This window comes from Tachypleus tridentatus, chromosome 4 (assembly GCF_004210375.1).
Source record: "Tachypleus tridentatus isolate NWPU-2018 chromosome 4, ASM421037v1, whole genome shotgun sequence".
Lineage (NCBI taxonomy): Eukaryota > Metazoa > Arthropoda > Merostomata > Xiphosura > Limulidae > Tachypleus > Tachypleus tridentatus.
The window spans coordinates 73,098,798-73,349,730 of record NC_134828.1 but is presented as its reverse complement, the minus strand read 5'-3'; the positions used below and the strand labels follow the sequence as shown (position 1 = coordinate 73,349,730).

At 34.4% G+C, this 250,933-nt stretch overlaps 3 protein-coding genes across 3 annotated transcripts; all 3 read right to left on the bottom strand.

The window, feature by feature from the left end:
• Positions 1 to 17,147: 17,147 nt before the first annotated feature.
• LOC143248151 (zinc finger BED domain-containing protein 5-like) lies at positions 17,148 to 17,948 on the bottom strand. Its single transcript, XM_076496583.1, has one exon. It carries the CDS (start codon positions 17,946 to 17,948, stop codon positions 17,148 to 17,150), a length of 801 nt encoding a protein of 266 aa, XP_076352698.1.
• A 7,066-nt stretch (positions 17,949 to 25,014) lies between these two features.
• LOC143249429 (uncharacterized) lies at positions 25,015 to 92,638 on the bottom strand. Its single transcript, XM_076499263.1, has 5 exons — positions 92,516 to 92,638; positions 75,043 to 75,215; positions 38,224 to 38,374; positions 34,514 to 34,668; positions 25,015 to 25,628 (listed from the first exon to the last, which is right to left on the bottom strand). The coding sequence occupies exons 2-5, from the start codon at positions 75,107 to 75,109 to the stop codon at positions 25,180 to 25,182; spliced, it is 822 nt and encodes a 273-aa protein (XP_076355378.1). The 5' UTR covers positions 75,110 to 75,215; positions 92,516 to 92,638; the 3' UTR covers positions 25,015 to 25,179.
• Positions 92,639 to 101,410: 8,772 nt separating this feature from the next.
• On the bottom strand, positions 101,411 to 244,227 carry LOC143248150 (chordin-like). The gene is made up of 25 exons (XM_076496582.1): positions 243,816 to 244,227; positions 183,514 to 183,617; positions 161,589 to 161,715; positions 154,623 to 154,694; positions 152,614 to 152,642; positions 152,021 to 152,232; positions 145,901 to 146,017; positions 133,185 to 133,284; positions 132,612 to 132,759; positions 130,309 to 130,446; positions 129,344 to 129,447; positions 127,269 to 127,413; positions 124,914 to 125,017; positions 124,380 to 124,499; positions 121,864 to 122,011; positions 118,726 to 118,955; positions 116,637 to 116,768; positions 113,911 to 114,084; positions 113,220 to 113,313; positions 111,792 to 111,931; positions 111,537 to 111,645; positions 109,206 to 109,277; positions 106,631 to 106,728; positions 104,193 to 104,292; positions 101,411 to 103,839 (listed from the first exon to the last, which is right to left on the bottom strand). Exons 1-25 carry the CDS (start codon positions 243,952 to 243,954, stop codon positions 103,772 to 103,774), a joined length of 3,024 nt encoding a protein of 1,007 aa, XP_076352697.1. The 5' UTR covers positions 243,955 to 244,227; the 3' UTR covers positions 101,411 to 103,771.
• Between the last annotated feature and the right edge of the window lie 6,706 nt (positions 244,228 to 250,933).

Sequence of the window (250,933 nt, the reverse complement as noted above, 5' to 3'; positions counted from 1 at the left end):
AGCTACTGTATCCTATATAAAATTATAAAACTTGGTGTATGAATTCCCAGATTATGTTTATATTAGATTTACCTAGCTGATCTGATGAGGACTGGCCTGGCATGGCCAGGTGGTTAGGGTACATGATTTGTAATATGTGGGGGCATTACAATGTGATGGTTGATACTGTTATTCATTGGTACAAGAGCAGTCTAAGTGTTGACACTGATGACTAGCTACTTCCCCTCTAGTATTTCACTGCTAAATTAGGGATGGCTAGCACAAATAGCCCTCATGTAGCTTTGTATGCAATTCAAAACAAACCAGATAAACTGATGAAGACTGCTACAGTTCAAGTATCTAGTATGGCTTTTGCTATCACTTCTGTGGTATATCTCTAAATTGTAACTTATAGAACAAAAGTTCTTAAAAAACAAATATTGATAACTTCAAACACTGCAGCTGTGAAAATGAGTAGCCCAAGAGTTGGCGGTGGGTGGTGATGATTGGCTGCCTTTCCTCTAGTCTTACACTGCTAAATTAGGGATGGCTAGCACAGATAGCCCTCGAGTAGCTTTGTGCGAAATTCCAAAAACCAAACCAAACCTTGTTTGACTTGACGAAAGTTGACATTACTCAGCACTACAATTTTTAACTGAGTATCCTGTAAACCAAATACGTTTCTTATTGAGTCGTATAAAATTGTAAAAGATAAAAGTGGGAGATATAAATATAGGAAATCAATATAATTTCCTTCAAAAAACAATGATCATGTTGATGTTTCGAGTTAAGCACTAAGCTATACAATGGGATATCTGTGTTCTGCCCACCACAGGTACTGAAACCTGGCTTCTACTGGTGGGTCTGTAAATATACTGATAATTATTGTTTTCATCCTATATGTCATTTAATTATTTTGTTACTTTTGTAATATTTATTACATTTTGTTCATTTATTTTTCTGTTACATTAACTCTTTTAGGAAATATATGATCTTAAATTCTCTCATCCTTATTCTGCTGCTTTGCTAGGTCTGGTTAGTTTATGAAGTTAGGCATGGGTGTGTGGCATTATATAAGTCAAAGTTCTACTTCATGAAATCGATATTCCATCTGTGAGACTTACATAGATTATTTTTATCTAATATACTTTTTGTTTTTAAAGCTATGTTTTACAAGCAATGGCAGAAGGTTCTAAACCAGTATCCATGTGGTATATGAATGTACCACGAATGTATATTCAGGGCTGGTGCAAACACTAGGCACAGTTCGTGGTCGTGTATGAACTATGAAACAACACAAGTTTTATGAACAATAGTAATGATGTCTGAACAGGTACTTGCCTGACGTCATATTTTTCATTTCAAATTTTACAAACACTATGTTATTCAAGCTGTTTTTATGAATGCATTTGACTCTCATTGTGTCATTGACTATTCTTCTCAAAACACAAAAAGTAAAGACTTGATTCCCAGTTTTGGCTTAGAAGTGTTACTCTATGATGCTTATTACATAGTATAGTCAAAGTATTTTTATTAAACTACTTAACTAAAGCCAGTAAAATTTGTAGGTACTTACTATTTTTATTGTTTTGATTCAAGTCAAATAAAATCAACACATTTGGATTTTGAAATTTTTGATGATTGAATATTCTTCTATACAATGGGAAGAGGGGGGCACACAGCTTTAAAATTTACCTATGGCCCCAAATACCCTTGCACTGACCCTGTTTATCTTCTTGTAGTGTTGTAATTTATTCTTTGTTGTGCAGGCGTTATATAACGCTTCGTCGAGGAAGCCATTAAACTGATTTTGTGTGAGGTTATTTTTCTTTGTTGTTATCAATGGAGAGCATTGCCTAATGCAGTTTTGTGCAAGAATCTGGAGAAAAATATGGCCTTCAGCTGTTAGTCTGAGATATACAGACCCAAATATTTTTTATATACACCACCTTTTTATCTATATTTTATTACTTTTTTAAATACATCGTAAAAGTTTGTTTCAAAGTAAGAATATAATTAGGTCGGTAATTTGATAATTATAGCTCATATTTTTCAAACTGAGAAATTATATTTTTACAAATAATTCGGTACTTTGTTGCATTAAATTGGCTTCTTTCAGAATGAAATGGTTCTATTTCAATAAAACATTTGTCAAACACATTTTTCAGTCGAATATAAAAAAACAAATTTTTCAAAAAATGATTAGAAAGTATAAGGTATACGAAAAAAAAAAAATTTTGTTTGAACACAAAACAAAACTATGATGATTCATGTAAAGAAAACTCGGATGAAGTACCCACAATTGAAACATCGTTCAAAAATTGTTTGAATATTTATGAAAACTGGAGACATTTTGGTGGTCAACTTCATTTGATTACCGTATTCAAGTCTTATAATTTTTCACAAAGTATGCATCTTATGTTTTCTCAACGTAACGCCATATTTTGCAAGAATCTGTATTTACGAAAAGGAATGCAACATGAAAAGTTAGTTTGTTTTCAAGCGACAGTCAGTAATCATGGAGGTAAGGCGTTGTCCTGGATCCGTTATTCTGATGATACTGGTGGTCTGAATCATAAAATAAGTACGTGAAGAGTATTGATATCATAACGTTTTAAAATGTCCTTCCCTACGAATAAAGTTAAAAATAACATTACCACAAGATAGTAAACTATGTGACGTTGACTTGAAGAAGTGTTAAAATATTTCCAATTTAGGGACAGCAAATATAAAAATTAAAAGTCGCTACGCAGTGCCCTCTATAATACGGAGGGTAAAAGGGAACAGTGTACGGTATATAATCTACATAGTGGAATTAAAAGGAGAAATTTTATAAATAATATATTTACGTGTTTGAATAAAACTGGCTAACCACTTATGAACTCTCTATATATATTATAACCATAAACAAAATACGCTGCATATTTAAAAAAAAAAACTGACTACAAGCTACAATGCGAGATTACAAAATGTACCCTAGGTTTCAGAGGTGACTGCGGAAGTAGGACCCACATTGCAGTGTTTGTGGCCTAAAAATTATGGTCAGAAGAACTTGGCATTACTTTATGCGGATGTATACCTTGAGCCGCATATATAAAAGCACGACAGTCATAATAAACTATCACCAAGATAAATGCACCATTTTCGCCGAATTACTCAAGAAATCCTTCACTACACCTAACCTTCCCACTTTTAACAGCACTCACCTCCTCAAAATAAATAATTTGATATCCCAACATCACGAATTATTAAATCCCAATTTCAGTTTAGATCTTCCTATCCATAACTTCTGTATCACCAAACCACTCACGTTGGCCGAACTCAAAATTTTCAGTAAACGTCTCAAAATCAATAGCGCCCCCAGAGAAGATGGCATAAATAACCGCGCCATTAAACATCTACCCTTAAACTTTCTAACTCATGTACTTTCTATTTACAATTACTTCTTTTTACATGGCTACTATCCTTATTGTTGGAAAAGAGCCACTATAACTGTCATCCCCAAGTCTTCAACTAACTTGTCTGATCCTTCTAATTACAGATATGTTAGCCTTATTAACACCCTAGGCAAATTACTAGAGAAAATCGTTACTAATAGACTTATTTTCTTCGCTGAGACTAATGATCTCCTATCAAATATTCAGAAAGCCTCCCGGCAAAAACGTCAAATTGCTGACCACCTCGTTAGACTTACCGAGTCTCTATTTCAAGCTTTTAACCGGAACCAGGTAGCCGTGGGCGTATTCCTTGACGCAGGCGAACTTTTGATTCGGTGTGGCATAACGCTCTCCTCTATAAACTATTCTCCATGAACATTCCGCATTCCTTTATCCGTTAGATAGCTAGCTTTTTAAACAACCGTTTCGTCAGAGTTACAGTTAACAATGAACTCTCTCACTCGTTCTCCTCGTTACTAGCGGGAGACCCCAAGTCTCCTTGCTCAGCCCTTTGTTATGCATTCTCTTTGTAAATGATGTTTTTCCCTGCCATTACTCACACTCGTGCCTCACAATACGCCAATGACATAGCTGTTTGGAGTACGTCTACTAACTCGGTTACAGCCGTTTATCGTGTTCAGACTATCATCAACGCCATCACGCAATGGTGTGACAAATGGCGGGTAGCACTTAATCCTCACAAGTCTCAAGCCGTTTTATTTTATAGATCCTTTAAAAAGAAAAGAATGTCCAGCTCAGGCACTAACTAGATATATTTTTCGGCATCTGGTTAGTGAAAGTGGGATTTTCTCGGGGCACTCCCGTTTTCCTCCCACAGCTAAATTACCGACTATTAGGATTTACAGATTCCTACCCTCGTGTTGTATTTTTTTTTTATATATATAGAGTCAATATTTAACCTCTCGCGAAACACCAACGGACTTTTACCACCAGTTGACTGCATAATCTCGTTAACTTTAAATTTTGTAGGTATAGCTATTAATCACCAGTCCATCTAAATCTAACTTCGCGTATAAGGCGAAGAAAAGGTCTCTTCTGAGCGCCCTCGATTACTTTGCACCTCTTCTTGAGATGCAAAGTGTTAAATTGAAATACCTGCCACGAATTTTATTTATTTAAACTATCACTTTACTGATGTCGCGTTAATTAGTGCATCTACCATATTGGGGGCAAGAATGCTAACTTCAAGAGATAAGTTTTATCTTACTCCCAAATGGTAGTACCTTATTTTCCTTATATGTTCATTTCTTATTTGATTTGATTGATTTATTTTTCATCATTTTATTTTTATCTTTTTCTTATTTTAACTTGGGAGAGCAGTCACCTTCCCAGAACTGTCTGCAGGCAGTGAAGGGTGATATAGATGTGGGACGTTGTGGGCTTGAGCACACACATCTTGCTCTCTTAATTTCTAAATTTCTAATTTTATTATGTGAGGCTAGCGAATTGGAGGTTAAGACTGATAGACGGTATATCCCCTCCCGCAATGTTGGTCCTATTTCCGCAATCACCTCGAAAACCTAGGATACATTTTATGATCCTACGTTGTAGCTTGTACCCTAGGATCTTTTTAAAAATATATAGTGTGTTTTGTTTGTGGATTAAAAATTATGGTTATAATGTAATTAATCAGAGGTTGGGATTTGCTGTTTTTAATGCAGTCCTTCCCCATGATTTTGTTTACTTATTTGATATTCATTTGGATATAATTATATATATAAACGTTTGTGAAATATGCTGTTATTAATATTTTTATCCTGTTTCTAACGTTGAAGTTATCACCACAGAAGTATTTTGGATAATAAAGGTGCAGTTGGCATTATGTTCAAAATGCTTTTTTATTTATCTGTATAAATACGAAATACTAGTGTATAACATAATGTCAACAAACATCTTAACAACCGTTTCTAAGGGCACAGAGCGTCAATATTTTTCAAGTTCTGCTTGATTGAAACTTTTATGGAGTCAAGCAAAATGGATAAGTAATACCCGTTTAAACTGCAAAAATTAGTAGTTCTGTGTTGTGTAGTTTTTAGTATAATGTCAGTTCGTCATGCTTTTTAATGTTTACGAGTTCTACTTCTGTACTTAATGTATTCAAACCGATCAATGTGGGGTATAGAATAGACTACATTATATAAATTACGTGTTGTTGTTTTTTTACTTGAAAAATAAAAGTTGCACTTCAGTAGATTCACTCTTCAATTTTTGTGTTTATCGACTGGGAATAGAAGCTACAGGTGATGATACATATAAAATATTCTGTTTACTAATAATATAAATTGAAACAAATGTTTTTTTTTCTGTTCATTTGTGTGTTTCGTCCTTGTTTTTGTTACCAAGTAGGTAGAAATAATATTTTTGATTGTTTGATTGAATTTTCCCGCATAGCTGTTCGAGGGTTATGTGTGCTAGCCGTCCATAATTTCGAAGTGACGAACTAGAGGGAAGGCAACCAGTCAACGCCATCAAGTTTGCTGCACAATATAAGTGTGGAAATTAAATTAATAGTTTATTATTGAAAGTAATCGCAAATTAGACTGCAGTGATTCTGTTTTGTTTGTTTCTGAATTTCGCGCAAAGCTACACGATGGCTATCTGCGCTAGCCGTCCCTAATTTAGGAGTGTAAGACTAGAGGGAAGGCAGCTAGTCATCACCACCCACCGCCAACTCTTGGGCTACTCTTTTACCAACGAATAGTTGGATTGACCGTCACATTATAACGCCCCTACGGCTGAAAAGGCGAGCATGTTTGGTGTGACTGGGATGCGAACCAGCGACCCTCAGATTACGAGTCGCACGCCTTAACCCACCTGGCCATGCCGGGCCTCTGCAGTGCTTCTTGTCAATTGTAATTTTGGTAGTTTCACCAAGGTGTTTTAAAGTACTACTCAGTGAGATTCGTTGTTGTTAAAAATGATGTGAAAGAACTGGAAAGGGTAAAAATAGAATATCGCGTTCACCACTGTAACTGCGTTGTTGTTAAAACTAATCGGTCAATATTCAGTTAATAACATGTGCTTGATAATTTGTAGAAAATAAAGTATTTTTTTATGTTGTATAAAGTGTTATTTATGGAGATTTATTATCAACTGCCTGTTTTACCATTTATAGCTTCGATGACGAATATACTTATAACTTTCATGCCTAAGAAACTGGTTATTTCCCTAGACATTACAGTCTTTTATAAGGGACTAGAATGACGCCATCAAACCACTGGGAGAGAAATTTAATCAAGTAGCATTGGATCTTTAAATGTCACGCACTGTCTGCTTTATTCTTACGTAATGGGCAAATTAAGGTTTTCCTTAGGACTGCACAGTTAATAACTATAAGAACACAGGTATCTAATAAAGTATGTCACACAAATTTCTTGTCTATATTATTGTGGAAATTCACTGTGCAACATACGAATCTTAGTTGATAGCTAGTCTAATTTCCGCCTGCTTTTGTGTTTCACAGTTAAACACACACACACATATATATACAGTGCTTTAGAAAAGTATTCACAAGCTATCAATAATGTCAGATTTCGATGAAATACAAATAATGTAAATAGTTTTTTGATGAACTTGTTTTTATTCCAAACTCTAATGATCAGAGTTAACACTTATGTGTAGGAGATTGAATGTCAACAAAACCTACAGAAAATATATAAATTTAAATTTGTTGATTGTATAAGTATTCAGCCATTTTAAGCCAGTACTTGATGGAATCATCTGCGAGTCTTTTTTGCATAGGTCTCTTCCATCGTTACACAATTGGATGGTGTAATTTTTTTGCCCATTCTTCCTAGTAAAATTGTTCCGGTTCTGACAAGTTCATTGGGGATCGTTGATGGACTTTTTCAAGTCTCGCCATACATTTTCCTTTGGATTAAAGTCATGACTTAGCCACTCCAGGATATTCGCTTTCTTCTTTTAAAACCATTGCAGTGTGGCTTTGGTCTTGCTTCAGGTCATTGTATTGCTGAAATGTGAATTTTCGACCTAGTTTTGGATTGTTGGCTGACTCAAGTAGGTTTTACTCTAGAATTCGCCTGTACTTTGCATCATCCATCTGTCCTCAATACTGTCTGAGATTGTTTTGTCTGACTACGAAACCTTCTGCCAATTGACTGCAGTTTACTTACATGCTTTATCGCAAACTACATACAAGATTTAAGATGATTTGCTTTCAGAAATGGCTTCATTCTTGTCACCCGCCCATAAGGCCAGTTTTGTGGAAGGGATCAAGATATTGCCGATGTATGAACACTAACTCCCACCTCTGACAAGGAACTTTGCAAATCTTTCAAAGTCACAGTTGGCTCCACAGTGGCATTCTTAACCAGTTTCTTACTTGTCTGGCTGCTTATTATGGAGGAGCTGCCTGATCTGGATAGTGATTGGAGTGACTTACAGCACTCAAAAGGATAATCAGTGACTCTAAAATGTTCTTTTAACCTTTTCCTGATCTGTGTTTCTTTATTAGTTTATCTCTGACTTCTTGGGAAAGCTCCTTGGTCTTCATAGTTAGTCTATCGTATCACTATATGAGTTGTGGCTTCAACATATGCATTTAGTCTGAAGTCAAATCAAACCACTTAACATTACATACAGAAAGAGACCATTACACTAATCTTGTGACCTTTCAAACTAATCTTTAGCATCTGAACTGATTTAGGGTTGCCGTAGAAAAGGGGTTGTACCCTTGTGCAATTGGGAATTTTCTAATTTTCTTTGAAAACCTAACTTACATCATGTCAGTCTTTCTTTAACTTTCTCAGTTTAGAGTAGATTTTGTAGATTTTAAATATAATGCCCTGTATGAAAGTTTCGTGTGTGCAAGCTCATACGGCAACAGAATGTGGAAATTATGCAGCGGGATAAACACTTTTGCAAGACACTGTATATTACACATTAAATAACTTTAATGTTATACCTTACCGTTACAACGTTATCGAAGTAGAGCCCCCGGTGGCAGGTGTGTAGGTTTACAACACTTAACATTTAATCTCGATACCTGTTATAGGCATAGCACAAATAGCCTACGGCGTAGCCTGGTGCTTAATAACAACAACCGAATTAGCGAGGTATACGCACGCCTTTTTTATACCTTTATAAAGTATTTGGTGTAGTTGTAGCAATTTGACGTAAAATCAAATCCACTGTTACTTATTTAATACATAACGCATTGATACAGTTATGTTATACTGTGTAAATAGTGTTTATAGGCACAAATAAATTAATAAAGCAAATGTTATAGATATTGTTATGGTATACTGAGAGCACTTCATTTGTACAGATAAAATACATTGAGTTAAAATATAATGTAACAGACCTGATGAATTACTCAGTAAACAGACACAATCACGTCGACTCTAGAGTGATATGTTAACTAAGTCCATGTAATTGATATATATCATAAAGTTACTAAGTTATTATCATCAAGATATAAAAGTAGTGACTACGATACTAAAACAGTTGCTGTAAACAATGGAACAACCAATATCGTTTTCTACTTGCGTAGACTGGGGAAAAAGACGTTTTCGCTCTGATACCAGTGGTTATATTTGGTCTAGCTGTTATGTTCACCAAGTACACATCAGTTATTCAGTTCAAATATCTAGTTTGAACCTCATAATCATCTCGGACTCTCATCATATGAAAAAATAATGAATTTACTTCTTTTAACTTTCTAGTTCAAAAATTGCTTTCTTTATTATTTTTTCACACTGGGTGTTTGTGTTTTTCTTATGCTATCTGCTGTGTCCATCGAGGGGAAACGAACCCCTGATTTTAGCGTTATAAATCTGGGGAACTTTTCACATTGACGCAAGGGGGAAGATACTAATAAATGATTTCACGTGCGCAAACAATTTTTTTCTTTTTCTTTTGGTAAGAAGCATTTTAAATAAAATCATACTTGTATTGAATTCTAGGGTTAGTAAAAAAAACAGACCCAACTCGCAAGAACAGACAGATTATATTCTTTAATTGTTTCATCAAAAATTAGTCTGAAATTAACTACAACTTAGCGATTAATCACGACTAAAATGCCAGCTTATGACGGATAATAACCTTAGAAATAATTTAGGTTGTATTAAAACTACAAAAACAAAGTAAAATAATAAACTATAGTTTATTTTTCATTAATTGTTTATTTCACAGCAATTCTAGAAGCTTCTTATACCTTTTGAAATATGCAAATTGTGGTGATTTATACATATTGGTGGAACAGACAATTTAAAGTAAATGTTGAATTTACATAAATTTCATGTTATATCTCCCTACCACATACTAAAATATGTGCTATTAAAAAGTTTAATATATGAATATTATCCAAATTAAAAATCCTGAAACAACCACGTTTTCGAATGTTCCTTTTTGGGACTTTTAATATAAAATAAAATATTCATTTTCGAAGAATATATCATAATTTTTGGCGCCACTTTAAATATAGGTAAGATGGTTGAAGTAGCAATGGTTGTTTGTTTTGAGTTTCATGCATAGCTACACAAGTTGTCCCTAATTTAATAATGGGAGATTAGAGAGAAGGCAACTAATCTTCACCTCCCACCGTCAACTTTTGAGCTGCACTTTTACCAATGAATAATGGTACTGACCGTAACATTATAATGCCTCGACCGTTGAAAGAGGGAGCATCGTGAGACAGAGATTCGAACTTACGACCCTCAGATTGCGAGTCAAGTGTCTTAACCACCTGACCATAACAGTAGTTGTGTTAAGGTTAGTTTGGCAACAGTAAAATTTGTTACTAGGAATCACAAAAAGAACAGTAAAGTAAACGGTATCGTTTGTTTTAAACCGTTAAAGATTATGCAAATAAATTACTTTTCTATAGTGACAGGAGCAAGTATAATCAAAATAAAGTTTTAATCAAAACAAAATGATAACAGAATGGGAAAGAAGGAAACCATTTTCTTAAACTGATTTATTTTTGCTATATTTTAATGTATTTTGTTTTATATAAGGATTGTATTTTATGTTTGTTCATTTTGAAAAAAAAAAAATCCAGGTTACTTGTAGTTAGTTGAGAAGTGGCATTTGAACGCTTTTAGTTAGATTCTCTATCTTTCTCTATGTATATGCATGTAACCGAAACACCAACATATACACGCAGACAGAGAAACAAACATGACAATTACTAAATAGAAAGTTGTCAATAATGTTTAGCTGTGCAGTGCACATACAGGATGAAGGCTACAAATGAAGTCGGCGGTAGTGGTGATAGTTTATGTTTGACTGTAGGGAGATCAATAGATTCTGTATCAAAATATTAGATATGGACGAAAGTTTCTAGGGAAAACCTATTTATATAAGAGACGGAGGTTAAAACATCTACCTGCTCAGTATTCAAGATGGATCCGGAAATTAGAGTTAAAAGAAAAGTGTTGCAAAGATGATAAAAACCTAACCATTAAATACAGAAAAATAAGGTCAACATTATACTCAGTAAGAGGGTGTTAGCACACCGAGTGATTAGATGTTATCCGTTACGTATTAAGTTAAAATGGGAGGCATGTTCTTTCCATAAGTAAGGGTTGGTTAGAATGGTAGAAAAATGTGCTGAGAGAAGGTTTCTGTTTTTGTGTTTTCATGTATAATTTAAAAGCTCATTTTAAGTGCTTGTAATTAGTAGAAAGTATTATCAGACTTGTTGCGAGTTATCATACACTCATAATTTATAAGAGGCCCAAAGAAAAACCTGGAAATTTTATGTACATTATCGCGAGGTGGTTAATTCCAGTGGGATACTATGATTTTTGCCCCCACCCTTTTCACGTGAAAGTACAAACATATTGGGTGTATTGTCTAGCTGTCGTTGCTCTCAACCACCCACCCGAATTGTGGTCTCTACTGTAATGTAGTTACCCCACTGTTTAATTCTTAAATGCATTTTTTGTAGAATTTCGTCAAATGCGGAATTCTAGGTGAACTGGTTATTGAATGCATTACCAATATACTTAATTCTATAAGTGAAGGTGAAGGGTATAGCTTGAGTTTGAACTTATTTAATCTAACAACTTTCTTGTTTAAACTTTCGTGGAAAAAATTTAAGTTTTCAAGAATTGAAAACAGTCACATGTTTACCATGTAGTGTAAAATTCACACGGATTGATATTTACATGAATAGCTAACTACAATAAATTTTATAATTTAAATGCGTTGTTGGATTTTGAATGCCGATTTAAATACTAAAACTTTCTTTACTGTATAAAAAAAACTTGTGTATATGATAATGATCGCACCAGTGATCGAGACGTTGTACCTGTCCTGAAAGTAACCTTACTGACAGTAAAAGCTGCAAATTGTAATAAAACATGCTTTATCAGCAAGGAAACTCAAAACGAAATTGTTGTCCCTATTTCTTTCTAACAAAATATCGTGTTTAACATATAACTCAAGAATAAACAAAGTATAGAAAATCGTCTTTTAAAACCGAATTCACATTACATTTTTTAATTACATACGCATCCATAGCAAATTGTCAGTTTGTGGGGGTGTAATTAGTAAATTTTTACTAGTTACATTTATTTGTGTTATTTAATTAATTAAGTAATAAAATATGCATTGTTTATATTTCTGGAAGTCGTGCCTCCGTTATTTTCTACATAAATAATTATGCAAGTGTAATTGTTCATTATGAAATTAAATTTGTTCATCATATATATATATATATTAACTCAAATTCACTAACAGTTAGTTAAAAATAGACGTTTGCGATGCTGAGGCGTGTTTACAATTTTCCGAAGGTATAAATTAATGCATTGATAAACAGTATATTGTATGTTCAATTGAACCTTGTACGTCGTATACATTGTTAAAAAACGTAAGTGTATGTTCAATTCAACCTAGTATGTCGTACACATTGATAAAAAACACATAGTATACTGTATGTTCAATTCAACCTTGTATGTCGTACATAGTAAATGTATACTTTTATTTTTTAGTTTCTGGGATCCATAAGTCTTCTTATCAGTCAGAATTATTTTTCAAAGCAGCAAGTTAATACATTCAATTAATTTTCTCGATTAAAGTATGATACTTCCTGGGTCTTGTTGTTATTGTAAAGTTATTTAAGTGATCCCCAGTGACACAGATGTATGTCTGTGGACCCATACCGCTGAAAACCGGGCTTCGATACCCGTGGTTGGTAGAGCAGAGATAACACATTGTGTAGCTTTGCGCTCAATTCGCAACAAACACACTTAAGTTGTAAGTTGTGTGAAATATGTTGTGATAACCCAACTCTTTGCCACATTTTTATATCACTAACTTCAGAGGTGATTCTTGTACACTGATCCTTAAAGCATGTAGTGTGAATATCATCGTGTTCACACGATGTTGATGTTTCCATAGAAACGGGCTAAGATGTACAATGGGTAACTAAAGAAAAACTTAGTTTACCATGTCAGAATATACTGATGCATCGATGGCCTTAAGTCCATAGAATGATTGTGTACAGAACACACTAATGGAATTAATGGGATTTTGTTGTCAGCCTGAAAGTTTGTGTGCGGTGAGTGTAGAACAATAAAAGTTGAAACAATTTTAGCTGTATGGTGGACTATCATACATTGCATTAGAATGTTACAAGATACCCTAAACAAACAAAAGTTCAAGGAAAATGAAGAGGTAAAAAAATAAACATTTTCCTCCATACGAACATCCAGTTATAATTTGAGGACCATTTTGATATACACATAATATTAATAATACTCCATTCATTGTTTTTCCTTGTATTTCAATTTTGATTGTATCGGTAGATGAAGATGTACCGACCCAGAAATAAATATGCATCCTATTACGGAGCGCGATAACTTGTATGCTCAGGAATGCTCTTTACGTAAAGTAATATTAGACACAGACGTTTGGAAATAACCTAGCATTTATGCAACACTCAGTTTCTTTTTGTTATTTAATTATTATCAAAATGATAGGGCTATACAGGATATTTCTAAAGACTATAGGAACTTAGCATTTTGAGAACACGTTTGTTATTTCTGGAAATATATCTTTAATTTTATTTTAATTAATGACAGACAACTATTAATTGAAAATTAATTTTGAATTATAAAGAGAGAAAACATAATAATAAAATAACAATATATCTGTCTCTTCGCTTATAAGTTTTCACGTGAAATGCGTGATACAGCCTTCTTTTTCTTTTATTCTAGAGCTAACCAACATATTCTAGGAGAGGCTAAAACACATAGTAGAGTGAAATATTAAACTAAGCTAGGCCTAAAGATTTATGAACAATACATATCCCTTATTAATTTTTACATCATAAAGAAATGGAGAAACAAGATGATAACGTCTGAAAATACATAACAATGGATAAAATCGCTGTAAGAAGTAGCGGATTAAGGAGCCCCGAGTCAAATGGGTACCAAAAATTTTAGGCTAGGATACTGTTTGATACTTTTGACTATGAAATAGGTTTAGCTTATCCCTTTTTAGTTAACTTGCGTTCAGGGTTACTAATCAGGAATGTAATTCTCCAGAAGTAGTCTATAACACACGTTGATCAAAGCGAATACAATGCGCGTGCACATCAACAGTATGTTAGGATAGTGAATGTAATAAGTTTTGTTAAAAAAGAACTGTTAGAAATGTAATGAGTTCTTTAAAAATGTTTCGTTTAAGTCGGGATTGCTATTTGAAATTTTATTTTAGTTATGAATAACTAACTACTTTTTTCGAACGAGATTTGTGTTGTTAAAATAGGATTAATAATTTAAAATGTACATCACATACAAAATAAATTTTATTTTAAGTATACCCATATCTGTAAACCAATGCATATTTAATAGTGCATTAACGCTTGTTTTGTAAAATAATATACATGAGGGGGTCCATATTATTCACTATCCCAGGGCCCGGTGGTATCTTAATCCGTTACTGGCTGTAAGTGGAAAATACTTGAGAAGTTACGTTTCAAGGAGACAACCTTTTATGAGTACTATTGATAATTTACATTGTCAGATGTTGTAAAGCCTATAAATGAAAGTATAATAACTAAAAGAGTAACATATTATAATTACGAATCTCACTTGTCACTTCAGTGTGTTTCATATTTATAGTTAAACAGGTCTAACGTGACTCTATAGAAAGATTCCTTGTGCAGTAGTCCGAAACATAATAAACAATTTTGATCAAACAATACTAAAGCGATTTTGACAATGCTAATAATAGATGCTTCCAGCTGTTAAACCTTGAAAGTAATAAAAATACAACAGGCGAAATCTAATGCCACAGCAAAAAACTTAAGTTTACACTATCTTTCAATTGTTAACTGACTGTAAATTATAATAAGTGAAAAAATGGTGTACAAAGCTATTTATCGTGTACAATCAATCTGATGTAAGAGCAATAGGTACAACATTAAATGTGCCACCTTATGTTTCTTTTAATTTGTACATTGAGGTTCGAAATCAGAGGTGTCTAAACTTGTTAGCTTGGTTTTATAAGCATTTTGTTAATGAAAATTGGAGATTTCTTTGTGCTTAAGTGGTTTATATTGTAAATATTGTTTCGTGAAATATTTTGGTTCATTCGATAAATTTGAAGGAAAACTATTGAAATGTACAAGATCTAAAGTAGGCCTAGTCGGATGGCAGCATGTTCGCCTTCTACTTATGTATTTACTTACTTTTTTATCTCATCTAATATTACTCAACTATTAAATCATGTCAGTAAACTTTTAACACGGCTTAGGTATGAGAAGATGAAATACAAGTAAAATATAAATTGTAACGTTTTGACAGTTAACACCGTTTTACTTCTCAAAAGTTATAGCACACAACGTTAGAAATCTCGTATTTCTAAGATCGTTCCTTTCGTAGTTTCAGCGTGTAATACTCCTACCGAACATATTTCAAATCTCCTACATCCCCTTCTTTGTTACGTCTCCACGAATAAAATATATTAACCATTGTTTTCAAAAAACGTGCATGATACTTTTTACGATGGTTGTCATAAATTTATCCAGATATTTATCTTAATAAAGGAATCCTCGATATAACTGAAGATCTTAGAGATTACTTATTAGACATGAACACTTTTGGCTTTGACATGTAATTTATTACATAACTACTGGTAACATTTTTGAATATTTACTTTGCTTCTGACCAAAAGTTTTATAGATAGAACTACAGTGTTCTTATAAGCAACAATGTTGCTCCTCCATTCGCAACCTTATATATGCATTGGTTTCAAACGAAACCTCTCAATACAATATTAAAGAAAACAAGCGTAACTATTCAATATATTGTTAACAGTTTTAAAATATTGACTCGTAGCTTAAATGTGCATGAGGATTATTACGGTCACCTTAATTTTACACATGACATAGAATGAAAACAGTTTACCTTAAAACTTTTGATAATGGACGCATAGACTTTCTGGACCAGCAGTTCTCAAACTTTTTGGTCTCAGTACCCCTTTTCACTTCTAAAAATGATTGAGGACCCCAAAGAGCTTTTGTATATGTGGGTTATATCTATCGATATATTAGAAATTAAAACTTAGAACTTATTTAAATATTTATTTATTTATTAATTTAAAAATAACAATAATAAACCCATTACATGTTAAACATATGTTTTTGAAAAATAACCATATTTTTCAAAACAAAAAACATTTTTAGTGAGAAGAGTGGCATTGTTTTATATTTTTGCAAATCTTTATAATGTCTGGCTTAATAGAAGATAGCTGGATTCCCATATCTGCTTTTACATTTCAACTGTTGCGATATGTTGTTTTGGTTGAAGCATATGAAGAAAATTTGGCCTCATATAGATATACAGTTGGAAAAATAGAGGAGTATTTTAACAGCTTTTTCAGATAATTGTGGATATTCTTTGATACTACACCAAAACTCGACAAGTAGTGGTTTCTCAAAGGTTAGTTGCAATGTGGAATCTGAAACCATATCAATAAACTTTTCGTACTCTGTTACATTAAAATTTATTGGTCTATCATGCGCTTTGAATGAATCTTTTACTCGTGTATGATTTTGTAGCATCATTCACTGGTCATTTGGAAAATATTGGTTCAATGAGTTATGCAGACCTTCCAAATGTTGATAAATTTCATTTTATAGTATCAAAATAATCACATTCGTTAATGTCACCACCGATCTCGTCAAAAATGTCTTTAAGCATTGGGAAGCTGTCAAGCTCACGATGGCGGATACAAGTTGTCCAAAATTCTAACTTTCGCTTAAAGGCTTGAATTTTACCATTAGCAATAAACACTGTCGGTTGTTTTCCTTGAAGTGACAAGCTTAGGCTCACTTTGTTCATTTTCGAAAAAATATCTGCTATATACCCAAGTGGGAATAACCACAGTTTGTCTGTCAGTCGTTCTTTCAAGTAAAAATGGTGTTCTACGAAAAAAGCGACTAGTTAAGCTCGCAACTCAAACAATCGCACGAGTGCTTTCCTTGAGACAGTCATCGTACTTCGATATGCACCAGTAATGCTTTATGCAAACTTCCCATTTCGTCACACAGAATATTAAAAAGACGTGTACTCAAGGGTCGAGATTTAATAAAATTAATAAGTTTTACTGCTTCATCAAGGACATTCTTAAGTGAAACTGGCATTTTTTTACCGCAGGTGCGTGGCGGTGAAGAATACAATTACTACTAGTATAGTTTGGTGCCACTGCCTTGTTTGTGCTAAAGCGCCAACAGTTTTACCCACCATCAATGCAAATGTCAACATAGTTGTTCCAAGATAAACCATGAGATTCAAAAACATTATTCAACACATTGAATATTTCAGCACCAGTTGTGTTTGTTGGCAAGAATTTACATAAAAGAATATCTTCTATGGTTAGTTGGTGTTGATACTGGACGAAAAAAAAAAAAAGTCTAGCTACGTCTGTAGATTCGTCCGTTTGTAAGCCAAAAGTACAATTCTGCAGACGAGATATTAACTCAGTCTTCTTGTTTGCAGCTAATTCTTTAATTCGACGAGTTACTGTATTGTTGGAAAGTGGCACTAATGTGATTTCTGTTACTGACTTTTCATCCAGCATGCATTCAGCATTGCCAACTGTACAGGGCTTTACTAGTTTCTCCAGCCAATACAATACGATAACTTTTTCATTTCTAGTTTGAAAACCTGTAACAAATAATTTTTGGATTTTAAAGAGCTGATCACGTCTGCATTTAAAATATTCAGTTCCTTTTTCTTTAAACTCTGTATGATTGGTCTTAAAATGACACAGCAACTTAACTGGCACAATAACACTGTTTGAAAATGTTCTGTTGCATAAGACAGAATAAGGTAAATTATTAATATCTATAAAGGCAAGGGAAAGATAGCTTTTGTCATATTTTCGTTTCTCATTTCCAGCTTTGCCCAGTTTCTTTGGAGAAGATTCCTCCCTTCCATGAGTCAGAGAATTCTCTGATATGTCAGACGCAAATGATACAGCTATGGGTTGAGAAGACGAGTATTCTAATCTCCCTTTTATAAGCCAACTATCCATCCTTAAATATAAAAAAAATATTTTATGAATAAATTTTATTTTATTTTAGAATAAAATATAATTAAGTTATAAAATAATAAAAGTTTTAGATAAAGTTTAAAAATTTAGAAAAGTTTCAAAAAACTTTTTTAAATATTATTGTAAAATAAGACAACAAAGTGTACTTACTTCTCAAACGATTGAACAATTGTTTGTTGTCTGATTCCTCTCTGCACTTATATCTCTCCTTCAAAATTTTTATTAGAATGTTAGATTTCAATTTATTCAAGCTTAAGTATAACTTTTATATGTATTTACTTCTAGAATGGAGAAAAGTCCAAATTTATCGGCCATACAGATTAAAATTCGCTTAAATCCCAAATAAATTCAATGAACATTTGATCCAAAATAATATCGCTTATATATGCAAAAACATGAGTACTAATTTTACAACTTGAAGACAACCTTCTTTCTCAAAGACTCAAAACGTACTAATACATCATTTGCCTTTTCACTCTCATTCTCTCGCTCTGTTCAAAACGTACAAAAACGTTTAATTGAAGAAATTATGTCATGAAAATAGTTTTGACCTCGCGGACTCTCATGGGTCCTTGGACCACACTTTGAGAAACGCTGTTCAAGACTATTGATCTCCAAACTCTACTACCATGTAAGACTTTTACTTCATTACTTCCTGTCATGGATCCCCAACCCTTAACTCATCATCGAAGCCTAACCTAGATGAAAATGAATGAGTATCTATTAACTTACGATTTCTAAAAATACATTTGGTCCCTGACGGGTTAAGACTAAATAACTGAAACAAAAACACGACATTATTTGTTGTCTTTGTAGGAAACTCTGCTGACCCTTCATGGAACTCATAGGTTCCGAAAAATGTGGTGTGAAAACCACAGTTCTAGATTATAAGATCGGTATTTTTAATGAACAGATAACATCAAAACTGTTTATTACGCCTTCAGGCGGCGGAATAACTTTGAACTATTTCTCAGCCCATCGTGCCAAAATCAAACTAGGCATTGCCATTGGCCAACAGTTTAGTGCTTGAGAGAAACAAAGCTGAACAAGGATGATTGCATGTTACAAAGTGGCTAAGAAACAATAACTATTCAACTAAATAAATAAATAACAATATTAAAAAAGCGGCTTCGGCTTCAAAACATTTAAATATCAGTTGATAGAGTTTTGAAATTTCAGTTATATCGAATGCTGTGCCTAATTCAACAAGAAAAATAAACCTGTAACTCTAGACTCGACATCCTTCTTATTAATTTCTGCAGATTTACGTTAAAGGATAGGCTAGTACGTTCTAACTTGACACACTTAATTTGCTTAAAACTGAACTATTGTTTTGGATGTAAATGTGGACTAAATAACATTATGTCAAATACTAAGCAAATTATATCCCACCAAATTCCTTTACACAGAGAGAGCAAGACAACCAGTTAAGGAGTGGTTAAATAGTTGTCAAAGGGGATATTAAAAATAAATATTATAGTACATCAATGAAGCTCCATTTTCAGAGTTTTCACGGAACCACTGACATAGACTTCGATGTCCGTCAATTCACCTGTAAGATTATGCGTAAAGCGACGGATGATGTCAACAGGAAAATTTAGATAGCCTTTACAATTAAATAGAAGAATCCGTCTATAAACAATAGATCCGGCTGAAAGTTCCTTTTCTCTGTAATTGAAACTAACGTGTGTCAGTTAGTCTGTGCGTGTATGCATGTTCGCTCACCTGGAAATCTAATATGTCTATAGGATAATTGCGCAGTAGTATTTCACGTTTATACAGTGTAAAAGTGAACGACGCTTAACGTGCATTGTTCAGTACGATGTTTATAACAACACCTTAAAGATAATCACTTCAGTAATATAAAAACACGCAGAGAAACATTAAGTAAATTCTTTACATTCAAAAACAAATTACAACAAATACCTGAAAATTCACTATTAGGCCTAAAGTTTAGATGCGCTTGGTACGCGAAGCACGAGTTTATCCGTGAATATAAGCTACAGCAATTCATCATCGTAGTCATTGTCATAACTTCATTCATTTTCGATTTTCTACAGTTAACACATCATGTGAAAGAAAATAATTACAGGTTTCAGATAATATATAAGTGCGATTTAGACACACACATATATACAATAAATGTACAAAAACAAAACAAAACATAACATTAGAATATTTAGATGATTTCTACGCTTATTGATACCATAATTTAAAATATATATATATATATCATACCTTTCCAATTACACAGACATCATTCGGCGACTATATTGATCTAGTTTATTCTGACTAGTAAACAAACAAACAAATGGCTTTTGAAAAAGTGTGGCGGTGCTTAAAATGTTAAATATTCATTTTTGTGCTTTCAAATAACTTTGTTATGTAAAATTATTCGAAAAATTGTGCAACTTTAAGATAAATTTATGGAATCATTATGATAACAGAACCAATAATTACCATTAACACTATATCATTACCCACTAATTATAAGCCTGTTAGTCTTACATCAGTTGTAGGAAAAATTTCGGGAAGCCTGATAAGGGGTGACTTGCAAAATATTTTAATAAAATTTAGAATTTTATTGGATAGTCAGTATGGTTTCACTTAGGGAAAATCTTGCCTTACAGATATTTTGACATTCTTTGAATCCCATTTGCCCTTCCAGTAGCAACAACACGTTGCTTGGATATCTTAAGAGACTGATTAATCATTAAATCACGATGCCTTTCATGGTACTGTTAAAGTTATTTCCATCCACATTATATTTATTATTATAACTGAAACCCATCTGCCATTTGTTCACCGAACTCACTAAATGATCTAAATCCTTTTGTACAGCAGCAGCATTTTCACAGCTAACGACATCAAATATCTTGGTATCATCAACAAATTTAAGTAATTTATTGACTTTTACTTCATTTATGTCATTGATGTAAATCAAAAAGAGCAAAGGTTCTGAGACTGAGCCCTGAGGTGTCCCACTTGTGACATTAATCTAGTATGACTGAACTCCACTTATAATAACCCTCTGCTGTTTTTCTAGCTAGCCACTTTTCTATGCAATTAGCTAACTTATCTTCCATGCCTACAAAGATAAATATTTATGTGGTACCTTGTCAAATGCTTTATTGAAAATCCAGATACATCAAATCTACAACTTTATCTTCACCTACATAAGCAGTAAGCTTTTCCCATGTTTGTATTTTATTCTATTTTAAGTCCTAAGTGTTGTAAATGTATTCTGAAACATAAACATCAGAATGAAAAGAGGCAGCTCAAAGTTAGATGGAATAGGTTTGTTAATATACAACCTGATGTAAAGTATAGAGCTAGTTCTTAATTACAATACAGTGTGGGTCAAAATCATATATAAACACTTTGAAATGTTGTATCTCAGAAAGTTTAAGTAAACATGAACCAAAAAAATGTTTAAAATAACTTAGATATGTAAATATGTGATACATTATAGAAGTTACATCACATACTGAAAATGTCCATCACCAACACTCGTACACGAATTGTATCTTTTTCATCATCCCGACATTCGGTGCTGTGCGCATGTCAGCTGTTATTTTGCCTGCTTCCTGTTGTATCATTACCCACGAATCCTGCAGATGTCCCCAAGCAAAAAAAAGTCTAGGAGAGTGAGGTCTGGAGGCCGTAGAGGCATTCATAAACATTACTCCTGCGACCTATCAATCATTCGGGAAATTCTGTATCCAGATAGAAGCGGATACTGGAGTGGAAATGTGAAGGTGTACCATCATACTGAAAGTAAACCAATGTATATGGAAACATGTTTCATGTTACGAGAACTGCATCATTCACTTACAATTCAGGATAACTCTATCTAGTAAAAGTGTCATTGAGTATGTAAGGTCCGATTATCCCACGAGAGGAGAGTGCCATCTGCACACTAATCGCTGGCAGGTGAACATTGTTCTGTATATATTAGCTGTAAAATGTATAACATTTTATTCTGTACGTATACATAATTCCCCCCAGTAACAAATTGAGTGCCAGAGACGCATCCATTTGTAGTAATTTAGTTGAAAACTCGATATTTTACTTTTATTTTTTTACTTATTTGATCCATAAACAAGTGTGACTATAATGACGTTGAAGATATTCTAATTGACATTATGATGAAGAATTGTAATATCCTTGAATTATCAGCTAAACTACTACAAATAGATGCGTCTCTAACACTTGATATGTTACTGGGGAACTTCTGTACAAGTAACTTTCATTCTAATTGGTCATGGCTATGAATTATGGCTATTTAAAGAGCTATTTATTTTTGACTTACCCTGTATAGGCTTAAAAAGCTTCTATTACTACTTATAGGGCTGTAGTTATCCCACTTATTTTTTTCTTAAAAGAGAGTAATGCACTGTTAAACTTTACCTTTGAAAGGAGTGAAGTTTGATAAGTTATATTTGTTTGTATATCTATATTTAACCACATGGTGACTTCTGTGATGGGTGTAGTTTGGGGTGAAATGAATGAAGAGAATTTACTTAGTTTGCTCGTTAAAGTTCTCAGCGATGATCTTGATACACCGTATAAGAAAAAACGTGTCTCTGTATACAAGCGCCAAAAGGTCAAAATTTAGGCCTAATATGTAAATACGCCTCGTACGCAAAAACCGAGTTTACTCGCTAGGGGAATAAATTATCACACCATTTTCACAATTAGTGATAATGAAGCAGTGCTAATAAAATGAAACAAACAATCATGGAAGAAAAAAAAAGTGAAACAACAACAAGCGAACAGTTGATTTTTCATTTCTTGTTATTATAACTCAGAAAATTCACTATTTTATGCCATCGCTTGATCAAGAGTTTTGTCAAGAAATAAATCTCAAGATCTTAGTCAAAAATGCTGATTATCCACTAATTATTTATACAAAATAATGTTGTATACAGAGGTATATTCCATTTATAGTAATTCCACGTTTTTACACTTCTTTACTTTAAATTTAAATATAAGTCCTTATTATGCTTATTAGGTTTTTGTTTCGTTCGTTTCGAACTACAGAATACAACAACAGCATTATTTACAAGATTTAGCTATTTAAAACATATATGATATACTCTTATATATTAGGTTGAGGAATAATTCATGAGCGTTTTTAAATAATTTCATTCAAGCATTACATGCAAGACTATACAATACTTCAATGCATGAACACATTACACTCAAAACATTTATTATGATACTTTATTTCATGTAATACCTAGGTATATAGTATGCATTGTTTTAAACGAAATTGCAAGAAATTAAATGCGAAAAGCAGATGGTGTCGAAAATGCTCGATTTTGTCCACTTGACATTCCATTTAATGAGCTGAAAATGAAAGCAAAAATTAAAGACATATGAAAATCAAACACACCATCTATTAGAGCAAAAAATTATCTACCAAATGACATGAAATATTTTGCGAAAGCGTTTCATTTATGAATATATTTTTTTAACTTGAGAAAACGCTCACGAATTATTCCTCAGCCCAATATATGTTATTTCTGTTAATAATACTGAATATTGGTGAAAAAGAAATATTTGAGCTCTGGCTATTATAGCACAGCACACGCTTTGTTGAAGGGAGATCGAATATATATTTCCATTTGTATCCATTTAAAAAAAATCTTTTGTTTAAACAGTGTTTCAGTACTTACATACTTGTAGCACGTACATAACGCATGAAGCACACGTACATCTCTTAGTGGCTGTTAATAAATATATGTGCAATTTACTTTATAATACGGTTTTAATTTCAATGTAATTCATTTGATGTCAGGTGAATGGATGTAATTTTAATTTAGTTCTATTCCGTTTGATTAAACGGTTCCGAATTATTTATATTTTATTTTAAAATAAGTGAGTTTGGTTTTGTTGAATAAATTGTTGGGGGAATTTCGTATGCATAACTCACGTAAAAACAGATAAAATCGAACAAAACCATACTCACTTGTTTTATTTGATGTAATCTTACGTGAGTTATGCATACGAAATTCCCGCAACAATGTATTCAACTATAGTTCAGCATGTATCTAATATTTATACCTCCGATTTGATGATTTCTCGGGAATAATCTGTTCTATTTGTGCTTGTTTAAAATGTATGTGCCAACGATTATCCTGTTGTAGATAGTTTAGAAGGCTCAAGGTAGAAAATGTGTGCTACCAATATATCATAGTTTTATTATTATCTTATTGAAAGTGTCGATCACTGAATATTTATTTTGAAATTACTTCTCATACTTTCTTTGTTGTGTTTTAGCGTAAGAATGTAATCTCGAGCTACGCGCTTATTTTCTTATTTATTATTTTCATTGAATTTATTTCTTCTAAAAGCCATCTTGTACTTATGGCAAACCTGGTAAAAGGTGGCTGTTGCCCGAAACATTGATTTTAAATTCGTAACAAACTTATTTTTTTGCAAGAGTTTCGTTAGTCAAACAATAGCATGAACCAAATGATTATTTTATACTTAGATGACATTAGAATAGTTGGTAGAGAATTCTCCTGCTATATTTCTTTCATTATCTAGAATTCAGCTGTAAGCACCTCTATTATTACAAACAAAGCTGGTATATTTTTTATTGCCTAAGCTACCTGTTCGTTCAATAACAATAATCCACTTTTTTTTTTTTTCAAATGTATTTCATGGAAAACAGTAACCTGTATTTGGACATAAAATAAAAACAGCGTTGGAAATATCCTTTGTGTTCCTGTTATTATCAACGTTAGATTAATTTTGAATTTTCTCAAAGGTAATATTTTTATTATCCAGAATAATATTTTCTATATTTGGGGAAGTTACACTGTTGTGTATATTTTGCCATCTGCTGTTAAACGAATATTTGCTTTGGATCCTGCAGTGTTTCACAGCTCTGTTAAAAGATAAATGTACATTTGGTTTCGAAACGTTACTTATGGCGATTCATTATTGTTTTTATCACTGGCAGATTCATACTCGTCATTGTACGTTTGAATGTTTTCTCCACTACAAAAACATATATTTTAGACTTACGATTCTGATATTTCGCAGATTTTGCTATTTATCCTCTTTTAGGTAGACAATATCATGAAAATTGGTAGTATTTACTTGTAAAACAAAATCAGTATTTTGTTACAGAAATTTTTTGTTTTTGGGTTTGTATTACAGAGATAAAAACAGCCGCTGATTTTATATTATTGTTCAACTACTAAAGGTCGGTATTCTTACGCTGATATCCGATCTGAACCACTAAAGATTTTATGTCTTCGGCACTTCTCACTTTTCGCGGTACTCCAGGCTCCATAAACATCGTTGTCTGATCAACAAAAACTGAGTTTTGCCTAAGACAGCCAGAGGTCGAATCCATAAGGATTGAATTCTGTCGAGACTGTCCACCAAGAGCTAGGCGACTTCCTCTTGTCAAATCTCTCTCGAGAATAGGGTCCGCTAAGCTAACTCGAGTTGACTTGTACAAAGGGCTTCGATAATCTGGTTGGTATGGCTCCAACATTCGAATTTTTCCCCATTTGTTGAAGAAAACTAGAATAACTGCTACCCATACGACCAGAACAAGGACAACAATAACAATCTCCTCTTCACGAACCTCTGGCGTCCCTTTCCTTCTCTGAGGCCTTGTCTTTTCTTTCGAAGTGTTCCCTATAAATAATAACGTGTAAGAAGCTATGTAAAATTAAATTGTACTCCTTTACACCTAAAAACATGATCATTTAGTGTAATCAACTAAAGTAAATATTTTAAATCGTCGTTTATTCAACTTTACTTTTATTTAAGGTTTATGTATATTATTAAGTATGCTTAAATAGCTTATCGCTAGCCTGTTTCCAAATTACCTATCTAGGACAATTTGTAATTTTGTTCTTTACTCAGAAACTAACATATATTGTTTTTTTATTCGTTGCTGATTTTATTTTAACAACTAAGAAATTAAGAATATTTTGTTTCATTTGTTAATTTTTATATCGTCTGAACTGAGTTAATTTCGAGTGTGACACCATAAAGTTTTACAACACAAAATTAGAAGCACAGAGATAAATCAGAAATTCATTTGTGGCGGTATCGCCACGCAAGTTATCTTCTAAATTCTTGAATTACAAGAGCCTATGTGCTAGTTATTGAAATATTATAAACATCAATTTTTTAACAAACTACTCCGTTCAATACAAAATTGTTTTTCGTTTGGAACCAGCTTACGATGGTAGTATGCCGTAAGGTATTCGAACATTATAATAGATGTATACATGTTCAAGAGTAGATTACAATTCTGTTTATGAACTATTGAAAGGCATCCATATTTCACACTTAGGTGTCTTGTGAAGTAGGAAACTGGAACCAGCGATCAAAGACACATGAAACAACATATATTGTGAGGTTGGTTTTCATATGGGCTCGCCATGGGCAGGGTGCTAAAGGCACGCGACTTGCTATCTGAGGGTCGCGGGTTCGAATCCTCGTCACACCAAACATGTTCGTCCTTTTTTAACCATGAGGGCGTTATAACGTGACGGTCAATCCCACTATTCGTTGGTAAAAGAGTAACCCAAGAGTTGGCGGTGGGTGACGATGACTAGCTGTCTTCCCTCTAGGAATGGGGAAGTCGTCATATGTTGAGAGATTAAATTCTTAAAAATGTTTTATCTTGATAAAGACGAGTTAGATGGGATCTGATTGAAGTGTTTAAGATTGTAAAAGGAATTTATAACGCTGGTGCATAAACATTTTTCATACTTAATAGTAAGAATTATAGGACTAGGAGACACAAAAATAGACTTAGGCAAGGTAGAAGCCATCTTCAGTTGAGATAATTTTATTTTTCAATTAGGGTGGTTGGCCTATAGAATGAGCTGCCTTCGGATATTGTAGAGGCAGTAAATTGCAGTGAGTTTAAAAGAAAGCTTGATATACATATCAATGATAAGGGCTGGCTTTAATTTTTTTTAAAACGTTATTTATTTAATACTTTAATTTGGCATAGAGGATGGGATAGCCGAGGTGAACCAAAAGATCCCTTAGTGTTCCTAAACATTATGTTATGTTCTTTAAGTTATAAAGTCCTTAGAACAAAGACATATCATATGGCGATACGACACCATTGTAAAAATGACAACCAAGACAATATATAATTTCAAAATCATGAAAATATCAAGATATCAGTTGGGAAAGAAAGGAGAGGTAATTTATTTAAATGCTTTTGTTCTTTGTTGTTTAAGCACAGAGCTACAGAATGGGTTATCTGTGTTCTGTCCACCGTTGATATTGAAACCCGCTTTTTAGCGTTATGAGTTCCAGTACTTATTGTTGATCCACTAGAGTAAAACGTTTTTCTATTAGCATGTAGTTGAAACAAAAGATATATAAATGTAAAGATGAAATAATTAGCATTTAATTTTAGATGCTATATCTATATCTAATTAATACAAGTTGAAGAATTATTGTCATTGTCAGGTTTTACGGTTATTTGATGCCACTAACTATTTGTATTTAATGTGTAAAATGTTTAGTTTAAAACTACGTATTGTTTAGCCCTTTTTGATATCGATTTGTTTGGTTGGCTGGTTGGGTTTTGAATTTTGCACAAAGCTATACCAGGGCTATATGCGCTAACCTTCCTAATTTAGCAGCGTAAGACTAAAGAGAAGGCAGCTAGTCATCACCATCCACTGTCAACTCTTGGGTTACTCTTTTACCAACGAATAATGAGATTGATCGTCACATTATAACGCCCTCACGACTGAAAATGTCAGAGCGATCTCAATTTGAATGTTAATAATGTACATCCATATTCTGAGCATTTAGTATTCATTATTTGTATCACGTATATCATTATATAGCTTTGGGCACTTAATAATTGAGCTTTCCAAATTTCCTGTTTAAAAAATCACTCTTCAAATGCTAACAAACTCCAAATTGATATCGCCCGGCAAGGCACTTGACTCGTAATCTGAGGGTCGCGGATTCGAAACCACGTCACACCAAACATGCTGTCCAAGAGTTGACGGTGAGTGGTGATGACTAGCTGCCTTCCCTCTAGTCTTACACTGCTAAATCAGGGACGGTTAGCGCAGATAGCCCTTGTGTAGTTTTGCGTGAAATTCACAAACAAACAAACAAATTGAGATCACTTACTTTAATATAACTTATTTTTACTGTAAAATTTTAAATTGTGAAGACGTTTGTTTTGAATGTTAATTACATTATATGAGTAGCTTATATTGAGATAATATTTAGGCTACATAATGTTGATTAAAATTTTGTATTAATGTGTCTTTAACTGCATATTTTATTACATTAACAAGAGCGTTACGTTTGTTTAAAGCTGGTACTTTTTTAGGGTTCTATGAATTACACACAATTATTTTACTTCTCTGTATTTTATCTCTTCATTGGCACAGAAGAAAAGCTGTGGACTTATAACGGAAGAAATCAGATTTGAATATCTCTAGTGGGCATAGAACGGGTCTCTTTCTGGTTCGTCTTGGTTTCTTAATTTGATTCATATTCCTTTGTCTCCAGTGTCATTAACTATAACGGATGTTCCTGTCTTTGAAATTGTAAATCCCCGATCTGAATGCATCTTTATGATCTTAGTATATGAATATTTTGTGTTGGAAAATACTGTTGCATATATTTCCTAAAAAGCAACCAACTTTCGAGTTGCTCCAGTGGCTGAATGGAAAATCGAAGGGACTATAAATGCTTGCTTGTTTGTTTTTAAATTTCGCGCAAAGTTACTCGAGGGCTATGTGCGCTAGCCTTCCTTAATTTAGCAGTGTAATATTAGAGGGAAGACAGCTAGTTATCACCACCCACCGTCAACTGTTGGGCTACTCTTTTACCAACGAATAGTGTGATTAACCGTCACATTATGAAGCCCACACGGCTGAAAGAATGAGCATGTTTGGTGTGACGGGGATTCGAACCCGCGACCCTCAGATCACCAGTCGAGTGCCTTAGTCACCTGGCCATGTCGAGCTAACTATAATGCTAAAAATCGGATTTTAGTACCCGTGATGGGTACAGCCCAGACAGCCCTTTGTGTAACTGTGTGCTTAACTAACTAAAATCAAAAAATATAGTTGGCCATGCCTGACTCAAACTCCTCTGACTGGCTACTTTATCAGGTTTCCTATAAACATGTGTAGGAAACACTATTTATTTGTTTACAAAAATAATCTAATCATGCGATATGTCAGATATTTGCCACAAATGTAGTGATATAACCTTATCATAACTAGCCAGGCCTGGCATGGCAGGTTGTTAAGGCACTCGAATCGTAATCCAATGGTAGCGAGATCGAATCCCCCGTTACACCAAACATGTTCGCCTTTTCAGCCGTGGGGGCGTTACAATGTGACGGTCAATCTCACTATTCGTTGGTAAAAGAGTAACACAAGAGTTGGCGGTGAGGAGTGATGATTAGTTGCCTTACCTCTAGTTTTACACTAATAAATTAGGGACGGCTAATGCAGGTAGCCCTTGGGTAGTTTTGCGCGAAAATAAAGAAAAACAAACGTAACTAACCTGCTAAACAATTAACAAAAGTAAGATTTTTCTAAATTTCAGATAGTTTGATCTTAAATATCCGTTTAACATGAAAGCCGTTAAGAGTGATTGTTTCTTTAACCAGGTATTGAAACACAACATTCCTTGGATTCTTTAATCAAAGTCACTTGTAATACCAGAGAGAGAACGTAAAGTGCAACAGATATCGGTGTGTTACTTTAAGTGTCAGATTCCTTCAATAATGGTCAGGATTACATTACCTACAATCTTTTCTTTCAAACTATACTTCGAAAACTGTCACATGATAGCCAAATAAAAGTCCGGAAACTTCTTATCTCGGGCACAAACAGGAAGCCACGCTTTCAAGTGTTTCTAAAGCGCAAATTGTGAACAATATATTTATCTTTTTTTGCACACGACCCGAAAGTGACTTAAAGAGAATGGTACTGACATCACTTATCTTCTTCAACTAACACTATCGACTGATCTCAATTCAGTTGAGTGTTTTTGAGATAAACTTGAAAGTAACACCCGCCTTTGTAGTCTTCTGTGAACTAGTTCTAGACGAGTTTGTTTGTTTTGTTGAATATCCGGCAAAGCTTCTCGAGGACTATCTATGCTAGCTTTAGACGAGGAAAAATCCTCCCAGAGTTTGTATTCTACTCCAAGTCCAGGCTATTATTGTGGCGAAAGGTGAACCACCTAATGGTGAACGGTCTTAGTAAAGCAGCTAGTCGATGTATAATGTTTTGTTAACAAGTTAATCACTGATTAATGTTAATTAATTAATGAATACTAAAATACGTACTATGTGTCACGTTTGAAAACACTATAGGCCCGGCATGGCCAGGTAGTTAAAGCGCTCGACTCGTAATTTGAGGGTCGCGGGTTCGAATCCCCGTCACACCAAACATGTCTGCCCTTTCAGCCGTGGGTCTGTTATAATGTGACGGTCAATCCCACCATTCGTTGGTAAAAGAGTAGCCCAAGAGTTGGCGGTAGGTGGTGATGACTAGCTGCCTTCCTTCTAGTCCTACACTGCTAAATTAGGGACGGCTAGCGCAGATAGATCTAGTGTAGCTTTGCGCGAAAATTCAAAACAAACAAACAAGAACACTATATCAACAGCTTGTGTACTTTTCGACATGCATATCGTATATTATAAAACAATGCGATTGTTCCTTAGGGTAAAATAAGGTTTTAGACTGTTGTTAGCGATATTATTTTTATAATGGTATAGTATGACAGTGATATTTTTATTATGGCATTATTGTGCTAGAATCGTACGGCATATTTTAAAGTATTGTTTTTAGCCACGGATCATGGAATGTCTCTGCGTGTTTCAAGTATAAACTTTTAGCTCATGTTTTTATCATCTCTTGACCTATTTGAAATCTAATTACAGTTTTAGGCTCAGCTGGTGAATGATAGTTTGTGGTGGTGGTGGTGGGGGTGATGATGGTTAGTAGGCTAACTATCATAAACCTAGCTTAAATAGCTCAGGATATGACTGGAGGCCTGTTGTTGCGGTTGTTTTGTCTTCCATGGAGAATATCGTAGGTTATTGTGCTCCATGGCTCTACGTTGTTTAATAGGATATATATGCAAATATCCTTATACAGGAAATATTTTTACATTTCTCTCAGTCAGGCGAGCAGGAGTAGGAATCTGTTGTATACCAAGTATACAGGTGCTATACGTGTCAGCTGTGAGACCAAAGTTTACATCACTGACCACAAGGTACTGTATTGATTTGTTTAAATAAATAATTATTATAAAGTGTGATTTATCTTATTAAATACATAGGCATTTCTCATGAGAGAAAAACAAAACATACAGCTTGTAAGAAACTTTAAACACACATACACTTATGGAACTCACTTTTTCTATGACCGATTGCAATGTCTCATTTCGTAACATCATTCAAAACTAGGCATTTCGTAAAACAACCAATGTAATATCTCCTATCATAGACAGGTAAAAAATAAAAGTAAAATAACGACTATGAACAATAAAATAATTTATGGTTAATATAACACAATCAAATCACGAAGGTTAAATCATTTGCTTCAAATCACAAGTTAAATTTTAAATAACTGGAGAAAATAGGTCTGAAACCCATTTTTATAAAAAGGATTTTATGTTTATTACCATACATCGAAGCTCTGTGTGAATATTCGAATTAAATAATTTATCAGTTTATGATACGTAGCCATTTTTTTCAAACTGGCGAAATACTCGAGGGTTTACCTTTTAAAATATCTGATGCACTAGGGTTTCCTTGTATATTTCTGGGTCGGCTTTGGTACAACGTTTAATGCTTTAGTACGATGAATTTTGTCATCTAGAGAAAATTCGACATGGCGACGTTTAGCAGGCACTATTGGCATAATAGGAGAAGACATAATGGTTCGAACAAAGTTCACAAAGAAAACAGACTGTAAATATTAGTTTACTTTTTGCATAATTTTTATAATTCTCGCTAATGAAACCACGTGTTGCAATTCATCGGATCTTCCAGCATTGGTCAGTCGAAAAAAAAAGTTATATCTTGGACATGAAACGTTTATCCTTTTTGCAAATGCCGTGCATTTGATTTTTTGAACTTAAATGTATAGTACAGTAAGCAACATGCATTAAATGAGAAATGAAAAACTATATTTATCAATAATGATCTTATTGGTCACCAAATGACACAATCGGATAACGACGCAATATATGTTTGTTTGTTTTTGGAATTTCGCACAAAGCTACTCGAGGGATATCTGTGCTAGCCGTCCCTAATTTAGCAGTGTAAGACTAGAGGGAAGGCAGCTAGTCATCACCACCCACCACCCAACTCTTGAGCTACTCTTTTACCAACGAATAGTGGGATTGACCGTAACATTATAACATCCCCACGGCTGGGAGGGCGAGCATGTTTGGCGCGACGCGGGCACGAACCCGCGACCCTCAGATTACGAGTCGCACGCCTTACGCGCTTGGCCATGCCGAGCACCGCAATATATGTATAATTAACGTACTAAATATCCATGTTATAGCGTATAATTGGATTACAAAGATGATCAGTTGCTGGTATGTTAGGTTACAAGTAATAATTAAACCAAACACACTCCCAAAGAAGTCTTAAATACTTTTATAAAATACATTATTAAAATACCTTACGTATGTAAAAATAACTAAATATACGCACGATGGATACTTTATTAGCTTCTTTACCTAATGTCATGTTGAACCACTTTTCATCATGGTTAAAGCCTGGAATCAGTGTGCTACAGACTTCAAAATATACAGGAACGTGTTTTATCTGGCGAGGAATATAAACTGAAATTGGCTTAAGATCTTCATAGAGGATAATGATGGAGAATGCGACGTTAATGATAATCTGAAAGATGCTCAGTGCAATTCAGTGAGTGCGCTTGCTGTAGATGGTGGCTTAATTTTCTGTCATGTTCTCTTCACCAGTATCGGTAATACATTGTGGGTGGATTACTGAATCACTTTATTGTGAAGCCTCTGTCTAGAGAATGTACAACTATGTGAGGTGACCATGGTCGGCTTTACTAAGGTAAACTGTGAATGTTAACTGCTTTTCTAAAGAAACCAACGAACCCAATCTATGCTGCTACAAGAATAAAGAAACCAACAAACCCAGTCCGTGGTACAAGACTAAAAAAAAATAATCAACGAACCAAATCAATACTACAAGAATAAAGAAATCAACTAACCCAATCTCAATGCTACAAGAATAAAGAAATCAACAGGCACAATCCATAATACAAGAATTTTGCTTAAGCCATTACATAATTTCCAGCAATTTGCACAAGTAGGAGCAAATGCCACATATCGTTTATCCATATTTTTATTGTACTGTCAGCCACTTACTGTAAACAAATAGAACACTAAGAACAAATCAAGTCGTGCTTTTCTATCTGCGTTTGAGATAATTTTTTCAGTCTTTTTTTGTTAGCTTTAAGTTGACAGACGGATCCGTAATGTCAATCGCATGTGATCAATATAGATAGACTATTCCTGATCTCTATAGAAGGAATCAAACATTATAGCCACACTCTGCCATCTGAAGACTTTACAAACTTGTTCTCTGTGTTGTATTTTCCACGAACATTTTTCCTAGTGGTCTGACACATTCCTTTATTAATAGACTCTTGAAGCAGATGTGTTTGAAACTCAATAAAAATACAGTTAAATATGGTCTTTAATAAACACGTTACTGTTAAAGGAATATTATATGATTCTGCTCTGAAAATTAGAAAGGTTTTTGGTCATATTCATTTTCTTTCATACTAAATATAATTACAACATCGCAGTCCTTGGAAATACCTGACACATTACACGATCAACTACGCTTATAAATGAAACGTCCCACTATAATTAATTAATGATTATAATATAAAGGTCAGTTAGCCACCTAGTTACTGTGCCAGTGAAATCTAAGATCAAACGTCACAGTATTTAAAAGATTATATAAATTTGAATTTAAACCAACGTGGTTTCAGCTGTAGAAGCGTTATAACGTTATGGTCAATCCCACTATTTGTTGGTAAAAGAGTAGCCCAAGAGTTGGTGATGGGTGGTGATGACTTCTCTCTTGTCTTACACTGCTAAATTAGGGACGGCTAGTGCAGATATCCCTCGTGTAGCTTTGCGCGAAATTCAAAACACACAAACAAAAATATAAAACATATTTAAATCAGCAAAACCAAAGACGCAGAAAGGTGAAAACAACATAATGCATACAATGTTATTTGAAAGCAGATTTATAACAAAGTTGAGCATGATTAACATTCTCCACATGTTATGAATACAGCTTAATGTAAACGATATTTTAGAGAGCTGAAATCCATTTTGGTTTAAATATAAAGTATTATAACCTAATCTTATTCTCAGTATTAGGTATCTCTGTAAATCCTGTGAATTTGAACTTTGAGAGAAGCTTTACTTAAACACTTGTTATTATTTACTATAAAAATTTGTTTCGCATATATAGAAAGTTAACTTACGAATGTTTGGAGAGATAAACTGTATTACTTCGCTGTTATTTCCAGGTCCAGCTTCGGAAATGGGTGTTAGATGGAGATTATATAAAGTACCTGGTAGGAGATGATTTAAAACGACAGAACAGTCTTTCGGAGAAACTTCTTGAACTATCCGATACCTATACAATATGTAATGAATTTAAGCAAAACAACATTATAAGTAAACTTAACATACATGTTCACATTTTGAATTATCTATCAATATTTTGAACTGTGTATAACTAGTACTATGCGAAGAAATAACTTATACCATATAAATGTTTTATTTCACGCTAAAGTCTTTAGTGGCTGCTACTTTTAACGAAAGTTGCTTCTAGAAATAATAGGCTATAGTTCGTTATTTTTTTCTGCATTTTTAAGCGCTAAGTCTTTTTCATGTTGGCCTGGCATGCCCAGGTGGTTAAGGCACTCTTCTCGTAATCTTATGGTCGCGGGTTCGAATCCCCATTACACCAAACATGCTTGTCCTTTTAGCAGTGGGGCGTTATAATGTTACGGTCAATCCCACTATTCCTTGGTAAAAGAGTAGTCCAAGAGTTGACGGTTGGTGGTGATGACTAGTTGGTTTACCTCTAGTCTCACACTACTGAATTAGGGAAAGCTAACGCAAATAGCCCTCTTGTAGCTTTGCGCGAAATTCAGACCTTTTTCATGTTTTATTTACTTTTTTATGTAACCCAAGTTGTTGTTGGTGTACACGTAATCAATGGTCCTTTTGTGTGTGTTTTTCTCAATCCATGTACGGAATGAAGTTTTTCATGCGCGCCAATATCAAGGCAATGTGCGGACTTGTGCTATCAGATTTTTAATGCTTTTTTTTTGGGGGGGGATTTTTAAACCATGGACCCTCTTGGATCGTTAGGACTCTTTGCAATGCTACAAAACAGTTGGTTATTTGGGTTTTAGTCCTATCGATTGTCAGGGTCATTAAGGCCGTCAATGTGTTCAGACTCCTTACTATTATTAAAAATGTGCGTGGCTGGAATAATAAAGTTCACGGCATTTGATTGGTTGTTGTGTTGCTGCTCAGCGTAGAAAAAACACTGCACAAAATCCACGTGTTTGTTTAAAAATGTGAGAGTTTATTCCATTGTTCTTCATTTCTAATCCATTCAGACTTGTTTCACGTAGGCTTTTTAAGGCTGAAACGCAGCCTGAAGAGCTTTGGATTGAGTGAAACGCATTGTTGACAAGGAATATGGGAGATATAATGTGGTTGAAATGCTATTATTAAAAACTCTTCTAATCATTGAAAATCCCCGAGGGACTAGATAAAGAATGAAAGGTTTAAAACCATGATAGGCCTAATACTAATGTCTGTGACAAGTAGTTATTATCATCTGTGTCAGGTTATAAAAGGTATTCATACAATAACAATGTAAATTATCATTTGCGATCTGCATTTAGAAAGTTAAACACATCAGTAATGATGATACTTGTATGAAGTTGAGAACAAGTTCGTTGTTAAATTATTGTACAAATCTCTATATAATTAATTATGTAATTATTTACTTTCAGCATATGTAAAAGTTTACCCAGTAAAATAGCTTGAACAATGAAAACTGAAACTATCTTGCATTCTCTGGCCGATAGGTGAAGTCAAAATGGAGGAAACCACTCTTGTTCTAATAATCAAGAACCCGGCATGGCCAGGTGGTTAAGGCACTCGACTCGTAATCTGAGGGTCGCGGGTTCGATTCCCCGTCGCTTAAAACATGATCGCCCTTTCAGCCGTAAGGGCGTTATAATTATCGGTCAATCCCACTATTCGTTGCTAAAAGAGTAGCCCAAGAGTTGGCGGTGGGTGGTGATGACTAGCTGCCTTCCCTCTAATCTTACACTGTTAAATTAGGGAAGGCTAACACGGATAGTTCTCGTGTAGGTTTGCGCGAGATTTAAAAACAAGTAAACAAACACTCATATATTATCTTCAGTTTAGAAAAAGCAATCATGTGACGTGTCACATAATGCTCCTTACTTTCTGTGTTTGGTAAGTGATTTAGTCCATTTATTGCGTCAAGTAATTAGTATTACTGTCCATAATAAGATTTTTAATCTCTTAACAACTTGTTTCGTTGTTTCGCCTATATTGTGTTTGGTATTCATATAATACTTAAAATTAAATACTTTCGCTGATAGACAATACTTTAATTTTGTTGTCTCGCACGACTTATTGTTCTCTTTAGCAACTTTCTCCAGTTACGTGAACACTATTTCTATATATATTTATAAAAAAGTTTCAAGCTCTTTATATCAACCAAATTACAAAAGCATTATTTTGATGTTTCTAGTTTTTATTGTCGTTTACTTGCTTCCATTCTCTTTGGCTGATAATATTAACATATAAAATAAACATAAATTATAACCCATTATCATGCGTGTAGCGACAATATGGCGACAGATAAAAGCAGGATGGCATATAAAGTCAGCATACTAACTCTTACTGATACATTCACTGATGAAAGTAATAATACAGTGCGTAATAGTTACTAAATTAGATTATAACATTGAATTTCATAAATATATAGCGAAGGAATTTTACGTCTTTAATGAATTCTCTATTTTAAAAGTAATCACTGTAGAATAATTGAAATTTCTACTTTAGGTTTCATCTCGTCCAGCAAAAAAAATACAACGGAAAAATAGAGAAACTACGAACTGTCCAATTAGATTACATGAACATGTTTCAAAAGGAAAAGGAAATAATTTAATTTCATTTATTTATGATAAAAAATTTTAAGCTCAAGAACAAGTCACTAGCTGTTTCTTACATTATAACGTAAAAACTAGTTCAGCTGTTCTTCCTCTAGGTCCTACACGCGCTCCAAGTGTTAGGGCTAAATTATTCACTCCTTGTTCTGGAATGTGATTTCAAATTACATTATATATAAATATTTGACATAAGATTTAGAGTTAGTTGTCTTTAGTTCGTAAAGGCAAACTTTATCTTTATGACCAAAACTCTAAAATTTTAAAATCCAAATGAACGTTTGTTTGTTTTGCAGTTAAGCGCAAAGCTACACAGTGGAATATCTGTACTCCGTTCATCACGGGTATCGAAACGCGGTCTCTAGCAATGTGAGTCTGCAAACGTACAGTTGTGCCACTGGAGGAGGGGTTACAAATGAATCCGTATACTAACAAGCATGCAGCATATCTGAGTAAAAACAATTATACATTTTGTTTTTTGATACCTACCTAATTCAAGTTTTCCAAAGGTTCGTGCCAGACATAAGTTAGAGCTGTGTGAGTGCAGTCGCTTTGTGTGAAATTCATTACACGTCAAGTATATAGAAGATTTTGACAACACAAATCCCATAACGGTTGTTAATTTTCACGCTTCAGTAACTTATAGCCATGAAGGACTAAGTATATAGAAAGGTTCATAGCCAATCCTTCACACTGTTATCACACAATTTCAGTCATTCTCTTGAGATTTGGCTTAATTAAGTGACGGCTTTTCTTTAATGAATTATAAAGTTTTAAATTATAATAAACATACATATTAAAACTCAAGTAATACTCCCATTAATGATGATACCTGTATGAAGCTAGGTATGATCTATGCTAAATTATTGTACAAATTTCTATGTAATCGGTTTTATAAGTATTTAGTGTCATTATACGTAAAAATTTACTAAAAGAGTAATTGGAAGAATGAAATTCGAAATTACCTTGCATTTTGTGGCCGATAGGTGACGTCAAAACGAAGAAGACCACTCTCGTTCCAAGAATCAAATTTCCAGAACACTTGAACCACAGGCGGGAACCATCTGGTAAGGACTAGGCTAATGTTGTACGGTACCGGAAGTGACGTTGTTTGGCCTGGATTTGCGCAAAAAAAGCAAAGTACAACATATAAAAAATTTTTAGTAAAATCAAAACAAAATTTTACTAAAAATTTGTCGGAAGTTATTGTGTGAAGAACTAATAATAAACTCTATACAAATACATCATTATATGAAATTGATATGAAAGTTAATAAGTGAAAATAAGAAGATAGCTGTATATTTCATTTTTCCTAAAAACAAAACCTAATCTAACTCAGAATTTCGAAGAAGTAACTTTTATGCAGCCAAATCCAGTTTTATTGTGCTTCTCCTTAAGAAGTAGACGTCGTAAGCATTAATGAAATAATTTCATACCATACTATTTACTCCAAAGTACTTTATGATATGAACAATTGAGCATAATACAGACTCAGAAACAGTAAAATTCTGGTTATCCTGTCGAAGAACGCAGCATAGACTCTATCACAAAAATATCCTTCATACAACAATTTTTTCTATAATGTAGAATGACAGTTTTTATTAAATAATATTTAATAAACAATAATTTTCTCACTTCACAATATGACAGCTTCTTTAGTAACCAATATAGAACAATAACAAATTATTTGAAAACTTCTGACAAAAATCACATTAACTTAGATGTTTTTCACACATTCTTATAATCGTCCAGTTCTGGTATTGAACGAAAGATTTCTTGGACAGTGGCCTGTGGGAATCAAACGAAACACCTGAAATGATAGTTCTGCACACCCTTGATTCTGAATCATCAATGGACCATTTAAGAGGAAAGTTGGGAGAGTGACATAATTTTTATCATAAGCTTTCCCATTGGTTCCTAACGCTTTACCAGTTTTCGCTATTTAAACCGTATCCTCAAAAATCACCATTCTATAAAAAAATAGTATTAACGAAATTAGAATCGGTGAAAAATTAAATAATAAGAGTCGAAGGCTATAGTTAGACAAAGAAGAAACAGTTTACATGGTAAAGTTTCGAGCAACCATCCTTATCAGACCTAAACATTGGACCCTGCACGGCCAGATGTTTAGGGAGTTCGACTCGCAATCTCAAGGTTGCAAATTCGAATTCACCCAATAATGTGACTATCAATCCCACTATTTATTGGTAAAAAAGAAGCCTAAAAGTTGGCGTTGGATGATCATGACTAGTTGCTTTCCATCTAGTTTTACACTGCTAAATTACGGATGGCTAGCGCAGATAGCCCTGATGTAGTTTTGCGCGAAACGCAAATTCAAAACAAACAAACAAAACACTATCTTAGCCATGTGTAATAGGAGTGATATATCGTCTCGAAACATGAGAAATCGCCATTTTTCACTAAATAAAGCGACCGAATTTTCGAAAATGTAATGTATATTTTTTCTAAGATCTTAAAAATATACTTGAGAACTCCACCTGAAAATTACTCTATTAATGATAGATTAATGAAGAATGTTAAGCCTACTAAAAACAAATACTACTTATAACACTGCTGTTCTAGCACTTATATTAAATACATAGTTTTGCTCAGCGGCTAGTCTGAAGGATTATAACACTAGAAATCGTTTTTTGATATTCGCGATGGGCACAGCACAGATAGCCCATTATGTAAGTTTGTACTTGAAAATAAACAAGATCTCGTTTGTTCACGTTTACTCAAAATTTTATCTTTATTTTATTTATATTCTAAAGTAAAAATGTCGTTTGGTCTTTTGATATACACTCTACATACTTTATTTTTTAGTATTTGTTTTTACTTCCTAAATCTTAAGCATGTGATATAGCCATAAAATTATCAGACAAGCTATTGTTAAAATGTAGCACAGATTCAACAGTTGTTTATGTCTTAAGCTTGGGGTGATTTCACCGAATTAATCTCTAATTTCTTCGATAGTTCTCCAGGCAGTAGTCAGTATCATTCCCCATACTTTTAAAGGAAGCACCCACGTATATTTCAACAGTTTAACTCTGCTGTAACTTAGCCTCACAGTTTTTATAACCATTCTTCACACACCTTTGCACCTGAATAACTGCACTCTAACGCTTGCTCGTCGGAAAAAAGCCTTTAATATCCCCACAATGACACGTTACGGTGGCTGGCTGAATAAGCTCTGACGCTGAACAATTTTCAATTCAATGCAAACATGTAAATAGTTGCAAAGAGTTGCCATGGAAACCAAAATGGGTCCATGTTACGCAAACCTTTTTGTACGTTACATAGAAGAACAAATATACTCTACCTCTAGCTATAAATTCCCTATTTTCTACGTCGATACATCGCTGATAATTTAGGTTCTTTGTACTGAGGAACTCGAACATTTTATCCACAAAATGGAAACTTATCATCCATCACCCTAATTTCAATTCGAACTGCTAGTTTTTAGAGAGCAATGTTAAACTTTCACAACTAATATATAAGCCTAATGACAGTCATTCCTGTTTAAACTACAAATCTTTCCAACACTCTGCAACTAGAAACTCCATTCCAAAAGGTCACATCTTATACTTGAAATGTCAATGTTCTAACAACGACCTTGTACACCTAGATCCTTGGCTTGTTTTGTATTTTTAATTAATTACACGTTTCATTATTTAAATAGTTTTCATTATAAGTTTATTTTGATACGTGCGCCTTCCTCATAGCATTTTCATTTTTTAATATAATATTTTTGTCTATCTATTATTGTTACGTTTTTCATACTTAACTGCTGTACCACACTTTATTAACACACGATGCTTTGTTTCACATAGCTAATTTTTCGCATACAGACTTTGCATTTTCATCTCATATGCTTATTTCTTTCTTTTTTTTTTGTTTTTAAGTCTGACGAAGGTCGTAGGCCTAAAAAGTAGCGAATAAACGAATATTTACTTATAAGTGTATTTAACCTTTCTGTTTACTTGCAATAGTTGACTCATAAACAAAGCAATATAAAATATTTTTCTCTACGTTATAACAACGAATCAGTTCAGGATGCTGTCTAGAATAACTTATTACACTCAAACTGGCTTTCTTCTTTAAGGATTTTGAACAGCAGTGGCTCAGTGATAAGCTCTAAGGCTAATAAAGCTAAAACCGTAGGCACAACATACATACCCCATTGTGTAACTTTATGCTTGTTAACAAATAATACAAATAAAACAACTTACCGTTGAGTCACTGAGGGGCAGAGTTCTGATATTGTCGACTATAAGGAAATGTCACATCAATCCTAAACATTTTGAACTATTTTAACACACCTGGACATTATTTAACTACGTAACACCAGCTCTAGACATTAATTACCTCTGTTATACCAACCCTAGACATACTTTAACTCTGTTGCACCAGCCCTAGATATGCTTTAACTCTGTTAAAACATTATTTAAATCCTTTACGTTTTTTTATTAGACAAAAACATTATTTTGGATTTGTACTTAACTGATTTACACATTAGAAAAGTTAATCATAGGCCAATTACAGAATTTCATCTCTGTACACGAGGGCTATCTGCGCCAGCCGTCCCTAATTTAGCAGTGTGAGGCAAGAAGGAAGGCAACTAGTCATCACTACCCACCGCCAACTCTTGGGCTACTCTTTTACCAACGAATAATGGGATTGACCGTCAAATTATAACGCCCCCACAGATGAAAGGGCGATCATGTTTGGTGTGAGGGAGATTCGAACCCGCCATCCGATTACGAGTCAAGTGCCTTAACTACTTGGTCATGCCGTTCCTCAATAATAGGTGTAAATGCAAGACTATTTAAGAGCGAATTATACGGTACATATTAATTTCTGTGATTCTGTGATCTTAAAATTTTATAAAACAAATTTTTTACTGTAGAGGAATAGCTAATCAGTTTTATGTATTATGGTAGAATCAAAATAATTTTGCAAAATCTAGTTTTCAGAGTATAGTTTATGTCATCTTAGCTTGATAAAAATCATGTCAATTTCTCGTATTTTAAAGAAAATGTAAGTGCACGTTTTATTTGAATTTCAAATATGTTTATATATATATATGAAAATACAAAAAAAAATTAAATGAAAAAAAACAACAAAAATGTAATTTTACAGAATTTTGTTTCCACATTCAATATTTTGTTAAGTTCTGACAATTCTGTTAGCAAGTACGTAATTACGAATAAGTAACTAAAACCTATAAAAGTTCAGGATTGTCTGATGTCAGTTTTAAAAGAACTTTTGGAAAGAGCGTATTTTAGTAGCTAAATAATCGATTTGTGTGTGGTTTGATAAAAATGCGAATTCAGTGAAATATCATAACTCTATATATTATGTCGAATTCCGACACGTTCTACTGATCAATGTTAAATAAACACGAAGTAGGTATCCTAATGAAAGGTCAAATCAAGGTTTGCATAGCCTTATGTAGTTGTTTGAAGAGCAAAGAAAAACATGTAGGAATAGCGTTCGATATAAAAGTAATACTGACAGTTATGTTACAATGAACGCCAATTACGCTGTCGTAGTACAGCCTACTGTGAGTTATGTTACAACAAACGCCAGTTTAACTGCCACATGGCAGCTTACTGACATGTTACAACGAACGTCAATTACCCTGTCGTAGCACAGCCTGCTGTCAGTTATGTTACAATGAACGTCAGTTTAACTGTCACATGGCAGCTTGCGGACAATTATGTTAAAGTGCACAGCGGTTACACCGTCTCAGAACAGTTTGCTGTCACTTATGTTACATGAACATTAGTGAAACTGCTGCAGCACAGCTTACTATCTATCAGCTGTATTACAGTGCATCTCAGTTGCAGATGGCCCATTATGCAACCATGCATAAAGAAATGTTCTCACGTTGTTCTCAGATTTTTACAGAATGTCTCTGGCTCGTCCACCTAATTTACTTTCGTACTTCATGGGTACTTCTACATAGATTCAGTATTTATAAGTAAGTAAACCTTTTTCTAGTTTTGTTTATAACGTCTTGAGATAGTATCCATACCAGCCGCAAACGTAAGAATCGTGATGGTCATTTAAATGACGTCATATGAATATACTACCTTGCAATATAAACAGGTACATTCTAAGAATAACAACTACAAAAACTGAAGTATTATTCCTACAAACAAAGCATACTGTTGGCAGGGTGAGAAGTTACACCCTTAAAGGTGTATCTTTAAAATAAGGAAGTGGTAACACTCCTACTGTAAAAATTTGCGTCATTGATTGGTACGTAAAAACTACAACAAGTAACAAAATGTTTCCCATTAATATTACATGACATTATGATTTATGTAAACAAATGCTGCAATATTTAGGTAATGATTTAAGTTATGCTTGTACCACACAGGTGATGAGAACACGAGATCTGACATTATGAATTTACGTTAATTTCAACTAATTTGTTCGATTCATTAAAGTTTTATGGTGATATTTCGAAAGACATATTTAGCAATCACCGCACTGCACTGAGTGTTGGGTGTTGGAACAATATCAGTATTTCATATTCACGAAACTGTCAGTTTACCCTCTTTAGAGTGCACAAATAAAGGGGATATTTGATTGGAAATATGGTTGTTTTTTCATAGTAGTTTATATAAATTTCGTCTTGTAAGTTAGAATACATTACTAGTATGAACTAAATATTGAGTGGGATATCGCGCAGTTTCTTATTTTTCAAGTATATACATTTTAATTTCTCTGTAAATCCCGAATAAACGAAATTAAGATGTTAAACGTTATATACGTAGAAAACACAAACAAGGTTTTTCTAACGTTATTTTACAATACTGTTAGTTTTTCAACATTAAAAGTTTACGCTTATGTGATTTGGTGAATAGATGTTTGCGTAACTGAACGACATCTTTAGCACCCAGTTGACTAATCGGTTAAATTAGAGACCCTTATACCTCAGACATAGAAATCATTCATTTTAAAGTAGGGATCAAGAGGAAGAAAACCAATCAGCCCTCGCCGCCAAAAGTGATAGCGGTTACTCTTAAACTAGTGTTTATTTATCATTTAAACACAAAGCTACAGAATGGGCTGTCTGTGCTGTGCCAACCACAGGTATCGAAACATGATGTTTAACGTTATAAGGCTTCAGACTCATCACTGAGCCAATAGGGGTCTTAACCAAGTAAATTGACTGTCAGTTTTATAATAAATCCATAAATGAAAACCCAAAGCTTGTTTGGTAGTCTCTTGTCTCGTTTACGAGATTCTCGGCGGTGGGCCCGGCATGGACAGATTGTTAGGGCACACGACTTGTAATCCGAGGGTCGCGGGTTTCGAATCCCCATCAAACCAAACATTCTCGCTCTTTCAGTAGTGGGAGCGTTATAATGTCACGGTCAATCTCACTATTTGTTTTTAAAATAATAAGCCAAGAATTGGCGGTGGCTGGTGATGACTAGCTGCCTTCCCTCTAGTCTTACACTGTCAACTTAGGCACGGTTAGCGCATGTAGCTCTCGTGTAGCTTTGCGCGAAGTTAAACAAACAAACAAACTGTTTGTGGTAAGCTAGTCATCAGGCCGTGTCCTACTCTGTGAAGAGACAAGTGGCAAGTTCGGTATGTTTTTGCTACATGTCTTCCCTAAAGTTTCACTGAATCTGTATTACTCTCATGCTTAGTGGTGTTTAAATACATGTTTTCTTTAAAGGAGTAGAAAAGTAGATATGCTAAAAATATTGTCAAGCCATTACAGTATTAGTACTACTTTTGTAAAACTGTAGCTGTTGAAAACCAAGTGATGCCTAATGCTTCATTTAAATAACACTTCTAATAACATATAATAAATCTTTGTGTTGAAAATTACACTGAATGTACAACTCAAGGAAATATAGAAAAAAAACACAAATCAAAGATCTTAGTTTATCCAATTGAATAAATTACAATATGTATTGTAAATCTTTAGTATAGAACTAAGGTAATAAAATTCCTAGTCCAGATCTGGTACGGATTTTTATTATAATTGTTCTTGATTAGTCAATACAGACCTAAATTAATATCTTGAAGATCATCAATTGAATAATGGATGAAATACGTCTAACTTTTTTAATCACCTACACAGTTTTCAAGGTCATTTGATTATCCATTGAAAAATATATTAACCATGAAATATACCTTGAATACTGAAAGTAGTGAAGGGAAACTATACTTGTGAAACTGAATATAGGGATTAGAAACTCTACACGGAAAATTGAAGATAGTGGCCTGAAACCTGTTTGGAAAAGTAAATATAGTAACATACACATATATATATATATCAGGTTCAGATTTGGAACTGCGTTTGGGTCAATGGTTTCAAGGTTTGAAACGTGATCCACTGAATACTTTCCTTACATTCAGCTGTAAAAAATAGCGTCTTTGTGGACGTGGTTTTTGTTGGCTGACCATAAACTAAAATTAATGACAGCAGTTGTTGAACATTAGGGGCCTTCAGATCTGATCTTTAGTCCATATTCACACAAAGTATCGTACAGTTTATCCTGATCTGATCTTTAGTCCATATTCACACAAAGTATCGTACAGTTTATCCTGATCTGATCTTTAGTCCATATTCACACAAGTATCGTACAGTTTAGGCATTCTCATTCTCAGTCATATTTTCTAGTTTTACATTAATTAACATACATTAAATAACATACCACATTTCTGAAGTTTTGAAAATTATTGGTAATTCATCTGTGTGGCCATATTTTCTTCTAATTGCTGTCTCTTTTGATAATTATACAATCTGACACACCAATATCGGTAAAAGAGGTAATTAACGTTTACTTACCTTCTTGCAGTCCTTAAGCCTCTAAGTTCTATGAATTATTAAATGCAATGTAAATTAAGAAAGGTTTCTCGAGATCGTCCATCATTTCTACAAAAGCTCGTGTTATCTAATGATTAGTTTAAGATTTTAGTAGTCAGTGGCAATATCCTATGAGTACTCGTTGTATTCTTCAAATCCATACGATTATTCTTATGATAATATGCTTTAGTTGAATACATGAATATGAAGAAAGAAATATATATATATATATACATACATAAGTATGTGTTATGATAGTAATAAAAGAATGATAAGAATAAATGTATTTGTTATAATGGGAGTAAATTAGAATTGATGGGTATTTTGTAACTGAAATAGGTGAATGTTATGGTTGAGTTGGTAGGTATACCATGAAATACTTGGATATAATATAATTAGAATAGACGTATGTCCTAGGAAAAACTAAATGGATATGATATTATAAGAATGGATGGATGTTTTGTAAGTAGAATGGACGAATATAGTGCAATAGGAATAGATGAAAATGCTGCAGTAGAAATAGACAGGTATAACTGGAATAAATGTATATGTTATATTCTGAGTAATGAATAAGCTAGTATGAGAACAGATTAATATGCCACACTGAGAACATATAAATATACTATGTATGATTAGAAGGTACGAATATTTTATATCTATATTTCTATAGCGTTATTTAGCTACAAGTGGACCTTCCTAAGGTGCTAGTTTGGCCTCTCCAAGGGAATGGAAAGTGGGCATTTTGCGAAATTTTATTTAATTAGTGGAAACTAGTAAATCATCGTCTCTATGTTCTATCTTTACCTCTATGTATAGACCTTGCTGTTCTTCCACTTTTACATCAGGTTTAGTTAGAACAATTCACTCTTGTCTCGTTCCAGAAGGTCAATTATGTTTGAGCTCTAGAATTTTTTAAGTGTTTTTAATTGTAACTGAATGAATATTACTTTTACAGAAACATGCGTATTTAGATGACAGAAAATTACAGAAATATTGGCATAAGAGATGTATCAGAAGGTTAATCAAAATTTATTCAGTTGTTAGAGAGAGAAAACCTTAATATCACAGGCTCGTAGTAGTGAATGTAGGAACTCGAATAATCAGTAAACCAAGTTTCTGTGGGTTGACAAAGGTGCGTTTGAATAAGACTTCTAAAGTGGTGTAGACAGAATCTTGAACGGTTTGAGCTAGTGCTGTACAACCCTATGATTACTGGTTAATATTGATGATGCAGAATCGAGCATTTGAGAGTAGCGGGAATACTGGAATGTAAAGGAGTCATAACTGGAACTGTGTAGTTGTTACTAGAAACACGACTAACCATTTACCAGCTAAATATCACAGTGTCGTAACTTGAAAATAGATAAATAGCTAGCTATAGCCAACTGCAGAAAAAGTGGTCATGGCAAGAACGTCTTACCTGTGAATTGAAACACAACTAGACGTGACTAGTTAAAGGTGGGAGTGGTCTTGAAACACAACTAGACGTGACTAGTTAAAGGTGGGAGTGATCTTGAAATACAACTAGACGTGACTAGTTAAAGGTGGAAGTGGTCTTGAAACACAACTAGACGTGACTAGTTAAAGGTGGGAGTGATCTTGAAATACAACTAGACGTGACTAGTTAAAGGTGGAAGTGGTCTTGAAACACAACTAGACGTGACTAGTTAAAGGTGGGAGTGATCTTGAAATACAACTAGACGTGACTAGTTAAAGGTGGAAGTGGTCTTGAAACACAACTAGACGTGACTAGTTAAAGGTGGGAGTGATCTTGAAATACAACTAGACGTGACTAGTTAAAGGTGGAAGTGGTCTTGAAACACAACTAGACGTGACTAGTTAAAGGTGGGAGTGATCTTGAAATACAACTAGACGTGACTAGTTAAAGGTGGAAGTGGTCTTGAAACACAACTAGACGTGACTAGTTAAAGGTGGGAGTGATCTTGAAATACAACTAGACGTGACTAGTTAAAGGTGGAAGTGGTCTTGAAACACAACTAGACGTGACTAGTTAAAGGTGGGAGTGATCTTGAAATACAACTAGACGTGACTAGTTAAAGGTGGAAGTGGTCTTGAAACACAACTAGACGTGACTAGTTAAAGGTGGGAGTGATCTTGAAATACAACTAGACGTGACTAGTTAAAGGTGGAAGTGGTCTAGAAACATAACTAGACGTGACTAGTTGAAGGTGGGAGTGGTCTTCACAGGAATAATCTAGACTTAACTATAAACACAATAAATCAAAACTAACTAGACATAGAAGTGCTGGTAACGAGAATTATTTAGCTGTAACTAGAAACATAATCAGTCATGACTAATTATAGATCAAAGTTCTCGTAACAGGAATGGCCTAGCTGTAACTAAAACAATGTCAGCCATGACTGGTTGGAGATAAAAATGTTCATTACTGGTTAGTAGCTAATAAAGCTAGTCTTATTAGAGGCATGAATTAGATTCATCTCGATGTTTACAATTATTATACAGTAAACTTACTGCTGTAACATTAAGGGAATTATTAGTTGTTTAGAAAATAACTAATTATTTATACAGTGGTTTAAAAATATTTATAAATGCATAGATTTTCTTTTTGTATAGTGCAAACCAGGTAGCTCCGTTACCTAGAGCTAAACAACTAAATCTTTGAAATTATTTCCAAAGTTAAATGAGGCTAAATCACCTATATATGTCACTTCATAAAGCTGCAATCAAGAGAAACAACGACGGAAAGTTAATAACTCACAGTTAATGTATTTTCCATTAAAATAAAACATTATATGAAAACAAACTAAATATTGTATATCACATAATTTAGACTCTGCCTACGGTGATTTAACTCAGTGGTAAGACGTAAAACAGAAAACATTTAAGCTTATCAGTGTTTTAGGTCAAATCTACTAAATCCAATGATCGTATGAATTATTTGGAAGGAAACTCATGCAAAATTGGATATATCAGTTGGTTTCTCAGAAAACAATATGCAAATTAGCATAGTGAAGGGGAACACATTCAGTTTATCATCATTAAACAGGCCATTAGAGAACTGGAAATTGCTAATGACAAGAGATTATTATCTTTCGAAAGGAAAACGGTCGGGATAAAGCATGGAGCTCAGATTAACATTTCCACTGAGCTTTCAGTCATATCAATTGATTATTTCGTCCTATAATTACCAGAGTTCTTTTCCCTAGCCCGAAAGGGATCCATTAATAACGAAAATACTATACTTGTTCCGAGACAAATGGATACATTAGTTGACTAATGTATAAATGACCGCAGTGAGTTAAGCCTGCAATAGAAATGTGATCTCGGAATTAGGAGATAGTAACTTAACTTAAGCTCTTGAAATGTTTCTACAAGGAAAACGAAGACTAACGTAGCCACTAATGCTATAACGGTTAAAATAATAAAAAGAAAGGAATTATATTTTACAATAATTCGAATCGAAAATGAGCATATAAACAATTTGTCTTGGTTTCTTTTTATGTCTCATTCCACAATCGCAAGATGAAAGAAAACCATGTTTTGTTTATTTGCAGTTAGTACAAAACTACACGAAAGGGTATCTGTGGTCTATCTACTATGGGTATCGAGACCCGGTTTCTAGTGTTTTAAGTTTACAGACATACCACTGTTCTACTGGGGGGGGGAACCCGAAGTTAACAAGTGAATAAACGAAGAAGAAACGTCGAAAGCTGGTGTTATAGAGGGGAAACTAAAAATAAATAACTTTTTAAGAACAAAGAAAAGTGCCAGTTACGAAATAAAGGTTGTAACCACATGGGAATACGAGAAAACAAATGTTATAGTCGCAGGAGAAAGAAAGAAAACAACCACGTGGCCATAAAGCAAGAAATAAATATGACAGAATCCACGCGCAAGAAAATAAAGAAAACCATTGTCACGAGAGAAAAATAAAGAAGAAAAATTGGTTAAAGCGCTATTAAAAATGGTTAAAAATCATCTAACTATATGCTTAAAGCCTTGAATGTTAACAGTTTTTCTGGATGTAAAATTAATATAGTTGTAAGTACATCTGTACAATAATCATTTTATATAATAGCCTGTGGAAAATTATATTCAGTCAATGAAATAACTCAAAATAGAAATTTTATATAACTAGGGCCAATTAGAGAGGAGACCAGCAGAGCCAATTGGTCCAAGCTTCAAGTTCAAAGAAGGCATCAAATTTGAACGCTTGTTATATATATTTTTCTGCATTTGTTAAATTTTGTGATTTGTTTCTATGTGCCTCCTAATCAGACCAAAATGTGGTAAATACTCTCAACTTAGAGCTGTAATTTATATTTAAGGCTCGGCATGGCGAAGTGGTTAATGCACTCGACTCATGAACGGTCTTAGTAAAGCGGCTGGGCAATGTATAATGTTTTGTTAACAAGTTAATCATTGATTAATGTTAATTAATTAATGAATTCTAAAATACGTGCTATGTGTCACGTTTTAAGAACATTATAGGCCCGGCATGGCCAGGTAGTTAAGGCGCTCGACTCGTAATCTGAGGGTCGCTGGTTCGAATCCTCGTACATCAAACATGATCGTTCTTTCAACTGTGGAGGCGTTATAATGTGACGGTAAATCCCACTATTCGTTGGAAAAAGAGTAGCCCAAGAGTTGGTGGTGTGTGTGGTGATGACTAGACTTATTCTGCTAAATTAGAGACGGCTAGAGCAGATAGCCTTCGTGTAGCTTTGCGCGGAATTCAAAACAAACCAAGTTATATATACAAGCTAAATATTCAAATTATGTTTCACTTTTTCTTTGACAGTCTTACCCTGTTTTCATTGTCATCATTGTTACTATAGTTCTGGGCCTCTCTGAACCTTTGAGAGGGCATGGATAAGACTAAATTTTGAACAGTATGTTGTGACTGTCTTACACCCAACAACAACAACAACAAAATCTTAGAATACATGAGAACGCAAAGGATTTAACCGTTTCTGACACGACATATCCTGTGAACTGAATAGCGTGAAGAAACTTTGTGTCATAAACATAAAATTTATGCACGCTCAGTCGAGTCATTAGGATGGAACCCTCAACACAGCTTTTATAGCAGATGTTAAAATATCATAAGCCAATTAATATCATATGTCATGAGTTTATTAGATCGTGTGACAACAGTAATAACATATATGATGATGCGATGACGTACACTTAGGGTGGCAAAGAAGAAGGCAGAATTAACGTTGAGTACGGTTACAACAAACATTTCGATAATAGTAATCGCTACTAATCAATTAAGTCAACAGTAGACATACTTTGTAAGTTGCAAAACTAATGGCATATATAAATTTTAGATAACTTTGCATGATTCTTGTACTTAGTCCTGGAAATAAAATATGCTTATGAAACAATCTACATACATGACACAGAAATTGTATGTTTATCTGTCCGCTAACTCCTTGCACGCATTTGACCAATCACCACCAAAATTGGTATGGTGATTCCTACGGTCCCCAAAGGTAACGTGAATGGTGCAAAATTCCCCCCCCCCGATTAAAAAAAAATAACAACTAGTTTTTGGTTTTCAGTTTCTGTCTTTTGACAATACTCAACGATATACATCGTCGCTAAGCAACAAAACTATCATGATATTTTAGTTAGGTCAACAATGTTGTTTATACTGAACGCATTGGGTACTTGTTAATTTGTAGTTTATTTTTATTTCCTCTGTTTTTAATAACTTCGGTGAGATGAAAACAAACGGTTTAATTCAGAATCTTATTATTAGGTTAGTATTGGAAAGTTTCCAATCAAACAACTATATTATTATTCCAAACAAATGTGGTAACTTAGTTACGGAAGCAGATGAGCTTAAGATAAGGTGTTTATCAAAATCAGGATTGGTAACTCTGTAACTCTTGGATTGGTTATGTAACTCTTGCACCTTGAAAGGATAATGTTCACGAAATAAATAATCAATTATTGTAAAAAGTTCCTGACAGAAATTTACCAACAGCTCAGTTGTCAATGTTCCAGTTCCAGTTGATGCTGTAAACTACCCAAGTGAATTTCTAAAATTATATTGCTTCCATGACACAAGGTTAGTTGTTAAGACTTTACTGCTGCAAGTTATTGAAGCAACCATTACAATTTTTCATGTCAAAGATGAAGACGTCTTAATTACATGATTTCCTTTGCTACCTCTTTGAATTTTTCATTTCTCAATTTACAGTTTGTTTTCTGAGGTCAATTAATAAGGCACAAGGGCAAAGTTTAAAGATTGCTGGATTGTTCCTAAAGCAGCCTTGCTTTTTAAATGTCGGTTCTTTGTAGGATATTTAAGGATTGGATCTTATCAAAACCTGTTTATATTATCAGAAGATGAAACAACAGCCAATGTGGTATATCATCAAGCTGCAATTTAGATTGTGTGATTTTTGTTTTGAAAATAAAATATTTATATAAAAATTAAAATGTTACGAATATTGAATTTTTGAAATAAATGTTCTTAAAAGTAATTTCTTTGTGTTTTTAAGTACATATTTCAGGTAATTTTGAAAAACTGCGTAGGGAACAGCTAATTCACCTAGTTGCGATGCGAATCGTAAAAAATGTGTTTGAGTCTCGTATTTAATTTTGGAAATAAATTACGCTTGTGAAGAGTCATTCTAAATGTATCCACAAGACGGTCATCTTATTAACCCTAATTCATTAAGGTCGGTCTACATTTTTTTTTGTGAGTGTTTAAAAACCATTTTTCAACCACAGTTGTAATATACGTAAGAAATGAATAGTCTTTAATATATATAAATATATAAACACTTCATTGACACTAAACTGTCAAGTAGTTCCTAGAGTTGACCTTTCAGTTTCTAATATAATCCTGTTGAACTATAACAAACATTACTTCGCGAGTTATACCAGTGTTAGAGAATAAATATTGGAGATTTACTTATACGATGCATTATGTTGTGCCATGAAACGAGCTTCTATTGATTAAATGAAAGTAGCTGCGCTCTATTAAGAGTTGCCTTAGAATGTTTTATATTTCTTTTACTCTATAACTAGAAACATAGATACATATAACTCAACTAGTCATAAATAGCTAAAGGTTGAAATGGTCGTGACAAGATTGACGTATAGCTTTATCTAGACATATAACTAGCCATAACTGTCAAGAGTCCCAATAATTAATGACAATGTAGATAACCAGGAAATAATTGTAATGTATTTCAAGGGTAATAGCTATTATATAAATAGCATATTACACTAATACGAAAAGGTTGTACGTTGGTTAAATTTCATAAATAAACGGAAAATATTGTTAGATCCAATTTACCACATATTTCAAATGTTGAATTATATCATTAAAAGAGGTACGAGAAAGAATTGTTATTTCTTGGTCACAATGCAAAATGTTGAGTTCTAAAGGGTTGGTATGATTAATTAATCAAACTTGTCTTCTAGCCTCCACATATAAGTTCGTCAATATTTGCGCTTATAGCTGTATATACTAAGAACGATATATATATATATAATGTTTTTATTTTTTTACCTATAATCTTAATGTAATTCGAGTAGAGTTTTTATGAAGAGACGCTCGATCTTCTAAAGAGAAGGCGACAGTGTAAAGTTTTATGACGAAACTTGAAATAATTACTTTCATTTCATTCGGTTAATCAATGGGGGCTTGTTTCATTACACACGACAGGAGGCGTGGTATAATTAACTTTCCAATATTTCTGCTGTAACATTGACATGATCTGTGAAATTACGTTTCGTTATAGTTCAACAAGACCTTTAGTCAGAAACTGACGCGTGCATGAAATAATCTCGATACCCATATTTACCATGCGTATGAAAACAACTCAAAAGCCCAGCGTAGCCAGGTGGTTAAGGCACTCGACTCGTAATTTCAGGATCGCGGGTTCGATCCCCGTCACACCAAATATGCTCGCCTTTTCAGCCGTGGGAGCGTTATAATGTGCTATCAATCCCACTATTAGTTGGTAAAATAGCAACCCAAGAATTGGCAGTGGGGGGTGATGATTAACTACCTTCCTCTAATATTACACTAATAAGTTAGGAACGGCCAGCGCAGATAGCCCTCGTGTAGCTTTACGTGAAATTCAAAGAACTAAAATTCAATAAATGAAATAAGACTTTTCGCAGTATCTAGAAACGTATATCTGGACTAAGAGTCGGTATCATGTATTCTTAGACACAACACTTTATTCGATAATTGAGTAAAACTATACCGATATGTTTACACATTCATATAATAGATGTAAAAGAAAAGATCTGTTAGAGCGATATTTCATTTGTTTGTTATTCAAGTCATTACCTTGGAAATTAGGAAAAAAAATATTTCTTTTTGCTCCAATTCTGTTGTAACATCAAGATCTCGTAACCATGCAGTTTAAACATTGTAATAATTTTAATTGTAACTATCAACTCTTACTTTTGTTAAAATTTGTTTCGCACAAAGCTAGCTAACATAAAGTTAACCACCCTTAGTTTTGAGCTAACAGACTAGAGGGAAGGAAGCTAGTCAACAATAGCCACCAACAACTCTTGGAATTTCAACGTTGCTCTTACACTACCCTTGTGGCTCAAAGTGCGGTGTGTGGTTTTTACAGGTCATGGACCACAAACCCTCGGATTCAGAGTCCGAGCACATTAACTACTAAATTGTTTTGTAGAAAACGAAGACTTTTGTCTTATCACACATATTTAAAAGCAACATTGATAAATAGATATAGAATGTCCAAACGACGGTCACCCTTAGTAGAGAATACCCTTTAATGATAGTGGCTAGCAGCTCGTTGTAAATATGCTTAGTACAAAATAGATATTAAATTTAGTTTGAAGTTCCAACAAGTAGGGATAAAATGAATTAGTTACGACATTTCTTGTTGGTTTATATGCATATATTATTTGTTTTCGTATAAGTAAACTCTACAGAAACAAGAATAATTCTCTTCATTTCGTAAGGAATTAGTTGACATCTAACTCTAGAAAAAAAGCGATCGATTTGATTGTCTGAGAAGAAGTTTATTATTTGGCAGGATACAAGTTGCTCAGGAAATGTAATGTTCAGTATCGCTTCCACAGCTCGGGAGAATAATTCTTCAACCAAGATTGTCTGATGTTCCTCAAGGGCATTCAGTTCATCTGGTATTCGCGACATGACTTGCATTACACTGGAATCACAGAGAGTATTATTAGTTTTGCGCTGCTGTAGCGGTATTGTTGTGACCAGTGTTGTGACCAATTAACACCTTTTTCCTTTTACTTTTTTTCATTGTCACACGTCAAAACTTGTAATTTTTTCCTGTTAAGATAACGTGGTAGTTCGTTTTTGATTTTCTATGAAGTCTGGAAGAGCGTAGACAGAAAACCAGAGCATCTTGAGAATATTTTATTCACGATGCTAACGGAATGTGAGAAAAAGGTAGCTGTATCGAAAGAACAAAAATTGATGTCTTTGTCACATGAAAACTCAATAGGATTGAACTATTCATTAGCTCAATAAAGTCAGCTTTAAGAACGTAAACACAGGCTGGATTATCTTTGTACATCTAACGAGAGGTTTTTAGATACACTACTATAAAATCATAGTAAACAGTCATTTACAAGACTTGAAATGTGGAAGTTGCAGCCTTTAAGTGTATCACTCTTAGTATGTGTTTTGATGAATTCCAACTGAATTAATCCTACAAAGTTGAAAAAATGTAGAACAAATAAAATGAATGAACAGTCAGGAGATGTTAAGTGAAGTTACTCGAGTCTTTCCTCGTAACTCAAGTGCTGTTGTTAATGTGCTCGGACTATGAATAATAGGGTGTATGGCTCGTGGTTGAGGACAAGCTATGAGAATGACAGTCAAATTTCACTATTCACTCGTACAAGAGTACTCCGACCATTCTTGCTGTCTTCCCTATCAGTTAAAAATAAAGGATTGAATTTTTTTCTTCTTCAACGTGGCAGGAATTTAGTTGTTACAGAAAACGAGCTTTCCCAACTGGGTTGTTTAGGGTTGTGAGTATCTTCCCTAGCCTTTATGTACTTATAGTCTGTTATCTAGTTTTGTGCAAATTTTATAAAACAACCATTCTTTTAATGAACTAAAAGATAAGTTCCTACCTTTGGTAAGTTGTGAGGAAAGTGTATGAACTAAACCATAAGTTCTTGCCTTTGGATAAGATATTCGACTCACAATCTGAAGATTGCAGCGCCGAGTACCCGTCTCACTAAACATGCTCGTCCTTTTAATCGTGGGGGCGTGATAATGTTTCAGTCAATCACACTATTCGTTGGTAAAAAATAACCCAAGAGTTGGCGGTGAGTGGTGATAACTAGTTGCCTTCCCTCTAATATTTCACTACTAAATTAGAGACGGCTGGCGTAGATAGCACTTTTTGCGAACTTCAAAGCAAACTAAATATACCTACCTTTGGTAAGTAGTGAGGAATGTGTTTTAAACCAGAAATTTAACAAATAAAATAAGAAATTGTGAAACATGTATTATTTTCAACCTGTTTCAATATTTCACTAAGATTCACTTCTACGAATACAGTTACATATCCGGGTATCATTCATTATGTTTACAACGTATTAATCTTTCTAGATGGAAAGTAATTTAACGTCTATGAGTAAAACAAAAGAGAAACATTTGAAGATATTATTGTAAAACAACATATCTAATATATCCGTGTATACTAATATTTTTGTAACACTGAGATTTTTATCTTTTCTTTATTTTATTCGGCTTTTCTCCAGGAGGACAGTAACGACCTTATATCTAAATCCGTTATAACAACAAAAGTGGTGAGAAAAACGCTATGAGGAAGAAGTTAGTACAAGATAAGTAACAACCATGTAAAATAACAATTTTTTTATGAAAAATATGTGAGCACTACGTTAATTGAATTTCGCACAAAGCTATTTAAATGATAGTTGCTCCATTAATTCAAAGTTTTTAGTTGTAGACAAGAGGAAAGGCACCTAGCCAACATTACCCATCGCCACCTGTTGGGATTCGTTGTACATTATAACGCTCCAACGACTCGCCATAATCATTCTTGCTGCAGTCAGGATAAGTAAAATACTGTAATAACAATAAGTAGTTTGAACTACTTGTAATCAACAAAGTAAAAAAGAAGAGTTGAAAGCGCTTATTATGAGGGCACTCGGATACTTTAAAAACAAAATATACTTTGAAGCACTCTTAATTAATGAAGACACTCAAGTACAATAACACTTCGACAGTAAAATGGATACAATTCATTTATTACCACTCATGTACTATAATAACAATACATTAGTCTGTATTACTTGTAATCAGAACATTCGAGTATGTGTGTGTGTTTGTTTGTTTCCCTATAGCAAAGCCACATCGCCGTCCCTAATTTAGCAGTGTGAGACTAGAGGGAAGGCAGTTAGTCATTACCACCCACCGCCAACTCTTGAGCTACTCTTTTACCAACGAATAGTGGGATTGACCGTCACATTATAACGCCCCCATGGCTGAAAGGGCGAGCATGTCTGGTGCGACCGGGATTCGACCCCGCGACCCTCGTATTAAGTCGAACGCCTTAACCCACCTGGCCATGCCGGGCCGAGAACTTAGGTAGACAAGAGAACTTCTGGCTGTAGTAAAAATAGTAAACAAATTATAGTAATCTATAAATTGTAAGTAACTTCAGTTGTCAGTGAATAAAACTAAAAAAAATATTAAAAACTATACCAGTTTCTAATGCTATTACAATAAATTTTACATATAACAATTTTTTAACATTATGGACTAAGCTAGTTGAAGAATATGGTAATTAGTTAACGAAAGAGGCGTTACTACAGACTTGGAAATACATTTACAACCGAAATTAAACAGCTAAACAAGCGAAATTGTACATGATGCTCCAACAATACTCAATTAAACTTATCAACTTGTTTGTAGTTAAGCACAAAACTATACAATGGGCTATCTGTGCTCTGCCTACTACGAATATCGAAACTCAGTTTCTAACATTGTAAATCCGCAAAAATACCGCTGTGACCCTGGGGGTTTTGGTTTGGTTTATGGAATTTCGCACAAAGCTAGACACTGGGGGAGGAAGGCACAACACTAAAAAGCTCGTTAGGATAATTGGTGAATCTATGTGGTTTTTAAATCATATTACTTCACCATATAATTAGTAGAAGAGAATCAAAGCCCCCCACTAGTACAGCGGTAAGTCTACGGATTTACAACGCTGACATCAGGGGTTCAATTCCCTTCGGTGGGCTTAGCATATAGCCCTATGTGGCTTTGCTATAAGAAAACAAAACACAGAATCGAAACCACGTAGATATTGTATATACTTCAGCATTATAAGAGACATAATGGTATTTATTTCATTTGATGACCTAAACTGTGCTAAAGATATTTAAATAAATGAAACTCCGGCTCAGGATAGAGGAAATCAAAGAATTTATTTTGGCTTATACGTCATTGAATCTATTTGAAATTTCATTTCTGGTGAAAATAAAATAAATGTTTAATATATATATAATTGGTGAATCAATCAAATTAAAAATAATTATACACACATAATGTAATGAGATGTTTCGTTCTATTACTGATTTTCGCTTAAGTGTTATTAGCGCAGTTCATAATATGTGCTGTCTAGTGGCAGAAAATGGAAAACGTGAGAATAACTTGCTCTCTGGTTCTTCATCAAGTGAAAAAATCGTGTGAACAGGTATAACGAAGAAAGTGCTAAATAAACCCAGTCTTATAAATGTAGCCTCATTTTACAACATAGACAAACCATTCGGGTTAAAAGATGTTTCAGGACAACTTTACTTTTAAATGGATAGTTATACGTGAACAGAAATATCAGTCAAAGTTACAACACATATCTTTAACGTAAACTAATTTGATTGTCTATGTTTCGGACTGGTACCGTTCATCAGGCTTGGCTATCAAACCAACTAACACATTTTTTTTTAAAGTTAATACATTACTTTAATTTGGATTGAGCCACTAATTATCCTCCCTAGTAGTTGTAGTAGTTAAGCTTGGTGGAAAGCATACTCCAGACATATAGCTAAAAATAAATTTTCACTATAGATCTGTGTTGTAACTTTTCCCATCATTTCTCTCAATGCTTTTCTACGACTTCAGAATGTTTGTTTTTTTCTACAGTATGTGAACAGACTACTGGAGTAAAATATCAAATTTCCATCGAGTAACTTTAAATGGAATTATATTTTTAGCTGCGGCATAGCTGCTTAAAGAATAGCTTCGAATTTTTATTTTTCAAGTACGCACTTTTAGCCCAAAGCTCTGTCATATTTTCAACGATTTGAAATCAAATTACAGCTTTGGTCTCAGGGGCTCAAACCCTATATTTGACCGAGCCCAAGGTATCGTAGCTTAATTTACCGTAATTTTGCCTGAAAGAATTTCAGTTTAAGGGTAGGCTGGTAGAGATCCTGATGAGTAATAAAATCGAATTTGGTGTACACGAGCCCCGTGCTTTGTACTGATGGCGGCACGTGAAATTCTATTAGGCAGGATTAGAGTAAATTAATCTATGTGACCCTTCCGACCCCTTTATATTAGTTAAACTGAAAAAAACCAAAAAACTTTTATCTGTGATATTATAATTTATGACTGCTTTATTAGCACAGAATTCGTCATTACGCATTAAAATCTCATTCAAAATTATGCTGTTATATAAATGTCAAGAATATAATAAAAAAGCAGAATTGCTAAATATTATATGAAACTCAAGTAAAATTCTATACTGAAGTAACTTTAAGAGTGTTTAGTTACAAACTGAACATGCTAACCAATGCGTTAGACTTCTTTAAACATTTAAGAGTCTTTTGTAGTATTTAACCAGATAAATGAAAAATACTTGTATCAAAATATGTATACAATGTATGCTTTTGCATTCTAAATGCTTTAAAATACCTGTTTACCTTAGAATAAACAAGTTTTAAGGGGTTTACTTCAAAACATACCAAATCATATTATGCAATTATGATTATATATTTTCAAAAACAAACTGCAATAATTTTTATTACATTATATTATATATGTAACATACCATTAAAAGGTTTATAAGGGACTTTGTTTTTTTTCCCGTAGTCGCTTATTTTACTAGTCGCGAGATGACTTTTTCTTGTCGATGAAAATTATTTTCTGAAATACTAGCATGGAATGTTTGAGTCATACATTCACTTATATAAAGGTTCTTATTAAAGGAGAGAAATGTTTCCGAAAATCTTCATTCTGTTGTATCACACCACATGTTAACTCAGCGGTAAACCCTTGGAAAGCTGAAATTTGGGGATCGATCCTTCTTTAGAAAACTCATTTTGTACCTTTAAGCTTTAATAAAAACAATATGTTACAGCGAGCGAGCAAGTAGTACCTTCTTTTCGTTTTCTGGAAAAGTCTAGTGCACAGATGTGACGTGTCGTATTACTGTACTGTAACACTGTACTAGCTGACCATCCTACGTAATGAAGTAAGGATTTTGTGTGTTTGTAATTAAGCGCAAAGCTACGCAATGAGCTATCTGTGCTCTAACCACCAGGGGCATAGAAACCAGATTTCTAGCATTATAAGTCCGCAGATATACTGCTATGTCACTGGAGGGCTATTCGCTGTTGTTGTTTTGAAGTTAAGCACAAACCTACACAATTGGTTATCTGTGCTCTATCCACAACGGGTATCAAAACCTGGATTCTAGTGTTATAAGATTCCAAACATACAGCTGTGTTACTGGAGGCTACTTGCCTAAAAAAACTAACATTTTGAAGAAATTGATTGAATGATAGTACCTTTCCTTCCACCTGTAGTACGTATGATTTCTCTAATCTTTAGAAGAGATAAAATACATTTACATAATGGTTAGCCCCCCAGTGGCAGAATGGTATGTCTGCTGACTTATACACTTAAAAACTGGGTTTCGATGGTGGGCAGAACTCAGATAACTCTTTATGTAGTTTTGTGCTTAATAATAAATAAGTAAACAACTGTACACAGTGATTAACCCGCTGAGCTATCTCATAAACGAATATTAATAAGCACCTTCTACTAACATGTAAGAAATAACACCCGAAATGTAGTATGTTTAAAAATGTTAACATTCAAATTTTATTCCACCTCACGTGGAAGAGAGAGTATTAAAGTAGTATAAGTCCGTTATAGTATGAATGAAATAAAGCATTCGTTTTGTATTACTTTGTGTATATAGTCTAATAATATAAGGTACATTCTGTGTTATCTAGGAAAATGTAAGCCTTTGTCTCATAAGTCTTATTAAAAACACTTTAGAAACAACATTAATTGACTGTAATATTGTTTATTTTAATTAGTATTATTTTTAATTATTTTGCATGCGATACTATGAGATAATTTTAATATAAAATATTAAAGAGTATTTTGAAAGTTTAGGAAACTTTGTGCGCTACTACTAACAATCGTAACAACAATGCTAAAGTTTTCATTAAACATAAGCTAATTTACTATTTGGATCAAATCTAAAAGAAAATAAACGATAATTTAATGATTAAACCTGACAAAGAGGCGTAACGTTCTTAAGTAATGAATATAAACAACTACAACTTACAGTTGTAACAACACATTGGTTGAGTATCTTTCTCTAATAGAGAGGTTTTTCGGTCGTAATTCTAACAATGTGCCTAACAATATTTCGGTTATTCTTATATCGATGTATTAAGCTGAAGATACTAAAGTAATGTTTAAAGTTATCGTAACTAAATATTCAATATTATTTTACGGATTATAACCAGTAGTATTTTTAAACAAATAAAACAAAAATAATTTGTTATATTGCGAATTTACGGGATTATTTTATTTGGCAAAATGGGGAAAGTAATATACATCAAAATCATAGGTAAAAATAATACTATAGTAATAACTTGATGCAAATAAAGTTTAATCTTCTAGCGTTCCTGTGTTTTGCATGGGCTGGTGGTTAGGGCGATCGACTCACAAACTGCGATTCGCGGTTTCGAATCTCCGTCACCGAATATGCTCGCCATTTAAGCCATTGGGCGTTATAATATGACAATACATCCAACTATTTATTGGTAAAAGAGCAGCCTAAGAGTAAATGGTGTTTGATCAGCTGCCTTCTCTTTAGTCTATCATACTAAATTTAGGACGACTGACGCACATAACCCTCGAATAATTTGCGCAAACGCAAAAACAATACAACAACAAATAAACCAAAAACAAATCAATCATTTATTTGGGGTTTTGCTGCTGAGTTTATAATGTTATTTTTCAGGATTACTGCTTAGGGTATGGATTATCCTTACTTTGAATGAGCCATAAGATGGTATAGAAAACATAAATTACTGTATTCTTTATGCTCGAATTGATTAAGTCAGACACTAGTGCGCACTCAAACCTTTCTCTACAAAAGCTAAACAGTTTGATTAGTGAACTAAAATAATTCATTTCTTCTCTCAATGATGCTATCAGATTTTGTCCCGAAAACATTGATTATAACGAAATAAAAGCAAAACCCATTCTCAAAATGTACATTTTTATACTCTTAAAAAACTCGTTACAGGCGGAAAGTGTTTTCATTTTCTTTTTCTTATGTTATTAGCCTTAGCCGCGGTTCGTAGAACAGATCTGAGTTTGTTTGTTTTTTGTTGTCGTTTTTCAAATAGAAACTTTTAGTTCATCTCTTGGCCGATTTCAGATCTAATTACAGTTTTGGTCTCGAGAGGTTAAACCCTTTATATTGATGTCCATGTCCATGTTCATGGTGTAATTCTAATTTAATTATTATTTTATTAGATTAACTTATTCTAATCCTGCCAGCCAGTCCCTACATCCCTTGTGGCACAGCGGTATGTTTGCAGACTTATCATGCCAGAAACCAGGTTTCGATAACTGTGGTTGCTTTGTCCTTAACTATAAACAACCAAAGGAATCATGCTTTAAAGATTTACAGTTTGAGGGTAGACTTGTAAAGATCCTGATGAGTAGGGAAACAGAATGGCACTTTACGCTTAGTATTGCCGGAGCACAAAAATATAGCAAATAAAATGTGAAACAATTGTCTCGTAGATTAATTTACTCTAATCCTGCTCAAAAGAATTTCAAGTGCCGCAACTATTGAGGATTTCTACTTATTTTATACATTTTAAAGAGCTTTTCGTGTTTTTACTAATAAAGCAGAGAATAACGTTTCGACCTTCTTAGATCATCTTCAAGTTAACATCTTCTAGGTTTGGCGTTTACCTCACGTTCTCTAACGTTGTCCCACTTCTTGCTTCTAGTTTTCATAGTCTTGATTAATTGATTTTACCATTTTATATTTTCGGGAGTTATGTTTGTTTTATGACAAATTGATGCATCTCAATCCTTCAAATCGGCATCTTAATTTTTTCTCTTTTTTGCAGACAGTAAATGTACCGGTTATGATTTCACGTTAAACCAACAACATACTTGTAGTTAAAGGTGTGACTATTTAACCATGTAGAGTTTCTTCCTAAGGAGGGAAAAATCAAAGATTGACTTTTACAGCAGTTACTTGTCCTAAAAATTCTTCAATTATTGGACTTCTTTTCTTTGACTGTGTTCTATCTGATCAATGATTCTTTTCCTTTGAAAGTAAGTACCCATAATCGAAATTATAAGTTCTAATATTTGCTGACTTTTCTTGCTGGAAAAACTCGTTCATTTGCGTAAAACCAAAAACGAAAAAGTTTCTTGAACGTATTCTCGTACTTTTTGTTCAGACTTCCTAAACATCATCTAAATACATTGTGTAAGAATTAATGGTAGGTTAGATTATTGTTACAAAACATTTGAGAGAATATTTTTTTGAATGATGAGAAAAGAAAAAAAACATTAAATAAATACACAAAAGTGTTTCTGAAGTAAGAGGCTGAAACTATATACGAATGAAGAACAGTAACAATGTGTCCCAGCATGGCCAGGTAGCTAAGGCACTCGACTCGTAATCGAGGGGCGCGGCTGCGAATTATTGTTCCACCAAACATGTTCGCCCTTTCAGACCTAGGGTTATTGTAATGTTATAGTCAATCCCACTATTTGTTCGTAAAAGAGTAGCCCAAGAGAGGGCGGTGGGTGGGTGGTGATGACTAGATGCCTTCCCTCTAGTCTTACACTGCTAAATTAGGGACGGCTAGCATGGATAGATCTCGAGTAGTTTGCGCGAAATTCAAAACAAACCAGTAACAATGTAAGTTTGAGTTATTTTTTTCTGGTTAAACTATAAAAACTAATACAAGTTGTAATATATGCTAATAAAACTATTCTTCAAAAACAAATTAGAGGATAATCTCAACAAATATCTTGAGATGACTGAAATCACCCAACAAAGAAATATGAAAATCGCGCTAGGGCTTAAAATCTAAATAAGTAAGCAAGGCACATATGTACTGTAATTGGCACATAGCAAAAGTTTTGTCTGGTTATTGATTTAAGGTTATTAAATTACTAGTACGTAATAATGTTTTTTTTTTTTATTTCGCGCAAAGCTACACGAAGCCTATCTGCGTTTGCCGTCCTTAATTTAGCAGTGTAAGACTAGAGGGAAGGAAGCTAGTCATCACCACCCACCGCCAACTCTTGGGCTACTGTTTTACCAACGAATAGTGGGATTGACTGTCACATTATAACCTTTCCCCGGCTGAAAGGGCGAACATGTTGAGTGCGACGGGAATTCGAGCCCGCGACCATTAACTTACAAATCGAACGCCTTAATCCACCTGGCTATGTCAGGCCTCTAAGAGCGAGTATGTTTGGTGTGACGGGGATTCGAACCCGCGACCCTCAGATTACCAATCGTACAATATAATACTTAGGAAGATATGAAATTACGAGCTCAAGACCTAAAACAATAATAGTAATAAGAGGACAAACGGTATTACACGTGTGCACTAAATACCATTACTCTCACAAAACACGTTACTTCAAACACAGGTGTCCCCCGCTAGTACAGCGGTATGTCTACGGAATTTACAACGCTAAAATCAGGGTTCGATTCCCCTCGGTGGCCTCAGCAGATAGCCCAACGTGGCTTTGCTATAAGAAAACACACACACTCAAACACAGGATTTACTAATGTTATCAACATACTTTCTTTAATAAAACGCTTGAATCATCGCTATTACCTTTTATCACAAACATTTATCATGAAGAAAAATGTCAAAATAAACGAATTACTTCAGTCTTTCTGTTCAGTATGGTTACATAAAGAATTTTGGTAAAACTTAACCCATGTAATATTTATTGGCTACTATAGAAAGGTAATTTTGCTTATCTTATTCTCTCTACTTTTGAGCATAATTCATTTAGTGAACGAGTTTAAGCTTCTAAATAAAATAGACAGTTATCATTCATAATGTATTAAATCTTGACAGTACACTGTTTTTTTTTTTTTAATTTCTCGGAACGTTACAGAATTAGCAATGTAAGACTAGAAGGAAGGCAGCTAGTCATTATTAGCCACCACCAACTCTTGGGTTACTCTTTTATCAGCGAATAGTTGGATTGACCGAAACATTATGACGTTCCTACGGCTGAAAGGGCGAATATATTTGGTGTGACGGAGATTGATTCGAACCCGCGACCTTCAGATTACAAGTCGAGTGTCTTTACCAATTGTTCATGCCGGGCACATTGGTTTATTTTTTAACCCTAAAACTCTTTAAAATAGTTTTATTTATCTTAGGAATATATATAGGTGCAGTATTTAATATAGATATATTATAAAATCAATAAACCCAAACACGTGTGTTTGTGTGTGTCTTCTTATAGTAAAGCCACAGCAGGTTATCTGCTGAGACCACGGAGGGGAATCGAAACCCTGATTATAGCGTTATAAATCCGGAGACATACCTCTGTACTAGCGGGTGGCTCAAACCCAAACAACATAGAAAACATATTATCTAATTTATTAATTGTTAAGTGGTGATAAAGACCTCATATTTATGTTAGGTATGACTATATTTCTCAGTCACTACTGTGGTGAAGGAAGGCTTTAAAATCTAGTCTACAGTTAGCAGTTGTGGGAGTCAAACAAATTTGACTGAATTAAATATTGTTACTTTCATTCATACAATTATCAGTTATTTTCAGGCATCTGAGGCCTAAATAGGAAGGAATCACGAAACCATTTCAGTTGCACCCATTTGTGCTATACTTAATGAAAATATTTTATCACAAGAGCTGAAAGGAGATTGATCCTGTAAATAATTTATTCACGAAAATACATCAGAGAGAAATTAAGTTTCATAGTAAATTTCACAAACTGAAACACCAAAAAGTGAGTAAATGTTACGCGTTAAACGGTGAAACAAAGGTCTTGGAACGGTTTGGTGGTTAAGAGAGTTCGACTCCCAACCTACAGTTCTAGTGTTCGAGTCACCTCACCGAACAGGAGACCCTTCTTTTGCCATGGATACTTTATAATGTGACAGTCAATTTCACATTTCGTTGATAAAAGAATAGCCCAAGAGTTGGTATTGGGGGATGTCGGGTAGCTGCTTTCATTTTGGTCTATCACTTCAAAATTAGGAAAGACTGGCGTCGATAATTATCAATTAGCTTTGCATAATATTCATAAACAAACAAATTAGTTTTCAGAAACGTTTACTGCGTTAAAATAACTTGATTGTTATAAATGTTCTTCTTTGCTATTTCTATGACAACATGAACCATCACTGAACCACACTGAATCCACACTGAACCGTCTCCAGATAAACGTCCAAATTGTATTGATATTTATGGTTATATTTGTTTACTTAACTTTATCAAAGTGTATTAATTGTCGCTAATACATATATATATAGCTGAATATTTATAACGCAATGACATGCACGTAAATAAGTAATGATTATGGTAGCAAATCCTGTTACTTTTTGAGACAAATATTAATGTTTTCTACATTTATCACTTTTACGCATAATGTCCTTTAAATATTAATGTACTATTGCTTATGAATCCAGTCATGTTAGGCTTATGGATTAAGACTAGTGTCAGCCAAAGGAGAAATGTCAAAACGTTGCTTTAATAAATGTCCTTAAAATTATTTATCTCCGTTGCCACATTTAGACATAAATAAACGTAGTTTAGTTAAACATTAAAATAAGTGACCCTTAAACGTTTCAAGCGAGAATTTTATAGAAAGTTCTTCGTCAACTATAACTGTGAAAGATTGGATAAAATAAGTCAAAGATATTTCCGGTTTATAGCATTTGTTTCTTGTTTTATTCTTAATAGGAGCAAATGTAGTTAGCTACAGGGCTTTGACAAACAATATTTGTCATTCATTTCTTACACGGTAAACAATTTTAAAATATGGTTTCTATTTATTTTTAAAAACACATATAATGAGATGCTATTATAAAATAGTTTACTAAGATTATGAAATTTTAAAGTTGATTAAAATTGGAAATCTTTAAGTGGAGTATAGTTTCAGGAGAATAAAAATCCGTTAGTTTTTTTTAATTGACAAAACAGAACTATAATTGTTTATTCTGCAATGATTTATGTGTTTCACAAGAGAAAAATTCTATTTCAACTAGAAATATTATAAATCCGTTCTTAAATACCTATCATATGCAATGCTTTCTAGCATTATAAACAGGTCGAACACGATGTATTAAAACGCCGTTGTAGTCAATTTTGCCTCCTCCAAGCGTGCTCTGTTTAATGATCACGAGTCTTGAAAATAGCCTTGCAGCGTAGTTTTTATTACAAGAAGCTTCATCGTAAGGTTTTCGTGTCCAAATCACACCCCTCTACCTTACAGGCTTTATACAAACCACCTAGTTTGCAAGGATGACGGATTTCAAGCATTCTATACAGTCAAAACATGTAGAAATTAAAAGGACCGAGGCCGACGATTTGAATTTCAGTATGATCCGTTAGTAACAGTGTAGTGGTAGTTTAACGAATATGTCATGGAAGCAACTTGTGTACATATAGTTGCGTTGCTTTTCAGGCAGATGTCCCTTTCTTTTTGTTACGCATTTTTACCTGGAGCAAATGGACGGTTTTGCCACTGATTTTTGTGAATATACAATGTTACAAAATACTACATGTTGCTTACCACGGCTTGGGTAAGATTTGTACGGGTCTTTTTCTGGTTGGTCTTGGTTTCTTAAGTTGACCCATATTCCTTTGTTTTTCCGATACCATTAAATACAACGGATATCTGTCTTGGAAAATTTAATTCTTCGATCTGAATGCTTCTTTATGATCTGAATGTGTGATAATTTTGTGTTGGAAAGGACTGCTATATGTCTTTTCTAAAAGCAACCAATTTTCGGGCTCTACAGTGGCTCAGCGGAAAGTGAAGAGGCTTATTACGCTAGAAACCGGATTTCGATATCCGTGATGGGCACAGCACAGATAGCCCATTGTGTAGCTTGGTGCTTCACAGCAAACACACAAATCAATTTTTGGCACCATCATACTACCAACGAAACATCAAACAACATTAAAAGTTAGATCTAATGTATTCCGTCCACCTTGACTTCATATCACATGACTTGCTGATTCTCAACTTCAAAGTATATCTTTATTTAAAATATTAAATCGCAAGTAGATGACAGCTAAGTTTACCAGAAACTTTGGTATTATTTCACAGCACTAAATAGTTTGAAGTGACAATGTGATAGGTGTGAGTGCTCAGCTCTAAATGTACTTGTTTAGATAAGACGAGTGGTTACGTACACACATTGCGTCATTATAAATGTTGATTGTTTGTTTGTTTTGGAATTTCGCACAAAGCTACTCGAGGGCTATCTGTGCTAGCCGTCCCTAATTTAGCAGTGTAAGACTAGAGGGAAGGCAGCTAGTCATCACCACCCACCGCCAACTCTTGGGCTACTCTTTTACCAACGAATAGTGGGATTGACCGTCACATTATACACCCCCACGGCTGGGAGGGCGAGCATGTTTAGCGCGACGCGGGCGCGAACCCGCGACCCTCGGATTACGAGTCGCACGCCTTACGCGCTCGGCCATGCCGGGCCGATATAAATGTTGATGTAACTGTGTAATGGACTCCAGTAGTCATCGCGTATTGGGAACCTACTTAGTTAGAAAACTGTGTGAAGCCTTAAAACTGAGTTGATGCGTTATAATGGTCACTGAACCCATTGTACTCAACTTTGAGCTCCAATAATCAATCCATCAATGATATGCACAGTACACGTTATGTTGTACACACGTCTGTAGTAAATGTTATACTAGCCTAGCTGGGTGAACTTGTTCCATTGATTATCAAACTTAAGCTAGTTTACTTCGAACGAGAGAGATAAAAAAGTTTGGATGGTACGTGACGAACGAAGCACAAAATAATTGCAAAATCAGATTATTAATATGATGTCATTGCAAGAAAGGTCACATGCCTTTTTTGAAAATTCAAAATGTTTTTCTGTATTAAAGCTTATAATTAGATTTATCTCGGTAAATGTAAACAAATGAGTTATGTTAAGGAATATTACGTAGATCTATTGATTTAAAATTGCGCCCCCATCCAGGTTAAAAATTCTAGGAATATCACTGCCTACTTCCGAAAACAAGTGATTAATCAGGGCCCTATGTCAATATAATGGATTTAGTGATGCTCTATTTGTTTCTTACCTTTCATTATAAAAATAGATATTTTGTGGACAGTCATTAAAAATAACCACTTATTAATATTGAAAAAAACCATTTGCTAAAATATTTAATGAATATGAAGCGGATTTATTGTTAAATAAGAAGAAATGAAAAAATAATTTAGCGATATTTAGGGCGAAACTCAAAAGGTTCAATAGAACAGAGGGAGGGGGGGGGGTAAACACTGCTGAAGTAAAAGAATAAATATAAATTTAGAACCTGAGAGAAATAAATACAGTACGTGATCAAGGCTTGGGTTTGTTTGAATTTCGAGCAAAGCTACACAAAAGCTATCTGCGCTAGCCATTCTTAATTTACCAGTGTAAGACAAGCGGGAAGGCAGCTAGTCATCACCACCCATCGCCAATTCTTGAGTTACTCTTTTACCAACGATTGATCGTCACATGATAACGCTCCCACGGTTGAAAGGGCGAGCATGTTTGGTGTGACAGAGATTCGAACCCGCGACCCTCGAGCCTACGTGGTTAGAGGAGTCACCACACAAATCAGCAGAATAATCCGCTTAAGCGTACATGAAATATAATCTGAAATAAATCGAGAATACATCTGTGAAAATATTAACTAGGTAGGAAAACCTAAAAACGTAAAATATAATAGGTTGAAATTTTTCATAAAAGGGAAGCAATAAAAAGAAAATAATTAAATACTTATAGCGGTATAACCAAGTAGTAAACTTAACAACAGTAGATTTTTTGTTTGAAACCAAGTAAAACAAAATGAGAGGTAACAGCTTTAGCGACGAAAATAGTGAAAATAAAATTTAAAACAAAATCCAGGAATTTGGCACACATGCTTAATATTCAAGTAATATCAAAAGATTAGTTCATACATTAATCAATAATAACTCTAATTTCGTCGGTAAGTTTAAACTTCAAAACCACCGTGTTCAAAGTTAGTTTCTGTATCTGCCTGAGAAATAATGTGAAGATTTGGCATGTTTTATAATTAAACCACGAAAGCGTAATTTATTTGCGGATACTTTTGGCCTTCTTATTTCTTATACAGCCCTGACCAAAATGTTTGCGTACTGTTCCACACTGATGGTATTGTCTACATACATGGGGTAATTATTGAGTAAGTGCCCGAGTAGTAACAGAGAAGGTAGCGTATGATCAGAAAAACACGTACGAGTTATTATTCTGGTTTGTATAAGTTGTTTTGAGCATCTGTTCATCAAAACACACATACACAGCTGTTTTGGCATGCCTCTCAGTGGAACAGCGGTATGTCTCCGGACTTACAACGCTAGAAACCGGGATTCGATATCCGTGGTGAGCAGTGTGGAGATAGCCCATTGCATAGTGTTGTGCTTAACTTCAAACTAACAACAAGCTCTTGGCATAATATTGTTTGAAAAATATCAAAGCTTTGTTCAAACAGTTTCTTTGTACTTGATATTGAGTCATGCAGTGTCGTGTACCAGAATTTGTGGGATGTCAAATTGCTCTATTGTTTAGAAATTGTATGGAGCAAACGGACAATGCCAGAACAGCATGGTGTCCCCAGATTTCTGTATCCAAAATCATGAAATGTCACCGGACTACAGGAAACGTTGTTTCAAGAAAGTTTACTGGCAGACGTCGAAAAACTACAGCCCGAGATGATCATGTTTAGGTCAAGGTCGAAAAAAGCTTTGCAACACCTTACAACAGGAATGGCACAAACATATTCATTATATAGTTTTTAGAAGACTGTGAATAGAAGGAGACTGACCAACAAGCTTATTAATCAGAGTTTACCAATGTCACCATATTATTTAAGCAAGACAGCATCCAAACTTATTTAGGACACAGGTGACACGCTTTCTTTTCAGATAAGTCCTGTTTCTGGTTTGTTAAAGTTGATGGAAGGATTTGTGTTCGTTTGTTTTGAATTTCCCGTAAAGCTACACGAGTGCTATCTGCGCTACCCGTTCCTAATTTACTAGTATAAGACTAGATGGAAGGCAGCTAGTCATCACCAACCACCACCAACTCTTGGGATGCTCTTTTACCAACGAATATGAGGTTGACCGTCATATTGTAATGCCCCTAGGCTGAAAAGGCGAGTATGTCCAGTGTGACGGAGATTCGAACCTGCGACCCTTAGATTGTGAGTCAATCGACCTAACCATCTGGCTATGCCAAGCCTAATTCTTGTTCGTCGTTTTTCTTAAGAACAGATGAGAGAAGATTCTTTCTTTAAGGGAGCACATAGGAGGTGGAGCAGTAATGTTCGGGCAGCTACTTATCATGATGGAAAACTGTTCTCCAGGAAATCTTCAACGGTTCTTCCTACAAGTATCATATGGAGGCGTAATCTTTGCCATATACTAGGGCAAGGTTTGGTAATAACTTTGTATTTCACTATGACAATACCACTGCCCATAGTGTATGTATTTCACAGGATTATCTTTACTAGGAGAACATTGCAAAATCTTCAAATTGTAATCCCACTGAAAACTGTCGGGTAGATTTGAACTGGAAAATTGCTAACCACGACCCAAAAACAGCGATTGTTGCTGAGTTATAGTTTCTTCTTGTGACATCTTTGGGATGAAATCACGGTGGATAACATTAATAAATTCATCAACAACATGGCATGTCGTCTTGCAGTGGTTATTAAAGTACGATGAGAACCAAAAAGTACTGAATGTTTATATGAACTTATAATAGAAGGTTACAGAGGTTATTTATAATAACTTCATGCTATCTTTTGTTATTTGCTATATTTTGGTAAGATTTTGTTGTTATAAGTATAATGATGAATTATAGACCTTTCTACAAGCGTCAGATAAAACTGTTTGCTGTTCTAATAAATCGTTCATGTTATCAAGAGAATTTGTCTTATTATACAAATTACAATTAACTAATGTTCCACGAATTTCTCACCTTTACAGCTCTAAGTGTATTTTTGTTCCATCTTAATAATAAATAGCTTATTTGTTACGAAATTTACAAACTTAAGGCTGTATCTATGATTTTATTTTATAAATAAGAAATAAATAATACGAAAGTCAGGAATCTGGCATATAATTGGAATACATATTTAAATCCCGCAGATTTGTTGTTGCAGTTGTAAAGGAATTACCATTGTATATTTATTTTAGTGCCTGCACTTGTTTCTGTTTAGTTTTCTTTTTTACATGTGACGTATATAGTTGACTATGTATTGCCCAAGTCCCGCCTGTTCCCAAATTTTGTAGAACGTTCGTGTGTGTAAGAATTAACAATATACTAGATGTGTATGAAATACTAATGACTGACAATATTTCAAGAGCTTAGGTGAAGGTTCTACAGTCTCGCGTGATTTGTATAAAAAGCATCCAGCTGAGAGAAAGAAAGAAAACATTATTGGACAGTTACAATCAGTACGCTATAGGCCTAGGAAGCTATAATTGTGTTTAACGTCTATTAATAGAAAAAATAAAGAAATGGACCAGGAACGTGATAGATTTCGAACATTACAAACTGTTCAACTTCAGTGAATTACTTCGGACGTTAGAATTTCTACGATGACATCAAATGTCTTCCATAGAAGGAGTCAACTTGTACCCGCTGTGACACCAATCAAGAAACGACAGCTAGCTAGCTTAACTGAGGTGCAATAGTGTCAATTCAGAATTAATTTACTTGTCGTCAACTTCGATCGTCGAAAAATATTCAGTTCTAGACCGGATTTAAGATTTTGTATTGTACGTAAGTTTGTAAAACTGTTGTACATAAACCATCATTTGTAATAACTATTAGTAATAATCGTTACTTTAAACTGTATTGTTTTAATGTTTCCATATTAAAATATATTTGTGTAAAAAAAGGAAATTGTGTGTATCAGTCTTGTTGGAAAATAACAGAAGTTTAATACATATTAACATTTGATTAACTACTAAATTAAAATTCAAATTTCCGGTTATTTGGAGTAGTAATATGTCACGACCATGTAACGAACATAACGTAATAAATCGGAGACTCGTCCGAAATAAATAAATAAGTTCAGTTACCACAGTTTGATAACCACGTTTTTAAGTATTATTATTAAAGCTGTTGTAATATTTAACACTTTATATACTATATCGTCTGTTTTTTTTTTACATTTAACACAAAACTCGTGTTCTTTGCTGTGTTTGATTGGATTCAGGAAATTTGCTATTGCCTTTTCATACAGTGCTAACCTTGAGTATGTCATACTTTGCTAGCTGTTTACATTGTACGTTATGTTTATCTCATTACTTGAATGATGCCAACCGTTTAGCTGACCTTGTGATGAGATCCATCCGACAGAACTCTTACTGAATTGTTTTACTAAGTTGATGGGTCAGCTAGCAGAAGATTAGGTTCAGTCTCTAAAGTAATGATTTGAAATTTTCATATATATATTAATTATTATCTGTTTTGTCTTTCATTTTTATTGAAACTGTATTTATCCTCAACCCTAAGGGTAGTGTAGTCTAGTCCATGTGTGCGTGCGTGTCTGTCTGTCTGTCTGAGTTTTCGTGCATCTATCTCACAAATTAATATATCAATGTATACGAATATTTTAGACAAGATGATAAGTCAGTATCAGACAGTCTTCCCCAAATTTGGTCCGTATCCGAATTCGGAATAACTTTTAAATATCTTTATAATGGGGAGATAGGGCATTTTTGCGGTTTAGGGTTAATAACTCATCAAAGTGTGATCGGATATGGAGCGTTTTTCATAGGCACATTAAGACTGAGTCTTCTCATCATACTACAAATGATTTGGATCGTTGATTACTTGGGATGTGAGAAGGATTCTATTTATCTTCGAAGGTGAAATTTAATGCCATCCAATATAAACACAAGTAATCTCGAAAAGAAGAGGGTTGAGGGTATATAATCCCTCTAATTGTTCTTTTTTAATTTGGTTTGGTTTATTTTTTCTGTTTAATTTTTTTGTTAATGAACTTCAGTTTGCACGTTGTGAAATGATGTTTATTGGGTCAGTTTCTATGCGTCTATCAACGTGCAGACTTACTGACCAGATTGTTGAGGCTCTAATTACTGCGGATTTTACTTTGTAACATTTAAATTACCACAATACCTTAAACTAATCATTTATTCATAATCAGGCTCTGACAATGTATTATCTCAACATAATTTGCCTAGTGATTGAAGTTATACCAATTGTCTCAACCATTCTCTTTCCTGTCCTTCACACATCGGAAATATACTAGAACTAACAGTTAAAACTTAAGTTTTCCAACAGACGTAGACCAAAATAAGCCATATATCTAGAAATAAAGACATTATAAACTAAGTAGAAATAAAGACATACCACATTGTAAACTAAGTAGCAAAAATATTCCGTGAACAAAAGATATTTTCCCTCTTGTCGCTTCCATAACCTTATGGTCCAGAGTAGTGAAGTGTCAAGGTCAGGAACTGACCATCAAGACTAAACATTCTGTCAGCTATTCCGATAAACTCTGTGAACTCGAGACTGCCTTCCTGTAAAACCAAAAATACCAGATATTCAATGTAAGATAGGATGTTGGGAAAATTCAGTTAAGTGCTTAGCTGAGAAACAAAATTCTAATTCAAATAAAGTTATATGATTTCAGATTACCAACTAGTTAAGAATGCCAGATTTTATACTTCCACCTTAAAGTTTCAAATATGTTTATATAACATTACTTAGAACTTTACTTAAGTGGTTACTACACCTCTTATTGAAAAGTTTCACCTAAATCACATGTATTCCACGTTTATTTTCGTTGCAACAGGTCAAAATAAACACGGAGTAGTTACGTAACTGAGAAACTTGCTTGGTTGATGTCAGTGTACTTACCCCACCTTAAATAATGCAAATGTACCAGTGATATATGATACCCTTCGGATGGCAGTTCGTACTAGTACGTTTCTTTATAATAAAATAAAGAGCTCAGTCAAATATTTTACTTACAAACTTACTAGCAACAGGTGACTCTGTCATCTAGAAGATTTGTTTGTTTGTACTTAAGCACAAAGCGACACAGTGGGTTATCTGAGCTCTACCCACAATGGATATCAAAACCCAGTTTTTAGCGTTATAAGTCCGCAGACATTCCGCTGTGCCACTGGGGAGCTCTCCAGATGAATTCATTTAAGACTTTCGTCATGCTTAGAATTTAATTTGCAAATAAAAATATTACACAAAACGAAAAGCTTTTTTTTTTTTTAAATAAAGAACTAGACGATTACCCGTGGTGCCGGTGCATTAGATCCGCGTGACGTATAAATGACGTCATATCTACACCTGAGAATAGAGAAAAATAACGCTCTCCATGACGGGAAATGTAGGCAAAACTTGAAAATTGTGACCCCTATTGCAAATCTACATGCACACAAGATTAAAAAAAAAATATCGCGAAGTTGAAGGTTGCATATCGCTTAATCAAAATGTTTTTCCAGTATCATACATACAAGCAAGAACATATTCTCAAGACAGCTGGTATGGGTATTGGCACTTTAAGTAAAATAAAGTACAGAACAACGTTTCGATCTTCTTCAGTTAACCTGAAGATTTCCTAAAAAGGTCGAAACGTTGTTCTGTATCTTATATTAATTAAAGTTTTAATACCCATACCAGCTGTCTTGAGAATACATTTTTACTTCAAGTGGGTTTTCGTTATCACGCATTACTTCACCATAGAAGCAAGAGTTCCATTACTGTATGATTTGAAACGTCACCCAATAGAAAGCGATGTGAATACGTTTTTGAGAACAATTTTAATAATTTCTTAGTAGTTTTATAAGAATTGTCATAGTATCTCTGTAGAAGGTTTCCAACAGCACTACATTTCTTATCGGACTCAGTTGTAAGGCCCTCTAAGTGGCTCAATGGTGAGTCGGAAGGCTAATAACATTTTAAAAACTGGGTTTCGATACTTCGTAGCAAGTGGGCACACTACCATAACCCATTGTGAAGCTATGTGCTTAACAAATAACATTTTTAAACTTTAGGTCTTAAAACGCTAGATTTCGGAGTTTTCAATGATGCATTGTACAGCTTTGGGCTAGAACAAACCATTCAATTTATTTGATAATATAAATAACTTTAGACGATTAATTTATTTCTACGCACTCGTTCAATATCGTATTGCACACGTTTCTATAAAGTAAAGAGTGTCAAAGTATTAGATTACTAGAGGAAGGCCCAACATTTTATTTTCCAGAGAAATTCAGACCATCTTTTACCTTTCTGTGAATCCTAATTAAACAAGCTGACAAAATAGTACTTTGGAATTGTAAGTGCAAAAAGAGGATATAACCATATTACAAAATGCGTTGACTTCATTAGTCTTTGTTATTTTATGATTTAATAAATACTTTTATTGAATATTTGTTTTAAGAAGAGTAATACAGATTTAGTAATCAATAATTATCTAACGCTGAGATAGGGGACCTGTATATATTTAGGAAAAGGCACACGAAATAATAAATTTACAAATAATTTATTTTTAGGGCTAAACAAGTTTCAAAATACGAAGCAAAATTTGCGTTTAAGTTTATGTTTAGAAATTAAGTGAATTTTTTTGAGAATATCAGAATTTAAATTTAGGTTTCACGTTATGACTCGTTTAAGATATGTTTAGTAATAATAAAAACATCTAAGTTTTTTTTATTGATAATTACAACCAAGTCTAATAATTATTGACCGTTTTTGTAGTTCATGAGAACGATCGTCTGGCATGTAAAGAGAAGACAGTTTTGTGAAATGTGTGTTTTTTCTTGTTAGTTTTTATAGTATTACTCATAAATATATATTACTTCATTTCATATCTACAACATTAGAGAACCGTTTTGTATACTTCAATATAAAAATTCATTTGTTAGTCTTTTTAAGGGACTTACTGTACAAAGAAATATTTTGTTACAAAATGTTGCAACCATTAATTATACGTACACTGTCTGTTACATTGTATGACAGTAGTAGCAAATATAAGAAAACCAATACTATTTAAGCTATTGATTTCTTTCTTTACTAATTAATTAACAGCACACTAGTTGCTGTGATGGTTCTCAGCAGGTCGGTGTTAAGTCACGTCGGAGGACTTAATCCCTTGTAACATAATTTCAAATCTTTAATTTGGTTTTGAGGATCCAGTACAGAGTAACAAAGCACATTAATAAGAGTGAGATAAGTCTGGGTCCGCTAAGGCGTAGGTTTTAAATATAGTTATATACGAAGTCCAACCGTGAGACTGAATATCACACGTAGACAATGTTCTTATACCTATATTTAAATATAGTTATATACGAAGTCCAACCGTGAGACTGAATATCACACGTAGACAATGTTCTTATACCTATATTTAAATATAGTTATATACGAAGTCCAACCGTGAGACTGAATATCACACGTAGACAATGTTCTTATACCTATATTTAAATATAGTTATATACGAAGTCCAACCGTGAGACTGAATATCACACGCAGACAATGTTCTTATACCTATATTTAAATATAGTTATATACGAAGTCCAACCGTGAGACTGAATATCACACGTAGACAATGTTCTTATACCTATATTTAAATATAGTTATATACGAAGTCCAACCGTGAGATTGAATATCCCACGTAGACAATGTTCTTATACCTATATTTAAATATAGTTATATACGAAGTCCAACCGTGAGACTGAATATCACACGTAGACAATGTTCTTATACCTATATTTAAATATAGTTATATACGAAGTCCAACCGTGAGACTGAATATCACACGTAGACAATGTTCTTATACCTATATTTAAATATAGTTATATACGAAGTCCAACCGTGAGACTGAATATCACACGCAGACAATGTTCTTATACCTATATTTAAATATAGTTATATACGAAGTCCAACCGTGAGACTGAATACCACAGGTAGACAATGTTCTTATACCTATATTTAAATATAGTTATATACGAAGTCCAACCGTGAGACTGAATATCACACGTAGACAATGTTCTTATACCTATATTTAAATATAGTTATATACGAAGTCCAACCGTGAGACTGAATATCACACGCAGACAATGTTCTTATACCTATATTTAAATATAGTTATATACGAAGTCCAACCGTGAGACTGAATATCACAGGTAGACAATGTTCTTATACCTATATTTAAATATAGTTATATACGAAGTCCAACCGTGAGACTGAATATCACACGTAGACAATGTTTTTATACCTATATTTAAATATAGTTATATACGAAGTCCAACCGTGAGACTGAATATCACACGAAGACAATGTTTTTATACCTATATTTAAATATAGTTTTATACGAAGTCCAACCGTGAGACTGAATATCACACGTAGACAATGTTCTTATACCTATATTTAAATATAGTTATATACGAAGTCCAACCGTGAGACTGAATATCACACGTAGACAATGTTCTTATACCTATATTTAAATATAGTTATATACGAAGTCCAACCGTGAGATTGAATATCACACGTAGACAATGTTCTTATACCTATATTTAAATATAGTTATATACGAAGTCCAACCGTGAGACTGAATATCACACGCAGACAATGTTCTTATACCTATATTTAAATATAGTTATATACGAAGTCCAACCGTGAGACTGAATATCACACGTAGACAATGTTCTTATACCTATATTTAAATATACTTATATACGAAGTCCAACCGTGAGACTGAATATCACACGAAGACAATGTTTTTATACCTATATTTAAATATAGTTTTATACGAAGTCCAACCGTGAGACTGAATATCACACGTAGACAATGTTCTTATACCTATATTTAAATATAGTTTTATACGAAGTCCAACCGTGAGACTGAATATCACACGTAGACAATGTTCTTATACCTATATTTAAATATAGTTATATACGAAGTCCAACCGTGAGACTGAATATCACACGTAGACAATGTTCTTATACCTATATTTAAATATAGTTATATACGAAGTCCAACCGTGAGACTGAATATCACACGTAGACAATGTTCTTATACCTATATTTAAATATAGTTATATACGAAGTCCAACCGTGAGACTGAATATCACACGTAGACAATGTTCTTATACCTATATTTAAAGCGACTTCTACTTCAGAGTTTATTAAAATTACTTTCTGAGTAGTTTCCCAGAGCGTCAACGGTAAGTTCACGGACTTAAAACGCTAAAACCCGGGCTCGATTTTCATGCCGTAGGCAGAGAGCCATTAACCCATTGAGTAATTTTACTTTAAAAAAAACAATAAAAATAAGTTTTAGATAAGGTTTAAAAGCGATTAATAGTTAATTAGACTAGAAATAATTTCTTTGAGTGGATGTGAATAGTGTCGTTTATCTACTCCCATTACAACTATACTTTTGTAAAGATACACACATTTTAGATAAAATTACATTACCAATTGTATGTGTATACTTATGTGTGAAGAGAGAGAGAGAGTGTGTGTGTTTGCGTGTGTGTATTCCTACATCAACCATAAGAATAGCTAACTGGATGATAACGTTACAAAGTTTGTCCGTGGGTTAATTGAATTTATAAATTTTTTAGATGAATACAACACCAGTTTATAAAACAAACAAAACTCTGAGGACAGCAGTATCGAGTTATATCAGTTCCAACAACGAGGTTAAGTCGAGGATAAAAATGTCACTCAAATAACTTTGACAATAACTTATGTGGAAATATTTATTGTTTAATTTATTGTTGCTGCTGCTAATTAATATTCACTCCAAAGTCTTCATCACTCAGGTCAAACTATTGACCTCAGTGATTATTTAGTAATGAAATAATATCAGATTGAACGTGTGTGTATATATACATCGTAGATGTCGACTTATTTCTGTTAATCTTCAGCCTTGTGAATAATTAAAGGATGATGTTGATTTGCAAAACAGGAGCGAAGACTGGATAATTATCCAATTATTAGCGGCGTATTGAGAACCACGTTATATTCATGTGTCTACAATGCTTCAAAAATTGTCGCAGAAGGTATTCGGTATGCTTTCCTTCATTTTCAGTAAGCACGTCAAGCCTATCTTTCAAGGAAGATAGTGAACAATGATCAGTGATCCTTGCAATATCCTGCAGTTTTTCCAATAGCAATCTCCTATCGTTGAAAGAGAGGGAAAGTTGAGATATAAAAGTAATGATGCTTGTCAAAAAAAGCGATTTAATTGTGTAGTGGAATATGGGTTTGAAACATTCCGTACCAAGTTTAGGCTTTTTTAAATAAAGTTGGTGGTTTTCAATGTACCTATGATGAAACTGTTTCCGGGACAATATTTTAAAAGATATAACCATTTTAAGCGTGAGGTTAACTTTGTTTTGAATTTCGCGCAAAGCTACTTCAGGGCTATCTGCGCTAGCTTTCTCTAATTTAGCAGTGTAAGACTAGAGGGAAGGCAGCTAGTCATCACCACCCACCGCCAACTCTTGGGCTACTTTTCTACCAACGAATAATGGGATTGACCGTCACATTATAATGATTTCGTGTGACATGGAGATTGCAAGTCGAGCGCCCTATCCAATTGGTCCTGCCAGACCCTTTAATATGGGATTTGATTCCTTGAAGATCATCTGCTAATATAAATGGTGCATTTATGTTCGCTTATGCTAGTACGGTAGTGAATCATAGACCAGGGAATTTATAAGCTCCTAATATATATAGGCTCTCTGTACGACTTTCTGGACTTTTATTTTTAACAATACGTAATAGAAAATGAAGGAAAAGTAGCCTAGCAAATCAACAGGCAGTAATTCTAATAAAGCTTTAGAATAAAAAGTGTTGCAGATGCAACAATCGAGTAAAGTGGACATTTTCAACTGGAATATCTAAGTGGAGCTCATGACAACAGCGTGGAACACGAATTAGAAATATATAGGAAGTGACATAGAGTTTTATAATTTCATTTCGTTATAACTTATTTGTGACTGACCAGGAATTTTGGTAGCTTAGTTTATTATTCAGGCATGTGGCGCTAATACAGAGAGCATAAAAACACGTTTTAATGAATTACTCGATTACAATTGCTAAGCAATTTCACGAATACTTACAATAAAAAATATTCATAACCGAAGAGGACTATATTTTTTCGCATTTTATATTTATTGGTTACTCCTATAATTTATGTTATTTTAGCGCAAAGCAGTACAGTGGGTTATCTGTGTTCTATTCACCGCGTAGAGTTTCCTTGTGGAATAGGGGTGCGTATTCGGATTCGTAGTGCTAAAATCAGGGTTTCGATTCCCCTCCGTGGACACAGCAGATAGCCCGATGTGACTTTGCTATAAGAAAAACACACATTGCGGGGAATCAAACCTTGGATTGTTGCGTCACAATTACGTGTACTTAACGCTGAAGTGCCGCGGGTAAAAACATATATCAAAACAGAGACTGCGAATCAAAGTAGTTGTTACTACTTGCAATATTCGCAGTAATGAAATTATTACAATCTTATGCGACTAACAAATGATTTGATGTGAAGAGTACAATAACAACACAAATGTTTCGTGTAAAGAATTGTCTCCTTCTTTAAAAATGACAGAAGAGAAGAAGCAAAATCTGAAAAGTAGAAAATAACTAAGAAGAAATAAGTCATTTTTATTCAATAGCCTTCCTTTTGTATGAAAAAAAAAATTGAGATTTCAGACTGAAATATTGCAGACAATACTAGATATACTGGAATGAGAATTACATTTTGATTCCATTCAGTTCAAATGCTGTATATAGAAAGAAAAAAGCCGAAAGTAATAATGAATGAAAACGTCACACAAAACCTATATATGTAGCTAAGGATACAATAACAGTTTTAAACGTTAGATAAACGTTAAATTTAAGATTCCTTAAATATAGTGAAGAGAAACTAAAACGCTAAGCATAAAGTCATTTATTTAAAGAAACAAACAGGTGTCTTTGAATTCCATCTATATAAAATGCCCATTAATAAGCCGATTATATAGAAGTCAAGGCTTCTCTTATGCGGAGGTTTTTCAATAGGTGAAAGGAAAAGGCAAAAGTCAGTCCAGTACATCGTATCTTACTTCCAGTCCTCAGATTCTTAACACTAATCCACCAGGTAACCATAAGAAATCACTGTTAGCATTATTTCTGAGATTTTTCATCATAATAAGTAGTTTGTTTGTTTTTGAATTTCGAGCAAAGCTGCACGAGGGCTATCTGCGCTAGCCGTCCCTAATTTAACAGTGTAAAATTAGAGGGAAGGCAGCTAGCTAGTCATCCTCATCCACCGCCAGTTCTTGGGCTACTCTTTTACTAACGAATAGATGGGATTGACCGTCACATAATAACGCCCCCAACGATGAAAGGGCGAGATGTTTGGTGTGACAGGGATTCGAACTCCCGACCCTCGAATTACGTGTTGAGTGCCTTAACCACCTGGTCATGCCGGGCCATAAGGAGTAGTCAAGTAAATTAATATGAAAGAGGGTTACTATCAATTAAAATATTTTAAAAGTTTTGCTACAGAAAATGACAGCACGCGAGTTGTTTTAAAGTGTTTTAAGCCTATTTCATACAGATTTCAAAGTTTTTAAAACGAATTAAACATGTTTGTACATGTTCCGTGGAAAAGGTTGTGAACTTTATACAAGATTAGTTTAATTATCGTTCACTAGTAAACATGTTTCTACTATTTCGATTCTCGTGAAACAGCTTTATGATATTTCGCGATGATTAGGTTGCTAAGCAGCATCGTATAAGGTTACTATGATTTATGTGAGGAGCTCGCTCAAATGAAACTATGGAAAACCATCTTTGTTTCTAAGCATTGTTAAGTCTCTGTTTTTCACTTTTGCCACAGAAGGTAAACAATAATAACATATCAAAAGCAATAGTAAATCTCTGCTCTTTGCTTTCATTAAAAATTACAAGTGAATATTAAGAACTCCGTAGTTAATATTGCATGATAACAAATTAAATATTAACAGTCCAAGTGTGGCATTTATCAGCATGTAGAGCTGATTTCTAACAATAAAACATACTGTTGAAATAGACCTAATTATGTTTTAATACAACCAGCTGTAGATACGAAATCTATAAAACTCTTAAACAAAATTTAATATTATAGTAACACACGCGCAATCTCAATTTGAGGAACCACATATATTTTTGCCATCATTGAGATAAAACAACGTTGAAGTTCACTATTAAATATTTTTCTATTCTAACGGTCTTCGACAGTCGATTCCTGACCTTTAGCAACTCTTTATTAAAATCTAGCTGTCTCTGAGTTAGCAATGAAAGATTAGAAGGAAAGCACACAGCGCCTACTCTGGAGCTACACTTTTACTAACGACTAGTGAAATTGAATGAAACATTATAGTCCCCCCCCCCCACGGTTGAAAGGGCGAGCATGTTTGGTGGGACAGGGATTCGAACTCGTGATAATCAGTTGTGAGTCAAGTCAAGCGCATTACACATTTGGCCATGCTAGGTCTTAACAGTTTAGTAGAAACGTTGCGCTGTTGTTTTGAAATAAGCACAAAGCTACACAATGGGCTATCTGTGCTCTGCCCACCACGGGTATCGAAACTCGTTATTTTAGCGTTGTAAGTTCGCAGACATACCGCTGAGCCACTGGAGGGCAAACGCTGTGCTCATACTCAATTATCAACTTAGTTATATACTATTGGTAAAATAGAATTTTCCTCTTCGTTTGTTTGTTTGTTTTTGAATTCGCACAAAGCTACTCGAGGGCTATCTGTGCTAGCCGTCCCTAATTTTGTAGTGTAAGACTAGAGGGAAGGCAGCTAGTCATCACCACCCACCGCCGACTCTTGGGCTACTCTTTTACCGACGAATAGTGGGATTGACCGTAACTTTATAACGCCCCCACGACTGGGAGGGCGAGCATGTTTGGCGCGACGGGGATGCGAACCCGCGACCCTCGGCTACGCCTTAACGCGCTTGGCCATGCCGGGCCAATTTTTTTTTTTTTTCCTCTTCAACTTGATATTTTTTCTTATGATACAAAATTGTTCACTCTTGCCAAACGTTCCTTCTCCCCTTCTGGCCTGCATTTTCTTGATTTTTAATAAAAATGTGCCTTGGAAAATAATAATCGGGTGACCACTTTTTTAGCACTTTAACGTACAATTGTTATGTCAAACTAGCTTTCAGAGAGCACAATTGAAAATGTAGCGTCCTCTAGAACAAACAAGACACACTGAGTTATTCGTCATCGAACACAACTGTTAATTTTTATGAGAACGATAAACTGAGTTCTTGAACTACTTAGAATAATATTCAGCAAATTTAATTAATTTTTGTGCCTTAATAGCTAAAACAATTAATATTTTTTGTGATGCATACGATGAGTGGAGCTAGATTAGGTTATAAAGAAAGAAGGAAAAACGCAGATTGATGCAAATGTTGCGCATCATCCTCTTTCTCAAAAATTTTCCAAGTCCTGATTTAGGAAGACTGAAGTGAACATTATTTATATCAAAATAGAACCACTTCCACAAGTTTTTTTGCAAGGTTAATAACACCTCAAACAATTATTATAAGAAAAGTAAAACGAGAGTTACTGAAACATAACCACGACGTAAAATCATAGTAAGGACGACTTTATAAATATCATGATGGTACTTGACTTTTCCGTCACCCTGTATATGAACACAAGCGGAAACCTATGTTGGTATTATACTTTCATTACGTGTACCAGAGCAAAAGCCATCTTTAATGTGTTTAACATTTCAAGAACTGGTTCTTTCATGTCATTTTATTTTCAAAGAAGAACAGATAAGCCATTTTTATTGGCCAGTTTCGGTATTGATTCATCGTGGAAAGATCAAGTGCGTTTCCAAGCCTACAATTTCGTACAAAACAAATAGGCGTTGCCACAATACCTCTTTTTTTTGTCTTTCTTAAATACTGATTTTTAAAATCACCAGAACGAGAAAACCTACTAGAAATTCTACGTTAAGTGAGAAAAAATAAATAAAAGTCACTTATTTAGAAGCTGATGGAGTTTAAACATTTTTTTTTCGAATAGTTTCTATTACTGCTGGTGATGAATTTTACCTGTCTACTAATGAATAAGCGGGCTATCATAAAAAGTTATCTACTGACAGTTACTTGCGTTTACTCGCTTTAAGAGTGTTTGTGTTTTTCTTATAACAAAGCCACAAAGGGCTATCTGCTCAGCCCACCGAGGGGAATCGAACCCCTGATTTTAGCGTTGTAAATCCGGAGATATACCGCTGTACTAGCGGGGGGCCTCGCTTTAAGAAAAACTTCATATGATAATTTATTATAATGTTGTGAACCAGATAGCTTAACCAGTTAGAATTTCTGTTTGTTTGTCTTTTTGAATTTCGCGCAAAGCTACTCGAGCACTATCTGCGCTAGCCGTCCCTAATTTAGCAGTATAAGACTAGAGGGAAGGCAGATAGTCATCACCACCCACCGCCAACTCTTGGGCTACTCTTTTACCAACGAATAGTGGGATTGACTGTCCCATTATAACGCCCCCACGGCTGAAAGGGCGAGCATGTTTGGTGCGACCGGGATTCGAACCCGCGACCCTCGGATTACGAGTCGAACGCCTTAACACGTTTGGCCATGCCGGGCCCTTAGAATTTCTGAAATCTCTATTATTAATAATATTTTCAGCAGTATATGTGAAGATTTTAGGATATTATACAAAATCATCTCTTAAATATTTAAAACGATAGAAAATATTCGCTATATTGCGTATTAAGGAATCAACATTATTCAACAACACGTGCCAAATGAAAACTGGATCTTTTGAACTTTAGAAAAAATATGAAATTCACATGGTGCTGAAATAGAAGATAATCCTTATTACCGTTTGTATCAGTATTTTCTTTATTTCTGGTATTTCGTTGGAATTCAAAATCAATTAGTTTTTACACATTTGGAAAGCTTTTCTGTCAGAGTAATTTTACATTAAATAAGAGTCGAGTTGAGTTTCTTTTTTTTCGGAAAAGCTTTCTAATACTATTTTCGCTTTCGTCTATTACTGTAAGCCTAACTTTATCCCTTTCTAGTGATTGTCTTACTGACTTGTATACATACATACACACAAGATTTTACTCATAGTGAGAGAGCTTCGAGAGTGAGACTTCATTGACTGACTTAGCCTCAATGCAGACACGTATTGTGCATAGCTATAAACATGCTGATTCTCTCTGTGTCAAACTTTTATTTCCATCGGCCATTGGTAAAACTAATGTTAGTTTGCTCTTAATGTTTTTGTGTTTTTTTGCAGAGTTATTCATAAAGCTTAATTTTGGTCCAATTAATGACTGAATAATATGGTAATTGAATTCACGTTTCATTTATATATACGTTAGTGTCAGTAATGTAAACATTTCTTGCATGGTACTTATGGACTTTCCCTTGTTCAGTTACTATAATTTAAGCTATGATTATATTTCCTTCCAGAGGCACAACGATATGCCTGAGGACTTACAACGCTATAATCCAGGTTTCGATAGCCGTGGAGGTCAAAACACAATGGCCCATTGTGTAGCTTTGTGCTTCATTTCAAAAACACACATTAAAACAAGAACTGATTATATTACACTCTTATAACATTCAGTCGTTTGTGGATACAAACATGTGACGTTTATAGACATATTACATTTTTACGTATTGGTAAGCTGTAAGGAACAAAGGAATGGTACTTTTATAGATTTTGTAAGAAACATCTTATTGGATTATTTTTCATCGTTAGTTTCAATTACTCTTATTGGTTATAATGTGAAAAATATATTTTCATGTTTCATAAACGAAATTTACCCTTGGCAAGATTGATTTGTAATGTTGGTTTACTATCTAATATTAGGACTAACCTAAATCTCACGGAATTACCGAACTTCATGAGTTATTATTAAACTTACGGTCGAAATAAATACCCAGCTGATGGTTCAATGCAATATTAATATTATAGGCTGTTTTGTTTTTCTTCTAGTGTATTTCTAGTTAGTCTTATACCAAAATTTCATCATTATCATGAATGTTTCCTTTCAATTATTTTAGTTCTGGTCTATATAACTGGCTTAAAATAGAACACTTTTGTGTTATTCGTTCTTGTATTTGCTTTCCTGTTCCTTGAGCTTTTGACCTTTTGTACAAGACTGAAAACTGGTAAATATATGCATGAATACTAACACAGAAAATTCAAACACTGTTTGCAGTGCACGTGAAGCAAATGAAATGATGTATGTTGAAATAATCTTCTCATATAAATAATGGAACACAAGCTTACCTCGTATGTGAAGAAAACATGGCTGTGCCACTATGAAAGAAGTTTAAAACTTAATACTGATATTTTTCTTCGCCATTCTACTGGATTTTCTCGAAAGCCTTGAATTTCAATTGTCCCTTAATGGCAACAGTCTATCTAAGCTGTTCGATTGTGATATATATCTGCGCACTCTCTAATTGTCAATGATTTTTTGCAGAAACTCCACGCAGTATCCAAAAAACATATACTTGTGGTATAACTATATCCTTGTGTTTTACTTAAACATACTATACTCGTTTAAAGCAATGAACAACTTTATGGTTCAAACACTTAATTCATAAATGTTAACGTTATTATATATATCCTTAGTACCTGACAATTACCTCACAACAGATTTGTAGTGACATCAGTGATAAAGTTGAGCTGTCGTGAAAAGAATCTGTTATTACAGGAGAAGCTTGAAGTAAGTGTAAAAGATGAATTCATAAAATCTTTGGAATATTAGAGAAGCCATAAGAACTTCACAGAAGCCTTACACTTGATCATATACAACATTGGTTACCATTGTACACCCATGTGTCCTGACAAAACAAGTTTACCATATAAAGACACTCTTGCGATTATCAAAGTTTACTTTTTGTAGCTTCTATAGAATTCTAGAAACGTTTATAAACTTCCTTGGAATAAAACAGAGTTCCATTAAAGTAACTGTTTTATGACGTTCAAGTAATGTTTTACATTCTTCCTAGTGGATTATTTCAAATATGACTTCCATAATAATAGGAAAATGTTACGAATTCTCCTTTAAAATTGCACAAGTAGTAAATAATGACAAAATTGGTATTGTAACTTGCATAAATGGGTTCAGTAATAATGCTCAACAGCTGATATGCCATCTGGTGATCTCCAAATTTAAGCTAATTTACTTTTACCTATTTTTCCAAAATAGGAAAGCAAACATTTATTTCTCAGATTTTGTGTTAAGCCAACTGAAACATCGCGGGTATGAACTTTTTTGCTTTTTTAAACTATTCAGAAGACTTGTTGAAAAAAATTGACCATATCAGACGAATCACGAATTTTGAAAATTTTGCGACCAGAAGATAGTTTAACTGATCTTATCAACGCAGTCCTCAAACGATTCACGATTTATTATCACGACGACGTCCAGATATTGAATAGAACCATTTTTAAGCTTATGACAACGTAGAAGTTCCAACAATTTTTATAAACAGCAATTAACGACAGTGTTGAAACTCGATTGTTATTGATTGTTTCAAATACATTTCATTGCTTTGGACACATTTTGGTCAAGAAGTGAGTGGACAATACATATTTAATCCTCCATTACGAGTAGTTTATTATTAATATTACTACATTTTCTGCGTATCATGTTGGCATTTAAAACACGATCCTATCTTTGAACATAATTTTCAGTTATCATAATAAGAGAGTAAAGGCAGATAAAGTTTATAATGTTAAAAGTAATTTTTATTTCAGTTAAGTCAATGAATGTGTCGATTTGCGTATTATTCACATTCACAATTAACTTATGCTTTTAAGCGAACACATATTTTTCAATTCTGCATTTGTTTTGACGACCTTTCCAGGCACTCCGTCCTTGGGGATTGTTTTGTTTGCGGGTTTTGCGCTCACTGTCTGTCTTTTTTAGCATGCTTTACGATGTAGTTCCCATATATATGTAGGAAATACAATATCTTCATGAATATCCTGTCTAGTCAAGTTGTTGTTTGTTGATAATCCAATGGTTCTCCTTTGCGTATCTAACGATGGAGATGAAATGTTTGCTGCTAACTAATCTGTGTTTTTAACAAGAACAAATTGTTGTCGACTTTTTAAAACCATGCTTTGTGCAGATAGTAAAACGATGCAATATAATCTTCAGACAATTACAAGTTAGGTGAACAATAATCAGACTGAAATTAGAGTGAAATTTATTGTAAATTTTACGTGTTTATAAATAAGATTAATGGTATTTTATATGAAGGATTTTCAAATGTTCATGCATTAAAATGTGAGCTGTGGCAATACGGATGGCAATACACGCAAGGGTAGATTTATGTTTGAAGGAATAGTTCGCGGCATTTCCGAATAGAAATATTTATACATATAGATTCTTAAACAAAGTTGAGCCATAGGATATAACGTTTCAGAGAATGGAACCTTTAATACTTTTAATGGAAACAAAAAATAACATGCATTTGGAACATCAATAGTTTCCCAAGTTTGGTGGCGTTAACAAAATTTAAAACACGTATCTGAAGTTGATGAAGGTTCAGAAATCACGTTTCCAGCCGCTCCTCAAAATCAGTTTCTGCTTTTACGAGAAAGACAGTAAGAAAACAAAAAACAATTGAGGTCACAAGACAATTCCTTTCAATCATACATTATGCAACTTCTTTGATGTAGTTATAATTACGTTTCAATACCTTTTGATCTGCACAAACATGGTACTGGAAGTCAACGTACCTGTAAAACAAGAGACCATATGAAAGTTTGTGAAAAAATTATCCGCCGTGGTAGAAACATACCACAGTGGAACTTGACGTATCAGATAGTAGTACATAATCTTGGTGGCCAGAGGAGTTTGTTTGAAGGGCAGCACGAGACTGGTGACGTCGTTCCTATAAATCACAATTAACTACCAGCTTTTTCTTTTTCTTAGGAACTGGATGTAGCATTTTGGTTCGAACATCGTACTGGGAATCAGAGGGTCTATGCTTCTCATTCTGTTGCCTCAAAAACGCGCTCCGTATTTGATAATATGAGTGTAAGTTATAATAGCGACGGTCAAATCTCATTTTGCAATTCCACTAGACCAATAATTGGAGGTGTGTGCTGCTCACTGGTTACTTTTCTTCGAGTTTAATGGAATAAAATTAGAGATGATTAGTGGAAGTAGTTCTGCCGTAGCCATGAGCGAATACTCAAAACCAACCAATCAAACTTAATTATCTTTACATATTGTCATACACCAACTACATTATAGTTTATACATTTGTTTTGAGGCACACAAAAGTACTCTGTCCGCTATAATGATGTACACTAATCACATATCTAAATTTAAGAGGCATCTCTATATAACCAAACAGAAGAATCATACGGTAAAAATAATATATGAATTTATTTCTTAAACATGTTTTGGTTGTTGCTTTGTTATTAAGCACGAAGCTACACAAAGGGCTATCTGTGGTCTGCCCACTGTGGGTATTGTATCTAGTAGTATAAATTCGCAGACGTACCGCTGTGCCACTGGGAGAGGTGACGTATTTGGAGAAAATATTTTAATTTTATTGTTAGATTGTAAACAACAACAACAACCCACAACTGAGATATGATGGTAATGTTTAATGGTAAATTTAATAACATGTTTACCTTGATAAACTGCAGACATAGACTGTTTTACGTTTTATTTGCGAACACTAAATGCTATATTCATACTGTATGGAAAACATTACAGATGAACAATTTTCTGTTGTTTTGAGACTAACATATTATTAGGTCTCCACCAAAGACATTGGAACTGGTGAAAAAACAAACAAACTTATCAAAATAAGTCCAAAAAGAGAGTAGTATATCAACATTATATGCTGTAAGAAAAAACATAAAACACAAAAAACACTATTCACAGTGAATCAAGATACGCTAATTATTAATTTGGTACCATTTTTGTTTAATTGTATCAGTTTGTAATCTTTTACTGTTGTACGTAATCTGAAATAAAATAAGTATATAAACACACACACACGCAATTGAGGTAGCATCATCTCTTACACGGCCGCGTTAGTTACAAACCAACTAATTTGTAGTTAAACACAAGGCTAAACATTATGCTATTCATGCTTTCTCTCCACCAGGTTTCTAACGTTGTAAGTCCACAGACATAGCGCTGTGCCACTGGGACGTTAACTAATGAGAAAACTCTGAATGGTAATACACTTATTAATAAGTTAAATGTTATTTTACAGACTGTTGGAATAACGGTTTGTTTGTAATTTCGTGAAAAGTTACTGGAGAGCTATTTACGCTAGCCGTCTTTAATTTAATAGTGATAAGCTAGATAAAATGCAGCTAGTCAACACCAGCCACTGCCATGTATTTTGCAACGTTACCCAGGAGTGAAAGGACAATAATGTTCGGTGATGGAGATTTGAATCCGCAACCCTCAGACTGCGATTCGAGCCTTTAACCATCAGGCCCTGGAATAACGATTTTGACAAAGAAATACCAATAATTGAAGTCTATGTATAAAATGAGACAACTCTGTTAACAATAGAATGTTTTCGTTGAAAATATATATATATATATATATCAGCAAATAGTCTTACAATGATGTAAACAAATTTTGCTATGTTATTTATATGCGTAATAGTTAACTTACCAGAATAAACCTGAGTTATATGCTTAACTGTGTGTTGATGCAACCTAAAACCTAAAAATTTTAAAGTGCCTATTCTACTCGATTAAGGAAATATGATGGGTTATGTTATTAAATAAGAAAATATATGATTGTATATAAACTTACCTTTTGATAGTTATCAGTATAACTGAACTGAAAGATAGCTGTTCCCTTATTTAATAAAGTGTAACATGCCACCCGATAGTTAGTATCGTCTGTCTCGAGCTCACGTGTCGACTCAGTGCTATAGACCAAACTAGCGGGTATAAAATTATCTTACGCATGCGCTTTAACATGAATATCGTAAGGACTGTAATAAAACATTTTATTTGGCTAAATTACCAACCTACACACACATATATATATATGTAATCTTTATGGTACCAGTATATAATGTAATTCCTATCATTAGACGCAGCATTTCGTTGACACTGCCAAGATGATAACTATTTGAAACACCCAACTGATATTTGATTGAAAGTGGTTAATCTATTTGTTTTCATTAGTTGTTTTGGTAGTATATTACTTATTTTCGTATTTATTTGTAATCGAATACTTAGCCTATGTTATTAATGGTTGATATTTTTATCCTGTTTTGCAATGATCAGTTACATTAGAAAATAGCATTTTGTTAACTTGGTTTAAATTAGTTAGTTTTCCTCATCAGATCTCAATTCTAATGATTCAAATATTTCAATTTATTTTATAACATTAATATTATCCTTTTAAACTAAAACGCGAAAAGTTCTCAAACAAATATCGACCAGGCTGTGCACTCAAGTGAGCCTGAAGCCAGGAAGAATATGTAAAGAATATGTTTCCGTTTCTCATGTTACACCAACCGATCTGCACGGTTAATGACAAAGAAAATGACTTGGTCCAAAAGTTCTATGGAATGTGTGCTCATAAGACCGATACTGTATTTTCCCTTTAAAAAAAAAGGCCCCCTCGTGGTGAGCAGAGCTCAGATTGCCCATTGTGTAGTTTTGTGCTTAATTCAAAACAAACCAAATCCTTTAAAAACACAAACAAAAAAATGTACAGGGTGTCCCAGAAGTCTGGTTCTATATGGTAAATAGATATTACATTCTTGAACACATTTTTAATGTTAGTTTTAGATATATCAGGAAAGAAAATACCCTGATGGAACACATAATAAGAATGACATGTGTATGGCTGTAAATGGCATGCAATTTGAATAATAAATACATTAGGAATACACTGTGTATTTTTCCCTAAGGGTCCAGACTTCTAGGACATCATGTATTACAGATCTATTTCACAGAGATTTTTAGTACATATCAAGTATAAAATATATCATTCCAAAACTTTATATATATATATATAAATAATTTGCAATTAATGTTTAGATGAAATAAAGCTTACACAGAACATAAGGCTCCCTAGTGGCACAGCGGTATGTCTGCGGACTTATACAGCTAAAACCGGGTTTTGATACCCATGGTGAGCAGAGCACAGATATCCCTTTGTGTAGCTTTGTGTTTAATAATAAACACCAATACCAGAACTTAAGTAATTCAGCAGTCAGTAAATCGATGACGTTAAGAAGAAAATTCGTCACTACTGTTAGGCTTCCACGTTCATTAAAAGTTGTACAAATTGCTAAGTTGTTATGGCCAGCCATCAGCCAACATTAAATCTGTTATATTGAGTATTTTTTTATTCCTACTTTTAATGTTCAAAGTTTTATTCTGACATAAAAGAAAACGATTTGGTTTGAATTTCGTCCAAAGCTTCACGAGGACTATCTGCGCTAGCCGTCCCTAATTAAGCAGTGTATAAATAGAGGGAAGGCAGCTAGTCATCATCACCCACCGCCAACTCTTGGGCTACTCTTTTACCAACGAATAGTGGGATTGGTCGTAACTTTATAACGCCCCCACGATTGAAAGGGCGAGTATGTTGGGTGCGACGGAGATTAGAACTCGCGACCTTCAGATTACGAGTCGAGTGCCTTCACCATCTGGTCATGCCGGCCATGAGAAAACGGGAGCTTGGAATAAACAATATATATTGCTTTTGTGTTATTACAAAATAAATGTTGAAATTCTTTCTTGAGTAATCAAATTGTTTTTTCTAATAAAGCATTCTCGGATTTAATAAAGAATATAAATATTCATGGTCAAAGTAGTGACCTAAAATTTACTCAGGCTTTATAAGGTTTTTATTTGAAATACTGAGTCATTTTTCATCGTGTATAGAATAGTGTAGGTTTTACTGCAAGATTTTCATCATCACGTGATTTTGTTGTTAATTAGCAGAGACAGGTGAGCACTTCAAAACATTTAATTTGTTCTTAGTTAGTTTATTTTCGTATTCAGTGTTTCACTATATACAAAAAACAAAGATTCCACCATAAACAACACTTCATGATAACCTCATTGTCTGTCAGAGCCCTCACTTCTTAATTTCAGGGTCGAGGATTAAAATCTCCGTCACATCAAACATGCACGCTCTTGCAGCCGTGGGGGCGTTAAAAATCACAGTCAATCCTACTATTCTTTGGTAAAAGTATAGTCCGAGAGTTGGTGTTGGTTGGTGATAAATAGCCGTTTTTCCTCTAGTCTTACACTGTTAAATTAGCTCGTGGAGCTTTGTCCAAAATTATAAGACAAAGAAACAAAGTCTTATTCTCAAGATTTATTTAGTACTCAATGTTTAGTGTATAGCTAAGAAAGTGTCACCCCTTGCTTTCAAGTCTAAAACTTATCTTACCATTCCTCTTGAATAAAAGAACAGGCATCTACAGAAACAGTAAATCACGTCAATCTGCAGTGAGTTATTCTGAATACATGTTTTTGAGTGACGTACTTATAAGCCATCTTAATAATCTTCAACTCGACTACACATACTTGAGGTGGCCTACGTGCGTTTTGACAATACTATTGTATACGGATATGCTCTGCAGAAGTCAGCTTGGAAGGCCTAGAAGAATTATTAAGGCTCATCCAGACAAAAAGAAAACGCTCTTACTGGCCTCCACCGCTGAGTAAATCAGTTGAAAGTCGTTGAAATCCTCTTTCTCTCAGACATGCTGTATGATTATATGTCAAATCTTTCAGAAGTGTTTCCATTGAAGATAACCGAAAATAAAAAAAATCAAGCTGATATAAGATAATATTTATTACGATAAATAAATATGAAAGTAACCTTTACTTAAACCTATATTCACAATGTAAGATTGCATAGTAATATTTTCTATTAAAATGTGTGTTTTCTTATATCACAAACTCTTGAATTTAATAACAGAACATAATACGAAGGAGCTTTTTTTTTGTAAGTTATATATATATATATCTTTCTGGTATTGGATTTTAATTTTTATTGTTGTCAAAATTAATTTTGTTATTATAACAACAACCTTTCAAACCTTATAACATAAATAAATACGAATAAAACTAAGACATGGGAACTATCATAATATTGAAGCAAAAATGAAAACTTAATATAAATGTATACTTTACACTGGTAGTGTATAACTAATCTCATGTACATTTTCTCCAGTTCATGTTTAACTGAACATATACTACGTGATTATCACTTTCCTGAAAAGGTCTTTCAAGACTTAAAGTTTAAAAATTATCTAGGGGACTTATTACTTACCTATTGTGAAAACTCTTTTACTGGCACTGGTTTGGTTTTGAATTTTGCGCAAAGATACACGAAGGCTATATTCACTAGCCGTTCCTAATTTAACAATGTAAGGCTAGAGGGAAGGCAGCTAGTCATCACCATCCACCATCAACTCTTACGGTACTCTTTAACCAACAAATAGTGGGATTGGCCGTTACTGTGTAATGTCCCCACGGCTGGCTGTAAGGGCGAACATATTTGATTGAACAGAGATTCGAACATACAACATTGAGATTGTGAGTCAAGTGTCTTAACCACCTGATCATAACAGTAGTTGAGTTAAGGTTAGCTAGGATTGTGCAACAGTAAAATTTGTTACTAGGAATCACGAAAAGGGCAGTAAACTAAACGGTATGATTTAATATATGTGCAAAATTTACCTTAGAAAGGTAGAAAATATTTTCGCTAGAATTATTTCTATTATGCTATTCACAGATGAATATTTATGATAGTAATCAAGCCAAACCTCAAATTTTGCATGTTTCATTACATGACTATTTTGCAACGATTATCCTAATATTACTGCCATCTAGTGTTGGTGGCGAGATACTAGTTTTAGTATTTTTATTGCACAATATATATTTAACAAATTTAACAAGTGTTATATCTTTACAATGCATTTTATTAAACTGTATGAAAGATTTAGATCTATAAATCTGAATTCATTGAAAATTAAATATAACTGACAACTCTGACATTCTTGTTTCATATGCTTATGTGTGACTACATTTTCTTAAGACTGGTACAAAATATTAAAAGATCAGTTTTCACAGTTCAGTATTTAAACAAGTGCTTACTAGACAATACTCAAATCGATCGAGTCACTACTGTATAATTTTTATTATCAGCAAAAATTTCGCCAAAATCCACCAAAAGAAGGGAATAATTTTAAGTTGTCTCAGACAAGACTTTAACTATATTAACACACAAATATCACTATAAAAGAACGAATGTTAAATGTTACTTTTCAGGCGCGGCATATCGGCTCATAGAATGGTTCCAAGTTTTTATTTTTCGAGTACATACTTAGCTTCGTCATCTCTTAACCAATTTGAGATTTAGTTACAGTTTTGGACTCAGGAGATCAAACGTCTTTGATTGATAAATTTGACCATGCTCAAGGTCTTATAGATTAATTTTCTCTAATCCTGTGTAAAAGAATTTCATTTTGGTGGTAGGTTGGTATCGAAACCCGTTTTTAGCTTTAAAATCATTGAGACTTACCATTGTGGAACCAGTTGATAAGAAATAGAAAAACATATATTTTGTCAAAAATGTAAGCCGTTGAATTACGATAATGTATTTAGTTCTCCATCATGGGTTTCAGAACCGTTAATTAGCATCCACTTGTTTATTTATTAATTAAAATAATTGAAACAGTGTTCATAGGCCTACAAATTTAGGTTGTATGTATTAAGTTATTTTGTAACTAGGAAATGCTAATAGGTAGCCAGTTTGTTTGCCCTAGAACTTTTGCTCATAGCTACACAAAGAACATATGAGCATAACCATTCTAGTTTGAACTAAATAACCAGAAGGAATGAAACACTTCCACTCGGTCCCAAGCGTCAACTGTTAAGATATTTGAAAGAAAAGTTTTATTTTATTGTCACTTTGATAACGTACACACGACCCCAAAGTTCAAAGTATGTTGTTATGGCAAGGGGCCAGAAACTTGAACCTCTAATTCATAATTTTCACACGTGTTTGTTTGTTTGTTTTTGAAATTCGCACAAAGCTACTCGATGGCTATCTGTGCTAGCCGTCCCTAATTTAGCAGTGTAAGACTAGAGGGAAGACAGCTAGTCATCACCACCCACCGCCAACTCTTGGGCTACTCTTTTACCAACGAATAGTGGGATTGACCGTCACATTATAACGCCACCACGGCTGAAAGGGCGAGCATGTTTGGCGCGATGGGGATGCGAACCCGCAACCCTCAGATTACGAGTCGCACGTCTTAACACGATTGGCCATGCCGGGCTTTTCGCACGTGAGAAAGTGGCGTTTACTAATCCGAAACACACTTTGAAAAATTCGGTTTTTTTCTCTTTCATCGACAACTAAGCTTTTATTCTTTTTATTCTCTTTCTTCCACTGTTTTCGGTTTTAGTACATTTTGTGTAAATCTATTAATATAATAAAACTTAAGCTAAGTAACATTCAAAAGAATAACAAATAAGATCAAAGTTTTATTTCACTGACGTCTATCATTATAACGTAATCTATCAACTCAAAGATATCTCTGCTGATATAGACAAAAAGTTGTGTGCTTTTGAACTTTGTGCAAAGCTACACGAAGGCTGTGTGCACTATCTGTCCCTACTTTAGCAGTATAAGACTAGAGGGAAGGAAACTACTCATCACCATCCACCGCCAACTCTTGGGCTACTCTTTTTACCAGTGGAATTTTTTTTAGTGGAATTGACCGTCACTTTATAACGCCTCCATGGTTGAAAGGGCGAGCATGTTTGGTGCTACTTGGATCCGAATCCGCTACCCTCAGATTAAGAGTCGAATACCTTAACCACCTGGCCTTGCCGAGCCATTTTGGTGTGACGGAGACGTAGACAAAAATTCATTATAATGAAATTGTGTAGTGATGTAATACAGTGTTTGTCATAAATATGAAAGTAACTTTTACTTAAGCCTATATTCACAACGTAAGAATGCATGGTAAAATATTCAATTAAAATACGTGTATGTGTTTTCATAGCAAAGTCACGTCGGGCTATTTCAGTTCTCATTAGCAACTTTGCAGAATATATAAATACATAACGCTTTGTTTGGTTGAAATATTTACACGTGTCGTTACTAATTCCCATCAGTTGTTATTTTGAGTGCTATGGTTTCTGTATCATGTACTAGCTTGTTTAGGCGGTATGGCAGATGAAAGAGTAACCATTGATTGAAGCAAAGAAATTAGTGTTATGTTAGTTTCACCTATTGTTGCCTTTTGCATAATAATACAGGCTGTGTTATGTAAGTAGGCGATGTAGATCTATTAATTGACTGAATTAATTACGTTCTAGACTTAAATAGGAAGATGTACAAACAAGTCTCTCATTAAAATGTGGAATTAATTACACTTTCACCAGTTTTTATTTCCAGAAATGTATGGAAATCGAGGTTTCCTTTACGTACACCACGAACGTAGAGATAATCAGATTTTCCATTTGACATTAGAGTTCTGGCACTTTGCCAGTTTTTACCTTAAACTTGATCGATAACAAAATGACCATTTATGACACTGTTTGTTTACTGTGTCCAAGTGAATTAATGTAATAATTTAGTTCCTGGTCAATTGAAATTAATTACTAGTAAAAAACCACAAATAAGAAGGAAAACTAGATTAAATGTTGAAGTTGATTGATTTATTTGGTTATGAATGGAAAATCGTTACACTGGTGTGTTATTCCCATTTAATGTTACACATTCGTTGTTTTAATCAGCTTGATTGCTTGGGATATTGTAATAGGATGAGGTTACACAATGATGTATAATGAAGTTACTATTAAATACTTAATTTAATATTTATGTTTGTTTGAGTTTAACATATATTTAGAAATGCATGTAATTTATACTGTTAAGTGAGCATTGCTAAAATTCCACTTGTTCACTAAATTTGTAGGAGATTCTCGAGTGTAAGAATCAACAATGTACTTTGTGTTTATGTAAAATACTAGTGATTGCCAGTATTACTGCCAACTGAATTTTCGTGAACATCACTTAAAAGCTTATAAAAAAGTAACCAACGCAACGCAGAAAGACAGTAATATTATTGTTAGTTTGCTACAATTAGTACACTCTGATCCTCGGAAGCTATAACTGTGATAAACGCTTATTAATCGGGAAACTACATATATTTAACCAGGAAAATTAGTGGATTTCGAAGATTACAAACCGTTTTATAAGTGAGCTTATAAGCCGCGTGAGGCCAGCCTAGGAGAGAGCTAATTAGCTTTCCCGTCAAGAGAAGTGTATCTGTGTGTAAACATAGAATTAATTCGCTATTCGTAAACCGTCAATAAAATATTCAGTCACAGATCAGATAGAAGACTCAGTATTTTTTGCGAGTTTGTAAAACTTTTATATATAAATCATTATTTGTAATAACCATTATTATAAATTGTGTTGCTATTTGTATATCAAAATATATTTGTTTTAAGAAAGAAAAATATGTGTATCAATCTTGTTGGCAAATATCATAACTTTACCATATATCGACATTCAACTAACTTCTAAATTTGAACTAAAATTTCCGGCTGTTTAAAATTGTAATACATAACATAATAAAGTTTCAAATATGTGAAAATAATAGTTTGTTTTTTAAATTTCGTGCAAAGTTACTTGAGGGCTATCTGCGCTAACCGTCCCTAATTGAGCAGTGTAAGACAAGAGGGAAGGCAGCTAGTCAACACCACCCACCGCCAACTCTTGGGCTACTCTTTTATCACCGAATAGTGGGATTGACCGTACATTATAACGCCGCCACGGCGGAAAGGTGAAGTATATTTGGTGCGACGAGGATTAAGGAAAGATTGAATATTCACGTTGACTAAAAAGAAAGAAATCTCACTCACTGTATCTGACAGTATTTCAAATACAGCGCATATTAGAATTTGTTTGTTAATTGCGCTAGTAATTATCCACAACTTCACGCATGGAATGTAGCGTAAGTGAAGTACAAAGCTGTGGAATTCCAATAGTAACATAAACTTAAAGTGCGACTGCCGTGAAATTCAGAATTTTTTTCAAAATAAAATTATGAGACGATTCGTTCTTTTATATTGTTATCTAAGAATATTCAGCATAAAACACCTGAAGATTATAAGAAAGATTCTTCAATTACAATCTTTTTACAATTGGGTTACTGCATGCGCCTCGGCCCGGCATGGCCAAGCGTGTTAAGGCGTTAGACTCGTAATCTAAGGGTCGCGGGTTCGAATTGCAGTCGCACCAAACACGTTCGCCCTTTCAGCCGTGGGGGCGTTATAGTGTGACGGTCAATCCCACTATTCGTTGGTAAAAGAGTAGTACAAGAGTTGGCGGTGGGTGGTGATGACTAGCTGCCTTTCCTTCTAGTCTTACACTGCTAAATTAGGGATGACTAGCGCAGATAACCCTTGAGTAGCTTTGCGCGAAATTCAAAACAAAACAAAACAAAAGCATGCGCCTACTTTTGGTCCTAAAAACATATGACGATTACAAAAAAGAATGTGTGAAGTAACTTAATCAAATATATCTCATTACATTAATGACCGAATAATATCCATAGAATGTATTAGTCAACTTGTATTAATTCCCAAGTATTTGACTTCTTGTAAAAATACTTTTTCAAAGAATAAAACACACAGAAAAAAAAAAGACTCAATAATTTAATAGCAACCACGTTTACACTGTAGATAATACCCGGAGGTAATCCTAGGGTTAGTTGGACTGTTCGATTTTATAGCATTAACATACAAACAGACACAGCTGTACTATGTAGACTACGTATTGAACTGGCTTTAAATAGTGCTTACGTTGTTCCACTACTTAAATTTAGTAGTTGCCCAACTGTACACACGCTGTCACTAGAACCATACCACATTACTAATCTCTACTATTATTTCTACCCTTTACAGTTACCACGTGTTTCTACTACCTGTTTTTAAATCTTTTAAAGCTGTACTGATGAAACACAGTTAAAAGATATGTTTATATATTATATATACATACAATAATCACCAAATAATTTTCCCAGTAATAATGTATCCTAAAATAATATTTTGTTTACGTTTTTAAAACAGATAGCAAGCTGCTGTTTTCGGCCATCTTGCTCAACTAGTCTGAACCTGGAAAAGGGTGAAAGTTTGCTATACCGAGTCTTATTTTAGGAAAAACAACAACAGGGCAGATTTTACCCTATCATAATAATCATTTGTTTTTACATTGAAAATGTATTTTAATTTATTTTGGCTTGTGTGAACTTGTAATTTTCTTCATTAGCAATGAATGAATGAGGTTTGTGTTGTGAATTTATTCAAGCATGCAAACAGTTGGGCAACAAATATTAACCTCACATTATTATGCAAGACTTAAATTACTAGCTTTTAATAGTTTTCACAAAGATTTCTGTAACAATTTGGCACAGAAACGACATCCATCAATACATGACCAGTCAGGTTATACGTAAGTAATAAATAAAAAAATGCTCTAATTGTCAAGAACTACCTTCACACCAACAAAAACATAAGTAAATAATGACGTCAAAGCAACAAAAGTATAAACTTTCACATGCTGTGTTTGCAGTTTTATTCAAATTTACACATTGTATAGGGGAATAAAACAATATTATTATATTCCATAACAATCCGACTAAACATCTGATGAGGATCACCTGCGAACAATACGGAACAAAAGTTAAGAGATTAACCTAAAAATAATACGGAAACGGAAGGTACGCTTCTTGTAGAAATTATGTTTCTTTCAATTTTCAAATACTTAAGTCAGAAGTAAAAACAACAATATTACATTTAAACAAGAAGAATCTTTTTTTTTTTTTTACAATCAACCATAGTTATTACTTGACCGATTTAACACCGGTGTATGATTCATTAATTTATATCTAAATGAAATTGAAAACAATTGTTTTGTTACTATTTCCACTTTATTCATGTTAAATTTCAAGGTAACCCAATAATTTCAACATTAGATAGAAATGAGCAGCCCCAATGTCTTGAATTTGTGTTAATAATATGTGCAAGCACGTATCAACCAATACCCGTTGAGAAATCAGGTTCGTTAGAAATAAGGTAAGTTTGCAATGCGATACCCATACCACATTAAACCATTATGTTTCTATATTTTATTCATTATGACGCTTAATTTGAAATAAAAGTTTAACCCCAAATTGTCTTCGTAAGTTGTGACTTTTTGAGTTTTAGTCCAGATGTATTTTCGTTTCTTAATGTAAAACTTGTTTCGAGGATTCTATTTGTAACTGCATTTTAATTTTGGCCTTTATATATATACACGTGTTACAAAAGCTGTTTTAGTATTTCATTGAGTTTGAGTTTAGAGTTATATGTTGAACCACAATTTGACATTGAAAAAACTTAGTTTACAGTTTGTTTTTTTAAACAAATTAAGACAAATCGCGAACAAAAGACTATGTTAATTTTTAATTAATTTCTCACTGACAACACAATAACTTTGAAATATTTTCTACTTAGAAGATAAAACTGGCCACAGCATGTGAAAATATTCAAACAATATGATATAAAGTAGAATTAGATAACAAATAAAAACACGGTGGTTTTGATTCACTCCAGACACTTTCCTCAAACTAGCCCCTAATCCTACGTGTAAAATGCCTCACCATGGGCTAACAGTAACTTATTCTCTTCATAAAACTTCTTCCTTTCACGTGGTCCAGACTTTGGCACTTAACTGAAGAAATTCAGATGCAATAACCACACGCAAGTGTAGCTTTTCGTGGTCAGATAGCGTGTAATTACTTGACTAAACTTCATTTACATCGGTATCATGGATAAAACTGACAACAGTTTACGTTTCTACGGGAAACAGGCAATCTGTCCATAAGGATGACCTTTCATAGCGCTCTATAAATACCTTGATTGTGGCACTGATACGCAAACGCAATATTTACATACAAAATGTACAATGGTCTTGAAGGAGGTGCTTTTCTTGAGCAGCAGAGCACACAGTTGTTTACCTCTCAAGTTACTGGTCACGTCTTCGTCTTCGTCGCCAGCTTTGGTGATGCAGGTTACCTTTCACCCTTATCTCACCTAGTGACAGACATAAAAATGTTATTGTCCAACTCGTACAGATAAATAATAATGCCTCAATCGCTCATCATAGTAAGTGACCCTCATGGATTTTAACACACTGATCAAATCTTATACTTTGCATGATTTGTCCTTGAAGTTTTGAAATTCAACCTAATTAACTTTTAAAACTGACCTCAAACATAACGTCATACTCACTCAAAGATTTAATTCCCATATTTTGTTAATATTACAACAAAAAAGTAAAAAAATAACAACAAAACAAATCAAACCATGTTAATTGTATATCACGTTTGGAAGATACTTTCTTCGATTATTTCTATGAACTGGTTGGTAAAACTTAACGAACTTACTAGGATTCAGACAACGGGAACAGCATTCGTTCTCTAGATGCACTTTTACTGCACATGTTAACTTAGGGCATTTCTTCCGCCTGCATCTTGCTCGACCTTCCTGCGTAATCCAAGCAGCAAGTAAGATTAGTATTTCTTGAGAGCTAAAACTTTTTTTTTTAATTTCCTGTCAAAATTAACACAGTAAGTTGGCATTTTATTTTTCATTTTCAATATAAAATCAAAATAAAACTGGAAATGTAAAATATCGTACATGACTCCGGTCCAACGTGCAAGATGCCAACACTAATTTATTTTCAAAAAATATTGTAAAATTGTGTTATTTCTATTTGGTTTTATTTTGAATTTCGCGCAAAGCTACATGAGGGCTATCTGCGCTAGCCGTTCCTAATTTAGCAGAGTAAGACTAGAGAGAAAACAGTTGGTCATCACCGTCCGCCACCAACTTTTGGGCTACTCTTTTACCAACGAATTGACCGTCACATTATAACGCACTCATGGCGAGCATGTTTGGTGTGACGGGGATTCGAACCCTCGACCCTTGGATTGCGAGTCGAGTGCCTTAACAACCTGAACATGCCGGGCCGTTTGCACGGGATATTTATATTCATCACTACAAGATTAGGCCCAGTAAATTCAAATCGTAGCTAAATTCAACTTGTAGCACAATAAAATGAAACAAATATTTTGTGAGTCTTCCTCTACCCACGGCTGTGAGATAACATCAGTAAGGCCGATATTGTCAGATTTTTTGTTTGGATTATCAACTAACAAGTCTTACGTTCGTAGAATCTCCGATAATTAGTCTATATTAATTGCCTTTCGAACATTACTTTCAAACTGTTTCCACAAATTTTCAAGTGGATTGAGTATCGACAGGTTTCATGCAAACAACTCCACAATTCTTCTATCTCCAGCTTTCTTCTTCTCTTCAAATACCATATTTTCAGCAAGTCAGTTTGGATAACTATCGCAGCCACAACTAATTAAACTTACCCCACTTGGAGGTATGTAACGATACTTCTTCATAGCACCGTCAGTTTTAGTGGAATATCTGTCTTTACGCATTCCCATAACATTACAGACCGAACGAGCCTGTTTCAATATTTGTTTTTTTCACGTTTTACTTAAAATTATCATGGTAATATGATCGCTCAAAGAACAACAACAAAAACGTCTTAGTTTCAAAATCCTAATTTTTTTATCCACCAGCTTTCATTCTTGTAGGTTTAAAGAAACTAATCTTTTCTTTTTATTGGATCATATTTACGCCTTATAAGTTAAGTTGGTTATAATCGTTGTCAAAGTTTTGAAGCTTAGCTGCGTTCAAGCGGAAAATATAATTTTTTGCTGCAACTTTTCCAAATAGGTCACCCCCTCTGTAACCATTTACCATCAGTTCTCCTCTCGAGTTTAGTTACGTTTTACTTATTTCTGGAGATGTTTTGAATCAATCTGATACTATAATTCTTCACAAAGATGTTTGTTCGTTTGTTTTCACTTGGACGTTTCTTCATTTTAAACATTAGGCTTAGGTACAGTGAAAGGATCGAATGTTTTTTTTGATTCACACCTTTTGAAGTTATGTTTTTGAGGAACAAATACTCGAGTCAGTTTTCTTGTAATTATGTTAAATGTTAATATTTGCTTTCCTTTCACAGCTTATTTATAAACTTTGGTTTTCAGTCACGATGAACTTGTTAAGTGGCAAAGTGTTTGGATCACGTTAACTCTTTATTGCAATTACCTGAAGTTTAACAAGTTTGGTGATTTAAAATAATTTTGAAAAAAAACAAATTAACCTATAATTATGAAGCATATATCAGTTGACTAAGCTCATTTAGTTTACAGTAGCTGTTGTGATACATTTTATTGAGTAATTGTTTCTTATAGGAATTACGAACCAAGATGAGAAGATAACACAGTCAGAGACACCACCGATAGCTTACCACCTAATTCTCAGTTTTGCAGTACTTGTTGTTTGTCAGACATGTAGATAACATGAAAGTGTTTCAACCTCTTACTGTGGTAATAAAATGAACAAACTACCTCACAAGAAAGTCATAAAGACAGTTAATACACATTAGTAGAGTTCAGCAGAACCATTAACATAAGACCTAGTTCACAAGACATCTACTCAATTTGAACATTACATGTAACCTAATGTGTGCATAGATAAACCAGTCATATGTTGGTATTTAATCAAGATAATGCATCTTACAAAGATAGAACAAACTAACGTACTTAAGAATGACATTTGTAACATATCAGCCTACCGACCTTACAGTATTAGTTAATATGTATATTAACATAATGGCATACCCTAAACTGTTAATTAGTACATGATAAGTTACTCTAAGGTGTTCGTTCATGCATGTTAACCTGCTTATGAAAACAGTTGCTAAATCATACTTTAGTTGTCGTTTTTGACATCTTACCTTGCAATTACAATTAATACACGTGATTTCACCCCACGGCTGCACTGTAGGGTGCCACTCAGAGCTATTTGCTCGAATCTCACCCCGAAATCGACAGCCTAGTCAAAATAAATGTTGATTAATATTAATATGAAGAACAGTTACTAACACAGAGTTAATACATATATATATATATGTATATATATATACATACACACTATTCTAGTAATATTATTAAAAAAAGTACACCATTATTTAGTAAATAAAACCTCTAAAAATATTAAATTAATATCAATAGATGGTTCGCATTGTCTAGTTATTATTAACATGATGATATAATGCAGTTTATACTTGTTTGTTTGTTTTGAATTTCGCGCAAAAATATTCGAGGGCTATCTGCACTAGCCGTCCCTAATTTAGCAGTGTAAGACTAGAGGGAAGGCAGCTAGTCATCACCACCCACCGCCAACTCTTGGGCTACTCTTTTACCAACGAATAGTGGGATTGATCGTGACATTATAATGCCCCCACGGCTGAAAGGGCGAGCATGTTTGGTGCGACCGGGATTCGAACCCGCGACTCTCGGATTACGAGTCAAACGTCTTAACACGCTTGGCCATGCCGGGCCCCTCGCAACGCTGGTTGCACTATATTTGTTTTGTTTTGGAATTTCGCACAAAGCTAGTCGAGGGCTATCTGTGCTAGCCGTCCCTAATTTAGCAGTGTAAGACTAGAGGGAAGGCAGCTAGTCATCACCACCCACCGCCAACTCTTGGGCTACTCTTTTACCAACGAATAGTGGGATTGACCGTCACATTATATCGCCCCCACGGCTGAAAGGGCGAGCATGTTTAGCGCGACGCGGGCGCGAACCCGCAACCCTCGGATTACGAGTCGCACGCCTTACGCACTTGGCCTAGGTTGCACTATAAGAAATGACATTAATTAATTATTTTTCTGCTTGTCACACACTAATTATAAAGGACACATCTTTAGTATGCCCTCTATAAAACCTGTGAAATTATTGCAAATAAACCTTATTTAAATTACATACAATATTCTAGTACCACTTCAGTATTGGACAACTGGAATATCTTAAGGGTCTTGTTCAATTATGAAAGTGGATAGCGAATAAACTGAAGTTTATAACATATAAAACATATTTCAACTTCTAATGTCTCCACTATAAAACTTGTACGGCTAGCGTGAGACCAGACTGTTTCTAAAAGCATGCTATGAGGGCACAAGTTCGGCTTTTGCAAGTTACTACACGTAATGTATTATGTTAATAGTTTTGATGCTGTTGCTATCGTGAACAGCAGTTTGTCAGTTTCTGCTAAGAATTCGATAAATGTTAACATATTAAATTTAAAAATATATCACAAAATAGAAGATGGTGAAAACTTCGTGAAAACAAAATTGTAAAAATAGTTAATTGGTGAGTAGGGACTTTTACAGCAAAAGAATCATAAATCATTTTACCAAATTACATATTAAGATAGCTCAAATAAAAACCTTAGAACAAACCTTTGTTTATTGTAATAAAATCATCCAGTGAAGATTATCAAACGTATCATAAGAACATATGAACGGAAGCTGCACAATATGTAACTATATGATCAGTTATTCACAGATATAAAAGTATTCAGAAATACTTAAATTACTTTATAGAATACGAGTTACTCTTGAAATTATTAACAGTGGTTTTGCTGTCTCTTTTCAATAATTAATTGAAAATTTCAAAAGGTTTGTCATAGGCTTGAAGAAAGAAAAAACTGTGCCCTATATGGGAGTGCACGGAAAGTGGTGAATTATGTCATCATAAATATTTTATATGTTGCTAACCCATTGCAAAAGACATGTCAGAAACTGAACTGGACTTGTGATTTGCAGTAGGAGACCGTTACATAAAACATCTTTGTTGTTACAGTTCATCATTTTCTGTGCACTTTCTTATGGGGTGTGGTCTTGAATAGCCCTATTATAGTTTCTTTAGAAATAGGTATCGTGATGTCCGTATCAAAGAATTTAATATTACGAAAAATATACTTATAGAATTAGACATAAGTGCAGCTATTTTAAAGAAAACAAACAAAAAGTGACTTTTCATTAATAGTTTTTTTCAAAATTTCTGAAATTTAAGTACAAATATGACAAACGAACTCAACAAAATTCATTGATTTATTCAAATGCATGCAAGGATTCTAGCTAACAGCATATCTGTATTAAGATTATTCTTCAACACAAGCAATTTAAAAATTACATGTTTTAAGTAGAAGGCTGTTTGTCATTAAGTTTTCGGGAATTATGAATATGAATATCTCAAATTTTCTGATTGAGGAAAACACTTAGCCATCTTGTGAACTACATTGTCTATCCATTGTTACCTTAATTTTAAATAACTAACAAGATGTTAATACAGTAGCCCAAGAATAACAAATAATATCTACATAGAGGGAACAAGTAGGAGAGACAGCAGTCACCCTCTAGTAGAGGAATTTTTAGGAACTAAAACAACAAAGTTTCATTTAAATATTCTAAATTTAAATCTGTCAACACTGAAAAACGCATAAAAACTTGTAGAATAACTTCTTACCTCCTGCCGCCAGGATCTCCTGAGGACTTCTTGAATTTGCTTCATCTCCAAGTTGATCAGGTCGATAATATTCTGCCAAAGATGAAATTTCGACATTTCGAAAACATTTCGACACGTCAAGCAACGAAGAAGTATTATTCATACTTTTAAGATAACAACAAATATCAGTATTATCCATATTTGCAAGAATGAACACAAATATCAGTATTATCTATACTTGTAGGATGAACGCAAATATCAGTGTTACCCTTACTTGTAAGATGACCATAAATATCAGTGTTATCCATACTTTAGGATAACCACAAATATCAGTAGATGAAAATAAAATAGCTGAATAACTGGAAAAACAAAACCATTCAACAGATAGGCTGATATGGCTTTGCTATAAGAAAAGCACACACACACAAACTATATTTGTAAAAATAACCACAGATTCATTTGAACCTGATAATTTTTTTTACACGTACTTAGAATCCTATGTACACAGACAGACATTTTCAGTAATTTTGGTAGAAAGTTAAAGAATAAGTTTGATATTACATTATTGAGATTTGAGGGTTGCGGGTTCGAATCCTCGTCCTACCAAACATGCTCGCTCTTTGAGCTGTGTGTGTGTGTGTTATGACAATCAAATCCACTATTAGTTTATGAAAGAGATGCCCAAGAGTTAGCTATGGGTGTTGATGTTCCCCTTAGGCTTTCAATGCTAAATTATGGACAGCTAGGGCAGATAGCCCTGGCGTAGCTTTGCCCGATATTGAAAAACCAAACCGAATCCAAGATTCTTTAATTTTATGTCGCATCTATGGTTTCATTAATCTAATAATATAGTTATTGACAAATGTTCAGTCTAAACTACAATCTCCAGGTGATCCATTTTACGTATTATCTCCAAGTGTCCTTTTAAAAAAACTACTGCAGAAAGTGAATGACTCTCTAGAATTGGGTCTGGCATAGTATGGTTGATTTGGGCATCGACTTGTAATCTGCGACTCGCGGGTTCGTATCTCCGTCACCAAACATGTTCGCTCTCTAAACCGTGTGGGAGTTATAATTTGATGGTCAATCCCATTATTCATTGTTGAAAGAACGGCCGAAGAGTTGACAATGGGCAGTGGTAACTTTTAGTTTATCATAACTAAATTAGCGATGGCTAGTGCAGGTATCCCTCAAATAGCTTTGCGAGAAATTCTAAACAAACACTAAACCAAATCTTCAGAGATTAAATGTTTTGGGCTCAAGTATTAAACAGTTAACCCTTAGCAAGACACATTTTATTGTTCTTAATTTGTAACTTTTACCTAATACATTACATATATTTCGACTCTTCTCTTTTTCCAGCTCCATTCGTCTGTGTCATTTAGCAACAAAACGATCACGTGATATTGCTGCATCAAGTATGTACATAATACTTCGAACGTTCGCGAGGGATGGTTTGATGTCCATCTTTTTTTTTTTTAATTTGCTTTATTCTCTAATTTATGCATATATTTTTTGAGTGTTTTAAAAACGCTCAAGTTAGAGGTTAGTGACCATAAGTCATATGTTATTGTTTGTTTTCGCTGAATTTTTCTATTTTATTACTACGTTTTAGATGAGACATTATTTTTCTTTTCTTCTCCCAGATGTATTGCCCTTACTCGTAACTAATGATGGCACTTGAAATTAATGTTTATGTTTAAACTTTGTGATAGAATTTTTATCATAAACTTAGGCCTATTTATACTACTATTTTCACGCTGATTAGAATCTAACTTGTATAAATGGTAGTTGTTAATTTGTGTGCGTAATGCTCATATTACGAGTCATTTTTGAATTTAAGTTTGTACCCTTGTTATTGAATTTTTGAGTGTTTACTTGAAAAATGTTTCATTTTCTCAACGTTTGATGGCTTTTCTTTTATGATAGAGAATTTTAGTGAAAAAAAAAAAAGCTCGCTAAAGAATGGAAGGGTACCCACGGGGCTTTTAACAAAATTCCAACTAGTCGGGCAAGACTAGCATGTGTATATTGCTTATTTTAGGTATTATCACGAAATACCAAATTTAACTTACGTTTCTTGATGTAAAAATAACAGTATATTTTGTGATGTCTCGTATGTTTGGAGAAAACACAAATAAAGCAATTTTCAAATCGAAAATCTGTCTTGTTCTTGAATTGAGAATATTCAGAAACAATTTCCTATCTTTTATTACTAGATATCTAGAGAGATATGTAAGACTTGCATATGTAATTTGTCATTGTAGTATAAGTGTGTTTGAAACTCATTACTCAGTATTCACAAATTTTGGAATCTTCACATTTCTCAAATATATAGGAGTTAACACTTACTTTTGCATTTTTTACAGCAGTCTAGTGGATACTCTCGAAAGGTGTCGCCCTCAGCACATGGCAACGCTGGGCATTTCTTTCTTCGACACATGACTTTCAAGGTTTCAACCTGTTAAACAATGTTTGTTTTTTTATCTAGATGACTAAACTATATATGAATAATAACTTACCTCTCACTAAACTATATTTAGTAAACAGCATCAACATTTGACATCAGATAATCTTAGACAGTAAAGCTCATGTTGGTTCACTTACGTCACATTTGCAAATAACACATCGTGAAAAGCCAAAGGGAGGGATATAGGGGTGCCATCTGGTGCCGGCTAGATGAAACTTCTTGTCTCCGTGAAAGTAGCAGACTGGAGGTTCAGAGATGTTGTGGGGATAAGGATATTCTTCCATACACATATTAAAAACAACCAAAAACATGTGTTAAAATAACATATCCCTTAGTTCCTATTATTGTTAGTGATACGGTTATGGTCATTATCACATATCTTCTGCTACAAGAGCTGTTAAAATTCTACAATAATAATTATAATTAATAATAATCTTATTTGTGAATAACTGAGAAATTATCAAAAAATTCTATGATCAATATAACACAGTTCATCAGTTGGGTATTGGGTACACTCACTGCTAGATTTTTTATTTTCCCCTAATTCAAGAACACGTGACTGAATTAAGCTTTCTTAACAACATTACCGTGGCATCATGGCGACTGAATTTACTTAGTTAAAGTAGCTATTATGCGAGTGTTAGGTGTTCTTGTTATCAGTTATATTGTAAAAGCCGTCATGTAAAGAAACAACGGGAAGCATATTCAGTGTCCGTTGTTAGTCAGAAAACAAGAAAGAAAAAAAAAAAGAACGATACGAAACTTTCACAAAACGAGTTACGTCAACTTTATCTATGAAGCGATACCTTACGGTGTTATGAGGAAATAAACTTCACTAGAAATATTCCTTCTTTTTAATAATTTTAATACGGTAATAACGCAAAATATAGGGAAATTCAGTGAAGATAGTCAACTTGAATTTCACAATACAGTTCTATAATAGGCAATGTGAGTATTAAAATAATGTTAAATCTAGTAACAACCACCATTGTTACAAATATATTAGCAATAATCGCTTAGACAAACTTATTGACCACATGATAACACAAAACGGATTTTGTTTTATCTAAACACCGATTATAAAAGTTAAATGTATCTGAACCCTTGCACCAGTACTTGCCATCTGTGTTTATTGGTGGTTTATACTTTATACATTAAAACAAAAACAAACTGATGTTAACATGTAGAACATATCTCGATAACCACAATCCAGAGCGACAAGCATACATATTTAATCACGGTTATCACCACAGGTTAACCATAGTACACGGTGATTCACATTATCTACATATAAACAACGAGAGAGATGTACCTGGGCAACTTGAACAGCATCAGTTAACTACAGTACCTGGTGATTCACACTCTATAAATATAAACGCTGAGTGAATAAATGTAGCTAGACAAGTGGGACAGCTCAGGTTGACTACAGTATATGGTGATTCACAGACTATTTTCAACTCCAGACATGAATACAATGCTAGGAACTTACTTGGACACATGGAACAACTGACTATAATAACTGACTATTTTCAACTCCACACATGAATATAGAGCTTGAAACTTACTTGGACACATAGGACAGCACTCATTAGCCACATTTATCGGCGATTCGCATTCACTTGGAGGACAAATGATCCTGTCGCATTTTATCTTTCCTCGCTTGATTTCAGCCACAAAAAGCAAAGCAGATGATCGGGAAATTTAAAGGTTGTAAAGATAAAATTACAATAAGAATGACAAAGTAAAATGGGCAATCAAATGTCTTTAACACAAGTTAAAACACAACGAAACTAGAAACAACCACTATTACAAATATATTCGTATCGTATAAATTGATATAATCGTATCATCTTGTTCAATAATATGACGAAATTTAATTATCTTCTGAAGTAAAACTGTAAAAAAATCAAGTCTTTGAGAAATACTTCAACAGAAAATATATATTTCATGACAGATTTGATGACAAAGTTTGCTAAGAAAACGCCGTAAAACAATTCTTAACATTTTGTCACCCATATTAATCTAAATTAATGTGAATAATCATTTTGAAACGTAAATTAGCCTTATGATCTAAATCATGGTTTCTTACGACAAATTTACGTTCTTTCGGCCATTATAAAGGTTCACGTGCATCATCAATATCTTACGTGCCTGAAAAACATCCTAAATAGTTCATTGTTTTGTAATTTATAAAACACGTTTTTCGTGAGACAAAAATAGAAACTTAAAATGAGAATAAAATCTAATCGTCCGTACTTTACAGAAGCACATGACGCAGGGATCATGAGAGGAAGGCCACTGATATCCATCTTCGTACTCTTGTCTTTCAAAGTAACATTTGTCGTGTCCCACAACAGGAGTTCCTGAATCATTAGGAATGGTTTTGTTTGTTTTGCCCTCTCGAGAGAGGCAGACTTGGGGTACTGGCAGCTACATGGAGGATAAAATAAGCTATTGATAGATTATTAAATTATCATTTTGTCCACTTTTTTGGCTTATTTGAATACAACTGGTTCTATAATGTTTAGCACACCTAATTAATCCATTTGTTGGTTTATTTAAATACAACTGATTCTATTATATTTCGTATACCTGAATTCTTAATGGAAATTATTTCCAGAATTATTCATGAAACTTGGAGAATGTATATAGAATCATAAAAGAGGCTATCAACAACACAGATAACACATGCAATTTAACTCATTGGATCTTTAAAAGTAATACCTGTCTACTGAACGTGCTGTGTCTAGAATTATAACGATTTTATATAATGTTGCCGTTTCTAAAGTAAGCAGCAATCAGTACTGTAAAAACCTAATGCCCTTATATATTTAGAGAACTTTACGGTGGCAAAAAATTAACATACATGCTAAAATTATCATAACAAGCTATAACACAGTTATTATACATACAATTACAGATTAAATGGTGCAAGAGAAGTAACTAAAATCCTGGTGCAGCAAGATAGTCCGATTTTACGATGTCGAGAATATATACATACTATCATAATATAAAAATATATTCTCAAGATGGCTTTTATGTGTATTAAAGCTTTAATTAAAGTAATGTACGGAATAACGTTTCGACCTTCTTAGGTCATCTCCAGGTCAACAAAAATAGTTGGAAGTTGACCTTTACCAAGCACATGTCTTGGGGACGAGAGTGTAAACGAGTACGGGATTGTAGGAGGCGTTGCAGTTGGATGTTAGGTTATTAATTAGTATAGGTATAAAGGTGTTCCTTTATATTGGTTTATTTTTGGTTTTAGTTATTGTATAAGAAGGGCTTCTTTGATTTTGCGTTTGTTCATATTTGTTTCCCTACTTAGTATCTGGGTGTTTTTCATGGTTATGTTGTGTTGTGTTTATTTGAGTTGCGGTGTTCAAAAACGTGTGAAGGTGACTTTTGTGTTCATGGAATCTGGTTTCCGTTTTTCTACTTGTTTCTCCAATATAAAAGTCGTGGATTTGTTGCATTATATTTTATAAATAATGTTGGTGTTGTGTTTGTCAGTGTAGTTTTACGTAGTATGGACTTTAGTTTTGTACGTGGTTTTTAAATAAATTTGATGATTACTGGAATGTTATTTTTGTTAGATGTTTTTCCAAATGTTGGTTATTTTACGCTGATATCAGGATATATGGTATGCAGCAGTGTAAGGTTCTGTAGTTTGTTGTTTCTTGGAATTTGTTATTGATTGTTTGTTGATGTGCAGGGCGTTGTAGTTAGATGTTAGGTTATTAATTAGTGTAGGTATGTTCCTCTATATTGGATTAATTTTGGTTTGAGTTGTCGTATAAGTAGGGCTTATTTGTTTTGTTGTTATTGTTTTTTTTCTGTGAACAAATATAAACAAAAGCAAAATCAAAGAAGCCCTACTTATACGACAACTCAAACCAAAATTAATCCAATATAGAGGAACATACCTACACTAATTAATAACCTAACATCTAACTACAACGCCCTACCAAGACATGCGCTTGGTAACAGTCAGTTGTAAACTCTCTTTGTCTATCGCTTTTAAATTAGAGACAGCTAGCATAGACAGTTCTTGAGTGGTTTTGCACGAAATTTAATAAAGCAAACAGAATATAGACTTTGTATACCAAGTGAATTTGCAAAAATAAAATTTTCATATTATTTTTATCAATATCTACAATGAAAGTATTAATGTAACGCGATAGGCTGGTCAAACTGGTTTTTAAATTCAAGGTTCGAGTAACGTAAGAACGTTATTTAGTAAAACTATAAATCTATTTTCAACCAGAAGAGCAATTTATATAACATAGAATAAATGGTTTGGCCACTATCCCTAACTCACAGATGTACCCATCCTTTAGAACTTCTAACACTGCTTAATATACAGCTACTCTATCAAATATTAGAATTTTCTATCATAGTTACAACGCCACTACATACAGGTGAAAGTGTGAAGTATATTTATCAAGAAAACAAAACATAACTTTGAACTTTTCGATAAGTAGCCCGAAATGCTAACCACAAGAGCCTTCTCTTGGTATAGCTTGTTATATTAATCAAATTCAAACTTGGACAATGTCTTAAAATACAAGACTAAACCTTCTAGCACTATTTCTGCATATGAGAAAGTTAAAAAATACCACCGAGTAGAAAATTATGAGAAGGTTCTTGTTACAACTACTTGGAAGACTTAACCATGAGATTACTGAACTATACTACAACTATAGCTTGTCTATGTAAAATTTGAAAGGTACAATAATGGAAAAACACGCGATTTTGTTCTAGAATAACCATTTGCTCCTACCGTTATATCACAAGTGTGAATTCATTAAACTTAACTAACCCATATGACAATAGCAGATGTATAATCATAGCACATATGTCCTTTATAATGCGTAATACATATAAACAGATTTATCAAGATGGGGTTTATCACGAAAATGGTTTTGACATCATTACAACAGAAGCAAACTGTTGTAGAGGACGCCACAAGAAATACTAACATTGGTCAGTTGAGCCTGAAGATCTACGGTCTTCCCAGAGCCTTTACTTTTAGTAGTTACATGAATCCAACTTTTCCCATTAGCAAGGTTTATGAATGTATTCCTTGTTAAATCTTCGAGTACGTCACCAACCTGCAAATTGACAGAATAAATGCACTGTCAGTTCCTACGAGTAACAAAAATTGTGCTGTGATAACATACGACACGTAGAACAAAAGTGTTATCGCTAAACGATAATTTAGATTTTACTTTTTATGCATTCAGTTAAGTATGTAATTTAATAAGTTTGACATATGAATGAATAAGCAAATACGTAAGATTTTTTGTTTGTTTTTAACGTTTATAGTACATGGACTCTAAAATAGTTATAAAAGGTTAAAATCACTGTTTGATTTCAGTAACGGCAAGTCGTATCATTAACACGAGATGATTATTTGTGGAATAACATATCGTAAGCCAATAATTATGAGAGTAAAAAATGAAAACATTACTGATGTACAACAGTCATTTTGAGACAAAGAGATAGACCATGTAGCTAAGGTACAACTACTATAAGAAAACAGGCAGTTCATCGAAACCTGCTGGTGTCTGTCTGTATCTCTGTCTGTTTGTCCTTGATGAAAAACAACCATCTGATCCCTGATTACCATAAAATGTTCTGAAAATCTTGAGTATAATGCAGAAAGATTCAAAAACAATTTATTGTTATTACAATAGATCATTACAAAAATATAAATCAAAGTCAAATAAGTTGTACAATGCTCTCGTATTATATATTTGCTTTAAACAGCTCGTTTTTATTCTACAGTAAGTTTATCAACGTGTACTTGAGAAATATCTTTCCAAATTTCCTGTATCCACAATTCAGCCAAGCTATTTAGTTTCTGGTATTCTCATATAACTTTGATATTCATTGTTAGTACCCATACCAGCCGTTCTGAGATATATATCAGAACATGATAAAGGCCAAGCCATGGTTGAAACTATTCCATTTATTTATTTTTAAATCCAGGTATAAGTTCACCACATTTATTGCATGCTTGAAATTACTGGTTTGTTTCTGAGGGAACGACATGATGGATTAAAATGAGTGTGTACCTGTCAATAGTCAAGGTGCCATCAATTGTGTTACAACTCTCCAATACTATTGTCTGAGGCGCGGATCACACTTGCACTAGTTTCCAAGTCTGCTTTACTGTGGAACTTGTGCACTGATTGTGATATCATTTACCTCTCTACTTTCAAACCAACTATTTCTGATTTTTACAAAAACCTCGATTTCTACATGTTCATCATGCATCATTTCTGCCGTTGGAGGCATGAATGCATGCACATTAACCATACCCACACTACTGCTCGAAATAATAAGACTACCTGTATTTCTAGAGTCATTATACCAGTTCGTCATCGTCAGGTTGGTTGGTTTACATCTATTCAGCGTGAATTATCAATATCTATTCAGCGTGAATTATCAATACGCAACTGTACTTTGGTGCAGTTCATTTTTATTCCATATATGAATTTGCTATATGGATTTTGTTGCTTCAGGTGATTCCAGTAAGTTCGATATCATATACTATAAAATCAAAGATAGAGAAACCACATCTAAATCGAAAGCTAGATAGCTACAATATTCATTCGAAATTAAAGTTATAAAAGTAAGCTTATAAGTAACTAAAAAGAAAAAAGCCAAATATCTCCACTGACGTTTTACAAATCCCCACTGGGTAACATTTTTTATACTATCTACTTTGATGAATTATGCCGAACTGAAACGGATAACAATTGTATTTCTTAGCTGGTCATAATATGGGTATAACACGACAACATACATGGTGATAAATGACTTACGGACTTATAGTAAAATGTCACTTTAAACAAATGTATGCACGTTTATACGTTATTACTTGGGAAACGAGATTATCATATTTTATATAATGTCCTAAAATAATATAGTTATGAAGAAAGCAACAGATCTGAATGAACAATGTGACGTTAATATAAGATGCAAGTCATGAGACTCTTAGATAAGGTAATTACTAGCCACTAATCAGTGGTTCCAGAACGAACAACGTATAGTAATACTCACTTCTTCGCCATCAAACTTCCTGAGAACATGATTTCTACTTCGTTTATGGCGATTTATTGGAACTTCTACAAGTTCCACCAGATGGCGACGGCGCTTTCCGCTCTGATCGTTTTCTTCATCACTAGCTAGACCACTGACAAAGACTTGGTAATGAAGTCGACATAAAAGATCTATGTGAAGCCAAATTTGACCTGCAGCTGAACTATTCCCATGTAGAAGGAACGGGCAGCCTTAGTTGCACGAAAGAAAAACCATTTATTACAAATGTTTAAAACTCCCTGCAGTTTATAATGTTACCAACTTTGGAAGAAGAATTTTTAAAATGTTTCGTTACTGTAATAACAGAAGAACACAATGTTGTGTGTGACAGTTAGTGAAAAATAAAGCAAAAAAACATCAATATATTTCTTCCTCCGTAGATAAGAATGCGCTATCTATTGCAAATATCGAAACTCAATTTCTAGCGTTATAAGCCCTCATACTTACTTCTGAGACATCGAGGGAATTTAAATTGATAAATTGTTTATTTAATAATTTATTCCTTTAGTATCTTACTATGTGTGAGCGTATTGCTTTTATGGAATAGTGTCTTGCGCAGTTTAAACGGTTGTTTAACGTTGGGAAATCTGCAGAATTGTAAAGAAGGAAAAGATTTTATAGCATTCAGAAAAACTGAATATGTTAAAACGTTACAGTAAAACACCGAGTTCATTTTCTTTCTATTCGTAACTCTTGGAAAAAAAACATTACGAATTTCAGGTAATTATTATAGAGGAATTAAAACACTAATTGGTGTTTAAGATATGTTATAACTCAGAGCTCTTCAACTACACGGTGATCCTATTTTAAAAAATAGATAACATCTTTGAGTATTTCAGTTAATTTGGAATCAATACGCCATGCATGGTCAGGTGGTTAGGGCGCTCGACTCGTAATCTGAGGATTACGATTTCGGATCCCCGTCACACCAAACATGCCCGCCCCTTCAGCCGTGGGGACGTTATAATGTGACGGTCAATCTCTACCTGTTGGTAAAAGAGTAGTCCAAGAGTTGACGGTAGGTCGTGATGACTAGCTGCCTTCCCTCTAGTCTCACACTGCTAAATTAGGGACGGGTAGCGCAGATAGCCCTCGTGTAGCTTTGCGCGAATTTCAAAAACAAATATTTTATAATGTAAATCATACATCATGATGGAACATTCGCACTCAATTGTACGACAGTTATGGAAGTTTATTTGTTGTTCATAGTAAGAAAGATTTAGTTACTATTTAGTTCACTGAGTCTGCGTTTTTAATTGTTTGCCTTATGGGTCTCCGTATCTAAAAAATAGACGTTTACCATAGTAACAGCAGTTTTTCGCTGAAGTAACGACGTCGAGCGTTTCAACTCAATGACGCTCAATAATATTTTCGTATTAAGCCGTAGCTGCTCAATAAGTAAAGGGAAAGACTCGCATGTAAATACACTTATCGTTTGTTTAGGATAACAGTAAATAATCCAACATCATTTCACAGGAACTTTATTTTTTTCTTTTTACTGGAAAAGCATCCTATCTTTGATATCGTTAGACTGTGTTTTGATGGGGGTGCTTTTTTAGGGTTTTGCTTGTTTTTAAACGTTCGCGAGTTCCAAATTTTTGGCTTATTCTTAGAAGTCTGCAGCTCAGGTTGAAAAGAGAAAAAAAGAAAGAGAACACGAGACTTTCTTCTTGGAAATGTCTTACACAGTAACCTTGTTTTATCCTTTAGTGACTATTCAAACTACTTGAATATCTTATTCACGACTTTCGCTTCTTTTTTATAAAGTTCTTTTAAGTGGAAGGATTATATTATGTAATATTTTACCTTATAAATGAAAAGAATCAGAAAGAGATACTGGCTAGCATGAACTAGTTTCCTGATAATTCCCACAGACATTGCGTGACTGATATTACGTGGCTATTAACACCCAAGTTAAATGTGTTACTGATTCTGTATTAGAACAAGTAGCTATGCCGTTATCTACATCTGTTTTCAAATCCATGATCTCAGTTGCACTGATTCCCAAAGTCTGTAACAGTTGTTTATCAAGGAAAACAAGTGAACTGAACACTACATAAGTCTGTGTTAAAAATGGTCAGTGCACAATTTTAAAGTAAGAGCCGGGTTATCTTCCAACTTATTACGCGCCACCGGTAATGTTTGGGGCATGGCCTCCTAGAAGTGTGTTATAGGACTTTTTCAAGTATTTGTTTTCTTTGTTTGGCAAAGATTGTAGAAGAGAAGACTTGAACACTTTACCTTGGAGTAGATTTAGAAATGTTAGGAGATTATGAGCTATTTCTTGAGATGATTAGTGCACAATGTTCAAAGTGGGTCTCAGAAGAGGGTCACTGTTCTAAATGTTTCAAGCATCGTACTCACACAATGTTCAAAGTGGGTCTCAGAAGAGGGTCACTGTTCTAAACTATTTCTTGAGATGATGAGTACACAATGTTTAAAGTGGGTCTCAGAAGAGGGTCACTGTTGCACAATGTTCAAAGTGGGTCTCAGAAGAGCGTCACTGTTCTAAATGTTTCAAGCATCTTACTCAAAGCTTTAATCTCTAACTAGTTTTATGGCAACTCTTTGTTTTGTCTGGAAAGTCTTGTCTGCATTTTTATCAACCGACGGAAGTAAGTATACGTTAAATTACCACCCTGTTTATTTGCTGTTAAACACAAATTTACATAATGGGCTATCTGTGCTGCGCCCACCTCGAATATCGAAATCCACTTTTAGCGTTAAAAATCCATCAGACTTGCCGCAAACCTGTATGTGTGTGGTACTGTCGAAATAAATTTACAATCCAGCGTTAAACCTTCAAGTAAACAAAAAAAAGAACGGTTCTAAATTCGAAAACAAAAACTTGGTTTAACCATTTTGTAGAAATGGGAGAGAACAATTAACGTTTTTAGAAGAATACTAAAATATCTTCAGTTGAACACTTTGTTTCTCTTATTTTTAGGCATTATCATCTACTTAAAACAAAATAAAACTTAATTTTTCCTGAACCATTTCAAGTCTTTGTAAATTAAACTGCGGGTAAAAATAAAAGGTGTGATTTTTCATAATATGTGTCGTTTTAAAACTATAAATTACATACACTGTGCCACTTACCGCTAAGAAAAGCTTCTGTGTACAGTCTCTGTCGTATTCGTCCAACCAGTTCTTGTCGATGTTTGGTCGTCGATAAGTGCAAACTCAAGTCATCAACTAGTAAGCTTTCTGCAATTCTGGATGAAACCGCACTGATGGATCCGTTGGCCTGTGGTAAAAACGACAGAAGTAAGAAATACAAGTATTATGTATTATGTTAACTGACAACATTGTTAAGAGGAACAACTCGAAAAGCTTTTAAATGCTCCCAATAATAGTTGAAATGCTCACTAATCGATAGTAGTTATATCAAAGTCGTTTTGCAGTCCTTCAGTCCGTAAAAAACTTTACAAAAATATTTCAGTGTAAGTACAATAAAAAAGCATTGCAAGGCGAGGACAATTAATTTCGCAAGTTCTTGAATTTTTGTTTTTTTGAGGGAGTATAAGGATTTGCCAGGCATATACGTGATAGTTAGCTAAGAGATACAGGTGTTATTTACGGTTTGTTCGTTTGTTATTAAGTACGAAGCTATTTAGAATTATAAGTCCATTAGCTTACCCTTGAGCCACCGGAGAGCCAAATATTTGAGAAAATAAAAGTTTTCTGTTTTGTTTTTACAAGAATGTTTTCTAATAATGTAATTTATCAATGACCACTGTCAGATTGCGTCGTTTTTTGTCTGCAACAAAGAAGTTAACAATAATTACTCTTGTGATGCGTAACGATTGCAATGCCTATTTATTTCCAGTTCAAACATTTCCTAAATCAAAGGTTGAATAGAACAGCTACTATTTTCGATAACTTTGTAGACGTGTGTCAAAAAATTGTTATAAATTTACACTGCTTGATATTGGTAGGTTAGGTCATTTACAATGGGGAAAAACACTCCTAGCCAGATTATCAGCGAATCTTCGCACGGAAGTAAACACGTTCCTTTATACAAGAGTACTTATTCAAAGAGCAGACTTCAGAAGTAGAAAGTTGTCAAAGAGCAGCACTAACCAGTCATTACGCGTTAAACTACCACCCTGTTTATTTGCTGTTAAACACAAAGTTACATAATGGGCTATCTCTGCTGTGCCCACCACAAGTATCAAAACCCACTTGAAGCATTATAAAGCCATCAGACTTACCGCGAGCCATTGTTCGTGTGTGGGTGGTGCTAGTTAGGATGACATTAGTAAAGAAATCTTATGTCTCGGTGTGGTAGCCAAAAGTAGTTAATAAATGTTGTGTAAAGTTAAACAACAAGAAGTGTAAAGTGTGCTATGAAATACGGATTATATTAAAAATTCATTGATAAGTAACGTAAAAAAACAGTAGGATATTAGCAGACAGTCCCTGGAATGAAGTAGATTTGGACGACTGCCTAACACAGTATGCTTGATCGAGGATGTTGCACCTCTTATTTTAATTTTAGCAACAGCCACCGGAGGGCGGGCTGGTTGTGATATGACTTGTTGACAGAGGTTTTGCTTCCCAGAACTACTCCTGAAGGTCACAGACATCGTCAAAAAGAGAATAACACGGTTGTACTTTATAGTTGTACTAAACCAATAGAATACTAACTGAACGTTTCTTAAACAAAGTTTTAAGGCTTTGATGAGACTAAATTATAAACCATCAAATTATATTATTCACGGTCTTGGAAAACTAACGTTAAGATATTTAAGAAAGAAAAAATCCAAGCTTGAAAATTAACTTAGTATGCGGACTTCAGTCAGTAAAGTTGTGATAATTTTAATATCTAAAACAAAAAACTTTACGACATACACAACTTTTGCGTTATTATACAAGGTATTATCATTTTATTAAATATATTTAGAAACTTCTGCGTTTTCCATTCATCAGATATTGGAAGATTTCATATAGTTTTTCAGAATTTCGCGCTCAGCTGCACAAAGACCATCTAGCTGAGGTGATGAACTATACAGAAGACAGCTAGTTAACAGTACACACCGCCAACTCTTAGACTATCCCCTCCTATATAGCAAACTCGCGACACCAATATGTCTGAGGACTCGCACCTCTAAAAATCGGGTCTCAATATACGTAGTGGGCAGAGTGCAGATAGCCCATTGCGTAGCTCTGTGCTTAATTTTAAACAACCAACCAATGTAAGGGATGAGTTTTTTTGCAGCATCTGGTCACCAACAATTAACCATCGGATTCGTAGTATAAGCAAACTAATAACTTGGTCAAGCGTAGCCCACTTTTATATACAGTACATATATCTTTTAAGTTGTATGTTTACATATTGGTGGTCTAAAGGACAAAAATACTCGTCGTCTTATCAGTATTTCATACAAGAACTTGAACTTACTTATTTGTCACATTCAACGCTTACACGCGTTTCATTTGCTAAGCAGAGGAAGGGGGTTAATAAATATTGTTGTTGTGGTAACTTGGGGTTAAGTACACGAAATACAATCCGTATTCATCAATACTAAAAAAGGCAGCAAAAATGTATCTTGCTGACTAATGATATCGAACATAACAGCTTATATTAGCCTGATTTTTATAAAAGAACGTACCCAAAAATCCTGAAAGTTTGGTTTTTTCACTTCTGCCATTGTCTTCACAACTTCTTTGCTTGGACCTGTCGTTGTAAGAGCCAACTTTGCCAGAGGACTAGTGACGCTCTCGGCACGAATCTATCAATATAACATTGAATTTATGTACGAGTTAAAATATATATGAAAGAAGATATTTGAATATTTTGAGATTTGACTACTTTGAACATCAACAGTTGAATATATGAAATCAGACTACATGAAAATGGTTAATTCTTTCTAAACTGGGAATTTCACTTTGAACCAGTTGCATCACTTGAAAGTTTGTAAGAAAAGTATATTAAAACATTAGGCATTGTTCCTAAATAAGTTGATATCGTTACAGTTTAAACTGTTATTCAAAAATTACCAGTTTAACCATTTTCGTTCAGTTTACATATTTTAAATAAGTTCTAATGTCATGTTAGTTCCAGGAACCAATCTTGATAATCATGTTTGTTGTACGTGACAATCATCACAAAAACAACGTACATTACTATAAACTGTCACACATACCGTGTAGAAAATCGATCCATCGTCCTGTAGAGACAAAACAGCAAAACCAGTTGGTCGGTTATCAGCAAAATCTGCTTTTTCGGAGGTAAGAACGGCCTGAACAACTAAACAAAAATGGAAATTAATAACGGATTAGTTAAGAAAAGCAAACTTTTATATATAAAAACAAGATAGCTTATATTTTTGAATGACGTATATTTTTGTTTATTCTTTGAAACAATAATAAATCTCGAACATGACAAGGTATTTTAAGTACAAGGTGGCCCGTAAGTCCCTACTCATCCTGATATCTCATGTATCCAGTGTATCTGTGTGCTGTCCCTCATTCTCACTGCATAATATTATGCGACGCCATGTTCTGTGAGACATTTTCCTCAACATAGCAGGGGTTATTGTTCCAAATGCCGCGGTAACAGCTGCCTTCAACTCATCATCAGTATTATTGAATAACATAATAACATATGGATGGGTAGGGGCTTACGGGCCACCCTATACAAAACATTTAGACTAACTCGCGATGTCAAATAAAGCTGTCAATTTTTATGAAACTAACTTGACTTCTGTCGATAATCAAAAGTAATTAGCAGTAATTAATATATTCAGACACAAACGTTTCGTCAGGTTTCTCGTTATGTATCAAAATCTATAACATTCCCATTATATATATTTAGTATTCATCCACATGTACACAAATATACTGCATTTAATATACGTTTCTTGTTTCTGTGGTGTATTTGAATTTTTTAATGTATGTGGTGTTTTGTCTCGTGACTTCGTTAACGTTAAATATTAACAAACCAAGTCTGATGTATGTAAATGTTATACTCTATACTATCGTGTTTTATTGCGTTATCTTCTGCTGGTAATTTTCTATTAGCAATAAAGTAGTGTTTCATTTAAATGATATTTTATCATATTACTCTCCTTGTGATAATCAAGTGAAATGTCCAAGTTAAATAATTTTATGGTAGATATCGGTCGTGAAGTTTCCAGTTAGTGATTTTTATGTTACCTTTGTAATAGAATATAAATAATGACCTGTTCAAATTTATGCAGTATTTTTATGTTGCATTGGAATGTTTTTGTTTCTATTAGCCCATTTCGTTTATACAGCAATATTGTTTTGGTTTTCTTTCACGAAGTAGTAATGTTCTTACCTTTGTGTAGTAAGAAAGTTGATATTAGTTCACGTGTGGTATTAATGTAATGTCTTGTTATATACTTAGATTGATTTACTCCAAGTATTATATAAACAAAAAACGAACTAGAAATGAAAATCAACCAAAATAACCTATCTTAGGTCAGATGTTCTTGCTTCTTAAAGCTTTCAAGCGAACGCGATAACCGAAAATTGTTAACAAATTATCCATGTATATACATACAGTCATGTGTAAAAGTTAGGACACCCTATGAAGGCCTGTGTTTTTTTGTAACATTTTTTTCACATGACTGTACATATACACACACACACACACACACACACACACGTGTATTTTATTTCATTATACTTTACAGCTTTTACAGTAATCCTACTTATTGAAAAAGCAGTAATTTTTAATAAAATATATTAAATCAATAAGTGAACTGAAAACGAAACCGTAAGTATTGTTTTTTACATTACAATATAAATTTAAATTCATAACTTTTCAAAATTTTACAATTTTCAAGCGAGATGAAATTTATTTAAATAAAGTAGGGCAAAAGGTTTTACTAAATAATTCCATTGTTAATCGTTTCAAAAAATACCAAGTCTTTCGAGATTCTGACGCATCCTCTTACGCTAGCTTCCTAAACCTTAACACTATCAAAGTCGGCCTTGTTTTATAAATCTAGGAAATATACATAAATTATTAAATTATTTTATGGCCTTTATTACTATTTGTACTATCTACCTAAAACGTACTATCGGTAAATAATTTGCAGAAGTACACAATATACCAACTAGTAACTGGTATTTTATTATAATTATAAAATGGAAACTACCGGCAATAAAAATGCTTGTACTCTACAAATTATACCAGTTGTAACTTTGTCTTCATTGTATGTTGATTTCCAAAGCTATAACCAGGAGACCTTTGGTTAATTAAACACACTCATGATAGGACTTAAAATTAAAACATGATGTATTTGTTATGCTATATAGCAGGAAACCAAGAAAATCTGAATTTAAAAATTGTTCCAGATCGAACCGTTGGGGGAGTAATTAAATTCAAACGCTAAATCCACGTGTATGATTAATATTAAATGGATTTTAGTAGTAGCAACTGTTAAAATGGGTAATATTACGAATAGTTTTTAATTTCAATGAGATATTCTGCTTTTGTCATAAATCTGAATAATATCGAATAGACTAACTGTTACAAGTGGTCTTGGGCAAAATTCTTCCTCGCAGCACACGATTGCCATCTATCGATGAAATTTCCAAATTCAGCTTTCCTTTAGAGAGCAAAGACTCGTCTTCTTCTTTCAGGTCTACTTTGATATCTATCGAATTATAATCCTAATGGAAGAAAAAAAAATATTTTGTTCACCAATATTGTGTTTTCTAGCTACCAGTTTTCAGAAGCAATTAAACTGTAGATTTCATAATTTTACACAATTTGCCGTAACCATACATTGTCACTGTTGTTATATCTTTAAAATAATTGTGAGATGAACAGGAACATGATAAGCCATGCGTGTTTTTATATTTTAAACTACGAAATGCTTGAAACTCCTAGTAACTTAAATATGTTGACTGTGGAAGTTAATATCACTCCTAGCAACCTCAGTTTAGAAATTAACATCACTAGATAACTATAGAAACGCCCCCAGTGGCTGGATGTCTGCGGATTTACAACGCTAAAAATCGGGTTTCAATATCCGTGGTGGGCAGAACACAGATAGCCCATTGTGTAGCTTTGTGCTCAATTCACAACAACCATAGAACTAATATGAGTCCTAGAAGCTTTACTGTGATGAAATTGTTATAATTAACGTCACCCCTTTCAATCATACTACAGAAAGTGTGAAGAACTATATTACTAATAACAAATATGTCATTATGAGTATAGAAACTAGCATCCACCCTAGCGACTGTGAAAACTATTACTCCGAGAAATCTTACCAATCTTACCGTGATGAAACTGTGAAAACTTAATCACGCTTCAATCACCTCAGTGAATAATAATTTTGTTTTTGAATTTCGCGCAAGGCTACTCAAGGGCTACCTGCGCTAGCGGTACTTAATTTAGCAGTGTAAGACTAGAGGGAAGGCTAGTCATCACCACCCACCGCCAACTCTTGGGCTACTCTCTCACCAACGAATAATGGGATTGACTGTAACATTATAACGCACCAACGAATGAAAGGGCGAGCATGTTTGGGGTAACGGGATTCGAACCCGCGAACCTCGGATTAGGAGTCAAGCCCCTTAACTACCTGGCCAAATAATAACTCTAACGTTATAACTCACACATATACTAATTAGGGGGCAAATCGGGAAATAAATTGTGTTTGAAAAAGAAATGCCCACATTTCGAAAATGATTGTGTTATAGGGTTTTTATTCATTTCTATCAAGACTTCTTGAACCCGTGTTTTTCTAACATCATGAATACGTATACTCATTAATGTTACAAGTTTGTTGTAAAACTAAAAATAAAGTCAACTTAATAACTACTGACAACTTTGTGATTTTTGTTATTTCTATGAAGTATCTGTGACAGAGCTAGTAATGGTTATTATAGTAATATAGAATGTGAAGTATATTGTCTTAAAACGATGTGTAAATCAGCTAGTCACGTGATAACCATGGCCGATATCAAGACGCGGTGGAATGATACGCAGTAGAACTTTAGATAGTGTTAAGACAAATAAATTATACAGCTTTTGAGGAATATGACAGCCATTTCGTGCGCAAAATGTTCATACACTCGAATTATAAAGATGTGTTGAGATCTCGGGTTTTAAGTGCCCAAAGTAGAAATATTGATTGCACTTAGTAGCAACGGAAAACAAAAAAAATATGGATGAACCATTCAGAAAGAGACCTGGAATATGTTTACACAAGTTGATTCTACAACATATTCGTTCGTATATCGAATACGTCAAGCAGTGCAGAATGGAACGGGTATTCACGATACTCCATACAAAGGCATAACGGTCACGCTGCCATTGGACGTCTTTGCGATCAGACTGTTGAAACTGGTTCTGAGACGTCGTTACTTATTATGGAAAGCACCCAGAGTGGCAGGGTATACTTTAGACATGTCACAGTTGTGAGTGATCCTTTTACAATAAAAACTACTCTGCAGGATGTACGGTTGTTAGATAGAGCATTACTGGATCGAACGTGGCTACATATACTGTAACGATGTAACGAGGCTCTAGAATCGTTTTAACATAATCTACTTAACCTCTGTGGATGAGTTTCCATGGTAACGTACTTACCGGATCGACCTTCGACAACACGTGGGAGTATTTGGACAATAGTTCTCTCGAGCCTGTCGAAGTTTCTCGATGTAAATTTATCAGTATATTTACGTCTCTTGCATCTACGATAAGTGAAAATAATGTTCAATTAATCCACAAATTGTATACAATAAAATATACAATAATATACAATAAAACAATGTTTCTAACGGTATATGACAATTGTCAGTAATCGGATGGGTGTAGTTGTCTCAAAACCTAGTATCTCTGTGGACAAAATACAAGTTTGTAGACTTACAACACTAAAGTCTGGGGTTCGATTCTTGCGGTGGACAGAGCAGAGACAGCTTATTGAATAGCTTTCCTTTGAAAAAATAACACATCTTCGATTTTGGTCTAAATAAGATCATAATTACATAGTATAGTAACCTGAATTTTAAATAAAGCATTTCATGAATATTTTTTTTAAAGTTTGATCAGAAATGACGATGTGATATTTTGTTCAGTAGGTTTTCAATAATAGTTGGTTCACTTCATCAGTTATGATTATGTGATATTTTCACAGAACGTATATTCTAGATAACTGTCAAGTAAAGAGCATCTTTGGTCAATTAAAAATTTTAAACCTTAACAAGATTGTTGTTATGCAAAGAATTATAACACTATAAACAGTTAGCTTGGTAGTGAGTGAATATTTGATCGCTAAGCGCAGTGAAACTAAACAAACAGTGTGCACAATATTAAGTCATGAATTTTTATCATTTTAAGATTAGTAAGATTCAATCAAGTTTATCTTCAGAAACGGAACACAGACTTGGAGAACTTTTTTATTATTATCATGAATTGTTTTTTCTCCTCATGAAGCTAAATAAATCGTTAATGTAAGGAATTATATATGTCCGATACCATTTCATAAGACTAGTGTTTTTACGATATATTTATATACAATATGCAAAGTTGGATAAACGGAAATTAGAACTTACCTTTAGGAGTGAAGATACCATTGAATTCCAAATTAAGGAAAATATTTTCTGGGCCAAGAGATATTGATGCGATACCACCGCCACCAGTAGTGTCATGTGACCGTGATACATCCGGAAGTAACACAGAACTGTAAACCTCTATAGGAAGTTGAGATAAAAGGTGTATTTATTCTTTTTTTTTTAAACCAAAAGATAGATTATATATATATATATATATATGTAAATATAGAAAGAAGCAAAAATAATAAAAAAAACAACTAAAGATTAAACGTTTGCATATCCGGATGTATAATTACATTTAGTAACATAAAAATGACCAGAATGACTACTGACTTCTTGCATACCTACGGGTCATACTAACCAGCTGCAACCAAGTTAGTTTAGAAATACATGCTGTAACAAAAACACGTGATAGTTTTCTGAAGTCAGAGCTATTGTCCAATGTGTCCAAATTATTTTTTTTTACAGTCAACAATATCATACGTTTACTACCAAAAAAAAAACAACCCTGAAATTACCTAATAACATCAGCACTGAACTAAGACTGCCAAGTAGCTCTATATTTACGTATTCAAAAGCTCGTTTTAGCAATGTTTTCTTCAGTACAACTGCTAGAGTAATACGCAGATAACTTGTATATGTTAGTACTATGTATACCGTAAAGCATATTCGTTGCAGATGGTGAATATATTTCCCGTTGGTTGTCTGGTTGGTGTTTAATGGCAAAAAGCAGCGAGGCTATCTGCGCCAACGAATAGTGGGATTGACAATCACATTGTAACGCCCCCACGGCTGAAAGGGCGAGTATGTTTGGTGCGACGGGGGAATCCACCAGAATATATTAAAACTACATTTACTATAAAACAAGTGTTAAATTAATATATGTTAGTACTGCATTCATCGCAAAGAAAGCGTAAAATAACATTGAAAATAGCAAATATATATTTCCTGAATCGACTTGCATACTTCATAACTGCACTTTAATGTTCGTGTGATATAAAAATAATAGATATATTTTATACCCGAACCAATAACATGACTAAAGCATTTCGTAATACCTGACATCCTTTTGGTAAACACTTAAATATTCAGAGTTCACAGTAAAAAAATACTTAAATTCGTGTGTGTGCGCGCGCTATATAGGGTAGTGAGGGGTTTGTGAGGTCGAGGGAACGCATGCGTGTTGTTTATGTGCGAGCTCCGTATATTACACCAAAGTAAGATCATCCTGTCTCGATAATATCACAGTTTTATACAAGAGAATGAACTTAAGTTATAAATCCTCAGTTTAATGTCAAGTAACCTAAGACATGAAAAGCTCTTGTGTCATGTGGAGCGACAATTTAGAGTAAACAGCTGAAACTTGTGACCAAAACTGGTTGTAAAATCTCAAGTAACCACCAGAGCTCCCTCTGGTATCAAAATATTTATTTGCTTTTGATTTTTCTTACGAAGATGGAACATCAATTAGGATTCCGCCTCAAGTCAAGTGTCATTTTTGCATAAGAACAAATTAAGTGGTTGGGAGGGAAGCGATTATTGTTCTGGATCAGATTAAGACCACGTTAAAGTAAAGCTACAAACATTACTACCAGATGATTGATTAACAAACTTGTTGTTATTGCTACAGACAAGGACAGCCTGGAAGTCAAGACTCTGCCAAGATTCACTGCTGCTTATAGGTCATGTGGTTCGTGTTTCTTGGCTCACCAAATATACCATTGGTCTCCAACAGTGTAGCGGTGACGTCACGGCACAACTAGGAAACTCGCTACAGCATCCACGTCAAACCAATACGGTCTCGCTGTTGTATTGAGAACAATAACTATTGACAATATCATGTTTCAATTGCTCTGATTTTCTTGAGTTTATTATAATAACCCCCTTTTTATTTTCCGAAACCAATTGTAAAAATTTATATATATAAATAAAAGTGTTCTCGTACATTGTATCGTTACTTTTGTCGCTTGTTTGTTTTTGAATTTCGCGCAAAGCTACACGAGAGCTATCTGCGCTAACCGTCCCTAATTTAACAGTGTAAGACTAGAGGGAAGGCAACTAGTCATCATCTCCCACCACCAACTCTTGGGCTACGCTTTTACCAACGAATAGTGGGATTGACAATTATATTATAACGCTCCCACGGCTGAAAGGGCGAGCATGTTTGGCGCGATGGGGATGCGAACCCGCGACCCTCAGATTACGAGTCGTACGCCTTAACCCACCTGGCCATGCCCGGCCCCGCATTTCAATTTAAAGACATTGATTGTATTATTTCATAATCTCAATTAAAAACAACCCACCTGCACTGAATTTCATCTCTTTAGCTTGCACTAAGCGTCCAAAGGCGTGTCCATCCGGATGATGTTTTGTTGCCAAGAGTACAAAAAGTTTTCCTTTCATCAACTTACGCCGATAGACCTTGGGAATATCTCTCCAGACCCCGCAAACCTGACAGTTTAGAAGACGTGACCGTATTCAAAATTTTAGCTGACGTTAAAGTTTACTTATTAGAATAATTTATTTTTAATTTACGAATTTTCGTTTTTCGTAATAGTATGTTATAAAAAAAATCTGAATTTCACAGTTTGTTTTAAACAAACGTCTATGAACTCCATACAATAACAAAATTTAAGCTCACATTTTATGTTTCGACTTAAGTGCTTTTTACAACATTGCAATATGTATATGATTGTGACAAAACATAACTGTACTGATAATTAGTTAGCACTCTAACTCAATATAGAATAAGAACTGTTTTGTTTCGGATCAGGTAAACGACAATTTCATTTAAAGAGTGAGAAAAGGTAGTGATTGAAATCTAGTCAACTTCATAGCATTTCATTGTAGCGAACAAAGATAAAGGTAGCACAAACCTTGGAGTCCTTGACATGTTGAACAACCTCCGCCACCTGATGTTCTACGAGAATATTACGATGGTCGTCTGTAAACCGAATCCACGTTGGTCTTTCCATTCTAGAGTAAGAAACAGTAAACAATAAAATAGTAATTACTGTTTTGTTTGTTTTATTTTAATTTTGCGCAAAGCTACACGAGGGCTATCTGCGCTAGCTGTCCCTAATTTAGCAGTGAAATTTAGAAGGAAGGCAGTTAGGCATCACAACCCACCGCCAACTCATGAGGTTCTCTTTTACCAACGAATAGCGGGATTAACCGTCACATTATAATGTCCCCAGGCTGAAAGGGCGTTCATATTTGGTGTGACGGGGATTCGAACCTGTGACCCTCGGATTACGAGTCGCGTGCCTTAATCACCTGGCCATGCCGGGCCTAAAAGGTATTGAAAAGGGATAAAACGTCTGTAAAGACCACAGAGTTTATTTTTATTCAGTGTAACTTATTCATGTCGAACACAATAACGTTCATCAAATTTTAATATACGAGATATATTTGATATCACTGTGCGTTTCCATTACACCTACAATATCTCAATGTTGTCATGGTACTCACTGGTTAAATAAACCACGTTAAGGGCAATGCTAATCTTGTAACGGAATGATTTTATTCTTCTGTTAACTGAATGAATAACATTAATGAAAAGAAATTACATCGACTAGAAACCGCGAATATTAAGACGTTTAACATAAGAAAAGTAAAACCCCTCACGAGATTGGTGGTAAAAAAGAAACGGTGTTAAATAGTAGTGCTAATGCTCATGAATGGACATCAAAGTATGCATGGCTGCCGGGATGACATCGGTGAAACTGTTTTCTTGAACATATCATACAGGAAAAAGATATTGTTCAACAGCCGTAACGACCACTACTAGTTGACAACACTGAAAACCTATTACTAAAATATTGTATATCTCATAATAACACCACTACCCAAGACGACCATTATTACCTGCTAATTGTAGTCGGAAACTAACACCACTATTTCTACATTTCACAGTAACTGCGTTGGTTATGAACAATAACAATTAATACCTATTGATGTCAATAATAAAGCTAATACCAATATCTTACAAAACTCACACTAATAAAGTGTGCTAACAATGACATCTACTAGTACCAGCTAATTTCATTTGGAAGTTAATACTACTATCTTGTATATCTCAAAATAGCTATGATGACCAATAAAACTGAGTGTAATCAGAAACTTGTACTAGTATTGGATATACATCTCGTAGGAAGTTTTCTATAGTCATGCTGGCTACTAGTACCAAATTACTTCAGTTAGAGGATAATTCCAGTATCTTGTACATCTCACAATAAATACCCGACATAGTGCCCATAGTGTAGGGCTTGCCAGATGGAAGTTGGAACTATACTTACACATAAACATTTGATGAACGAAACGCAATCACATGAACATCTTCTTATAAAGTAAACTACTGAAGAAACTCTATCGTAACCATGCATACATGAAAATAAAAAAAAAATCGTATACCAGCAATACACACAAGTGTTTGTTTATTTTTTGATTTTCTGTTTAATTTCTCGCAAAGCTACACGAAGGCTACTGCTCTAGCCGTCCCTAATTTAGCAGTGTAAGACTAGAGGACAAATAACTAGCCATTACCACCCACCGCCAACTCTTGGGCTTCTCTTTTACCAACGAATAGTGGGAATGAACATCACATTATAATGCCCCCATGGCTGAAAGGGCGAGCATGTTTGGGGTGAGGGGGATTCGTGTTCGCCACCCTCAGATTACGAGTCGAGTGCCTGAATAACTGGGCCATGCTGGGTCACACTAAAGTGAAGAAAAAACAAATGAGTACCACACTAAATTAGAGACGGTTTATTAAACTGTCACATAATTTTCACGCTTTTGCTTTTTCGACAACTTATTATTTTTTTAGAAATTGGTCCTTCCTTCGTTAGTAAAGACAGTCAGTCATGTACCAAGGGAAAGGTTAGCCAAGTCTAGTGTAAATATTACAATTGTATGCTCTCTCACACGCAGTTCTACAGGAATGTGTTAAATGAGGAAGAATAAAAAACAAACTTTTAAAAGAATAGTTAATAGTTAATCACATTTACCCTCAAACCAGGTTTAAAAACTGCAATGGCGGGTATTGAAATAAGTAATTCTTATGCCGCGTGTACAATTTCATTCGTAATTATTTAAAATAAGATGTTTGTCAGAATATTCTCAATACACATTTGGAACATGCACTGTGAAAGTATTTATAAAATATCTTATTTCCATGACGCCCCGCATATAACTATCCACCATCAATACTCTTTTTTTTTTTTTTTTTTTCATGTTATCTATTTAACTAAATTTTATCTTCCTATTGGACAGGAACTTCCATTGTCCAATGACTTGGCTTAGCGACATACGTTCCGTCTGTCAAAACATGAACAATAATTTCTTGATGTTAATGGTAGTCCAAAAGATACAGTAAATGATTCTATAATAATGGTAAATAATCCTCTCTAAGTTTGTGCCGGAGTGAAAACTACCATCAGCGCCCCAGTGGCACAGTAGTGTGTCTGTGAACCTATACTATTAGAAATCGGGTTTCTATATCCGTGGTGGGTAGAGCACAGATAGCCCTATGTGTAGCTTTGTGTTCAATAACAAACAGTAACTACAATTATTTTTTTATCCATCTCACTTGTAATTCTTAGTCGGTTGGGTTTTCGGTTTGTTTTATTTCGTAGCCCCTGAAAGTTCTTACTCGAATAAGGTTGGAAAAATAAATTACGACAATTGGAACTGACTGGGTTTCTAGTTGTTGTTGTTTTTTGTTGTTGCCTCTCGCTAAACCTAACTCTGTACGGTAGTGCTTGTAGATTGAGAGTATCTTATAAAGTTAACGGGCAAATTGTTAGGTAAAAAAGAAAAGTTCGTGGAGTACTCAGGTTTTTTTGTGAGTGTGAGTAAGTAGAAACCAAGTGAGTTCGCCTATTCACTTAGAACCACAGCTGTTCTTTAAAATTTATTGTTCAAAGCAAATCTGTTGGCAGCTTGGGATTGAATGCATCATGGGACATCTTCACGTTTAGGTAATGAAAATTCAATCACAAACATATCTTTTAAAATTCTTCTAATTACTTTTAACTCCTAATTTTATTTTCTTTCTTACTTCCTCTATAACCGAAACTTACTACTTATTCCGATAGGTGTAAGTTACTTCTTAACTACATTCTCAGGTACATCTAGCCATTCATCGTCGTCAATTAATTGTAAAAATATATTATTTTCCTAAAATGTTACACAGATGATAATTTTAAACTGATGAAGTACCAATTGGTGGTTCATGCCTAGTTTGAAATATAGTTAGTAAGAGCTGTCTTATGGGTTATTTGTTTATTTTTTAACTCAAAGCTATTCAAGGGTCTAGCTAGGCTGTGCCCATTGTGGGAAATGAACCTAACATTTTGATTATAGCAAAGTCATTGGAAGCAAAGCTTCCAAATTTTTACAATTTAGTTGAATTCGCAGAGTTATTTTCAGCCAATAATTTCCTTCTTTGTTCAAGAAAAGTTACTTAAAAACTCCACGTCACGATAGGAAAATATGTTTTTTGGGATCAAAACAATAAATTAATTCTAAGGTTATTGACACTTTGGAACTTTTGACATGGTACAGAAGTTAACTATAGATTGACCCTAAAGAAAACTGCTGTTTTTCGAAATAGAAGTTATGAGTCACACAAGGCACCAGAATAACTACAAACATCATGAGAAGAAAAACATTCGAATTTACACACTTCATAAATCAACTGCATGTCTGTGAATTTTGACATTTTAAAAGCGTGACACTTCAGAATTCACGGGACAAATTTAGCAACGATAAACATGTCAGCTAAGCCTAGCGCTTCCACCTTTGCTCTTAGTGGAAAGTAAAGATTGATGGTGTAAAAGATGGCCCACTTCCGGTGACGTGTATATTTCTACTCCTGGAAAGTATCGGTCGTGTTCGATTTTAAATTCTCTAACCGTTACACTGTTGTGTAATGTACACTTTGTACCTCATTTCCGTTCACCCTTCCTCTACCCTATTTTATACCAAGCCAATAATGTCTCAAATTTAACTTAATGATTAACCTTCTGACACCAAATGTCTCCTCATTACATGTCTGACATGCCAAACTTGGAGTTTGTGAAATTATAATTTTGTCAGTTGGTGAACTTTAATTGGCCCATACTATTTGAAATGCAAACAACAAAAAAAATAATAACAAAAACATTTATTTATTGAGACACAAAAAGTTGTTCGTCTGACCTAACACTCACCAAGTTAAAACTTTCCAAATGGTGCTTGAGAGATTAAAATATTATGAATAGTCACTGCAGTTGGGGACATTTTCTAAAACATTACACCTAGAGCAAAACGTTTTCTAATCATCCAAGTGGCTTAAACCAGATGTATGATATTTTACATTAACGAAACTTAACAACATCAGACAAAATTTAATATGGGACTTATTCAATAATTTTCTCAATAATTTCAAGCATTTTAACCCTTTAGGTACAGTTTATCTTACCAAATAATTTGTGTGCCAGTAACTTTGTTGGCTACGGGGAGAGGGGTTCGCAATATTACGAGTCGTGCAAATAATTCAAACAAAAACACCATCAACTTCACATGTAATTCTGCCACTTGTTGCTCAGTTCCTTTGTATTTTAATATAAAACGGAGGATTTCACGCAAATTGTTATCCAATTATTTACTGTGAGCGTTCTAACAGGCGAGGCCTGACAGGGCTAAGTTGTTATGGCAATCGCTTCACAATCTGCGGCTCGTGTGTTCAAATACTGTCCCACCAAACATACTCGTCCTTTCAGCCGTGGATACAATATAATGTGATGGTTAATCCCATTATTCGTTGGTAAAAGAGTAGACCAAAAGTTGGCGGTGAAAGCTAGCTACTTTCTCTCTAGTCTTGTATGAATAAACTATGAATGGCTAACACAGATTGCCCTAGTATAACTCTGCGCGAAATTCAAAACAAACAATCTAACGGGAGAAAGCATAAAACTACTAAATACAATACAATATGTAGACTCCCATCGGTAGTAAACAGTAAATAGAGAGGCTGGTTATCTGAAGGTTAACCAAGATCAAACTAGCCCCCCCCCCCAGTGTCGTTGATTTGCCTAAGTTTATGCTGTCCATCAATCTAATTTTGCCCTAACATGTGTTTCATTTACCACCACCTCACGTCCAAAATCCACAGTTGAAAAACGCAGGAGCCAGGACTAACAGTTACCTACAGTTTACAAGTAACCTACAACTTACATCATTAACTTGCAAGACTGGAAACTTAAAGTCGTGTTGAACATTTTTATGTTGGTGGTGTACGTTGTTATACATGACTATTTTAAACCGTATCTATTATTTCGATTAAACAATTGGTTTTGCTTCTACATTTTAAAAAGATATTCATTTTACTACTTGTTAAAGCTGTTGAAAGTGTTGATATCTTAGGTTTATTTCTTTTTGTTTGTTGAATTTCGCGCAAAACTATTCGAGAGCTATCTGCGCTAGCCGTTTCTAAATTTGAAAAGATAATTGATTGATTGATTGATTTAGTGTTTTATGGCACAAAGCAGCGAGGCTATCTGCGCCAGACATTCGGTAAAAATGTAAAAAAAATAAATAAATGTAGTAATAGACATAAATGGAAATGAAGGTAAAACAAAAAAGTATAAAACCAATGTTGACACCCAGTCTACAATGTTAAGATAGAAGGCAGAGTATAAGAAGTTGTAAGGTATTTACTCTAGCAAAAAGGTAATGATCATAACCCACCAGGAAGACTAACAGATAAGTTCAAGAACCACCGTCAGTCACCTGAAGTTGGTCTTTCCAGTCCTGGTTCCGGGTTATGTGTCATAGCAACCAGTATCAAAATGTAAAAGAATAGAAGTTTTAAAAGATACATAGCAAAATTGTAACAATGAGTAGCCAAATGTCCAGTAAAAAGATAAAGTCAAGTAAATGGAGTAAAATTTGTAAAAGTAAATGAAGGTAAAACAAAACAGCAATTAAAACAGAAAATGGTGTAAAACCAATGGTGACATCCAGTCTTCAAAGTTGTAAAATATTTACTCAGCAAAATGGTAATGATCATAACCCGCCAGGAAGACTACCACCGTCAATCACCTGAAGTTGGCCTTTCCAGTCCTGGTTCCGGGTTATGTGTCATAGCAGCTATTATCAAAATGTAAAAGAATAAAAGTTTTAAAAGACACTCCGCAAAATCGTAATAATGAGTAGCCAAATGTCCAGTAAAAAGATAAAGTCAAGTAAATGGAGTAAAATTTGTAAAAGTAAATGAAGATAAAAGCAAAACGGCAATTAAAACAGAAAATGGCGTAAAAACCAATGTTGACATCCAGTCAACAAAGTTGTAAAGAACTACCTGTAGCAGAATGGTAATGATCATAACCCGCCAGGAAGACTAACAGGTAAGTATAAAAACCACCGTCAGTCACCTGAAGTTGGTCTTTCCAGTCCTGGGTCCGGGTTATGAGTCAATATGGCCAGTACTAAAAAGTTAAGTAGTAAAAGTGTGAAATGATATGCAGCAAAAGTATAATAACAACTCGCCAGGACGACTAACGAGTAGTTCAAACAGTAGCGTTAGTCACCTGAAGTTGGCCTTTCCAGTCCTGGTGTCGAGTTATTTAATGTTCTGGCCATTGTCCAATGTCAAATTGAAAGAGAGAGATTAAAACTGTGAAAAAGGAACCACAATTAAAAGGTGTAATGAATAAATATGCAACACTTAAATGAGATTAAAAGATTAATGGCCATTAAAAATTAAAAACATTATCAAGGTGGACAGAGTCAACATCACCAATAACTCTGTCCAATGTTACAGACTGACCCTGGGAAAAAATATGTTTAAAATATTGCCGTCGTTGAGAATTGTAACGATGGCAAGAAAGTAAAACGTGGCTGATAGTGATTTGAGTGTTACACAAACTACATTTCCAGATAAAAGAAAATGATGAGTTAAAAAACTGTGATCAATGCGTAGCCTAGTGAGAACAACTTCCTTCTTCCGAACTTTACGGAAGCTAGATGAACAAAGTCCAATTTTGGGTTTGATTTGAAAAAAGTTTGTTGTCACGTTGCTCACTCCAAGTGGATTACCAGCTGGCACGGAGCCGAGCCTTGAAGACAACACCATAGTCCATGTACGGAACAGGCATAGGAGTGATGGTGCTGGAGCAGACATATTAAGCTGCCATGTCTGCAAGCTTGTTCCCGCGAATACCAACATGGCCTGGTATCCAGAAAAACTGGATTGAAGTAGCTGCTAATGAGAAATGGGCCAGTCGGTTTCGAATATCAGCGAGAATAGGATGTGAGCTAACGTGTAGCGATTCCAAGGCAAATATAGAACTAAGCGAATCAGTATAAATAGTGCAGTTGGAGTACTGTTCAGCTGCAATATGATCCAGGGCAAGAGATATGGCATACAGTTCAGCAGTGAACACAGAAGCTGTAGAAGGGATTCTGAGCGCAACTACTGACCCATAGCAAACCATAGCAGAGCCCACTGAATTACCTGATTTGGAACCATCTGTATAAATGGGAACTGAATGATTGTTTGAAAGATATTCATTGAATAAAAGACGGTACTTCCAATCTGGGGTATCTGCCTTTTTCAGGTGACTGAAAGAAAGGTCACATTTGGGGGCTGTAATAAGCCATGGTGGGATGGGCCAACCTGTGGAATTTGCAATGTTATCCAAGGACGCACCCAATTCATCCAATTGCGCTCGGATGCGAAGGCCAAACGGAGCAATGACAGATCGTTTGTTCTGAAAAAAGTACTGCCCACCGAGGAAGGAAAACACATTTCCAGGTGGGATGCTTTGGTAAGGAATGAAGTTTCGAAGTATATTGTAAAGATAGCTGCAAACGGAGAAGGTGTAGAGAAGGTTCATGAGATTCAATGTATATACTTTGAACTGGAGAGGTACGGAAAGCCCCAGTACAGAGTCGAAGTCGTTGGTGATGAATGGGGTCCAGCATCTTTAAGGCCGAGGGTCTGGCAGAGCCATAGACCATTGATCCATAATCGAGTTTCGATCTAATAAGAGCACGATATACCTTTAACAGTGAACAGCAATCTGCCCCCCAACTGGTAAAAGAGAGTACACGGAGGATGTTCAGTGCTCTTGTGCATTTGACCCGAAGCTGCTTTAAGTGTGGTATAAAGGTCAGTTTACGATCAAAGATAAGCCCCAAGAACTTGGTCTCCGGGACCACTGGCAGCAAAACTTCACCGATATGAAGTTCAGGATCAGGGTGAATACCCCGTCGACGGCAAAAGTGCATGCATACAGTTTTGGAGAGAGAGAAATTAAAGCCGTTCGCCAGAGTCCACTTCCGTACACAATTGAGGGCGGTTTGTAGTTGCCGCTCAATATATCTCATGTTTGACGACTGACATGAGATGTGAAAGTCGTCGACATACAGCCCATTCGCAACAGTGAGAGGGAGTTGTTCAGTGATGGCATTTATCTTTATACTGAAGAGTGTAACACTCAATACACAGCCTTGAGGGACTCCAAGTTCCTGTACAAAAGAACGGGAAAGTGTCGAACCCACACGAACTTGGAATCTCCTGTCCATTAAAATTTTTTAATAAACATGGGTAGATGGCCACGTAACCCATATGTATGGAGGTCTCGCAAAACGCCATACCTCCATGTTGTGTCGTAAGCCTTCTCTATGTCAAAGAATATTGATACAAGATGTTGGCGGTTGAGAAAGGCTTCTCTGATAGATGTTTCAAGACGAATTAGGTGGTCTGTGGTGGAGTGCTGTCGACGGAACCCACACTGGGTGGGCGAGAGGAGGTTGTTTGATTCAAGGAACCAAACAAGACGAGCATTAACCATCCTTTCTAATGTCTTACAGAGACAGCTCGTCAAAGCAACAGACGGTAGTTTGAAGGAATCTTGGGATCTTTCCCTGGCTTAGAGAAAGGTAAAATAATAGCCTGGCGCCAGGCATCAGGAAAAACATTCTCCTGCCAGATCCGGTTGAAAACAATCAGAAGGACATCAAGAGAAGCAGGAGATAGATGGTGCAGCATGTCATAATGAATATCATCAGGTCCAACAGACGTACTGGCAGACCGATGAAGGGCCATTTTTAGTTCCACCAGGGTAAAGGGACAATTATAGTCAAAGAAACAGTCAGTTCAAAAGGAAAGAGGTGATCGCTCTGCCCGAGTCTTGATGGCCAGGAAGGTGGAGGAACAAGCAGAAGTGCTAGATACCCGGCAAGAGCTTTCACCTAGAGTGTTAGCGATGTTCCGAACATCAGTCACCTCCTGACCATCAGAGAGTAAGATCGAGAGGGGGACAGAATTGTAGTGCTCATTAATCTTTCGAATCCTGTCCCATATGATCTTGGAACTGGTGGTAGAAGATATGCTGGTTGTGAACTTAATCAAAGATTCCTTCTGGCTTTGACGTCTTACCCACCTAGCATGTGCACGGGCCCGTTGGAAAGCAACCCAGTTTGAAAGTGTGGGATATCTACGAAAAGTATCCCAGGCCCGCTTTTGAGCCTTCCGTGCTAAGTGGCAAGCAGGATTCCACCACGGACGAGGATATCGTGGAAAACGTGTCGAGGTTTTAGGAATACACTGAGCAGCTGCATGTGTAATAGTCAGTTACCGCTGCTACACAGTCATCTATTGATGGCTGATTTACGATGGCAGGATCAAGTTCTGCGAAAGCAGTGAAAGTGGACCAGTCTGCCTGATCCAGCTTCCACCGGGGCACGCGGGTAGGGTGGCATCGACCACGGCCAGTCTCTCCCAAAAAGGATCGGAAAATGATCACTGCCTAGTGGATTACTGTCAACCCTCCATGAAAAATGGGAGAATAATGAAGGGGAGCAAACTGAGAGATCAATAGCGGTAAAGGACTGATTAGGTGCATGAAAGTAAGTGGAAGAACCAGTATTGACAAGAGAAAGATTGTGATCAGAGAGCATCCGCTCTACAGATCGGCCCCTCCCATCAATAATAGCACATTCCCAGAGGGGATGATGTCCATTAAAATCCCTAGGATTAGAAATGGAGATGGCAATTGTTCAACGAGAGCATCAAGATCTGATTGATCATATGTCTCTCCAGGGGACAGGTACAGAGAACAAACAGTGATGGTATGACCCAAGGAAACACGGATGGCTACAGCCTCCAAGGGTGTGTTGAGTGACAAAGACAGGGTGGGCACGTGTTGATCAACCAACAGTGCCACCCCTCCATGTACTCGACCACCACACAACCTGTCATTTCTGTACAGAGAAAACTGCCGAATGGAGACAGTATCAGCAGTTTTGAGAAATGTTTCTTGTAAAGAAAGACAAACAGGATGGTAGAAAGCAATCAGCGTTTTGATATCATCCAGATTAGAACGTAAACCTCGACAGTTCCATTGTATCAAGGCGGCCATTTTTAAGAACGGGTAGGTGAAGTGGCTGGAGAACCCTTCGGTTTACGACCACCTCTTTTTTCTTTACTGTCTTTAGTCGGAGGAGGTCTATCAACCTCCATGGATCCTGCTCTGGGTCGGGTGGGCAGGTTTTTGTTATTGGAAGGGGAATCCAGTGACTGAGGACGCGAACGAATAATTGTTTTGTCTCTTGTGGTGGGAGAAAAAGATGTATCAGAAGAAATGCCTGTATTTGAAACTGAAGGACGTGGATCTTGAGGTTTGTTGGAAGGTATGGGAGGAACAGAGATGGGTGTGGAAGTCGATTCATCAACCTTTTTAACCACGGAGGTCAAAAGGCTTTTCATTTGTTTTGAAAACGATTCTCTTGGAGGCACAGAGAGATCTGTCTGCACTCCCACTGTAGTTGTGGAATGAAGTGCAGCAGCATATGTCCGAGATGGAGTTGTGGACAGCAATTTCCGAGCCTCAGGATAACTAATGTTATGTGTCGTTTTCAAACGCTGCACCTCTTTTTCCTCCAACCATTTTGGGCAAGAATGAAAGTAAGAGGGGTGAGAACCATTGCAGTTTACGCAATGTGGGTTCATGTCACAGTCATAGGCATCGTGGTCCTTGCCTCCACAACGAGCACATGTCAGGGAACCACGACAAGATGTCTTTAAGTGGCCGAATCTCTGACATTGGAAACATCGAAGAGGGTTTGGTATGTATGGCCGAACCCTGCAAATGAGATAACCTGCCTTGATGGTGGCAGGTGCACGTGGTGAAGTAAATGTTAAAACGAGGGTATTTGTTGGCAGTGTAACTCCATCTTTGCGAGTGGAGATGCGCCTCACTGCAGAAACTCCTTGAGTGGAGAAACCAGCGAGAATCTCTGACTCGGGAACGTTCTTCAAATCCCTTTCAACAATAACTCCTCGTGAAGAATTCAAGGTAGCATGGGGTGTAACCTCAATAGGTATATCCCCAATTGCCTTTGAATTCAAGAGGAGTTCGCTGTGTTGGGATGTGGATGTTTCAACCAATATGTCACCAGATCGAAGTTTCTTTACTGACTTTGGAGAGCCAGCAAGTCCCTCTAGTCCCTTTTGAATAAAAAAAAGGGGACATTTGCCCTAAAGGTTTTCCGAAAGAGAATGTAATATAAGAAAATGAGGTACGTGTGTTACTGATGTTGAAGATTGCTGTTCTGAGTATTCAAGACGTGGTCGCTTACCCATTGACTGTTTTTTTACAATTTTATTTAAATTTTTTAGAGGATCCATAGGAAAAAGAAAAAATTTCGGTACCCACTGACCCCACCCACCATGGATCCCTACAAGGGGACGCACTACAAAGTCACGCAAGGACAATATAGCAACGCCAGGGTTTCGTGAGCACTATACCCAAACATCAGCATCAGGCACAATGTCCACAACACCCGTTGAGAACTTCCAACACTGGTACTTGGTTGACTCTAGCCCAAGTAGACCAGCCGATTGACCAAAGGGGGGCCACCCATAGACCGCCCGTCTACAGGAATTCGAGGCTAAAGTGGTGTGTTAGGGTTGGACCCCTCAACCACCAGGATCCTCTCCTCCCCTTCACGGGTCGCCACGCACGGCAAACACGTGGGTGGATGTTTAGATCCCAGAGAAGGTAACCAGATAGAACAGAACTTTCCCTGGGAGGTCCCCTCACCACGTACAGGAATCGAGGGGTTGAAAAGATAAACTAGATGTAAAGATCTTCCCTAGCTGTTTTCTACTCTAATCGATTAATGAGATAGAGAGTTATAAGATTAAAGGATCAACGTCCTCACAGGTGCAGAGTACAATTTTTTTTTTCATTTGGAGGTGACGAGGTGTGAACCCCTGAACATTAGATCAACATTCAGGTGGCTAATAATTGGATTGTGCTCGGATCTTTTAGGTTATCGAATACCTATGCAACACCCTATCGTCAATAAAACTAACCAAAAAACGTAATTTCGTTACCAAAACCATCCACACGTAGCGAGTTATTTTGTGCTCATTTCCTTCCAGTTTCGAAACATTGAATATTTCAGCTATTATCAATGATGGTAATTCTGTACACTGTACAAACAGCATTACAGTTCAAAGTTTCCTTTAAAAGTATATCTTAAGTTAATATAAAATGTGATAAGCAGTAATTGCTACTATTTATGTTTTCCCTACCTAACGTAATGGATCGTATAATGCAGATTCCTTTTCATATACGTGAAGTATCCTCTTGCAGCGCCCTCTATCGTCATTGGTGGAGACAAAGCTTTCCCAGTAAAAGAACTGTGAGCTCTGGAAGAAAAAAAATTATTTGTAAAATACAGATTACAAATTTTCGCATCATTATTCTAATAGAAAAATTATTATTATTTCTTTGAAAGTTACAGCAGAGTCAAATATGTCATAAGAACATTATCGACCATTAATAATTTTATAGTAGTAATCGCAAATATTATCTAGGATTTTTACTAACTTCTTTAAAGTTGTACACAGTAACCAAAACTTTACAAGTGTCGTCTGTAAATTAGTACTCGTTCTGTTACCGATATATACACTGATAAGGTATTATTCTCTAAAAGTCTTGGTTAGACTGACTTACAATCCAACCAAGTGTTAAATTTTGTGTCTAAGTACATCAGGGCATCAAAACAAGAAACAAATGGTACAAGTATCGTATCATACTGTTTATTTTTAAAAGAGATAATCATTAAACCTTAATTGTAATATAAACTACAATTTGTGAAGCGAAATGAGATTCATAACCAAGTAATTTGTAGCTAGAACTTTTGGTGTTTACTCTGACAATCACTTTAGTGTTGAGTTCGAGTCCAGCATGTTATCAAGATCTCTACACATTTTGAAACATTTGGTTGAAAGTGAAGTATGATAATGATCAGCAGAGCAGCGATAATACTTGTAAACATCTTTAATGAACGTTTTGGAATTGTGCATGTTCCATATTCAGCAAATCTTTGAAAGTAACATTTTGATTCGTCTTTAGAACGGTTACTAATATTAAAATACAATGAAAAGTGTTGGGAAAGTTATAAAATATTCAATAAAAAAAAAAGAGAATGATTGAATTATTGTTTGTTTGTAACTAAAGCCCAATTTATAGCGTTGTAAATCTTCAGACATACCATTATCCCATTATGGGGGATTCAAATAAAGCAAGATGGATCGAGTTTCAAATCTTCAGACATACCGTTATCCCACTTGGGGAGGGGGGAGATTCAAGTAAAGCAAGATGGATCGAGTTTCAAATCTTCAGACATACCATTATCCCACTGGAGGGGGGGGATTCAAGTAAAGCAAGATGGATCGAGTTTCAAATCTTCAGACATACCGTTATCCCACTGAAAGGGGGAATTCAAGTAAAGCAAGATGGATCGAGTTTCAAATCTTCAGACATACCGTTATCCCACTGGAAGGGGGAATTCAAGTAAAGCAAGATGGATCGAGTTTCAAATCTTCAGACATACCGTTATCCCACTGGAGGGGGGATTCAAGTAAAGCAAGATGGATTGAGTTTCAAATCTTCAGACATACCGTTATCCTACTGGGGGGGGGGAATTCAAGTAAAGCAAGATGGATCGAGTTTCAAATCTTCAGACATACCGTTATCCCACTGGAAGGGGGAATTCAAGTAAAGCAAGATGGATCGAGTTTTAAATCTTCAGACATACCGTTATCCCACTGGAAGGGGGAATTCAAGTAAAGCAAGATGGATCGAGTTTCAAATCTTCAGACATACCGTTATCCCACTAGGGGAGAATTGAAGTAAAGCAGGATGGATCGAGTTTCAATTGTTTTTTCTATTGTGGCTTGGTTTTTTGTTCCTGATATCAACAGTTCGTGATCATTACTTTCAGAAGTTAGAACTGAAAAATCTTTAGGAAATGGGGTGTGATCACGTTTCGCTGTGGGAATATGTCGAAGAGTTAGTTGAAGTTTAAAGTTTAAGTCCAGTTCTATTATATACTCCCATGTGTTTGTTCCAAGACGTATTTGTAAAAGGCGAGAAGTCTTACCTAAGTAAGTGTTTTAACAGTTACCTCATGTACATTTATATTAGCTCGAACGTAAGAGTGAAGGCAGGATGTCTTTAGCTCTAAACATGCTACTGTTACGATTTGAAGACAAAACAGATTTAATGTGGAGGGTGGAAAGATCCGAATAGCTTGTTGACTTTGATTTTAACAATAAAACAAGGAATAACAAGCGTTAGAGGGTGTTGTGCGTGTTTTCTTACAGCAAAGGAATTTGAAACATGTTTATACATTATTCAGTGATTTTTTTATAATTTTTCTAACAATGTTCATTGTATTGTTACATTTTTAATTGTTCTAAATATTACTCAGTTTGTTATATTTATAGATTTACTGAAGATGTAATAATATATGCATTTTCGTAACGTTTATTAAAAATGTTTAGAATTGTTGTTGTCGCTCTTCTGTTCATTATTAGGTTCTAAACATTATGAGTGAATCATGTTTATCAACATGGCTATGAAGATGTTCACGAGAACTACTGGGTATTGGGGTCAGAGAACGGAGGTTAATCTTTATCTCCCAGTAAGAACTCTTTGCTTCCAACGAACGGCAAACTAGCCCACGCACAGCAGAATGAGTTAGCTACATTCCCCCAAGCCCGTCTGCTTCACACACTCACCGACACCACCTTTCATCACGGGGACACCCGAGTTTGCGCTCGCTTATTTTTATTTCTTTTTAAGGTAGGCTCTTGCCTCTCCTGTAACCTCACCAAACGAAAGGACATTAACGACGCATGCTCTAAGCACGCCACAGCGATTGGCAAACATCTTATTGATGAGCGGCGCCTGGCGGGTTGAAAACAACAACACGAATGAGATACAGTCTACTATCACCTTGTGAGACTTAAGGCTCCCGTGTCTAGCGCATCAAACGTGCCGCTGAAACTCATCAATAACCTGGAGACGTCAGGCCATGTCAACTATGTTTAGCCAAAAAAATAGAAAGAATCGGAGAGTAAACATTATCAAAATAACAGTGAACAAAGTAGGGGCAGATACTACACTTAAGAATATAGCACTGAATCGCACAAACAGTGAAATGCTCGACACGGTTTTCATTTCCAATCATATTAAAAGAATTGCTCATCATCCGAATGTCCTTTCAGCCTTCAGTCTACTAGCATTACACATATTATGATAATAATAAAAACTAGATATAGAACCTAAGATTCGACGCGCCCTTTAGAAGATGTAACAAAAACTTGCTTCGGTCTGGATGGTAAGTTTGTGCTGGATAATTAAGTCATTTCTAATCTCTAATAGAGCGCTGCGTGATGTCGGCTGGGTTGTATGAGAGACATTACCCGCCAGCGGGCTCGTACTGGCGGTATGTGAAGTTTTTCTACAATCGTTAAAGGTGAAAACTAATCATAGACTGGATCACATCCTGAAACATATTATAGAAACCTGCTTAAGATGTAATCGCGAAAGTTAACACAGAAATATAGAGCTACTACCACTTTCATTTAAGTATTCTAACAAAGGAACAGAGAAGTATCGCCAGCGATTTCTTTCTCTCATACAAGTTTCTGAGACTATGTATGTTGAATAGTAATAGTAATATAAAATATCTAGAATACAAAAAGGAAAATTCAGCTTTATATTCCGATAAAACATGTATTGGTTTAGATTTCGCGCAAAGCTACACGGGGGCTATCTGCGCTAGCCATCCCTAATTTAGCAGCGTAAGACTAGAGGGAAGGTAACTAGTCACCACCACCCACTGCCAACTCTTGAGGTACTCTTTTACCAACGAATAGTGAGATTGACAGAAACATTACAACGCCCCTACAGCTGAAAGGGCGAGCATGTTGTGACGGGAATTCGAACCCACGACCCTCGGATTACGAGTCGAGTGCCTTAACCAACTGGCCATGCCGGGTAAACATGTATTGAAGGTTTTGTCAATATTGGACGGTAGAAATTTCAACAGCAGGACGGACAGCAGTCCAGTTCATCTAAACATAAATCATATATGTATGATCTAAAGATTACATAATATTGTTTCCAAACTTGGTTTATGAGCAGATTTCATAGCTTCATTTGTTACTCCTCTGTAAGACAAACGATTTAATAACTACACTTTTAAAGATGTTATTTATTTATGACTGAAGAGTTAGAGTTTGTGAAAACTATATGTTGGAGAAACAGCTAATAGAAGGCTTAAATCAACACCAATATCGTGCCTAACATTTTTAATATTCTTAGAGAACCATTTTAACTGTTTTTTCTCATTTCGAATATATCACGAAAAGAACAAATTATTGTTTTTATAGATTTTATAAAAGGTCGTTTTTTCCTACACCTCCAAACTTCCATTAAAACAATTTCTAAAGCCTGATAGTCTAATATCGTACGTGAGTTATAAAAATAGAACACGAAGTTTTATGAAACACTTTTTGTTTTGAAGTGGAATATGATGTTTTTTTAAAATTATTCTTATCAGTTATTAATTTTAAATTTATGTTTCTATGATAGTTATAAGTTATTATTTTACTTGCTGTTTAAAATACACTTTAACTTGTATTTTTCCTGATTTTTGTAAGTTTCTCCATAGAACAGTAAGCACCTGCTAAAGTGCAGTTAATGAAGTAACGAAAACGTTTAATAAGTGGTTTAAAAAGAAACAAGAGGTTATAGTTTTAAATTTCGTTTTCCATCATTTGTTTCTCTTGAAGCGATTACACTGACACAGAGATAGATAGATATATACACACACTCGCACATAGAGATAAAATATGAAAATATTTATACACACACAAGAAAAACGGGACAAGATATGTGGAATAACCAATAAGAAAGGCCTAAATAGGAAGCTCGAAACGATCGCTGTCTATATACGTTATAAAATAAAACTCACAACAATAAAAAACAAAACATTCTACGTATAAAACCAAATAATGTTTACAAAATTGTGTGAAACAAAGAAAAAGATCCATACATCTAGGAAGCTTTATGTTTAACAGTATGAAGTAGCACGCTGTGCTGATCAAGACAACTCTTAAAATAAAATTTAAACTACAATTTTCTATCTGTCAAGCTAAAAATTGTTTAAAAATTCAAAACAACAGATTATGTTTATGAAACCAGCATAGGAAAATTTACTTAGTTGTAGAGAATAACACGTTCTAACGATGAATATAGATAAATTATGTTTTTACCCTATCCTAAATAATTACACAACAGTTTCAACTATTTTAATTGTGTATGTAAGCTTAAGAACATTTAACACGAAAATGTAAAGAAACGCATTCTATTTAAATCCTTTGAGAAGGTAGATCATTCCTTTATATTTATCTATCCTAACAAATATTAATAAATAAGGCCCTGGAAACTATCGAGGACGAGCGCTGGTGATTAAGTGACAAGAATCGGAAATATCGAGTAATTGTGACTTAATCATTTTATCATTAGTACAATAAATTACTAAAACAAATACAAAGAAAAATGGAGGGTTTTGTCAGTGCGCTAGCATTTTGTATTTGCTTTAAATAAAACAATACAACTTGCTTTTACCTTACGATAAATTTAAAACGTATAATTGTGAAATATTATTTCACATATTCTGAACAGAGGTCGAGTGTGTTATATGAAAACGATTTTAAAGCCCCATCTCGTCCTTATATTAAAGTCCATGTCATCATGTTACGTCGTAGCCTTTCTGATCACCGTGCGCCTTAACAATAGACCTGCAACGTAGTTTACACTGAAAAGGGCTCTGTCGTAAGGCTTTTATGTTCAAAGCATCCTTTCCCTCCCTGAATACTTGCCATAACCAGTCTAGTGTCCAGTAATAACAACTTTCTTAACACACGTTTCGATAGTCCGACCGCACATAAACCATAGTCATTACATCTATGGTGATTAGATCGGGATGTCTTCTTGTGGAATATTCATTTAATTCTCTTATTTATTGACAGTTGAATAGATATGTTAAGAAGGCAACTTAGATACACGCGATTTGTGTCACTTTTCCAGATGAAGATCAGTTTTGATTACGTCGCATACTATTGCTTTGAGTACGTGGATGGTTTCTGCAACTGTCTTATGTGGCCATGGATTCTCAATCTTTACGACACGCCACACATTGCTTACCACAGCCGGGGGTACGACTTGTTGCCCCAAATTGATTCCTATTCCTTTGTTTTTCAACCCTACTAAACAAAAGAATAATGCCAAAGTATAGTTTTGATACATTTAAATCCACTGCGACTTTATATTGACTGTGGTTATCACATTACAGTTCGACATTCGTCAAGTTGTTTGCTTGCTGTATGACGTTCTTAGTCCCCATAAAATCTCGTACTTTATCTCGAGGTGTTTTGTACGCTGAACTAGGTTGCGAGTGCTTCATCAGTGTTTTATTCATTTGAGGTATCTTTCTGCTAGAATTATAGTATGCTTGGAATGCTGTCCTACTGGAAGATGTGTTCTTGCTCATCAGGTCATGTTCCTGAGAAAATGAGAGAACGAATGAAAACTGGACAGTTTTGTGCAGACCAACATCATTAACTGAGTGCGTCCATACCCATATTGGTACAAAGTAGCATTTTACTAAAGATTTTTCGCACTAGGCCACGATACAGTTGTTTTCTCTGTCATGAATAAATTATCGTTGATTGTTACCAAACACTTTGAGTTTGGATTAATATGTAAAGAGCAACTTCCTAAAGCATACATAGTTCAATTTTCTGAATTATGGTGCCAGTTTAAACCTTTTGGTTTAGTTTGTCTTTCCTAAGCGGTAGTTTTTGAACGGCTACACATCCAATGAGGCCATTTCATGATAATTTGTATTTCCCTGTTTTGAGGTTACCTCCACATCTGTACTTACAACAAGATTATTAGCAAGATCTCTATTGGCTATTTGTATAATTACGCAAATAATGCACTTGGTTCTTAAGTTGTCTGCTTCAATTACCAATACTACTAACTTCACGTCTTCGGTGTTCCCACACAACTTCTAATGAATTATGATATTTTACCTCGAACTGTTTCATATAGAGCAGCCTTGACCAACCAAAATCTTGACTTCTACACGTTCATAATATGTTATTTCTGTGCTGAAGTTATGAACGCTGGGAATAGTGTGAGTAAAACTAGTAGTATAGGCATTATAATGGTTGGTGTGGAACAGTGAACTTATTGGATGACAGCCAATCACAGTAACCTACCAACACTTGACTGTACTTTGGTGCAGATTCGTGTTATACAGTAGAGAATAAACAATTCTATAACATTTACATTTTATAACAATTCTATTCACAGCTTAATTACCTCCATACTGTATATAAAAGAGCCATTTCTATCTTTTAACCATAGAAAAGTTGACACGAGAGATTTAAAGAAACTATTTATTTATTGGTCGACAGCTCCTTCTACTCATTCTTTCTAGAAAATATAAAATAGAAAGAAAATATTTTTATAGAAAATCACATTATAAAACCTATATTCGATAATTATAATGGATACGAATTTTTTAAGTTGAAGTTTTCATCTCATTATTAAACAATAGAATGAGAAGGTTGTTTGATCACACTGAAACTTTCTGATATGGGAATGAACTGAAAATAATATATTTTCAATAGCTGTTCTTTCATTGGTCACATAAGACATCAGTATTTTTTGAAAATTCAGAAACTTATGAATTGTCTAAATTGTTTGAAAAATAAACAGGATTTATTAAGCACCAGTATGTGGTGGAAATATTAAGTTATAGTGAAAAACCGATGTAACTGTACTGCAAAAGAAATTAACAGAATTTAACTCGCATTGAAAGTGTACTGGATTTCAAGATAATAATTACAAATTATGAAATAAGTCAATCATACTTATATTTAAGTACTGAGTATTTTTCAACCCTAGCGTATTTCATAATTAGCCAATAAAAATTCGTGCTACTATTACTGAGCTTAGAAATGCTTAGATATGAAAATAAAATAACGTTTTTATATTTAAAGCAAGCACAGTGACAGGAAAAGGTTAACTCAATCTAACAATTGAAATTATTTCATGGACTTTAAAAAGGTTAATTGTGTTGTACTCTAACTTTACTGAGAGCCAAATCTCGCAGTTACTTATATCGCACATCTCGAAAACTAATTGTTAAGCATTTCAGTCATGCTAGGAGCCGCTGAACAATAACATACGATAAATCTACATTTTTGTTATTTACATTTCGTCACATTTTGAAACGTGAATGATAATGTAATTGATTCCTAATAGTTTAGTGTAGAATATCCTATTTCTGGAATAAAATTTGGCATCAAGATTATTCATGTCTGTTCTTCCTTCATGTCGAAAGTGAGTTGAGCTTTCTCTGCCTGCGCAGCTTTTCAGAGGGGAGACAAACGAATGCTAGGACAGACACCACGGTTCGCTATATATATATATATATATATATATATATATATATATATATATATATATAATATATCTCCCGCTGGTACAGCGGTAAATCTACGTATTTACAACGCTAAAATTAGGGGTTCGATTTCCCTCAGTGGACTTAGAAAGTTTGGGCTCTAAATGCATATCTTATATGTGTGTTTTTTCTTATAGCAAAACCATATCGGGCTATCTGCTATGTTGGTTAACCCCCCGTGAGATATTACTGGAATTTTGATAATTTTGTTCTATAAATTTCCTTAATTAAGTTAAATTACTCTGAGTAGTGTTAAAGTACGTGTTTTGTAGCTCTCAAATGGTATATAGAGGTTTGAAAGTTCAAATCAGGATTCTTGGAAAATAAGGCAGCTTCTATCTATTAGCATTGAATTCATATTAACTTTACGTGAAATAAATGATTAACTCGCAAAGAATAAGCGTGAAAATACGACTTACCTTTCATTTTTCTGTCGTCGTCATCTTCTTCCAGTTTCTTACTTGCCAAGTCTTCCTCCAGGCCAGCAAGATCTGAGCACAAAGGATCCATAATTTTGACCAAATTACACAGATTAGCAGGTTATTGTCACTTTTCTGAAAATTACTGAATACAACCACGATTAATTTATAATAAAAAATAGTGTTTGTTGGTGTTTTGTATTACTTTGTTAATGTAAATAACGATTAGCTTCAATGTTAAGAATATTAAAACAAAAGGAAATGAAACTGGTATATGTATATACAAGTACAGTATCTGATTTACATGATATAATTAACGTTGGAAAGTACCTCAAAAACTACAACCGTCTTTAATGCGCGTACTTACGTGTGTTCATCTCTAGATTTAGTAACTCGTTCTTTTTGTCCATTCCTAATTAAGTTAAGTTTTAGACCAACTTGATGTTCTAACAAATTAAAGGCAACAGTATAGAATAAAAAATCACACATCTGTTCAGTTATTATAATGCAAACCACACTTTTAAATATGTAACCAGTGGGAAACTAATTTATCCTTTTAACACTCATCCCCTTAAAGAAAAACAGCAGATTTGATGCAAATTTATGATTCTGTGAAAATTTGTTATCACATGCATTATTTTAAAGTTTAATATATCTTACCTTATTTTACTTTGTGCGATTTTATGATAATGTAAAAAGGAAATGTCATTTCAAATTGAAATTTCAGACTGGGACATCAGGGACCCCAGTTCTGTATGCAGGGAAATCACCCACCCCTCTCTCCTCTCCTCATTCAAGAAAAATAAAATAATATGAAAATAAAGGTCCAGTTTTACAATATCCAGTACCAGGCTATGTTGTTGTGCCTTCAATTAAAAAATATACAAGACCTTTGTAAGAATTTTCCCTTCCAAATTAAATCTCAAATAGCATTATTGGTTCAGATGTTGACCAATAACGCTGTGCCAATTCCGCAAATACAAATCTGTAAAAAAAAAAAAAAAAAAATCCTTTCGATCGATGTGAAGAACAAAAAAAACAACAACTCAAATTCTGAATAAAGTCGGCCAGTTTCAGTACTAGCCTTTCCCAGGTGCGAAGCTGAGGTGGGACAGACTGAATATTGGAGGGAAGGGGTCAGTCAAGACGTGCATATTGAACAGGCTGGTTGACCTAACAATCCCCCTTTAGTGCCATTCTTAAAGACAACTATATCTTCAGTACCAAATGGACAATATTGGTATATCTGTATCACCTCATGTGCTAATGAAACAATGTTTATTTCAACAGCTCATAGACAAACTGTCCCCCTCATCAGCAAGTCTGAAAACTTATAGTATTAAAAATCGGGTTTCCATATCCGTGATAAACACAACAGAGATAGTCCATTATGCAGCTTTGCACTTAAAAACAAACAAACATAAGCTGTAGAAATAACAATGCAGAAATAGGACACTCCACAAATAATAAACAACTGTCATATAACTAACACAGCAATTCCCTTACAGAGTACAACCGTTTCATGCCGTTTCTCAAAAGTATTTAAATGATTTTTTTACTGTTATTATAGCAAACGTTTCGTTAACTAATTTACAAGCTTAGAATTGTAATAATCAACACCTAGATATTAAAAGCAAATACTCGAGAGAATACGTAACATAGTTGTTTTTTTTATTGTATTGTTTCATAAAAGCCGAGTGTCTTAATTCGTGGAATATGATAATAAATCTGCTAAAAGTTAGTTGAGTATTTTTCTTGGTTTTCTCATGCACTGGGCTGGAGCAACAGACCTCAAAGTCTCGCCGCTGCTGTAACTATCTATTCACTTATCCAACAAGATGTTAATAGTTCTGGCCCTCGGGTGGTTTGTATCCTTCCATCGAACGACATCATCAACTGATTTATATTTTCGATGTATTATGCAACTTATTTAAACCAAGAGAGTTTTCGACAGCAAAAGTAAAAACAAACATCCCTATAAAAAGGAGCGACTAAATAAATAAGTATTTGGTCCACGGACTTTAAAAGACTTTTAAGCTAGATCACGTGACAGATGCAAAACTACGTCACGAGCCACACATACAAATGAGCTAAGCACAAGGTGAATTTGCCCTCAGCTGACGATAAGGTCTATCCAGGGGCGCAGGCCGGCGCGACGGTGATTAGACCAAGTCAGGCGGAACCACCCTGGGCCGAGAGCTGGGCGGCTGATATTATCGAATTCATTGGTACTGACAAGCAATAAAACAGCTCAGCCTAAAACGTTGAACGACAGTAGCATATTGTTGATGGTTGTCGTTGATTTCGTAGCTTGTACACGTTCACTTGTATGACTTATTAATTAATAACCGTTGTTTCGGTATTGTCAAGTGCCAAACAGAAATATTCTCATTAATTAATAACCGTTGTTTCGGTATTGTCAAGTGCCAAACAGAAATATTCTCGAGATTATCTAGTATAAACCAAGAAACAAGTAACGTTCATCTTAAAAGTATTATGCGAGTCAACAAGTTCGTGCATATGCGTTTGGATCCACAAATATAATACGTCATTAGAAATGTATTTAGCATGGAGGTATCACATATAAACAAACAAACAAACAAACTTATTTCACACGAGAACTACATAGGTTTACTCGTAATTCACTTAGCATAATTCATCGTAGACTCTGCACAAATACTTAAAAATATGTTAAAACTCAAACGTGTCTGGCAAGTATTTTCACGTAACATCAAACTCCCAAGTACGAAATTTTTCTTGGCCTGACACTTTCAATCCAAACAAGATTTCAGTAGCCTAAATATGACATTAACGAGTTGAAACACGTTACGTGTATGACATCATACTGTGATTAACACACGTACATTACTTCTATATTTATTCTAAAACTGTTTAAGATGTAAAGATATATATTTAACTCTAAAATTAATTATTTGTTCTTATGACGTTATGTTGCTTTATATTCAGTAACGTTATGTTTTCATAACATAGCGTAAAGAACAGACTACAAACATTGGGTGGAAAAATTAATTTTCTATCATGAAGTCAATCGATCATTCCGTACTTAATACCAAACAACACAGGTCTGTCAATACTGAGCATAAAATGTCATATTTAGTGCGAAATAAAATTCAACAACAACTGATATGTAGCGAAAAATATTACCAGCCTATGCATGTAGTAGTTTCCCTGTCTAAACACTTTAGTACAGAGTTTAATATATTCTGTATATGACGTAAAATACCTTCTCTCTCTCCTTCGCAGAAAATGGCATCTTAAACGTACTTTACAAGCTATAGGCTCATTCATGCAAAACTAGACGCCAAGTTAACAAGTCTGAACATGTAAAGACAAATGATCACTTTCACACCAGACCTGCACATGTTCAGTAACTTATGTCCAACATCAAAACTTGTTTTTGCTGACATAACTTTACTGGACGTTTCATGCTTGAAGCTAGATCCTAGTAAGCTCTGAAAAAGTCATATCTGTCAGATTTAAAGTTACAACTTGGATTTAAACTGCCCATACCACAAGCCTACACAATCCCGTGATTGGATTTCTCTACACGCCTATATTGACACTTGGTACAGCAGACAGACACACTGATAACAATGTAAATATTCTACGATAATTATGTCATAACTAACGTACTAACCCTAAACATACAAGTCTGATCTTATGTAATATACCACAAGAAACTTGTATGATATTGGTATAATATGTTCCGTATCTGTGGTATTGTATTTTTGGACAATAATTTTGCCTAATCTGATGTAATATCCCAAGATTAATAAATATGATACGGTGTAACATTCCAGTGTAATCGTTTTGAACCTGATGCAAAATCACACTGCTATATTGTCTCTAAGCAGCTGCATCAAATGTGGTATATTGCTTCACAGCAGTTGCGCCAAATCTGGTATACAGACTCACGGCAGTTGCGCCAAATCTGGTATACCGACGCACAGCAGTTATATCAGACCAGGTATACTGCTTTCCAACAGACGTGCGAGATGTGGTATAAAGACTCACAGCGGACGCGCCGGATCTGGCATACAGACGCACAGCAGATGTGCCAGATCAGGTATACAGACGCACCGCAGTTATGCCAGATTTGGTATGCTGACTCACAGCACTTGTGTCAGATCTGGTATATTGCCTCACAGCAGTTATGTTTATTCTGGCCTACTGTCTTCAAAAATTGTCTGATCTGCTTTAATTGCCAACAGTAATTATGTCTGACTGGATGTGTCGTCTCACAATAGTTATGTGTAATTATCATCTCATTTAGTAAACTGTCTTGCATCGTACAACATTTAAAAAGTACATGTAAGTTTCTAGTGAATTCAACGATAATTTTTTATGATTCAAATTGTGGTTAATGATCCAAAGTGATGAAACGCTTTTTAACATAGCTTTTACAAAGCTCACAAAGCAGTCTCACAAAAAAAAAAAGAGATCTAATATAAAGTCACACCCACAACAAGTTATGAATGTAATGAGCCACAGTGGAAATGTCTAGTGTAAGAAAACATTCCTACTTGGAGCAGTGATGTTCCTTAGAAAACCTAAATGTTTGCAGTGCACCAAATACTATAGAAACAATGGATTAGTTGATGTAATATCCGATGGTAACTAAACAGTTTACCTATGTTGTAACTAACGCTAGAATTTCTGATAGTTTCCAGAGATTTTTAAGCGCATTTTTTAATCTATTCATGCACTAAATTGGTTAAGCCCATGACTTTGTTGTTTCCATGGTTCCTTATTTCTTTATGTTTTAAAGCAAAGCCACATTAAGGCTATCTATTGTGTTCGATACAGCGAATCGAATTTCGAAATTTAATGTAATTCCTTAAACTTACCGCGGTCTTACTGGGAGATCCACAGTTTCTAATAATTTGGAAGTAACAAACAAAAATTTAGACAAACTTACACACAATATTGTAGTTAATCCTACCAATTACAATGGACAAAATCCTAAAATTACTTAACGCTGTGCAATACGAGGTCCCAGCTGGTAGTGAATGATATAAAAATACGCCTGTAATTTGGAGGATAATATAAAACTTTACAGAAAACTTGCTTTAATCCAAGCTGTTCCTCACAGCGTAATGTACCGAATCATGTTTCACTGAATGCAATATTTCACGAGTGATGTAATATGTCTTATTAGACACGTCTTCTCTGATGTACAGTGCAATAGACATCAATTTAAACACCAGCGTCGTGGAAATATGCCATGAATTCGCATGTAAAAGGTTGACTTTGGGTGTGGAGAAGAGGGGGAGATTCTAGCACTAAGTACGAACTCCTAGTGCACATTCCGTACCTCACATGTTGCGTATCTTGGTCTGCACATTCCACGCAACCATTTGGAAGGCGAACTACCTAGATGGCTCATTTAACTCAGCTGCTACGGTTACAAATCACCTAATTTAATGCTTTGGCGCCTTTGGCGTCACAGATCAAAACCGCGAGGTGTGGGTGATAGATAGTAATTGTCCACTCACTAGGGTAGCTTGAAAGCGAGAATCTTTTGTGTACAAGGCCCTCCCAGAGAGTTTACCCGTCAACAGAAAGAAACTTGCTCTCTTAATCAACCAGCCTGTCAGTTGGATCTTTGTCTTCATTAACTTTCTACGTACCGGTTTGTAGTTTCTCATAAGTCAGTCTTTTTTACATCTAAGAATTTTCAAGATAAAAACAGGAGTATACACATAGATTCTGTTCATTTACTATTATTTAGTAAATTCAACTTAAATAAAATGATGTTATTAGCAAGACGGATTTTTGGTTCGTGTTTTGAATCTGTACACTTGGAATAAAAGCTTATTCTATCATTTGATTTTATCACCGTTGACGCAAAAAAATAAACGAATTCTATTGGGGAAAAAAAGAGTTGGTTATATAAAAATATTTTAGTGTATAACTTTATACTGAGACCGAATATAACAATAAAAATGTTTGTAGATTTCAGTTGTGCATGCATCAAAAACTTGTGGATAAAATCGTAAATGGCGTAGCAATTACGTGTATTTTGTCATGTTTACTAATCTGAATGAGAGTATAAAGGCTGTGAATTTGTCTTAAATTCAAGACACGGTATAGATGAAAGAAATATTTATTTTGACCTTGAAAAACCATAATAAAAGATTCGTCAATCTTTTCTATTGATCTGAATGGATTTTTGTGTTAAATCAAACAAACCATTAATTTAAGCGATAAAAAGCACTAAGAGGAATTGGTATGGAAAAGATTTTAGCTATAAAACATTAGTTTTAACTTAGCTTGGAAAACAACAGTCACTAATAATAAAAAAGAAATTATTATCTTCTTTATCTTGAGTAGTCGTTAAATAGACCTTTATCTTAATACATATAGAATCCTAAATAATGATTACATAGACCACATTCTTACTTCTACAGAATTTTGGATAGAGAGAGACTTGGGTGACTTCATGGTAGACCAGATCTTGGTCTGGAAAGAACTCTGAGTGATTACTGGATAAATTGTATCTTAGTCTAAGCAGATTTCTGGGTTGTTGCTAAAAAGACTACACTTTGACCTCGATAGAATTCTGGGTGGTTGTTGAAAAGATCCCCATATCTTAGCCTTAATATAATCTCGGGTTATGGCTAGATAATCCTTGTCTGGGCAGAATCCTTTATACCGATTAAACACACCTAACTTTAGTGTGGACAGAATCTTTGGTTGTGGTTGATTAGGACTAACTTGACCTAAATCGAACCTTGGGTTGTAATAAGTAGTGTATGCAAACCGACGTAGACAAAATCTCTGGACATTAAACAGAAGGATCTTATCTCCTGATTTCATTGTGATAAGGTACACTCTTATCTTGACCTAATAACATTCTTATATTGCAAAACAAAGAGCATGGCATTGGTCTGGATAAAACTCTGTCCTAAACATACACTCACGATAGATAAGAAAAACATATACCTTGTCCTGGACAAGTCTTACAGCAGTGTTCTGGTAATAGGACTGGGGAGTCACAAGATGGTTTAGGACAGACATTTTTGATGTTCTTACACTTTGCTCTTGCAACGATCTTCCTCTTCCGTTGAACCTAAGAAATATAAACAAATATATAACATTATTGTGATGATATTTTGTACAATTCAAGCTCTCAGTACAATGTCATTATATTCAATAACCAAAACATATTCGTTTGTTTTTTAAATACGTTTTCTGGCGAAAACAATAGTTACACATGGTTTCTTTTTGGTACGTGTATGTTTTTGCTCATATTTGAAGGTTTAGAAAATGCACCTATTGAATTGGAGTTGGTTAAGTATCTTTACAAAATTTTCAAAAACCATGAGTGAAATTGAAAGAAATTGTGTCAACCACAGTACACCTACTATATATTCAGCGCTAACAAGGTTTTTCGTCTGATAGCATGTTTGGTACGACAGGGATTCGAACCCGCGACCCTCAGATTACGAGTCGAGTGCCTTACCCATCTGGCCATGCGGGACCTGGTGAGGATAGATTATCACCTACATGATGGAGTTATTCTCCCAGTTTTTATGGTATAGAATATCAAGGACATTGACAGCAGCTGTCACAATGTGGATGTAGTTGCCCATATTGCTGTCTTTATGTAGACCTTTTTATTCACAGCATATCTCATAAAACTTATACTAATTCTCTAGGGATCTAAACTCAACCAAGTGGAAGTATTCTCTTTCTCTCATTGTATTCTTAATACCTAAGTGGAAAGTTGTACAGACAACCGTGTGTCTGATTGTAGCGAGTGTGGAACAACTAGATGTATTTACAACCTCTGATCTTTGGTGCTTCTCATTTTTGCACAATGAGTATTTTCATAAACATAACATTGTATCTACTGTGAGTAGGTGTTCAAGAGTTAGGTATGTTAATATGCGAGTTGCTAGTTCTTTACTCAGCATGTTGAATGCTTGTTTAGTTTTCCAGGAACTTTCCATATAGGGTGAGCTACGTCAAATAATTATTTTTAAAAATGTTTATAACATTTGTATTGTCCAAGAAATTTTCTTAGCTCATGCACTTTCTCTGGTGTTGGTCAATTCTGAACAGATTCAATTTTTGTTAGACCTGTAGGCGTTCCTTTTTCATCGACTATGTGTTACAGAAATCATCTTTTGATAGAGCCGTTCACATTTCTTTGGATTTAGCATAAGGGTTTTCTTTCCTCAACTGATCCAGTAATTCTTAGCCCACTATAAGCATCAAAAGTTTTCACATGTGTAATTACGTCACTCATGTGGATGAATACGACATTCTAAAGCAATCCAGAAAATAATGAAAATGGTAACACACAAATTACTGCAACCCATTTCCTGCTGTAAAGATGAGTTTTTCCACTTACTTGTACTGACACTATATACTTTTCAGACCCAATATTAAAATCTACTTTGATTTGCAATAGGTTTCCATAGCAGAGGAACTCCTTAGCAGCATCTTTCTTTGTGGTTTCATTCAACTTATTGTAATTTACAAACAACTTTTTCTTTATTTTTTAAAAGTACAATATACAATGACTTTTATTTTATAAACATTCTCAGCCTGTTTTGCAATTGAGAATAATTTCTCGAACTGTGTTGGGGATGCATTTTTACTATCAAGTTTATTAGATATTTTAGTTGTCCAGCTCAAGTCACGGGGTCCATCAGAGAAGATATCTTGGTTTCCTACGAGGAACTCGTACAAAAAATGTTATGCATCAGTTGCGAGACTTTCATAGCTGTAGACATGCAGCTCCTTTAAGTGAGATGGTAAGATCCCTTCATGGGAAAAGCCAACAGACTTCCTACATTTTTTTCGTTAAAGTGCCTACCTCTGATGTTATTTGACGTAGAAGTATTACTTCCGTAGCTTCATATCTTGTAGTGTTCATTGAAGAATTGAATTTTGTTGCTCATTGTTTTGATGGCTCTAACTATGACAATATTATTATTCAAATTCATAAGATTTCTTTCAATCTGTAATCACTCTAAGCAATTTTGGCTCCAATCATTAGATCTAAATTTATTCTAATAAATTCTGACAAGTATTTTTCTTCTCAGTGGTATAATAATCACCCCTCTCTTCCTTATTGTCACTGAAAGCTCAACCTTTGATAGTGTGATTATTGTTTAATATACAATATCATACCGTTAAACTGTTCGGAGAAAGTCTAACCTCACATCACATTTCCCAAAATGCAATTTTTCTCGATATTACTTTCAACCACACTGTGTAAAGTAGCTTCTCACAATGTTGGTGACATTTCATTTTCCTTCTGTTGGAATATCCAGTTAATGTTCACATCAAAATGCATCTTTTCTCTCCATGTCAGCATTGTTTCCATCAATCTAAGTCTTTTAGCTTTATGGCTGAAAGCGGTCTCCCACCTTTATTACCGGATTATTACAAAACAAACATTAAAACAAATATTAAAAACGTAGCCTATAATAATATATTATCCATAAACAAGCATTAAGGTTCCATAAAATCCAAGGTTATTAAGTACCATGTAAATTTCAGTGAGCACTGGTTGCAAAAAAAAGTTGAAATTAACTTAAAATTTAATTTCAGAGTTTTCATTGTGATCACCGAGGGCTGAGTATATTGTATTAAAACGATTTTAAATATGCAAATTAATACGTCGTGTAACAAACACAGCGCATAAAATTTTGCAGTGGATAGAAGTGTATCAGAACTACGTTTTGGCATTGCGTACACAGCGAGATACCACCGAACACTGATCGCTTCTGCATAGTATATGTAACAGCCTATTCAAACGCAAAATAATATCCTCAGATCGTCAAAGTATATTCATATTGGGGATTTAGAATTTAAGATAGGTCTATCTCTTGCACTTAATAGCGCTAAAAAAATATAGATCAACATTTTGTAACATGTGAGAATCTACAAATGAAAATTAAAGATCGTTGACAGAAGCTGTTCACGGCAATGTAATGAAGGACTTCTGTTTGGAAAAGTGATACCAATAACTTTCATATCATATCTGTTTAGCCATCACATGTTTCAAGCAACTGACAAATGAAATGGATAATAATGTTGCTCAATGTGAAGACATACAAGTCACGTCGTGAGACGTAGCTCTTCTGAATTTCTGTGCAACATGACTGTTGAAATAGGAGGCACTAGGTAAACGTCATCCTTGTACACTATACGTATTAGACGAAAGAAACCAGGGGGTAATTGTGTAGGTTTGGCATGACAGCCTTTTTCGGAACCTTTTGTAATGGAAACTACTCTACAAGAATGTTGTCAAGATGCATAGTCGTCAGATATAGTTCGACATAACGTGGTGACATGGACTGTAATGATGTGGTGAGGCTTCAAATTACCTTTAATGTAACGTACTCAACCTTTGTCTCTTGATTAGTTTCTTCGATAGCACCTGACTCGTTACTTTTTGCATTAAAGCAAAAAAAAGTTTTTAGCTTTACTACGAAACCTTTAAAGGATTTGTTTGTTTGTTTTGAATTTCGCTCAAAGCTACACCATGACTATCTGTGCTAGTCGTCACTAATTTAGCAGTGTAATACTAGAGGGAAGGCAGCTAGTCATCACCACTCACCACCAACTCTTGCGCTACCTTTTTACCAATAAATAGTGGGATTGATCGTCACATAATAACGCCCCCACGGCTGAAAGGGCGAGCATATTTGGTGTGACGGGGATTCGAACCTGCAACCCTCGGATTACGAGTAAAATGCCTTGACCATCGGGCCTCCTTTAAAGAAACATTGTAAAAAGTATATATGTATGCACACACAATGTCGTGAACATGAGATATTATCACTTCCTTACTATATACTGTGTCTCTTGTGCACCATATAGCATTTCCTCCATTCACATAGCGTGGACAGAACAGAAGGTAAACACGAATGGGTTTCATTGGCCCAGTATTTGAATTAAACTGCGATTATGGTGAATAATATAACTATATATATGAACTTGTACCTTCTAGCTGTTACACACAATTGTGAGAATATGACATGATCTTTTCCTGTTCTGATTGCAAGTAGTGTGAACGCAGGAAATACTATCTCATCGCTCTCCACATTATTTCGTGTGTACGAGATAGTATGCCTATATTCACAATGTTCCTTTAAGAGCTCCGTAATTACAGACCAGAAAACAATTATTTTTTAGCAATATTTCCTCAAAGCTTAAGGGAAGCTTACAAAATATACTGTAATTTTGTAACAAAAATGTTTTCTGAAATCCCTAACTGCGTTTTGATAATATTTACATGTTTACACACTTATTGTTCTAAAAACCAAATATATGCATAGTGGAAATAATAATATAATTAGGCTTTATTCGTTTAGATATTTTAAAATGTAATATGTTGAACTAATGCAAATCTATTGTGTAAGTTAAATTGTAAGAGCTTCCATTATTTTACGTGTAGTTATTTAAATGCCTACAAATGATCAGATGATGTTACAAATTCAGATAACTTGTTGAATTTACCAGAACAAATGATTGTGGTTCATATCTGTATTTTATATTTTCCGGAACAAGGTGACCTTAAATATTTTTTATTTTGCGGCATTCTGAACATTCTACGTCCTTTTCAACGTCTTTTTTGTGTCTGCAAAGAAAATGTAGCAGTTTTATGTTTACGCCCACAAAGGAATGCTGCTGTTCTTTCTTCCCCCATTCAGAAAGCTCACAATGAAAGAAGAAGCCTAGAATTTTTTTTTTTTTCAAAAGACATTCCAAGGATCAGGTAGTTTATTGACTAGGCTTGTCTCCACATGGTTTTGACCTAAGATCCGGAGAGTCACACCCCAGTCAGCTAAAAGAAAGTTTTAGTTTAGTCTTCTCGTTTTACATAACTAACGTGAGATAGACGTCTGCTTTCTCCTTGGGTGGTTACCGACGGTATTGACTTTGGGTGGGGTTAGAGAATTTGTTACCTAACGGCCCCTAGCGGTGACCTCGTGAAAAGTATGTTTAAATTATTTCAACTTAACAAAGCAGAATTTTAAAAATGAGAATCACTGAGCTAAAATTAAGACGAGTATTTTTTTCATCTCAGATAATAGATATTTGTTAACCTTTCATGCTTTGAAGTTTACGTGTTAACTTGAATTCCACAGCATTAATATGTTGCTCAGTAACCATGTTGTATGAAAACAATGTCATCTATATATATAAAACGAGTAAACTGTTAGTTTTTAATTATTTCATCTAGGCATATTATTACATACCATATATACTACTATTACTGATAAAGTTAACACTTTTTAAATTTATTATGACATTGTTATGGATTTAAACATCGATAAGTTAAAAAACAAAAACCATACATTTGAGTTTTTCATAATATTCCTAATCACCACGCTTCATTTATGTGTGTTATCAATAACTATTAACAAACTTAAGAACTACCCTTACAAGTACTTCTTGAAACAGACCATTCCTTTATAAACAAGCTACCCTTACAAGTACTTCTTGAAACAGACCATTCCTGTATAAACAAGCTACCCTTACAAGTACTTCTTGAAACATAAAATTATTTTATAAACAAGTTATCCTAACAATTTCTTTCGCAGCTACTCCATTTATGACTAAATTAAGTCTGTAGAGAATATTTGATATCCTAACTGAAGCATTGTGGACTAACATGCTATAAGAAAACATCTCTTCTCAAAAGAGAGAAAAGTGTATTTAGCAATTTTGTCACTCTCGACACGACCAAAATGTCACAAACGTGAAGTCATATCGTAGGGCTGTGATCCATTATGATAGAGCTATCACTAAAGTTAACACGCTATCATACCTGTCATTTCACATTACACTCAACATACGAGGGGAATGAACACGCTTGCCCAGGTATTTTTAAAATCCCTAAGTTTTTTTTTTAATTCAATACCCTAGAGAGGCCAAAGGAATGAACTGGACCAACCGAAAAGATGTAACAAAAAGTAATAATATAGGTACACAAAGAGACATTATTACAGTGAAATTAAGAACGCCGTGAAAAATATTACATTTAATGATTTGTAAGTGTGGCAACAACGACACTTCTGCGGTAAAAGATATTACAAAAATCAAGTATACAGCTTAAAGCAAACACACGCACACAGAAAGAGATGTTATACGAGGAAGAGCCAGCAAAGTATCGAGTCTGATGGAGACAGCAAAACGGATGACAGAGTAGAGTCAGACACATTAGCGGAGTCGTCGCCAGTTCACTGAACTGACCCTGTCTTCCATTTATCACTGACAAGCTCCTTATGCCATATCAGAGGAAGAGTTGGTGGGTCATTGGCCAGGCTAATCGAGTCAAGAGGGAGCCACCTGTCAAAAAAGACGGATCCTATTTTCGGTCAGTTGATGATGATGCTTCGATTTTGAGAAGTTATTATCTTAACAACTGAACGTGGGCGCATCTGTCTGCATTTCTACAGCTTCGTTCTAACCTATGTAGAAGATTAACGCTAACTAAACGATTAATAAAATTTCCCAGACTGCAGTGCGTACTAGAATGGTGTCATGTGATCCTCGAGGAAGGATGTGTATTTGTCTAGTTGACGCATTGAAAAGTTTAGTCGCTCTTAATAACATTAACCATAGTATACCCGTGTTTTCACATCAACGTTTCTTTAATTAATGATCTCTAGTAATTCTTTAATTGAGCTATTTAATAGCGTGTATATTGTAAGAATCGACGTAAGGATAATGTCTAGACTGTTGATAGGAAACTGTCATTACTGACTATATAACGTTAGTTTTGCCAATTTATTATAACACAAATTCTGTTTTATCATTAATTTTTGAAGCTGTACAGCTCTTCTCAAAGGCATGCAAACAGTTTTGTTTTACACCCCTGCTACATACGCTTTCACGGAACGAGTATTTTTGACTGTTTATTAGATTATTTTAAAAAGAAAATGGGTACAATGTTCAAGGAAAAAAATTCAGCCTACAAGTTCAGAAAGACAAAGCTGTCGAAGTTTTTTTCATAAGACTCAGTACGATAAAAAAGGGTTTGGTTTGAATTTCGCGCAAAGCTACACGAGGGCCACCTGTGCTACCCGTCCCTAATTTAACAGTGTAAGACTAGAGGGAAGGCAGCTAGTCATCACCACACACCGCCGACTCTTGGGCTACTCTTTTACCAACGAATAGTGGGATTGACAGTCATATTATAACGCTCCCACGGCTGAAAGGGCGAGCATGTTTGGTGTGACGGGGATTCGAACCCGCGATCCTCAGATTACGAGTCGAACGCCTAAACCCATCTGGCTATGCCGGGCCACCCATGAAGAATGATTTTGATAAGACGATAAGACTAAGGTGCTTAAAAAGAGCACTTTGCGGCAACCCTTCTTCACTTCTGTGGTTTATAAGTAATACTAGTAAATCTGCAAAACGCATGACCTGGCTCTAAAGGTTTTCGGAATTTGACCACCAGTAACGTAAATACAAATTGCAAAAAGAGCTAATTGATTCGAATCATTCGAATTTAGTTTAGTCAAACATCACCAGAAAGGAGGAACTTTATTAAGTAAAATTGGACTAATACATCTTACATATCTTTGAGCGAAACTACTTGTTCTTGTACTTCAGGAAAATACATTGTTTTTTGTATTATCAAGTTTCTTCAGCGCCCGCAGTGAGAAGTTTATATGTTACTGTTCGAGGTGTTCTACTAACTCATACTGAGCAATAAGCGTGGTATTACATCTCAATAATATCTTAATCCCATTATTAGTTTTCAGTCAAATCCATTTTTCTAGTTAGAAGAATGCACGAAAGTATTTCAGCAACGTTTATGAAATGCTAAAAACATCTTTTGTTCAGTTTCATCAGGACATTTGGGTTTCAACATTCAAAATCTAAGTTGGTACAGTACTTACATCAGTTATTAAAGTGAAGACAACTATCAGGGTGTAAAGTGCGAAAGCTGGCGAAACATGGCAATTTTATGTGTAGTAGGTGCGATACAACAATAAGTCTGATACCAACTTTAATCATTCTATTCCGTACCAACCCAAGTACCCAATTTACGTGTTTTAAAGTGTGACGGCTGGCCACCCGATACTACTATTTGAAACGTTACTAAACACTAATATTATGGTAAAACACCGTAGTGAACCAGCAAAGAGAGATGCGACTAACATCGGTATCAACCTTAATGTGATGCATCATTAAACCTATTACCAGTTTAATGTATCATGCTTCTACAACTTAGTTTTATAACGCAGAACTTGATGAACTTTTAACTGTCCACTGTACATTGTATTATGTTAATAAACTGACACAAAGGCTTAAGCCATCATTTTACATTCAACAATTTACGTACAACTCTGAAGATAAATAAACGCAGAAGTATTTCATTTTCATCATGCTTGTCAGTCTTGATCATTCCATCTCATCATCTCTATGTAACACGAGGTTCTCAAATCTGATAATTCTTAATTATGACCCATGTTGAAGTGCATGAATATATTTAGCACTTTGTATCAACAGAATGCATCACGTGACATGAATATGTTCGCTTTGAGCCAAGAGCCCTGTTATTCAATATGTTTCAGGCTCTGTCGGTACCCACGTTTAATTTCAGAATGATTTATTGAGCCAATTATGATTTTAGTTACGAGCATTTCTGAGGAACTTAGAACGCGACAAATGCCCTTCGTCTTGCGCTTTTCGAAGGCTCAAATTGTATCAGAACTTGGAAGCAATCCTGTAAACGAACTTGCTAATCATCAAATGAATGTTCGCACCAGAGAATAGTACTTCATTTTTATATTTCAAGTAAACAGAGAGCATTGTTGTTGCTTTGTCACGTTATTTCACGAGCTGCGATTTACGCTCGTTAGTGTCAAGTGATACGCTCAAACAATTCATGTATTTTCAATTTTATAATGATTAAAATCGCCAAAGTAAGAAAATGAGAGATTTATTATTTATTTTATAACGTGATTATCATATTTTACCACTTTAAACGCAGTCTAGAGCCACAAGTTAAACAATAATATATGCATTTCAATGTGTGCTCACTGCATTCTACGTTGCGATTTAAGCACTAGGTGTTTTAAATAGTTACCTAGAGTGTCAAACATGGTAGTGTATCTAACGATTTAAAGTTTAAATGTTCTTTCAAAGAATACAGAAAAAGAAAACATTAAAACACTATAAAGCGCCACTTCTCCGATGACTCAACGATAAATCTGAAGGCTTATAACACTAAAAATCGGGCTTCGATACTTGTGTTGGGTAAAGTACAGAAAACCTGTTATGTATTTTGTGCTTAGCACAAACTGAAGACTAAATTATAAACATGTGCAACTCAGTATAAAGCGAATTAAGTTCGTCTCTTTTCCTAAACTTCGTACAAAAACAAAACAACAACGCTTTGAAACACAATATTAGCATTTTAGTAAAATCTATATATTTTTGTATGTGCAGTTACAAACTGTTTTTGGTTTGATTCTTCGACGGTGTAAAAGCTGAATTAAAAGACTACTTCAAAGTTATTAGGTGTTGGTATATTCTACAGTTCTAAATCTTATGCCGTGTATTGTTTAAACAATTAACTTAGTGTGTTTGTCAGTATCTATGTATGTAATCGAAACTCCAGAGCCGTATACGAAATGGCATCAGAAACGAAAATCCATAAAATATTTGACAATTTGGGTGTTCAAGGTTCAGACACTTGGAAAAAAAATACCTATGCGCAACAACCACGTCTTTATAATAAAAACAATCTTAAATAAACAGCTTTCACAATTAAACCCTCACGTACAGTCCTAGTATCTTTATTGATGTAATTTGTAAATGTAAAACAAAGAAACTGAAGTTCTTAAATTTTTTTTTCAATAAAGGATAACGAGTTTATTATATAAAAACATATTTTATATGCGTAAAATGTATGAAAATTTTGAGTTATCTACATTGAATAATTGTAAAACAATGTTCATATGATTAAAAGGGTACAAACCGAACATTTTTCCCGTGCAGTACTTCCAAGAATAAAATCCTTTATTTTTTAGAAAATATCACGTTTTTTAATTTTTCTTTTGCAAAGAAGTATGAACGCTATGATTAGTAATTACTAGCACAAACAGCTGTCTGTAGAGCAGGGTTTCTACTAATAATATTAATTTAGTACGCTTTATTAGTATTACTTTTAATGGTAGTGGTTTATAATCATGGTAAGCAACACACACTATTATTTGGTCTCCCTTACCTTCACACAACATTTAAATGTTTTTTCTGCGAAACAGAATTACTGTTTTAAAGAAATCAAGCTCCATTAAAATATCTACATCAATAAATTTTAGATAAATAATTATTTAAATTGTTAAACAATTTATTTATCAACTGCGATGTTCAAAATCAGTCAGTTTTTCTAATTGTATTAAAAATATTTGGCTTTCAGATCTTCTTAAACTGAAAAGATTATTATTTGTTTTAATTAGTAAACTTCTTGTACCTCGACTTTTCCTAACTTGGATGATAGGATTACCTTTATTATAAAATAACGATATTGATATTATTCTTCAGGGATATTCGCACAAAAACTTAAAAGAAAAATTCATTATATATATATTTACAATTAAAAAGTGCATTGCTTTATTATTAAGTAATTTAATCGTTTTTTCAAGTAAAATCGATTTTTTAACAAAAAAAATAATTTTGAGACAAACATTTCAGAATTACCGAAGAATTGAGTAAACAATGTCCAGTTTTCCTCTGCGCTAAACCTACACCTGTTAGTTCTTCAAAAGCGTAATCATATGTTAACCCTAAAAAAGTATACGCTAACTGAAAGACTTCTACTAAACAGCACTCTTTTATAACTGTGCAAAAAATCTTTTTTTAGATCTGTTTTTTTTTAACTCTAAGTAAGAAACATTTATCATTAGGAGGAATAATACAAACAGCCGAGTATTATTTAACTTTCATTAAAAAGTAGAAATGAAATAAGATAACACCTTTAGAAAATTTAAATTAGGTGTAGTAACCTCATTTTATTTCCTTTTTTAATGATTTGTTGATCTGCTATTAATGTACATGTCCTTTATTTGTGTTCAGTTTCAGAGCAAAAAGTTATACAATGAACTATCTGCATATATTCGTCACAATATCGCACTCCAAATTTAAGCGTTATAATTCCTCAAACTTAGGCCCAGTTTCCCTAATAGTTAAGGACTCGACTCGTAATCTGAGGGTCGCGGATTCGAGTCCCAGTCACACCAAACATGCTCTCCTTTTCAGACATGGGACATTATAATTTGACGATTAATCCCACTATTCGTTGGGGAAATGAGTAGCCCAAGAGTTGGTAGTGGGTGATGATTACTAGATGCCTTCTTTCTAGTTTTTCACTGCTAAATTAGGGACGGTTAGCGCAAAATTGAAAACAATCAAACCCTCAAACTTACCAGCTGTGTCACTGGAAGACTTGTATTTAATGTATGCAATAGATCATAATATGTAGTACTTCACCAAAATGTGTTTATATTAATATACATCTAATAGAAATGATGGAATATTTCAAAATGTTATTAAAATGTTAGCGTTTCAAAGTATGTGGAGAAACGTTTTTACACCCGAACTTTATATATCTTAGCTTGAGTATCGTATGTAAAAACTATGAGTGATACTTGCTTAATGTTATGCAAAACAATCCTTTCGATAAACCAGTCGAAATGTATTATTTGTATTTTGATTTTCTTTTCATTATCACAAATAATGGCTTCTGCTAGGAGATGAGTGACCAAAGTATCAGTTAGTTGTTTTACTGTTATCCGTTTTCGTTGAATTTTAAGTTTTAACAAGGTTCACAGGGGACAAAAGTTATTTAAGGGATTCATACAACTCTTATAATTGGAGTTTTTCGTTAAGAGATTCATACAACTGTCTTTAAGTGGACTTTATCGTACATTAAAACTTAATTTTTCATTTCTTTTTATGGCAGAATTCAATAAGAGTTTGACACATCTGTTTGTACTCTCGAGACTAAACAGAAAGTTTAATGTAACTTTGGGTTATTACTGCTTACTACCTGGTATTTCCTTTGAAAGAACAGAACCTATGAGTGATAAATTCATTGCAAACTAGAAAGATGGTGTGTATTGAGTGCATTATTCAACAAAGGAAAATAGAAGACCCCAGAGATGGGTGAAAATATTATATTTCAAATGTTAGATTCAATAGTTAACACGCACAGTAAAACAATACTTGCGATGATTAAATCCTAAAGATAACTAGTGCTGTGTCAGTCAAACTCTAGATAATTCCAACCTATAAACATTGAAATCATTATTGATGTCAATTTTTAAGTTAACCCATAATGAAATACACGAACGTTTCATCCTGTTTGTTATTTTGTAATGTTTGGGGCAAATCTTCATCAAGTGACTCTTGCATACAGGTATACAAGTTTTTGACGATATCTCGAGACAAAAAAAATAATGTGTGTGTACTTACTTATAGGAAGCCATTTTAGCATTGTAAATCATTATAAATCCGAAGACTTAATTTTTCCCACTGAGGAACTAAAACACAAAACTCTTGAAATTAGTATTTTTGGTGTGGGTTATTTTCAAATATCTGAATCCAATTTACTACAAGTCGTTGAACATATACACACGTTATTAATATTATAACTAATTATTGGATATGTCAAAGGACCAATCAATGAAGGAGGAAGACATTCCACGTGACCCACTGACCGGTTACCTCAATAGTCCTCTCTATCAACAAAATCGTGGTATGATTCTACTGCACTTTGCGATGTTTACACATTCCTTTGCACTTTTAAACGTTACTTGGGTTTTTCACGGAACTTATAAACTACCGGAAAAGCTCAGAAAGTAGTTTATTTTAGTTCACTTCTCCAGGAAGTTTTCCGTACGGTCTGTAACGCTGATCTGTACATAGACTCTTTGGCTCCCAACGATGTGTTATTTAGTTCTTAACATTTTGGAATTTCTTTCAGATTTGTACCAATAACCCTGAGGAGGACAGAAGAGTTGTATCAATCACCCATAGGAAGGATTGGGGTGGGAGTCACACTGCTAGAATTAAAGATGATGAACCTTACTGATCTCAGTTGAATTTTTCATTAATTTTCTGAAACCGAAAATTCTGAAAATCACTTAAGAATAGTTGGAACAAAGAGTTTTCTTCTCTGTTAGGTTTCAAATTAATCGACAAATAACATGTAATGTTCACTGAAAGTCAACATGTTCAACTCAAATGTGCTCAAGCACAGAAACAGTCGATTGTACTCATACACTTTTTTCCGAAATATTGAAGAAAAAAAAGTAGTAAACCTTAAACAAACATTGTATATATACATACACTGTTGGTCAAAATCTTAAGGCTAATGAACATAAAGAACAAATATGCATTTTGTGTTGTTAGACTCAACCACTTATTTGAGTAAAGCTTCGAAAGATAAAAATAAGAAAAGTTAAAATAAGGTTCCATCATAATTTGGGGTGCTTTTTCCTTTCATGGAACAATGGAGTTTCTGGTTATACGGGGGCGTCAAACAGCAGCTGGCTACATTGACATATTGGAGAGAGCATCCTTCTTGACTGAAAGCCCTCGCTTGTGTGGAAATGACTGGATCTTTCAGCAGGACAACGCTGCAATCCACAATGCCCGCAGGACAAAGGACTTTTTCATGGCAAACAACGTGTTCGCCTGAACTGAACCCTATTGAAAATGTTAGGGGGTGGATGACAAGGGAAGTTTATAGAAATGGACGTCAATTCCAAACAGTGCGTGATCTTAGTGAAGCCACCTTCACCACTTGGAATAACATTCCAGACAGTCTTCTGCAAACGCTTATATTGACCATGCCAAAGCGAATGTTTGAAGTTATTCGCAATGACGGCCGTGCAACTTACTACTGAGACCTCTTGTTGGGCATTTCCTAACCTGTTTAGGACTTCTTTTTGGTATGGTCTTAAACTTTTGACCAGTTAGTGTTTAAGCTAATTTCATAGTTTTCACATTTTCCCTATTAAATGCTAAAAAAAAAAGTTTTTTTATTTTTATTTTCCCTTTTCTTATTTTCATCTTTCGAAGCTTTACTCAAATAAGTGGTTGAGTCAAACAACGCAAAATGCATTTGTCTTCTTTATGTTCATTGACCTTAAGTTTTGGACAGCAGTGTATATCCAGAATGACTTCAACCACTTTTTTTTTTTTTTACTTTATTAATAACTTAAGCGACGTATTGAGCAATTACCTAGCCCTTACCGACATTTTGTTCGTCAAGGCTCAATAATCTTATCATAATTTTAAACTTTACTTTAAACTATATTAGGATCCACCTCATTTCCTTGTTGGTCTTTATTGCCAGAAAGGTGATACTATAAAAAAATTATCATTATAGAGGTTACCATATTTAAACAGTCGCATAAAATGTAGTTAGAACTGTAAATCTGTTAGAATTATTTTATGTGCATCTTAATTCTTAAAGCATGACCTATGATCTCATGAAGTAGAAACGGAAGCTAAACGTTTCAAAATAAGAAAATAAGAATGTAAAACAATACTGAAGAAAGAAATAACATTAATTAGCATCCGGTGAAACGATATTAAATACAGTATTCATTAATAGGCGTGGGATAGCTTTAGAATATTATGAAGTAAACATACATCTGTGAAGAGCTGTTTACATAGTAATGACGCCTCTTCCGGTTGAGATTAAACTGGGTATCAATTTGTTTATTTCCATAATTTCATTCTTCTAGGTCAAAGCGTTGAATTATCAATATCAAAGTTATGGCATATCACCCAACCATACTCAACTTTTCAATGTATATTGATCTTGTTTTCTTTTAATTTTTTCATGAACACTGTTTACGTGTGATTTCTTATGACACCATGCGTACAGACACAAACTGGTGTACACTGTAAAACAAATCTAACGGTGTTATCAAGGGCACAGTTATAAACAACTTTTATACTAATTTACATAATGTATGCGTGTTTTACATAACTGAGTAAAGATATTTACAAGGATAGTTTTCGGTAGTTTTTATTACTTAGTCTATGATATAAGAAAAAGTTCAAAGAATAGAGGTTTTGGTTATTGGAGTTCACTAACTTCATAAATATCTGTTAGAGATTGTTGACGAAAAGTTCGCTCTAAAAGTTCATTCAAATTCTAGCATTAATTCAGAAAAACAATATATTTAGAGTTGGCGTTGAGTAACTACTTGTCTTCCCTCTAATCTACTAAAGATGAATTTTGTGTAGCACTGCATCAAATTTCTATAACTTTACGTTCAGTTGAGAGTTTAATTCGACTTAATTAGTTAATGGAACTAATCGGTTCATGAATTAAGGCAAGATTATGGAAAGTACTAATAGAAAAACAAAATATTCGACCTACTTTAAAATTACAAAATAATTATTCTGATCATAACTTTTAATAAGTCGGTCAGACTGGGGGAAATAACCAATCTTTTAAACCAGTCTATGTATTCTTCAGGGGAAAGACGTTCATCTCATCACCACTTTCGTCTTCTTTGAGAAGTTATCGTTTGGATCAGAATCAGAAACGTTGGGGTATAGGATTTCCTCAGAGAATGTTCAGGAGTTGATCTCTCTTTCTATCGGCCCTAGAAGTTTATTTCAGGTGAAAGTTTGTTTGTTTGTTTTTTGTAAATTTTGAGCAAAGACTAGAGGGAAGGCAGCTAGTCATCACCATCCACCACCAACTCTTGAGCTACTCTTTTACCAACGAATAATGGAATTGACCGTCACATTATAACGCTCCCACGGCTGAAAGGGCAAGCATGTTTGTTGTGGCGGGGATTCGAACCCGCGACCCTCAGATTACGAGTCGAGTGCCTTAACCACCTGGCCATGCCGGGCCCGGTGAAAATAGTAACAATCGGAGAGACCGAGAGAGGTAAAGATGGGGTAGATAACTGGTATCATTTATACTGATAGGTAGAGAAAAGGCGATGGACATAAATAAGCCTTAAGAGATGCCGGAAAACAAGTTGAGTAAGATGAGGAAGGGGAGAACACTTTGATTTGTTGTTGGTTACTGGAGTAGATATTACACCCTTCATATGGGGTGGGGGGCCTTTTAATGTTCAAGGGTTTGGCTGTCTTTTTTTCTTTAATTGTTGACTTATTGGTAGATTGGAGTTTCTTGATTAAAGATGATCTTTATCTGTGATATGGAGCTTGATGATTCTAGCTTTCAAAACAGTCTCTTGAAGTTGTAGGCAACCCTAGGGGGACAACGCTTCGGACTAAGCATTTTTCCTCTTGTAAAAGTCACTAAACTTAGACCACTTTTATCACTTTTCACATAAAACACGATTTATTTATTGTTGTTGCCAGTTTTGGTGGCATACGTTATTCAGAGATTGTTGTCGTTAGTTTTCGTGTCCCAATGAAAGGGTAAATGGTCAGGACTAAATTTTACAGTATGTATTAGAAAATTATAGCTTGTTAAATAACGAAAGTAACTTTGTGGTTTCTCTTTGTTTTACTTTTATGGTCAAAATAAAATTGAGTACTTTGGGTAAAAAAATCTAAGTGTTTAAACTATAATATTGGAATATTCTCTGTAAATTTAAAAGTGATGATATACACCTAGAAGTTGGTACAAAATAACATTGGACGTAAGCAAAAGTATCATCATGTTGTTAATCATGTTGATACTTTTGCTTACGTCCAATGTTATTTTGTATCAACTTCTAGGTGTATATCATCACTTTGTTTGGAACTACTTTCTACCACGTCACAGAGATCAGTCTCATAACCATGGGTACTACCTGGCATCATGATTTCCTTGTAACAAACTTCTCTCTCGATGTCGTCATTATAACTTCACACATCTTGATAAAGTTTCCACAGTTGAATCCCAGTCAAGGTTTAATCACATCAAAAGAACTAAAGTCCATTGTAGGGATTTTGCTAGTACGTGGTTAAATGAGATTGGTGATATTCTAGTTTATTTAGCTATCTTTCTAGTAATAACAAAAACGAAAGAAAACGACTGGCTTGACTGAAAGCTTGTGAGCTTTCATTAACTTCAAATCTTTATTAACTATCTTATTAAACGTGCCAAGAGATGTACCCGCCTTTATTCTAATAAGGTTTGGGTTGAAGGGTCTCTTTCGTTACCGTAGCCTTCACTTTAAGAATAAAGAAGGTTACCCTACTGGATTAGAGTGCGATTTTAAAACTTCCTAGCTGTATCCTTTGGCTCTATCAATTTATATAGCAGTATTATTCTTTAGTAGGAACTATTAAATGAGTCTATCAAAGGCAACATTGCAATGTTAAATGGTTAAGAATTCCTCGTAAAATAAATATGTTCATGTGAACAGGTCGTCCTTATAGTGCTTTGACTAGCATTTGCAAAGTCATACCGCTGCAACAAATCGTTCGTATAAAGTATGATTAACTCTTTGCAATTCCAAAATACAAACAGAAAAGTATATCTTAGTCTTAGCAATAGTCACAACACTACATTAGCGTCAAAAATCTCTCTTGATGATTCCAACAATATAGAATATAATCAAATGAATCAAGCTAAACTTCCTTTTGCTTACAATAAAAAACTTGGATATAATTTAACTTCGTACTGCACTTTTATCACAGACTGTATTAACTATAGAAATCATTATATACTTCCATTAAGTAATACCTAGCCCCTCGCTAGTACAGAGGTAAATCTCCGGATTTACAACGCTAAAATCAAGGATTGAATTCCCCTCGGTGTGCTCAACAGATAGCCTGATGTGGCTTTGCTATAAGAAAAACACACACACTTAAGTAGTACCTATTTGTACTGAATTAAGGACATAAGATAACAAGTGTTAAACCTGTAAGACATATCATCGAAACGTTATCACCCTTATTCTCTAATTAGCACGACAGGTATAATTAATACTGAGTTACATTTAAATATATGTTGCTAATTAATAATTAAGAAAAACATTACAGACAAGTGAAGTTAACAAAAAAAATCATGCCCCATTGCAATACTTCCGCTACGTAATATTTGCACATAATATTGAAGTCACCCCACTAAGAGTAGTTCCCTTTATTGTGATGAGGAAATACAGTTGTATATACACGAAATTACTAAGAAACAACGTCAGAGTATCTGTTTCAGCAAACTTCAACAACTACATATTTTATCCCAAGAAGCTCTGCGTGTGTAAACTCTAGTGCTCACATGTCCTGGAAACAAAGGAAATCTAATATTAAACAAGTAGAAGTACATCTGAAGGGTGAGGTACGATTAATTAAATATAATAAAAGCACAACTTTCAGTAAAGGAGAACTTGTCATGGCAAGTTTTCGGTTGGGCATTTCTATTGGTAAATACTCAAATTCTAATCAAGATTAAATAGTCATAATTAGTTAATAGTAGTTCAAAAGCCAATTAAAAAATAACAGTTCCCCCATTCTGGTTATTTTGATTCTATACACGACTGATGTAATTAGGCAACCTACATCAAATTAACCGATAATTCAGTGTTAAATAACACTTAGTAGAAATATTAAATAACCAAGTTCGTAAAAACTGATAAGAATACTTGAAACGTTGCTTTGTCATCCGTTAACAGATACCAAACTAAGACGTCTCAGAATCATGCCGCAAAGATCCTTTAACAATTATACAATATACAAAGAAACTTTAGTGGTACAAACAGTAACAGCTATTGAGCGTTTAGGCAATAATATAAAATTAATTTGTCTGTATCACAGAATTCACAGTATCGTTATAAAAAGTGTTATAGGAAAAAACAAATGTTGTGATTCTCTCTTTAACTCATTGAATTACGATCCGGCGTAGCCAGGTGGGTTAAGGCGTTCAGTTCGTAATCCGAGAGTCGTGGGTTCGAATCCCGATCGCATCAAACATGCTCGCCCTTTCACCCGTGGGGCGTTATAATGTACGGTCAATCCCACTATTCGTTGGTAAAAGAGTAGCCAAAGAGTTGGTGGTGGATGGTGATGACCAACTGCCTTCCATCTAGTCTTACACTGCTAAATTAGGGACGGCTAGCGCAGCTAGCCCTCGAGTAGCTTTGCGCGAAATTCAAAACAAACAAACTCATTGAATTGAAAGATTCTCACACTGCTAAAACGAAATGAAACTGTAAAAGTACTGCAATTAAATATAAAAAATATTATATATAGATAGGGGGTCATTGATATAGCTCTGGATTTCGCAGCTGGCGACCTGTATTTGAATCCGTGCGATACCCAAAAATATTTCCTCGTACTTTAATCTGTGTTTGCGTTATAAGAGTAACGGCAATATCTTATCACAAATTGTATCTGGTAGGAAGCTGTTGATTGGCTGTCTTACTACTGGTCGGTAGTCCAAAATTAGAAACGGCAGCAGAAAGCTTTACCCTAGATAGAAAATATCACGCCAGTTTCTTACCTTTTTTATAGTTTATTTGTAGGACTTCTCTGTATATACAAAATACTAATTGATACTAATAAAAGTATTAACAATCAACATTTCTGTACTGAACACTAAAATAAAAACTTGAACATTTCAAAAGGTCCGCTAGAGTTCGATCAAAGTAAGTCATGGGCATCCAAAGAATATTGAAAGGCTACTGATATATACTTTATATAAAATTATTTTAGGGTTATTTTAGTGCTTAAGATGATTATTTTTTGTGTGTCCTTCTTTTAGGGTTGTGTCATAAATTAAGGTACTGGTTTCAGTTATTTAACATTACGTTTTATATGGCCCGGCATGGCCTGGTGGTTAAGGCACTGAACTCGTAATCAGAGGGTCGTGGGTTCGAATCCCCGTAACGTCAAACATGCTTACCATTTCAGCCATGGGGGCGTTGTGATGTAACTGTCAATCACACTATTCATTAGTGAAGGATTAGCCCAAGAGTTGGCGGTGGGTGGTGATGAATAACTGTCTTCCATCTAGTTTTACACTGCTAAATTAGGGACGGCTAACGCAGATAGCCCTCGTGTAGCTTTATGCGAAATTCACAAACAAAAAAAAACAAACGTTTTATATAACGCCATAGTTAAAAAAGAATGCTCTCATTCAAGGTATAGAAAGTGTGAATAAATATCACAAAAAGTTGGTTAAATACTTTACACATTACGGGAATTTAAATATTAAAAGTTTCGGATAATCATGGTGCTACTTGTTACTCTGTTATCAAAATAGTTTAAAAGTGTGACTTGTTGGCTTTGAAGGTTCTTGCATAAATAAAACGCAAGTATATAACATTTCACTCGTGATTGTTTACAAGAATGTGAGGATTGTTTCCATCATTGAAACATACACACCAGTAACTTAGATTGTTTAGAAGGTATTCGTGAGTGGAATATTTATAGATAAATATTTCATTAATGTATTGTATAATAATTTTCGCAGACCAAAGACGTAAAAAAAGGTAATGTTTTAGCCAAAATATAATAGAGGAAAAGAAGAAACAAAACCAGGTTTTTTCTGTTTACATATTTTTCTTATTATGCATAAAACATGTATACTTATTGCTCTTATCCGTATTTTAAAATAGAAAATTTTGCTTTGTTCAGAAAATAACTTAATTCACCAGTTTTGTCTACTTTTGATCGTAGACCAAAGTGAGAGTTTTCAGACAAAAATAAAACTCTCAGCACCCCAAATCTTTGTGTAGAAATAAAAAAATATCAGTGTGTGTGTGTGTGTGTGTGTGTGTGTGTGTGTGTGTGTGTGTGAATAGAAAAGTTCAATGTGCGTACTATGCAAAGTTACATTATTAAAAGTATAAAATTAACTTTGATTGGTTTTAGTAGGGCTGGTATTTCGTAATTATTAACCACTAAAAAATGTAATTCCAGAAAGTGATGAATACTATGTGAAATAGCGACCGCTTGCAATGTGAGCACCTAGAAATCACAGCCAGTGGATATTGTTGTTGTTTTGAATTAAGCACAAAACTACACAATGGACTGTCTGCTCTGCCCACTACGGGTATCGAAACCCAGATTTTAGCGTTACAAGTGCGCAGATATACCGCTGAGCCACGGATATTAAAAATAGGAGTTGCTTCCTTTTAAAGGTACAGCTAAGCACTGATGATTAAAGCAATGAACTGAACCAGCAGCTGAGGTAGTTATTCATAAATGACAAGTATCGTCCATTAATAAAAACTAAAAATACTTTCCTTTTTCCATCTAGTTAATCATGTTCTCAGAGTTCATTTCGCATAAATCACTTCATAAAAATGTGCTACGTGGTGTCACTGTTGTTTTCAACTGTATGCCATACAGTGTCACACTAAAATTAACGCACATTCCAGTCTCATGCAATCTTCTCAATAATATGTGTAATATTAGTAATATTCTGACCCGTATATTACTTTTCTGTACGAGTTGCTTCTATTGTGCGTCTAGGATCGATTCAACACGCACCAATACATGAAATCCATCCAAACAGTCTCCTAAGTTCATACAATCTGTGATATATCAAACACAGCAAAATAAAACAACTTGGTATTACTCAAATTGCATCATTTTATTAATGTGCCGTCAAATGTAATCTACATTTAGTGTGGCTCCTAATTCATCCAAGAATTATCACCAAGTTACACTGAACAAATGTACACAAGAAACTTTATTGGTGAGAACGTAAAAAAGTATACTTAATTAACAATATTCGTTATCAGGATAATTTTCTGCTTAGTTCTAAGTAGCCAGCTAAGTTAATATTAATGAAGATATTAAGATAAATAAAATATCTTATCGTTCAATTAAAACAAAGTTACGAACTGAAAGATCAATGCAACCTAATCTCTTTGTCAATTAATCTAATAATTTATTTAAAGGAACTTAAATACTTCTAGTATTCTAACTAAATGGAACTTACTGCTATACATTCGCAGTGTACACAATACAGAACACCAAAAGGAGGGCCCAAGTCCGGCCGCCATCTTTCCTCAATCTCATAGGATCCATTTCCCAGCTGGCAATCTGATGACGAGAATAAAAACATTAAATGTTCATAGAAATTGTTTTTAATACTAATTATAAAGTTGTTACCACTGTTTAAGCATCGCACGTTAACTAAGATTTTATGAGATACAACAAAATTAAAACTTGGCATCAAGAATATTATAAAAATAGAGGATGAGCACGTTATATTAAAACGATTTTGAAGACCTCAGCGTATCGTAACAGCTCATGTTGTCACGTCCAGTCATCCTCTGATGATCTGTCATGCCCAAAGCTCACTTCTCTCCTCTGCTGGCTTTCATAATCCAATTAATGTGCAAGGTTAATTATTTCACAGAGCCCATTTAAGCAGACCTATAGCACAGAAGGTATACCTTTATATAGAATATCTATCGCACAGAAAGTATATCCTTACATGAAACAGCACGAACACCCGTTTAACTTTCCAGCTGCTTGATGTATGCGATGGGTAAATGGGTACATCATGGAAGCAGCTTGTGGATAATTTCTGTTGATTTTCCAGACGGAGATCCTTCTTGATCAGGTTATATGTTGTTTAAGGTCGCTTTCTGTAGGGTAATATCTTCATTTTGTTATCTTAGGTTATAAAGTACAAAGGATATCTCACCCTTAGAAGTTCTAAGACTCCGATCTGAACACACCTTAACGACTTTACTGTATGACTGTTTTGCGTCGGTAAGGACTATTATATACACTTCGAAAAAGCAATACGTTTACGGTGTTGTGGCACTACTTATGTAACGACAAGCAGTGCAAAATTGTAGTTCTAATACATATCGTTCCCCCGCAACTTCATATCGGCTGTGACTGTCACGTGATTGCTGATTCACATATTCAAAATCGTTTTAATATAACGTACCAAATTATATCAATGTATGTTAATTTACTATAAATTCCGACGCACTGATTCTCAATATTTCGCAATAACTAAAATCATGAGTCACTTCTGGAAGATAAATAAACCAATTAAAGAGACAAACGTAAGTTGAAAATGATGCGATTTTCTACATTCACACTTACATATATATACACAGTTCACTGTTGGCAAAGACCACTTATTGCATCTTATTAAATAATTTAAATTTTTATGTATTACTACACTTTTAGGCCCAGCATGGCTAGATGATTAAGGCACTCGACTCGTAATCTGAGGGTCGCGAGTTCGAATCCTCGTCGCACAAAACATGCTCGCCCTTTCAGCCGTGGGGGTGTTATAACGTTACGGTCAATCCCACTATTTGTTGGTAAAAGCGTAGCCCAAGAGTTGGCGGTGGGTGGTGATGACTAGCTGCCTTCTCTCTAGTCTTACATTGTTAAATTAAGGACGATTAGTGCAAATAGCCTTCATGTAGCTTTGCGCGAAATTAAAAAACCAAACAAACATAATAGACATCTTTAGGAAATTCTTCACTAAAAAGTGTATGTAAAAATACGCAGGAAATCCATTGCAGTTATTAAAGGAATTAATTGAAATATCGACTTTTTTTTTTTTCGTTATTTATTTTTCTTGTGGTTCATATGCTGTTAAGGGCTATGAAACCAACAAAGTAACGGATCCACAAGCAATTTGGTTCATAAATAGCCAGACACTGGTATGAAAAAATGCATACTGAATTAGCGCCTGCTACGTTGTTACTTTAGAGTACTTACTCAGTGACAAACAATAAAAAAAAGAAACTGAAGAAGCTTAAGGATCACAAGAACTGACAGTAAAATCCTAGCTGTGCTTATTAATGGACTGCTCTAGAAAAGCACTGTTAAAATAAGCTTTCAGTAACCTGGTAGCAAATCACATTTTGCATTTAGTATGAGGAAAAAAAAAGGTAACCCCAATGGTGAAAGCTTCTATTCGTACGGCAGGTTAAAGTATGGATATGTTTATTTTGTTTTATAGCAAAGCCACATTAGCTGCGTCCATTGCATAGAATTGATCCCTGGATTTTAACTTTGCAAGTCCGTAGACTTACTGTGGATTATGAAGACGCGAGTTTAGTAGCAACATTCGCGTAATTTAAAACAATAAAAACTTAAAGAAAATTAGTCAATACTAGAAAGCAGTAACTTATGAGTAACTTGATAAGAAAGTAGTAACCTAATAACTGATTAAAATGGAAGTTAATAAGTTGAAAACATTATAAATGGCAGATTCGTAGACGCTTAGAAGATTGTTGAAAGGCCTTAAACGTACTAGATGAATATTATTATACTATAAAGAATAATGAATACATGGAAGTTTAGAAACAAGTAATCTAAACTGTTATAATTAAACAGTATCCTAAAAAGTGATGAATTTATTTTTACGAAGCTACTATTGATTATAGCATTTTAGATTAGTTACTGAGAATACAAAAATTCTAAAATAGTGACGACAAAGGTTTCTGTTAACCTAAACTTTAAAAATCCTGAAAATCGTGTTATTTAATGTCTAGCTTTGAACAAGACTGGTTTACTTGTAGACAGTTAGACATGTGTATGTGTGTATTGAAGAGTTATGATGCTCATATTCTGTCAAAGTATTCTAGGATTATACTTTCCCAGAAGAGGACGTTGATTTAGACATATCTTAAAACTTTTGTACAACTGTATATTTATTTGTACATGATTTGGTTTATTTAATTACATGAGGCAGCCGAAAAAAAAAATCAAATTATTTTATGCTACAAGCAAATCTTAAAGACCTTTCTAATATTATAGAGTTGTTAGGCTTACAGTATCTAAACATGCATGAATGGAAACTGAATAGTTTTTCCTATAAATGATACCTGCTTTTCTTTCCAACGGGTAAGTGAAATATATTATGTGGTTAATGGAATATCTTAGAATGTTTAGGTGTATCATTACGAAGCTTAGCGTATCTAAGTGTATAAAAAACAAACAAACTTGTGGTATGTTCAATAATTTTCACTAGAGGGCATCACATCGTGATAACTAAAATGCAAAATGGCTGTACTAACGCGAGAACGATTTGGGCTGTATTCATAAAGTGTAACAGTTTGCAATTATACAACTCAAAGAAACTTGTAAAACACTATTTTTATCACGAGATAAAACAATGAACAAGGCATTTAAGAACAACCATGTCATGAAATTAACAAGACTTAGATACCATATTAAATTATAGCAAACTGGTGAAATAGACCACATTTTAAATAGAAAAAATCGATTTTTGACATCCTATTAATACGCGTGCAAACCTGAAATCTTTAGAATTACTTTCTCAATGTACTTTATTAAATTTTATGTGATTTATGTGTGTGTGTGTGTGTGTGTGTGTGTGTGTGTGTGTGTGTGTGTGTGTGTGTTATGCAATAAATGTTAAGCGGAAGATGCCATGTTTTATGAGACACATTCTATAGAACTCTGAAAACCTGTAAGAACGATATATATTTTTTTTTAAATTAAAGACTAAGGTAACCATAGTTACCCTTTACAAGTAAATGTTGTAATTACAACTTTTTTGGAATCAGGTTATGGATTTAGTTGTTGCTTTGTTAAGTGTTATTCAACGATTTCATTCAAAAAGTTTTAAAAAGACGGAACGTTACTGGTAATAGAAACAGTATATTATATTTAATACTCGAAACAAAATTATTCTAGCTAATAATTGGTTTTAATCTTTTATCCGATTTCAGCAAAGTCATATATTTCGGATTTGCTTCTAGACGCCTAAGGTTCATCATAGTTAACTGTTCTTGTTACTGGTTTTGTTTTCGATATTTTTTCAACGCTACTTTTAAAGCTATTTTTGCTAACAGTCCCTTATTCTGATATCACAACTTAGAAGGTAGGTAGCTAGTCAATAGCATCCACTGTCAACTCTTGTACAATCAAAAAATGGGATTCGACTGTCGCTCTTATAATCACATCTGTTGTTCCAAGATGGGAGTAACAGCGTGCGAACTTTGGACCCTCGGATTCACAGTCTAGCACGTTAATAATTAGGTCACACTCACAGTCTGATTCGAGTGCCAAAGAAAAATTTCCTTAACTGATCAATCTTAAAATCTAGCTGGACTGGAAAGAGGTTTTAAAATTTATAACAAGCAGAAAATACGCCATAAAACCCACAAATTTCACAATTCTTTTAAAACCTAGAGTTTGTTAAAAGTAGAAAAAAATACGCGTGTTCAATGTAAGCAATAAGCATTGGGAAGCTGTAACAAAGTTTCCGTTTCTCTTAAACAGAGTAAATTCGACGTTCATTTCGAACACATGTATTGCTGGTGCTTTAAGTGTGGAAAAGCAAATAAACAAACTTTAGGTGTTATTAATATTCTCTTGAAAATAATGATGCCAATCTAAACGCTTTCGTGTGTGCTGTAACTGATAAAAGTATTTCAAGTCTTAGTGTGTTCTACAAAAACTACACTTACACGACGTATTTGTCTTAATATTGATTCTCTACGGTGAGGTAATCGTGGAATGGCAATGGAAAAAAACTAAGTTCTAATATTAGCGATATCTGTCGAAAAAAGAGTTTAGACAAAATCAAGTTTCAGCTGATGAAGTTTATTTACAGTATCCATTTCTTCTGTTTCAGTTACGTTCTCATTGGCCTGTCACTGCGATATCTTGTGGCAGGCGGGTCAGGAGGCCAGCCACAGTCTACCAGAGAAGGCACGTGTCCCGATTGCTGGAAATTCATATCAATGCACGCGACTTGCTTCGTGCCGCGGTGAAAACTTTTTCCACCACACGCGGAGAAGAGGTCGTGTGCGTAAAGCCAAACCCTTCTTCGGCCTACATAAAGGCTTGGCTGACTGCCAGTCTACTGGGTCGTCAGGGAAGCAACTAATAAGGCTGGCGTCTCTCCGACGACTAGGGTTTCATCGCCGACCGCTCCCTGGCCTACAGTCGTACACTTTGCCGCCGTCACTCAGAGCTCATTCCCTGGCATCCAGGGTCATGGTGGAAATACCCGGCTCCAAGTGTTATTCTGGACTTGTTCTGTGTCATTTACAACGTCTTGTTATTATTTCATGTTGTAATAATAACAAATAAAGATAGTCACTTTTTTGGTATAAATCTGGTTTGTACGTAACATAGAACAAGGTCACACTTTCTCATTAATCTCCATGACATGCAGTTTAAAGTAATGCCGCATTTAGTAATTAATAGTATAATGTCGCATTACACAACAACGTCGTTTCTAGAATTCTTGTCTCAAATTTCAAATAGTTGAATTAATTTTACTGCAATGTATAGCATTATTATTTGAAAGTGTTTTGTTAGACCAGTAACAAACAAGTCACCAGAAACTGACCAGGGACTTTGGTACTTCCTACCGGAAGTTTGAAAGAGATTCAACAAACAGCACTTGAGTTGTCACAAAAACAAGGTCGTTTAGCAAGTGATGCCACACGCCAAAAGCGTGCAACACAAACATGCAAGGCTCCAACACAACACTTTAATGTGAGCAAAAAAAAAAGTTTTGCATATCGCGAAGTTGTTTTAACGCGTCTCTCACAAGTACAGGGTGGGCCAAGAGTCTTAATCTTTTTTCCTACTATTGTGAAATAAGTGTGGAAATTTGAAAACCTTCCTATATAAAGTGTTCAGGCAGATTACGGGCCTTTTTACCAAACATTATGCCATAATAGTCATCATCTGACAGAGGATATCCAAATGCTACAACTTTTGTATCGGCATGTTTCACCTCAGACAAATAGTTTTAGAGAGGGCATTTTAATAGACATGATCTGGCCGTATCTCATGGCATCACTTCAGCTAACAAATGGCCCTCCAGTATCTCAGTATTATGAGTGAAAATCGAGGACCATAATTATTAAATTAGTAAACTATTTCTTGGACAAGCAAATAAGAATGTTATCAGTTAGTGATTATGGCAAAGTGTCCTTGACCAAAATAAGTTGTTAGCTCAAAGAAGTGTTGGTTGAATAATGCCCAGTGTACACATCCCAAAATATCACACCATTCGTCGATGACGAGACACAGGAAAAGGAATGACACGCCTGCCTGCACACACACAAGGAGTAAATGAGAACGACATCCTACAACGAGACTTCAAGCTTAGCAGAACAAGTATCATGGCTATGCGCAGACGCATTAATTCCCGCATATGTTCAAACACGCTAAATATTCCGAGTGCATAAGCTTTGCTCGGATCTCTTTCAGAGTACACTTGTAAGTGTTGTAATTCTATAGATCGATCAGGCCAGGAAAGAACGCTCATTCTATTTCTGATTTTATTTATTTTTACATTTCTGAGAACTGCACAATGTACACATGAATGCAATAAAAGTACCGTCTTTAAAAAAATATAATCATATAATTATAAACAACATACGTACAACTCCTGCCAAGTTTGGCCCACAAGCTCTTTAACCTACAGACACGCTAGCCAAGTTCGTAAATAGCTCGCGAAAAAGAGGAAAAGAACTACTAGATTATATCCAGAAAAAAAACAACACAACATGAACATAATATAACACATTTTAGAAAAACAAAAACACTTCAACTTCTAAATTGCAAGTCGTTCATTTGTGCTCTTTTCTTATTATTTTATTTGTTCATCTTATCTACGAAAGACAACCTTCAAAAACTTTGCATGGGACCAAATTCAAGTTCGTTTCTGTACTTGAGTCTATGTCTGTTTGCATAGAAGTCTTTGTGAAGTATATTTGACCGAATATTTAATTAGCTATATTAAACAACAGGTTAATTATGATTTTTAGTTTCGCTTTCAGTTTACTTTCATCGGAAGCTGGTATTAACTAGAGGCGTCGGTATGTATTTAACAGATTCGTAGCTCGAGTCTGTAGGCGCGGAAGCTATCGGCGTTTCAAATAGAATTGGAGCACAAACCTCGTGTGTTAGTAACTGGTGGTAATTTCGATATTAATTGTTGTTGTTGTTTTTTTTTTTGTTGTTTTTTTTTTATCAATTAATCGTTCTTCTCGTAAAAGATTTTTGAAGACCGGCACTTCTAGATAAATAGACTGCCTCGTTAATTCTCCAGTTTCGTTTCACTGTCTATACAAGTTTCAAGTGTAGTGCAAAATAGATTTTAACCATGCTGTTCTTTTTTACAGCCGCATGTGATTTGTTTTGTTGTTAATCGTAGAGCTACAAGTTTGGTATTATGTCCATCGCCGGGATGAAACTTAGCATCATAGAGCCACCTGGAGGATTCAAGAATAAGTGATTTTAATAAATAAAAAAGATACTGCTGTCTGATTTTGTTTGCTTGGTTCAAATCATGTATACAACACGTTTCAAATATGCAATTTGACATAACAGTACATGTAATTATATTTTTATCCTAAAGGATACCTTATGCGCACATTGACTAAACGTCCGGATCATAGACTTTTAATTAAGGCTTAAGCATCTTCACTGTTATTAATTTTAAACCACTGAGCAGAGGCAGGGCAACCAGTCGGTAGCACTCGTCTCCGCAAAGTTTTGTTTGGCCCTTTGGGATTAATTGGTGCTTTTATAACAAATCCACAGGTGAAAGTGTAGAACGTATTTAGTGGCATTTAACAGCAAGGTGACACCTAGTTTGATAACACATGAACCTAGATGTTTTAAGAAGCGTCAGAATATGTAACATTATCTTTCTTTACTCCTTGAAGAAGGAATTTTTTTAAAATCCTACTTTCACGATGTCATAATTTCTCTGAAAAATATGAAATAGCAGTTGTGAAGTTTTGTTATTTTGTCTCTACGTTATTTGTTTATATGAAGAAAATGATAAAAGAAAACAGGTTTTTTAAGTAAACATGTTTTTTGTTTAATAAAGTTATATCGTTTATACAAGTCGTCTGTCAAGTACCCTGCATAAGTCATACTTACAATTCCAAGTTTTACGAAACTTGAAGGTTTCTACTGGAAATTTGGTCAAGGTTATTGTCGTTAATCTAAATGACAAAGGTCGGAATTTCCATTGCAAAAGGCTCCGTCATGTCCAAAGCACACAACTACTCCCTGCTGACTTTCCATAATTCATCTAATTTACAACAATGACAGTTTTCTATCGCTCGTTTCAACAGCCCTATAGCACAAAATTCCACAGGTCCTGCGTTTGGCGACTTGACTGACATGTCTTCGGTATGGAATAGCATGAATACCCGTTTTCTTCTCCTGCTACTTTTGTTATGCGATGGTTGAATAGATATGTCGTGGAAGAAATTTGTATAACCTATGTCGCTGATACAGACGAAGATCTTTCTAGATTGTGTTTCAAATTGTTGCCTTGGACACAGCTGAGATAATAATTCTTGCATGTCTTTTTTTTTTTCTGCATGGTGCCGATTCCCCAAGATGATCTATAGATCCATTATTTTTCAACGTATTTAAGTACGAGATATCATGTAATGAAAATTTTAAATGTTCGTTTTAAACACACGTTAATAATCTGGGTGTATGAATATTTTACGTCGCAAAGTGGTGTTAAATATTATTCTCAAAATCGATATATTTTTGGTAATGTCATATTACCTATAAAATACTAAAAGATATCAAAACGTAGTTTGAGACATTTCGTCGTGCCGCGACTTTTCATGTGCTGTATTTGTCACGTGACTTACTGATACACATTCAAATTTTTTTTCAATTAACGTGCTCAAACCTATCTACTATATATAGATAAGCTATACAACAGTATCCACAGCAAATATTATTTGGCCTACTCTTGTCCAACAATAATATTTTACCGTCACCCTTATAACGCATCCATGGTACCAAAGTGCGAAGAGGGAATTTCTTTTAAAGATGGTAATGATACGCTAACTTGTATACTGCAGATACGTAACGCGTCACGCTAACACGTGGGCCACGCTCTGCCCCACTTTTGTTTCTAGCCTGAAACATCAGTTTATAAGAGCTCAACACTATCACATTGTTTCGTTAGATTACTTTGTCAGCACATTCACTGAGAAAAGATAGAGTCCTCGTATAATTTCAACAGTCTACTAGTGTGTGTTTAGTGATTTATGCAACAGATCTTATAACTGTTACATTATTGACTTCAATGTTGAATAGTGAGCACAGTTATCATATTATGGCACCGTGAAATTAGCACAGTATATCTCTTTAATGAAAAAAGTGGGACGTTGTCATTTTCTTTCTTGAGGTTTTATGTAACACTATTTACACTTCATCTTTAAAGACCAATTTCAGTAATTATGTAGATATTTTTTACACGTTCATTTAGTCATAATAATTAGATTTAGTCGAAAAAAATACTGACACATCAACACGCACCGGTTTTAAAAAAAAGTGCCATATCTTTGACCCAGATGTCTATCAGTCTGTTTCTGACTCATTTAAGTATGAAAAGCTGTTATTGGCTGGATTTTTTTTTTGTATTAAATCTTCAATATTTGATATCTTTAGATCGCTTTTTTTTTTTTTAATACGCATGTTAAGAACATCGTTATTTCGGCGGGAACAGATGGCGTGAATACATCTCCTAGTGAGCTATAAAAATATCATACCATACCATTTCTGTTCAGTTTCACTAGCGAGTTGCCTACGCCCACGTCAGCCTAATGAGAGACGGTCGTTTATCTGGTCCTAACGAACGAACCACCTCTCTAATGTAGACCGCTAAACACGATAAATAAGTTTAGCCCATGCAGCGAAGGACCGTCTCTGCTTGCTCTGACTGCACACATCGCCGTGAAATTAAGGATATGGAGTCTTGAAACTGGCGTTTGATGCTTTATCACGCATTTCTAACACATGAAGTAAATAGAAATGTCGACGTTTCGCATGTCAAGCCCGGACCACCCTGACCAGGGTTAATGGAGGTTAATGCACTCGCAGTCAACTTGAGGCAACAACAAGTCTTCCACTGCAATATTCACACTTCTAGCATCGGAGGAATTATTGAGGGCAAAATCACAAGTGATGAAAGAACACGGAAGGAAACGTATTAGAAAATACAGTTCATAAAGTAGTTACTTTTGCACACGTATTTAGTACTTCCACGATGCAACAGTTTTTCACATACATATCTAAATTTAAACGCGCTAAATGAAAATAAGTCTTAAAAGTTCTCCATTATAGTAGTGATATAACTCCAGAAGTATTAACCTCTTCTAATTTTATGTCTTTCGCTGTGGTATTACGTAACACCTAGGCTCACCATTAACGAATTGCTATAAGCCAAAATACTCCAGGACCTGAGTGGAGCGTTGATATAATAAAAGATAAAAGCACTGGTTCACGAGTAGTAAACTGCTTTTGAATTAGAAGTGAATATAGACCATATACGCCAACGACACGAACTAGTGGTAATATTAATAAAATAAATAAATAAAAGGTGTCAAGTTTGCATGAATTGTATCCTGCTTAACCTGGCAATTTAACATTTCATATTTACACATCATTCTATAACTTAACTATTTTTTGTAATTATTTTTCTACGACTGATCTCTATTCTAATTTAGCGGATTTTTACATAAAGTGTTTCATTTTAATCAAGTATCACACGTTTGTTCTAAACTAATTTTTCTTAACTTAAAACACTTATTTAACGAATTTAATGACTTAACTATTTTACAGAATTACGTATTTTTTGCATAAGAGTATTTTAAATTAATTATGCATTTGTTGTATCAGCATCTAATATATTTCGCTTCGTAATTATTAAAATTACAACGAATTTTCAATTTGTATAATTTAATCAAAGAATGAGAAATAGTGCCTGCACCTTTTCGTTAATATCATGAACCAAAATAGTAGTTCATAAATGATTGCAAGGAATTTTACAAAATCCTTATAAAACGCTCGAAAAAAACACACCAACTGTAAATATAGAGTTTAAACAACACTTTAAAACCTTTACTATTGACTGCTAAGGTTCTTCACTTATAAAAGGCACAAAACATTCACATAAGTAAAAAAATCTGCTCAAAACTAATCACTATTATTATTCCCTTGCCAATCTACAATAACAACAGTTTGATATATTGTACCCAAACATTTTGTATAATACCACACAAGACATTGTGAATGTCGTAAGGGTATTAAAAATTCTATTTGTTTCTTCTGTATTTCACATAAGCTAAAAACATCATAATTATAGTATGAACCATGTTATCATTACCTCTAAAAGTTAGCTGTTTTAGAGATTTCTGGTTCTCCTTTGAAAATCTTAAATACAAGATGAAACATTATTGGTCAATAAAGATGGTCATTAGATGACTAACATGTAGATAATCAACGCTTTGTACGCTATACAGTTAGTGTCTTTAGGGAGCCAACCTCAATTTATGAAGTTAAGAAGTAAATAAATACAAGTAATATAAAATTTCGGTAATAGATTCGTGGAATTACTTTAAAAAATAAAGAGATGTCTAAGATGTATATGTTTTATTTGAAAAGCCTGCTTTTCTGCTGGTGATTATTTATTGCGTTCTTAGTGGGGTCTTTGATTTAATCTAAGCATATATTTGTCAATTACTATGTATCATGTACAGATAATTTAGTTAAATAGAAAATCTAAATGCTCACTATATTCTAAAAAAAAAAATCTCTATTTCAATCTCCAGCTGCGGCTAAACATTTTCATCTCGAATGTATGCGATCAAATAGTCAACAGCTACAATAAATCATCATGAACCCCATCAACTAGCTTCTAGCTACGATTATTATCATTACAATGTATAAATTTAGCTATCATATCAAGTAACAGTTTCTCCATAGTTGAGCAAACAAAAAGCTAGTAGACAAGATGAATCAATTGGGAATTTAAAAAACTGCAAATAGGGATCGTAAAAAAAAAAGACAGCAAACAAACAAACTGTACTGGAGATACTGTGGACGATATTTACTCAAGTTACAAAAATCCATATTTTGACTTCACCAAATGTAATTCTAGATAACATCATGGAGTTAAAATAAGGGTTTTTAGTTCGGGTGAATAATGTCTACACTATCTCCAGCTTAGTCCGCTGGAGGTTCCTATTTGCAGTTTTATTTTTTATTCCCAATTGTCTTAATTATTCCGTTGTTACTAATACTAACATCCTCTCAGAATGGCGAAACAAAGAATAGGCTTTATCAGTATATCAGCGACTTCAGTACATCCGGGTTCGGCATGGCCAGGTGGTTAAGACACTCGACTCATAATACGAAAATCGCGGGCTCGAATTCCCGTAACACCAAACAAGCTCGCCCTTTCTGCCGTTGAGGCATTATAATGTAATGGGTTATTCCACTATTCGCTGGTAAAATAGTAACCCAAAAGATGGCGGTGGGTGGTGATGACTAGCTGCCTTCCTTCTAGTCTTACACTGCTAAAGTAGGGATTGCTAGCGCAGATAGCCCTCGTGTAGCTTTACGAGAATTTCGAAACAAACCAAACCGAATCAATACATCCTGGAGAGTTGGTATTAGAAACATTCTCTGGTTCAGGTTAAAATATATGGTAATGTGTCTAAGTATTCTTCTCGTTATTATATGTTCTGCCTTTTCAACAAGAAAGAAAATTTTTTAGAAGCTTTCCACTGATTGGGTTCCCTTAATTTATGACACATTAAATTACTCTTTAGTTATTTTAGTGTCCTTATACGTAAGGCTAATAGCGTTAAAGCATTTAGGACACCCGTGGCAACACCCCAGATTTGTAAAAAAAACATTCCTGTATATCAAGTAACTGCAGTAAGTACTGTGTTTTTAGATACTAATGTATAAATAACAAGTCAGAACAATTATTTATTACAATACTAATATGAAAACAAGTGATGCTTAAGGTATAAATTAACTCCACAAATGCAGCAAAAATATACACGTTGGGTAAACAACTACTCAAAGCAATTTGATCTCCAACATTTCTTTTACGCCGTCTACAACTCTAATGATAGTGTTTTTGTCTTTTAATGTAGATCGCTTCCATTAGTGAAATAAAACAGTTTGGTTTGGTTTGAATTTCGAGTAAAGCTACACAAGGACTATCTGCTCTAGCCGTCCCTAATTTAATAGTGTGAGACTAGAGGGAAGGCAAATAGTCATAACCTCCCACCGCTAACTCTTGGACTACTGTTTTACCAACGATAGTGGGATTGACCGTCACATTATAACGCACCCATGGATAAAAGGGCGAGCACATTTGGTGTGACTGGGATTCGAACCCGCGACCCTCGGATTACGAGTCAAGTGCCTTAACCACCTGGCCATGCCGGGCCGAAATTTGTTTGTTTGTTTGTTTTGGAATTTTGCACAAAGCTACACAAGGACTATCTGCTCTAGCCGTCCCTAATTTAATAGTGTGAGACTAGAGGGAAGGCAAATAGTCATAACCACCCACCGCTAACTCTTGGACTACTGTTTTACCAACGATAGTGGGATTGACCGTCACATTATAACGCACCCATGGATAAAAGGGCGAGCACATTTGGTGTGACTGGGATTCGAACCCGCGACCCTCGGATTACGAGTCAAGTGCCTTAACCACCTGGCCATGCCGGGCCGAAATAAAACAGACTTACGAATATAAAATCAAAATTAAAAATTAAATGTGCATCTCCCTTCAACTTATTTATTTACCATCACCACGATTGTGATCTGGTGTAAAATAAAGAGAGAAGGCGGTTCTTAAGAAATAATGCAAATTGTAGATGAAATCTTTATGTTTTTTTACGAAATTAAATATATCAGAACACATATCTAGTTATTTAGTACAATAATAATTACCAATCCCGTAGTTTAGAAAGCACAAATAACTATAATAGTTTTGTTATTGTTGTTTAAAAATGAAAATTCCCAAATTCTGGACCACCATCAGAAGAATAAACAACAACTAAGGCCGACGAATCAAAGTCATCTCAAGGCTACGGTCTGGGACAGTGTGGCGCTAAGCAGCTTTTAATCTTACGGTTGATCTTCAGGGAAACCTAGCCTCTTAATTGACGCATGCCAACATTTAGCCCAGGGTTTTACAAGCTAGCTCACTAAAACTTCCATATATCATAAACTCCAAACTCTGCTTAAGGTAGCAAATGGAGCAGCTCATGTGACGGACGCCTGCGAGTTTATTACAGAAGTAGATTAATGAATATGTTGATGACAAGAAACTACAGCCGCCAAACCTTGCACTAATTTGAGTTTGATACCATTACACTGGACTGCATTGCCTCTCCTAAAAAACAACAAAAACACTAATGCAATAAAACATTTTGATCTAGTGAAGTCGAATTATTTTGTAAAGGAAACTGTTTCTTCAACGAACAGTTGTTACACTTAACTCGGCAAATGAGAAAAGTCACTATTAAGTAAACCGGTTTATGCTGACTTGGTGAAACATTCCAGTCGAGAAATACGTTAAATAACTTTCATTTGACATAAAACACATATGAATTTAAAATTAACGTGTAGCATTTGATTACAAAATGGAGGTTCTATCGAAAACAATAACTACAAAAATATCAGGACAACGAGAATTTATACTTGCATCAAATTGAAGACTACGAACTTCCACACTATTTATTAATGATACCAGCTAAACCTTATAAAAATGGCGGCCTGTCACAATTTATATTGCTCGAAAGATTGATACTACGGAATTGAAGAAATGCTTATTTACCAATACACCAGAGTCATACAAGCAAGTTCTACAACAGGATGCAATAATGTCTAAATTGAGATATTAGCATGAAACGTAGTGAAGAAGACCAAGAAATACAAGTGGAAAGGAATTCGAGTCCCTCTTTCACTTATTTTGAATTGTGTTCATTAGCAAGTGAGTGCTGACGTAAGTGGAGGGTGGGGGAGCAGATTAATTCTTATGATGAAGTATTAGGGGCCTCCATCTTACCCGGACTTAATGCGGGCGTCTTGGCGTCGCCGTAAAGTCCTTCAAGGAAGGCCTGGTAATGGAGGGTGGCCGATATGTACACCAATATATCAAGTTAAAAATGCTGTCGTATTATTTGGTCCACGATTTTAAAGTTATGATAAAGCTTGAAAAATTACACCTTATAGCCATTAGACGAGCTTTTAAATTCATTTTTATAATTTCAAGATACTTGTGAAACTTGGAGATAGGTTACATACAGTCTGCAATTAAACCATAGCATTTTTACAGCGCGCAGACCATGCTTTTTTGTTGTTGTTTTTTAGATTTTTAACTGCTTCATATTGAGTCTGTGCAAAAATTGAAATTGTTTTAAGTTTCATTTGCCCTTGAGATATAGTTTTCTAAATGTCCTCAATAAGGCGATAAAGGAAACTCACTATCCCTTCCCCTTCAGCATTGAATAAGTAGGTATGGCAGTAGCCCCAGGGACTATAGCAAATCGTTCAAGTTTTATATAAGAAAGAAGAAATAAAAAATAGGATTTGACTGGAACAAAAATAATAAAAGTTCAATTTTCACATCCTAAAATATTTAATGCGCATGGTTTCTTCAGATTAACATAAATAAAAGCAGTGTTTGTTTTTTTTTATGAATTTCGCGCAAGGCTAATTGGAACCTATTTGCGCTATCTGTGCCTATTTTTTTAAGTTATAGACTAAGAGGGAAAGCAGCTAGTCAACAACACCCATCACAGCTCTCTAGTTTCTCTTTATCAACAAATGATGGGATTGACTACCACATTATAACGTCCCTATGACTGAAATGGTGTACATGTTCGGTGACGGTATTAATTTGGCGAATTGGATAATGAGAGTTGATTAACCTAACAAGGGCCAAGGAAGGTCCTACTGTGGTTTTCAATATACGAGATAAGTTAGTATGAAAATAGTAACATTCGGTTCTTAAACACGAACAAGACACAAGTTGAGTACGAAGGTAATGGGTTCCCTTTTCTAATTCTTACACTCCAAAACTAAAACTGAATACGGGCATTAATATATTTAGAACTGTGTGCTCATGTTGAGAATCCTCGGTTCGAAAATTCTACAAGTGACATTATAATATGAATACAACGTTTTGCTTTTACAAATATCTGAAAACCTTTATAAGAGGCATCAGCGTATAGTAGTCTTTAAAGGGAAGGCAACAACACCTAATGCCACTTGTATAGCATCCTTAGTCTTGAAGCGCAGAGCACAGTTTTTCAACAAGCCGCGAACCATAAACCCTTGGATTCACAGTCCAGGCACACTAACCAGTAGACCACAACCGATTTAAACAATGTTTAGCTCAAACAATCTTAATAATCACTTCAAGATGGTATCAAGCTTAATCATAAGTTACTCAGATGCGTTAAATGCTCAGTTATCTACTTGTTTATTTGAAATATTTCAATTAAAAGACGTTCGTGTATCAAGCGGTTCAGTGTTCAAGTAAATATTCACATAAGCTAGAAAGTGCAAGTAGTTCTTGCTTTATTTTTAATGAGTATCGACCTCTTGTATACTCAAAATAATTTTATGATTAAGGTACTAAAATACATGAGAAGATAACTGAAGAAGTACATGCTCACGTTATAAAATGAAAAAAAAAAAACAAAATATGCAATAAACGTAAATTCTTTCCATAATCATAAAATACGTGTAGCTATCTGTTTAGAGCTTTAAGGTTTTGTATCTTGTTATGCTGTAACAGTTTAACTGTGTTGTTTACTTATACAATGTAAACAATTCTTCATAATTCATCAGAAAATACTTACATGTACCGACCGGTTAACTTAAATAGTACATTTCGCCAAAGGTTGTTTATTACAAAGTTACGTAACCAAAATGTTACGCCAAAAAAAACAACCGAAATTATTCATCACCAAAGAAACATGACTCCTGATTGCGAGTTTTCAGTGACTGACACATTCAATAACCTCAACAAATCATAAACAAATATATCATATCAAAAAGAGTTGGACGTCACAAAAAAGCACGGACACATCTTGATCCAGTAGACATTTATAAATACTCTACATTGATAAATCACAAACACACAACCCTCACGAGACGAAACCGCGATGTTTGAAAAACACACAACCCTCACGAGACGAAACCGCGATGTTTGAAAAACACAAAGGCTAACGCAGACAGCCCTCATGTAACTTTCCGCGAAATTCAAAACCAAAGTTGTTCTGCAGTTGTTAATATATGCTATATACACTGTACAAAGGCAAGGAAAAATCTGAACACAAGTAGTTTACAAACTACTGTACGAAAACGCTGAACAAAACCTAACTTCTCAACTCACTTTGTATATGACAGCAAAATATTACGTAAACCATATCGTCAGGCACATCCCATTATTAGAAACAGAAAACTGGAATTTTCAAAATGTCTAGTATTTTCACTAAACAAACATACAAAAATTCCATTACCTCAGATTAGTTAATTATTCCAAAAGTTAGCTACATAGTGTGTGGGTGGGAGGGGGGTCAGGACTAAGACGATGGTTTATAATTACTGAGAGCAACAATAGGACACTGGATACATTTCGTTCTTATAGGACTTTTAACTAAGCACAGAAGTCTTGAAAAATTGTGTGTTTCGAAACATATTCACATGGTGTGTGATAGAATGCTTTATTTAGGTCACGCCACCTTCCTTATTTTAGTACAACCTGACTGTTGTCAAGTTGACACTTTATGCAGAACCAAAACTTCAACTATTATCCAACCTGACACAGTAGAGTCGGAGAGATAGGTCTGGGTAACAACAGATACCGCGACAGTTATAAAGGACATAGTATAACATACAGTGCAGACAAAACAGAACTTTAACTGCAGAGAAGAATAAGAAAATCCACATATTTAAAATAAGCTTTAACATTTAAAGGTTACTTGGTACACTGCAGAATAGCTAACCATAATATCAGGAGAAAACCATTAAACAAATGAATTTTGATAATTCGTTATAACAGCCGAGGGATGATGGAAATGTCGTCCCTAATATCTTGTTTACATTGTTTTGGAAGGACTGATATTACCCACCCCTACAATTACTTACTTTTTGAAAAGTCTTTAATTTTTGTAGTGTTTCAGTAAGCATAGGAAGATTATATTCAAAACGGAGTTCTAACTGCAATGAGATTCCAACTCTGATATTCATTGTTTATCTGTTATTGGTCAGTAGTTCCTGTTTTACTTTGTACTTAAACTTTATAAAGGAACACAATTTTTTTGTAAAAAAGCTAACTTCAAGGGGTAGTAATAAAAAAAATGATTTTTATCTGCTACTAGTTATTAATAATACTTACAAAAGTGGATATTTCGTTTCAAACTATGTCACCTCAGTGAAGTTAACTGACACAATTATCTTGGTTTTTGAGTTACCATGTAGTAAAGAAAAAACAAGTTCAAACTTTTTACTATGATATTTACAGACATTACTACAACTTCTGACTCAGTCATTACATATATATTGCCAAAAAAGGAAACATTGCATAGTATTTTAAAGTTCTGATGACCGATAGAAAAGGTATTTAAAATGTCATTTAGATGAACAATCCGAGCCAACCCTACATAGACAATGCTACGGTCTGTCCGATACAGTACTCTTCAGTTGCTTTTCCTCTTAATCAAAATTTGATCAGCGATTATGTTTACAACTCAATGTGTTATGTGCCTTTTTCATACCTCGTAACTACTGAAGCTATAATAGTACAAGATAATGCCTAATCTGGACAAAACAAAGTTACTGTCTTGTTGCAGGTAAACACTAAGCACAAAACAGTTTTTATGCTCAAAGTAACATTTTTTAATTCTACCATAACTTCTCTTTTGATCTTTTTTTCCTACTTGTGTAAATACGTATTAACTCTAGCCACTCCATCTGTTCCTGAAACATCTACAATAGGTAATGAACCATACATCACTCCCAAACAGTTTCTTTTGTTTTTAATTTCGCACAAAGCAACTCGAGGGCTATCTGAGCTAGCCGTCCCTAATTTAGCAGTGTAAGACTAGAGGGAAGGCAGCTAGTCATCACCACCCACCGCCAACTCTTGGGCTACTCTTTTACCAACGAATAGTGGAATTGACCCTCACATTAAAACGCCCCACGGCTGAAAGGGCGAGCATGTTTGGTGCGAGCGGAATTCAAACCCGCGACCCTCATATTACAAGTCGAACGCCTTAATCCAGGCCCACTCCCAAAGAGATTTGGGGAACAAATTCAGAAAACTGTTGTTTTATTGTCCCTGTATATTTTTATAACGCACAAGAGGTTATAATTCCAATCAGTTTTGGTACGAGTCAAACTTTCTAAAACATTGCTTGACAGTCTACTCAGCACATTCAGTCAAACCATAAGACTGAAAATAAAGTGAGATGCGCATCTAAAAAAAACGGACACAACTTGGTAAACATTCCACTGTTAAAGTGTATTTCATAACACGTATATATATCTTCATATGCTCTAAAGTATGCTATCATTTGACTATCTGATTTGTTAGTGATGGACTAGAATTAAATTGATAGCAATGGACAAGCTTCGGCCTAATTTGTAAACAAACTGAGAACGTCAATCATACACCATTTATAATTATCAGCCTTTGGTAGAGGTCTGGCTACACAAAGGGATATTCTATGCTTCGGAGAACCTACTACTGTCCGCCAGAGTTTATCTTGTCATGGCTGATCTTCCTCTGAGCGCGACATGCAAAATGCTTTTCGCACGATATCTTCATAATCTACCAAGAAGGCAGCCAAAAGAAGCACAACCTTAGTTACAGACTTGTAAAAATCCCAGTTACATCTGAACAACCTGGTGGATTTTTGTATTATTTTATTAGTTTCTTTTTTCTCTTTATTTTCTTATGTACTTATTCATTCACGAATAATTACAAAAGCGCTTATAAAAATCTGCAAATATATATATATGAACCTCATTCAGGAATAGTTCGTCTGAATTATGTTCTAGCGGTTGTCCGAATCACAAATATTCGACTTTAAATCAAGTGCTTTTAACCATGTAACTATGGTAATTTAAAAGCAGAACTAAGTTTTCATGCTTTTCTTCAAGCAAACTTTCTGAAATGTGATTATTTTGGTCAGTGAAAGGAACTGGAATCCTGACTGTATAAGATACTCCCTGGTCCTTTCAATCCTTGCATCTCCCAAGTCTGACTCGGAATCCTCGTGCCGATTGGCTGATTTTCATACCGGATCTCACATCTACAAGGAATATAGTTATTGCATAACGCATCATGTACAACTGTTAACCTCTCGTACAAATGCCAGAGGTTATGTAAATGTACACTGCATTTTACTGACCTGAGAAGTTTACACTTCATCTTAGTGTAGAACAGAAAGAATCCAGGTTGACGAAGCTTCTAGTGAAATTTGTTTATTAGTAATATCCTATCTGCCTTCCTGGTTCAATATAGTGTAAATGTATTGGCTTTCAAAACTGTAAAAGCTCTTGAATCAAGACACTCAAACAAATACCCTCTCACCATGCAGAGAGATAATTATTCTGAATTACCATGTTGCTAGTCGACAGGATGATAGAAAATTATGGAACATTAATTTCATAAGCCATTTCAGTGATTTATGATGGCCTCCCCAAATAGTTAACTTCCTATGGTAGTAGAAGTGACAGAAATGTGATACACATACAAGTGAGCACTTTTCTTTGTCTTGCAGTAATAGTGTTCTGGAGTGATAAGCATACGACACGGATAACCAACAAAATACGTCACAGCCCTGAGAGTTCTACTTCAATCTGGCATCTGTATCCAACAGTAATCGACTGGCTTGTCCAGGATAAGTCAACATTAAAATATTAATGGGCATCTTAATGGTGTCGAACATAAAAACTTTCGAATTTAATTGAATAGTCCTTAACTCAAATATATTTTGTAACTGACGTTTTCTCACAATTCTTTGTCGTAATTTGCGAAACAAAAATGTTTAAGGATACAAATTTACATTTAAACCCCGTAAAATACGAGTTTATTGTTTGTTTCAAGTTTTTCTAACCATCCCAAAACAGAGGTATAAGAAACTATCAATCTGAGAAATACCCGTGTTTTACTTTTATAATTTTCCTTCTCTACACAACTTATTATTGTTACAGACATACATTACCATTCTTTCATGACATAGCCTGTGATCTGAACAATCAATAAAGATGTACGGTATTGTATTTTCTAAAATATACTTTTCATTCCTTTAAATTGTTTTTATGTTAAACTATTTTGTTTGAAAGCAACTAAAATTTTATTCTATGACCAGACATCAATTCAGCTTAGTTAGATTTATAGTAGGTAAGCGATAACAATAATATTTATAATAAGGAATATTTTGCCAAGTTTATCAAATTCAAGTATCGTAAGTAAGTTTCCTAGAATAATGCCACATTTGACTACTTGCTGTGATAACCGCGAGGCATCAAACTCCTTATTTGAGCGTTCCGAGTCCGTAAAGATTTGGTGTTGTTTGAATTTTGCGGAAGCTCAAGCTACACGAGGGCTATCTGCGTTAACCGTCCCTAATTAAGCAGTAAAAGAAGATGGAGCGCATCTAATCATCACCACCCACCTCTAACTCTTGGGTTACTCTTTTACCAAAGAATAGTAGGATTGATCGTTACTTTATAACGTCCCCACAGCTGAAGGGGCGAGCGTGTTTGGTGGGACGGAGATTAAAACCAGGAACCCTCATATTGTGAATCAAGTGCACTGCACTCTGGCAGTGCCGAGTCTAACTCGCAAAAAAAGTAAAATAGTTATTTATTGAAAACAAACTATATATTAGATATAAATTTATCCATAATAATAATATTCTTATTAAAATTATTACCTATCCTCATAAAAATAATAGCGATACGATTGTATAAATTAGTGTCGTAAGTCATCGATAAATCTTTATATTACTCTTAAGAGCCAGAGATGGTAACTACTTTCAGCTCACAAAATAAAAGTATAAAAACAAATATCTTAATCAATGTTAATGGAGTTGAAGAACCAAGAGGAACTTTCAAATCAACGATAAACTGAAATTCTAAAAGAAAAAGGAGCGTCTGCAATGCTGTTTTCAAAATAGCTCACATAAACTGAACAGCCATAGAAGTAATGAATCAAATTAAACGAATATTTTAACTTGAAATTCAATTAGATTTAGTATGTTTGTGTAAAGTTTCATGAAATGTTGTTAATTAATTCTATTGCGAGAAGGAAAACATCAACAGGTGTCAATGACACACACATAAGTCCATCTAGGGTTAACTAAAGTGTGTTTTAGTGACTGGCACATTATACAGACTTAATGATGTAGCAATGAATTAGCAGAAGGCATCTTAAGTACTAAAAGCAGTCTTATTTCTTCTTTATTGACACATATTACCTCTATCACCTGACTAAAATCATCACAAAACAGCGGCATCCTTTTGCTTTTTTCACTAACTACTATAAATGACCAAGCAGTCTCTGCTTGTTCTTTAGTTGAGCATCTGATAAATTCAGGTATGGCTAAATCTCCGATGTTACAAGGAAGTATTTGCAGGAGTTACTTTATAAGATGTATGCCACTTGAGTTTCTACGATAACAACATGCAAACAAATTAGCAGTTCCTTACAGCAGATAATTTAACTTCTCTTAATCTGAATCAAGATTTTTTGTACAGTTTTAATCAGTTAACAAAATGTTTGTTTTAAGATGTGGTGTGGGTGAAGTAACACCGACATACTAAGCAATGTCCTCTCTAATGTTTTCATGCACACCAGTTTCAAGGCAACGTGCGGATGTGCAGTACCAGTTTTGTTTTTTTTCTTTTGAGGGGGCATGTTTCGGCATTTGACCCTATTGAATCATTAGGGCGCTTTGCAAGGCTACCACTTGGTTATTTGGGTTTTTAGACTATAGACTGCCAGAGTCATTGAGACCGTTAGCGTGTTGAGACTCTTTACCATTGCTGAGGATGTGCGCAACATTTGACTGGTTGTTGTTTGTCTACGCAGCCTAGAAGGAACACCTATAGCAATTTTCAGTTACTTTTTGTTGTCACGCTCTAAAGTGGTAATCATTGCAGCTCGCAGAATCATAGCCACTTATAAATTTTCACTGAAATAAACTTGATAACCAAATCCATTGCGAGTCTGGCTGGTTCAATCTAGCCAGAGCTGTGGTAATCAGTGTTTATTTTTGACCTTCCTACTGTTGTCGAGAACTGATCAGTAAAAATCATGTTTCATGTTTGTTATAATTACCCAGCTCTATGTTCCATGTCTTAATTTGTATGATGCTTCCATCCGAAATCAGGACATGTTTGTCCATTCAGGTGACACAGTTCATCAACATTTGTGTAACTGTTTACAATGACGGCCGCTTTCTAGCTTTAAACTTGGTGCAATAGATTGTTCTGTTTTGTATCACGTCAGATCAGCAAAGTAACAACATATCCCATTCTGAGATATGCAGCATCAATATTAGGCAGCATCAAGTTCTAAAACATCCAAACTCAGAAGCAATTACTGAGTAGCTCAGGATAAGTCCAAATACTTTGCAAGTCGATCTGTTTTATTTCACTACCACAAGGATATAAGGGTGAATATGGACTTGTGGCTAGTTTCGTAGACAGTCAGCCACTGAAGGATACCGCATTCATACAGACGCATGGCTTTTGATCAGTAGAGGAATAAGTCACTAATATAAACATCCATAAGTCTACTATGCGTACTATCAGACCTCTGGTTGACCTCTAAATTTCAGTAGTTTGTTTCTCTTCTTGAGAGTTCACAATTTGACCAGTGTTCTCCACTCTTTTCTTGGCATGTTCATATGATGGTGATATAGCATTAACTGGTAAACACCATTTCAACTCCTAATTGTCAGTAACTTCAGCCACTGATGAAAATCTGAGGTCTTTATAAACACTAACCAATAAGACCTGAGGAAAACTAAGTTCAACGTTTCCATGAGAACTGATCACGTACCTCACTCATCTACCATAAAAGAAACCATATCAGTAGCTCAGCTCGCTAAAGACATGATCAAGATAGCAAAGTTTTGTAAGGCAGAATGCAGGACAGTAACACCATGTCAGAAAAAGGTCTTAAGTATAGAAAAAGAAAACAGACATATATACAACGTAAACTCTGCAAAAACAAATTGTTTTGATAACTTAGTTTACAGTATTTTATGATGTAGTTCAAAATAACAGGAAAATTATCAAACCTCAAAGGCGGGAGGCTTATAAGATCTGTAATGTGAAATGTAAATAATCTTATTCAATGAAAAAAATAAAGAGATTAAAACTCATTTTAAACACAAGCAAAACTTTAGTTGATACGTTAAAAACTGTGTTATTTTAGTTTCTGACAAACTTCTTGTAAACTGACAGAAATGCATACACGTTTTCTATTTCTGGACCAGCTTCCTCTACACTGGCTACCCGATAACTTCACTATATAAGGATAAAACAGACCTAAGTTCACTATGAAAGCACCAAGATAAAACTTTCGATCTTCGATTATAATTATACTCAACCTTAACCTTCACTAGAATTCCACGAAATCACAATTTTCACCATTCTTATCCTACACGTAATCAATATGCTAGAAACTCGTTGATATCAATTTAACAAATTATTCAGCAAGTCAGCTGCGAGAATAGATCAGTCTATGGCCAAGCCTACAACTGTGTGTAACACTGCCTAAAGGCAGAAGAAGTACATTTGAATATATATTGCTTATCTAGAACAATTTACGATATCTGTATTTCGCACCATCATGTACATAGTGATTTTATTATATTAACTACCTTACTATGAATGATAAGGTGATGTTTGAGGTATATGTGATAAATAGTGCTTTGTCTTTTGTTAATTAAAGGTTTGAATCAATATTTACAATTTTCTCTTAATCACAAATAACTTTGTGTCTGCAAAGTTACCAATATGCCTTAGGCAAGCTCTACGTATCAATTACTTAAAGGCATATCTTAGATAGAGGTGAGACATGCCAATGCCAAGACGGAGTTTGTGCTTTCCAAAAAAAATCAGTTTTTACATAAAAGGGTACAAAGCCTTCTAATCAGTATTGCATATTTATAAAAACATGATATTCCTCTATTTCTTGAGGATTTGTTATTGTTGTTTTTCACTTTCCAAGATGATATATAAAGTTTTGAAGATTGTTTTGAACAAAGAAACTAGAGTTTTACTTAAATGTGTACATCCACTATAACTAGAATTGGTATATTGATTATAAATTTGTTTACAAAACATTAAAAATGCATTTTTAAAACTAAATAATTGTAAGAAAATATTAATCAGTATCGAGCTGAAGTAAAAAAAAGTCATATCTGGAAAACTTTATCCTTTCTTCAAGGTTCTCTCCAAGGCCAGAATGAAAGATGAATTTATTTCCATTCTTTTTTCTAAGAAATAACTGAATATTGGAAAGTAACTCAACAGTTTAACAAGTAAGACATTTTGAACATACAAATCAACAAATTAGGTGACCACCACGGTGACGTGCATCAGAAGTACCAACATTATTTGATATTAATATGAATCCACAAAAATTAATTGTTTTGAAGAAGGTATGCAATAGCACTTTCCAATGCAAAATATTCATACGTTCAGATCATAAAAATGGATTAAAGATGAGTATTTTTCCAAAATGGAGACATTCCTCATACTTAATAGCATTGGATAAACAAATGGATCAACTTAAGCCGTCGGAATTATCCAGAAGAGATCCAGAAGTCATGCCCCAACAATCTTCTAGCAGGTGAAAAATCAAGAACATGTAGTTCTGTGGCAAAAACCGTCCACATGTTTCGGGCAACAATACACAATGTAATAAAGTACGTCACCTGCACAGATCCCCCTAGTGGTAAAAGAGTGTCTGCGAATTTCCACCTCCAGAGATTGAGTTTTGATACTCGTGGTAAGCAGAGTACAGATAGCCCATTGGGTAGCTTTGTGCTTAATTCCAAACAAAAAAAAAGGAAGCCTGTGTACACAAGTGTAACAACATATCAATTCAACTCTATACAAATCCAATTTAACGATTTTGTCGTTTTTATAGTTTTTAGAACAATAGTACAAAATCTACAGTACAATTTTTATTTTGGTGTTGTGACGGATTTAGTATTATATATCTCTTAATATCGATGTTTATTTAAGTTGAATTTATATTTATAGATGTATATAAATTACACTGTTAAATCTCTGTTGCGAAATTCAACCCTATTTAGTGATGTTGCAGAAGATTTACGAATGGATGAATCAACAGTACGCGTTTGTACGTAAACACTAATGTATCGTTTGTATTGTTGTGCGGGCTGAACTTTCTAGAATTTCTCTTCACGAACATAAATATAGCAAACGCGACCCGCCAAGAGACGGTATCTATTCTTGGTTTGCTACTTTTGATATACTATAACCCTCGGAAGCCATAACTCTGATTAACTCTTATTAATCAGGAATTTAAGATATTTAACCAAGAACGTTTATAAATTTTGAACATTACAGACCGTTTAACTTCAACTGTGAAACACTCGACATGTCATCAGTAAAAAACGCAGAGCTAGCTAATTCCTTGTTAAATAAATTGTACATACATCAACTCGAAATTAATTCGCTCATCTTGAATCCTCGATAAGGCGCCAAGGAAATTTCAAAACAGAAAGAAGACTCGATATTGTTTGCAAGTTTGTAAAACTCTTGTGCATAGATATTTATTTGCAATAACCGTTATCGTAAATTGTATTTTTGTTTGTATATTTCTATTAAAAAACAAACTGTAAATCAGTCTTGTTGGCATATATCATAATTTGGGTACATAAACATTTATTTAGCTCCTAAATTTAAGTAATCATTTGACTCAGTTTTGAGCTATTTGAAATTGTAATGCGTAACAATATAGTGTAAATTGAAAACAAAATACAAATCCGCCTGATTCTATGAAAATGTTCTGATCAGAATCCAACTAACTGTACAGACTATGTAGAGCTGACTAGCAGCTTGCGGTTCGAATCAGACCCACTAGTGTATTTTTATTCAGTTCCTGTTTTGTTGTTTTCTTAAAATTATTTTGGCCTAACTGACAAAACAAACAAAAAATAAACCGTTATCAAGAACAACAGTCCCGTGACGGATCTCAGAACTTTGTTCAAATGTTAACTAAGCTATTTATACAAAATTATATGATTAAATGAGAGTCTTGATGACGAGAAACCCACTTGAAATAAAAACGTATCTCACAACGGCTGGTATAGGTATTAACACTTTTACTGATAAGCAGAGAACAACGTTTCGACCTTCCTAAGTCATCTTCAGGTTAACAAAGAGAGAGTTTGCAACTGACCATTGACGGGCACACGTCTTGGGAACGAGAGTATAAACGGATATGGGATTGTAGGGGGCGTTGAACTTGGATGTCAGGTTATTAATTGGTATAGGTATAAAGGTGTTCCTTTATATTGGTTTAATTTTGGTTTTAGTTGTTGTATAAGTAAGGCTTTTTAAATTTTATTTGTTTATATTTGTTTCCCCAATTAGTATATGGGAGTTTTCTATGGTTATGTTGTGTTTATTTGATATGCAGTGTTTTGTTTTTTTTGTTGTGCGTGTGTGCGTGCGCTTATTTCTTCAATATAGAAATCGTGGCAGGTGTTACGTTGTATTTTATAAATTATATTGATGTTGTATTTGCCAGTGTAGTTTTTACAAAACTAAATTCTGTACTATGTACCTGGTTTTTGAATAAATTTAATGTTTACTGGAATGTTAAGTGTTTTTTTTTTCCAAGTGTTGGCAATTTTGTCACTGATGTCGGGAACTGATGATAGCATGCACAAGTGTAAGGTTTTGTAGTTTGTTGTATCTTGGTTTTGTTGTTATTTGTTTGTTGTTGGTCTAAGTGTGCGCGTATAATCTTTTTCACAGTTTTTTGAGGAAAATTGTTGATGTTGATGAAGTGTTGTTTTATTTTGTTGATTTCATCGTTAATTTTATCAGGTTAACGTAGTTTTGTGGCTGTGTTTAGTTGGTTTCTTAATATGTCGAGTTTTTGTTTTGTTTCATGTGCTGAGTCCTAGAGAATGTATAACCCAGTATGGATGATTTATGTTTTAAATTGTGTATCGGTTCTTGTGATCTTGAGATTGAGAAATGCTATTTGGTTTTTTTTTTTACTGTAAACAAATACAAACAAAAGCAAAATCAAAGAAGTCCTACTTGTACGACAACTCAAACCAAGATTAAACCAAAATAAAGAAACATCTTTATATCTACACTGATTAATTGATCGCTTGAGATTCAGTCTGTCATAAAAATGTTGGCTAGAATTGAGAATCTGTAGTGGACAGTAAAAAGTAACTATGAACTTACTCTATCACAACGTCTCAGTCTGAACTTACTCTATCACAACGTCTCGGTCTGAACTTACTCTATCACAACGTCTCAGTCTGAACTTACTCTATCACAACGTCTCAGTCTCCAGGTTACAGATACAGAGGGTCTGGTATAACAAACAAAAGCTATCGAGTGACAATGGCATGTCTGCGGATTTGCAATGCCAGAAAAAGGGGTTCTATATCCGTGGTAGGCAGAGCACAGATAACCCATTGCGTATCTTAGTGCTTAATTACAAATAAAAGTCTGTAAACGTTACATTGTACTCGAGCATTGGTTAAATATTGTCTCTGTTGACGATATTTTTACCAGTAGTTCTAATAATATTTCAAAATGTTCTAACAGCTTAGATTTAAGTTAGACATTAATACCCACACTATTCCAACAGGACATTGTTTTAAGCATTTCGCGAATTCCTCAGCCTATAATGTAGTCTCTAAAGTTCACGTACTTCAGACGTTTTAGCAACTTGCATTCCTTTCAATTCTACTAATTTAGTGAGCGATTCTTAATATATACTCAAAAAATTCCCTCGCAAAGCATGCTGAGTGAAAAATTGTAAGTCAAAAGTTTATTCAAAAATTTTTGGTATGGCAGTGTGTTATCATACCTTTTCAGAATGGCCTTCTTAAAGTCAAATAAACAAAAATGACATTTATAACTTGTGAAACATTGACTAAGTATAAGTAACCACAAGGTTTGAACATTTCAACCAGTTAATTGTAGTAGTTATATAAATTACCGAAACTATCTACTCATTATGACTTATTCTGTTTTCCTAACATCCAAAACAAACTTCCTCTCCTGTAATTTATTTCTAAGTAAGACGATTTGCAGTATAAAAAAGCACTAAATTAAATATATATTAGCTACATAGTTTGTTCTAATTTTATAGTTTTTGTATATTGTGATTTTTGGTCATTTCTATACAAGATCCTTTCCACTTTTTCATATCATATTTATTGAAGCAGTAGTTCAATGTAATATCGAGTTTTGTTCGATTCCACAGAAAGTTAATTTTGAAGTGGTATGTTACAGGAGAGATGATTATTCAACAACACTGACTAACTCCATGGTTACTCTTGTCAGACTGAATAACGTACTGCCACTCTTACAACGTACTCAGAACCCCAGAGTGTGGATTTCAATACATTATTTTTGTCTCTACGCTAGACGTGTGGCTGGGTTCTCTCATTATTTTTGTCTCTACGCTAAACGTGTGGCTGGGTTCTCTCATTATTTTTGTCTCTACGCTAAACGTGTGGCTGGGTTCTCTCATTATTTTTGTCTCTACGCTAAACGTGTGGCTGGGTTCTCTCATTATTTTGTCTCTACGCTAAACGTGTGGCTGGGTTCTCTCATTATTTTTGTCTCTACGCTAAACGTGTGGCTGGGTTCTCTCATTATTTTTGTCTCTACGCTAAACGTGTGGCTGGGTTCTCTCATTATTTTTGTCTCTACGCTAAACGTGTGGCTGGGTTCTCTCATTATTTTTGTCTCTACGCTAAACGTGTGGCTGGGTTCTCTCATTATTTTTGTCTCTACGCTAAACGTGTGGCTGGGTTCTCTCATTATTTTGGTCTCTACGCTAAACGTGTGGCTGGGTTCTCTCATTATTTTGGTCTCTACGCTAAACGTGTGGCTGGGTTCTCTCATTATTTTGGTCTCTACGCTAAACGTGTGGCTGGGTTCTCTCATTATTTTGGTCTCTACGCTAAACGTGTGGCTGGGTTCTCTCATTATTTTGGTCTCTACGCTAAACGTGTGGCTGGGTTCTCTCATTATTTTGGTCTCTACGCTAAACGTGTGGCTGGGTTCTCTCATTATTTTTGTCTCTACGCTAAACGTGTGGCTGGGTTCTCTCATTATTTTTGTCTCTACGCTAAACGTGTGGCTGGGTTCTCATTATTTTTGTCTCTACGCTAAACGTGTGGCTGGGTTCTCTCATTATTTTTGTCTCTACGCTAAACGTGTGGCTGGGTTCTCTCATTATTTTTGTCTCTACGCTAAACGTGTGGCTGGGTTCTCTCATTATTTTTGTCTCTACGCTAAACGTGTGGCTGGGTTCTCTCATTATTTTGGTCTCTACGCTAAACGTGTGGCTGGGTTCTCTCATTATTTTGGTCTCTACGCTAAACGTGTGGCTGGGTTCTCTCATTATTTTGGTCTCTACGCTAAACGTGTGGCTGGGTTCTCTCATTATTTTGGTCTCTACGCTAAACGTGTGGCTGGGTTCTCTCATTATTTTGGTCTCTACGCTAAACGTGTGGCTGGGTTCTCTCATTATTTTGGTCTCTACGCTAAACGTGTGGCTGGGTTCTCTCATTATTTTGGTCTCTACGCTAAACGTGTGGCTGGGTTCTCTCATTATTTTGGTCTCTACGCTAAACGTGTGGCTGGGTTCTCTCATTATTTTGGTCTCTACGCTAAACGTGTGGCTGGGTTCTCTCATTATTTTGGTCTCTACGCTAAACGTGTGGCTGGGTTCTCTCATTATTTTGGTCTCTACGCTAAACGTGTGGCTGGGTTCTCTCATTATTTTTGTCTCTACGCTAAACGTGTGACTGGGTTCTCTCATTATTTTTGTCTCTTCGCTAAACGTGTGGCTGGGTTCTCTTTTTCTTATGGTATCAAGAGAGTGTCAATAGTGGAAGAGACATAGCTGTAAATTTGTTTGTTTTTGAAATTCGCACAAAGATACAAGAGAGCCATCTGCGCTAGTCGTCCCTAATTTAACAGTGTAAGACTAAGCGGCTAGTCATCACCACCCACCGCCAACTCTTGGGCTACTCTTTAATAAAGGCGTCTTGCCCTTACTTGTTAAACTACTGTTCTACATTTCCATAACTGCAACTAACTGAAGCTATTAAGTATCACATCAGACAATGCTTTACCACTGATTTTTATTACTATTATTCTCTCTTATAAACTGCATCTATTCTTCAGATCAGACATTTGCATTCGATTAGATAGACCGGCATGGCCAAGTGGTTAAGGCACTCGCCTCAATCTCAGGGTCGCGGGTTCGAATCCTTGTCGCACCAAACATGCTCGCCCTTTCAGCCGTGGGAGCGTCATAATGTGACGGTCAATCCCACTATTCGTTGGTAAAAGAGTAGTCCAAGAGTAGTTTGCGATGGGTGGTGAATAGCTGGCTTCCCTTTAGTCTTATACTGGTAAGTTAGGAACCACTAGCGCAGATAACCCTCGATTAGCTTTGCGCGAACTTCAAAAAATAAACAAACGTTAATTTAGTGTATAGTTAACACCCAATGAGATCATACATTCACGTGTGACATCATTCTCATAGTTTATTTACATCAGAGAATATATCACAGTTTTCTTCAAGAGCCTTAATCATACATGCTACCACATTGTATTATGATAATTTCTAAACTGTTATATCGTTGAGCAGGTTGTTTGAGTATTTGGTAAAAATAATGCCAAGTACAGTGGACGTAAGAGTAACAAAACTAAGTGATTTCTTTTATAACGTTTCTACAGATATTTCTCATTAATAGTGTCAATCCTGCTTTAGCAATAAACGTATAGATTCAACGGCTTACCGATCGATTAACTAAATGTGCACGATAATTCTTGTTACTGTTAATACAAACACTAACATTTTTAGTTAGTAATCAGTATTACTGATTACTAGGCATTTATACTGTGCCTGGTTTCTAAATACTTCAAAGCTTCTCGATTACTACAACATAATGAATTTTCTAGATATTACATTATAACGATTAACAGATCCCTCTAACAAACATCTAAATTGAAATATTGAAAGTATAACTTAAAACAGTATTTTAGGTTTATATTGTTTATTCATGGTTATCAAAACCTTGTTTTTAACAAGTCCTCAATTTTACTGTGGAGTCACTGGGGGGTGCAACATAGTTAACAGCGAATATTTATATACTCTTGAAAAAAAGAAACGCAAAAGGCAAAATATGAGACAAATTGTTAACAAGTTTATTCCGGGTAGTTCTGTATGACATGTGTGAAACTTTGCACATTCACTGCTGAACATCCAAAGTCTGCAAAGGCGAAGTCCACGCTCACTAGGTGAAGTTTAACGTCACTCAACGCCAATAACGAGTACGCCCCCCGTGATCATCAATAACTGCTTGGCATCTCCTGCCCATGGAAGCGATGAGATGACGAATCACATCCTGTGGAATGACTGTCCACTCAGCCTCCAAAGCTGCTGCAAGCTGAGGTAGAGTCTGCGGTTGAGATTGTCGCCGTCGCAGAGTGGTGTCTCAAAAAGACAGTGGTGAGTCGGGCTGTGTGAGGACGGGCGTTGTCATGTTGAAAAACGTCGTTGACGTTCACCATGATGGGTTGCACATGGGGCCTAAGAATCTCATAGACGGTTGCGTACGGTCTGATCGGAAATCCTACGCAACCCTGGTATGGTTGAGGCAGTAGACGTCGCAGTGGTGGTCCTATCTTGAAAGTGACGTAACCGGATGTTGCGATCTTGTGCGGGCGTGGTCACACAAGGTCTGCCAGACCGTGGACGGTCACGAGTTGATCCATGTTGTTGGTGACGATTCCATAGCCTTGTGATGGTGCTTGGGTGGACATTAACAGCTCTGGCAACATCTGATCGAGATTCGCCTGCTTCCAAGCGACCAATGGCATTGTTGCGTTGTGCTTCAGTCAGTCTTGGCGTAACTGTATTGCGTGTCGGTGGCTTAACACTGAGCTATGGAAACCGAGAACCCGTCACTTTTATAGGGATTTTGCACATGTTGCACTTGCAGAACATGCAGATCTCTCAAACAAATTTATTGGACACGAATATGTTTTGGCGAAAAATCCGATGTTTTCCTCCGTTTTCAAAGTGCACAACTTTTATTGTCATTTTGGTCTGACAATCAGTGCCTTAACACGTGTAACATCACATACTCTGAGCTTATAACGTTATTACATATATTTCTCTTTAAAATAACAAAAATATCCTTTTTGCGTTTCTTGTTTTGAAGAGTATATCTTGAAATTTACTACTACTCAGCTACTCCTGGGCTACTTATACTAGACGTTCCTAATTTGTTAAGCGATAGAGGGAAAGCAGTTAGTTATCACCATTCATTGCCTGTCCGTAGGCTACTCTAATCTAATATTGGAAATTTGATTTCCACTTTATAAAGCACCCACTATCCCAGAATACGGAAAGCGATTTTTGTTTTGGTAGTAAGAGGGAGAGAATCGTAGCGCATTGGTAATAAAGTCTGGCATACTAAAGTACAGGGAATTAAGGCTTATAAAAAGATCGTCAAAAATACTATAAACATGAGAGATAATTACAATGTGTACACTTAATTATTTGCGAGTTACTATTATTTAAATTCAATAGGCTATGAGGTTTACTACACACATCCGTTAACCAATAACAAAGGATTACTTTAACGTCTTATAGCAGTTTCAGAAGTGTAGGAGGTTCGTGATACATTGCTCACATAGACAGGTCCTTGCATATCTCAGTATAAAAAAAAAGTGATGCATTGTAATAACAAGCTAAAACAAAATAATTTCAATAATAATAACTTGGTCGGTTGTTAAAGTTTTAAAATTCTAAACACTTTAAGAACTACATTACAGTGGTGGAAACGGCTGACTTTAAGCAGTAATACATCAAATTACTAATGCTTTGAAATTACTTATTCTGTACTGCAGTTATTTGCTTAACGGTGAAATTGGATTACTTGAAGTCAAAACAAGTATTTGTGATAAATAAAACTCCAAAGATACAGCTTTTGAGTCAATTGTTTATTTTTATTTGACTATTTACGGCGTTTCGATCCATTTTGTGGATTACTGCACGAGCATTTTGTTCCAATTTACAAAACATACAAGGAGACAATTTTCTCTCTCTCTCTCTCTCTCTCTCTCTATATATATATATATATATATATATATATATATATATATATATATATATAACTTAGGTTTTAGTTCACGAATAATTAACACTTTTATTTTTTTTCTATTAATGTTTTCATTACACAGTATCTTAAAGTTGTTCATGTTAAACGGATGTTGATTTGTTGTGCTGTGTTCGTAAATGTGTGATATATTTTATGTTCTTTTGTCCTAATGTGTATGTTGCGTCCGGTTTCACCCACGTAAGCGGGTGCATCGATTGTATTGACACTTGTAGATATTTCCATCGCTGAAATTATTAGAATAAACATTCCTCAAACGACTTGTATTTTAGTATTCAAGAACTCGGATTTTGAATAAAAGTAACTTTGCTATTTCATGATGACGAGAAACCCACTTGAAGTAAAAATGTATTCTCAAGACGGCTGGTGTGGGTATTAAAATAAAGTACAGAACACTAATAGTATTAAAACGCTGGTTTTAGGGGTGAGAACCAGGAGACGTACCATTGTGACCCTAGGGAACATGCTTGTTTGCTTTTGTTTCTTTTTATTTCGCGCGAAGCTATTCGAGGGCTTTCTGCGCTAGCCGTCCCTAATTTCGCAGTGTAAGACTAGAGGGAAAGCAGCTATCATCACCACCCACCGCCAACTCTTGGGCTACTTTTTTACCGATAAATAGTGGGCTCGACCGTCACATTATAACGCTTCCACGGCTGAAAGGGCGAGCATGTTTAGTGCGACAGGGATTCGAACCCGCGACCCTCAGATTATGAGCCGAACGCCTTAACCCACTTTGCCATGCCGAAAATGGTTTTAGATATACGATTTACCAGTTGATAATCCAAGTTCTTGGGCGGAAGTTTCTAAACACGAACATGTATGGTTATTTCACAGATAAAGGGCTGTTTCAACTGAGAATTTATAAATTTTCAGAAAAGAACATTTTACTTGTAACTATTATTATTATTATTATTATTATTAAAAGCTACTCACAGAAAACAAAGCTTATTAAGTGGTGATGGTTAGTTTACTCGAAAATTATAAACGTAGAACACTACTTTTGCTCCATACAGTTTAAATATCCAATCAACAAACACGAATATCATATGTTTCACTACAAAAATATGCGGAAATGATCTAGATTCTTAGAGAAGCGTTTAGGAACACACACCATGGCTGATAAAGAAAAATAAAGCAGCAGTACAAACAAACAGTGGTAAAGAAATGTGTTTGAACGTATTATCAAAATAATCCAACATCTGGCTGAGCATGTTAGAAACTGTTGAAACGTTGCTTGATCGTAAGATACAAGATGAACTGATGCTTGTCTAGAAAAATTAGAAAATTGCCCTTGTTATGCAATCAAAGTACTATTTTTCACTTTTGGTTTCTAGGCTTGCTATTAGTTATTAGAGTGAATCAGATTACGTTATTTGAATCGTTAACACTGAAGACACGAACGTTAAACGTATTGATCTTTTTATTTATTTTTGCCGTAGACAACAACCAACTAAGGACTGAAATGAGCTTTACATGAACTGAATTCTTATATACAAAACCTTGTAGAGGTAAGAATAGGAAGCCAACATAAAGGGGCTACAATATGAAATGAAAGCACAGATACTGAAAAAAGATCCCAGAACATTTTATATTGTACGTGGTTGCCACAGTTTTAATCTTCGGGGCATTTCTAATAAAGTGCTCAAACTTCTCATATTTAAAGTATTAAAGCGTATCTCTTTTGTTAGTCAGACCATTATTAGCATACGTGATTGTAGTGTTGAACTGATAATGTGAAAATAGTTCAGTATTACTTTGATAGATTGTCATCTATAGACGAACGGCGGAAAACTTTCGAAACGTCGTCTTGTACACTTGTTTATTTACAACAAACAACTGCCGTCCATTCAAAAAAATTTGATCAATTCAGTATTACGTTCATAAAGTTCAAAGTGCATTATACCAAAGGTCTGGAACAACGAATGAGTTAAAGATTAATCGTGAGGCAGCTTCACTGGTGATTAATAAAAAGTTATTTTCAACTTCTGCTCAGTTAAGTTATTATTATAAATGAACTCGTAGTACGAGTGAATAGAGTATGTAACTTAATGGAGCGTAATAAAATACAAATAGATGTAGCTACAATCCATATGGAAGATCTAATGTAATTCCTAAAAACATATGACTAGATCTATACTAGACTTATGATTCAATAAGATGAGCAAAATAAATGGCTTCAGAGCCTTCTTGTCAAACCATGGGTGATCCAACATTATGTATCCAGGAATTTTATAGAATTACAGTAATTAACTGTCTTTCAAAATTGTAAGATCTGTATTCAACCGTATACGTGTCCTTAAAGACGGATGGACACGACTGTTATATGCTGAAATGAACTTTAAAAATTCAACATTAATAAAATATAAGCCAAGAACACCTTGTTAGTATTTCAGTTATTTCTAAGCAGATTGAAATAGTACGAACCCTCTATTAATCAGAAATCATTGAAGGCTTCTTACTCAAAGCCATTTGAAAGTAACTTTTTTGATATTAAATAATTAAAGAACTAAAAAATAAATCCAAGCAATTTTATGATATCTTATTGCCCAACTAAATCGGTTTTATTGTCATATTTTTATTCACTCAATCAAGAAAAGGGTTAACGCATCATTTGGATTGCAAATTGGACCAATTCCTTGTCATCTGTTTTCGGTAAACATCACTCCACTAGCCTTCTTCATTTAGGGGTATGTTACAGAAATCGTCTATCGTAAACCTATGGCAAACATCTCGGAGCTAAAGATAAGAGTAACGGATGCCTTCGCCACTTAACTTAATTGTGAACCTGTTGCAGCCAACGTGGACTATAACTGAATATCTGTTAGACGTGCTGAGAACCACTAATGGTGCACATGTAGAAGTCTATTGAAATGCAATATAAAATGTTTAAGTTGGACTACAAGATATTGAAAACTGCATGATTGTATTTCTGTAGTTATTAACTTTTCAAACAGAAAGATTAGTTTTGGAACACCTTTTACAAGGTTAATTTACATCATTACTATAATTTAGATTCATTTAGTAGAATGTATAACTGCATATTTACGATTACATTAATTAGCAAATGTTGTATTTATGCAATGAAGATCAAAGATTAGGAATACTTCGTTTCAAATTTATTTGAAATCTTGTATTCCAGTCTGTACTTTTGACGCAGATTTTTTGCGACATCTTAAACCCAATATTAAATTATGAAAGAATCAGTCCTAGAACTCTTTTCTATCATTTGTAATTCCAATTTAATAACTCCTAACATAGAGTAGACCTTTAAAAAAAAACTTGAAAAAGTGTTAAACCAATTTTGCAGTACAAATTATGATCCACAAGACTTGATTGACTATTAATCTTGTTTTTGTGTGTGTAAAATTAAGGTAAATAAAAATACATTAATGTAAATAATTTAAGTACACATTAACATTATTTACTATAAATAATTTATCCTTTAAATATTCATAGGTTTGGCGTGCAATTTGTGCATATGCTATATGTAGGTTTTTAGGATCATCAATATTAATTACCTTACTTATTTTTTCAATTAGGATTTAACTAATACATACATTTTTACCAATAAATAGTGATCTTACTTTACCTTAAATATTATTAGAATTTTGGTGTTTGGTATAAAAGTAACTTTTGTAAAATACTTGCTTTTCTCTTCATTTAAAATTTTCTAAGTACAGGTTCCTCAGATCCTGTTTTGTATTTGGTTTTCTAACCAGTTGCATATAATTTTGCTAAATTTAATGTTTTATAGCTACATAATTTATGTAATCTTAACTTACCAAAATTTTAACTAAATAATTTTGTAATATCAGACTCTGGTATTATACATATTATAACTACATTACAACTTTCAGTTTTGTTATACAAGCACTTCAACAAGTAGAATCAAACCAGACATCTTTTAATTTTGAGCGAGAGCAAGATTTTATTATTTAAAAGTTGCTCAATATTTTAACTTATTTTCCATTATTTATTTATTTCCAATAAGATCCAATTACTGTTACTCCGAAATAATTAACACATTAATTCTTAGTTTACATTTAATTTATGGTAATTTTCAGCTACTTGTTTTGATTCTTGTAAAGAAAAAATCAAATGAATTATTTTCTTAAGACTTAAACATAAATTTTCATAAAACCACTCATTTATATGTTTTAAATTATTAACTGTTTTCAGTAACAGTAATTAATACTGAATAATCTGTAAAACCAGTTATTTCTTCATTAAACGTAACTATTACTTTTTATTTAACTAATTTTTGTAAAGAGTCAAATCTAATCTCGAGGTGCTTCAAAAGTAATACCCATTTCTTTTGTTCACGATTGTATTTATTTTGATTACTAATATGTGTAATATATGATTTTAAACAATTTAAAACAATTTTTATTCCATTTTTATAGAATATAACAATAGTCTGTTATCAAGCACAAAGTTACACAGTGGGTTACCTATGTTTTGCCTACCATGAGTATTGAAACTCAACTATTAGTAGCTCAACGATACTCCGAAGGCTTACAATGCTAAGGAAAATCTTTTGATATATATTTTTAAAACAAGCATATGTTACATTATAATCATTCATAAAATTACTTATATTTACTAATCGTCTTACGTAGTGCATTTTCTATGTTAATATTTTCTATACCTAAACTTAGAACCTCATAAATAATTTATCGAATTTAGAAGTTTTAACTCTTAACTAATTTCTCAAAACATATTCAAGGGATAAAATAATTTATCTGTGATTACCTAGTAGTATTAGTAGTTGTTTTCTTTATGCAAAGTTACACAATGAACTATCTACAGTCTGTCCATTACGGGAAACTAAACCATGAATTGTAGAGTTCTAATTGTCTAGAGCATTTTTACTGATCCCCCATGCTGTTGGCTTAACGGTAATTTTAATGGTTATAAGACCTAATATCGGGTTTCGATACCCGCAGAGACCAAAAAACTGATAACCTACTGTGTAGCTCCGAGCTTAAAAACAAATAAAAGTAGATTTTTAAGTAGCTTTAAGTAGCTGCAACAATAGTTACTTAATTTCCTTTACATTGTTTGTGAGAAATGCACTAGAATAACTTGTATACAAATGTAGCTGTTCATTCAATTTGTTTTCCCTATTACCAATTGAAACACTTTCCAATATTGTTGAATTCTTTGTTGAATCCTGTGATATTCTGTATTTGAATATTGATTTCATCTCAAATATTTTTCCTTATAGTAATACATTTAATTAATTCCAATAATTTTAAATTCAATTAAATATAGTTTGGTTTTATTCTATACACTATTTTATGTCAAATAAATCTTAGCGATTCATTTGTAATCCATGGTTTAAAATTTTTCTATTTATTTTTAAATAGTTTATTGATGATTTAATTTATTATTATAGTGTCTTGTATATTTTAATCTTCATAAATATGAGTAAAATCAGCTTATTTATTTAACATATAAATGTTATTAATTTATTTTACATATTTCACCATTATTTAATTTACTATAATTACTATATACACCAGTATTTTAAGTTAATTTTAAAGCTATGATGAAATTACAGGCAGTTTTCTTTATATATACACCTCTTGTTCGTATTAAGCCCAATTTATTTGTTCTATTAAAAATATGATAAAGACATACTTTTGGCTTTTCTCTAGTAATAGAATGTATACAAGACTAAAACCTGAAGGCAGTTATATTTATGTAATGCTAACTTACCTTCAGAAGTGAAATTTATGTCGTCTTCAACACACACATCTTTCGTTTTATTTTCGATTAAAATATTTTAAGGTGCGTGATATAATTTTGCCTACTATATTTATGTGATCTATAAATTGTTGAAATATTTAACTTGTTCATTTTATATGTATAACGTATACTTACAATTTCAATTCATTTATTTTTTGTACACTTATTTCATTACTTAAAAAAGTAACTGTGATTACAATTACACGTGTTTTATAATCTCTAACCTTATAGCATATTTCATTCTTATGTATTATACAAATTTGTATCCTTATTCTTAACAGCTGTGTTTCATAATTTCAACAAAGTTAAAGTACCAGAAAATATTTTACAATCTAAGTCATTCAAACGACTGAAACATTTACGTGAAATGTATCGTTAATATTTACAGCATTAAAATGTTCACAACTTGTATGCCACTTAAAAATAAGTCTAAGAAATAATCTTCAATTTGCATAAATATTTCAGTTACAAGATTTATACAATTAGAAGGAAAGACAACTGATTCTACAAGTGTTAAAAGAGGACTGTTTCTTTGCCATAATATCGCCATTTTACCTATTGGAACTTTTATAAAACCAAAAGCAATAGAAATAACAGAGAAGGATTTCATAAGAAGGCTGTCAAGACGAATGTGGTTATATAGAGCTATGCTTACAATTATGTGTTAGGGTAAAGTTGACATTGAAGTTGTAAATGTTTGTAATAACCACGAGCGGTGTCTTCAAAGAAAACAAGCCTATCAACAAGATCTATTCCCATTAACTTTGTGGCAAGTTTTTGCTTGTTCGTATATTAATTACGTGACAAGGAACGTGTTTGGAATGTGGGAATACTATACGCTCCACCCAACAGAGTTCGTGCTGTAAGCTGTTATGGTGCCATTATTCAGTATGCCGTGATCAGGTCCTCTTATTAGTAATGCCCCTTGATTTCACGGTGTAAAAATGTGACGTCACCAATAACCACCTAAATTAATATATTTCAAAATATCTCGCATTGCAGTATAATTCCTTAATCCTGAGCGTTCAAGATGGTCATGTATACATGATCTAGCCCAGAGTTATTACAAATCTGGTTAATACACCATAGCTACTTGCACAACAAATGCCACGTTCTGATTAAACCTACCAATTTATGGATACTAATTGCTAATGCCAATCGAATTTATCAGTGTTTCACTAACGACCTAAGCAGACTCGCCTCTACTAATCACTTGATTTCCACTCAACCTAGTAACATCCTCCACATCCAATATAACCTACAATTGTCTACGCTATTTATCAAAATCAAACCATGTTGTTGAAACCATCCAGTCTTTCCCAATTACGCTGGTTTTCTCCACGAATGACTTGTACCAAAATATTCAACGCGCTCCACTTACACTGGAGTATTATTCAAATATATTATTCCCAGTATGCGGTTCTGTTTTTTGTCATAAAGGACAAAGCTACACAAGAGTCATCTGTGCTCCGGCCACCACGGGTATCGAAACCCGGTTGGTAGCATTATTAATCCGCAGCTATACTGCTGTGCCACTGGGAAGGTATACGGTTCTATAAAACAGTTAGATTCTCTGTGAAAAAATTATACTTATTCCAAACACTCTTTACGGTACATCGGCAAACGTTTTTGTTGACATTTTTATATTAATTTGAAATATCCGTAACCAATCCTCGCCAACAAAAATAACGTCATTCATTCTTTAAAAAATAAATTTTTCTCTCATCAGCTATAACAGCTACTCCAGATCGTTAATTTTCTTATACTGTAAATTCACCACGAAGACGTTTACAATTATTTACACTAACTACTCTACAACTTACAAATTATTCACAATAAACGCACTTCTGACTATTTACGTCAACGACTTTACAATACTCAGATTATTTACCATGAAGACGCTTCTATCTTTTTACACTGACTATTCCAGAATACAGACATTATTTACCATGAAGATACTTCTATCTATTTACACCAACTACTACAGAATATGCACATTATTTACCACGATATCCCTCTTGGCAGGCTACACCGACCTCGCTATCACGACACGGTTTTTTAACGAATTTGTTGCCTGGTTTTCACTATTCCTTTGGCTCTCTTTACTAGCTATAGATAGTTGACTAGTTCGTGATGAGTAACTTTGAATTTATTTAAACTACATATTAGCTCTTAGACTAATCTTTGATGCTAATTACTTTAATAAACATTTGCTTGGTTTCAACTATTCTGGTAGTCCTTTTGGTTCTTCGACTGGTGTTTGGTTCTTCCTCTCAACCAAAATCATCATGCTTCAACACCATTTACCCGTTTCTATTTAATCTTTGAACCACATTATAAGCAACAAAAGTTCTTCTATATCAGAGCTGAAACAAAACATTTTGCTGTTTTTCGGGTTTGTTTGTTTTTTACTATTATTCTAGTTCTTTTTGTCAACAAAAGTTATTCCAATAGTACATATTTATATAATTTTCTTCACTACACTTGTCTGCTTCAAAAATGTTTGACCAGTGCCGTCTTTTACTCTGTAACCAGTATGATTGCTTCAACATTCATTTGCTTCTTTTTAATGATTCTAACAACCTACACCAAATCTCTTCGACTAAAGTGTTTACTTGGGTGTTTACAAGTACTAACAAGTTAGATTCCCCAACCAATTATCGAGAGAGTAATTGTTGATTAGAACTATAATATGAGAGATTTGAATGTTTAGACCATATTGTTTTTATCTATGAATTATTTCCGTCTTTCTTAAATCCAGGTTATTTGAATAAGTTTTTGTTAATATTGACTATTCAAAACATAACATTTTATTCGACTCGTTCGTTGTACGACCAGACTTGGTTGCTTAAAATCTTGATCACATGTTAGTAACATATATTTTATCTTAAAATATCTGGCGACTTATCAAAAATGCTGACTAGTATTAAAATACACGACTAAATACAAGCACACATATTAATCATATGACCAAGACAACAGTAAAAACACCAAATATAATTTTTAGTTTACTTTAATGACTTGACCACTCTTTGCGTCATTAGTACTTCCTACCTATAAAAGCACAGAATGTCCACTAAGTAGTCCTATTCAGTGACGAAGCGGTACTTCGTCGGCTACTATAGTCGTCTGTTATAGATTAACATCAGTAACTTCAATGCTGGTAGAAGAAACTTCAAAGATCGCGTGATAGTATCTTATTATCGTGAAGCAACAAGATTTATATTAGAAGCCGGGTTGCGGGCAAGGCGGCTACCTCCTTGGACTAGTAGACCGTACGAGATGCTGGTGGTCTGACGCCTGCACAACCCGTCCTGCATCCGGGTTGCTGCTTGCCAGAGGTTTACATAGAGAAGGTCAATACACTGACTTGCATCTCCTCTATAACTCAGTTCGAATTATTATGAATATTACAGAATCACTCTTTGTATATCGTGCTTTGAACTTCTTAACTAATGCTATCAACACAATCTTTTAAATATTTATTTAAAGTTAATGTCTCTATTACAAGTTTTATTTTTTACCGATAGATGGCAGTTTAAAGTTAAACAGAAGTTAAATAAGTACTAATCTGCCTTTGGCATTTTGGTTACTCATAAGCATATTAGACTTATGCGAGATTTGGAAAAACAGGTTTAAAGTCCAAAATTTTTAGTTTAATTCACTTAAACATTTTTCTAAGAATTAAGTTATTGTTTTTTTTAATGATAAATATATCAATCCAAGCCCAATATTCCATCACAAAAACAAACGCAGAAAAAATGTATTTGATTGATAGGATTTTGGTGAATACCTTTTCATTCTCATTTATCAGGCAAAAACATTTTATGACTGGCTATGATATCTTCTGGTTTGCTACAGAAACGTATTTAAAAGAAAGTATAACATTTGTAAGTTGGACCATCAAAAATTTATTCCAAATTTTCCAATACACATCTTTTTAGTCTTTGTATGTTTGTTTTTGGATTATTAGTAACCCATTAATCAAATGCTGCAAATGATAGCAAAGACATTATCAATTTATCATGGGCACCTATTTTCGGTATTAAAGATGTCGAGTAAATTATATTAAAATGATTTTGGAGCTTTGTCACTCGATACGACCCATAGTTATCACTTCTGGTCAGCTTTACCTGATGGCCGCGCATTTGTCAATGATTCTGCTGCATAATTACAATTGAAAAAGACCCTGTTTTAAGGTTTTAATGTCCACAGCACATCACTCTTCCCTTTCCAATATTCATCTGTGTTTGAAGATGACAGTTTCCTGGTGCCCATTTCAATAGATCGATCACATAGAAATCCATATATGCTTCGTTCGACGACTTGAGCGGTATGTCTTCATATGGACTATCCTGAGCACCATTTCATTCTTCAACTGCTTGAGGTAAGCGACGAATCAACGGATATATCGTAAAAGCAACTTGAATCGCAAGGAGATCCTTCTTGATTACCTTTCTTACTGTTGCCTAAACCACGTAGACGGCTTTGGCCACTGAATTTTGTGTTGATGTTCCAATAAAATGCGTTTTGCTTATTAAGACCGTGGTACGACTCGTAGCGAATCTCTTTATTGGTAGCCCTGATACTCCATTTTCATTTATATTCTTTTGTTTTCCAATGCCGTTAAGTACAATAGATATCTCCCGACTTAAATGTTCTAAACCTCCAATATAAACACATCTATTTTATTTGAATATATGAATATTTTGTGTTGGAAAGCTTTTAAATAACATTTATTAAAGCGATAAATTGTATGTTGTATTACACCATGCACGGAACATCAAATATTGTTAAAATGTAGTTGTGATACATTCCGTTCCATCGCAATTTTATAAGGTGGTCACACGAGCTGCTGATTTCTGTATGTAAAATCGGTTTACTATAATATACATAGCCTTCTGTATTATATCATCATCTTCCGAAGATAAACTGATTTTTGGTAAACTTAGTCTTAAGCATGAAATTTCAAATTTATCACTCATAAGTTTTTCTTAGTCTCACCAGCTATAAAGTTATCACGATGTAACCTCTCGGTTAAACCAAACATTCATGTACTAAAGTCAGTATTAAATAACATTTCAAATTAAAATAAATTTCGTGTCCTACTTTCGACTCTTCAACGACTAAAATCTCCTACAAGTTGTCTGTCTAGTCATTTCAATTATTCAATGTGTACATTGTACCTTCTTCCAGTTTCATGTCGTAAAGTGCAAAATGAATTATTCAATATTATTCAATACGCCTGTTATTACGTTCACTTTATACAATGTTTTCTTATGTTATATGATAAGTTTTCCAATTGACCTGTAAAAATAATCACTTCTTTACTATATATTAACCTACGTGTTATTTCCCTTTCGAATAATTTATTTTGAAGATAAGAAGTAAACTGTCCATAGCTAATTACAGGGAAATTAATAAATATCTTTCTTTTAGAATGTTATTTATAAAAGCACTTAGCATTTCAAAATCACATTGTAAAAGAAAAATGTTGTATATTTGTTCATAAATTATTATAGGTCCTCATAATCTGAGGGTCACGGGTTCGAAGCTCTGTCACACCAAACATACTCGCTCTTTCAGCCTTTAGGGCGTTATAATGTGACGGTTACTCCCACTATTTGTTAATAATACAGTAGCTCAAGAGCTGGCGATGGATTGTGATAACTAGTTGCCTTCCCTCTAATATTACACTACTAAATTAGGGACGGCTAACTCGGATAGTCCTCATGAAGCTGGGCGCGAAATTCAAAATTATCACATTGTTCTCATTACACGTTGTTTGTTTTTTCCGTGTGTGTTATTTCTCATCCTTCGTTCAGTTTAACGAATGGTTTTAAAACCTAATTTTTATCTTTCATTTATTGCCGTGTATGTAATATGTTCGTCTTAAACTTTGGTTCTTTACATGCTCTCCAAAGGAGTAAACTCTCCAACGTCAGATACAAACAGTTATTTCACACAAGTCTATCTTATCCATTTTGATGTTCAATACTTTCACTCAAAGTAAATCAGTAATAATGCAACAAGATTATTTTCATCCTATTTCTTCGTTGAGGTTCCAAAGACAGTCATACTTTGCTGTACCTTTACTGTTTCTAGTATAAAACTTTAAATTCGCTGATTTACAATATAAAAAAATTGTCATATCTTTGTTACTAAACACTTGTTGTATCTGAAGATTTTTCATACCATTGATTACCTTTATCAATATTTGTTTTCCTGTTGTTTCTTCTCTTTTACTCCTTCATGGATATAGTATTTCTATATTATATTTTTAGATAAGTTTATATTTAAGTCGTTCGATAATGGAAGCCCTTTGTCATTTTGAATGTTTTATCTTATTATAAACAGATCACTATTTTAGTACTTAAAGTTATCTCAGTATGTGTCAGACGTCTTTCTTGGATAAGCTTCAGTTTAAAAACCTCGTATTTACTCACGTGTCCTTGATTGAGATACGTTTCTTAAATCAGTCAGTCTGGAATTCCACACCAAAGCTCTAGTACCTGGAATAAATACATCTTGTCCCCCATCGCACTAATACAACTATGACATTTTCCTATTAACCTATCTTCTTATTTACATAGTTTCGAAGAAAAGTGATGTAAGAAATACCTAGAATTGTTAACCATGTGTTTAATGTCTCTATCTGTTGCATAAGTAATGTAACTACTCTCTTTCACATAGAGTACATAGGTAAATTTTCGTTTTAGCTATTGGTCATCTGGAAATTAAAGTTGTTCCTGATGAAGCCTGTACAGCTTAATTATTCTTATCTAAATGATAACTCGCTTCAGCAAATATTTTATTTCGCTGTTATCTCCTCTTCGTAGCCAGTCCGATCTTAAATGTATTTGCTGCTTTATATTTGAATGTAAAAATTAGTTTTAACACCCTGCAGCGTCCTTAAGATGTTGAATCTCCACTAAATGCATGTGAACGTGTGACGTCAACATACAAATTTCTGACTTTCAAATGTGAACTAGCAGTTTAATGAGAAGTTTCTATTCAGGGGAAAGACGTAAATCCTTAGCGGGGACTTCCCAACCAGGGGTTCTTGACCTAACTCCGAGGTCGTCTACTACAGCTATAAATATGTAGGATAGGGTTCCCGGTGAATGCCCACCTTCAATTATTAACTAAAGGAATCGTTCTTGTCTTCTCTTATGATGAGGTTATACACAACCTGGCCAGAGCGGGGTTCTAAAGATGGAGAAATATTCATTTAACTTTATTGTCAATCTAACATCTCAGCAAAAGATAAAAATGAGACCCCCCCCTTCTTTTGTGTCATTGTTCAACATTTATGGAATCAAAATGGCCATTAAGCAGCAGCAACAAAAAACACCTCTTGCAAACTTAAATGCTCCCTCTAACACTATAAATACTGTTTTGATATTGGCGTTAGCACTAACAGTAGTACCTGATACATATTTGTTAACATAGTGCAAAAACTTCACCCAACAAATGTTTCCCTGTATCAGCTTAGTTTCGTGATGTCTACCTGTCATCACATACATGCTAGTTGTTCACAGGTTAATTGATTGAAACAAAAAGTCGCAAAAAAATCGGCTCTTTGGAAATTATTTAGTTATGTTCAGTGATAACGATACTACTTAGCTACAAACTGCTTTCTACCCAGACGACTTTTGCAGCACCAATCTTTATAACAAGGTGGCAGCACCATGCATGATAAATTCCTGGATGTGTTCTCCAAGGGGTGCATTTGTCATGACTGTTCGCCGTTGGTCAGATATTTAATCTTAAAAATGTTTGGGCGTAGAAAGCACCTTGATCATTTTAAAGAGATAAACAGGCTAAAAATCTATATAATATTAAAATATCGATTATAGGCTTATTGCCTATTGAAATAAGTTTCCAGAAATTTCTTGCCTAATTACTCTGGAAAAGAAATAAAACATTTACTATTATTGGGAACAAATGAGATTTCGTGTATTTTTCCAAGTAATACTTAACAGTTTATCAGACTTTTGTTACAGATTTTGTTTATCGTTACACTGAAGTTTCATATCTTTCTCTCAAAAGTTATGTTTTGAACATATTTCTATTGAAACAAAATTAAAAATAAGTATGGCTCAAATTGGTTAAAAAATAAAAGTTCTTTTAGATTATTAATAGGATAATTTGTTCGCTTTTTGAATTTCGCGCAAAGCTGCACAAGGGCTATCTGCGCTATCCGTCCCTAATTTAGCAGCGTAAGACGAGAAGGAAGGCAGCTAGTCATCACCACCTACCGTCAACTCTTGGGCTACTCTTTTACCAACAAATAGTGGGATTGAAAGTAACATTATAATGCCCCAATGGCAGAAATGGCGAGCATGTTTGGTGCGACGGAGTTTCGAACCCGCGACCCTCAAATTAGGAGTCGAACGCATTAGCCCACCTGGCCATGTCGGCCATATAAGACCATTTTCAAAATATACGCTTTAATAGGTTCACCAAGAGGCTTGTACAATGCGATTTGTTTGAAAACATTTAGGAAATATGTGAACAAGGTGAGTATCTTGGATCATTTCTATCAGTGCATTGTAATCTGAAGTGGGATCATCAGACGAACAATGTCTGGAAGAAAAGTACTTATTGATGGCATTTAGTACAAATGACACCATTTTCAGAAGGAATGTCTTCCTGGAGACATCTTCCTAGCTCACTCCTTAAGCAATGTGATAAAGAACTATTACAGAAATGTTCCCGGTTTTAATTGGTAATGTAATTTCTGACGAATAATCAGTCATGCTATTAGCTCTGTACTGAGAAGGTTATTTCACTGGCTGATTACGTAAAGTTAGGGTAGATTTGTTCAGTGATCACATTTTGAAATCGTAAAATCAACGTTTTAATTAATTTAAAATCTCACAAAGGTTGGATCTTGAAACGACATTTCAACATAAACTATAAGTTTTAAAAAATATTTAGCGCTATCGCTTATCAACTTGATAAATATTAAAAGTTATCATATTTCTTCATGTTAAATTCATTAAACGCTGGAGTTGTTCAAAGATGGCGGTCACATTAAAAATAAATGCAAAAGAAGAAAAGATACCTTAAATTGAGAACAGCTACACGAGTGAAAAAAGAAAAAGTACATGATTAAAGACAAGTTTATTTCTGTAAATTTACCTCTGCCATTTCCACCACAGATAAACTACTTCCACAGCAATTATTTATTTTAGGACCATACCTTGTTGGCAGAATTCACGTATTATAAACCCTCTTCCTTTCATAACAGAAGTAAAAAAGTTTCTTAAACATTTTAAGTACATTTCATACATTTCAGTTGTAAAAGAATTCTTCATATCACTGCTGTGCCAGACGTATATCACAAGTATACACATGTATTTTTTTTTCTCTACAATAACATAATCGAAATGTTCATAATTTGTGTTTACTTAGACTATCAGGTACTTCTTTTTTCTTTGTTACAGAGTTTTTTTAAAGAAATAACTTAAAGCTTAATAATACAGAGTTCAAGATAATTGCGCAGCATTTTGAGAGTCATAACGCTTTTGCTGCTCTAAAGCTTCCTTTATTTTTTTTTTTTTACGTAGAATCCATTTCAGCGATACCTATTTGATTTTGTTACTGATAGTCGGGTTGTGCTGAGACAGACTAATTAGAAACATTAATCTCACCTGACTCTGTGACGTAAGCCTAAATGACCGTAAGGGTATAAGCTATAAATAATGCAATAATTGTACCCAATAATTATATTTTACCTTCATTTTTGCCATAATAAATTACTACATTATTTTCTTTCTATCCTCCAAAATCGGTGAAATTTTCTGTTATCACCATGAATCGGTTGGCTGAAAATGAAGGAACAGTATACATACTTCAGATTCTAAAAAAAAAAAAAAAAGATTATTCCAATCTTCCAATGGCTAAAAAATAAAATGTCATAATTCTAATACTTTGAAAGCCAAATGTAATAGTTAGATCCTAAACATAAGTTTTTTTTTCCTTTAGGAGAGGCTAATCAAGACAAATTTAAACTGACTAGTTCTCATTGACTTAAGTTTAAGGGTTAAAATACAGTATTTCCGTATTAATGTCATAGATCAGTGTGTGACGCTATACATGTCTCCTCCAGTGAAATAACTTTAGACGATTTGTCTTATGTTTCCAATTGCGATTCGAAATAAACCTTTCAATTAAGAAATAGGAAACATGTTCTTTAATACATTAAAAACCTGCTCTTTTTTATTGTTCCGTTAAAACATTGTACTGATAAAGTCGCTGTCAGAATACAAATGTAAACGTTTACCTCGCTTCACAATGATGTGATTTTTTGGTTCTTTTGGTTAAAGGAAGATGATCGTTCTTCTTCTGTAAAATTTCTGTCCATATAAATCTAAATATCAGAATCACGTCTATCTTTTAAACCACCGAGATAATTACTTTAGTGTGTTTTTACACTGTTTGAGTGCTTGTTTTGAAGTTAAGCACAAAGTCACACAATGGGCTATCTTTGCTCTGCCCATGACGCGTATCGAAACCGGTTTATAGCGTTATAAGTTCGTAAACATAACGCTGTACCACTGTTTTATAATTGCTCGACCTATGGCTAAATGTTGAGATAATACAATAATAATCTATTTTACGCCACGACGTTTCTATAACGAACCTAAACATACCATAACTTTGATCCTTTAATATGATTAATGATCAAGCCTGCAAACTTGATCTTTAGCCTAATATAATTTGTTTATATTGAACATACTATCGCTGATCTCCGCTATAAATCCGATCGTTTTTAAATATTGCTTATTCTAGATGTGACTGTTCTTTAACTTAAACGTTTATTGGCGCCCTTCAGTTTTTATTGTCGATTTACCAAAGTAATCACTGATGCTTTCAAAGAATGACACAGGAGTAGGTAAAAGCTGTCATGCATACCTAGACAGACACATATCTTACCAAGAAATATTTAAACAGACTACATAACTAAAGCACAACCATTGATGTGTATGTATGTGCAAGATATTTATCGATATTGCTTATAGTATAAAAGTCATCGGTATTCCAGTTGTATGGTGAACAATATAACAGTTTCGGAGAATGCCCGAGTGGCCCGACATGGCCAGGTGGGTTAAGACGTTCGACTCGTAATTTGAGAGTCGCGGGTTCGAATCCCCGTCGCACTAAACATGCTCGCCCTTTCAGCTGTGAGGGCGTTATAATTTCCGGTCAATTCCACTATTCGTTGGTAAAAGTGTAGCCCAAGAGTTGGCGGTGAGTGGTGATGACTAGCTGCTTTCCCTCTAGTGTTACACTGCTAAATTAAGGACGGCTAGCGCAGATAGCCCTCGAATGGCTTTGCGCGAAGTTCGAAAAACAAAACAAACAGAATGTCCATACAAACACTATCAAAAACAAGTGCGAAAAAAATTTCACAGTTTATTATTTAACTTCAATTAGTGATAGAAAAGAATAATACAAAAGAACGTGCATTTCGCCATGTTACAAACACTATCATCTAAAGAATCTATTTATATTAGCTACAACTACACAAATGTTTTAAAAGTAAATATGTACAGCTCCTAACGATGCGAAAAAGTGGTTTCTAATTTCTGGTCACTCGCTTACCACAATCAGAAATTACCTCACTTTAGAGAGTGTTTGTATAATATATATTAAAAAGTCTAATAATTTCATTATAATGACAGAAGAAGCAAATTGTTGGTTGACTTTAAACAATGTCATCTAAGCCTCACGAGAAAAAAAAAAAAAGGCAGGATATTTTTCAAGTAACTTAAATGTACAATCCATTAAAAGTTTTAGGGTGAGTCAGCAATACAGTTGAATTAATTGAGAGTAATGCCATGTGACTTTAGTCACGGTACATTAGCGAAAGATATACTTCATCCCGCCCGTTCGTGTCTGCGATGTTACAGCTTCCGTTTTACAGAGCTATTAGACCAATTCGAAGGAAACACTCAAACTATTTTAAATGTGTCACTATAGTATAAAATATCTGTGATACGTTAACATACTATAACGAAGAGAATCAAGAGATTACTCTACGTTCTCAGCTCAGGAAATTCATTTCGCTGATCAACTATAGGAGACGAAAAAGAATTCCATTGAACCAAAAAATTGTGATACCTCGGAGCATAAACCATTAAGTAACATCAAAAGAAATACTTTAATTAATGTTAGAAATAAAAAAAAACTTAAGAGCAGCTTCAAAAGATGTTCCTCTCTGTTGTTTTCTAACCTAGATAGCTGTAACATAAGGTAGTATCCGTCTCTGTTTACAATTACAATATATCAATGTTAAAACTGTAAAACGCTGGATTGATAGTCATTTTGAAAAAGGACATTGTCAGAGTCTTGGTATCGTCCTTTTATAGTGTGCAAAATATTTCATTTACAGTGAAACAATGTTTTTAATATCTCGTGTTTTAACCAACGGTAGGTACGATCAATATCTTTTTTTCAACGCCTTTGGTAGTTAAATTCTTAAAATAATAAGGTTGCTTCCTTTTAGTTTCTTTGGAAACAGTTTCAATGTCACCGCTAGATCAGTTGTTTTTTACCTAGATCTGCACGAGTTATATAATAACAAATGATGATTATTGTAATTTACAAGTAGCACTTAAAGTTCATAAAACCATTACTATTGGCAGGAAGAAGTAAATGCAGCTGAATTTCATGAAATACTGAAAAACTTAAGCCTGTTTATATGTGAATAAACAAATCTTTTGTAGTAAAGGGCGCATAAATTTATTATTAATCCAATTTCTTGAATTTCTGCAGAAAATTCAAACGTTCATTACTTTACAAATGAAATAAAACACGAAAGATTTTATTTCATGCGTCAATCGCCTACACAATATTTTGCTTGGCTGATTTCATTTCACATGTCCATCGCCTACGCATTCCATGAAGGGAAATATTGATGATGTCATTTTTGTTATAAAGATCATATAATTTGTGCTTCAAGGCTAGTATATAGCCTATTAACTTTATTACAGTCTGTTCTGTAAGGTTATACTTAGAGTTAGACTTCTTTAATTAGTAATTATTCATGTGATATACAGGCTTGTACAAAAAACAAACACTAGGTAGTAAATTCAAAAAGACAATCAAACGCCTTGCTGTTATCAAGCAAGGAATGGGTGTGGCATAGTGGTTAATGTGTCGGGCTTCGGATCAGAAAGTCTTAACTTTGAGATGTGATACCACTGAACACGTTTCGCACTTTTAGCTAAAATGCGTCATAAAAGTGCAAGTTAATTCAGTTAGATGGCGAATGTTGTTGAGTGGCTGTTCTTTTGGTCAGCGAGTCAAAATTGTAGACAACAATATCTGAATTCAATGAGCCATTTATCAACCTATTTTAACCCACGCTTTCATAATGTGTCGTTCAGGTTAGATACTTTAATTCCAGTTTCAACAAACAGCAAACATAAGCTTTCATGAACCCTAGTTTTCAGGTGTATAGAGTATGTGTGTATAGCATTAACCAATCCGACTATACTTCAACTCCATACATCAGGTATTTAAGGAAATATCTAACAGGAAATAAGGATGGTAGTAAAAGCCTGCTTACCATTCTAATCTGTAATCGTAACTACACAGACTGTTAATATAACGATTGAGACTGTCTCAGTGCGATCTTAAAGGTCCTGCAATCTAAAAAGTAACAACATTCAAAACACAATCAGAGCTTCACTGTTGGACAACAGCAACCACTACTCTGTTAAAGAAAACTGTACCGTGTAGGTTTAATAATCCGGTTTGGTCAGATGAGTCAATATTCGTCACTTTATCATCAAGTGGACGTGTATATGTGGGGAGAACATCCAAGCGAGAATACTGTAAAAACTTGGTTTCAGTTATAAGGGGTGAATGTTATTATTATATCAGAACATTTACGTTTATCTTATGATGCACCATTTCTATCTGCCTTTCAATAAGACACTACGTCAATCAAGACAAAGCTGTTGAAGACTAACAGGATAATTGTTTCCCGACATTATCATGTGCCAGGTTTCGAACCTTTATTAGGAACTCTTGAATTTATTCTTCGAAATAGCTCAAAAAATAGAAGCAGTTTCTATGGTGCAATAATTCTACTAAAACCTTCCATTATCTTGATACTTTGTTACCATACTTAATCAGTAGTGTTCTGAAAACTCTTATTAATGGAAATACAGAATTATACTTTTTTGAAACGTTTGCTTACAATGTTTTAGTTCTTTAGGAGGTCTGAATCTCAACACATAACATATTGACAAGCAGGACTATGTTACCAGCTTTCATTCTGGAAAACATTAAGTGTTCAGTTATTTTACGTATAGAATAGAATTGTAAATCTATCTAATTAAAATATTACAGTCTTGAGTAAATTTTCCTTGGCGGTCAGCTATTATTTCGAAATTATTTGCGATTCCTTTTGATGGCTAACTTTCAGCCCCAAAATACGGACTTTCCTTCTGTCAGTCCAAACACAGGCAGCAATACAAACAAGAACCTGTCATTTTTTCTATTGACAAGTCTGTAAGATCTGAGTAAATTGTTACAGGTGAAGCATAATTTATACAAAAGTTGATGATGATCTGCCTTCTCCATATACATCATTTTGTTTACGCTCAGGTTCCATAACATACTGAAGATACTTTACCTCATTAAGAGCCCTTCGACAACAATTGAATAAATACATCAATTCGTACTAATTGACAATTTAGTGTTACCGAATATATTTGTAGAAAAAATTCCCCTAATATTTTGGTTTGATTTGTTTTGGATATTGTGTTAAAAGAACGGTTTAAATTTAGAAATCTGACAAACCATTAGTAACTAGTAGACCTAAGATTTTGTTTCTCATAGTCCAGCCTAACTAACTGTCGATGTTTCTCCGTCGAGACTGTAATAAGTCTCCAAATTTACAACGCTAGAGCCAGGGGTTTGATTCTCGTCGGTGGCACAACAGATAGCCCGATATGGCTTTCCTATAAGAAACACACAAACTCTCTAGTACTGGTATTGTCGAAAGATTTTCAACAGTGACTTGTTAGAGACAATACATGAAAAACTTTTACAAGCTACTGATTTTCACTCTGAAATGAATAAATTCAGAAGAATGTGACAAGAAAAACATATCTGCAGATAGCGTGACTTTTCGTCACAAATGTTAAACCTTCTAGCCTCTAAGGCTATCTATCGCCTATTTTGACTTACAGACCAGAAAGAAGACAACTAGTCAATAGCACCTTACCACCCACCATCGACGATAACAGATTGACTAGCACTCTTATAATGTACCCACAGCTTAAAATGCTGGGGATATATGCTAATATCGCATGGACTAGAACCCGGATCATCAGCTCCGAAATCCATAGCATTACTAGAAGACCAACTTGAGCCTTAACATCGTAATACATGAACCAATTTTCATTCGCTTTGCAAAGACGTCTGTATGCACAGTTCTATCAATTAGTTATGTACGAATACATTTATTTGTTTTGTTTAAGCACAAAATGCAGAAAGGACCATCTGTTTTGTACCTAACACGGAAATCGAACTTCGAATTTTAAGGTAAGCCCTAAATATGCTGATATAAAGCATCAATAGTTCTTCAATTAGTTTCGTGCATTACTTTTGTAAAAATGTTTAAGCTTAATTTGTTAACAGGTTGTTAATGAATTGGAGATCTGGTGTTTGTTAGTCAGTAAGAATGAATTGAACGATTTAACGGACGTCACCAAATGCGTAAAAGTTACATCGAGTTTATTAACTATAAAATACGTAACAAACACAATATCTCAAATCAATAAAAAGGAAAAGGTGAATTATAATGAGTGGAATAATAACCAAAATAAAAGAAAAGAGACATGAACTTACTGCAGTAAGCAAAGATAAATTTGTAAGCGTGTACTAGTCAACTGGCTTTAAAATACATATACCTACGTATCAAGACCTCGTTAGTAGCGATCAGGATAATGTTTGTCTGTAGCGACGGTGGGATGGATGAGCATCAACGTGTAATTACTGTCCTGCTTAACAAATGACCAAATGATATTGAGACACTGCTTGGTTACACAAGCAATAAATCTATAACCTACAGGTATCCACGCTCCTACCACTTCAACGAGACATAAATAGACAAAATATTGTATACGTGTATACTTATAATGATTAGAATTTAAAGGTTACAAAATGTCACTAGTTCATTTCATATAGAATATAATGATTAAATAATACCTAAGTATCTTTTTTATCTTTGATTGTTATACTAAAGTTTATGCTTAAAAAATCTCTCTGGGATCTCTAGAACCTACAAGTGACACCTAAATAAAACACCTTTTGTTTGTCATCACTAATAAATCACATCTTTCAGGAAAAAGTTTAAAATATTTCAAGAACACGCTGTGTCTCAATTTTATATTTTGTCTAATTATTCTTACTTGATACCGAGACAGAGAGAAAATTAATACTATATTGGTGTTTTAAAATTGTTTTGAGGAATTCGTTTTATGTTAAATTTCAAAAAGTTTGTATATTGCTTATCTGGGTTCGTGTCATCTTGTTCGACGAAGGTAAGTTACTTTTAAATAAAGCCGTAGAATGATGTGTATTTCTTTATGCAAATCATCACGTATTAACTTCCGAGGTATTCGTGATCTGATGTTTCAGCAGTTGTACAACAAAATGGATGTTGAGAAACTAAGTTTCAGTGTGAAGAGTTGTATATAATAAATAATATTTTATACTATTTAAACGTGAAAAGTAATATACAACTTAACGCTATCATAAATCATGAGTTTCATCAATATTTGCAAAGTCGGTTCTGCGAAATACATATATATTGTGAGCCACACCAAAGCTTTTCCATAAAACACTGCCTATAATTTTCGGTATGTTTATTTATCGTCTAGTAACCTAACGTACTCAGTTATCCCTGAAGAAAAGAAGCGGCTTAGATTAGGTGTTGGTTGTAAGAACATCGCCTATTTTATCAGGATATAAAGCAATTGTTCCTAACTATCCTCAACAAATGACAAGGATTCAACAAGTCTTTTTTTCTGTCGATATCTGTTGCAGAAGACCAATCGCTTGATAACGGATTATTACAGTCCATTAAGTCGATAACGAGGGAACATTTTGGTCAGTATTAGACCTCACCAAAATGACATCTATAGAATTATGCAATGAAAAAAAGACTGGGTGAGACCTGATATTAGAGTGCCTGGACCGTGAATCCGGGGATCTTTTGCCTCAAAAACATGCTTAGATATAATAAGATGGTCAAAACCCACTATATAATATATACTGTAGAGAGCTCTGGAATATATATATATATATATACACACACACACACACACACATATATATATATATATAATCCAAAGTTTGCAGTAACCACAACGACAATTCTACTATCGAAAAAAATCCATATTTAGGTGGTTATGAATAAATCGCTAAGCCATTTTATAACTATTTTTTGTAGTAGAATTATTACTGGGTAAGTGTTGATTTCTTTTGACTAACAGTTAATATGTTATTAACAAGTTTTACATAAGCATTTGTCAGTGGTTAAATAGTGTCCAATTATCCGTCTAGGCGATTTTGAAAAAGAAAAAAATCTAATAAGTTCGAGATATTACTCTCAGTGTGTTAGTTAATTCCCCGAGGGTGAGTGGTACGTTTACACACTAACAACGGAAAAATCCGGGGTTCGATTCCCCATGGTAGACAACAGGTAGTCCAACGTGTCATTGGGCTAAGACAAATAACAAACAATATATTACATTAATTTAAAAAATTCCAATAAGCTAAAAATATATGTTATTCTGAAACATAATACAACGAATTCTGCATTGAGAAAACTGTTAATGTTCGATATAACAAAAATAATAATAATCAACATTATTAAGACGATAAACAACACCATATACCGTAGTAACAAAATACGATCGTAGCAAAATAAACACAAGATATGGCGAACTAACAACCTTTACTATGAAATTCAAGAATTACTTTCAAGCTAGAAAAAAACATGAAAAAATTGACAGTGACAGATCAACAACACTAATGACAAGTGTTATAATTTATAGAAGGATTACACAAAGAAGGAAAAGCTCATGTTCATGTTTAATCACGCAGAATTAAAAGGACAAACAAACTAAAACCATGAACTCTCGTGAGCAGCGTTTTACGACAACCGTTAGCTGATAGCTCATGCTTCTTTATTTATAATTTCTGTTCCGTAAGAAGGTTAATGTCGCTACTCGTACATCACGTTTGGCACTGTAGCGCCCTCTAATGAAAGCATGGTTAGCGGTTGAAGGTCGCAAGTACCAACGAGGAAATAGAAAAATTTTATCAAACTATAATAGACGACTTTCAGGCAATTTCTATTTTTGTATTTAAAAGGGAGGGAAAAACACACAAAAAGATTGTGTAGATAAAGTTGTTGTTTTTTCCTTTCATCGTAAAGTTTTCTAAGCCATGATAAAGCATTTGTGTGAACATAACTGGATGACTCAGAAGAATTAAAACCTATATGCTTGCCAAGAAGTAACATGCTCGATGACATGACAGTAAGTCATTAAAAAACGAAGAAGAAATACTTTTAACGGCTTATAATCAGAAATTTACGTAGCGAAGATAAAATATCTGAAATAACACTATTTTCAAAAGTAAACTTCTAAATAAAAGTGAATAATTTAAGGTGTCTAGCTATCTCAAGCGCCAGGCAGTCAGAATAGATGTAACAAGACAAAAATGTAATTGTTATAAACATCTGTATCTCTCATCGTGGTTGTAATAACAATAACACAAGGCCAACGAAAACAGCGTTAAACTGTAAAGCCAGCTTTACGTAACATAAAAAGATAGGCACGTAGTAATTAAAAATAACAAAAAGGGGGGCAAATTCCCCAATAATTTGTTTTATTATCAGTGATGAATGAATGACGAATAGTCAAAATACTCCGCACTGGAGAGCTCTTCGTTCGTTCTGCCTGTACTGGAAGTGTTAAAATGTTTGCATGCTAACATGAGACTTTTTTTTTTCTGATTGACTTTGATAACTAATCAGACAAATTCCAGAAGTAATGAAAAGCAAGCAAAAACACGATTTCATTATAATAGAATGCTGTTCTTTTGTGTGTATCACAGATTGCAATAGTTGAACCAGAATTTATTCTGTAAATATTTAAATAACATACGAATATGTCGTTCCAAAAATAAATAGTAATGTTAAAATGAATTTTGGGTTGTCACTAAAACATTGGTTACCATTTTCTATCCAATTTTAGATTACGTTTTTATAGATCAAAAATAAAATGTCTATATTCTGACATAAAGCTAATCAAATATCGTATAAACAAACATAGTTCCATAAAATCAAGTAGTGTGTATACGTTATCATCTAATTTATGCATTTATTTCAAGTATATCAATAAAAATTCGAGGACAATATAAAACTATTTTTTCCGTGCATTTGCTTATAGATTACAGTAGAAAACAAGGTGTAATACATCATTGTAATAGATGGTTTTTGTTATTAATAGCCATCGACAGATGTCACTTACAATAAAGAATTTCAAATATTATTTATAACCACATTGAGAACACTTGATATATTATCATTAGCCAGTTAGTAAAAATGGAATCTTATTAAGTTTACAATTCACTTTTTCTGTTCATTTTACCTATTTTGTTTAATTGTAACAGTAAATAGTAAAATTCATACTGGTAAGAATTCGAAAGCATAATTTTAGGTTAAACTGTTTTACAGCATACAATTCAGAGTTAGCGAAATTTAGAATCTGTACGCGAAAAATTGTTCGCGATTCAATTACTGCACAATATCATGCAAGTTTCGTTCAACAGGTTCGCATTCATTCAGAGTCTGACAGGATGGTTACGCACAATAAAAGTTTGTGTTCAGTAGATTCAGTTAAATAAAAATAGTTTTATAGAATAACATTCTAGTCTGCCTGTAGGTTTGTCTTGCGAGTTTTCCTCACCCATATGTATTACAGCTTTCAGACAAACGTTGATAACATGGAAAAGTATCATTCCCATAATGCTTTAATGAAGAGAGATGAAAAATGTAGGGGTGATGATAAATACCGGTAACGTAAGAAATACAAGTAATATGTTACTAAGTCACAAAGTGCATTCTAAAGGTAGAAATAACGTAATTTCTGTAAAACAATTTTCTTTGTTAATTTAAACCGTGATTAAATACAAAACAAAAATATTGACTCACGGGTTTGTTTTGGTATTCTTCGAACGGACTTCTCCTCCTTAATTGGCGGGCGACCCCGGAACCTGCCGGCATCTAATCCCGTCAGCCACAGGCTAAGCCCGATAGTCAGGTATAAGATGATTGTGGTCAGTCTAAGCATGGCACAATCTTAATGAACCAAATACAATCACAATAGCTGTTCTGTTTGTTGGACACAAGTGTAATTTGTAATTATGGAGGTAGTAAAAACCAGTGACAAATTAGTCCTTCGTTTCGATAGGACATGACGCTTTAATGAGGGTGGGGCTCGATTACTAGGAATACACGTGCTGCAAGATCTCCTTTCTACCTAAATCAGTGAATGATAACCTACAGGACGAATACTGTTAACTGACTGGCCGTGAATGAAGAGCTCTTGGTGCTCGGGTGAATTAAGTAGACGGTAGCACGAGAATGACGTAACTAAAAGTAGTGTGTTGGACGCCTAGCGGACAGCCTGTGAAATTAAAGAGGCGGGAATTTTAATTAAAATCAAAAGGGTGATTTCACTGCAAGATATTCATAGTCTTTGTCATAACGTTGAGTACTAATTGTTTTAATGTTTTTTTAATGAGTGCGATTAGACAAGTATAACACATTTCTGTGTTTGGTCTGTTTGAAACATAGTTACTAAATAAAATTAAAACACACAGTAGCAAATATCAGTTTTGGTTGTAGAGTAACAAAAACACATAGAAGCGATTTTCTTGATATTATGTAAGATACAGACATATTTTTACCAAAATATACGACACATACCAGTAACTGTTATCAAACCAGTGATATACTGCATCTGTTTATGTACTTTACATCTGTTCTTCCATCTTTTATATCTTTCAGTGTGGGTGAAGACTCTGTTAGTGGCCATTTACCGATTTCTGGTGTCAATGATTTTGCACCAAAACAAAGACAAGCCAAAATTCTTGGAAAAATCCAACTATGAAAAAGTTAGCTTTAATTAAATGTACTTCTTCAGAACCAACCTTTCCAAAACGCAAAAAAAAAAAAACAAAGAAGAAATAAATTGCTACTACTCGACAATCCCGGAGAGCCTCGTGAACAAAACGAAAAAATACATCACAAAACGACCCGGCATGGCCAGGTGGGTTAAGGCGTGCGACTCGTAATCTAAGGGTCGCGAGTTCGCATCCCCGTCGCACTAAACATGCTCACCTTTTCAGCCGTGGGGGTGTTATATTGTGAGGGTCAATACCACTATTCGTTGGTACAAAAGTAGCCCAAGAGTTGGCGGTGGATGGTGATGACTAGCTGCCTTCTCTCTAGTCTTATACTGCTAAATTAGGGACGGCTAGCGCAGATAGCCCTCGAGTAGCTTTGCGCGAAATTCAAAAACAAACAAACATCCCAAACTTAAAACACTACAGCATTTGCACAAGATAGAATCCATACAGGCTAGTAAGAAACGAAATATTAGAACACAGAAAATCAAGGTGATAATAAGTAATGATAAGAGATCACTAAACTGAAACTAAGACGATAATACACGATACCAAGAGTTCAAACAAGACGAGAACACAAGATAACCAAAGAACATCAAACAAAAACGAAGATCAAAACACTGAGAAACAAAATTAGAATGAAATAAAAAGAATTTAAAACACAACAATGGAACAACTACGGTTCACAATTAAAGACGAAAACAAATTCTAAAATATTCTGAACACGCATAAAAAGGTTAACTAAAAACAATACAACAAACACGATAATAAACCTTTATACTCAAATAAACAGAACGCAAGTGATTTTAAAGAACAGCTACGTAAAATCGTTAAAACAGTAGACGAACCAAACATTAATAACCACTTTTTAATATAGTAAAACAACGCTAAAATTAAGGGTTCGATTCCCCTCGGTGGACTCAGCAGATAGCCCACTGTGGCTTTACTATGAGAAAACACACACATATTTTCACGTAATTATTTACTATATTGTGCGTGTGTGTTTTTTTTAATAGCAAACCCACATCGAGCTATTTGCTGTGTACACCGAGGGGAGTCGAACCCCTAATTGTAACTGTGTAAACCCAGAGACTTACCGCTGTCCCACCGGAAGACACGTAAAAATGAATAACCATCTATGCACCCTCAACTTCAACTCAACGATACCTCACAGTAAAGCCAACAACGCAGGCGAAAACGGCCATAAAGCAAGACAACGAAACCAACTTCAGAAGACACAAGCGACCCCAAAACACCAAAAAAAATCACCAGGACAGGAAAGAATACAAAACATGGGCCTCTGACATAGCACAAGAACTTAGCAGAACTACTTAATCTATCTATCAAATCAGTTGAAAGGACGAGCATGTTTGGTGTGACGGGGATTCGAACCTGTGACTCTCAAATTACGAGTCAAGCACCCTAACCGCCATTGATAAAAGAATAGTCCAAGAGTTGGCGGTGGGTGATGATGTCTAGCTGCACTTCATGTAGCCGTACACTGCTAAATTAGGGATGTCTGACACATATAGTCTCCATGTAGCTTTGTGTAAAATTCAAAGCAAACAAACAGAAACGGCCATTAAAAGGAAGAACGAGCATATGTATAGTCTTAATACTTAGCCATACATTTTTATTTATTTATTTGATTTGGTTTATTTTAAATTTCACGTAAACCTACACGAAGGCTATCTGCGCTAGCCGTCCCTAATTTAGCAGCCACCGCCAACTCTTAGACTACTCTTTTACCAACGAATAGCAGGACTGACCGACACATTATAACGCCTCCACGACTGAAATGGCGAGCATTTTTGATGTAATGAGGATTCGAACCCGTGATCCTCTAATTACTAGTCGAGTGCCTTAATCACCTGGCAATTCCGGGCCTTATTTATTTATCTCAAGCAATAAGAACTAAAGAAGAGATGTACAACTCACATTATTCATGCAAATCATGTACATGATCCATTTGACTCAGTTAATAACATGACAGTTAATAATCTTTAATTAGAATATAAGTTACATCATGACTACAGTTCTTGATGGAATGTGTTGGATGATGTATTTTGGAAAACAAGAACAAAATATAATCGCAGCACGGTTGAGGATGTGTTACAATATATCTCAGAAACTAGAACAATCCCACACAGTTACTCGTCTATTTTATCACACTAGCAAGAATACAATCAGCGTTTCCAAGCTTTCTGCTGTCACATAGTACACGCCAATATGTGTATGCCTGTGTATTAAGTTACCTTTCATGAACCCCAATGAATCTATATTTCAAGAACATGTAGCGAGTACTCATTTATTCTTCTAAGTTATTCAGCAGACAAGCTGTTTAAAATACTAAAAATACGCGTGAAACCTAATCTACCATTCGGTTCACCAGTTGTTATTGAGTTTTACCTGTTTCACATATAACCAGTGTAGGTATTGAAGATCCATACCAAGTTACTAGATTAAGTTCAAGATGTGAAGAGGAAGTTAAAGATTAAACTGACTGACTACAGTATGCACCCTGAAGACTTTATCCAGGAATGCTTTTGGGTTAGCCAAGTTGAGAGTACATATTCCATGTTAATCTACTAGCTACTAACCCTATAAAGTTATGAACGGATTATCGCATTTTATAAGAACGATTTACATATGCTAATATAGTGATTTGTGCCGCAGGTGCAAGCAGTGGCGCCATGGCGACTTGAGTAAGTCTATATATTTGGTTCACGACAAGTTTCTTACCATACGAAAGTGCAATGCGCCACGGCATCTAAAACTGATTTTTTTTTTCAGCTTTGTTCAGTGTAAACATGGTTTAGGAAGCCAACGTACTTGCACACTGGAAAGTCTGTAGATAGTTTATGAAGACATGTGTTCTAAGATTGACCTGTCTAAGAAGCTCGTTATCATGGACGTTAATAGAGACTGACTTTCAAAGACTAAAAGAAACCTATAACACCTTTATTATACAGTGTGTTAACCCTCTGAATTAATATAATTAATCAGTAATAGATGAGAAACTTCATTTTCAGGAACTAATATATAATCATTTGAAATTCAGTAACGATATTCTACTATTATTGTTTTAACTCCAAAAAAACTTGGATCGCTAAGCAAAAGCATATCAATGTGAAAATTCAGGCATGTTTCATTAGGTTTCAATAGCTAAAGTTCAATAAATGTTTCAAACCGTAGAGATTAACAGAATATACTATTCGACAATTATTTTACAAACTATATAAGTCTTAGGAGGTACAGAGGAGTTCATGTAATTGTTATAATAGCCTCTAATATCACCTCCTACTGTTTTCCCCCTTTAGTGTTTTATTTTCTCTTCTGCCTCAGTGTTGGCTAATTCACCAACTACTATTTTCCAGTTACAACTGCTATTTATAATTCCCTAGCATACTCTATATTTTCCTATGAAACTATCACTACTCTGCTCCACTTTGGTTTCCTCTGTCAAGATTCATCTACCTTCCCTTATTAGTTGAGGAAAGATCTTGTGCGTTGTTTGGTAGCTGATAAAGACAGGTTATATCGGGTTGGTAGATTGGTCCCAGCAAGCTACAGAACTTGACTGTTTCTTGTTATAATTACTCAAAACTGAGTAGTGTTTTAGATGGACAGGCTAGCTACGTCCGAGGATAAATCAGAAAAAAACAATTATCAACGTTGGCAGAATACTAGGATGAACAGATTTTCCACAGAGGCAAGTTATCTGGATAAACAGTTTATCAAAATAAGCTGGCCCAGCATGGCCAGGTAGTTGGGGCACTAGACTCCTAATCTAAGGATCGCAGGTTCGAATCCCCATAACACCAAACATGCTTGTCCTTTCAGTCGCGGGGACGTTATAATGTCACGATCAATCCCATTATTCGTTGGTTAAAAGAGTAGGTGGTGATGACTAGTTGCTTTCCTTCAAATCTTACACTGCTAAATTAGTGACGGCTAGCGCAGATAGCCTTCGAGTAGCTTTGCGCGAAATTCAAAAAACAAAACAAACAGACTTATTATGCACTCACAACCCAGAAGTTTCTGCAACAACGGTCGAACCTTGAATCCAAGATGGATTAAAATTGGTTACAATGAACCGAGAGCTTAGATCTCTCTGAAATATTGAAACTACACAGATGATGTAGGCTCTACAGGTAGCCTTTATGTCCGTTCTTGATGTTTTCATGAGCTGAAAGTCTTGGAAATTTAATTCTAGTAATAATGTGTTTGAAGTGTATTTAGAAAATAAAGATGAATAAATGAAAGAGGTGCATTACCTTTATGAAATAAAGCGTATTTTCGACGTTTCAAAAGTATATCTTTAAAAAACAATACGGATTATTTTGGTGAAATTTTAGTATTAAAAAGCAAATTTGAATAAAAACTGTTTAAACTGGATTCACAGCCTATTGTCCAGATACATTATATTAAAAAATGGAGTGACAAAATGTAAATGAAAAACCTTAGCAAATGTACGGGAAAAATAGGTGACAAAATATAAAATTATGACAAAAAATACAATGACAAATTAAAAGTAAAATAATACTTTTAATAAAAAATAAAATTCTTAATAAAAAAAAAAAAAACACTTGCAAAGATATGAATCATTTCCGTGTTTGTAAATGTATCAGTCTTGCTACTACCTTCACCTGAAATTTGAGTAACGAAATACGTTATGCTAACATAGTGCTAAGCTGGCGGCATGCAACGATTTATAAACATAATGAAGTGTTTTATATTGTGGAGAACATACTACATGTTTCAACAGAACATGTCTGTGTGTGTTTTCCTATAGTGAAACTACATCGGGCTATTTGCTGTGTCTACCGAGGGGAATTGAACTCCTGATTTTAGAGTTGTTAATCCGAAGACTTACCGCTGTCCAAGCGGGGGAACAAAACATGTGTCTGTCTTCTTCAGGTGTGGTCTCAGATCCATGTTTTGACGAAACACATAGTACGTTCTCCCCAAAATAATTCATTTCGTTGTGCTTATAAATTGTTGTTTGCCACTTTATTATTTCGGTTTGCATGACAAAAGTATTTACGATACAGAAGACATATTGTTTAAATGTGGTCGGAAAATAGTTCTGACTGGATTTCAGTTATGGTTTTTATAAATTATGAAAACCCATAAGTAAACAGTAATGTATAAAATATGTACAGTATCAGCGAAGCTTTTCATCCATCATAGGGCTTATCAGGCCGGTTGCAATACGCCAGTCATAGTAGTGATTAAGATAGTATTAATATTATGCAAATGCACGAAGGTTAATAGTGAAGACAGATAAAAAATAAAATCACATGTTTTTTTAGTGCAAAGCTACATAAAGGCTATCTATGCTGTATTCTCTGCTAGAATCGAATCTATAGTTTTAGCATTATAAAACCCTAAAGCTACCACAAGGCAAGAAATTATGGTAAGTACGTTAAATAAGTTAATTACTGATCATGATGTGTGTGAGGAACTGAAGTCCAATAATGAAAATCAAACAAAATAAATTAAAATTACTTTTACGATCTGTATGTTAAAAAGTTTAAAAACTTAGCGGTATTAAAGCGTTTAAAAAGACGAATCGAGTACTGTAATACTTTATAGAAATAATGGTCCTAAATTACTTACTTTGAATGCTGAAGAAATATTTGTTTGGCGAGATTTATTAAAACTAAACTAAAAAATTAACTCTCAATAAAAGTATTTGTTATATTTTACAAGTAAAGGTAATATTTAATGTTTTATGTTGCACATTAACCATGCCAAAGCCCGGCGAGGACAGGCGGTTAGAGCGTTTGATTTGTAATCTAAGGGTCGCAGGTTCGAAGTCTCGTTACACCAAACATCCTCGCCATTTCAGCTGTTGGAACGTTATAAACTTAAAGTCAATCCCACTATTCGTTGGTAAAATAGTAGACCAAGAGTTGGCGGTGGATGGTCATGACTAGCTGCCTTCCCTCTAGTCTTACACTGCTAAATTAGGAACGGCTAGCACAGATAGCCCTCGCGTATCTTTGCGCAAAGTTCACAAATAAAGAAATATGTCGAAAACTGTAAACAAATTTAAAATTGCTCAATTGTATATATTCCGCAAATGTCAGTTCATAAAACTGTAGAGTCAAAGTTGATAAAAGCATAGCAGACTGT

Excerpts from the sequence above, each read along its gene's own strand:
- LOC143248151 (XM_076496583.1), bottom strand. The coding sequence starts at position 17,948 with ATGGATAGTTGGCTTATAAAAGGGAGATTAGAATACTCGTCTTCTCAA.
- LOC143249429 (XM_076499263.1), bottom strand. The coding sequence starts at position 75,109 with ATGGAAGCGACAAGAGGGAAAATATCTTTTGTTCACGGAATATTTTTG. Across the intron at positions 38,375-75,042 it reads GCTACTTAGTTTACAATGTG|GCCAAACAACGTCACTTCCG; the intron begins GTATGTCTTTAT and ends GCGCAAATCCAG. Across the intron at positions 34,669-38,223 it reads TATCGGCCACAAAATGCAAG|GTATCGGATAGTTCAAGAAG; the intron begins GTAATTTCGAAT and ends CATATTGTATAG.
- LOC143248150 (XM_076496582.1), bottom strand. The coding sequence starts at position 243,954 with ATGCTTAGACTGACCACAATCATCTTATACCTGACTATCGGGCTTAGC. Across the intron at positions 152,643-154,622 it reads CGACGACAGAAAAATGAAAG|CCAATAGAGATCTTGCTAAT; the intron begins GTAAGTCGTATT and ends TTATACAAATAG. Across the intron at positions 116,769-118,725 it reads GGAAGTTTGATGGCGAAGAA|GTTGGTGACGTACTCGAAGA; the intron begins GTGAGTATTACT and ends GTCAATTTGCAG.